We start from the raw sequence: 233,752 nt of genomic DNA on the forward strand, positions 1-233,752 counted from the left end.
GAAGCCTGGCTGCGAAACAGACTGCTTGCACCTGTTTCTCAAAGAGCCATCAAGTGGCCGCGTGAACATCTTTGCAAAGCGTCCCTCTTGATTGCCTGGTCTGAGGAAGTCATTCTGCACCTCAGAGCTAGGGAAATGATGCAGCAGTCAGCAGCACAGCTTTGGGCTTGTGCCCTGAATCGAACTGTAGTCTTGTAAAAACTCTACATTTAACATTTATTGAGCACATTTCCTGCCGCGCACCTTGCTAACAAAGCTGGGAATTCCTGGTGAACAGCATAAGCGTGCTCCCTCCCCTCCTGGCTTTAACTTGGTGGCAGGAGATTTCAGTGTTTGCAGTGGTTTGTTACTGATTTCCCCGCATGCTCTTCTTGCCTGTCCTCAGATAGCTATCTTCTTTAAAGTGAGTCCTTAGGCCGCTCTTAGTCCCAAAGGCAGGATGGAGGCCTGACCCCTGCATGCTCCCAGGAACACAGGCCAATGGCAGTTTCCGGAGCAGAGAGGGTGGTGGAGCCGGACAAAGGGGACCTCAGGGGCGTACCCGGCTAGACCAGTTAGGAAGAGCAGAGCCCAGCAGTGAGGTCAGGATTTAGGCTGGCTAGAGAGCTCGGGCAGACTTGGAACCCAAGCATGTGGGGAAGGGTTAACACTTGAAAGCTCCAAGCCAGGTGGCAGGGTATGCACAGAATGTGTCCATTCTCTGCTCAGGTGTTACTTCCAGGCAGCCTTTCCTGACTCCCCGCAGCTGGGTTGTGTGCTCCTACCTGGTGCTCCCAAGACCCACCCTTCATATGTGATGGTAGCACTCACCACTTTTATTTTTTTAAAATATATTTTGCTGATTTTTTACAAGGAGGAAGAAGAGGGATAGAGAGCTTGAAACATCAATGAGAAACATTGATCAGCTGCCTCCTGCACGCCCCCCACTGGGGATGTGCCTGCAACCAACGTACATGCCCTTGACCGGAATCGAACCTGGGACCTTTCAGTCCGCAGGCCGACGCTCTATCCACTGAGCCAAAGCAGCCAGGGCAGCACTCACGACTTTTTTATTATTATTATTGATTTTTCACAGAGAGGAAGGGAGAGGGATAGAGAGCTAGAAACATCGATGAGAGAGAGACATTGACCAGCTGCCTCCTGCACACCCCCTGTGCCCGCAACCAATGTACATGCCCTTGACCAGAATCAAACCCGGGACCTTCCAGTCCGCAGACGACGCTCTATCCACTGAGCCAAACCGGTTTCGGCAGCACTCACCACTTTTAAAGAAATAATTTGCGTGTCTGTCTCCTCACTAGAGGTCAAGCCCCCTGAAGGCAGACCTTGTCTTTCTCATCACTGTATCCCCAGTGCCCCCTACTGGCTGACACATCCTTGAAAAAGCCCCCACATCCCAGAAAGGAGGGGTCGGTTGTCAGAGTGGAAGCAGGATGAAGGAAGCAGGGCTGGAGTTGGAGACAGGATGAGGGACAACTGCAGCTTCAATGTCACTTCCCCAGGGAGGCCTCTCCTGACCCCCAAACTGCGCTAGTTCTCATGCTACACTGATTGCCAACTTCTTCTTCCTTAGCACTTATACTGTAATTAAACTGTTATTTGGGTAGAGCGTCGGCCCCTTATTGCAGACCAAAGGGTCCCAGGTTTGATTCTGGTCAAGGGCACATACCTTGGTTGCAGGCTCCTCCCTGGCCCAGGCCCTGGTCGGGGCTCATGCAGGAGGCAACCAATCAATGTGTTTCTCACACATCAATGTTTCTCTCTGTCTCTCCCTCTCTCTTCCACTCTCCCTGAAAACCAATGGGAGAATGTCCTTGGGTGAGGGTTAACAACAATAAAAACATTGTCATTTGGGAATTGTTTCTTCTCTTGGCTTCCAGGTGCTATAATCTGGTGTTCCTCCTACTTCACTGACGGCTTGTTTTCCGTTTCCTTTGCTGGTTCCTCCTCATCTGCTCAACCTTTCCATGTTGGGGTAGTCCAGGACCTGGTCCCCCTCTTCTCTTACCACCTCACTCCCTTGGCGATATCATCCAATCTCAAGGCTTTAAGTACTATCTAGAAACAGCAAGAAGCAATAGTTGTTGAAGCAGCCGAAACCGGTTTGGCTCAGTGGATAGAGCGTCAGCCTGCAGACTGAAAGGTCCCAGGTTCGATTCCGGTCAAGGGCATGTACATTGGTTGCGGGCACATCCCCGGTAGGGGGTGTGCAGGAGGCAGCTGGTCAATGTTTCTCTCTCATCGATGTTTCTACCTCTCTATCCATCTCCCTTCCTCTCTGTAAAAAATCAATAAAATATATTTAAAAAATAGTTGTTGAAGCTAAGTAATGGAAACAGGGGAATTGCACTATTCTATTTTTGTATGTGTTTGAAATTCTCTATTAAAAAGAAACTTTTGTTAAAAAAGGCATCTATGTGATGATTCTCTGATCTCTCATTTGAACTCCAAATCAAATATCCAAATGTCACTTGGCCTCTCCTCCTTAATGGCTAATCTCAAGCTTCATTCGTCTAAAACTGGTCATCACCCCATCTCCAAACTTCTCCCTCGGCAGTCCTTACATGTCCGACACGGTAACTCCATCCTTCCATTGGCTCAGGCCAGTAACCTTAGAGTCATCACTGACTCCTCTATTTTCACTCGCATTCAGCCTGTTAGCAAATCCTGCTCCCACTCTTGTCCAAACCACCACCATCTGTATTGATTATTATAGGAGCCTCCTAGGTCGTCTTCCTTTTTCTACCCTTATTGCCCTATAGTGTATTCTTCTTTCTTTTTTATTCTTAACCCAGCAGCTGGACCACATAGGCCAGATTTCAGCACGCCCCATCTCACTCACTGTCAGCCACAGGCCTTCCATTTGTCTGCAAAACCCTGCAAAATCTAGCCCCCTCTGAGACCATTTCATACCACTCTACCTCACTCCCCAGCCAGTCTGGCCTTTGTGCGGGACCTGCAACACCCCGGGCATGTTTCCACCCCAGGGCCTATGCATTTACTCATCTGCATGCCTGCCATCTGCCAGAGGTCTTCACTACTCGCCTGAGGACCTGCTTGGGATGTTCACGCAGATATCACCTTCTCAGACCTGTCTGCGTATTCTTATTCTGTTTTTCACTTGAGGATATGTTTTCCATTGATTCTAGAGAGAGAGGAAGGGAGAGGGGGAGAAACATCAATGTGAGAGAAAAACATCGATCTGTCGGTTGCCTCCTATACACACCCCGACCTGGCATCGAACCCAAAACCTGGGTATGTGCCTGACCAGGAATTGAACCCACAACCCCAACCAACTGAGCCACACTGGGCAGAGCTCTCTGCATATCCTTTTAAAAACTGCAATCCCTAAAAAATTCTGTCTCCATCCCTTGCTTTATGTTTCTCCATAGCCGCCATTGTTACCACCTAACATACTATGTATTTCACTTGTTTTACTTCCTGGCTATCTCCTCCCACCAGAATGTAAGCTCCATGGTGACAGAAAGTTTTGTCTGGTGTGCTGCTGCATTCCCAGCATCTAGAACAGTGTCTGGCACGTGACAGTGCCCAACAAATATCTGCTGAGCATATTGATGAATATCTGTCTTCCACACTAAGCTATAATCTATGAGAACAGAAACGAGTTTGACCAATTAGGATAGCCAAGGTACGAGGCATATGGCAGTGCTTAACAGATATTTGTTGAGTAAGTGAACTGATTAATGAAGAGGACAATTCATGGGGGGAAATGGTATGAGAGTGATGGTGTAGGAATGTTTGTCTGCGTGTCATGGAAGGTTCGCTTGAGGGCAATCGTAGACACTAAGTTTGGAGGGGTACGTTGGAATCAAGTTGGAATCTGGTTGAACAGCCAGAAAGCAGCCAGATTTGAATGGTTGTTTTGCATCTGTAGGCGAAGACCAAAAGAGTGGTAATCGGATCCAGGATGAAACTGGCAGTAGGGAGAACAGTTAGGACAACAGTCAGCGCGACATGGCAATCCTTTATCTGGGGTGCTTCAAGGTGGTGGGAGCTGCAAAGAAGGGACAAATGAAAGAGCCATTTAAAAGGTAAGACTTTGTAAACTGAATTTGGGGGGAAATAATGAGTCCACAGCCCAATGATGTTTGGGGTTTGAGCATCATTATCCTGGAAAGTCATAACATTAACCAAGAGAGAAACCAAGAGGAACAACCAGGGTGGGGGCGAGATGGTGAGTTCAGATTTCAGAGTGTGGTTTTGAGACCGTGGGAAACTGGCATGTGGACGGCACCAAACTGACACTAAAGCATCGTTGTGACAGCTGACGCCCTGGGTACCGATGGGCTCTCTGAAGACGAGAGGAGAGAGCACAGCAGGGGCTTTAAGACAAAGCCGTATAGAGTATCCATGGCCAGGAGGCGAAAGAAGGGAGAGGGTCCAGCAGGGGGAGAGGAACTTTACCGGAGACGGAGAAGGAGAATCTGAATAATGCAGAGCTGCAGGGAGAAAAAGATGTGAAGTTGGTGGAGTTGGACACAAAGGAGAGAAGTGATTGAAGGCCCAAAGTCTCTTCTCACAACATAGCCGGAAATTCCAGTTGTTAGTAAGAATTCAGTGGGTGAGGTATTATAGTCTTTCTCACTGTAAGCTGAATTAACAGTATTTTAATCAGATTGCTTCCCACCTAACCCTGGAGGATGAGAACATTTTATGAAGGTATTTGTTTTTCTTAGACATGTAGAGAGGTAATTTTGGAGTTCTGACTGTTTGGGGGAGGACTGTCGGAGATATTTGGAATAGCCAGAAAGCAGCAGGTGGGTACTGGTCAGGGGAACAAGAAAATGGGGTTCTACAAGGCTGAGAAGGGTGCAGAAAGGGGATGGAAGGATGCCAATTACAATTTGCAAATCTTCTTAAGGGAAGGAGCCTGGTTTTTCCTTTCTTCCCAGAGACAATGTAAAAAGTAACTTCTCTCTTTACAAAATGGAGAGGAGTTAGACTAGAAACGATGATGATGATGATAAATGAGACAGCACTTACCAGGTGCCAAGCACTGTTCAAATGAAATGCTGAAGCCTCCTAACAACGCTAAGAGGCCGACACTACCATCTCCATTTTGCAGGTGAGGCAGGTGTGCCCTGTCAGCCTGCCCTTAGGTCTGCAGAGTCTGGGGTTGCAGGGCAGAGAGGACAGAGGTAAGAGATGCCTTTTTAGCTGGAAGCCCTCCACCTCCCACCCTGAGATGCCTGTGGGGAGGGGAAGAGGGACATTTCCCGACATCATCCATGAAAGGAGGTGAACATCAACTACAGCTTTGGTCTGTCTCTAACCTAGATTTTAAAGAGAGCTGGTGTGGCCTGGCCAGTGTAGCTCAGTGGTTGAGCCTCATGGTTTGATTCCAGTGGGAACACATCCTGGGTTTCTGAGTCGATCCCCCGTAGGGGGCATAGAGGAGGCAACCAATCAATGATTCTCTCTCATCACTGATGTTTCTGTCTCCCTCTCCTTTCCTCTCTGAAATGAGAGAGAGAGAGAGAGAGAGAGAGAGAGAGAGAGAGAGCTGGTGTGTATAAGGAGAAGTCACCGTATAGAGTAGACACTGAACTTGAAGTCAGAAGACTTAGATCTGGACCTCACTGGTTGACCTTGAGCAGGTCAACCCCTATCTCTGGGACATACTTTTCTCAATTATAAAATAAAGGTATTGGATAAGAATTAAGTCTCTGATGTCCCTTCCAGCTTAAAAATTGCACAATTCTAGAACCTGGTGCTTGGGTATGACAAATTATGGTCTCTCTCTCCAACTGCATATGTTTGAGAGCATGATATTTTGGGTATGAATATGTCAATGTCTGCTGTCTGTATGTGTACATTCCAGCTATATGACTAAAACGTTGTTTGTGGGTAAATAAAGGATGTTTCTTGGTTTTCTCCAGAAGAGACCAAATGGCTTGGTGAGGTAGTAAACTCGAAGATTCCTGATTCAAGGTATGGTGAGAGGGCAAATAACCCCAGAAAAGATATTAGTCTGTTCTCATTCTTTAGCATAATTATTTTCATTTTTCCATCTTTTTTACTCCAAGTGTAATTTAGTATTGACAGCAACCTTGGAAATGACTCAGATTTATATAAAAGAGGAAAATGAGCCCTGGCTGGTTTGGCTCAGTGGGTAGAGTGTTGACCTGAAGACTGAGGGGTCCCAGGTTCGATTCCCGTCAAGGGCATGTGCCTGGGTTTCAGGCTTGATCCCCAGTAGGGGGCATGCCGGAGGCTGCCGATTGATGATTCTCTCTCATCATTGATGTTTCTCTCTCTCTCTCTCTCTCTCTCTCTCTCTCTCTCTCTCTCTCTCCCCTTCCTCTCTGAAATAAATAAAAATATATTTTAAAATAACCCTATATAATAAAAGCCTAAGATGCAAATCGGCCAAACAGCAGAACAACTGGTCGCTATGATGCACACTGACCACCAGGTGGCAGACACTCAATGCAGGAGCTGCCCCCAGCCCGCAGGCCCCAGGCCAGCCAAGGCGGATGCCATCAGGGGACCCCCGATCGCCCCACCGATCACCCCACCAGTCGCCCCACAGATTGGTCCTGATCACCAGCCAGGCCTAGGGACCCTACCCATGCATGAATTTCATGCATCGGGCCTCTAGTCCTATATAATAAAAGTCTAATATGCTAAGTATCCGGTTGTCTGGTCAGTCGTTCAACCAATCAAAGCATAATATGCTAAGGCCACTCAACTGCTCGCTATGACGAGCACTGGCCACCAGGGGGAAGATGCTCCGACAGGTAGGTTAGCTTCCTGCTGGAGTCTGGTCAATCAGGACTGAGCTAGACGGCTGGACATGCCCTGGAGCTCTCCTGCGGTCTCTCCCCAGCTGGCCAACCTCCTGCGTCCCTCCCTGGCCCCAATCGTGCACCGGTGGGGTCCCTCGGCCTGGCCTGTGCCCTCTCGCAATCTGGGACCCTTTGAGGGATGTCGGAGAGCCAGTTTCGGCCCCATCCCACAGGCCAGGCCAAGGGACCCCACCGGTGCATGAATTCGTGCACTGGGCCTCTAATAATAATAAAAAAAGAGGAAAATGAGACTCAGATTAAGTGACTTGTCCCAGATGATGCAATTTGTTAGAAAGATAGTGAGAACTCAGAGCTAGGGCTTCTGTCTCCTGGCTGGTGTGTTTTTCCTCCTTCTGTGCTGGGTGTTAGAAGATACAACGTGCAGGAAACAGAGCCAAAGGGGATCTGTTTCTAGGTGAAGGCGAAGTGGAGAGCCTATGGCCAAAGGGTGCCAGGATGACTTGCTTGCTCTGTTCCTATCTCGGCAGCCTGCTGGCTGTAGTGTTCTTTCAGTCAGAGCAGAGGCTCAGAAACTTAAAGATGATGGCTATTTCAAGAGCCACGAACTATAATTAGAATTAATTAGAATGTCAGAGGGCAATGATAAGAAGTAATAACCTTCTGGAGCCTCTGGAAGGATGTGAAAGATATTTACTACTTTTTTCAGCACCTAATTTGCCCTCTTTCTCGGCACTTACTTCTATAAAGCAGGGACGTGATCATATAAGGTTGTTGTGAGAATCAGAGGTAATTGGGTAAAAGTACCTCTGAAAAGGCACACAAAAATTTGCTGGTTCACTCAACCAACCAACATTTATTGAGCACCTACAACATTCTAGGAACTGTGTTAGGAACTAGACGAAGACTAACACAAACAAAAAACAAGAAGCTCAGAATCACCATTACCATCTCCCCTACTGCCCTTTTCTCTTTGCCCCTTGCTATGGGCTGACCTCTGAGTCTACACTGGACCAGCAGAGGGCTCCCTCTGCTGTAGCTCATTCAACAAATCATGAATTAACGTACTGGGAGCCAGGCCTGGTTCTAGGTGCTGGGGATACAACGTGAACAAATAGACAAGGTCCCTGTCCTCATGGAGTTCACTGCCTACTGGGAAAGACAGATGTTAAACAAATCAACATGCAAATAAACATCTATTCACAAATGATGAGGATATTATGAAGTGGGAGAGAAGAGTGGAATTCCATTTAGAAGGCCTCTCTCAGGAGGCAGGAAGCTGAGATCCACAAAGGATGAAAAGTTGGCATAGCACACAGTCCGGAGAGGAGTCCTCCAGGCAGAGGGAGCAGCATAGCCAACGGCCCTTGAAATGGAAGGGAACTGGGTGTCTCCAAAGAACTGACAGAAAAAGTGTGGGGCTGAGGGGCAGGGAGAGGACCACGTTGGGCCTGTAGACCGAGGTGAGGAACTTGCTGAGTGCACTGCACTTCTGATGCCTTCTGCCCTCCTCCCAGTGCTAGTGAAGAAATGATTGTATTGTTCTGCTATTTCTGTCTTCCCGTGATGGTGATAAAAGGTTGGAGGTTAGTCAGAGAAATCTGGCATAGTACCAACCACCAAAAAATTTGTCAGCTTTAGTTCCTTCACTCTAGGTCACTACCCTCTAAATTCATCTGACCCAGAACCTATGAACTGGGTGGGTGATGCCAAATATTTTAATCCGCACCCTGATCACAGATGTACAGATATCCACCCCCATCCTGATCAGAAACCTACAGAAATAAATTCATTAGTTCAGTGGTCATTGTGCCTATAACATATGGACTCCTTAGTTTGCTCAGATGGCTCATATCTCTTGGGGTGGAGTATTGATTTATCACTTAAAGCCTAGAAGGGGAGATACATGTGCACATATAACTGTATTAAAGAAAAGAGAATGGTCAAAACCACAAGAGCGGGTAACAGAGATATATTATTGAATTAATAAAGCTCTTTCAATTACATGTTATAGGAACCATTGAGTTTGCCTCTCCAATATCATGACGTGGTAAATTATTAGTGCTGCAAACACTACTTCCTGCAGGGGATCACCAAAGTGAGGCCAGGTAGAGATGGGTGCTCTTGTGTCCTCTAGGTAGGGATGTAAATCGGTACTTTTGGTACCTTCCTGGGAAGAGAGTTAGTAATACGGGTCAAGGACATCAAAGAATTTCACTTTCTACTCCAAGAGGGAAAAGGGAGATTTATTTAAAGATTGATAGGTAAGATAAGAATTTTCATCATAAGGTTATTATACTATCGCATGATTAGAAACAACTTCATTATCCAATCTGGACCATACATTTACATTATGATACATACTCATGATGTCATAGTATTTAAATGAAGTTTTTGAAGAATAGTCGTAACTTCTGGAAATGTTCAAGATATCATTTTAGAAAGGAATGTGCGAACTAATAATTACAATATAATAGGATACATGCTTTGACCGGGCAAGGTGGGAATAACTGGGGGAATGAAGGAAGGATTCCCAGGAATACTGACATTTGAGGTGAGTCTTAAAGGACCTGCACCAGTTTCCAGGTGGAAGGGAAAGAGAAGAAGGTGAAGATGAAGACTGGGAAGGTCATACATGTCTTGAGAAAGGCGTGCAGCAACCATACATCTCACACAGCCCCGTCCTGCAAGCCCATTATCTTTCCTTAAGTGAGTCAACGAACCAGAACGGAGAGCAGATGGGTGATTCCCTTCCAGTGGAGAAGAGATGCTACGAAAGATGCCACGCTGTCCTGGCCTGCAGGCGCCTGGCGTATCCCTACGCTCAGGTTTCCCGCGAGCGAAATAAGTCCCAGGGCTCGCTCAGCCTCGCCTCCCAGACCTTCCGGTGGCGCCAAAAAACGACCCCCAAGAGTTAACACAGTGCGCAGGCGCAGTGGGCAACTGGACCAGCGGTGTGAAGTTTCACGCCCTGGCGGAGGGTGAAAGGCCTGCCCGGCTGGCTGAAAGGAGGTAGAGGCCAGGTCCGGTGGGGAGTCCACACAGCAGAGGGGACCTGGGGAGCCAAAGCATTCCCTTCTGAGCTCTTTGCCTTGGTTCTCCTGGGCCACATCCTCCCAGGCTCTCCCCATTCTCCGGGGTCTTACTCCCTGACCCCTTGCTGGTCGCTGGCCGGGCCCTACAGCTACCCCTTTTCACTCCCCTCTTTATCCTCCGGGTTGTTTCACTGCCCTGTCTCTGGGGGGCAGGGGTGGGGTGAGTTGGGAGGGGAGGCCGAGGGAGGAATAAAGTCTCTGGCCTGGCTGTAAGCGCTGCCCTTGGCCGGGCTTTGGACCCCAGGCCTCTCTTAGGTGTTCAGGGTGTGATCTGAATTGTTTCCCCCGCTGTAGCTCTCCCAGATCCCTGACCCGTTCTGCTCAGGGCCTGAGGCTGCCCTGGACTCTCAAACCCAGCAATGAGTTTGGACAAGACCAGGGCTGTTTACTTAAGGCGCTAGTAGCTCGGGGCAGAATCAATCTCTTCCCAAGTTGAGACCTCCTCCTGCTTACAGCTCTCTAGGATGTGGGGTGTCTGGAGGTCTGCATAGTTGAAGGACCCTGGGTAATGTGAGATGTTTCCTCTTTAAAGCTTGAATTTGGCCCTGGCCGGGCAGCTCAGTCAGTCAGAGCATCCTCCAGATATGCCAAGGTTGTGGGTTCAATCCCCAGTTAGGACACAGGCAAGAAGTAATCAATGAATGGCATGAAGAAGTGCAACCACACGTCTCCCTCTGTCTCTCTCCCTCTAGCTCTCAAATTAATATTTTAAAAAATTAAAAAAAAAATTTTGAATTGGAATGTCTTCTCTGGGAACCGGCACTCTCCTGCTAGTCACAGACCCCACTCACCGTTGTCTTACATGTGTCCCTTTGTAGTCATTTGCCCGCCTAGCCCCTGAAGGCAATGCGCTTCCTGTCACGGGAAGTTCACTCCTCTGCAGCCTCACCTGTGGCAGCTCTCACCTGACCAGATCATGACTCACGTGGATGAGGCAGCCCGCCGCCTGTCCAAAACCGGGACGAGCCTGTACGCGGTGCTGGAGCTCAAGAAGGGCGCCTCCCCTGAAGAAATAAAAAAGGCCTACAGGTTCAGACCCCAGCCTCTTAGGAAGCCCTTCCACCCCCTTTACCCATCTCTTTCTACTTTGCTCTCTGGCCCATTTAGAAACCCCACGTTGGGGCTGGGTGGGGCCACCATCCTCTTGAGTGTGGCGTGGGAAGGACTTTAGACGTGGCCTGCTTGCCTCCATTCTTTGTACCACATCTAACTTTGGAAATCTGAGGTGTTCCTTCGTCACCATCTAGAAACCTCTCCCTGTCTTTCATCCTAACCCTCCCTCCCCAGCTGCTCCCTATTCTCTCCCCACCCCCCTTTTTGGATATTGCCTTGGTAGGAGACTGGCCTTGAGGTATCACCCAGACAAGAATCCAGGGGACGCTCAGGCAGCAGAAATATTCAAAGAGATCAACGCAGCGCACGCTATACTGAGTGATCATAAGAAGCGGAAAATCTACGACCGGCATGGCTCATTGGGAATATATCTGTACGATCACTTTGGTGAAGACGGCGTCAGATACTATTTTATGATGAATAGTTGTTGGTTCAAGGTACACAAGTCTTCCTAGTCCTTTAAGAATAAGGAAGAGCCCTAACTGGTTTGGCTCAGTGGATAGAGCATTGGCCTGCGGACTCCAGGGTCCCAGGTTCAATTCTGGTCAAGGGCATGTACCTTGGTTGCGGGCACATCCCCAATAGGGGGTGTGCAGGAGGCAACTGACTGATGTTTCTCTCTCATCGATGTTTCTAACTCTCTAGCCCTCTCCTTTCCTCTCTGTAAAAAAAAAATCAATAAAATATATATATTTTTAAAAAGAATAAGGAAGAAAGGGTGACCCTCCTCACCCAGGGCACCGTCCCCTCCTCTCTGCAGACAAATGCTTTTTGTCTCACTTTCTGGGTGCTAGGAGGATGTGGGCGGGGAGCTGGAATGGATAGGTGGACTGAGGCCACCCTTTCCTACCTTTTAGACACTTGTCGTCCTGTGTGTTCTGCTCACCTGTTGCTGCTGCTGCTGTTGCTGCTGCTTTTGCTGTGGCACACTTAAGCCACCCCCCGAGGATATAGCGAGGAGAAAATACCAGCAGAACGTCCAGACTCAGCCTGGGCAAGCAGGTGAGAGCCACTGGCAGGGACCAAGGTAAGAGCTGGACTAGGAATAGAAAAGGTGGTTGGGATGAAACTGTGAACCCTAAGTAGGAGAGTCTCAAGCCGGTATTGGGGCAAAGTGAAGAGAGAGAAGGGGAGACACCTGTTTTCTGAAGGGTTTATGCTACAGACTGACAGTTGGAATGTAATGCTGGCCTCTGGACAGTTAAGCTAGGGAATGGGTGGGAGTTAAGTGAAGAAATGGGTGGGAGAGTGTGCCTAGAAAAGGTAGTAGTTGAAGACAAGTTAGAGGATGTCGTTTATTCAAAGGGAAGATGCAGTGTCTGAGATTATGCCCACTCCAACTAAACTTTCAAGTGTGAGGTGACTGGAGTCCACACCAGTGCCACCTAATGATGCTAATGCGTAACTGCAAGGCAACGGTTTTCTCACTGGTAGGCTAAACAAAATGTTACTGTTTATCTATGTGTTTTTCAAATTCCATCATAGGAAGCAAAGCGAATTTTAGAAGGGCGGAAGAAAATGATAGTGAAGATAATTAAAAGATGAAGAAGAGTGGGGTATGAAAACTGAAATGCAGCAATAACTAAAGGATAAGAAAAGACTATACAGCCCGGCTGGTGTGGCTCTGTGGTTGAGCGTCAACCTATGAACCAGGAGGTCACGGTTCGATTCCTGGTCAAGGCACATGCCTGGGTTGCGGGCTCGATTTCCAGTGGGGGGGGGGGTGTGCAGGAGGCAGCCAATCAATGATTCTCTCTCATCATTGATGTTTCTATATCTCTCTCCCCCTCTCCCTTCCTCTCTGAGATCAATAAAAATAGATTAAAAAAAAGAAAAGACTATACACTAATTTCAGATGAGTCTTTAATGGCAAGTTCATCGCCCTATCGTATAAACTATAAGTGTTTATAGCTTTACCTATGGGGGCTTGCTTTGCAATCTGGGTACTCATTCCTTCTAGTTAATAAGACGTCAACTTCTCTCCTTAGGTGCTGACCCAACGAAGGTGACTCCTGCTGCCCAGTCCACTGGACACACTGAAGAGAGGAGCAAGTAGCCCTGTCCTGACATTGACCCTGATTTGCCCCTCCTCTTGTAAGAATCCCATCTCTAGAAGCACTGACGGCGTCCATCCCAGTGAGGATGCAGTCTCTGTCCCTGACGGCGTCACTGACCCTGGCCATGCAGGGTCGCCCAGCTACTCTTGTTCTTTAGCTCCGGTCCCAATGTCAATGTTAGAGAGCAGACACGCACACCCCCATCCCTACCCTTAAGAGATCTCAGGCGGTGGTGACAGACTTTTCCCAAGCATCCTTTTTTGGGGGATTGGAGCCAGTGTCAGCTGGGTAGGGTCCCTGAGCCACTTGGGATATGTCCACCCGGATCCTGGAAGCTGGGCAGAGTGGATCCTGGCCCAGAGCTGGGGTGCCATGAACCCTCCTTTGTTGCAGCTCTGCACCAAGCACTCTTAGCATCAGACTCATTCCTCAGCCAGGGCGCCTCTCCGGGTGGGGCTGGCCCCACCTTCTCCTGGTGCCCACACATTGAGCATCACCAGCCTCGTTCCACGCCACCCCGCGTCAGCTGAGGAAAAGGACGAATGCCTTTGAGGCTTCGGGGTATTCTCCCACTTGTGGGTTGTCCCTGGGCTGCAGCTGCCAGCGTGGCCCCATCAGCACGGGTCCTGTCTGCCTCCGTTCTTTCACCACGTCTGATGCAGGCGGTTTTCTAAACAGGCATGAAACCCACGATAGGGAAATGATGGTACGCTTACAGACCCTTTTCCCACCCGGGCCTCTGCACACAGCCTGTTCGGTATCCTCTCCCCACCACTGATTTCCCGTCCACCAGGGTCAGAGTTCTGCGATTCCTCACACTTGTCTCTCCTGACTGGGAGAAGGGCTGAAGAATGTCAGAAAATAAAAGCGCTTTTGTCCAATTCCAGTGCCTATGTGGGGCCCCAGAAAGACCACCTGTGCCTAGGGTAGAGAAAAAGGCCCGTGAGGACCGGTGCTCCCGGCAGAGAGCCGTCGCCTTGGAGAGGGGGCACCCAGGACGCCGTGGAGCTGGGGCCGAGGCCTCCCGGAGCGGAGCCGTGTGATCATGACTGAGTCAGTGCTCTAAAGTTTCCCTGGAGGCCGATTCCCCTGGTGCTCAAAATAGGTCCTTTCTGCCCAGCTCAGCTTCTCTCAATTTCCCAACAAATCTAAAGTCTTCGGAGTGGCTCCAGCGATGTGTTCATGGGTCAGAATGCCATTCTTTCTCGGGGGCAAGCTCATGAGGTCGTCCTAGGCCCCGGCATCCCTGCCAGCTCTCGCCTCCAGAGCTGCTTTCCTAGGGCGATGTAAGACAGTTCTGGGCAAGAACAAAAGTGGACCAGCCCTGGCCGACTTGCTCAGTGGTTAGAGAGCATCGGCACATGGTCTGAAGGATCCCGGGTTCGATTCCGGTCAGGCGCACGTCCCTCAGTTGCAGGCTCGATCCCTGGCCCCGGTCAGGGCGTGTGCCGGAGGCAACCAATCGATGGGTCTCTCTCACATCAATGTTTCTCTCTCTCTCTCTCCTTCCCTTCCACTCTCTCTAAAAATCACTGGGGGGAAAAAATATCCTTGGGCAAAGATTAAAAAACAACTACAGCCCTAACCGGTTTGGCTCAGTGGATAGAGCATCGGCCTGTGGACTGAAAGGCCCCAGGTTCGATTCCGGTCAAGGGCATGTGCCTGGGTTGCGGGTACATCCCCAGTAGGGGGTGTGCAGGAGGCAGCTGATCCATGTTTCTCTCTCATTGATGTTTCTAACTCTCTATCCCTCTCCCTTCCTCTCTGTAAAAAAAATCAATAAAATATATATTTTTAAAAACTACAAAGTGGCCCAGAAGTTTGGGACCAGAGCCTCTCCCGTCTCAGGGGCTGCTGTTCTGCACCGTGGGGCTCAGAGAAAGCAGGCCGGGGTCGCTGGCTAAGCCGTGGAGGCAGACATTCTCACTGTCAGTAGGTCTGCCAAGATCTGCCTCCCTCCCTGAGCCACGCGTGGCCCCTCTCCAGCAGGCCCACTCTGACTGTGCCATGCCCGGCACTGCCCTGGAAGCAGGGCCCAAGCCAGAGCGGGGCCCAGGGGCTCCCAGGAGTTTCTGAGTGAGAGCGAGTGCGCGCTCAGTACCTTTGCCGGCCCACCTGTCTGTCACCATAAGCAGCGCAGCTCACTCCTGCTCCTGCCCAGGAGTCCCCCATTCCTGAGTGAGTCAGGGTCACCCGTTCGTTCGGTGACAGCTGTGGCTCTCGCCTTACAGGAGCTAAATTGGGAGTTGGAATGTCACACAGAGGCCCCTTGTTCCCCACCCCCACCTCCAAGTTCGCCTGCTCCCTGGGGAGTGAGGGACAAACTGCGCTGCCTGAAGAGTGAACGAGAGGAGAAATTTCCAGGGACAGTTGCTCAGGGAGCGAGGGCTAGAGAAAGCGGCCTGTACGTGGCTGCCGGACTGAGCAGAGAGGAGGGACAAGTGTCTGAAAACAGCTCAGGACGCGGCAGATTGTTAGAGGAAGGCATAGGAGAGAGCGCAGAGCTAGGTCGAGAGGGGGCGTCAAAAGGGAGCAGAAGAATCCACAGACTGAGTGAACGAGGAGGGGTCCAGAGGCAGCGAGGAGAGGCCAGGTCCGGGCCAAGGTCAGCACGATCACTGAGGGGATGAACTTCGCAGTGGGTTTCAAGCCGCTGCTAGGGGATGCACACAGCATGGACAACCTGGAGAAGCAGCTCATCTGCCCCATCTGCCTGGAGATGTTCTCCAAACCGGTGGTGATCCTGCCCTGCCAGCACAACCTGTGCCGGAAGTGTGCCAACGACGTCTTCCAGGTGGGCCCGGCGGGGGCGGGGGCGGGGCCAGGTGGAGCAGTGCGGACTGTGGGAGACTTCTCATCAGAGCTGAGCACCCCCCCTCCACCCCCGCAGGTGATGGGGAGAGTGCTCTGTGGGACGGGTGGTGGCTGTCCTGGCTGAAGGGCCGAAGAAGAGCCGGGGTTCTAGGAGATCCCAGAGTAAGCATGAGTCAGCAGCTGCTCTGCAGGCTGCGAGGTCAGCCTGTGCTGGGACAGCAGCTGGGACGGCGGTATCTACAGAGGAAAGGAGACCCCGTAGGGAGTAGGAGGAGGTGGTCCTGCCCCAGGCTGCGTAAGGGTCTGTACTGGACTCTGCATTCCAGCTTGGGGTTTCAGAGTTAAAACATTATGGACAACCTGGAGAAAAGGGCATTGAGATCATGAAATACTACAAGGTCATGATGACAGGGGAACTACCGCAAAGCTCAGCGCATCCGTGTTTGGGAGGCAGAATCAGACCGTGGGCAGGGGACCGGGGATTCTCCCCACTTGAAAGAGCCAGGCCCGTGCCCCACTCCTGACTAGTCATCAAGGGGCCTGCTGGTTACAAAGGATTGACGTGCCTTCGAGAGAAGGCAGAGAATCAATTTTACTTCCCAGAAACGCAACCAGTGTTGGTTTACATGTGGTCACGGGGCAAAGCAGACCTAATCAAATCCACAGATATCATTTTAGCTACCAGTTTCAAAAAGAAGAGCAGCATACACCAGAATGGCTTATAAATGGGCTTTCTTTCTTGCCCTGTGTCACTGGTATAGGTTCGGTAATCTACAAAATGGGGCCAAGTTCAGAAAGAGTGAGGGGGAGACACACACACACACACACACACACACACACACACACCCTCTTGCTAACAAAGTGAAAACTCTGAATGGACCAGCGCTGGCCTGCTTAGTATGCACGGCAGTGGTAAGGGACCTCATGAACACACGTTCTTCATCGGTACCAGGAATTATGAGGAAGTGTGTTGAACAGTGATTTTTTGAACTTAACCCAGAACATGCTTCCCTTTTAAGCTCTTTGGGGCAGCATGTTTGGAGGGGAAGTAACGGGCTCCCTAAGCCAGGCCGTCCTCAGCTGGGGCCTGGGACCCACCCTTGGTCGGTTGTCTGCCATCTTCACTGATGCCCAGCCCCATAGCCTTTCCTGCCATCTTCCCATCGAGCCCCTTGCCCATCTCCTAGTCCTCTGTGAGTCTGTTCGGCTCCGGAGGACCTCAGAGCCAGTGATTTTCCCTCTCGGGGGGCCTAGACTGACCGTTAGGCCTCCCTGCCCCGGGCGCCAAGTCACGTACGAGAGGCTCCGCCTTGCCCTTCTAGGTCTTTGCCTTGGTCTGAGGACGTCTCTGAACATCTTTCAGACTGAGATGCCTCGGACGGAATGCCCAAAAGGTTTTGCCTTCCCTTCTCATGAATTTACAAGGAAACAGCCTTTCATGAGAGCCTGAAATATGGGAAAGCAAATGGGCGTTTGGAGAGTGAAGCTAATGTTGTCTGTAAGAAGTGGTACAAATATTAAAGCGATACACGTAGTATGCTCGGGCAGGGGACGCAGGCACAGGAGGCCAGGAGATGTTGGCGTGACCTCCCTGTTCAAGGCAGTCCTCTGCATCCAGGCGTACCTGCTTTGATTCCTGGAAGCTCTGGGGTACTGGCCTGGGCCCCGAGAGACCGGGGGATGCTTTGGGCCCAACCCTGTGCAGGGTACTTGTGGGATGATGTGGTGCTTAGGGCTTCGGGGTGGTTCTGTGGATCTTTTCAAGTGCAGAGCCCCCTGGGCCCCCAAACAGAGGAGACGGAACAGCTTGTTTCTCGCTGCTTTATTTGGGCCGGCCTGGTGGGAGGCTGACCCAGTTCTTCGGCTGCACTTCTGTATGTTCTTCTCAGTAGCTCTCCCTCTGAAAGATGAGCATATTTAGTTTCTTCACACATTGCCTCCACATTTTGACAACTCTAGGCATAATCAGATTGTCTGTTTTCTAAGTATAGGGACAAGAATAGGACTTTTGATTTCTCTATCTTCAAGCCACTTAGGAAAAATACCCTTAGAACATTGCCTAGAAAGTTAATAGAACTTATAAAAGTGATACCAGTATATTATATTATACACACACACACACACACACACTCACACATTTTTTAAACAGTATGGGAATTTACATCATGAAAAGTGAATCTCCACCTCAGTGCTCAGCTCCCTACTCCAGATGGAGGTAGCCATTACCCGCGTTCTTGATGGTCTTCCAGAAAATTTCCATGGATAGGCACAGTGTGTATGTGTGAATCTATATATATAAAAGCCTAATATGCTAAGTGTCCAACTGAGCAGTTGACCAACTGGTCACTATGATGTGCACTGACCACCGGGGGGCAGATGCTCTGACCAGTAGGTTAGCTTGCTGCTGGGGTCCGGCTGATTGGGACTGGGCGAGGCAGGGCCAGACACACCCTGGAGCCCTCCCACAGTCCCTCCCCGGCCACCAGCCCCAATCGGCCCCAATCGGGACTGGGTGAGATGACCCTGATCAGCACCCATCACCGGCTATTGGAGGGACCCCACCCGTGCACAAATTTTGTGCACTGGGCCTCTAGTACACATATATTTAAACTAGACTCATTGTCCTACACCTGCCTTTGTTCACTTACTCTTTCTTGGCAGTTATTCCATATCCACACATTCAGATTCATGTTTTTCTTCCCCCGACCCCTTTTCAAATGGCTGTATGATGTTCCATTGTTATGACTGGACCACAGTCTACAAGGTGTCCCCCAAAAATGTATATTCAGCCCTAGCAGGTTTGGCTCAGTGGATAGAGCATCAGCCTGCAGACTGAAGAGTCCAGGGTTTGATTCTGGTCAGAGGCACATGCCTGGGTTGTGAGTTCAATCCCCAGTAGGGGGCATGCAGGAGTCAGCCAATAAATGATTCCCTCTCATCATTGATGTTTCTATTTCTCCCTCTCCCTTTCTCTCTGAAATCAATTATATATATATATATATATATATATATATATATATATATATATATAATGTATATTCACTTAACAGCTGATAATTCAATTGATGCTTCTAATGAAAGAAGCATCAGATTTAACTCATTGAAATTAATAATTATTCAAAGTGTATATACATTTTTGGGGACACCCTGTATTTAATCAGTCCTCTAAAACATTTAGATGGTGTTCAGTGTTTTGCTGTTCTGAAAACTGCTGTGATGGACAACAAACAAGAATTTTAGAGAATTGTGATTTTATAACAGCAGGTAAAACTAAAGCCAGGAAAAATATTTGAAAAGTTAAAAGGTTTAATTGAAAATGTGCTATAGTATTGAGGGTTTGGGAGGGAATCATCCGTAATCCTACCTCCCCAACACAATTATTTTTATGTTTGTCTATTACTTTCAAGCCCTTGACCCATATTTTTACATAGTTTCATCATGGTTTCACTAGTTTTCATTAGAGCTGTATTATCTCTTTCTCTCTCTTTCTCTCTCTCTCTCTCTCTCTCTCTCTCTCTCTCTCTCTCTCAACTTAAACATCGCCCCCTTTAATTTGTCCCTCCCTCTCTCCCCACCCTGCACCCACTCAGCTACCAAGCATTTTGACTAGAAGAAAGCTGTTGGTGTGGGAGTTTGACACAAACATCTTCCCATGTGTTTCTGTATTTGTAAACTCTATTCGCTCCTGAACTGCTTTAAAGCAAGCCTTCCGTTTATTTTTATTCTTGCCCCCCTCTTCGCTGTGGGCACTTGTGTATGAGCTGCAACCTGTTGTAACTGAACAACCAGAAGGCCTTGTGAGAAGATGGTTCAGGAACAGCTTTTCTGGAGGATGTCCATCTAGGGAGAGATCTACCGCGATGGGAATATCAAGACAGGAGCCTCCTTCTCTCCTCCAGGGCGGTCAGGGAGGGAGATGACCTCTGTGTTTTGCCACTCCTCCCTGAATTCCAGTTCTTTATGGGTTCATTGTTAAGACCTGTTGTTATCAGGCACAGGCCTGCAGTGAAACCCTACTCAGCCAGCCTCCTCGACCACTTCCACCTGCTACTGAGGGCACAGCCCAGCCCTGGGCCCCTCTCCTTTGTGAGAAATGGATTTGTTGAAATGTTGTGAGTTGCACTGACCTTGATGCAGGGTTAAAGATCTTACTGACTTTAGGGAGGAAACATGATTTAGGGAAACAAAAACCTAGACTGGAAGGTAGCATTCCTGGGATCTCCTCCAACCAGTTTCTTCCTTAACTTGCCATGTGAGGTAAATCAGGCTATTTCACCCCTTCACGCCCCTTTTCACACACACGTGAAAGAGATGAAAAGGATGATTTAAACCGATCTTTAATATCCTTGTAATTCTAACAATCTGATTTTATAAGTTCAAGAATTATTATGGCCGAAACCGGTTTGGCTCAGTGGATAGAGCGTCAGCCTGCGGACTGAAGGGTCCCAGGTTCGATTCCGGTCAAGGGCATGTACCTTGGTTGCGGGCACATCTGTGCAGGAGGCAGCTGATCGATGTTTCTCTCACATCGATGTTTCTGACTCTCTATCTCTCTCCCTTCCTCTCTGTAAAAAATCAATAAAACATATTTAAATATATATATATTTTTTTAAAAAAAGAATTATTATGGACTTCCTTTTTAAGGCCTTTCCATTCCATTGCTGGTGTCTTACCTTGGGTCCCTCCTCTGCTTACCCATCTTCCGTTCAGCCAGCCTCCCTTCGCAGAACCCTTGTGCGGGGCTCTTTGCTAGGTTCCGTCAGGCAGAACTAGCCCTCCGCTCCCAATCCCTCTCCCGCCCACAACTTAGCACTTCTCAACACCTGGGCTCTTCTAAGGCTCTTCGACTTGTCTCCAAATGCCTGGTTTCTTCCGTGTACCCAAGGCGGGCTCAGAGGACCGGCATTGGCCCGCTATTAGTCCCTGGGGGAGAACGCCTCCAACTCCTCCAACGTTCCCCCTCCCCACCTGGCGTGGTGGGCCAGTATCCCAAAGCAGCATCCCTCTGGGTAGCAAGGGAAGAAGGAAAACATTCTGACATTAAGTATAGACTTGCTGGAGTAACTGCATTCACAAAGCATCTTTCTAGATGGAACATTTCTACTTGATGCTATGAAATGTTGCCGAGGAAATGGAAGGCACCAGAGAGTCTAAAAGAGTGACAACTCGTGGCATGTATGCTACATAGGAGCCTTGAACATAGCCTAGAATTACATTCCATTTATTTGTTTTGCTCCATGTTATTCTTCACAGTGAAGAAGGAACCGTTATTTCGGGCCCGGTGGTTCTGTGTGGCCATATATTGTTACGGTCTAGAGCAGTGCTTTGTAATCACATGCGTGATTCTATCTGAGTTAGGTAGAATGGGTGTTTTTGCCATTTTATGGGGAGAATGCAGGAAATAGGTTACAGCCACACAAACAAAGGACCAGAGTAGGGACATAAATCTAGGTGTTCCGTTTCCCGGAGTGATGGAATTTCCTTTATACATCACCTCACTGGCACATGAAATTTTCCTGTGGTGCTGGCTCTCTTGTTTACACTATCTCACAATGTACGATAAAGGGAAAGAACAAAGACATTTATGTGTACAACAGAACCCATCAATTATTTCTTAATCTTGAAACAGAAGCAAAAAGTAGGATTTTGCTAACTGGATATTAGCTGACGGCTCTTTAGCCCAACGTGAGACAACCAGCTATGGAAATGTATTCAGGAGGTTGCCATGCAAACCTCACGGTACAAAATTCCTATTTGTGATGAGGCCATCCAGGGACTTACTCTCAAGGCAGGAAGTAATATCTTTTAGTGCCAGGACTGCTTGGTCAGTTTGTGAAGCCTAGGGACCCTTTTTTTGTTATTTATTTATTTATTGTTAGGGACCCTTTTTAAAGACAAGGTCTGTGTGGTTTTGAAAAAATAAGTGTCTTTTAAATGCATAAAATATAATACATATGATTATAAAGAAAACCAGTTGTTAGAACTCAGCATGCATTCTCACACATTCTCAATGGGGGCGATGTTGCTCCAAGTACATCTGTGGTATTGAAATTTTTTTTATTGTGATCTTATTTTTAAATTTTTATTTATTTATCTTTGCTTTCATATAAGACCCCTTCCCCCAGCTTTAGCAAGGTACAAATGGACAAAAAGTATATCTATTTAAGGTGTACCCATTTCACAATATATATATATTGTGAAATGATTACCACAATCAAGCTAGTTAACCTACCCGTCACCTCACATAGGTACCGTGTGTGTGTGTGTGTGTGTGTGTGTGTGTGTGTGTGTGTGTGTGGTCTCAGCAAATGCCAAGTATACAATATAGTATTATTAACTCTAGTCACCATGCTGTACATCAGAATGTATTCACCTTATAACTGAAATGATTACCTTTTGACCAACATCTTCCCATTTCTCCACCCCTCACCTCCTGGCAACCACCTTTCTACTCTTTGCTTCTATACATTTTTGAGTTTTTCAGATTTGTGGTATTAAAATGTAAAGGGGAGGAGTTAGTGACTGGGAGGAAAATTGTCTACAAAGGCTCCTGGAAGGGACAGTAATGGGGGGGAAAAAAAGCTTGAAAAACACTGGAATAAATACCAAAATAACTAGAACATGTTTTATAGGGGAATACATGTGCTTTCTGATTAACACATTAACTAATGAGATGGAGCAGTGGGCCTAATAACTACCTAGTTTAGAAGTAGTGATGAGCGTAAATTATTTTTGGAGACTTGACCAACACCTGTAATGTGATATGACAACACCTATGATTTCTGTTGCTAAAATGCTTGTCACCTGCCTTCATAACTGAGGAAAGTGCCCAGGTTCTGCCAGAGGTTAGTGGAAATAGATGCAATTTTATTTTTCCATCTGATTCACTGGCCATTTGGATTCTAGCCACGGGTCTTCGGGGGGCCGTTGTCCCAGGTTAAGTACCCACGCATCCAGGCTTGGAATGGCAGAATTGTCTGTGACTCCCTCCCCTCCCACAGCCCACCCACATCCAAGGGATCGGCCTGTCCTACTGATTCCGGCCGGCACCCCCAGGCTCCCCTGATGGCTGCCACCAGCCCGGGCCGGCAGAGACTCACATTGCCTGCGGCACTTGCTTCCCAGCTGAGCTGTGCTGTGGCCCCTCTCCGTCCCTGTTTGTAACTAACCTCCCATGGTCTCTCTGCTCTCCTGAAACTCCTTCCTACCTACCATCTCCTGTTACCTGTCTACCCAGTCTCCAAATGCTGTCTTCTTAGACATCCGCCCCCTGAACTAACCGTTCTTTACTAAGTAGGTTTTCTCTTGTTGGTTCCTATGGCACTTTAGCGCCCCCTTTTCTCTCACGTCGGCCCTGATCATTGCATTTTTAAAAAGTAAAGGGTTTGGGGTTTTTTTTTCCAAACCCCGAAGTGCTTGTACAAAATTTGGAAATTATAAAGTTTAAAAAAAAAAAATTAGCCCTGACCGGTTTGGCTCAGTGGATAGAGTGTTGGCCTGCGGACTCAAGGGTCCTGGGTTTGATTCCGGTCAAGGGCATGTACCTTGGTTTCGGGCACATCCCCAGTAGGGAGTGCACAGGAGGCACCTGATCGATGTTTCTCTCTCATCGATGTTTCTAACTCTCTATCCCTCTCCCTTCCTCTCTGTGAAAAATCAATAAAATATATTTTTTTAAAAATTAAAGAAGGCCAGTGTGTTCAGTGGTTAGAGCATCAAATGCACACGGAAAGGTCTCTGGTTTGATTCCTGGTCCAGGGCATGTACCTGGGTTGGGGTTGTGGGTTCCCTCCCAGTCCCTCCCCCTGCCCCGCCCCCATCAGGGGACACGTGTAAGGCAACCAATCGATGTGTCTCTCTCACATCGTTGTCTTTCTCTCTGTGTCTCTCCCCCTCCCTTCCACTCTCTCTAAAAATCCATGGGAAAATATCCTCAGGTGAGGATTAAAAACATAAAAGAATATTCACATTGTTCACAAACATCACCACTATCCATCTCCAGAACTTTTTCACTTTCCCAAACAGAAACTCTGTTCCCATTAAACAGTAACTCTCCATTCCCCTTCCCCCGCCCCCAGCCCCTGGCAAGCACCATTCTGCTTTTTATTCTAGGTACCTCATATAAGAGGGATCATATAACACTTGTCCTTTTATGTCAGACATTTCATTTAGCATATAATGTCTTCAAGGTTCATCTATATCGTATCATGTAGTCCTGATGACTCTATCTCTGTTGTTTTATACAATCTATGTAACTTGGATCAGTATCATAGATTCTAGTTCCTTCCGTGTCAAATGTGCATTTTGTTCCTATGTTGCTAATATATTTTACTCGATTTATTTCCTTAATTCTGCCAACTCACTGTTCTTCTCCAACTCCGATCACTTATATCTCTTCTTTAATCAAAGGGACTGTTTTCTTTATTTCCTTCAAAATGTTATATTGAAATGGTACTATTTCTTGGAGCAATTCTTCTTCCAAAGTGTATTCTTCATCTGTCCTTTGCGTGTCATGCTTCCTCTTTCCCATTCTTTTTGTACTATCTCGGCTTGGATCTCCTGTTAGATCCCTTCGGCTTATCACTCCTCTTGGAATAGGGGTGGTTTTATCTGATGCTGAAAGTGAATTCTTTACTTAACCTTCCATTTGCCTTGGCTTTCTTCCACAGTTCTCTGAACGGTGAACTGGCTAGCTGGGGATCATCACTGGGTTGCAATCTCTGTTGAGTCCTTTGGCTTCTCTGGTGACTAGAGGTACAACTAGAGGTATAACTAGGATTAGTAGACAGTGAGAGCCTCAATGTAGTTATGCTGCATCAGAACATTTTTCACACCAAACCTGATGAATTATTCTCCCTGGGGGCATGTGTACATCCCTGGGAGGAGGTCTCCCTGAGATTTGAGCTATTGCCTCTCGTTTTCACCGACAAGAAGGTCATTCTGGTTGCAAGCTGGGCCCTTACCATGCTCCATAGCACAGAGGTTTTGATTTGATGGATCATCATTTGTTTATCTCTGCTCAGATAACTTCAAGCTGCAGTTGGATTTTAGGCTGTTGTTTCTGTCATTGGTGAAAGGTTGGTGTTTGGCCTTTCATGACCTTTACTAAGATCTGTTTTACCTGAAACTCATAGAGATGAATGTTGGAACTGAAAGTGTGGTATATTGATTACTAGGATGGACTCTGGAGTCAGAGTGCCCTGAGTTCAAATATTGGCTCTGCCATCTATTAGCCGATAGCCATGTGCAATGTATTTAACTTGTCTGGGCTACAATTTCCTCTCTTTGAAATGGGGCTGAGTGGAACCTACTTCACAGGGTTGACATGAAGATTAAATGAGTTAATGCAAATAGAAGGACTTAGAGCAAAGCCTGGCATAAAGTAAGTGTTCAATAGGTGTTAGCCCCTATCATTATAATTCTTGTAGTCCAAGTTAGGGGGTACATGTTCATCTCCACCCTCTGTACAAGGAAGTCTTGAGGATTAAATTCAATAATGTCTGGAAAGCCCACAGCACAGTGCTTGATACGTAATAGACTCTCAAAACATGTGTTGCCTGTTGAGTAATGAATACAGAGGAAGGGTACAGTGAGGGAGGGAGGAGGCGGAGAGAGGGTACCTATGAGTTTGCCTTTGCTCTGGGCCAAGGCTTTAGAATATGACTTTTTTTTTTTTTATCATTCAGACATTTACTAAACATCTTTATAGGCTCCCCACCAGCTAATCAAAGTGTTGACATAAGAAACATTGAAATCTGAAGAGAATTTTTTATAAGAGTTTATTTGAGCCAAACTGATGACATATGCCAGGGAGCAAGATGTCAAATACTCCAGAAAATAACATTTTTGCCGCTTCATTTAAAATTAAGGAGGGAACCCTAGACGGCTTGGGTCAGTGGATAGAATGTCAGCCTGCGGGCTGGAGGGTCCTGGGTTCAATTCCAATCAAGGGTACATGCCCGGGTTGCCGGGTCAATCCCCAGCAGGGAGCGTGCAGGAGGCAGCCCATCAATGATTCTCTCTCATCATTGATGTTTCTATCTCTCTCTTCCTCTCCCTTCCTTTCTGAAATCAATAAAAATGTATTTAAAAATAATAATAAAACTAAGGAGGGAACATATGGAAGATTACATGGAGGTGGAAAAAGGCAAGGTAAGGTTTGGATTACAGGATAGTTAAGATTATGAGCTCTCTCTCTCTCTCTCTCTCTCTCTCTCTCTCTCTCTCAATTGCAGCTTGAAAGGTATGTTAACCTAGATGCACAAGAACAATAGACAGGGCTTGTTTAAGGCAAAGATAAGCCTTTTACTATAAAAGTTTTATGCCTGAGGCATGACTACCCGCCATGACCCGCCCAGTTAAAATTTATGATCAGGTCACCCTGTGAGATTACTTGTCATAGAACCCCTCTTCTTTTATCCACAAAAGTCAAGTAAGATCCCTGCAGGAGCTTACAGGCTTAGAGTCCTCCTTACTCACTTGGATTCTAAATATTAAAAGCCCAGTGATTTTATACTTTAACCCACAACTAAACTAAACTAAACTAAACTAAACTAAACTAAACTAAACAACATTCATATAATCTAGTCACTGAGAAAGACAAACGCAGCCTTGGATAATCTCAAACTAATTTGTTCCAACTTTATGATCATTAGCTTCTTAGAATGCTCAAGAAATCCCCCCAAAAGTGTGATATTTGTAACATGCCAGTCACTCTCCCCAAGATAGGCTGCCCACTTGGCCACAGGGCCACGTTTCCTACCTGGCCTACATCTCTTGCTACCAGAGGATCCACCGGGACTCTGGACTTGGGTGCCCTCTAGGCGTCACAGGCTGCTGCTGCACGCACCGAAGGGACCTGAGGATCTGGAGAGTCTGACAGAACCCAACTGCAGGAAAATGCACCAAGTCACAGGCGACTAGTCTCTCTATTACTCTCTCGGAGTGTGTGGTTTTCCAACCGATTAGGATTAGATTCTGCTGTAAGTGACAGAAAACCCCAAATAACAACAATTTCAAGAAGGTAAAGATTTGTTTTTTCTCTCAAGTGAAAGTATGGGTAGTGAATTCTTTACTTAACTTTCCATCTGCCTTGTCCTGGACTGCCTCATCAGAGACACTCCTTTTATCTTGGTGCCATTCTCAACATGTGGCTACCTCGTGGCTCAAGACGGTGCTTCAGCTTGAGCCATTCTATCTTCATTTCAGTCAGCAGGAAGGAGGAAGGAGGAAGGAGGAAGGAGGAATAGGGCATGCCTTTCCCATCAAAGCCACAGTAACTCTTCACTTAACGTTGTGGACAGGTTCTGAAACTTTAAGTGAAATGACAGGTACCGAAACCAATTTTATGATAGGCTTATGGATATGGACAAGAGTTAAGGCCATGTGAGATCTCATCAGTGTGCACACTCCCTAGAAATGGCACAAAACATTTCTATCTACACCCCATTGGCCAGAACAGGGAGGCTTGGACACATGTTCTTTTTTTATTGATTTCAGAGAGGAAGGAAGAGGGAAAGATAAAAAGATCAATGAAGAGAGAGTGTTTGGCCGCCTGCTGCATGTTCCCTATTGGGGATTGAGCCCACAACCTGGGCATGTGCCCTGATCAGGAATTGAACCGTGACCTCCTGGTTCATAGGTCGAAGCCACACCAGCTGGGCAGACACATGTTCTTTATTCCATGTGTCTTGCCAAAATCTCAGGGGCTCTATTATTTAAGAAGAGGTGAATCTCGAAGAACAACAAGCAGTCTCTGCCAGTGTTTCATCTCTGCGGCTCTCTACAAATTGACTCTGTTCTTCTCTACAGACCAGCCTTCTCTGTTCATAGTTTCTGAGCCTACACACTTTCTATTTCTGCTTGCACAAGGTTTTGGGTGGCCACAATGTCAACTCATAGCCCAACACCACAGGTCTTTTCAGTTCCAAGGCCGTACGTGGTCTAGCCACCTCAGGTTCTGTCTCAATTCCAAGTACCTAGAGAGAAGGTTTGATATGTCTAGCTTGGGTCAGGCAATCACCTCCTCAATTCTGAGCCAATTGTCTGTGGCCTGGGGCATACTCGTCCAAATGTACATCGTAGAACAGTGTCAAGGGCAGCAAAAGAACCCAGGACTCCTGGCTCCCAGTCCCTAGAGTGATTTCCCAGAATCCCCCAGCACTCGTCTCTGCTTGAGCCCCTGCCCAGAGCTACAGGGCATCTCCCCAGGATGTGGCCCAGGAGAGCCCAGGCTGGAGGACATTGACAGCATCACTTAAAGTCCATTTCCTGCCTGAGCCTTCCTGCCAAGGCCAATGTCACCTCACGGCTCCAAGCTGGGCCCCTTTGGGGAGATCCCATTCTGACTAGGCCTTCGCCGAAGCGAGGCTCTGGCTGCAGGGACACTCACCGAGGTGGGCTGGGTAACAAACTAAAGGTGGGAAACAAAATTGAAATGGCCACCCACCCTGAGCTGCTCTCAGAGGAGGGCGCAGCCATAGAAAAGAGCTGATGCCATCCTCTCCAACCCCCTCTCTCTCCCCGCTGCTCCCCAGTTCCCTCAGGCCTCACGGCGCCTGTTCTCTCTCACTCCCTGCCTCCACAGGCCTCGAACCCTCTGTGGCAGTCCCGGGGCTCCACCACCGTGTCTTCGGGAGGCCGTTTCCGCTGCCCATCTTGCAGGCATGAGGTTGTCCTGGACCGACATGGTGTCTACGGCCTGCAGCGAAACCTGCTAGTGGAGAACATTATCGACATTTACAAGCAGGAGTCTTCCCGGTGAGCGGTCAGGGCCTCTTGTCCCTCTAGAGGGCAGGGCCTGGGGCGCAGCCTGGGAACCCATCAGGGTTGAAGGGAGAGGCACCAATCAGCCTGGCCCTTCAGTTCAGCGTTGAGAGGGGAGCAGAGAAGGAGAAGCACTTGTCCCAGGTCGCTCCGCTCGGGGGGTCTCTGATTCCTGGTCACTGCTTCGCCTTCACTCTCCCCCTGGGAAGGGCTGGCAGCCCACTAGCAAGGTCCTTGCCAACCCTCCATGGCTTCCTGCCCTGTGGGACCTCTCTGTCTTCTGGAATGGAGACTATTCTTGGATCTAAGCCTCCTCTACCCGTTAGCATCTTCGGTTCCTCAAAGGAAGCGCACTGTGGAAGTCACCTGCCCAGCCGCAGCACCAGCTGCAGGGGCAGAAAAGGTGGTGATGGCTGGTAGAGACTGAAGGAAAGGTGTTCACGGGGCCTCACACTCTCAGCCCCCCTCTCCCCCCGGCCTGGCCCCTGACCCTCCTGCCACCCTCCTCCCACTCCCCTCAGGCCGCTGCACTCCAAGGCTGAGCAGCACCTCATGTGCGAGGAGCATGAAGAGGAGAAGATCAATATCTACTGCCTGAGCTGTGAGGTGCCCACCTGCTCTCTCTGCAAGGTCTTTGGTGCCCACAAGGACTGTGAGGTGGCCCCGCTGCCCACCATTTACAAGCGCCAGAAGGTATCGAGCAGCAGAGGGAGCAGGCATGCGGGGTGAGGGCATAATCAGGGTCTCTAACTTCGGTCTCTTACTCCAATTGGTTTTAAAGTCCCAGCTCTATGGATGACCTTGGGTGAGTCACTTGACCACTCGGGCACTCACTTTCCTCGCTTGTAAACTGGGGATGGAAAGGCCTACTTCTGAGAGTTATTTCTGGGTAAAATAGGATAATGGCTGTAAGCAGATCCTTCAGTATGGTGGGCTAGATACTCCCAAAGCCCTCTCACCATCACACAACTAGGTTCTACATAAAATGTAATTTAAAATTATATTGGTAGGCACATAGGAAGTAAAGGAAATCTCCAAGTGGGGGCAGGGCGGGGGGAGAGGAAGGTGGAGTGAATTGAGAACAGAACTCTGAATGGTGAGCACAGAAAGAGCAGGATTTCCCAGAGGGCAAATGCTGGCAGTATTACTGAGCTAGAAAGATGAGACCATGCCTCCAAACACCTAGAAGATGGGGACCTGCAATGAAGACCCCCAAAGAACCCCAGGTTAAATTGGAACCCCAGGAACTGAAGTGGTCAGTTTCACCACCTGGCTTTGGCAAAAGCAAATACAAGCTCTGTCTGGAGAAAAAAAGAACTCAGTTTAAGGCCTTGGGCTTTTCTTAGATTAAGAACAACAACGACACATATGTAATACATTAATCAATGAAGAAATTTAAAAAAAAGAACAACAATGATTAGCTCACAATTGATGCACAAAGAAATGTACTCCATTATTGACGTCAGCAGAAACAAATATTAATAGACTTATACGTCCAAGAAATTCAGATATTGGAATTGTTAAAGAATAGAAAGGCACTGGCTATAAAATGCTCTAAAAAAAGATGGGATTAAAAAGCAAGCAATACAAAAAAAAAAAAAAAAACAACAAGCAATACTAGACTATCAAAAATGCAGATATCACAAAGACCCAAATAGAGCTTTTAGAAATAAAAATACAATTGTTGAAATAAAACATTCAAAGAATGAATTAAATGAGAGATTTCTCTGAAGACAGAATTCGTAAATAGCAAGGGTGGGCTGGGGGGGTGGAAAAAGCCTAGAATGCAGCACTGGGAGATGAGCAGGTTGAGAGTAGGAAGGTCTAACACATATTTGTCAGAGTCGCACAGTAAGAAAATAAAGAGAACGGAGAAGATGCAATGTTATCCTAACAGACAATTATGAAGAATTTTTTCAGAATTGATGGAAGGCATGAATCTACAGATAAAGCATCTAGCCCAGTGCCTGACACTTGATGGGTATTTGGTGAATGTCTCACCTGGTGGTAGAGGACTTCCTCTCTCGACCTTCCAGAGGCCACAGGGTGTGCTTCCACACTTCTTGGATGGTGCCACACGCTCCCGGTCTCTGGGACAGCTGCCCTGAAGATGCCCTAATGGTGGGGTGTGGGGGCAGTTCTCTCCTAGGCAGCCCTGGCTACAGTGGGAGGGGTACAGCGCTAGACCAGGTCCTCCAGCCCTAAGTGCTGGCCTGTGTGTGTGGCAGAGTGAGCTCAGTGATGGCATCGCGATGCTGGTGGCGGGCAATGACCGGGTGCAAGCCGTGATCACTCAGATGGAGGAGGTGTGCCAAACCATTGAGGTAAGCCTGGGATGGGAGGCAGCAGCGAGACTTTCTGGCTCCCAGAGGTGGATCACAAGTAATGGGAGGAGCTTAGCCAGGCTGCCGGATTTGAACCTCAGCTCTGCCCCTCACTGGCTCTGTGACTTCGGTCCAGTTACTTAACTTCTCTGTGCTTTGGTTTTGTTTGTTTCTGCCTACATAAAATAGTACTAATGAGAATGTTATGGCGCCTACCTCACTGGCTCTTTATGAGAACTAAGTGCGATAAGTTCGCTCTAAACAAACAAGTAAAAACCAGAGACATAGACAGCACCCATGAGACTAAAGTATTGTTATTTGCTGAGAGTAGATGTGAAAGTTCTCATCGCATTAAAAAAAAAAAAAGTGTAACTATGTAGGATGACAGATATTTAACTAGACATATTGTGGTGATCATTTCACCATGTATACGAATATGGAGTCATTACATTATACACCTGAAACTTATATGATACTACATGTCAATTATATCTCAGAAAAATACTGTGCTGTTATTTCTGAAAAGATCTGGGCATCCGCAGCCCTTGGCTGCAGTTCCGGCTCTGCCGCTGATTTGTTTTTGTTTTTGTTTTTTTTTTGTGTTTTTTTTTAATGTTTCTACTCAATATATCTTTATTTTTTTTAATTTTATTGAGGTATTATATGTGTACATATCTTACCATTACCCCCCCCCGCCACCCCACACCCATACATGCCCTCACCCCCCAGAGTTTTGCGTCCATTGTTTATGCTTATATGCATGCATACAAGTCCTTCGTTTGATTTCTTATCTCCCCCCCCCTCCCTAACTTTCCCGCTGTAATTTGAAAGTCTGTTTGTTGCTTTACTGTCTCTGTATCTTCTGCCGCTGATTCGGATGTAACCGACAAGCCACTTTTCCCTGGGGGCCTCTGCGCTTTGCACTGAGCGGGCAGTGGGACGGCGGCCGGGCGCTCCCCGCTCTGAGAAGCCAGCAGCTCCCCGCTCCCATCTCTCAGGACAACAGCCGCCGGCAGAAGCAGCTGCTGAACCAGAGGTTTGAGACCCTGTGCGCGGTGCTGGAGGAGCGCAAGGGCGAGCTGCTGCAGGCGCTGGCCCGCGAGCAGGAGCAGAAGCTGCAGCGGGTCCGGGGCCTCATCCGCCAGTACGGGGACCACCTGGAGGCCTCCTCCAAGCTCGTGGAGTCCGCCATCCAGTCCATGGAGGAGCCACAGATGGCGCTCTACCTGCAGGTGGGCCCCGGGGTGGCTGGCAGGCTGCGCAGTGGCTCGGAGCGGGGGCACCCGAAGACCCGGGTTCAAGGCCGATCTCTGGCACCTCCCTGCCCCACGGCCGTGGGCAAGTCACCCCCTCTGAGTACGTTTTGTGCTTCAGAATCGGGGGGTGTCTCCCCCCTGCCTGCCGGCCCTTCGGGACCGCGGTGGGCGTTCGGAGTGGACCCTTGCCCGCGGTGGGCACCAGGCTTACCCTCGCCCTCGTTTCGTTTCTTCCTTACAGCAGGCCAAGGAGCTGATCAATAAGTGAGTAGGCGGGGCCGGGAGGGAGAGGAGGGGCTGTGGGGGCTTCGCTGCCACGGGAAGGGGGGGGTTTGGGGGTGCTGAGCGCTGCCGCGCCCCTGCCGCAGGGTCGGGGCGATGTCGAAGGTGGAGCTGGCGGGGCGGCCCGAGCCCGGCTACGAGAGCATGGAGCAGTTCGCCGTGAGCGTGGAGCACGTGGCCGAGATGCTGAGGACCATCGACTTCCAGCCGGGTGAGGGCGCGGGCGCGGGCGCCGCGGAGGGCCGGGCGGGGGGCGGTGGGTCCGACCCTCCGGAGGGGGCGGCCGGGCGGCTGGCCGGAGCCGCAGGGACCCCACCTCACGGCTCTTCCTCCGGCCCAGGCGCTGCCGGGGAGGAAGAGGACGAGGAGGCGGCGTTGGATGGAGAAGAGGGCAGTGCGGGGCCCGAGGAAGAGCGGCCGGAAGGTGAGAGTGGCCGCGGGGCGCAGAGGGCCTGTCCCCGCTCCGGCGGCCGCCCTCCCCGCGGGGCCGGGACCCACCTGCAGCCTCCGCGCCTTTTCAGTGCCGCCCAGCCCCTCCCCCCCGCAGGAGGGAGCGCCCCCAGCGCAGGGCCAAAGGACACTTCCTTTTCTTTGAAATTAAATTTAATTCCCATCGCCATCTCCCCCTGCGCCCTCTCCCCCGTCCCCCGACACGTCCTTTCCCACCGGCCGCTCCCCTGCGCCCTGGGAGACAGGTGGGTGGGGAAGTGGAGGAGACACCCACGTGGCTGGGGGAGGGTGGGCCGGGCTCGGCGTCGCCTTGTTCCTGGGGGCCCCCGCTCACCGCGCCTTCTTTCCCGGGGACAGGCCTGCACTGACCCGCCCGCCGTGGGGACCCCGCGCTCCGGGGGCTGGCGCCCGGGTTTGAGGATCCGCGCCGAGACCGCGCGCGCCGGCTCGGCTCCCGCCGCCGGGGAAGCTCAATAAAGGCTAACGCGCCCCGACCCGCAGCTCCTTTCCCTGCTCACTCAGCCTCGGCTTCGGAGGCGGCCGTCCCCACCCCTCCCTTCTCCGGACCGGGGACCAGCTGGGGGGAGGGGGGGCGGAAGTGAATGAACCCCTATTGGGCACCTCGCCGATTGCAGGCGCGGATTCCCCAGCCCAGCGCCACGGGCAAAGCGTAGGGGCGGGGGGTGGAGTGGAGGGATCCGGACGAGCTCCGGGGGGACTTTAGGGGCGACGGCGATCTGGACCGTTCTCCTAAGTGCTCCTCTGGCAGCACTGTCCCCTCACGTCACTGTGGGCTCCCACCCCGCTGTGGAGGGTTCCCCGCGCCCCACAACAGAGGCCAAAGGCTCTTCAGCACTTTTATTAAAAACTAGGAACGCAGAGTGTTCAGGCATCCCCGGCCGCTCCAGCCCCGCGGGACTGGGTCAGTTCCGGTCGAGCAGGTGCCAGCCCGGGGGTGGGGGGTGGGGTCGAGGTTTTCGGGGCCCCAGGCCCCGCGGGTCACTTGCCCACCGAGTCGAATATGATGCGGTTCTGCTCTGCGCGCTCCCGCTGGCTCTGCGTCCGCGCCAGCTCCAGCAGGGTCCGCAGGAGGTGGAAGGTGAGGTCGATGGACAGCGGAGGGTCTTCCCGCCGCGGCCGCTCGCCTGAGGTCGCAGCTCCCCACCTGCCGGGCCCCACGCGGTGGGGGAAGCGCTCCGCCAACAGCAGGAGGAGCGCGCGGGCCCCGCCGCCCTGGGTCCGAGCTCCCGGGCTCCAGCGCAGACTCGGGTCCCGGACACTGGCCGCCGCCGCCGCCTCCGGGCTCCACTGGCCGCTCCCCGGGCGCAGCTGTGCCAGAAGCAGCAGCGCCGCCAGCAGCGCCTCTCGTCCGGCCAGCCTCATGGTGCCGCCGGCCCTGGACACACAGGAGCAGCGCGGGGTGAGGTGCGCTTGGAGCAGTCGCAGGTGGCACCACTCCCCTTCCCGTGCACGTCCAGCGTCCCCGCAGGTCCCCTTCGGCTGCTGCCCGGTGCCCACACCTTCCCTGCAGCCCCAGCCGCTGCCCAGGCCTGTGCCACCCTTTCCTCTTTTCTCTCCCTCCCCCTCCCTCTTAGCGGCCCCTGTGAATGAGCCGAGTGCCGAGTCCTGGCGCAGAGGGAGTCCGGCGGCGCGCCCAGGGCCACTCACAGGTGCGGGGAGAGCGGCTGCACCGGGCAGGACGGAGCTCCAGTCGGTCCCTGGGGCGAGCTGAGGGCGCCTGGGGAAACACGGGGTCTGTCCCGGGACCGCCGCCAGCTTATATAGCTCCAGGGCAGCTCCAGCTGACGTCAGCGAGGAGCATGCACTGATTGTAGAGCAATGACGGTCGCGGCTTCGAGTCCAGCGGGTCCCCCCGAGGGGCAGGTCTCTGGGGCTTGCGCTGGAAGCGACAGCGGACTCCAGTGAGCAAGACGCTGGCTGGGCGGAAGGATTGCTCTGGGAGCCATGAGAACAGTCTGCAGTGAGTAGGCCGGTCCCCAGCCCAGACTAGACCAGATCGCCAGTCTTCTCTGGCGCGAGAAAGGGTGGCTGGATCGCGGGGCTGTCCGTGGTGCTGCCCCTGCCCTCTGCCCCCAAAAGGGTCAGCGGCATTGGAGAATGCTGTGCTGCAGACCCAGTTTTGTAAACTGAGGCAACCAGGATAGCATAGCTGGCACTCAGCCATCACCATGGTACCCACCCAAGAGGCAGCTGAGGCAGGCTGAGTTGGCCAGGATTCTTGATCTTTCTCCAGCCCGAGGATCTAAATTCTAGGGCTGACTGGGCACCATAAAAAGATTTTTGGCCTCAGAATACTTTCAGAGCATAAAAAGCTGATCCATCTCTTCTGATTTTGCCCCAGAATGGTAGTTTAGTCAAGGTAATTTTTCTCCTGGGAATCACAGCAGCACCATTACTGTATCTTTGACTTCCTGGTTAAGATCCCTTGGTAGAAAGTAAGGAAACATGGTGTCTTAGTCCATTGGAGGTGCTGTAACAACAAACAAACAAAAACCTGGGTGGCTTATAAACGAACATTTATTTCTCAGTTCTGGAGACTGGGAAGTCCCAGATCATGGTGCCAATGAACTTGGTGTCTGCTGAGGACCTGCTTAATGGTTCAGAGAAGGCACTTTCTTGCTATGTCCTCACAGGCAGCTTTTATAAGGGTACTAATCCCATGAGGGCTCTGCCCTCATGACCTTATCACCTCCCAAAGGTCCCACCTCCTAATACCATCACCTTGGACACTAGGTTTTCCACCATATGAATTTGGGGTTATACAAAAAATGCAATCTCTAGGACATGGGCTCAAGTTTCTGTTCTGCCACGAACTTGAGGTGTGGACAGGTCCTCACTTCTATGGACCTCATTGTCTTCATCTGTAAAGACTGGGCTTGGTGGTCTTTAGTCTTTTCTTTTCATCTCTAGAAATTTTGACTCCCTAGTATTATTCTGTTGGGTCTTACTCATTGCCTCTGCAGGTTCCAGATTACATTTGTATAGAGGTACCCGATTCCATATTTATGGAAGTACCACATAACGAGTTTGAGGGGATCCCCAAAGAACTGGAGCTACACTAGGGCTGGAAATGGTTGGATAAACGACTATATCAATGAAGAGTGGGGATAAATGGCATTTGCCAGGATATGGGCATAAACTAAAGTTGCCAAGATCATATGGTCCAACAAATATTTATGGACTGCTATTATGTGGTGGGCATAAGACCACAATAAAGATTTTAGTAAATTCAAAAGGAGTCAGTTTACTTTTAGAGTGAAATAGGCCATTTCATAGTGCTGACCCTATTAAGTTCTGATCAGCAACCAAACCCCATGAAAACTGATGTGCCCACTTTGAAGAGGTCATCTGACCATTCCAGGGTCAAGCTGCATCACTGCAAGGCAAGCTTAGAACCGATGTGCCTTCCAGGACAGGTAGGAGTTCCAGACAACAGCAACACACTGGACGACAGCCAACCTAAGGAACAGGAATGGCATCGTGAAGAGGATGGATAAGGATAAAGCAAAGGGGGAGAGATAGGAGAGCATGATGGAAGAGGGGGTGTTATCTCTGAGAACATCCATATTCAGATCTCCTTCCTCCAGCCCTCTACGGAGGGACGTGTGGCTCAGACCAGAAGACAACCAGCTCAGGTGCTGTCCCAGAGCTGTCTCCTGCACAAGAGCCTCAAAGTGTAAGGCCCTCAGCAGCCATCTTGCCTTACGTGGCTCTGTTGTTCATGCCCCTGTGCAGGCTCCTTCTAAACACACGTATCTATGCACCTTGTACCAGCTGAGATCTCGTCTTCAAAATGTACTATCTGCCATTGAAAGTAGCGCCTTCTTCTATTTATTTTACCTTGTTTTAGTTTCAAAGACTGTTGCAAGGACCCTCATGTTTAAATTTTGGTTCATAAGTCTATATTCCTTTTAGCTATGCTATTCATGCACATTTTGACCATGTCCTCTCTGAAGAGTTTTGTATTTTTCCCTGTTCCCAAAGCCCCCTCACTTCCAATAATTTTAACTAGTCACCTTGAAATTGACTTTTTAAAATTGTAGTTTCAGCAACTACTTTTATTATTAGGGTAAAATAATACTTTGCAGTCGGCTAACCTGACCTGTGGACTAACCTCACCTATATGGCTCTTTGGTCGACTTTTCTGTCTAATCTAGGCCACAGCCCCTCGGTACTGTCCCTGCAGCAAGGGTGGAGAGCTCAGGTGGGATGAGCCAATGGCTGTGGAGCAGGACCCTCCCTGGGAAGGTGAAAGAAGGTCAGTGGGCAGATACTCTGGGACAGGTTCTGAATAAAATGTTCAGGAATCTAGGAGCTCTGATCAGGGCAGAGTATTCTGGGGGGCGTCTAAAGTAGCTCAAGCCCCAGCCGGCTTGCCCCTATTGGCCCTTGGACTGAAGGGTCCCAGGTTTGATTCTGGTCAAGGGCGTGTAGCTTGGTTACAGGCTCCATCCCCGGCCTCAGTCAGGGCACACGCGGGACACAACCAATCGATGTGTCTCTCTCACATCGATGTATCTCTATGTCTCTCCCCTTCCCCTCACTCTCTCTAAATATCAATGGAAAAAATATCCTCAGGTGAGGATTAACAAAAAAACAAATTAAAAAATAAATAAAAAGGCTCAAGGTTGAATGAAAATCTCTTTATCTACAACTATGCATAATGTGGCTCTCCCTTGAAGGGTGGGGTAGGGAACTGGCATACCTGTAATAAAGGGGAACCAGGTAGAAGTTGGCTAGCTGCACAGCAGGCCAGAGCTACAAGAGAGAGAAGGTAAATGTTGGGGGGCTGCTCCATTACCCCACCCCATCCAGAGTGAAATGGGCCATTTCATAGTGCTGACCCTATTAAGTTCTGACCAGCAACCAAACCCCATGAAAACTGGCCCATGTTAAGTTGTAAACAAAAACAAGCTGAACAACTGGGTGATTGCTTCCCAGTGTGCTGCCCACACTGGGAATGAGAGAGTAATCCCACCAAGGGGTTTCTACGTCAGGAGCACCCCCAATCCCTGGGACTCAAGGAAGCAGGAGAACAGGCTGCGAAGGTGTCAGCTCTTACATAGTAGTTGGCGATGAGGGTGTCAGGATAATCCTAAGGAGACAAGGAAGGAAGAAATTACTTGCACTTCCATGCAGCTCCTGCCTCCCAGTCTTATCACACACAGACCTCTGTTCAAAGAACACACATCTGCACCACACCTCCCTCACCCCTCTCCTCCAGAGCTGGGACTCTACCTGCACATCCACCTGTCTCACCCCCATGAAGCTTGCCTCATTGTCCTGGCATGCCAGCTGGACAGCCAGAGATTCCCCCACACCTGCCCAACTCACCCGCTGGAGTTTGGCCCAGTTGTCCTGTGCTGACAGTCCATTGAGCGCCCCTATCAGCGAGAGGAAACTGCCTAGAAAACATGGGGCAAAGCACCCCTAGGGAAGAGAAATGAAAATGCTGTGAGCACCTACACCCCTGTCCCAATGCAGCTCACCCTTCTCAACCTCCCTTTCCTTCTGCTCACCTGATCCAACAACATCTTCTTTAGAGCATCCACCTTGGTGGTGCCAGGGATGAGCCGGTCCAAAACCTTGTACCAGCCTCCTATTACAGGGCCCTGAAAGTAAACCCCAGGGAGGGGGCAGTGAGGGAAGCAGTTGGCTTTTACATCACACAGCTCCTCCCCAAAGCATTAGAAACCAAAGCCCAGGACAAGCATTCACTCAGGTTAGCGTAGATGTGTGAGAAGCCAAGGGAAACAGACCACTGTCCAATCCACCAGCAGCCCTGCTATGGGCGGACTTACCACAAAGCCACAGCCCAGAGAGGCCATGGTCAGGGTCCGGCTAATCTGGTGTTTCCGCATACCTCGCCTCTCCACCAGCTGCTGTGAGATAATGTCACCCAGGCCCATCAGGGACCCTGTGCAGGGTACACAGGTGTTGTCAGGACACCTCCCGGATGGGCTGCCACTCCACGGAGGTGGATAAGCCTGCTGACTGAATGAGGCTCTGGCACTCTGGGCCCACGGGCTTCATTCTGGGACAAATGGCCAGTCCCTGGCTGCTGCTGCCCAGTTCTCCTCTCCCAAGGATGGTGACACCTCATGTGTGACCTGTTAGAAACTGTGATGAGCAGCCCTGAGCCGGCCAGGCCTGAGAACTCTGCACTGAGCAATCAAGTGAAGTCAGAGTCAGAAACTGAAGCTAGAGGAAGGAGAATCTAAGGCACCAGGGGCTGAGAACCACACTGTCAGAATCAGAAAGGCCTTCCACGTAACTTAGAGGTATGGGAGTAGAGGTCTGCAACCTCACATAACCAGGAAGTGGCAGGGCCAAGGCAAAGCCAGGTGGTTTGACTTAGTAGACAGTATTCTTTCCAGGACACCACACTATGAGTAACTGGTCATGTGCAGAATGGTAAGGAACCCTGGCTTTTCCCCCAAAGCCCAAGGCAAGACCCTGGTCAATGTCCTTCACCTTGGTCTTGGGGTCTCTAGTTGTGGATAACAGCAAGAATAACTCTTTTTTAAAACATGGGTGTTCAAATGGCCCTAGTTAGGAAGATGACTGGCTGAGGTGGTAAGAGTCCCCATAGGGAGGAGTCCTGGCCACCTCTTAACACAATCAGGTAAACCCATTTCCCCGTTCACAATCTCAGATTGAGCTGGCAATAGGTATTATAGCCATTTCTCCCCCAAGCTTCTATACCTGCTTCCCCCTCCCCCAGCCCGCTTCGCTTGCACGGATACCCAGCTCTAAGCAGCCCTTGTCTGATGCCCGTACCAGGAACCAAGACTATTTACAGAGCCCCCCTTCAGCTATGGTGGCGTGATTGTTTCTAGCAAATACACTTATATATATAGGGCTGCTTGGGAGTGACCGTATGATCTCCAGCTCGCCTGTCCATCTCACGGAGTAATGAGTCCCCCTCCAGCCCCGTAGCCACCACTGTCCTTGTGCCCTCAATTAGCACTGGGCAAACACATCCTTCAACCCTTTCCTTGGCTGGGAGCTGGCTCTGACGTCCGTGCTGGCTGCACACTCACTGCTCTTCCCCCGCACCCTCTGCACAGCCCTGCCCCCGAGCAGCCTCGTCAGAGGCCGCTGAGCAAGGCTGAGAGCTAGAGCTGGGACACCTGTAGGTGACCTAGGCTGCTGGTCTCAGCACACCCATTAAGACAGCCCTGCCTCTCCTCTCCCTGAAACTCCCATAGTCGGGGAGGTCCTCCCCAGAACATGACTAGTCGCCACCTGCCAATAATACCTATTGACAGGATCCTAGGCATCTTTGTTCTCTCATCCTCAGCCATATGTAACCGAGCCCCTGGCAGGTGCTCAGAAAATAAAGGACAAATGTCAAATGTCAAATGTACTGACCCAAACAACAGGACTGCTTTGGGAAAGGGCATTAAAGAACTCTTAAGTCTAGCCCAAACCGGTTTGGCTCAGTGGATAGAGCGTCGGCCTGCGGACTGAAGGGTCCCGGGTTCGATTCCGGTCAAGGGCATGTACCTTGGTTGCGGGCACATCCCCAGTGGGGGGTGTGCAGGAGGCAGCTGATCGATGTTTCTCTCTCATCGATGTTTCTGGCTCTCTATCCCTCTCCCTTCCTCTCTGTAAAAAAATCAATAAAATATATTTTTTAAAAAAACAAAAAACTCTAAGTCTAGCCCAAAGGACCATGTCAGGCTCAAGGTGTGAGGACCAGTGGAACTGAAGGCTTGCTCCCCTAGTTAGCACGTAACTCCCATGCCCCTCCCTGACAACTTGGGGTCACCAGCTGCACTCCCAGGCCGGGGAGGGAGCCACTGTGGCCATGCTTAAAGGGAAGAGTGACCCTGAGAAGTCCCAGGAGGAGGGAACAGAGAGGTGGGAACTTGTTAAAAAGACTAACAGCTTGACATTCTACTTTAGCAAGGTGTTTAGAGTTTACAAAGGGCTCTCATACATTTCGTTCTCACAAAAGGTCTGGGAGGTAGGGGTCCCACATCCATTTGTCTTTGAGAGAAGAGGGACTTGATGAGAAGTGGAGCTGGGGGCCTGAACCCAAAGCTTCTTTCAAGGAGGAACAGGGAATTCCCAGAGAAGGCTGAGACTTGGCTATAGGGGCCAAGAGGCTCCTGTGGCTGCTACTCGCAGGGGTTTCCTGCCAGAACCAGACCCCAGAGGCCTGCATCTCAGATACTTCTCTGTTTTTTACGCCCCAGAATGTGAGACCATCTCTGTTCCTTGTCACCTGTGGGGAGTGAAGCAGCAAGATTCCTGGGGAAGAAACTGTCACACAGACAGCTGTGTGTTTCCACTCTTCATGCTTGCCAGCTGTCAACAGCAAGCTCAAGGCAGAGCAGGAATGAAAGCCAAAGTCCCAATTCTAGCCCCGTAGTCCTGCAGCCTTTGAGAAAGGTAGATTCCAGGCCCCTAACCATGCACACCAAACCCCAGAGACACGGAGTGACAGGGCAGCAGCAGGAGAGGTGGTGTGTAGCTCAGGAGCCCCGCCAGTTCTGTCCACTTCAGACAGGACAGGACCGAGGTTCCCTTCTGCCCACAAATCATCAGGCCCCTGAGCCTCAGCAACTCCAGGGTGGTCTATGGCTTCGCTCCCAGCACAGAGCAAGGCCTACATTTCTGGTCCAAGTGACTGGGCAGGAAAGGCTGACATTCAGATTCCGTATTCCACCTTCCCCAAGCCCAGTTCTGGGAGCCCTTTTAGGTATATTTGGTTGGTCTGGCCCTCCGCGTGCTCTGGCTCTCCTTTCTTTGGGCTTGTTCCCGGGGGATTGGGGCTGGAGGCCTGCAGAGACATACTGCCTGAGCCCTGATGGGGCAGGGTGAGGGGCTGCTGGCCAGTGATGCCCCAAAGCTAGGCTGGGCACAGAGCCCAGCAGGCAGACGTTGGCACTGGCGTGACGTCATACCCCTGGGTAGGTGCCAGTTCTCATGCCGTCACTCGAGACCGGATTCAGCAGAGTGGGGGCGGGTTGGGGCGGGGGGGGGGGGACCTGCCTCTGAGCACAGAGGTAATTGGGACCACTTCTCTGTCCACTAGTGGAAAAGCCCCAACTTCTATCCCCTCTTCCTAGGTACAGGTGGGAGTAAGTTCTCTATTTTGATCCTCTCCTGGCTTTTGTGCATGGAGTCTTAGGGGCAAGAAAAAAAGTGTTAATGGAAGAGAACAGGGTAAGGGGCAGAAAGTTGGCAGGAAGCGTGTCCTTGCGTACAGGAGACCCAAGCTGTCAGGTGGAGCGGCTGGTGTGGGGCCAGTGGTGCTGTTGACTCATTCCTCCCCAGAAGCCTCCAACCATTCAATAGCTGCCTGGCATAGGGGCTTGGTCTGGCAGAGCCCACAGGGAGCTGGAGCCCGGCAGAAGGGGAGTGCATCCTCTGGGATTGGTCTGAATGTCTTCCCCATTCCTGACCTGGACCTATCTATCCTACGGCTAGAAAATGAGAGCAGAGGGTTCTGTAGCGTGTTGGGTGTCTAAGCCCAGACCAGCTGGGGCTACACTCAGCATCCTGAGTCCCCAGGAGTCTCAAGTGCAGGGCAGTGCACTGGCAAGCGCCATAGGTTCTAATGCCAGCTCTGCCACTGATGAGGTGAGACCTCAGTGCATGTCCCCCTCCTTGCCTCAGTTTCCATTTCTATAACATCAGGAGCTGGACCGGATGAGCTCTTACATCCTGGTTTAATTCAGACTCCAGGGAAACCAGTGTCTTCAGAAGCTCAGCTGCTCCCACAGCAGGACCAGGTTGGCGAAGATGCATGGAGTTAGGCCTTGGGTCCTCTGAAGACCAGAAATAAAGGATGGGAGGAGGCTGACTCAAATTCTGCAAAACACAGCAGACCTGCCCAGGCTGCCCTGTTCCTGACTCTGGCTTGGTCCAAACTGAATGTATCAGACACTTCTTTTGAACCATTTCAGATCTTCTTGATTCACTTATCTCTTACTCCAGCCACTACAGCAATTGAACCTGATAGATTCTTGCCTATGCCACATCGGGGGCTGCACTGCTGATGCTCTTCTTGGGGACCATGCATGTGCAACTTGGTATCACGTGGGTGTTAACATCCCACGTGACGAACCTTTAACCAATGTGAGTTGGCAGCTAGTGGGTAAAGGTTTCTCCTTTTCTCCAGAAAAGACTACTCACCTCTGTAGTCCCAAGAGGCATTTCAAAGAGCTTCTCAGTCAGTTTTAAGGGACTGAGCAGCTAGGCGCCTTAAGCAGTGTCCAATTTAACAATGTGTCCTTCCCCCATGGGCCCTTATAAAGTACTTGCTCAGAAGCTTCAGGTTCTGCTTTTTGGAGAACCAAGGCTAAGATAGTGGTCCATGTTCAGATTTTTTTTTTTAATTGATTGATTTTAGAGAGATGAAGGGAATGAGATGGAGAAGCATCAGTTCATTGTTCCACTTATTTATGCATTCATTGGTTGCTTCTTGTATGTGCCCTGACCAGAGATCGAATCCACAACCTTGGCATATCAGGACAACGCTCTAACCAACTGAGTAACCCGGCCAAGGCTCATGTTCAGATTTCTGGCAACTGGAACAAACCCAACCTAAATACCACTATAAAAACAACAGCTTGCCCGGCCGGTGTGGCTCAGTAGTTGAGTGTACACCTATGAACCAGGAGGTCACAGTTTGATTCCCCATCAGGGCAGTTGCCTAGGTTGGGGGCTCCATCACCAGTAGAGGGCATGAAGGAGGCAGCCGATTGATGATTCTCTCCCATTATTGATGTTTCTGTCTCTTTCTCTCCCTCTCCCTTCTTCTCTGAAATGAAGAAAAATATGTATTTTTTAAAAAAGACTAGCAAGTGCCTGGGTTGCCAACACTCATAGAACACTCCAGGCCAACCCCTCGAGCCTTGAAGTTTATTAACAGTTTTAAGTCTCTAAAGCTTCTTCACAGAGATAATCCCTATACTTACTCTGTGGAGTCATATAAGTAAACTCAAGTTCTAAATGAGAAAACTGAGGCTCAAAGAGGTTTATTGACTTGTTCATGCAGCTACTACTAACTGCTATGGCTCTAAGATTCAAATCACGGTCTTCTAACTCCACGTCTGAAATCTCTACTGTTTTCTAATGTGATGAGCTACCCCATGGACCTTTAGGAACTACTGTGCTGGGATCTAAAGACAACTCGGTGAGCAATTTACACTGAGCAGCAGGAAGAAAGTCTGAAAGGTTTGGAAAAGCCTGAGAAAAGCGCTACCCAGAGGTTGCTTCGGGGCTGAGCTGTTGGCACTGCCTCAGAGAGACGGCGGGTATGGAGCCACAGGGCTGTAGCACTGACAGACAAGCCCCCCAAGTCAGCTACATATCTGCTCTTGGGCCCCTTGGAGCTCCAACTCCTGCCTTGTCAGCTGCAGGTGCCTTGAGTAGGGACTATCCTTCCCTCCTTATTTATTTTTTTTCTTTCTTTTTTCCCTCCCTATTCTTAATGGCCAAGAAGGGGAACCTTCCTTCCGGCAGTTAGGGGCCCTGAGGGAATCTGAGGCTGGGCAAAGGGCCCAGAGTGTCAGTTCCCATCACAGCCACACAGTCCAGCATGAGTCACCACACACGCAGCCAGGTGAGTCATACAGGCTGACGGACACTCCGAGGACAGGACATAGGGTGGTTGGGCACAGGGGGCTGGAAAGGGGCCGGAGGGCAAAAGAATCCACCTTTTGGACAGTCCCCCAATGAGGTTTCTAGTGCTGATGTGAAGCTATTCTAGTAACCGGGTCACTGTTCCATCCTGGTTTTCAGTATTAACCACCCTCCCCCTTTCAACAGTCTTCCTCTCAGAAGCCCATGGTCCTCATTAGAATCCTGTTCCCTTCCTCTAAACATAGGTAAAGCCCCATCTTAACCTGATCACTTTTTTAAAAAAAGATATTTTATTGATTTTTTATAGAGAGGAAGGGAGAATGCCGAAACCGGTTTGGCTCAGTGGATAGAGCGTTGGCCTGTGGACTGAAGGGTCCCTGGTTCGATTCCGGTCAAGGGCATGTACCTTGGTTGCGGGCACATCCCCAGTAGGGGGTGTGCAGGAGGCAGCTGATCGATGTTTCTCTCTCATCGATGTTTCTAACTCTCTATCTCTCTCCCTTCCTCTCTGTAAAAAAATCAATAAAATGGAAGGATTAAATGGATAAGCTTGTATAAAGTACTAGGTTTAAATAAACTTTTTAAAAATAAAAAAAGAGAGGAAGGGAGAGGGATAGAGAGCTAGAAACATCGATGAGAAACATTAATCAGCTGCCTCCTGCATACCCCCCTACTGGGGATGTGCCCACACCCAGGTAAATGCCCTTGACAGGAATCGAACCCAGGACCCTTCAGTCCGCAGGCTGATGCTCTATCCACTGAGCCAAACCGGTTAGGGCAGTGGTCGGCAAACTGCGACTTGCGAGCCACATGCAGCTCTTTGGCCCCTTGAGTGTGGCTCTTCCACAAAATACCACGGCCTGGACGAGTCTATTTTGAAGAAGTGGCGTTAGAAGAAGTTTAAATTTTAAAAATTTGGCTCTCAAAAGAAATTTCAATCGTTGTACTGTTGATATTTGGCTCTGTTGACGAATGAGTTTGCCGACCACTGGGTTAGGGCTTCACCTGATCACTCTTGTACTGCGCCCTATAGTAATTTACTTATCTCCGTGCCATCCCTTACATTAGCTAATATATAAAACGAAAATGATAACAATAACAAAGTCACTGGGTTACCTTTGTGAAGTTGCTACTTAATCACTGGATTTGGAGTAAAAATAAATCCTTGGTTAGTATATTGTTTGGGGATACGTACATAGGTAGTAAAACCATAAGGAAAGCAGAAGAATGGTGTAAACAAAACTCAGGAAAGTGGTTATCTCTTGGGAATCTGAATTAGGGACAGGTGCACAAGGGACCTCAAAGTTGGGTACTCATACAGGAGTGTTCCGTTTTGATACCACTGAAAGTGTACATACATGTCTTAATCATTCTTTTGTATGTTAAGATGTATTTCACAATAAAAAAATACTAAGAAAAACAATGTGGGATAAGAATCCTGATCCCAACACTTATTACCTCTGTAACCTAATGGGGACTCAAGTAGTCCTAGCTCACAGAGCTTTGTGGGGACCCTCCCTATGAGACACTGTGTGTGAAGGTGACTTGCAGACTGTAAAATGTTAGAGGAACGTTTGTTACGATTAGTTTTCTAAGTTAAGGCCTCTAGACTAAATGTTACCGTGTAGTTGGAAGCTGTGAGGATTAGGCAATTGTGGCACATTGTGTGCAAAGAGGTAAAAGATAGTATAGGCCAGTGATGGCGAACCTATGACACGCGTGTCACACGCGTGTCAGCACTGACACGCGTAGCCATTTCTGGTGACACACGGCCGATGAGGCGGCCGCATGCCGAGGATGAAACATTTGCGAAATAATGTTTTTTCCTCAAAGTGACACACTACCTGAGTTATGCTCAGTTTTTTGGCGAAGTTTGACACACCAAGCTCAAAAGGTTGCCCATCACTGGTATAGGCCAATGCCTTTATCATGAGGGATGACTCCTCAGATCCTACTTTACGGCTAGGCCAACTATGCATATTCCTTCCCTTAAGGTGACCCGCCCTCCAAAACAGACTGGAGACAGCTTGGGAGAGAGACAGCCAACTCTGCAAGGGCGCTGAATAGAAGGGGAAAAGGGAGGGGGGTGTGGTGGGGCAAGCGCCTGCCTTCCTAATTAGCCGACTCCGGTCCCACTCAGGTCCCAGAGGGGCACTCACCGGCTGTCAGGACCTGTACTTTCCACGGGTGAGCATTCAGGGCCCGCTGGTATGCCCGCCAGAGCGCCATGCTTCCTGTCAAGCCAAGAGAAGGGTTCAGCCCCACTGCCCGCCCCACAGGAAAGAGACGCTGGGCTTTCCCTTGTGCCTATTCCCTCTCCCCCTCCCGCTTCATTAGTCCATCCTCAAGGGCCTCAGGAGGGATGCCTCCTGGACAGCTTCCGGTCAGAGGGTCGCCTGGGGCCATCGGGTAAAACTGGAAGGCTGTGGGTGACTAGGAAATCCTGGTGGCAGCCTCCCGCCTCCGTATCCCAGCCCGGGAGCAGGACCGACTCGGGGCCTCCGCCCCACGAGGCACTGCTGGGGGCAGGCTGGCTCCGGCTTTCCCCAGAGCCTGGTCGGTCCCCAGATCCGGACTCTCAGTTGAACCTGAGTCCAACTCCACACGGGAACTAGGGCTGGTCCCTCCTGGGCCTGGAACTATCACGTGAGCCGTGGGCGTTCGTGGAGCGGAGGTTTGAGGCGCAGACGGCGGACCCCAGGCTACTCACCTGGGCGCGAGCTCAGCCCCTCCACGTGACCTGGACGGGGGCGGAACTTCCGCCATGAGCCCCGCCCCTTCCGCCTGGCTGGGAAGGAGGCTTTCCCCGGCTGCCGGCGCAGGAATGGGGCCGGACTGATTCATCACTACTACTCGTGGAGAGCGGCTCAGCTCGGTCGGGGCGACTGGTTTTCTAAGTTGACTAAGCCCTGAGCCGGTCTGGGTGTGGCCCCGCCTGTCATACTTCCCACCTTGGCCCGGCCCCGGTCTCCTCCTGCCCCTTCCCGCCCCCCGGAACTGGCCAAGGTCCTGACTTCTGTCTCCGTCTGTTTGGAAACTATAAGTCAGTTAAGTGTGTGCGTGTTATTTGTCTCCAGGTTCTTCTTTAGCCGCAATTGTGAGTTCCTGAGTGGGTGGGATTGGGTCTTGTTCATAGCTGTCTTCCTCAGAGCAACTAGTTCAGTGCTTTGTCCACAATAACCTTTAGAAGGCTGCATAAAGATGACTCCTGCATTGGGATTAGAGCCTTACAAAGTTTAGGTACTGGTTTCTTTTTTTAAAAAAATGTTTTTATTGATTTTTTTGAGTAAGGGAGAAACATCGATGAGAGAGAAACATCCATCAGCTGCCTCCTGCACGCCCCCTACTGGGATCGAGCAGGCAACCCAGTCATGTGCTCGGACTGGGAATCAACCGGCAACCTTTCAGTGCAGGGGAGGACGCCCAATCCATTGAGCCACACTGGCCGGGCTAGGCACTGGTTTCTCAACTAGTGGGCTGGGCAGCTTTGGTTATCACTAGACTTGAACTTAAAGGCTCCTTATCTGTGAAATAAGGGGGTTGGGCTTTAACAAACTGGGCTCCAGTTTTACAGACGTTTGTGAGGATGGGTATCACTACAGATTCTCCTTTATCTCAACTTGTTAAAAATATATATACTTATAGAAAGAGCCACTTTTAAACAAAAGGGCCCACAACTAAAAGTGTTGGGGATTCGGTGATTTCCTAATTATCCTTTACCGAGCTAACATTCTAAAATTTTGTGAATATAGTGCAACATCCTCCTTAGGGAGGTAGAAACTCTTACAAGATCCTTGGCAATGGATTTGTTAGCCTTTGCTAACTCAGGAAGCAGCCATATTTGATTGTTTTTTCAGGCTCTCTACCTGGCTAACTGCAGCCCCAATATACTCAATTCCTATATGATTAAGGCAGGGAGAATCCTGTCACAGATACTGGAGTAAGGAAGCAAGAGAATTCAATGTCACAAACCTTTAACTTTTTGCAAGCAAAACACTGTAATAGAATGAATTTACACTAGTAAATAGACCAAATGTGGCAGGTTGGAAAATTGTATTCTGAACTCTGAATGTCCAGGTTAAAATCCCAGTACCATCACTTAGTTCTATGACTTTATTCAGACTGGTTAACTGCTCAGAATCTTACCTTTATCAAGTAAAATTGAGTAATACCTGCATCGTATGACTAACTGACATATGCAAAGTACCCAAAATAGACCAAGTGCTTAATAAACACTTGTTTATCCTCCTTCCTTTCTTCCCTCTTGGGAACACATGGAATAATTTTTACTGGAGAAATCTGGGAAGCCCCTTAGTGAAGGTGGAATTTGAGCTGGGATCTTGATGAAGAGTGCTTAGGCGGAGAGGCTAGAAAAGGACACTCCCAGAGGAGAAACTAGTGTGAGAAGAGCCACAGGAGAAGTGCAGAAACCAATGAATAATACAAAGTGGATATATTGGGTGGGAAGGTTAGAAAGGGAGTGGCCTGGAGAGAAAGGGGTTTATGTTAGAGAAAGAGCAAGGGCTGAAAACATCCTCCTGATGTTCTTTTGGAGGTCAAGACGGGCAGGCACTCAGCAGCAGGGTTGCCAGCACCCACCTACAGCCTCAGCAGCCCCAGGTCCCATCCTTTTTACCACTGAAAGGGGGATTTCAATAATGCAGTGTCAAGGGACGACTGTGTAGGATGTGCGAACTTCTCTGCAATGGAAGGCAGTTCCTTACCAATCAGCTCAAAGAGAACTGGCACAACCTGAGCTGGATCACAACAGGGTGGTGCGATCCGACGTGGGCTGTGCTTCCTCTGCTACTAATGGTCTGGGTCGCCTCCAGGTCTGTTCCCTCTTCTGTACAGGAAGGAAGGCGAAGTACTTCGTTCCTCTCTTAAAGGCTTTCTGACATATGACAGATTCCTTACTCTGAAGAGGCAGAAAGCTATTCCCAGGTATCTGGCCAATCAGTCTGGAGTGCCAGAGGGCTTTGTTCCAGGTAGGCACTAAACTAATTTCTACTCCCTTCAAATAGCAGCTGGCTGTGTTCTTCTCTGGAATAGTTGAAGTCATCTACTTACCCCAAACCTCCGATCGTACTCCTATACATTCCAAAACTATGATCTGCCTCTTTCTCATCGCTGGGATATGTCCTAGCTTAGGAAGCAATATTGCAGTCATGAGTCTGCAGCACCCCACAAAAGGATTTTAACAAGATGAGCTATAACAATACAGCAGGTCCTCAAATAACATCATTTCATTATATGAGATGCCAAATGAACTTAAATCTTGTTTATATCAACTTACCTATAATAAAATTGGTTTCCTTATATGTCATTTAAAGTCACAGAACCTTGCCCTGGTTGGGTAGCTCAGTTGGTCAGAGCATTGTCCCAATACACCAAGGCTGTGGGTTTGATCTCCAGCCAGGGCACATAAAAGCAACCAATGAATGAATGAATGAATGGAACAAAAAAAAAAATCCATTCTTTCTCTCTCCCTCCCTACCTCTAAAAATCAAGACATTAAAATTTTTTTTAAAATGTCACACAAGCTGTTGATAATAAATGTGGACTTACTATACTTGGGTTCTAAAATCTATATATAGGGTTGAAATAAAGTAGCTAAACATGTTTAATGTGACAGTATCATGAAGGATCAAAAATCATAACGTGTAAAAGAATGGTTAAGGTAACTGAAGATATTTAATCTAGAGAAGACTTGGGAAACACATGATAGCTATTTTAAACACTTAAAAGGGCAATCAATCACAGGTGAGAATTACTAGAATTCCTAATACCAATGGTAAAATCTAGAGGTATACTCTGACTGGATATAAAGATTTTTAAAACATGACTGTCTAGGAGTGTTCAAGTAGGGTCAGATGACCAGTGATCAGGAATATTTCCTAAGTAGGAGCAAGTAAGATCTGAACCACTGTTCTATTGGTTGTGTGTTTGTGGTGTTCCTCAGTTAAAGAACTACTATAAGCAGCTTCAGTCCAACAGCTTACTACCCCCGCTCCCATGGGCTTGCATGTTGGTTTCTCTAAACAGGAAGCTGGGAAGGCAGTAATACTGGATCCTGGAACATAGTCAGAAGCCTTCATGCAGATACTCTTTCCAGTTTTCCAAACACCCACTCACATGTGGTCTCAAAAACACCCAGTACCTTTACTTAGCTTTACCCACTTCACAATATGCTCAATATGAGCAATTTGACTCCCAAGCCTAGATCAGGCCTGAGTGTTTCTTGTGAGCCAGTTTTAGGCTGAGGAGCCTTGAGAGTTTGTGGAGGGCAAGCCTCCCTGCCCACAGGGGGCCGTGATGACAGCTGAAATCCATGGAAGGAGAGGTATCTAAGGAATCCTGGGAGGCAGGTCTAAAGGTCCAGGCCTGGCAGCATCACTGTCCAAGAAGGCCCCAGTTTCTATGGTCTATGCATGGGGCCATTTGTTCTTGGCAGACCTCATTCAAGGGTCTTGTGTGGACCATGACTAGGGACTGGGCAGAAGGCGATGGCTGGTTGAAGAGAAGCCAGGCCCTTTAGTAGAGGAGGACGATTGGAACACAGCATTGAAGTGGGCTCGGCTTTCAAGCTGCATACGGTGGCCCAATGGGGAGGTGAGTCCACGGACAAAATGGATCCGAACCAGCCCTGACTGCCCCCCAGATACGAGCCATCCATAGGAGTCCAGGTTTGGGCTGAAACGTACCTGTGAAGAGAATAGAAAACAAAAGAGAGATGCTCATAGTTGGTGCTTCAGGGCGCGTCCCAGTTGTGAGAGCAAAAAACCTGGCCACAATCTGACAGGATAGGACCATGAGAGGGTGAGGAGACAGTGAACAAAGTAAGTTCTTGAAGGTGAGTTCTCCAGAGCTGTTTTCCCTCCTAAGCCCTCTTGGTTGCTTTTCATCTCCCGTGTCATTGATCACAGGTCCAGAGTTGGGAGTAAATGAGAGCGAAGGGTGGAGAAGATAAGAGGCAAGGTTCTTACTTTATGAATAGCCTCCAGCTGCAGCCTGTCCAGACAGAGCTGAGCCTGCCCCTCTCCCTCCTGCATACGCAGCACTGGTTCTCTACGGAGCAGATCATGGAAGGAACCCTGGGGAGGGGAAGTGTAATGAGAGACAATGAGCAGTTTCTTAGGTTTGCATCTTGGTGCTGGAACTCCTTAGGATTCCCTATTATAAAAGGACTAAAGTTTCCTACTTTTCCTAGTACCACACCCATCCTCCTGGGCCAATTTACCAAATCTGTGTCTTGAAAGAGCAAGTAGTGATGGTTGACGGTTTCAGCATAAGTTCGAGCCTTGGGTGGGTTGAGGGCTCCAGATGCAGCAGAAGAGTGGTCTTGACCTTCAGGACTATCCTGATACGGCATCAGATCTGCTTTATATATAGGCTAGAAAGGAGACCATAAGATTAGGTCTCATGAGACTGAAGACAAAATGAAAGTAAAAGAGAGAAAATTGATTTGGGGCAGGAGAGACTTAAAGATGGAGAAAGCAGTATGTTCAAACATATGTTCAGATGAACTAGGGTAGGCAATATTATGTGTAACAAGACTCCCGGGGATAATACCTGGGCAACCTAGTACTAATTTGAACTAACCTGTAGTACTAATTTGGGAGGTCATGTGGATTAGGAACTAATAAATGGTGCTGCCGTTAAATATTCATATACGTACAAATCTTCGCTCTACAGGTCGCTTGACAGTTATTGGGTTCAGTGCCATATCAGGCAATATAGCTGCAATGAGCTCCCCGGATGTATCTCCTGCAGCTATTGTCCCAAGCCAGTCGGATCCTGAAAGACTCTAGTAAGAAAAGACAGATTCATTCAGTTCTGTGAACTGGTAATAACTGCAGTCTCAGGGGGGAGAAACACACACTCACAAATGAGTTTATCATAACCCATATCCCTGATGATACAGTTACCACACACCTATCTTCTATAAAAAACTACTACCTCTTCCCGACCACCACTAGATGAGTAAATGAATCATTTTCCTGTGTAATGAAGATTTCGAAGAGAGGGGCTCACCCAGACAGTGCCTTTTCGAGGAGCAGTGAAGTAGGCCTTGAAACCAAGGTAACCAGCATCAATATAATGAATTCCACAGAGTCCATAACTGTAAGAGAAAGAGAAAATGAAACCTTCCTTTTCCTAAGATTAGATTCATTTCTTCTCCCCATGTCCTTCCTGAAGTCAAACTACCTCACTGAAACCATCCTCAATCCTCCTCTCCCCACACAATAATTTGGAACACTCTGGCACCCCAACCCCTAGGGTCTGTCCCCTGAGTTTCTCCTATCTCCATCCTGCCATACGAGGCATAGCAGTTGTCCTGAGCCACAGTGACACCATTGTAGGGGAGCAGCCAGGCCAGCTCTGTACTCAAGAAGCGCTTGATAGAGTTTATTGGTTCATAAGGTCGTCGAAGGTCCCAGAATTTGATTTTCCGGTCGCTCCCTGCAGACACTATGAAATGACTGTGGAAAGATGAAAGATGAGGGAGAAGTTAAAATCTGAACGAGTCTGGAAGAGTCAGCTTAACCCAGCTTCACCTCCCACCTCCACAACTCTCCTATTCCAACCTGTTGGCTTTGCACCACTGAAGGGTACGCACAGCCTGGTCATGGGCTAGGAAACCCTGGAAGGGGTAGAGCTTCAAAGAGCCATCAGAGAGCCGTATCCGCTGCAAGGGTGAGTTAGTGGGAAGGTTCCAGAAAACCACCATGCCTGAGGGTAGGGACAGAACATGTAGGTATTAAGGCAGGTTCTCTCTTCCTTGCTCTAATTACTTTATCTTCTACCCTCAGATCTGATCCTCTATGAAATGACATAGGGATAATGATCAGTTAGTCCATTCCCTCATATTTTAAAGACTCAGCCTGTTATTTTTAGTTCCAATTCCAAGCAACAAAAAAGTATTATCTTAATCTGGGACCTGCAGTTAAAAAGTTTGGTTGAATGCACTCAGTAGCCTCTACTTCCTACTAAATCTAAGTAAAGGGATTTTGAAAGAACATAAACTGTCTAAGAGAGGGCTGGCAACCTATAGCCCATGGGCCAAGTATAGCCTGCCACCTAATTTGGTAAATAAAGTTTGACTGGAACACAGCCCACTCATTCATTTACCTAATGTCTATGGCTGCTCTCACTTTACAATGGTGGAGTTGAATAGTTCCAACAATGGCCAAATAGTCCATATAGCATAAAATATTCACTATCAGGACCTTTACAGGAATGTCTGTCAACTCTGCTCTAAGACAAAGAGAATAGGCAAGGAGCCAAAAGCAACAAAATGTAGAGAACAAAAAACAAATGGACAAACAAACTAACTTGGCTGACCCAAAACAAGTTGACCCCGACCAGGCTGGCAGAGCAGGGGATAATAAAAAATGTAACTTTGATTAAAATAAAATATACACTGCCTTGGCCAATGTGGCTTAGTTGGTTGAGCATTGTCCTGTGCACTGAAAGGTTGCTGGTTCAATTCTCAGTTGGGGCACATGCCCGGGTTATGGGTTCATCCTGGTACAGGAAACAACCAATCGATGTTTCTCTCTCACATTGATGTTTCTCTCTGTCTCTTCCTCTTTCTTCCTCTCCAATATCATTAAAAACATATGTTTTTTAAAAAAGACAAACTAATAAACAATAGAATTTTAATAAATAAAAATTGGGAAAAATGTATGTAGCTAAAACCTCTTTTATGCATAGACTTAGGAAATGTAACACCCATGAACCTTTCTTGAAGAAAATATATTGATAGTGAATTACAGCTAAGCAACATTAATAATTCAGCAATGGAGGGAAAGACAGATGAAAGGAGTGGTAGAGACTTGCAATCATTTCAGTATAAAATTACGATTAAATAACTGGAATTAAGGCAGCAAAGCAGCATCAAGCTTCATGTACCTTGACAATGTAAGAATATCACTAAAAAAAACACAATTAGAAGATGGTGGAAGAGATAAGGAGAAGAAATGTGAGAGTGTAATTTCCTTACCTCCCCAGCAGAAAGGCTACTGATAATGTCTAAAATAAACTTGTCATTTAAAAATGACAACCTAACACCTCCAACTACTTAATGTTATTTATAATTTTTATTTTTCCTTTTTAATCTTAAAAGTATCTTTAAGGAACTAATGTCTCTGTGGTAAAGGAACATTTACTGGGAGTTTATAGCTCATCTTTCAGCTTCACTTGTCTTTTCTACTATAAAATCAAAGTATAATTACATTTAATACCTTTTCATTTAAAATTGCTATAGTGTATGATCCCATTTCTTTTCATCTTTACATATGCACAGAGAACTACATGAAATTATGTTCATCTACTCAATTACTTTTCTGAGTAGAAACATTCCAATACCTTTTTTCTTTCTTTGTATTTTTTTTACATTGCCTGAATATTTATAACTATGTAATGCCCAACACTCATCCAAAAAGGAAACAACAACCCAAAGCAAGCTTAAAGAGCAATAGCTCCTTAGGTATTTTTTTGTTTTTTACCATTATAGTATCCAGCAGCCAGGTGGTGGTGGGGCCGGGTGGGCATCCAGGCCAGGCTAAGGCACTGACCACACTCAGAGGGGTCTGATACTTGCACAGACCCCACCTGCAGGGTTGCCACGCATTGAACCTGCAGGGACAGAAGAGATGGGGCTAGGGTTAGGAATACCTATTGTTTGGAGTGAAGACTCAAATTAGTGTTCAATCCAGCAGGAGAGGAAGCTCTCTCAGAGTTAGAAAGCGACTCACTATGGAATCATAAGGGAGGCTCTAGAAGATGGAGCCTCGGGTAAGGCAGCAGGTTCCTCACTCACCTTATAGATGGCGGGTTTCATCGCATCTGTGAGGAAAAAAGACAGAACTGATACTCTGGATCCAGAAGACCGAGGTCCTAATAAGCCTTGCTCTTAGATCAGCACCCCACCCTTTCAATGATGTTCCCTTACATTCTTATGTTTCCACCATCAAATGTACGAGCCCACCTTTCTCTGCCCCATCTTCTTCTTTCCTCCTGTTATACCTGATAGTATCCTTTCTATCAGAATGGCGAATCCCTCCACTCTGCTCTCTCCTCACCGTTTCCCAAAGAACTTTGCTCTCTGGTTACCCATCCTATCACCTGCATTATTCATTTTCTCTCCCCCTCCTGGGTCATTCTCACATTCACACTATTGTCTCCTATCTAAACCAACCAAACAAAACTCTTACCTCCATCCACTACCCTGTTGTGTGTTCCCCTTCACAGCCAAACTTCCTGAAAAAAATTGTCTATCCATTCTATCTTCACTTCTTCACCTCCCAATCGCTCCTCAAGCCACTCCTCCACCTGCTCGCCAAATATGGGCCTTCTCAGGGTTCAAACCACGATGCCCTCTTCAACTCAGTACAGTTGAAAAAGAAGTAAATTCAACTGATAGGAGCTGCCTTTCCCTGACCCTCCTCTTCTTGCTCACATTCAGCTCTATCTTCTCTCCCTCTGTTTACAACAAAGAGAGTGTGTGTCTATGTATGTGTGGTGGTGAGGACAGGAGAGGCTGAGGACAAGCTTGGGAGAACAAGAGTATGGCAGGGGAGACTGGCCCCATTAGTCCGCCTCAGCCTTCAGCAGTTCTTTACACAGCCAATTAACTGTGGCCGCAGAGGAAGAGGCCTGAGAGCAGGGAGGACAGGGAAGAGAGGAGATAAAGGTAATGTGATGAAAAAGTGCAGTTATAGTCTGCAAGAGTACTACTTGTGGGCTGCTGAACAGAGAGGTCCAGTACAGAGCGTGTGAAGTCAGAATGGAAGGTGTGGCTGTGCAAGGCTTTGTACTGTAGAGACTGGGCCTAGAAGAGTTTCAGGGGAGATGGACAGGCCCTACAAAGTTCTGGCCATGGCTACAGCAGCCTCATTCTCCTTGCTGGGCTACTCACCTGGGGGCTGCTGTGCCAGCAGGGCGTCAGGATGGGGCAGACTGAACAGCAGCACCTTCCCATCTGAGCAAGCAAGAGCCAAGAGACCCAGCCGAGGCAGGAGAGGAGCCTAGAGGGTGAGACCAGATCTGTGCTGAGGATTGCTGCCTTAGGAGCCTCTCAGAAAACTTCTGAGGTTCTAGTTTCTGAAAATATGACATGAGGTTGCTAGAAAAAAATGCCATCCCCACCACTCTCCAAACTCTGTTCCTCCTACTCTGGGAACACCCAGAGCCTTTGTTCTGGCTCTGAGTCCAAGGGCCATCACATAATCAACTGGGAGGTACCTTCCGAGGGGTGCCTGGAAGTTCCCATGCTCCACTGGGGCAGAACTTGAGGTCCCAAATGCAGCCGTGGTCACAAGCAATCCCATAGACAAAGTGAGCCCTGTTGCCAGGACTGAGGAGAGAAGCCATATGGGGAGAATGGGTAGGAAGAAGGGGGGCCTAGGGCTGCCAGAGCCTGTGTGCTCCCCTTATTTCAAACCAATCCAAGCCCTCCCCCACAACCCAAACCCGGATCCTGCCCAGCCCCATCCGTCTCTCCTCCTCAGACACCCTCCCACAGCAGTGTCCCAGCCCCACCTCACCAGCTTTCTTGCTGCAAGGTCCCAAGGCCCCAGAGCTGGAGTAGCCCAGGACCCGAATGAAGTTGGCTCAGTGAGTGCGTCTCATTCATGTCAGGGCTGGAGAAAAGGGCCACATACTGCAAGGCTGCTGCCCCCTCCGGCACTGGGCACCAGTCCAGAGCCCAGAGAGGTCCCCCTGTGAAGAAGGACACATCCCAGCGCTCTGGGTGTGCTGTGATCGAGCTAAATCTAGAGACAAGTCAAAGATAGAATGAAAAAAGGAGTTAATAAAAGGTAATGAAAAATTCATAGGTGAATGGATAAATAAACAGTGATACATCCAGACAAATGAAGTATTTGTCCAAACCCATAGAATGTGCACACCAAGAGTGAACCCTAATGTAAACTATGGACTTGGAGTGATTATGCTATACCAATGTAGGTCATCCATTCTGGTGGGGAATGTTGATAGTGGGAGAGGTTATGCATGCGTGGGGCAGGAGGTCTATCAGAAATCTCTATCACTTCCTCTCAATTTTCCTGTGAAGTTAAATTGCTCTAAAAATTTTAGTTAGTAAAAAGGTAATGAGGACAGAATGGGAACTCCACCGGAGTTAGAATGAACTGGCTTCAGCAAGGGCCAGAGTATCAAGGACAGTCTACAGGCGAGAACAGTCCTAGCTCTCGTTTGTGTCTGCCTCCTTTCCCTCCCAGTCGTTCTGTTCTAGTTCACCTTCAAAGACGTCAGGCTGTGCATCCTGGTTACTACAGTGTTCTCTCCAGGGTCAGTCTGTCAGGGACTACCTGAGTATAGATGAGCTTGTAAACAGGTTTGACCCTCAACCTCCAGAGTGTCCTTCAGTCTGGCCAGCAGCAACGAGCACTGCAGACTAGAGGGGACTGACCAGATCTACCCAGGACTCCGACCCTTGGGATCAACTGGACCAGCATCAGGGCAAGAACAGGGCCAATCTGGCTTCCCTTCCAACATTTATTTTTCCTATTTCTGTCTCCTAGAATTAGAAAAAGAGATGTAATCTTCACCTGTTTATGCGGTAGAGTGTGCCATCTTCAGGAAGTCCTTCACGTTGTACAGAAAACAGTGGAGACTTCTCCTCCTGGGGCAGGTAGGGAGCTGCCTCACTAGGGAAGGCAAAGGGAACAACAGCCTGAATCTGGAAGTTTCTCCTTTTCCAGGATTCCCGTCATAAATCTAGAGTCCTCTGTCACCCTTCAGCCTCCAGTGGTATCACCACCCCTCCGAGGCTTCAAAGATGTCTCTTCAACTTACAGTTCAGATAACAAGTGCCACTTCCAGGCTAAAGGAATCCATTCTGCAAACTCCCAGTATGAATGCTTCTGTTCTCGGCTAGAGGGACGGAGAAGCATTAACGAAGGAAGAGATAAATTCTAAGCAGTTCTGCCCAAAAAAACTTTCTGTGATAATGGTCCTGGCCAGCATGGCTCAGTGGTTGAGTGTCAACCTATGAACCAGGAGGTCACAGTTCAATTCCTTGTCAGGGCACATGACTCCTAGTGTGGGGCGTGCGAGAGGCCCCAATCAATGAATCTCTCTCATCACTGATGTTTCTCTCTCTCCCCCTTCCTCTCTGAACTAAATTAAAAGATATTTAAAAAAAAAAGGTTACCAGTTCGATTCCTGCTCAGGGCACATGCCCCGGTTGCAGGTTTGATCCATGATAGAGGGCGTGCAGGAGGCAGCCAATTGGTGTTTTGCTCTCATATCAGTTTTTTCTCTCTCCCTTACTTTCTCTCTAAAAAATAAAAATAAAAATAAAATAATCAATTAAAGGAAAAGCTTTCTGTGATGATGTAAGTGACCTATTATCTGTCCAATACATGCACTGCTAGCTGGGCACTTGAAATGGGGCTATTGCAAAGGAGAAACTGGACTTTTAATTTTAAATGGCTACATGCAGCTACTGCCTACCGTAACAGACAGCACAGCTCTAAAGCTTTTGCCTTTGGAGCAGGGTCGTTTATTTGTGAATGTCTTCAGTGTTCTCCCCTGTGAGTGCCTGCCCTCTTTCTCACAGCCCCATTCTAGATCATTCTGTGCACTCCACCACCACCCTTTCATCCCCAGGCCCCATCCCCAAGTCTCACAGGTCCTTGGTGAGATGGAGGCACTTCCAGACAGGAGCCATGATGTGATTGGACAGGCCATTGGGAGCTGTGCCCCGGCAGTGCAGCTTCTGCTTCTGGGACCGAATGAAGAAAGTGTCACGGAGAATTTTATAGCCAGAGCAAGTTCCCAGGACACAGCTTTCTCAGCTTCTACTTTTCTCCGCACAACTTCCCCTCTAACCTTTGCCATATCAGAATCTCAAAGGATTTGTGTTATAACCATTACAATGACTTCTCCCCCTTCTGCTCCTACTCCTCCATCAAAACTGCAAAATCTGCCCGGCTGGTGTGGCTCAGTGGTTGAGCGTCGACCTATGAACCAGGAGGTCACGGTTCGATTCCTGGTTAGAGCACATGCCTGGGTTGCAGGCTCCATCCCTAGTGTGGGGCGTGCAGGAGTAGCTGATTGATGATTCTCATCATTGATGTTTCTATCTGTCTCTCCCTTTCTCTCTGAAATAAGTAAAAAAACATATATATTTTTTAAAACTGCAAAATCTGTTATGTTTTTTGAACATTTTCCTTGATGTCTCCACACATTGGATTTAGGGAATTTCCATTTACTTCTTAAAACTCTTGCCCTATGGAGTAGTCTTTCCTTATTCCTCCCATCTTTCTAATATTCCTTTGCTGGTTCTCCCTCCTCTGATAGATTTGGTCCATGATGGTATTTCCCAGAGACGTCCTGACTTATTTTCCAGCCTCCATACATGCACTCCTGGTCATTTCACCCCACATCCCAACATTATACCTGATTACAAAGTTTGACTACCATCATTACCCATTTATCAAGTTTACATTTTAGTAAACTCAAACTTCACTAGTTTTCAACTTTTCTACAAACTCTAGATCCATACAGTGGTGCCAAGCAATATTAGAGCCTGAGGCAAAAGGAAAATCAATAATACAGTTCCTGTCTTTATTTAAAATTTGGTATTTTGGTCATTATAGATTTGTTAAATTAATTTTGATTTTTAAAAATGTATCAAAATATTTATCCTGATTTCTAAGGATTTGGTGCTCCCTTAAATGTTGCACTTAAGACAAGTAAGGCACTGGTCCCATATACAATTATGACTGGTGACCAGATGTCCCCAGGATGGTCCACGGTCTACAGGCACTTCCAACTCAGCATTCGAGAAAGTGAGCTCATCACCTGCCTATCTTTGCCTCTCCTGCGTACCCCACTCTTTCTATTTGGGATGATGAAAACATCTTGGAAATGGATAGTGTTAGTAGTTGCATAACATTGTGAATGCACTAAATGCCAGTGAACTATACATTTTTAAATGGTAAGTTTTCAGTTATGTAGATTTTACCACAATTAAGCACACACCTTTAATGGCTCCTACTGTCACTCCTTTTATCTTCTCTAGTTTAATCCCCACTTTACCCAAAGCCCTATGCTGTAGCCATAATCCATTTCTGGGAAAACCAATCCCTCTGGCACACTTTCATTTACCTGTTAAGACCGAGCTGAACTATCATCCTTTGTGAAGCCTAAGCAGTTGACTACCCCTCCCCTATATGGCTAACGCATTTTGATCTCTCCTGGCCTAGCACTTACCACACTGAACTTTGTGAGGCAGGACTCTGCCTTATTCACATTTGTGTTTCCTAGTTCACAGTAGATGCTCAATATATGTTTTGGGTATTTTTGTTAATCGTCACCAGAGAGGATTTTTTCCCCACTGATTTTTAGAGAGAGTGGGAGGGGAGAGACAGAGAAACATCGACGTGACAGAGACACATCGATTGGTTGCCTCTCGCACATGCCCTAACCAGGTAGAGATCAAGCCTGCAACCGAGGTACATGCCCTTGACCGGAATTGAACCCAGGGCCCTTCAGTCCGTGGGCCGACGCTCTAACCACTGAGCAAAACCGGCTAGAACAGATGCTCAAAAGATGAATGAATAATCTTGTTTACTTACACCCTTAGCTCCTGCAATCTCAACTGTATTTGAAGTTGCCTCTTTCTTCTTTTACCTCTTTTGGTCATCATGGTTACTAGGTCAAAGCCTTCCTTCCGGGTACCCTCTTGACCCCCTAATAATCCTATTAGTTCCTTCAATCACTTTCTTGCCCATTCAGTGCATCCTCTTACCCCTGAAGTGGATCCTCGTGGGGTGCTTCGGGGCACAGCAGGCTCAGGGTCAGATGAGCTCTCACTTGGGACCTCACTTTCTTCTCCATCTTCAGCCTCAACCTTGAGAACAAAGTCTTCATCTCGTGTGGTGTCATCCTCTTCTTCTCCACCTTGACAGACTGACTGTTGCCGGATCTTCTTTGGTTTGGTGGGGCTGCTCACCTTGGGGCTCTCAGGACAGGACACTGGAGCAGGCAGGGCTGTTGACAGCTCTTCAGCCAGTTCCTGAAGATACAGAAGGGCCCTGTGGGGTAGGGCAGAGTCAGAGACATACTCACAAACACTTAACAAGAGCCCACTTTTATTTATTTATTTTTTTATTAAGAGCCCACTTTTCCAGACACTGCGTTCTCTTATTGCACCGGATCCTCACAGTGACCCTGTGAAGCAGCTATTTATTTCCCCTTCCCTTCTGATAGATAAAGAAACATAAATCCAGGAAAGTTAAGTGACTTGGCCAAGATGATTCAGATAACATATGTGGGATCTAAACCAGGTCTTCTGACTTCAAGTCCCAAGCACTTTTCACTCTACCACAGTCAAAAATCACTGATGGCAACAGAAAATAATAGAAAGGTGTGTATATACTGATATATATTTGAGTGGTAAAATTGTAATGAAGACCTGGGGGAAATTGTGAAAAATGGATAGGATACAAAGTACAGAAAGAAAATCCTAGACAAAGTTAACAACAGACTAAAGTTGCTAAGGTAAAAGCCAGAAGATTGCTCAAGTCCCCAGAACCCGACACCATGCCCGCTTACCTCATCACAGTCTTTTCACCTCTCCAACGTCGGACCCGCCCTGATTCCCTCCCCCTCCCCCTCACCAAGACGTGCCCCAATCCTTACACTTGGGCAGCCCTTCGGCGGGGTCGTTGCCCAGGTGGAGTCTCAAAGTCCTCAGGGGGCCTCTTTGGAGCTGGAGACTCCGGCTGATCTAGGCCTTTTGACAACTTCAGCAGTAGCAGCTCTGCCTTGGTCTTCCGACCGCGTTTCTTAGGCATGGGGGTGGACAGAGGGTTGGATGGATCTAAGTGGCCAGGAGCCAGAGGGGCTGATGGAGGATTAGGTTGTTGGGGCCTTTTGGGGCCTTTCCGTGTCCTACCGCCTCTCTTCCGGCCAGGCTTTGAGGCCCGAGGCTTCGAGACCTTGGACATCTCTGAAGAAAGATCTGTAGAGAAGAATACGTGTCTATGAGAGGGGACCAGAGCTCAAACCTCTTTAGAACAGACTACAACATACCCAGGTTTGTTAAACCTATGAACTCAACCTGTTCTCTTTCATCTTAAACTAAGCACAGGGAGAGAAAAAGATGAAAAGACAAGGTACATACCTTGCTGTTCCAGCCTGGATAGGCTTTCCTGTTCTGGAAGGAGCTTTTTCTCATCAAGAGAACCCTCAAATCCAGACAAAGAGGTAGGCAAAGACATCTCTATGGAAGCCTCTGTACTGGCTGTTTCTGAAGTCGTCCTGACATCAAGCTGATTTAGCACCTCTTGTCCAGGAGAGTCTACGACAGTCACGTTCCCCACGGGGCCGGCCTCCCCCAGGGCGACATAGCCGACCCCGCAGGTATCCATCAGCACCCCCTAAAATGGTTGCCCCTGCACACAGACATACAAATGAAAAGAAGGTAAAAGCTATTTGTACTGACTCCGATTTTTCTATTTTCCTCCCCTCACTGCCCCCCCCCCTGCAACCAGAAATCTAAGCTCCCTGATCATGTATTCATTCAATAATAATTACTAAACATCTTCTATATCAGGTATTATAACAATAAGCAAGACAGACAAGGTCCCTGCCCTCATGGAACTTACATGCTAGTGAAGCTGATAATAACAAACAAATAATAATACAGCTACCATTTTTTTTAAACACTTGCTATGTGCAAGCACTGTAGTAAGTGCTTTATTTATATTATATAATTTAAAGCTCATAACATTTCTTGTAATGATACTGCAGTGAATGCCTACAGCTAAAAGCCATCTTTACAAGTATTAGTCAAGGAACAGATTTATTTAAAAATAAGTAAAACAGCCCTAACTGGTTTGACTCAGTGGATAGAGTGTCGGCCTCTGGACTGAAGGGTCCCGGGTTCGATTCCAGTCAAGGGCATGTACCTTGGTTGTGGGCACATCCCCAGTAGGGGATGTGCAGGAAGCAGCTGATTGATGTTCCTAACTCTCTACCTTTCTCCCTTCCTCTCTGTAAAAAATTAATAAAATATATTTTTTTAAAAAATAAAAAATAAGTAAAACAGTTCTCTAGTGCCCTGTCATCAGTCTTTTACCTGGGTGGGGGAGGCAGGAGGCTTTGAGACAATTAAGGAACATCCTACTACATTAAGAGACTTTTCCCTGCCCTGGTCAGTAGCTCAGTTGGTTAGAGTGTCATCCGATATAACAACTTTTCGGGTTCGGGTTCATTACCCGCCGCCGGTCAGGACACATACAAGAACCAACCAATTAATGCATAAATTTTAAGAAAAAAGGAGAGGCCTTCCCCACATTGAAGAATGGATTTTAAAACAGTCATGAATCTTCATTTTCTTCAAACCCAGGAAATCAGGTGTACAACCATGAACCAAAGTCAACTGATGGAGATAAACAAAACATTGATACCAACCAAAAACCTGAGCAACGAAGAACTCTGCCAGGGCAGAGTTTTCAGCCAGAAAAACCTGCTTGTCTGGGTCAAAGGGGGAGAAATAGTTCAAATCTGAGGAGGGAATTCCCCGTAGGTAGGTCTGTACGTGTCTTCAGGATAAAGAAATGATCAGCCTCAGTAGAAAAGTTTGCTGATGAAAACACCGTAAGAAATATCATACAAATTAAAAGTTCACAACAGCCGAAACCGGTTTGGCTCAGTGGATACAGTGTCGGCCTGCGGACTGAAAGGTCCCAGGTTCGATTCCGGTCAAGGGCATGTACCTTGGTTGCGGGCACATCCCCAATAGGGGGTGTGCAGGAGGCAGCTGATCGATGTTTCTCTCTCATCGATGTTTCTAACTCTCCATCTCCCTTCCTCTCTGTAAAAAATGAATAAAATATATTTTAAAAGTTCACAACAGCCTAAGTGGATCATAAACGATAACAGCCAGCATTCTGAGGTGTTAAGGACACACTATAACATCATGTGCTAAAGATAGACTATAACAATGCCAAAGGAAATGGAGGCCAGTGAGACTCTTCCTGCACTGTTCTCTGGTAAATAGCAAGCCCTGACAGAACTACTCCATTCAAAGTTAGTAACAGCCCAGCTGGTGTGGCTCAGTGGTTGAGCATTGACCTGTAAGTCACGGTTTGATTCCCGGTCAGGGCACATGCCCAGGTTGCAGGTTCAATCCCCAGTGGGGGGCATGCAGGAGGCAGCCGATCAATGATTCTCTCTCATCACTGATGTTTCTTTTCTTTTTTAAAAATATATTTTTATTGATTTCAGAGAAGAAAGGAGAGGGAGAGAGAGAGAGAAACATCAATGATGAGAGAGAATCACTGATCCGCTGCCTCCTGCATGCCCCCCACTGGGGATTGAGCTCACAACGTGGGCATATGCCCTTGACCGTAATCAAACCCGGGACCCTTCAGTCCACAGGCTGACACTCTATCCACTAAACCAAACCAGCTAGGGCCATCATTGATGTTTCTATCCCTCTCTTCCACTCCCTTACTCTCTCTGAAATTAATAAAGCTGAAAGTAAAAAGATGAATTAAAATATACAGGGGAAATGTAAGCAAAAAGAAAAAAGGAGTTTCGATGTCAATAGCAAAGTTGAATTCAGGGGGAAAAGTATTAAATGGGACAAAAAGAAAGTACTTTATAATGAGTAAAACCTCAAATCACATAAAATATATAAATATCATAAAACTTTAGACTTCAAATAACATAGTATCAAATACATAAAGCAAAATCTTCAGGAAATGCAAGAACTACTTTCTTTAATCATTGGCAGTTCAAGTAGGTAAGGACAAAATGTGAATGATTGTTGCCTTCTCTATTGGCCAAGGTCTAGTTGCATAGAACAGAACCCTTTCTAGTCAGTCCGAGCTAAAAGGGATTTATTAAAGGGTATGAAATGGTTCACAACAGTGGTTCTCAAAGTGTGGTCCCAGAGCTGGCAGCCTCAGCATCATTTGAAATTTTGTTAAATGCAAATTTCCAGTCCTATCCCAGACCTACTGAGTTAGAAACTCTGGGATGGGGCCAGCACTTGTTATAACAAGTCATTCAGGAGACTCTGATGCACATTCAAGTTTGAGAATCCCCTGCATTGGGAGGGTTGGGGGGAAACAGTTTAGGAAGAAGTGTTTTTCAAATTGGGAAGTTGTGTTATAGTACTGATTGATGAACCACATGGCCTCTCCTAATGCCATGAGGGGATTCACTTACTGAATCAAGGAGCCCCTGCCCGAGCCGGTTTGGCTCAGTCGATAGAGCGTTGGACGGTGGACTGAAGGGTCCCGGGTTCAATTCCAGTCAAGGGCACATGCCCAGGTTGTGGGCTCGATCCCCAGTAAGGAGCATGCAGGAGGCAGCCGATCAATGGTTCTCTCTCATCATTGATGTTTCTATCTCTCCTTCTCCCCTCCTCTCTGAAAAATCAATAGAAATACACTTTTAAAAAAAGAAAGAAAAAGAAGCCCCTACCACAGTTATAGCTCCATAAACAAGTTGCCTCTACAATCAGAATGTGACCAATTAAATGGAGAAGACACTTCTCTGGCTCCCAAATCCAGAATCACTCCACTGCCACAATCTGCACCAGCAAAATGCACACAGGCTGGCCTGCCTCTCCCCTCTCTACTCTCAGGTCCCAATTTGAGTTCCTTAAGAGCACATTTGATCGGCAAGACCTAAATCACATTCAGAATCTTGGATGGTAAATTTCCAGGAAATGAAATCTCTAGCTTTCCAGCTCTCAAATGGAGGTTGCTCATTTTCTCACATCCCACTTACCCCAGGTTAGAAAGTGGGATCAGTGTCTTCCCAGTTCCCCTCTAATGCCACTGCTTGACAACTAGTCCTTCCCCTCTTGCAAAAGTCTTGTTTCTTTGAAGCTTGTAACATTGAGCTAAAGCCCTGCTAATCTAGCTCTGCTGTTACACCCCGGACCCTGTCATCACATAACACCTTTTAACCTCCAAAATCACTAAGACATTCACTATCTGATCACAACCTCCCATCACTACAGCTAGACTGCTCAACTGCTCTCACTGTATCTATTCTTCAATCATATCTAGCCACTATTCATTGATCTCTCCAATTTCTCCCTATGGCAGCAGCCACATACAATCTAGCTTAGATTTCTTTAATCAGACTCTATTGACATTATAAACTTCCTTTCTGTCTGTCTTTTGTTTCACAGGTCCGGCAAAATTCCAGCCTTAGATGAACCAATCATTCACCTTCTTCATTGTGTGCATCTAAGCTACTCAATCACACTTCCTCTCTCTTGCAATGTCTGATCCCCTGGTTCTCAGCAGATGACTTTGCTTCTGGTTTTTGAAACACAACTTAAAGCCATTAGATGGGAAATACTTGGATTTCTTGCAAAGTAGCCTAATCCTCCGTGCATCTAGACTCCTCCCTCATCCACTTTCGAAGGCCTCACCTTCCACAGCGTTCAAGCCCCATTTTCTGCCCTCTTAAGGAAACTAGTCATTTATTCTTTTCCTCTCTATGGGCATCTTCCAAAAAGCACTGATCTCTTTTTGTGGGATTTTTTATTTTTGTTTTTTTGGGTTTTTTTGGTTAATCCCCACCTAAGGATTTTTTTTTTCCCATTGATTTTTTAGAGAGAGTAGAAGGGACAGAGGGAGGGATAAAGACAGGGAGGGGGTGGGGAAAGGAGAGAGAGAGAGAGAGAGAGAGAGAAAAACATCAATGTGAGAGAGACACACCAATTGGTTGCCTCCCCTACACGCCCTGACTGGTGCCAGGGATCAAACCTGCACCCAGGTACGTGGTGCCCTTGACCAGGAATAAAACCCAAGACCCTTCGGTGAGCAGGCCAACACTCTAACTATTGGGCAACACCAGCCAGAGCCAAAGAGCATGTTTAAATGTTTACAGTTCGCATCTTAACACACACACACAACTATCCTTCAACCCATATTCCTCCTCCAACTAATATGTTCCTCCTCCATCTCACAAACTTTTGAAAGAGTTGTCTGCCCTTACATTTTAATTATCCTGCTTCCTCCTAACTAGGATATTGCCCCCACCTCATCCCTGAAGCTAAAAGTCCTCAGTAATTGCTGCCAATTAATTCAATTGACACTTCTCAGTCTTATTTAACTTGACCTCTCAGCAGCACTGAAGCTACTTACCATTACTTTCTTGAAACACTATCTTTTCTTGAGAAGAAATTCAAATGCAGTAACCTTCCAGATGTTCCTCAATCTTTTACAATTGTCTCACTCACACCTATTTGGCAGCTTTTTTGCACACTAACCTCTTTTGTGTTTCCAAAGCATTCAACTTAGTTTGCATCCTTTTCTTTTTTACAATTGTTTTTATAAAACTTTTAGTTGATACAGAATACTTATAACTATATGTAAAATACAAAGGATAACAATACAATACCTGTGTATTTGCCACTTTTCAACTTAGTTTAGAGATAATTCTTCATACTCAAATTTCTTTAAAATTTAAATATATAACACAATAATCCTATATAATAAAAGGCTAATATGCAAATCGACCAAACATGGAATGACAGGTAACTATGATGTGCACTGACTACCAGGGAGCAGACGCTCAATGCAGGAGCTGCCCCCTAGTGTTCAGTGTGCTCCCACAGGGGGAGCACCGCTCAGCCAGAAGCTGGGCTCACTAAGCAGCGCTAAGGATGTCCGACTGCTCCCTGCAAGGAGCGGGCCTAAGCCGTCAGTCAGACATCCCCCAAGGACTCCCAAACTGCAAGAGGGCTCAGGCTGGGCTGAGGGACCCTCCCCTCCAGTGCTCGAATTTCGTGCATCAGGCCTCTAGTATAAATATAATGACACACCAACTAACATAAACAGGTTCGGGAACTCATACAATGACTCTTGACAAACATTCAACTCAGCTTGTGGAGGTAGAGCTATCAGGCCTATTGAGAAAAGCCTATGTGACTTCCAACATTCAGTGTGCCATGGGCATCAATCTGTATGCTTTACAAAGGAAATGGAGAGCCCTGGCTGGTTTGGCTCAGTGGATAGAGCGTTGGCCTGCGGTCTGAAAGGTCCAAGGTTCGATTCCTGTCAAGGGCATGTACCTTGGTTTCGGGCACATCCCCAGTAGGGGGTGTGCAGGAAGCAGCTGATTGATGTTTCTCTCTCATCGATGTTTCTAACTCCCTCTCCCTCTCCCTTCCTTTCTGTAAAAAATCAATTAAAAAAAGGGGCATTTTCTACCCCACTGACATAAACATATTCTATTTTATTTTTTTCTAATACTTTTTCCTACATTAGAATATCACATATAGCTCTTTAGTTTGTCCTGAATTCTATTATAAGAAATATGGGTATTTACTTATTTCATATCTATCATACATGAAAGTTTTATAAGATAGGAATCTTGCCTATCTAGAACCTGCTATATGGTAAATGTAATAATTAACCTTCGTTTATTGAATGACTAACTTCTCAAGGTACAAAAGTCCCTTTTAAAGATTCACTGCTTTAAAAGGCAGCAGCAGGGTGCAGTGGTTAATTTCCATTTATGATTTCACAAGACAAATTCTGGACACAAATGAAGGATGTTTAGTTAACTTGGACTACAATTTATAAAATTTTACATTTGCACCCCAACTTGTCTGGTTTCCAAGATACTCCAGGCTGCCTGCCTGACCTCCTCAGCGAAGGAAACTAGATAACACTGTTCCTCAAATATGGAATTACTTTAAACTCACTGTTTGGTCTAACATGCTATTTCCCAAAGTCTGGTACAACTGGTGGTATGCAAAATTACTTTAATAGTATAAAAATGAACAATTTTACTCGACTGTGTTTTTATTTTAACTTGTATAAAAAACTGTAACAAGCCCATGAAACTTCATGGGTTCGTCTATAATGCATAGAGACGAAAGCACTTAAACTTTAAAAATAAATCAATTTAAAGAAAACTATTAAGAACATAATAGTACAGGTAAGAATGGATGGCAAAAGTGCTAATGGCACAGGAAAGACTTAAGTTTGTGTAACAACATGCCGCTCTGGGAAGAGGCTTGGCCATACCCTAGAGCACTCTAACCCAGTGCTGGGTGGGGTTGAAGTCGTCATCTCTGCCTTCCCCAGCCAACTTGCCCGGGAGAAAAGGGCCAGACGAGGAAACTAACTGGCCCTTGACTGCGCCAATGAGGTTGCAGCGCGCGGGGCACAACCCCCAGGGTGAGAAGAGCCTCGCGGAGGGAGAGGCCGGGACACAGCCGCCTGAGGGACTGACCCGCAGCTCCTCTGAGGGTGCCCACCTGCCAGCCCTCCCTCAGCCCTGGGCGGGGAGCAGCTTTCACCACGGCCCTGCCTGAGGCCAGCCCTGTTTTCTAAAGCTGAGGACTACTGTAGGTTCGCAGAGTCGAGGGAGGTAATGCAAGCAGCGCCCAGGCCAGGACGCTGGATGCTGTGTTACGGACACCGTGTGAGTGAAGAAGGCAAGACCGTGGTGTGCAGAGATGGGGGATGCATTCTTGCCACGGTGGGGAAGGAAGTGGGGAGCGTGGTGGTTTCTATAGCAGCCCAGGGGCTGGAGGTCGCGATGCTGTGCAGAGTGGGAATAGCGGAGCCAATATTTTAGCGCTTCCGAAAAAGGAGGAGGAGTATTCGTGGGGGCCCCCCGCACACCCCACGGCTGTACACTCACCCTCACCAAAGTCCTTCCGGAAGTCCAAGTTCGAAGATGGCGCCGCCCGTCTGGTCGCGGTTTTATGACGTAACCCCGTAGCTACTCTTCATTGAGGGCCCATCCCGGCCTCCGATAGCAGTGCACCAGGTAAACATGTGAGTTTGGCTGGGCGTTTGTGCCAAAGAGTTTTCTATTGCACTATGTGTTCCACAATGCAATGCGGCGCGAGTTCCCGAGCCCTTGCCGAGCGGGAGAAGCTCCCGGCCTCAGCAGCGCAGAGGGTGCTGCAGGGCCTTATGGGAATTGCAGTGTCTAGAAGGTAAGATTGACGCCTGCGCGGTGACGCTCGCCGCGCCCACTAGGGTTCCCACGCGGCCTCTACGCCCTACTCGAGTGTGCTGCTCTACGGGATTGTCTTCAGGACTACTGGGTCTATGGCGGCCAGGGCCAGGGCCAGGGCCAGGGCGGATGTGAGAATTTGCCTGCGACGTTGGAGCCAAAGACAGAAACTGGGAGACAAAAGAATCCATGAAGCGGGCGCCGGGAGGACTCGGGGCTCCGCCGGGGGGCATCGCTCCCCCCCCCCCCCCCTCCTGCAGATGCAGTCGCTAGTGAAGTCCAGGATGAAAAGGATAGGGAAGGAGCAGGAGTAGAAAAACCTGCGCTCGAGTGAGACTCTGGCTTGGACATTAGCCTTGGTTTCCGGCTTTGCCTCACTCCCTCATTAGGAGGTGGGATGCGGGTGAATAAAGAATGTGATAAATTCTGCCCTTTCTTGAAGCACTTAAAGCCATAAAATTTCACGCGTCTCCACAAACAATAGGAGAGTTTAGGATGTATAAATACGTGGGAGGGGTGTGGTAAAACCTTTTTTCTTCCACAATCTGTGGACGAAAAGAGGCCACATGCTAACCTGACTAACTCAGGAAAGGCCTGCTTGGCGGCCTTGCAAACTCAAGAGACCTAAAGTAACCACAAAGGATGGTCTGAAATTAAAACCTTTAATTTCAAAGTAGTTTATAGTGGGTAGTCATGTCCTAGGCCAGTATCTTCCTTAACAAAGATCAACTTTGATCTTTACTGAGCCAGCCTATTTTTGCCATCTAAGATAACATAACTGGAATATCAGGGTAACTTGTAACTTCCCTTTTTCCAGAACCCTCAGGACACAGCCAATGCACCAGGATGCCAGGGCAGAGACCACAAATTCCCTCATTGTTATTGTTATCCTGTTAATTGTTGACTTAACTACCCTGCACCCACCTGTGTAAAGGAAATGTGTCTGTCATTTTACTTTTTATCCAATCTCAGAGGTTCCCTTTTGCTTTCTTCTGCCTCCCTAATCTGTCACCAGTGGATTTGATGTAACCCACTTGCATCTCCTCTTTTGATTGTAGTGTATAAAACAAGATGAAAGACGGCCATTCTCTGGAGCACTATCTCAATACGTGGAGATTCTGCTTTCCTGCAACTGTCAAGAGCTTGGCTCAGACTCACAAGAGTTCTTTACAGGTTTAAATGTTTTATACACTAACAAATCTCACTTATTGAACCCTTGCTTACAGAAAACATTTAAGGAAAGCATGGGAGGAACTAGCTAAGATTTTTTTTTAAATACATTTTTATTGATTTCAGAGAGGGGGAGAGGTAGAAGCATCATTAATCAGCTGCCTCCTGCACGCCCCCCACTTGGGGATTAAGATTGCAACCTGGTCATGTGCCCTGACTGGGAATCCAACCATGACCTCCTGGTTCATACATAGGTCAACTAGCTAAGATCTTTATAAACGGGAATAAAGAGTCTCCCACCCACCCACCCCCTCTATGGCTTAGGACCAACCCCTTTATGAGAGCACAAAGTTGGTGCACTTGAGGTTTGGTTCCCCAGTACATCAGATCCTAAATGCTTCTGAAATGAACAGATCTGTCTTCTCTTCATTCCTGTTGCCTCCGATTAGGCTATCTTTGACTTGAACAATTGCAACGTCCTTTTATATTAATAACTGTACTTATTTTAGCAATAAGACAGTCACATGGTTCAAAATTCAATATACAAAGCAAAGGTATAAAGTGAAGACTCCCCCCTCTGCCTCCAGCCTCCCAGACCACATCCACACAGGCAGTTTCTTGTTAATATAATCAGCGTTTTCCTTTTCTCATTAGCTATTATTCTGAATTACAGTGCATACTGGGAAGGCAGTAAAAATACTTCAACCTCTTATTTGCCAGTTTTCAGGAACTGATCACTAGATACTTCCAGTGGTATATAATGACTTGATTTTTTTACTTTTTATCTCTTTTTAAAAGATTGTTATGAACTCATTTTTATATTGAGCATACCACTCAATCATCAAAATTAAGAGAGATTTCTCACCCGGCCGGCGTGGCTCAGTGGTTGAGTGTCGACATATAAAGGAGGCATATGCCCAGGTTTCAGTCTCAATCCCCAGTGTGGAGCATGCAGGGGGCAGCCAATCAATGATTCTCTCTCATCATTGTTAGTGTCCCTCTCTCTTCTCTGAAATTAAAAAAAAAGAAAAGTATATTTTTTAAAAAAAGAGGGAGTTCTTTATAGAATACTAGAGGCCCGGTGCATGAAATTCATTCACAGGGGGTGGGGGTGGGGGTCCCCTCAGCCCAGCCTGCACCCTCCCCAATCTGGGACCCCTTGGGGGATGTCCAACTGCCGAGATCGGGCCTAAACTGGCAGTCGGACATCCCTCTCACAATCCTGGACCTCTGGCTCCTAATCGCCTGGTCGCCCCTAACTGCCCCCCTCCCCTCCCCACCAGCCTGATCGCCCCTAACTGCCCCCCCTGCTGGCCTGGTGGCCCCCAACTGCCCCCTCCCTGCCAGCCTGGTTGCCCTTAACTGCCCCCCCTGCTGGCCTAGTGGCCTCCAACTGCCCCGCCGCCGGCCTAGTCGTCCCTCACTGCCCCCGCCCCCCACCAACCCAATCACCCTCAACTGCCCCCCTGCCGGCCCGGTTGCCCCTAACTGCCCCCCCTGCCGGCCTGGTTGCTCCTGCCTCCCCCCCCTCACTGGCCTGGTCGCCCCACACAGCCTGCTGTTCAGTAGTTTGGTTGTCCCTCAGTAACCCCCCTGCTAGCCTGGTCATAGGCAGCCATCTTTGTGAGGGTGTGAGGGTCAATTTGCATATTACCTCTTTATTATATAGGATTATCAGCTAGTTATGTGGAAAGAATGATAGAATTAGGGGGGAAGGTGGAATCACCATTTTGCATTCCCTGATAACATAATTTGAACAACAGTCATCAATGGATGGGAAATTTCAAAATGCCGGGACCCACACATCATTGAAAATGGAACAAGCAACCATTTTTATTTGCCTCATGATGTGAGGCAGTATGAAAACAGTCAACCTGGTTTCTGGAATAAGTCAATGTAAAGAGAAAATAAGAGGGGTGGGGAAGACTGCTTCGAGTTATAAGAAAATTAAGACAATAACCAAATATAATGTATGGATTTGTTTGGACCCTGATTCAAATGAATCAACTGTACAAAGCCATTTTGAGATAACCATGATGAATGTTCCTTAATAAAAGTTAAAGACACAGTCTCTGGATTCAGAATGCCTGAGATCACATGCTGGTTTAGTTCTGTGTTATCTTGGGCAAGTAACTTAACTTCTCTGTGCCATAGCTGTGTTGCCTTGGCAAATAACCTCTCTGTGCCTGTTTTCTCATCTCTAAAATCTCTTCACAGAGTTAAAGTTGCATAAATGGATAAGAAAGGAATTAGAACCATTCCTGACACACAGTAAGTACTCAATACTAAGGATATTAAATACTTATTAATATGTAATTACTTAATATACATATTAAACTATTAATTTAATATAAATATAATATTAATTCATAATTCTAAAGTTAGGACTCTTATTTGTCCTTACAGTCCTCCTTATATTCAGCTCAGTATCTGGCACTTAGATGCTTGATAAAAGACCGAAGACTTGGAATAGTGTTTAGTCTCCATACCGACCTTCACCTTCGCCCCAAAACACTGGCATGGAGCTAGTCACCTGAAAGGGTCTCTGTAAAAGTCTGAGATTGGTAGCAAGTGCCAAGAGGAATTGGGGAGTTGGACTCCTAACCTAGTGGTGGCGATGCTAAAAAGAGACAAAGGCAGTAGAGTTGCTGAGTGAAGGGATATGTCCTTTATTGACCTTGTGTTCCTCCACTCACTGGTCACTACTCTTGACTCGTAGGACAACAGGTACAGAACTGCAGGGGATCATCCCCAGCTCTGTGATCACCAGATCCACGAGCTCTGGGGGAGTCACATCATAGACCAGATTCAATAACCGTAGGGACGGGTGGTTCTGCCAGTTAGCTAGTGCCACATGTTCTCCTCGCTCACACAGCAGATCGTCAGGGTCATCTGCAATGGGAGGTGTACCCATTTATGTCCTTTTAGAAAATAAGTTGTAGTTCAAACTCCCCTCTCCCAAATTTCAGTCCCTGGAACCCTTTTATCTACCCTCCTGAGCCTCCTTACCTAGCTCATTAGAGACAAAGGCATCAGTCTGCACACGCTCACAAAACTTGTATGTTTCACAGCAGACCAGTACTGGCACGTTATGGGCTCGTGCCACCAGGGCCAGCTGTGCTGTCCCTACCCGTGACATCACGGATCCATTGGCCAGGAGTGCATGAGCTCCCAATAGCACCTTAGAAACCTATTTTGGAGGGGGTAGAATGTCACCTGTGGTCAATGCAGAATACGGTTCCCCACTCCTGCCCAGGACAGCAATATTAAGACAATGACTAACAAACCTTAATAATGGCTCTTGGAAAATACCTGACCAATGACCCACTGCACCTCCCACAGAAAATGAAACTATGAAGTTACTTTTTGTCCTGTTCCCTCTTGGTGGTTGCTAGTTAAATATAATGTTCTTCAGTAACTAGACTGTTACAACACGCTGTAGTGTTTTCCTTATTAAATATAAGCAGGGCTATACAATTCTAATATTTCTAAATAATTGTAACCCTTGGAAGGTGGGACCCCAAAAGGGTTTACTCCAACTTTGGGGTCCCTGTTCTCTGCCCTCACCTCTGGGAGCACATAGGAGGCCGCAGGAATCAGCAGGTAGGAGGCAGGGACTCCAGCACGGACCAGAGAGCGTAGCATGTGCTTTCCCTCCAGCCGTGGCCGGCTGTCCACCACTACTACCCGAAATCGCCGGCCCTCAATCCAAGCCTCCTGAAGAATTCGTGATACCAGAGATGAGCTGGAGTGAATGGACAGGATGATTTAGTTATAATGTCACTGGCTGATGGCCAGCTCATCCTAAAGGGCAGAAAGGGTAGCAACCTTCCTCCTCCCCCCCACCCCTCCAATTTTCTCAGTCATAGCGACTGGACCATACCATCCATATACCAGGATCACATCCCCATCACTGATCTTCTTATAAGCAAAGCGTGAGATTGCCTGAGCTGCAAGCACAATCTTCTCTTGCACATACCGATCAATAGCTACTCGAAGTTCTGACTTGGCCTAAATGGAGTGAGATGCTTAGGGAACAAGAAATGGACACATTTCTTCCTGATGACCATGCCAGGTGCTTGAATATGTGTATAATGATGGGCTCAAGGAGGACGAGGTTGCCTGAAGGGGACTCAAAGATGGCACAATTCAGACAGCCCAACCACTTCCTCAACCCCTGTCCCGGGCAGAATGGCCACGTTGTCCCTCCTAGGAGTCCTGAATATGTTTCTCAGCTCTACCCCAGGTGCATGCCTTGCTCATTTCTCATACTCATCACCTCCTCTTCCCGCTTGGAGCCGCTCACACCCGTGATCTCCTTGTTAAGGAACTTGATGGCGTTGTACATACTTGCCGACAGGGGGCGGCACTGATTCAGGAAGCTAAAACAAGAACACCTTGTATTTGTGCGACTCTTCACAATTTACAAAGCTGCCATGTTTAAAAAATACATTACTTAAGAAGACAGAGAACAGAAAGATGAAAAAGACGTAGAAGAAAAAGAGAAAGGGTACAAGAAAAGGACTAGGTGAGCTGGGAGTGGGCTTGTAGTGGTTGCCCTTACCTGAAATAGGGCTTTAGTTTATTGACTAGATCCCTTGAGAGTTCTTCATTTGGTGGTGTTGTGTAATCCTGAATCACCTGTAGTGTACACAAGCTGATCAACAAAATGCCCCCTAATAAAGGTCTCTGAAAGGGGGATAGGGTACGCTTCACGGAAGGAAGTGTCCTGAGGGTGAGAGAAGCTGGGGAAGGTGGGGCTGGGACAGGACTGGGCATACCTGCTGCAAGGCACGAAGCAGGGCAATACACCGGGCATTGGAGCCACTGACCAGGCCCTGGGAATACTGCAGGCCGAGGCGCACCATGGCTGGGTGGATCACAGAGGATGGGATGCTGATGGGATGGCGGTGTCACACACTGTGCAAGGGAGCTTGAGCACTTACTGCCCACCTGCCCCTAATGAAAAGGAACTTCCTTCACCAGCACAAACACCCCCATTGCCACTAGCGTTTTGCCTTGTGTGCATGCTTCTTCCCATAGATCCAATCTCCAATTTCCAGTCCCTTTCAATACATAATACTAAAACCCCTCAGACTTAAGAGTTATGGCAGAAGGTCCTACCTCATACACTGGGTCAGAGAGTTTTGTCTGCTGTACTGGGGTAGGTGGGAGAAGAGACTGACTTTGGATCCATAATCTTTTCGTGTAGGAACCTTGGCAAAATAGGGGAATAAAACCAATGGCCTAGAGTTTAAAACTATGTGACGAAGCTAGAAAGGAAGTAAACAGTGAAACTACTCTGTCCCAAACACCCATCCTCCAGGGTCTCCTTTTGTCCCAAGCACCTTTCCTCCCTCCGTCCCATCTCCCTGGGCTCTTCCTGGCCACACACCACTTCCTACCTGCTGTCGCTCTGGTTTTTTAACGAGCCTCCTCAGAAGTGTGGGGTCATCAGCCTGAGTGTGCTCAGGGAGACGTTTCACTCCTAAAAAACAACGATCATGTTTTTAACATTCTGTAGGTGACATTGAAAATTTTTCTTTTTTCTTTCTTTTTTTTTTTTTTTTCCCTAGGGCACAAGAGACATCCAGAAAAACTGGACAGAAGAAGGGGTAAAAAAGTAGAAGAAATCAGGGTAAGATGAGGTTGAGGGGAGAATTTTGAACTCTGAGAACCTAGGCAAAGAATAGGAGACTAGAGCTGTTTTACTATGGGGACGCGTGGGCTGACACAAGAATGAGAGTCAAACAGAGGTCTTACGACGAAAGGAAGGTACCTGAGGGGCTTTCGCCCGCTGTGCTGGGGCAGGACTGAGGCGGGGGTCCTCCCTGTTCACCTTTTCTGGCCTGTTTCAGGGCCCGCTCAGCCTCCTGCTTGGCTCGCCGCTCCGCACGAAGTTCCGCTTTACTCCGACCAGCTGGCACTTTCTCTCCAGCCGTACCCAACTGGCTGCCAGGTCCTGGCAGCTCCTTGGTTGGGCCTACTAACGAGAGAAGGAAGAGATGCCCAACCCCCAGGCTGGTAATAGCTATGCTTTATTCCCAACAAAGCTTCTCTCTCCCTGTCTGTCTAAACTTCTTCCTTCTTCACCGGCTCAGACCCGGTCTGTCCTGCCTGCCCCCCTCCTCTGCCACACATCCCTCTACCAGCGCCACACCCAGCCCTTTGGAAAAAGCCCCCACACCTGGACACTGGGTTGCGGATACAGCAGAACCAGTTTCTTGTTCTGCCCCCTTTTCCTCCTTCCGTTTCTTCTTCTGCTGTTTCTTTTCCTTCCGAAGCTGCAGTTTCTCTTCTTGGGTCATCTCCCTCCCTGCTGCCTAAGACACAGACAATACTGCTCTTCCCCATCAGGTCCAAAGGTAAGTCAACACGGCGGGACGCTCACCAGATACCCAGAAGGCAGTCTCCAGACCTCCCTGACTCTCACCCCACACCCAGGGACAGAGTCACATCCCGTTGGGGCGATAAAAACTCTAAAATCTCCTGGCTTTGCTGAGAAATCAAGTGAAACACGGATGGAAGTTGGGGCGGAATGAAGCTGATACAGCCTCCTGAGCAGCGCTCGACAGGCGGCTTGGGAGGGCCCCCCCCCACTTACCCCAGGCCGAGGAGAAAGCTCCGCCTTCATCCCAGATGCCGAGTCTGCATCAGAAAACAGGGCACAGAGTGACCCCGAGAGGCTCCGGGAGCGTTTGAGGGGACTCGTACGGGGCGCAGCTGGCCGGTGGGTCGGCATGTCCACGGCGCCGCCGGCACGCGGGAGGCCAGCCAAGGGCTCGCGTGGGGACGCAGTGCGCGGCAGGATCAAAGGGTAGGCGGGGGAAGGAAAAGGGGCACCCACGCTTCTCCCGGGAACCGGCGGTCCGCGGCTCCGGGCGGCGCCCGAGGCAAGGCGGACCAGCGTCGCCGGCACTGAGTGACAGCGCCCCGAGCGCCTCAGGGCCCAGCGGGAGCGTCCGGAGTCCGTCGGCTCGCACACCCGCGGCCCTTCACTCACCCTTGCGCACAGCCACAGCCGCGGCAGCCATCTCCCTGGATCCTAGGCTCCGCCCCGCGGTCCCAGGGGCTCCAGCGCCTCTCGGCCGGCACCCGTGGCGCTCAGCTCCCGCCGACTACCATCCCCGGCGTGCACCGGCGCGCCGCGGACTACGGGTGGCGATGAGAGTCATCTCGACTTGGGCCTTCCGGTCCCGGCAGTCTCTTCCCGCCCTGTAGACTACAATTCCCAGCATGCCTGCGCGCCGCGCCCACGAGCGGACGTCCCACCGCCCTTCCCGCATCCGATCTCAGACCCCCGCCCCCAAAATGGCGAGTGAGGCTGCGGGGACGCGCTGAGCAGCGGAGGCGAGCGTGCAAAGCCGCCGCGGCCTCCCAGTCGGGTGCCTGGCCGGGCCCTGCCGCAGGGAACATGCACTTTTCCATTCCTGAAACCGAGTCCCGCAGCGGGGACAGCGGCGGCTCCGCCTACGTGGTGAGGAGCGGCTGGAGCCGGCCGGGCAGGGGCGGGGATAACGGGCCGGAGCCCTTTCCAAGCGGCCTCCGAGGCCTGGCCGCAGCCTTCGGGTCTGTCCCCAGGCCGCCGGCTCCCGACGTCCTTGCTGGGAGTTTATGTCACGTCCCCGATTCGTCCAGAGGTCGCCCCAGCTCCTGTAGGTCCTTTGTTGGGCCGCGGCTGCTGTGGTGGGCGTCACTGGCCTCCTGGGGATAGAGACTGCGACGCGAGCGCCCATTTCCCCAGGACCGGTCCTTCTGCTTTGGGACCTGGGCCTGGGGAAAACAGACTGACAAACCCTCGGAAGGTCTCGGCGCGTTACTTAAGTGGAGCTGTGCCAGGCAACTTCCGACCGGGGTTCTTCAAGGGGGTCACCCGCACCGCGACCCTAAAATGCTTGCCTGCTTTTGTGTCCTCAGGCCTATAACATTCACGTGAATGGAGTCCTGCACTGTCGGGTGCGCTACAGCCAACTCCTGGGGCTGCACGAGCAGGTGGGACTAGCACCCTTGCCTTGAGGCAGCTTCAGGCCCTTCTCTGGTCGTCCATGTCTCCATTTCTCCCCTCATCGCGTTCCTGTAGGCTGTAGTTCCTCTGGAGTCACTGCTACCGGGTGGACCTGTGACTTTATCTTATCGTTTGACATTTCCGGAGAACTCCCTAAGAAGCTGAATGCCTGCCCTCTAACTGTTACTCCCTATACTCACTTCTCCTTCCTGCTTCTCTGCCCCTGGCTTACTTCAGGCTTTGCCTGTGCATGAAAAAGTACCTACCGCCCACCCCCCTTTCAGCTGCCAAAGCACATTCTTTTCTGTCTTCGGAGCTGCAACTTGAGATTCTTTTCCCTGCTCGTACAAACCATTAACCAGTTTCCTTCTGTGTTCTGTAGCTCATCTCAGTGTAACTGTTCCAGTTATCTTTATGTATCTGTGATGCAATGTTTCTTTGCTATTCTCACCAGATTGTGAACTCTGTATTTCACAGAGTCCTGATTCTACTGGTAACTAGTTGTGCAACCCTGAGCAAGTTACCTAATTTCTTTGGGCCTCAGTTTCTACAACTGAAAAATGGACTTGTTGATCTGTGAAGCCCCTATAAGTCCCACAATGCTGTACATAAGTTTTCCTTTTAAAGGAAATTTTCCTTTGCTTCCTGTGAGGATCTAATGAACAGTCTTGCTCTAGATAATCAAGGGGCTCCCTAGGTCCCATACAAACCCTCCCCACATTGCGAAGGGGCTGACTTGTACACAGATAGGAAAGAACTTATATCTAGGACAGAGGGGCGGCTTTTTTTGAATGCTACTTCCGCCAAAGGAATTGCTTCCTGGATGACCAAGTTAGATTGGGAAGCAGGGACTGAGGGAAGGGAAAGGGAGCCCAAAACAACATTGAGTGTGGATTGCCTCTTCTTGTTTGCTATGTATGTGAAGGCTTGTATCTTTCTCTAAATAGCTTCGGAAGGAGTATGGGGCCAATGTGCTTCCTGCATTTCCCCCAAAGAAGCTCTTCTCTTTGACACCTGCTGAGGTAGAACAGAGGAGAGAGCAGTTAGAGAAGTACATGCAAGCTGGTGAGTGGTTGGAGGGAACTTTAGGCTGGCTGTGTTGAGGACTATGGGGAGAGAGACCTGATGGCTGGTTCTGTAGAAGGTCCTATGTATGATCTAGTTGTGTGATCTGTACTTCATTAGCAAGAGTAAGTAGCATGCAAGGATGCTGTAAATACTAGCAAAGCAACCTGGGCACTAACATCTATGAGAAATGCTAATATGACACTGAATAGTCTTAAAGCAGTTTAGTTCGGTGGGGAGAACTTAATTCGTATCTGATGTGCTTTCGATGGACATCATCGTTATTTCCCTAGTCCATAGACTGATCAACTAGATGGCAGTGAAGGGTGGAGCAGGTAAAGAATTTATGCAAACAGTGAATGAGATGGGGCCAGCTTGGAATGTGACAGGCCACCATCAGCTCAGGAAATGAGATTGGGGGGTGGGGGGCACTTACCAAGATAACTGGGAGGAGCTAAGGAAGAGCCTTAAGTTACTGGAACATCATTTTCTTGCCCCTGCAGTTCGGCAAGACCCATTGCTTGGGAGCAGTGAGACCTTCAATAGTTTCCTGCGTCGAGCTCAACAGGTGAGGCTTGGGGTGGGGCCAAGATTTAAGGGAAGGGCCTGCCTGTAGGGCCACGTCACTTTAATGAAGTGGCTACAGAGGAGTCATCCTAGCACCATTTTTTTATGGAATGGGGCTTCTGCTGTACCAGTGAAATCAGGGAAACATGTAATTAAGCAGCTGAGAATAAAGACACCAGGGGGACCTAGACATAGGGAGTTGGGCAGGGGTTAACAAAGTGGTGGCTTCCATTCCCAGGAGACACAGCAGGTCCCCACAGAAGAGGTCTCCTTGGAAGTGCTGCTCAGCAACGGGCAGAAAGTTCTGGTTAATGTGCTAACTTCAGATCAGACTGAAGATGTCCTGGAGGTGAGGTGCTAGTTCTGCACTACCCCTGCACCCCAGGGTCCCAGGTTTGGGGGTTGATTGGAACCAGCCAGTATGATGAGCTGTACTTCCTTCTTTACCCCCAGGCTGTGGCTGCAAAGCTGGATCTTCCAGATGACTTGATCGGATACTTTAGTCTCTTTCTAGTTCGAGAAAAAGAGGATGGAGCCTTTTCTTGTGAGTTTCTCTGTACTTTACTGCTACCCTGTGCTTCCAGTAGTGAATTTGCCTCCATCTCCCCCCTGGCATTTCCTCAGGGCTTCCCTCTTGATTTCCCTCCCCTTGAGTCTCATGACATTTTCCTTTTTTATTTTTAACCTGTAGTTGTACGGAAGTTGCAAGAGTTCGAGCTGCCTTATGTGTCAGTTACCAGTCTTCGGAGTCAAGAGTATAAGATTGTGCTAAGAAAGAGGTCAGGGCTGGGCATGGAGAAGGGGGAAGTGCTAGATTGATATTTTGGGCCATGTATTGAGACAGAATACTCTGGACAAGGGGGTAGCACTGGGTGTTTGTACCAAGCTTCCTCCCATCGTGCCACCATTAGCCTGATAGTTCTAGATTGTTCCTGTTTTGCCCCTATTTTCCATTCTACCTCTTGCCTTACCCCAGCTCAGCCCCATTACCATTACCCCTTTCCACCCCTTGGCTTCACAGTTATTGGGACTCTGCCTATGATGATGATGTCATGGAGAACCGGGTTGGCCTGAACCTGCTTTATGCTCAGGTGAGCTTGGAGGTGCTTCAGAACCCTTCCTCTGAAAAGAACTCTGGTCTTCCACTCGGCCAGGAAAACTTCCATAACTTTTCTCCATGGGGGAAGTTCCTAGAATATTAGCAGGGTACCTGGCACAACATCTGGTTATGGCCAAGGACTCACTGCAAAGAGGTTCTTCAAATGTGGGGCTAGGGGTCAGGCTGGATAGAGGTAGACACTTCTTGTACCTCTGACTCAGAGCCCCCGTCTTCACTGTAGACGGTATCAGACATTGAGCGTGGGTGGATCCTGGTGACCAAGGAGCAGCACCGGCAACTCAAATCACTGCAGGAGAAGGTCTCCAAGAAGGAGGTGAGCTCTGCCCGTCTCCCTTCAAGGGCTTGCTTCCTCTGAGCTGCCCTGCTTCCCCTCCTGACCAACCCCACGTGGTGACTGGGTTTCAGTTCCTGCGGCTGGCTCAGACGCTGCGGCACTATGGCTACTTGCGCTTCGATGCCTGTGTGGCCGACTTCCCAGAGAAGGACTGTCCAGTAGTGGTGAGCGCAGGCAACAGTGAACTCAGCCTCCAGCTCCGCCTGCCCGGCCAGCAACTCCGCGAAGGCTCCTTCCGGGTTACCCGCATGCGGTGCTGGCGGGTCACCTCCTCTGTGAGTTGGGGTAGAAGGGAAAAGCCTTCGGGGTGGTCTGACAAGCCTTCAGCTTCAGAAATGGGCTGGGCTGCAGTGAGTCAGAGAGCATGGCAGATTGGTCAGAATGAACTCAGCCTAATCCCTCTTTCCCAGGTGCCATTGCCCAGCGGAGGCACAAGCAGCCCGGGCCGGGGCCGGGGTGAGGTGCGCCTGGAACTGGCTTTTGAATACCTCATGAGCAAGGACCGGCTCCAGTGGGTCACCATCACCAGCCCCCAGGTGTGAGCCCACCCTCAGGCCTCTGGACCCCATTGCACCGCCTCTATTAGATACCCAAGTCTAGGGCTTCCAGGACTGCATGTGAGTGGGAGTCCTTGTCTTAGGGGTACCGGGCTCAGGATGGCAACTCTAGGCTGAGCTCTCCTTTCACCCTCAGGCTATCATGATGAGCATCTGTTTGCAGTCCATGGTAGATGAACTGATGGTGAAGAAATCCGGCGGCAGTATCAGAAAGGTAAGTAGCAAGTGTGGACCAGGTGGCTAAGTGTCGTGCTCTACCTTGCCTTTTGAACCAGCTGTGAGGGAGGGGGAAGTGCTGGGGATTCCCAAGGGAGTGGTCCTGCCCTTATCAGTGCCTTGTATCTCCATCCTCAGATGCTGCGCCGGCGGGTGGGGGGCACCCTGAGACGCTCAGACAGCCAGCAAGCAGTGAAATCCCCACCACTGCTTGTAAGTGTTAAGTATCAGTACCTGGCCCCCATCCTGGGGATATGAGAAGCCTTTTTCTGACATCTCTGCCTCTTCCCCAGGAATCACCTGATGCCAGCCGGGAGTCCATGGCCAAACTCTCAGTGAGTTTCCCATGAGGGATGGTGAAGTGGGTGTTTGTAGGGGGATTTCAGGGAGGCTTGAGCCCTCTGACCCCACCCTGCCTTTGTTACAGAGCAAGCTGAGTGCCGTGAGCTTGCGGGGAATTGGCAGTCCCAGCACAGATGCCAGTGCCAGTGATGTCCATGGCAATTTCGCCTTCGAGGGCATTGGAGATGAGGATCTGTGATCTCCAGTGCTAGGATGTCTGCCCTCTACCCCAGAGGAATGTTCAAAAACTTGCCCTGTGCCTGTATCCCCCAAACCCAGGGGTCTTTTCCTTCTTACCTTTCCCTTTTCTCCTCTTGGCCAGGGGCCTCCTAACCTTCCCTTCCCTCTTGGGCTGGCTGCACAAAGGATTATCCCCTTTTCAGAGCTGGCCCTCAATGCCAAATTAGCATTTAGTATTTTGCACAAAGTCCATGGGACCATGGTTACCTGCCTGGGGGAGGAACCATAGTTCCCCCCAGCAGCTTCTGGCTCCTCAGGGCCATGGGCCAAGGGGATGGGCAGAGGTCTGTGTATGGTCTGGCCCACTTTCCCCTCATTAAACTCAGCCTGATTGCTGCCTATCTCTGGTTCCCTCTCTGCCCCTGCTTCCCCCATCATAGCATGGACTGCTGTGCTAAGAGGAAGGCTGAGCTGTGCTTGCCACTGCCAATTCAGCATAGACATGGCTTTGTTAGTGTTTCCTTTATTATAAAGTACTGAAATAAGTTAAATAAACAGGTGGGAGGCTGGGCAGTCCCCCAGCCAGTTTCTCCACAGCCCCTGGGAGCAGTGGAGGTGAATACAGGGCCCTTCTCACTGAGCTCACAAAGTGCACCAGTCAAGGCAAGGCCCCGTGGTCCATATAGTGCCTAAGTTAGTCTGTTGGAGCCCCTGGCCAGCGGGGGAGGAAAGAGGTGGCTTCTGGTCCATTACAGGAGGGTCAGGGCTAATCCTACAGCCCTGGAGAAGGCCCTAGTTCAGGGTGAGTCTGTATGGAGAGCCCGGCTACCAGTGGTGCTCAGGGCCGTTGGACCCCGAGAGCTCAAAACGGAAGTGGGGCTGTGAGGTGGGGCCCAGCCCTCAGGGGCAGAGAGGCCAGGTCCTCCTGTGCCACCATGCCCGTGCACCTTCTGGTGGCGTTTGTAGTTGTCCCAGTGGCCCGTGGTGTAGGCGCAGGTGGCACAGCGGAAGGGTTTCTCGCCTGTATGCCGCAGCATGTGGCGTTTGAGGTTCATGCTCTGGTTGCAGCTGTAGTTGCAAAGACTACACCGAAAAGGTTTGTCCCCAGAGTGGATGCGACCGTGACGCTTGAGGTTGGCCAGGTTGCCACAGGCATAGGGGCAGAGGGGGCACTTGTACGGCTTCTCTCCCGTGTGGACGCGCTGGTGTCGCTTCAGGTTATCCAGATGAGCAGAGGCGTAGGGACAGCGGGCACAGCGGAAGGGCTTCTCACCACTGTGTGTCTTCATGTGCCGGGCCAGATGATTGGGATAGTGAGTGGCAAAGGGGCAGAGGCTACAGGCAAAGCCCTTGTCACTAGGGCCCTGAGGCCCCCCACTGGCACCTCCAGCCTCTCCTCGCATGCAACGCCCACACATGGCAGCTCCCAGCCGACTACCCTCGCCCTCCTCCAGCTCTTGTCCACAGTTTCGGCAGGTCCAAGGGAACAGCAGCTCTGGCAGTGGTTCTGATCCAGTCCCACAAAGGCCCTCCCCATCACCCCGCAGCTGTCCACAGTCCGGCAGGAAACTGGCACCACCTGGCGGCACGTGGAGGCTCAAATCTGGCAGCAGCAGAGCATCTGTGGGAACAATGAGACCTGGTGAATCCAAGTACCCCCAGGCCACCCACCCGTGTCCCAGGTTCTTTGGTCCCTAGCATTTTACCTTCAGGTCGCCGGGGCACTGTCCCCTCCTGCTCTGTGGGACTGGGAGGCCGGGTTGGACGAGGAGCACAGCAGCGGAAGCCACAGGTCGGGCAGGGAGGAGTGGGGGGCCCTGCATGGGTGCGCTGATGCCGCCTCAAGTTGCCCAGGCTGCTGCAGGCAAAGGGGCAGTGGGGACAGCGGTAGGGCTTCTCGCCAGTGTGGGTGCGAGTATGTCGTGTCAGGTTGACGAGCTGGGCTGAGGCGTAGGGGCAGCGGCCACAGCGGAACGGCTTCTCCCCGCTGTGTGTCTGCATGTGCCGCTTCAGATGGCTCGAGTAGTGGGACACGAAGGCGCAGAGGCGACATGAGTATAGTAGCCGTGGGGGCATCGGGGCCCCCCCACCCGGCCCTCCTGCCCCACAACACGGCCCCTCACCTGTCGGCCCCCCACACAGCTGGCAGGCTGGGCCTGGCCTCTCACCCCTGGCCTCCCCTGGACCCCTGGCTGGCTCCTCAACTTCACTCTCAGCACTTAGTGCCCGACCACCCCCAGACTCGTCGTCACTCAGCCCGTAGGGAGGCCTAGGCCTGGCCCCCAGAGAGTCTCCTGGTGAGACAGACATGAGAAGAGACATCAACATTAGGTAGGACTAGACTCCAAACACCCTCTCTCACTCATGGTCTTCCTATGTGCTTGGCCCCACCTTTCTCAACCCTTCAGTGATCCCGAAAATTAAATAGGAATTGTCTACTGCTGTGTCTGGACTAGCCTAGTGCCTAGTTCCACTTAATGAGGAAAGATCAAGGACCACAATGGACCACAGACTGAAATGAATCAATAATATAATTGACTGATTCTTAGGATACGAAAGTAAAAATACACCAGGAAGAGGCCTGAAACTTTTCTAAGCTCTGTATTAGTAAGGTCTCTTTTAATATGGATCTGATTATAAAAAGAGTGGGGGAAAACAGAAATGAAGTAATGCATGTAATACCACCTTTAAGCCTAAAGGATGATTCAGGTGGGTTCCTCAATGACAAAAACATCCTTCGTAAGGGGCATGACTGAGTAGGCAGTGCAGCAAATTAGGATGGGGTGGTGCTGAGATAACAGGGGACAGGAAATGTGGAAGGATACTTAAAGACAGAGACTAAAACCTCAATACAAAAGGAGCTTAAGCTATAGGTGAAAGGGAGATTAAACATGAAATACTAGCTTGAAGTTCCTTCCCTGAACCTCTCAGAAGTAAACTCACATAAGGAATGGGCTACGGAGAGGGACAAGGTTATAAAAAGGACATTTACTTTTAACCAGTGCCTCCTCCACTGTCCTATTCATACCACCTTTGGACCAGGCCCCAGAACTTCACCTCAACAAAGTGATGGAGCTGATTGGACAATTAGGCAAGTGAAGAAATCTAGCTCAAATCTAACCTAAACCAGCCCTGGCTGTGGCAGGAAACGGTGTTTTGCTCACTGGCACTAAACCTAACCCGTCTCCTGAAGTTCTGGGGTTCCAGGGAAGTCCCCCAAACTCACCTTCGGAGTCTCTCTCGAAGCCCAGGAGCTGGTCGCTGTTGCCGTCACCTTCCTCCTCTTCCTCTTCCTCCTCAAACTCCAGATCCTGGCCTAGCAGCAGATCGCTCTCCAATACTAGGGCCCCCGGTCCTTCATCGAGGGAGTCTTCGGTATCCACTGAAGAGGGGAGAAGGCTGCTAGCTTTTCTCCCGGGACCCGTGCCCACCATCCGCCCCCGGGGGCCTGACCTCGTGGACCGTACAGCCCAGACTTGTAGACCCTCCCGGGTGCCCTTAGTACCTCGGTGGGAAGCTAGGAGCCCACAGCGCCCACTCCATCCCTCAGGAGTCCCCCTCCACCACGACCTGAACCCACTCTGCTGACCCCACCCCCACTGCGACCCCTGACCTTTGACCCCCTCGCATTTCACGGGCTGCGGGTGGCTTTGCTTCCTTCGGGGCATCGTGACCGGCTCCAGCCCGACGCGCCTCTGGCCTGCGGCCGCCCGGCCCCGCCCCTCCCAACCCGGCGCACGGCCCGCCCTTCCTCTCAGGGCCCGCGAGCCGCCCCCATGCAGCGGCGCGGGCCCGGGGCAGCCCCCAGCCCTGGCCCCGGCGCCCAGCTCAGGCCGCTCCCGCCGCCACCGCCGCGTCCATTCATGGAGCCCCCTACCCCCCCTACGGAGACCAGCTGGTACCTCCGTACTCGCTTCCGCTTCCGCTACCGCAGAGCCGCACGGGACGCGTAGTCCCGTCCGTGGGAAGCAGAAACAGCAGGGCTTTCGCAGCGTGACCAGGAAGTGATTGTGACGAAGGAAGGGAGAAAGCCAATCAGAGATCTGATAGAAAAGGACTGGCAAGGGCTGAAGCCCGGGCCGGGTTTCCTCCTGTGGGCCGCCTGGCAGTCATGATCCCTCCCTGGAGGAGGAAATTATTCCTGCTCCACAAGGGGGTGAGGATGAGTAGCGATGCAAGCCCAGCCTGCCAGTAACTCATGGAGCTAAAATACCTGGGCCCCCCTCTACTGGACACGCAGGCTCGCGTGGGACGGACACACACACACACACACACACACACACACACACACACACCCCAAATGGCTAGGTAGATGCTTCTACTGATAAGGTCAAGTCTGAAGCGCCCGGGCAACCTGAGTGACCAGGACAGGATGGGAAGGCAGCAAAGAAAAAAGGACACTATGGGTTCGATTAGGTTTTGGCCTTTAGTCTGAAAAAGTGTTTGATTGAAAGTGTACAACAGAGAGCGGGTGCAAGCGGCCGGGGCCATAGAGCCGCCAATAAAAAAGAATGTCCTTAAATAAAGTTCACAGAGTAAAAACCAGAACCTCCAGTCCTTCCCTCCAACACAACAGAGCACAGGCACAGAACCAGTGATGAGCCCCAAGGAGCAGAGAGGAGGCTGGGGAGAGCAGCAGCGGCTCCCTGGCTGCTGTGTGGAGGGAGAGCCCTCTTTGGAATGGGCTGAGTAAAGCCACCCAGTTCCCCTGCACACCTCACAACCACTGCTAAGGCTAAAGGAAAAAGACAAAACTCAGTCTCAGGTCCGGAGGGCTCAGAAAACAGTCTCGGGGGGCAGGAGTCTGGACAACCAAGTCCGCTAGTCCCGCTTGGCCTTCTTCTTGTTGTCACTGTTGCCATTTTCTTCAGCCTCCTCAGTAGAAAGCACCTCCTCCAGTTTCCGCTTGCCACTCTCTGGCTGAATCTCTGCTGTGTTTCGGGGCTTGAAGCAAATGATGATGCAGGTCATGTTGTCACACCCTGTACCGTCCCCAGAAGTGTCTGGTGCCAGGCACTGATCCAGCAGCTACAAAATGGAAGGGTAACAGTTTTAAGGTTTGAACACCTTTCCAGGAACCTAAAGTCACACTAGAGGGGTGGTCGTGCCAGACAAGGTGGCAGAAGGAGAGAAATGGGTCACAGGTATTACAAAACAGCCCATGTGCTAGTCCATGAGGCATAAGGTAAGTCAGGGAAATGAGGGAAGGTGGAACTTTCTAAGTCAGGGCTTGGCATCTGTCACTAATGAATGATACTCCTATGCTCTGGTCTTAGAGAAAACCTTGGCTATGCAGCCCAGACATTCTCTTCCAACCTGGGACTCACCTCTTCCACGATGGATGACAATAACCGAAGCTCCCCATTTTCATCACGCTGGCTAATCTTTGACTGAATAAAGTCTATAACTTCCTGGCTGCTCATCACATTCCTGGGATCAGAAACAATAGTCAGAATCTTCTTTAGTCCCACCCAAAGCAGAGTGGGGGAGTATGGATAAGAGTTGACAGCTTGGCCAATGTAAACACAGAGACTGTCCTTCAGCTCTGCCTTAGGCCTGGGGGGTCTTGATTCCAAGCTGTCTGCCTAAACTCTAATCCTAGAGCAGCTTGAGAAAATATGCTGAATGCAGCCTTTCAATGGGTGATATAAAGCCAAAACAGGCTGTAGCCTGTCTGCTCTGTGGATAGAGCATCAAACTGAAGGGTCCCAGGTTCGAATCCAGTCAAGGGCACATGCCCAGGTTGTGGTCTCAATCCCCAGTAGGGGGGCATGCAGGAGGCAGCCAATCAATGATCCTCTCTCATCATTGATGTTTCTATCTCTCACTCTCCCTTTCTCTCTGAAATCAATAAAAATATATTTAATAAATAAATAAAATCAATAGAAATATATATATTTTAAAAGAATAATAAAAATAAAGCCAAAGCAGCTCAGAGCACTACACGAGAAGTAATACTGCAGAAAAAGGAATTTTAAGGCATTCTGCCAGTGCTCACCAGATGCCATCACAGGCAATGACCATGAATTCATGGTCATCTGTGAGAGTCAACATCTTGATGTCAGGAAGGGCTGATATCATCTGCTCCTCGGGTGGCAAGTTCTTGTTTCTCTTATAGAAGTGATCTCCTGAAGTAAAGGAATAGTTGGTTAACGAATAGTTTGGGTACTTCCCATAGTCATGTGTTTGAAGCCTTGCCATTCATTTCCTTCCTTTCCATAATCTAATGGACAGGAGAACTGAGTTCTAGTCTTTCTAGTTTCAACCCTGACTTTAGGTTGAATCATAAGTAATTCACTAACCTGTTTTTTTCATCATCCAGAAATGATACCCATATTACCTATCTCATAGAGACATTTAAGGTTACAACAGGTGGTAGATACAAAAATATTTGGAAAGGTACAAGGGCTATGGAAATTAAAACTTGCTACTACATAGTCTGAAGCAGAGAAAAAGACCCCAGAAGTCTTCCCATACATAGTCCCCTAGTTCTTACCAATGGCCCTGGAGAGGTTGAGGCCCCCGTTGACTCGACCATCCATGGTAACCTTGCCACCAGCATTCTTGATGCGTGCTAGCTCCACTTCATCCTCCGGCTTGTGATCATAGGACATGTCTAAAGCTTTGCCAGCCTCAGACACCACACAGCGAGAGTCTCCTGCATTGGCTACAATCAACTGCTTCCCTCGTATCAGAGCCACTACAGCTGTTGTACCACTGTCAGAGCCAGGCTTAAGAAGGAGAAATAAAGCATCATGGAAGCTTCTGAACACGAGCTTCTCATCAGTGCTCCCCTGACCATTCACCTATGCTTTCTCATCTCACTAGGACAACCAAGAGAGCTTTAACAAAAAGGAGGATCACAAATTTTATATTTCCAGAGACTATGGCATGCTCCCTCTATTTTCTGAGACAATTCTACCCAAAACACCTCATTCCCTTTGCAGAAAAAAATCCCCCCATGACCATGACTTCAATACTAACATAGCAAGGGGATCCCCTCTCCCAAAATCAAAACCAGGGGCTTCACAACTGCCTCTTGATTCTTCTAAACCACCTGCTCCCCCTCCCCACAGACCTCCTCTTTGCCTTCCATCCCAGGGACCATCATCTCCTCCTCTTCTTCCTCATCCTCTTCAGCCTCCTCGGTGTCATCCTCATCTTCTTCATTCTCTGCCTCTTCACTGCTGTAGCCATCCTCTTCCTCACTGCATTCCTGCCAGAGGGATGATCCCAGGCAACTGAGACTGGAATGACCTCCTGCCCCACTCCCCCAACTCCTATTCAAAACAAAGAGGCCCTGCTGAACACAGGTCCTCAAAACCCTAAAAGATGCAACTATATGATCACGGTGAGAAATATGGGGGAAGGGAGAGGGCTAGCATTGGAATAACTGATATCCTGAACTGGACTCACCAGTCTTTAGCAGGAAGCCCTGGGGAAGGCCAAGGCAATCAGCCAAAAGCACCTTGTAGGCAACATGACCAAAAAGTAAGTTGCCCAGAAAAGGAAATACCCAAATATCCAAAGTAACAACCATCATCTTCCTATTCTCTCTCTAGGAGACAGACTCTTTCAAGGCCACAACTAAATCTATTTGTTAGTGTATCGTCAAAGAAAGAGATAAGAGGGCTAATGGTACCTGTGTTGGTGGAGAGAATGAATTCAAGAAAAGCTCAGCATACAGTGGGTCTTTGGGGATGTCAAAATAGAAAAGAGTCAAACAGCTATGAATGGCAACCAAACAGGCCCCTCTGCAATTTCACCATCTATCAGCCCCTACAGGCCCTTACCTCGCTGTCTTCCTCTTCCTCCTCCGCCTCATCTGACTCATCCTCACTGTCCTCAAAGAACTTGGACTTAGCAACTCGAGGCAGCTTGTCGGAGGCTGAAGAGCAGGAAGGCCCAGCCTCACCAGTGGGAATGCCAGGCTCACCACCTTGGCCTGCCTCTGTACGTTCCGAGTTGGAGGAAAGGCCTGTGTGGACCTTGGCTGTGGGACCATTTTCCTCTGAAGAAGATTCCCTAGATGGGTCCTCAGATCCTGCCTCCCCATTGAGGCCCTGGGACCCTGGTTCCTCGCCTGTCCCAGCTCCAGATTTGCTGTGGGGAGCACCCTTGTGACAGTTCTGCCCGTAGCGTGTCAGCAGCTCTTCAATAGTCATGGTAGCCTCTTCATGCAGCAGTGCAGCCTCCTCATTGTCCACTGCAGGTAAGAGGCTAAATCAGCGCCCCCATGCCAGATTCCTCATGGGATTGGTCACTCTTACTACATCCACTGCCCTTGCAGCCTGAGTTCCAACTTCCCCACCACTCCCTACTCCTAAGGGTCCTCTCACTTATCAAGTCTCAGAAAAACACCCTTTTGCTTCCTTCTCAAGTAACATCTGCCTCCATAGCCTTCCTTTGGTCTTTGTCTTTCACCCCCTTCTTAGTCAAAGGATCACTAGTTATATTTTCCTTATCACCTCATTTTTTATTAGTAAGTTGGAAACCCTATTCTGGCTGAGGACCCGGGAAGCCCACAGTGCCAGTCTAGGCCTATGGCCAAGGCTTAATGACTGGCTGCTGGGGCTAATGGCAGCTCCGGTCTTGAAAAAAGGTCACATAAATATTAATAGGAACCAGAAAGACCCCATTCACAATGACAAAAAATAATGCACACAAAAATGCTTATAATTAAGACACTAGGCACTCAACAAAGGTTAATTCTATTTCTCCTTTTCATAATCACATGCAATGCAGGAGAACATAGCGTTATTTAATTTGAGGACTCTCTAAGTGCCTAGGAAGTCATCCTCTCTTAGAATTGATACAGAAATAACATACACTAAATAATAGTATTTTAAAATGCTGATTTCCTCTCAAACATGAGATGCCACACTTACCATCATCTTCATCAGCTACTTTTTCTTTTTCATCTTCATCCTCAGTGGGTCGCCCTGCAATCTGTGCCAGCTCCTTAATGACTTCCTCAGTGGTGAGTTTGGCATCAATAGCCAAGAAGGCATCTTCCAAAGCCTAAATATAAGCAAAACAGTATGAGGCAAGTGTAGGAAAAAGTACAGCAGGTATAAAATAAATTGCCTAGATAGAATCCTAGTCACAAGGATGGGGTGCAAATTAGAATGTGATCCACCACACTAGGAGACACTCGTATATAAATGAAAAATAGTTCAGAGACCTGGGAATGATAAGGCAGCTCTAAAAAGGCTCAGGTGGGAATAAGCTTATTTTATTTTATTTTTAAATATGGAACACTTCACAAATTTACGTGTCATCCTTGTGCAGGGGCCATCCTAGTCTTCTCTGTATCATTCCAATTTTAGTATATGTACTGCCAGAGCGAGCACGGAATAAGCTTGTTTCAGGCAACGAATTCTTTAAGAAGTTAGGTGGCAATGAGAAAGGAAAAGCCAAGGATCAGAAAACAGGGAAAAGCCTGTAGAAGGGAAGAATAAACATTGAGGGAAATCAGACCTTCTGTAGCTTGCCTTCTTTGTAAGCCTTCTGATCTTTGATGATATCAGGAAGATATTTGGCACAATACAAGGCAACTTCCTCCCCTAGAAGAAAGGTAAGGTCACCCAGAGCACTGCTTCCCACACATTAGAAAGTAATATAATATCTATACATCATACTGGAATAAACTCCAAGCTTTGAGGAGATGAATTATCTTAGCACAACTCAAACCTATTTGAAAGACAATGTTTGGGAAGTTTTGACTCAGAAAATGGACTTCACGATCACCTCTCTTAGGAATATATTAATATATCCCTTGTTGTTTTTTTCACTTGCATACTTAGTTTTCAGTGAAGGGGAAAAAAAGCTAATGTAAGAAGATTCTTTTCTGGATTAAAACAAGGCCAGGTGAGATTATGAACCAATACAATATCCTATTAGGACGGAAGAATGGCAGAATAGAGAAAAACAGCACGAGGCAGGAATTGATATAGGAGGACCAGAACTTTGGAAAGTAAAAGAACAAAAGACCCGTTCTTGCCCTATAAAGTCTGGAGTTAGAGTGTTAGAATGTTATCAATATGAACTGTTAAAGTTACCTCCATGTCCATCATAGACAGAAAACATAGCTGTCTCACTGTCCAGCTCAGGAATACAATTGTGAGCATCCTAGGAAAAAGAAGAGAATAATTAGCATTTCTCAAAGCCAAAGGATATTCTTCCTCAAGTCCTGAGAATCATGTTCACACCTCAATCTTACTAACTCTTCCCTAGCTGACCTACAGGGCCTAGAAATAAGAAAGGAAGACGGAATGATAAACTAAGAAAAGAAGTACAGGAGATGGAGAAAGGCATGAAAGGAAGGAAGAAGAGAGATGAATCAGGTCACTACCTCTGCAGTCTAGCAGCCTCAAGCCTAGGAGATATCAGTCGTCCAGATGGCAGAATGCTTGGCTGTTGGAACTCTAGACCTGACCTTTTTGGATTTGTGGCAACTATGGGAAGAACCAGAATAAAGAATCTTTTAAGTCACTTCCAGATCCATTCCATGAACCAGTGAATTTCAAGGAAGAAAATGCTAGGAAAAATAGTACAATGAGACCAGAAAGCATTACCAATCTAGAAAGTTTCTAGAAGAATCCTACAACAGCCTGATTGAAAGCACTAGAAAGTTGCAGAACTATATACATTTACACTCTGCCCTACCCGCCAAAACACCATGTAAACACCTTCTTCCTTCAAAGTTTAACTCATTCAAGAAGTTATCCTCAGGCTAGGCAGAGGATATATTTACAAAATAATATATTCCTGCCCTCCAGTGTGGCTATGGTTGAGCCCATGCATGAACCAGGTCACTGTTCGATTCCCAGTCATGGCCCATGCCTGGGTTGCAGGCTCAGTCCCCAATGGGCAGCCAATCAATGATTCTCATCATTGATGTTTCTATTTCTCTCTCCCTAGAATCAATTAAAAAAAAAACGTATTAAAAAAAAGGGTATCTTCCTAACAAATAGTTATTAAACCATGCTGTGTTTAGTACTTGTTACCTGGAACTTACAATGCCCCATATAATCAGCCTTCCCATCTCCTGCCCTCAGCCAAAATTGATATATTATTCAACCCTGACTGCATAGCACACCTGAAAAGTTTATAATAGTCCTGCCACACCAACGTTTCAGTTGGAAAGCTGGGCTTAATCAAATTCTCCTAATAACAAAACTCTGCCACCCAAACTAATATTCCATGTTAAGCCATAGTTCAACCAAGACTGTCTGACCTAGGTAAAAGTATACCACAGTTTACTCTGCCCCATCTTGAAAAACCACCCAACCTTCCTTTCAGGTACTTTCTACAAACAAGGTTTTAATACACAATTTTATATTTTGATTGGTTATCCTTGTGTAAGTTAATAGTTCTCCTTCCTCTTTCAGGCATCAACAATTTAAAATTTTCAATTGTACTAATTAAAAATTTCTCATTTATTTTATTCAGAAAATCTGAGTGCAGTAGTTCTTAAGTTACCCCTGAAATAAGACTATGCCTTCACTATACAAGTCTAGAAAATAAAGGTATTTTAAAATAGGGAAGGAGAACATTGAAAAATACCTAGTTCTGTATATCCCTGTCTCCAGGAGAAAATGTCCCAAAAGCTAATGGGCTGCTATGGATGGTCCTTGATGGCCTATCTATGGTCACCACCAAATGCTCCTTAGCTTCATCCCCAGGATCCAGAGAGCGCCATAGACCAAAGGTCACCTTCTCCCTCTTTCAACCACTCTACCAAAAGCCGTAATGGTCTTCCTTCCCTCTAAGCCAGGGTTTACCTTACTGTGCCTTCCTCTCTTCTCACCACCATTTTCAGTACCTCATTGCCTGCTTTTATGATTGTCTATTTTCCCAGCATTCTCTACCAGTAGTTCTCAAACTTTAAGAATTTGAGAACCAAGAGTTCTCAAACTGTGCTTAAGAATTCCTTTGCTCATTCATTCAAATATTTGAGTATTCATTATGTGCTAGGATGAGTTCTGAGTGCTTAGGATAAATATCAGTGAATCAAAGAAATACCCACATTCCATAAAGAAATTATATTCTAGTAAGGAAGAAACACAGTAGGTAAACCATACAGAATGATGGTATGACTCATATGGAAAGATGGTAGTGATATGGAATAAAGAAAAAGCATGGCTCAGTGGTTGAGCATTGACCTATGAACCAGGAGGTAATGGTTCAATTCCCGGTCAGGGCACATGCCCAGATTGTGGGCTTCATCCCCAGTAGGGGGCATGCAGGAGGCAGCCAATCAATGATTGTCTCTTATCATTGATGTTTCTATCTATCTCTCCCTCTCTGAAATCAATAAAAATATATATTTTTAAAAAAGAAAAAGTACAATAAAGTAAGGAGGATTGGTTTGGATTACAGAAAAACAGTGGGAGAACTGAATCGGCATGGGACATGGTATAATATAGGCATTAGAAACTATACCTCGGCAGTCACTACCTAAGTCACACTGTGTCGAATTATCTTCAGCAAAATTAATTGTGTCATATTAGCATTGATTTAATTATGTTGATTTTGTAGTGTGATTTGTTGGCATGGAATTTATATCCAGTTCTATATTTGTACACGTTTAACTAACATTAAATTGAAATCATTTCAATAAATACTGGAGTTCTACAAGTATTGCTTTCCTTTAAAAAAAAAAAAATCCATGAAGGGTCTCCAAAATATTTTGTTAAATAAAGCAAACTGCAGAGCAATATATTTAGTAAGCTGCTTTCTGTCTAAGAGGAAGCATAGAATAATCCATGGACGCAGACAGTGGGGTGGTGAGATGAAGGTGGGCCGGAGGAGGTCTATGGGGGGGGAAGGAGACATATGTAATACTTTTAACAATAAAGATTTTAAATAAAAAAAAAAAGAAGAAGAGGAGGAGGAGGAGGAGGCATAGGAATATGTCTTTCCATAGTGTAATACTATAAGGATACATAGAAAACTAATACAAGCCGTTAACTATAGGAGGGTGTGAGGGTACAGAGGGATGGAAGTGAGAATGAATCACAGGAATGTTTAGCTTTTTCAAAAGTAAATGTTTTTTAAATGCATTACTAAAATTTGAGGAACTAGACCAACTAATTCCAATTTTTTGGTAGGGGAAGGAGGAGCATTCTTCCTGTCCACTCTTCCCCAGTGGGAACAAGAGAATCAACTGGTCTTTGTCTTGTAATGCCACTCCAGATCACAGCTGTACCATCTCTTTTGAACCCACACCTCTATTTACCATCTATTTTACTTCTTCATCTGTTCCTCACAAGAGCATGTGATCATGAAGCAGATCTAGCCTCAGTGAACATATGAAAAAATATTTTACCTCAATAGCAATAAAAGACATGAACATTAAAAATAAGAAAATATCTTTTTTGTGGCCCTAGCTGGTTTGGCTCAGTGGATAGAGCATCGGCCTGCGGACCGAAGGGTTCCTTCCGGGTTTGATTCAGGCCAAGGGCACATGCCCAGGTTTCGGGCTCAATCCCCACTGGGGGGCGTGCAGAAATGATGAATATGAGTTAATGTGGAAATGAGTTCACAATATATTAAGTAATAAAAAGGGGGGAAAGTACCTGTATGTATATGCTAAAAGTCTGGAAGATGATAAATCAAACTTAGGAAGAGCATGCTTTGGATAATAATTATTTTCTACATTTTTAATTTTTGTACAATAAGCCATATTGTTCCATTTGTAATAAAATGAAAAGAAAAAAAAAAACAACCCACAAACCCTATGAATTGGCCTTAAGTAGCTACTACATGATCTCTGGCCAGCTATCTCTTACCTTACTTTCATCGTTTATAAAATGAAATAATATCTATCTTGCCCATATCATCACAAGACTATAAATTGGAATTATTTAGCACCTGGCTCACATTTTTCTTCTCTATCTTTATTCTCAAAAAGGAATGCACACCATAAAGATTCATCTTATGGCTTGAGGTCTCAGTTCCTAGAACTACTCCACATTACCTTCTCTACTTCCCGGGAGGCTTGAATCTATATTATCACTTGGAACTGTTGCACCTTTTCTAAGCACTTCAATTTCCACCTTTATACCTTTGATCACAGCCTCCCTTGCTTTTATTTCTCTCTGTCCCTTTCTGAGCCAGAGCTAAGTATTTCAACACTGTCTCTTAGCAAGCTAGAAAACCTCATCCAACCTTGTATAACCTGACCAACTGCTTTCTTTACCCTTGAATCAGAGGCACTAAGTATTGTAGTCATAAGATGTCATGAAATTATGTTGATTGTGATCACTACTTCCATTTATCTTTTTTTCTATATTCTCCATTGACTCTTAAATATATTAACCAAATCTTCCCTATTCTACCTCAAAACTTCTCCAACTATATCTAATCTCTCCTTCGCTTTGCCTCTAAAACAGTATTTCTCGTCTTTCTAGATCAACATTCATCTTAAACTCCTAATCTTCAAACTTGTCTCCTCCAACATTTTACTTCACAGAGCAGACAATAACCTTAATAGCAATCCAAAGAGCTGTTTTGCAGTTTTCATTCACGCCAGCCATTGTTTGTAAGTAGTACAAACCACATCAGCTTTCTTGAAAGTGCTCTTGGGTTCTATGAAGAACTGTAGTTCTATACTTCCAAATTCCTGTTAATATTAGATGTCCCTTCTCTACCACAAACTTAACATATGTAAACCGGAATTCAACATATGTAAGTCTCCAAAAAATCTAGAGCTTCCCCTACACATAAATGAAATCTGAACTCTCTCAGACAACACCTAATACAAGTCCTACTTGATTTCCTGGTTGTCTTCCACTTTCTATCACTGAGTCCTGCTGAGTTTTCCTTAGTAACTCTGTTCCTAAGTTACTTTTTCCCCCCTTCTTTATTTATTGTCTAAAGTTTCACATGTCTCCTTCTCCCCACCCCCATTTACCCCCTCAGCCATTCCCACCCCAGGCAAGCCCCCACAGCCCCAGTGTCTGTGTCCATTGGTTATGCTAATATGCAAGCATACTACAAGTCCTTTGGTTGCTCTCTAACCCTCCTCTCTTCCCTGCCATTTGTCTCTGGATCTATTCTTTTTTTCTTTTTTTTTTTTAGTAACTTTAATCCATTTTTTTTAATATACTTTTATTGATTTCAGAGAGGAAGGGAGAGGAGATAGAAACATCAATGATGAGAATCATAGATTGGCTGCCTCCTGCATGCCCCCCACTGGGGGATCGAGCCAGCAACCCAGGCATATGCCCTTGGCTGGAATTGAACCCAGGGCCCTTCAGTCCGCAGGCCAATGCTCCATCCACTAAGCCAAACCAGCCAGGGCTCTGGATCTATTCTTGTTCATCAAATTATGTTGATCATTGTATCTCACATATGAGTGAGATCATGTGATATTTATCTTTCTCTGACTGGCTTATTTCGCTTAGCATAATGCTCTCCAGCCCCATCATGCTGTTGCAAATGGTAAAAGTTCCTTCTTTTTATAGTGGTGTAATATTCCATTGTGTAGATGTACCAGTTTTTTAATCCACTCATCTGCTGATGGGCACTTAGGCTGTTTCCAAATCTTAGCTATTGTAAATTGTGCTGCTACGAACATAGGGGTGCATATATCCTTTCTGATTGGTGTTTCTAGTTTCTTGGGATATAGTCCTAGAAGTGGGATTACTGGGTCAAATGGGAGTTCCATTTTTAACTTTTTGAGGAAACTCCATACTGTTCCACAGTGGCTGCACCAGTCTGCATTCCCACCAGCAGTGCAGGAGGATTCCTTTTTCTCCACATCTTCGCCAGCACTTGTTTGTTGATTTGTTGATGATAGCTAAATTACTTTACTCTTAATATAACTCCTCTCCTATCTCTACTCTCTGCCCCCTATAATCCAACCTACTACATACATCCAGCTGCCAAATTAATCTTCCTAATATAACATTTTATTGCAACAACCTTCAGATTCTACTGCATAGAAGATTGATTCCCTACAACTTACTGGAAATTTAAAGCACTCAACATCATTCCTACCCATCTCGATAACCTAATCTCTTACCTCTCATAACTATTCCCCAAAGACACTCTTGACACTGACCACCCCAGCCCAGCATAGTAAGCATGCTTGTCTCAGTGCCTTTCCTCCTACCCCTTCTTCTAATACTTTTTTTTCTTCCACTTCTCTCCATCTCATTTGTCTGTTACACTCTTTCCTTAAGGTCCAATTAGTCTCACCTCCGAGAGATCTTTCTCAATCACACTAATATTCTATGATCACATCCCCCTCTAAACTTTTAATATTTATTGCCTCTACCAATAATTTTGGCACTCAGCATATGCTATCTGGTATTGTTATCCAACATTCCATGGGGGAAAAGGAGTCCTAGGTCCTAACTAGATTGTAAACCAACATGAAAGCAAAGGCTGTCTTAAATTTCTTTATAGCTCAGGGGCCTAACAGTATGTTCTGCAATACAGCAGGACTTCCACGTTTGCTCCTAATCGTGGGCTCCTAGATGCCTCAAGACAAATACATTAAGGATACCCCCTCCTTCATTTCCTACCTCAAACCCAGAGATGTATCATATCATATCATAACACAACAACCATTGAGATGGTCTGGAAAAGATGACTCAGAATATTCAGGTCACCTGAGTCAAGGCTCTTAGGCCTTGTCTTACTAAATCATATATCACACAACCCCTACTGACCCTCTAGACAATCAGTGGATCTGTACTAATAAATAAAGCCTTGGTTATTCCCCCTCCTCCCACCATGTCAATCTCCTACGGTTATAAATACATCCACAAACACTCTTGTGTCACTGGGTCAACCATTTGGATCCATGATACATAAATTTATCTTAACCTTTACAAATCAATTTTTAAAATGTGAAGATGGTTTGGAAAGGAATTACCTTTTTTTTAAAGTATTGAACAAAAAGGCCTAGCTAGACCTGGCTGGGTAGCACAGTTGGTTAGAGTGTTGTTCCGATACACCAAGGCTACGGGTTCAATCCCCGGCCAGGGCACATACAAGAAGCAACTAAGGAATGCATAAGTAAGTGGAACAAATTGTTGTCTCTCTCTCTCTCCTATCTCTCTAAAAAAATCAATAAATAAAAAAATTTTTAAAGGCCTAGCTAGAGAAGATGAGAGAACTAATTCTCAAATTCATCTTGACATTACTTTTAAATTATATGCATGTATTATCACTGTGCTATAGACTTAATGTTTTGTGTCCCCCTAAAATGCATATATTGAAATGTAATCCCCAATGTGATATATCTGGAGGTGGGCCCTTTGAGTGGTCATGAGGGAAGAGTCCTCATGAATGAGATTATAAAGGAAATGCCAGAGAGCTCCCTTGGCTTATGGAGAACACAGCTATAAGACAGCCGTCTATGAACCAGGAGTGGGCCCTTATCATATACCTTAATCTTGGACTTTCCACGAGGGTCTAGAAAAGATAATTTGTACACACACTTTTACAGCAGCTCTATTTACAATAGCCAAAAAAGGTAGAAACAACCCAAGTGTCCATCAACAGATAGATAAACAAAATGTGGTACAAACATTAAACAGAATATTATTCAGACTTAAAGAAGAAAATTCTGCCCTAACTGGTTTGGCTCAGTGGATAGAGCATCGGCCTTCGGACTGAAAAGTCCCAGGTTCGATTCCAGTCAAGGGCATGTACCTTGGTTGCAGGCACATCCCCAGTAGATGTGCAAGAGGCAGCTGATTGATGTTTCTAGCTCTCTATCCCTCTCCCTTCCTCTCTGTAAAAAATTAATAAAATATATTAAAAAAAAAAAGAAGGAAATTCTGACAAATGCTACAATATGGATGAACCTTGAAGACATTATGCTAAGTGATATAAGCCAAATACAAAAAGACAAATCTGTCTTTGGAAGCCAAGCTTTCCGCCTGCCCTGGCCGGCCCAGGCCTCCACTTAAGGCTACAAAGTTTCAATTGTAGAAGATAAATAAATCCCAGATACCAGGGCCTCTGCTTGGGTCGCCAGGAGGCATGGCAGGCCTGCAAACCACCCCAGGCCCCTCGCCCAGGCCACCCCACGCCCCAAGGGAACCCCCACCTTGATCCAGGACACCCTTCAGGTCAAACCACCTGGCCCCCATCCATGCACCAGGCCTCTATCCTATCTAATAAAAGAGTAATATGCAGATTGACCATCACTCCAAGACATAAGATGGCTGCCCCCATGTGGTCAAAGATCCTGCCCCCATGTGGACACAAGATGGCCACCACAAGATGGCCAGCAGGGGAGGGCAGTTGGGAGGGACCAGGCCTGCAAGGGAGGGCAGTTGTGTGCAATCAGGCCTGCAGGGGAGGGCAGTTGGGGGGGACCCAGGCCTGCAGGGGAGGGCAGTTAGGGGTGACCAGGCCTGCAGCGGAGGGCAGTTAGGGGCAAACAGGCTGGCAGGGAAGCAGTTAGGCATCAATCAGGCTGGCAGGGGAGTGGTTAGGGGGTGATCAGGCTGGCAGGCAGAAGCGGTTAGGGGCAATCAGGAAGTCAGGCAGGCGAGCAGTTGGGAGCCAGCAGTCCTGGATTGTGAGAGGGATGTCCAATTGCCCCTAAACGGGCAGTCGGACATCCCTCGAGGGGTCCCAGATTGTAGAGGATGCAGGCTGGGCTGAGGGACATCCACCACCCCATGCACGAATTTCATGCGCTGGGCCTCTAGTACACGCATATAATTTAAAAAGTCAGATAGTAATACGAACATGTAATTTTCTTCCCATCCACTTAGAATAGTCAAATTTCATAGAAAGAAAGTAGAATGGTGGTTGCCAGGGACTTGAGAGAGAGGAGGATGAGGGGTTGTTTAATGGGTACAGAGTTTCAAATTTGCAAAATGGAAAGAGTTCAGGAGATTGGTTGCACAACAATGTAAAAGTACTTAACACTACGGAATTGTACATTTAAAAATGAGTAATATGGTCAATTTTATGTTATGTGTATTTTACCACAATAAAAATAAAAAATATAAATATTTTAAAAAACAAACAACAAAGACAAAAGGGAAAAAACTTCCCACAAAGAAAAGCCCAATCTCAGATGGCTTCACTGGTAAATTCTACCAAATAGCTAAAGAATTAGACCAGCTGGTGTGGTTCAGTGGTTGAGCATTGACCTAGGAACCAGGAGGTCACAGTTTGATTCCTGTCCCCGTACATGCCTGGGTTGTGGACTTGATTCCCAGTGGGGGACATGTAGGATGCAGCCAGTTGATGATTCTCTCTCATCACTAATGTTTCTGTCTCTCTCCCTCTCCCTTCCTCTCTGAAACCAATAAAAAAGTATTTTAAAAAAATAATAATTAATACCAATTCTTTTTTTTTTTTTCACCTTGTCACACCACCGATTGAAGCAAAACAACACAACATGCTGCTGCTTCACCCAAAAGCGGTGTTTTTACTTTGCCCTTTCTTGACGGCTCAGTGGGTCATTAGCAAAAGGCCCAACGAGTGCTTTTCAAAGGGGTTAATACCAATTCTTGATAGTCTTTCAAAATACAGAAGAGGTCCGGCCGGCGTAGCTCACTGGTTGGGCATCGACCTATGAACCAGGAGGTTGCAGTTCGATTCTGGTCAGGGCACATGCCTGGTTGCAGGCTCTATCCCTAGTGTAGGGTATGCAGGAGGCAACCAATCAATGATTCTCTCTCATCGTTGATGTTTCTCTCTCTCTCTCAAAACAATAAAAATGTATTAAAGAAAAAGAAACAAAAACAAAATATAGAAGAGGAGGTAACATTTCTCAACTAATTTTATGAGACCAGTATTATCCTGATACCAAAACAAGCAGATACCACAGCAAAACTACAGACTTAATAATGTTAAAGTAGTAATGCTCCTCAGTTGATCTACTAAAATCCCAGATGCCTGTTGTACAGAAATTAACAAGATGATCCTAAAGTTCATATGGAAATGCAAGGGACCCAGAAAAGAAGAAAAAAAAGTAAAAGAACAAAGTTGGGAGATACACTTCCTGATTTGAAAACTTACCACAAAGCTATAGCAACCAAGACAATGTGGTACTGGCATAACAATAGGTATGTAGATCAATGGAATATCATTAAGAATCCATAAATAAACCCTCATATTTAGGGTCAACTGATCTCTAACAAAAATGCCAAGATAATTCAATGAGGGAAAAGAATAGGCTTTTTAACAAATGGTGCTGAGACAACTAGACATCCACATGCCAAAGTATGAAGGTGGATCCCTTCCTTACACTATACACAAAAAATAACTCAAAATGAATCTCGGACATAAATGTAAGACCTAAAACTATAAAACTCTCGATAAACTGGACTTCAAAATTTAAAACTTTTGTGTTTCAAAGGACACCAACAAGAAAGAAGAAAGGGAGAAAGGGAGAAAATACTTGCAAATCCTACTTGATGAGGGACTTGTATCCAGATTATAAAAAGAACTCTTAATCTCAGTAAAAAGAGAAAAAAGACAACCCAATTAAAAATGGACAAAGCATCTCAACAGACATTTCTCCAAAGATATATAAAATGGCCAATGAGCACAAGAAGAGATGATTAAACAGCCTTAGCCATCAGGGAAATACAATCAAAACAACAATGAGATGCCATTTCACATACACTATAATAAAAAAGACAGATAATAACAAGTGAAGGGAGGATGTAGAAAAACTGACACCCTCAGACACTGGTGGTAGAAATATAAAATGTTGCAACCTTAAATAGTTAGGCAATTCCTCAAAATGTTACACATGGAGTTATTACATGACCCAGCAATTCCACTCAAGAGAAATAAAAACTTTTTTTCCACACAAAAACGTGTACATTAATGTTCATAGCATCATTATCCATAAAAGCCAAAACACAGAAATCTAAACGTCCATCAACTGATGAATAAACAAAATGATAAAATGGAATATTGTATTCAGCCATAAAAAGGTATGAAATACTGACAGATTAATGATACAACATAAATAACCTTTAATAATATGTTTAGTAAAAGAAACCAGATAAAAAGTGACATATTTATAATTCCATTTACATGAAACTAGAGGCCAGATGCACAAAATCCGTGCACTTGGGGGGGTGTGGGGGGGTCCCTCAGCCTAGCCTGCACCCTCTTGCAGTCTGGGACCCCTCAGGAGATGTCCACAGTCAGACATTCCTCTCACAGTCCGGGATCCTCGCTCCTTGCCACCCACCTGCAGCAGAGGCTTCCGCCACCACTGCTGCGCTCACCAGCCATGAGCCCAGCTTCTGGCTGAGCAGCACTCTCCCCATGGGAACGCACTGACCACCAGGGGGCAGCTCCTACGTTAAGCATCTGCTCCCTGGTGGTCACAAAGAAAAGCGTGTGTTATAGTGACCAGTTGTTCTGCCAGTTGGTCGATTTGCATATTAGGGTTTTATTATATAGGATGCTCAGAGTGACTTGGTAATGTTACAAAGTTTCTTTTGGAGGTTATGAAAATATTTAAAAATCGATAGTGGTGCCCTAGCTAGTTTGGCTCAGTGAATAGAGTTCAGCCCTCGTACTGAGGGATCCTGGGTTCAATACATGTACCTCAGTTGCAGGCTTGATCCCTGGCACTAGTCGGACACGTGCAGGAGACAACCAGTTAGATGTGTCTCTCTCACATCTATCTTTCTCTCTCCTTCCCTTCCACTCTCTCTAAAAATCAATAGAAAAATAACCTCGGGCCCTAACCGGTTTGGCTCAGTGGACAGAGCGTCTGTGGGTCCCGAGTTCGATTCTGGTCAAAGGCATGTACCTTAGTTGCAGGCTCGTCCCCAGTGGGGGACATGTGGGAGGCAGCTGACCGATGTTTCTCCCTCATTGATGTTTCTAACTCTCTATCCTTCTCCCTTCCTCTCTATAAAATCAATAAAATATATTTTTAAAAAAGAAAAATATCCTCGGATGAGGATTAACAACAAAAGAAAAATTGACAGTGGTAATTGCTATAGAACTCTGAATAATCACTGAAATGTACACTTTAAATGATATATATGGTATGTAAGTTATGTCTCAAAGTTAGACTTTTTAAAATATGTTTTTATTGATTTCAGAGAGAGGGAGGGAGGGGGAGAGAGAGAGAAACATGAATGAGAATCATCGATCGGCTGCCTCTTGCACTCTCCCTACTGAGGATAGAGTCCACAAACCCAGCATATGCCCTGACCAGGAATCAAACAGTGAGTGGCCTCCTGGTTTATGGATCTATGCTCAACTACTGAGCCACACCGGCCAGGCTCAAAGTTATTTTAAAAAGTGACCTGTAGGTACATTTTCAAATACTATATGATTAAAAGTTGTCATTCTCCATCTTTGAATTAAGTTAAATTCAATTCTAAAGATCTGTGCTTCCCAGAAAGCGTAATTTTAATAGCAGCCTAATATGAGAAGAGCTACTGATCAAGTGTGTTAAATTTCTACACTCAAATTCAAGTCCTTAACTCTCAAGGATAATTCCAAAATGATAACCCAACAGAGGATCAGGAGCTGAGAAGCAGTAGTAACAACTGCTAGGAGATTGAGCAATAGAAATAATTAATGTAAAATATTCTTGAAATCTTGAGGAGTAAGTTATGATTGTACCTGAGCCAGACTGATTGTACTTGAGAACTTATAAAGAACTTACAAAAAATAATAGAAAACAATTTCTCCATATTTATGGGCATACCTTTGATATCATTTCAGACTACCTTTGAATTGTGAAGAAGAGGTACTGAATGCTCATCAAATGAAAAGAATGCCCTTTTATAAGAATTGCTTAACTGCATCGCAGACAATGGAATTCTGACCTGGTTCAGTAAGTAAAAAAGGGCTTTAAGCTAGAGATGAGACACTAATCTGAGGATCAGACATAAAAGCTCTTCAGCCTCAGATGCCCTCTCTCAAGTGGAACCCCACAGCATGCTTAACGTAGCTTATTTTATATTTTTGCCCATTAATGTAATAATTGAAACTGTCATTCAGATATCTTAAGAATTTTCTACTCAACCCTGTCTACCTTCAATTCTAGACAACCCTCTATGACCATTAATAACCTAGCAGTGAACAACCAGTGTATTCAAAATTATACTCCCTTTAAAAAAGAGCAAATATAATTTAGAGAAACTTTTTTTTTTTTAATCTTACCTCCCCACTGAAAGCATTTTATCACTTTCAGAGAACCTCACAACCAAAAACCACAAGTCCCTTTAAGACTTCATTTCAGCCCTAGCAGGTTTGGCTCAGTGGATAGAGCATCAGCCTACGGACTGAAGGATCCTAGGTTTGATTCCAGTCAAGGGCACATGCCTGAGTTGTGGGCTCCGTCCCCAATGCGGGGGGCGTGCTGCAGGCACCAGATCAGTGATTCTCTTTCATCATTGATGTTCCTATCTCTCTTTCCCTCTCCCTTCCTCTCTGAAATCAATAAAAAATATTTTTTTAAAAATACTTCATTTCAGATTGGACTTCTCATTAGCCACCAAAAACTCGGAGCTTTCCACATATATTTCTCAGGCACCATTTCGCTACTTACCTCTTAACCCCAAAACACATTCCTCAACCAGCTTAAGGGTCCCTCCAAACCATGGAGAAGGAAGAAAGGAAGAGAACATCAACTGTGGTATTTTGATTACCCCTCCTCAAAGTACCCTGGTGTCATAGAAAGAGGAGCTGGAGAAAGGCAGAAAGTGTAAAATGACAGCTATTGATAGTTGCCATCCTTCCCTTAAGAGAATGGGTAAAATAGTATTCTCTTAAGGCTAAATCTATGAGTTGCGATTTTAGCAACCTTTGTAATGCATTTTGGCATGATAAACTTACCTCAATGGAATCATTAGAACCAAGCAAATAAGGTCAATAGACTTAACTGATGGAATTAAGACTCAAAGGTTAAGAGGAACAGGAGTATACTTGATGAAAAGATTCACTCAAGCAGCTAGATGCATATTTATTTTCTTGCCATACCAAAGAAATTATGTTGTACTTTGGGGAGAAAGGAAAAACCAAGCCAAAGGGAAAGTATCAAGGAAGCAGAAAAGGATCCCAAACAGGACCTGAAGATGATTTGGTTAGCTATATTTATTATTTTTTAAAATATATTTTTATTGATTTCAGAGAGAAAAGGAGAGAATCATTGATTGGCTGCCTCATGCATGCCCCATTCCCGGAATCGAGCCTGCAACCCAGGCATGTGCCCTGACCAGGAATAAAACTGTGACCTCCTGGTTCATAGGTATACCCTCAACCACTGAGCCACTCCAGCCAGACTGATTAGCTATATTTAACTATTCAAAAAAGGTAAATTCAGAAACCGTTTACCTGGGAGGATTTAAAAAAACCCTAAGTAGTTATCTCTCAAAAGGGAGATTAAGATCTAAGTAATAGTCTAATGAGATCTCCTGTAAACCAAACAGCCCCAGATGAAAAAAAGTCATTTTCTAGTTAACAGAGAAACCAAAATTAAAGGGAAACGTCCTGCAGAGAGGACGCAAACAGCACAGAATCACTGAGCAAATGACTCGGAAAACTGAATACCCAATTCATAAAGAAAATGAGAATAGTACTAAGAAATGGAAAAACCATAGCAGAGAGTAAACTGAAAAGTATGGAATGAGAAACCTGAAGGAAAAGTCTTACTGTGAGATGAGACAGTCTCCTCAAATCTTAAAATATTAATAGAAAATGTCATAGAAATGGAACCTCCCAACTACCAACTAACTAACCCAAACCCCATTATATAAATGTTTTCCTTTTGAAACTATATCCAGGTATTTCTAACAGACAATTACATTTACCAAGCACTCTGTAAGCTCAATACTCTGCACCACAGTGAAATACAAACATTATACTTCAGATGATAAACATCCATTATCTTGAACAATTTCATCCTACAGATTCTTTCCACCAAGGCACAAGTGTTGTAACCTTTCTGGGCCTCAATTTCTGAGCTGTAAAAGGTGGGAGCCGAACTAGATGAGATGAACTATAGGATCCCCTCCATTCTTGAAATTTATACCTAATGATAGAACTGTTTCACGTCAACTGTAGGTATATTGAGTCTGAGAACAAACCTTGAAGTTTATACTGTCATTCCAGAGCTAACCACAGGGAGGAGCGAGGGATTTGAAGAAATTCCCAAGGGAACAGTAGTTGGCTGTTACCTGAAGCCCACCTAGTAAGTGGATAAACCCTCAAACCCAGACATAATTAGAGCATTTCCCTAACCCTTCTGCCTAGATCTCACAATGACACATCTTACACAGGTCTTTCTCCCTTTCTTTCCTAGTTTTCTCTGCTCTCTTTTGTAGTTTCAAATCCATTTTACCCAATAGTACTCTTTTTTTTAATCCAGACTTTTCCCCTTTTTACCCAGAGTGACGTTTTCTAGAAAAGAATGTCAGTTCTCTGTAGGTTAAGACAAAAAAAAAAAAATTAATAAAATTACTGAAAACCAAGGAGACTATAAACTACAAGCACAGGCAAATGACAATAAGTTTCGAAAAACCCCAAATGAAAAAAAAAAATCAAGCATAATTTTTAAAAAGGAGTAATACTGATTGACATAATTCAAGTTTTCCAAAGGCCTTGAAGAGAATGCAGACAATTCTTGGAGGTCAGGTCGAGCCTCTGAAATTAACATGCGGTGCCCAGGGCCAGGCCATTAGGTGTTAAGAACTCGAGAAACAGAGTATTTGCCGGGGCTTCCTTTCACTGTCAAACTCTTCGCCCAAAAAGGCCCCTCAACATATTTAAAATAAAACTGTAAGAAATTAAGTACGCTCATTCACATCTATTTGCCTCTTCCTCGCAAAAGTAAATGAACGGTCTCTCTTTCCTCTTCACTCCCACACTAACCCTCACACCGTGTACAAGCCTGCAGAGCGGTGCCGGCCCGAGAGGAAGGCGCGAAGGCACGGGGAGAGGGCGGCCAGCGTCGGAAGGTGCCTCTCTCCACATGGCAGAGCCCTTGCCGCCGAGCTGGCCACCGGCGCACGGCTCCCCAGCATCGGCAGTTCCCTCCCGCTCTCGACGCCGCCCCCCAAGAACTGCCGCTGGGGAGTCGGGCTCCCGATTCAGACCCGTCCCCGGGGACGACCCCATCCCCCCCCCCCCCCCGATCCCTTTTTCTCCATCGAGTTCCCGCCCTCCAGCCACCAGTCTCTGGGCCCCTCCGGCCTCACCTCCATGGAGACTCGCCAGCCCTGCATGGCGGAGAAGCCGTAGGGCAGCGGCAGGCGCGGCGCGCCGGCCCCGTCCCCGGAGCACTTCACCGTGTTGGGCTGGGAAAGGTAGGCGCCCATGGCGGCGGCGGGCCGGTGGCCTCAGGGGCAGGCGAACGGAGCGCGACCCGTGCCGCGCCGGAGCCGGGAGCCCCCCGGGGCGCGCGTGGCAGGAGCGGCCGGCGGCGCAGCGACGCAAGGTGCCGGTGAAAGGCGCGAGGCCGGCCCAGGAGGCGGTAACGGGACTGCTGGAGAGAGGGAGCGGAAGCGGAAACGGCGCCGCTCCAGACCCCGCCCGGCCGGCGCGGCGCGGCGCGGCTCGGCGCTGCCGACAGTCATTTCCTTAGCAACTCGCCCCGCCCGCGAGGACAACGGCCCGCCCAACCGCCGCTCCCGCGAGACTGGCGCGGCCACGCCCCCCAACGGCCGCGATCCCCGGGAGTGGGGCGGGCGTCGCGCGTACCTGGTCCCTGCTGTCCCTCTTCTTGGCTCTCCACCCGGCCTTTCTCGGGTTTCTCTGACGCCCGTTGGTGTGGGGCCCGGTGCTTCCAGGCCGCCCTCCAGTGTGTCAGCCCCTGTCTCCCCGCTGCGCCCTCAGACCCGCTAACCCCGCCGGACTCGGTTCCGTTCAAGTTGGTAGTTCTGAGCGCAGGAAGCACCTGGCCGGGCTTTTAGGAGGTTTGTGTGAGTCTTTTCTGAGACAAGGAAATGAAGGCCTCCTCTACGACATCCAGCGAGTTAATACGGTGCAGAAATGGTCGGCACATTTTGTGCGGGGGGAGAAGAAACCCGAGGAGAGGAGCACGCGCCGGGGCTGGAGCCCTCGGGATGCCTGGGAGAGCGTTGTGCCAGGGGAGAAGGGAATGTGTGAGGAGGTCGCAGGGATCAGGAAAGGCTGTCAACTGTACTTGGAACGATGCTTGAGGAAGCTGGCCAGCCTCGTTAGAAAGTGATTTTAAGGAGTGATGTTCGATAGGCGAGAGAGGGTGGCCTGCAGGTGCCAAGACCCGTGACTTGGACCTCACTGCCACCTGGGATAGCGTTTCAGGGCTCTTAAGTCTCTGTGTGCAGTGCAGGTCGGGGGCAGAAAGGCTGGGGAATAACTGGAGAAGGGGCTTTCATCCACGCCCGAGGGGAGAAGGGCTGGGACCAGCGTGGTGGCAGTGGGAATAAAGATGAAGGATCAAATTAGACCATAAGAAATGGACAGGACTTAGCAATAGGTTGGGTTCAGGGAAGGGGAAGAAGTCTCCAACCCATGAGCAGTTTGTTTCTTTTAAAATAGAAAACTAACGGCTCCCTCCTGCCTCTTCAGAGACCTCCAAATGCCTTCACCCAGTTTACCAGACCCTTCATGCTGGAACCAATTCTAGCATCTCTTCCCACTTCCCAATTCCACTGCAACGCAGTCCTTCAGCCATGTCTCTCGGGGTTCCTCCGAAGCCCTGCTTTCTCTTTCCGTGCTGTCACCCACAGAGCAAACCTCCTCACCCACCTGTGGCATCACTTCCTCCAGGAAGTCTCCAATCTCCCTACACTAGTTTGGGTCTCCCACTTGTCTTTCCTGGTAGACTATAAGCCTTTATGAGGGCAGAAACGCCATCAAACTTATTGTTGTATACCTCAGCGCCCCGAGCACATTTCCTTTATGTGCTCAACAGTCTTGAAATATTTGTTGAATGAATGAACAGCAAGGTTTTGACCCTGCATATGACAAAAATTGGTGGAGCCATTAACTGAAAATGGAGTGTTGGTGGGAGGGTGCTAGTTTGGGGAGGAAAAGGGGGGTTCAGTTTAAGGTGACAACTGGATATACAAACATTGAAAACACTGGATTGAAGTTAGACTATGAGGGTAGAGGAAGATGTTAATTAGGCCTGTAGTGACTTACATGAGATCTCTGACAAAGGCAGTGTAAAAAGAATACCAGCTCTTTTTTTTTTTTCTAAGAATGAAAAAAGCATGAGTTTTGACATATATCACCTATGTGGTCTTTCACAAGTTACTTATTCTCTCTCAGGTTCAGTTCCTCATCTATAAAACACAATATCTACTGTTCCAGATTGCTTTAAGGATAAGAGGAGCTGAATATAAAGTGTGAAGTTTGCATTGTATTATTATTCAACCAAATGACAGCCATGTATTAAATGTTCATAAACACATACTGTAGTAAATAAGAGAGAAATAACATTAAATTATTAAATTATGTTCACACAAAATGGGTGATTGCCTGAAACAAAATGGAAGAAAAATAGACAAGGAAAAAGGTGGAAAAGAAAACATGACTAGGAAAAAATGAGGTACTTGGAGGGCAGTGGTGTCTCAGAATGGAAATGAAGATACTAAAGGGGCTCGTGGAAAGAGATGGGAAAAGAGACAAGAATATGAAAATTATCCTCAGTCCATCCCCATTTCCCCAAAAAACAAAACACTTTCAAGGACACAAAGTTTTCATGCTTTGGTAGGGAGCAAAACCAATTTTCCTTAAAAAAACCAAACACCATCATATTCACAGATTGATGCTCCTGATTAATGGAACATAGTAAAAGAAGCAGCTCCCGAACATATACTTTAGGGGCTGCCTTGAATGAAAAAAAGGGTCTGTAAAATATACACCAAGTTTATTCCACAGCAAGGGATATAAAGGCATGGGATGGTTTGTTGTGATAGACAATAACTAAATAATTCTGAGCATTTGGTGTTTCTTAACACATGTTATATATTTAAACAAATCACTAGATTGCTTACATTGTCTCTCAATTGGTCAAACATTGAAGATAAACTGAAAAAAACACTAGGCATTTTGAAAACCGTTTTTGTCTTTTTCTATTAGCTGCTCATGAGCCTCTTTCCAGTTAGCTTTCATGTGAGAAAGAAAAGAGAAGGTGGTATAAGCCAGTGTTTTTTCAAACATGAGAAATTGTGACCCACTGAGACACCTCTGCTGGTCCCAAGGGATACACGGGAGTCCAGGCCAGGGAACATTGCCTTAAAAGTTACATGTTAACTTCAGAGTGTAATGTGACACCCATTCAATTGTAAACTTAAACATAAGATCACTCAAAAATACAAGGTACTAATCTAGATAATCTAAAATATGCTAATATGCTTATATTATACGACTTAAAGCACAAAGTTTTAAAATTCTCGTAGATGCCTCATAGTGCCTTGGAAATACAAGACCCCCCAGAAGGTAACAGACCACAGATTGAGAAACTCAACCTTCATATGGAAGATGTTAAGTGAGGAGAGAATGAGAAAAGAGAAGTTGGAAAGTAGGTCCTCCCAGACTCCCCCCACTAAGCCAGACTTTTCCTGGGGTTCCTAATTCTGTTTTTGACTCTTCATATATTTCCTTCACATCCTGTTTCTGATGACATTATACTAGTCATAAAATATAGCCTTGGAAGCACAGCAGTTTTGACACTATATACCTTCCTGTGTGTGATTAAAGGTGAAAGATTGGTCCAGGGAGGGGAGGCAAACTGTGGGGGTAAGATTTAGGGTTAAGAGAAAAGGAATATAGGTATTTTGAAGTTACCAGAAGAGAGAGGGGAAAGAGTCCATTTCTGAAGTTCTGGACTAGGCCATACTACACTTTAAATTTTCATCAATAAATGAAACTTTTAAAAAATCAGTTGCTGTTTTGTATTTCTAGAAGGCAAGACATAAATTCATTTTTAAGCAGTCTTCCTTTTCTGAAGGATATCACCAGAATGGGCTGTCTAGACATACATAAAAGAAATAGTCACTTTTATCCTAAAGATAATTGTGAAATGACCATCAAAATTCAGATGTTTCAGACTGAGTTGCTGAAGTTAATTTATGTATTAGTAATATAAATTATGTCTTTCACAGGAATGTGCCCTTGAAGGAAAAGAGAGATCATTTCTTTCCCTTAAATGAGAATATAAGACTGGAATGTTTCTTAAAATCCTTGTTTCTGGGAAAACCTATGTATGTTTTTATCCAAGTGTTTGCTCACAGGTGTTCACAAAACTGGAGCCACCCTCAAGAGTGAGCGCCAATCTTATCTTCACTCCTCACATAAGTCCACAGACTAGCCTGAATCACTGGTATCTCACAAAGTGGTGTTATATAAAAGCCAAATTATCCCCAGTCTGGAAAGTATCAGTAACTCCTGGGATTGCATCAAACAGGCCAAAGTGAAGGTGAGTTTTTCCCCCTAAGGAAAAGATAGTCCCTCAGTCGGATACGCTAGAGTAGAAATAAGCAGGTCTTGAACTGGAAAAGAAAGATTCCCTTTGGTCCCATGCCTGGTGCCAGCATTAGGAATTCAAGATGTGGCAGTCTAGAGATTCCTGTTGAGGAAAGTGGGCAGGCTGAGCTGGTTCTGCCTTATCAGGAAGCTGAAGTATGGCCACGTCTAGTGGCAGTTGTGGACTACTCTTCGTTTTTAAAGTCTGTGCCTCTGTGTCCTGTTAAATAGCCTGGACTAAGCTGAGCTTTGGAGAATAAAGTGAGGAGATCTATGTTCATTGGGATGGGGCCATGTGCAGAGCCTGAAGTAGGTGGTGGCAAAGTTCAAGAGCAACAGTGGTTAGGAGCAAGGACAGCTGGCAGAGGCAATAGTGATTTCCAGAGAGGTTCTGTGGCACACTTAACCATTCCTTAGTGATTCCTCCAAGTCCTTTGTAAGAGAACTCCTTTGCCATGCTGGCTGCTAAGAACTGAGGACACACAAGTTCAGTCTGCCAGATGGGCCCAAGAGAACCATAATAGTACTTAGGAAAGTCCTGCTGCTTCTTATAGTTATCAGGAGGGCAAAAGTTCTTAACTGAGGCTCATGTTCAAAGAATCAAATGACTTCACATTTGTAATTACTTGGCTCTACAATTTGCTAGAACAAAAAGAGCAATAAAAGGAAATCTGCCAATTGAATCCTGCTACCTCGCCCACCAGAATAGCTTTCTCTCCACTGACTGTTCCGCCTACTCTTAAATGGTTCTTTCCTCAACTATGATATGATAGTTTCCTCGTGTATGTTTTAGCTCAGTGCTCAGCCAAAATCTCAAGATCTTTCTGCAGAACTCCATTGTTCTCTCTCCATGTAGCTCCATTCTTGCTGGTACTCTGCCCTGAAAATGTTTGCCACCTCGGCCTCCCTCAACTCCAAACTCCTCAATGCAATGAGATTGTCAGGCTTTGTTTGGGTTTCCTCTCTCTACAAGTGGCCTGAAAACTCTTTCTAGACAGTACTCTGGGGATACACTTCATTTGTTTCACTTCTCTCAGGGATCACCATCCGGTGCTACCTGTTATCCAATGTCTGAAAACTATTGCTTCATATATTTTGTCCAGTTTTCTGGATGATTAAGGCAGGAAGGTAAATTTCATTCCTGTTATACCATCATGGCCAGAGCGTAAGTTTTCCCAACCAGTTTTATAAATTGTTATTTATAAATACGTCTTTCAGTGAGATTGTGTGGGTGCTTTTTAAAAATATCTTAATTATTTCTGCTATATCAAATGCATTTTGCCTTCATGGAACTCTAGGTTTACAGGGAAGTCTTTTTATCAGTCTGACTGATGTTTCATAGGTAATCTGTTTTTTTCTCCCATCTCTGATATCTTCTACAATTTTCTCTTTATCCTTGATGTTATGTAAATATCACTATGATGTGCCTTAGCATGTGCTTATTTTAGTACTAAAAGCTTACTTTTAATATTTGAGGACTAATGCCATTTATCAATACTTTAAAAATCTCATCTGTTTTCAAACTGTTTTATCATCATTCTCTTTATTTTCTTTCACAACTCTCATATGTTGGGGCTCTCAATCTCTTGTCCCTCTCTCCTAGCTATATACTATATATTCTTGTGTCTCCAATTATACCCGGTTTAGAGTTCTTACTTTTTGTTTTCACTATTTTGTTTCTCTTAGTCCCAAACAAACCAGGCAAGGAGTTCCTTTACTTGTTTTGGAGAGGGCTTTGTCACTCTCTTCCCAAGGTTGCTCCCAAAATAAAAAAGTGTTCTTATCTGATTCTCTTTTTAGTTTTCTCATTTACTCTCTTAATGTTCTCCCTGAAGAGTTTCCTCTTCTGGAAGTAAGAAACTTTGTAAAAACAAAGATTAAGTTTCAAACTGAAAAGCCAGAGGTGAGGTTAAAGGACAGAAAAATAACACCTATGTTGGAAATCTTCAACTCTTACTGTTAAAAAGTGACATAACTTGCAGTGGAAAATCACAGGCTTTATGGCCCAATTTCCTTTCTCCCTAGACTGGTGAGTCAGAGAAAAGGACAGTTCAGTCATCTGGACTGTTCTTCCCTCCCTTTACTGCTAGTTGAACTTCTATTCAATTTCTGTCCTTTAAAACCCAAGTCAGACAGGCATCAGTCTTGTTGTCTGAGAAACCTTATGAATTAGTTTCCTAAGGCTATTGTAACAAGTTACCAGAAACTTGGTGGCTTAAAACATCACAGATTTATTCTCTTATAGTTCTGGAGGTCAGATGGCTGAAATCAGCATCACTGGTTTAAAGTACGGTGTTGACAATCCTGGTTCCTTCTAGGGGCTCTCAGGAAGATGCCATGTCCTTGCCTTTTCTAGCTTCAGGAGGCTGCCTGCATTACTTGGCATCACTCCAGCCTCTTGCTTTCGTGCTTACATTTCTTTCTCTTCTGTAGTCAAATCTCCATCTGCCTCCCTCTTTTGTGAACACTTGTGATTACATTTAGGGCCTATCCTGATAATCCAGGAAAACCTCCCCATCTCAAAACCTTAATCATATGCAAAGTCCCTTTTTCAATATGAGGTAGCATTGACAAATTGCAGAGATCAGGATGTGGATATCTTTGGAGGCCATTAGCCTACTACATCTTCCCAGGAACTTTCATCTAAAAAGTCAATCATGTCCTTCTCTATTCAGCATATGGAACTTTATATGTACTTCTGTTGTTGCACTTGTATTTGTAACTTTTTTTAAAACTTTTTTCTTTTTTTGTCTGTTTTTTGTTTTGTTTTGTTTTGTTTTGTATTGTAACTTTTTTGTTTGAAAGATATCTTCCCAAATAAAGATGAACTCTTTGAGGACAGGAACTTTGTCTTATTCATTTGTTGCCCTACTGCCTGCCTAGGCTGGTGCCTGGCACATATTTGGCATTAAACAAGTATTTGTTTAATTAAATTGAATTTTGCTCTCTTATTCAAGCCTTGAAGTACAGCTGTGAGATGTGAAATAAGGGAGTCTTAGACCACTAATGCTAGAAAGGATTTCTAAAGCCTTTCTTTACAGTCTGATCTGTTTTTATAGGAAATAACTTTAGATTTGGGAAAGTTATCTTTATTAGTACAACAAAAGTAAACTACTGCATGGAATCAAACAGAAAAGGTTTATATTAGGGTTTTTAGCCCAGGAAAAGTTGTAGAATGACCTGATAATTATTTTAAATGCACAACATCCCTGTGATATAAGACACGTATTACCTTTATGCCAGTAAAACACAGAACAAAATACATAATAAATTTGATTTTAACGTAATTGAATGCAATTGTGGAAATCAAATAATCTCAGGTGAATTCTTAATTTAGGTGGACTGTTTGTTATTTTATTCCCCTATGGCCCTATTTATTATGTTTATCTTAGAAGTTGACTCAATTTCTTATGACATGACAGAGGTATAGAGCTAAATAATGTTCCCATTTCATAACTTAAATAATGAAGCTCAGAGACCTAACTTATGAGGCAATATCGCAAGGCATCATTCCTAGACAGGGATAAGGCATGAGCTGGGGTGATGGTTGTAAACCAGGCTATTTTCATCAGTGTCACCTTGGAAGATTCTTAGATATACAGATACTCAAGACCTCCCCTCCCCTCTCCCCTCCCCCACCCCCAGTTAATGCAAGGAAGATCCTGGGAATGTGTATATTTTAAGTACCTCAGATAATTCACCATTATCAAGAAATCTAGGATTCTCTTAGTTTGAGGCTCTGCAGAAATGTAAATGCCAAGCTTGAGGCAAAGGAGCATTTCCTTTGATTATGCCTTCATTTTGAAAAGAGGCTCTTTTCAAAGAAAGGAACCACACCACATCCATAGAAGGATGATCAGATTAGAGGCATGATTAGTGAGTCTCATATTGAGGAAGAAAAGCTTAGAGCAAAAACCCAACAGATTTGCCAATTGCCTTGATCTATGAAAACCAAAATCTTGAAAGATTCTGGACAGTTTTATTGAGGTATAATTTTCACACTATAAGATTCACTCACTGTGAATTCAGTGATTTTTAGTAAAGTTATACATTTATAGATGTCACAATGTAAAGCTAGAGTCCACTTGGAAGATGAGGTCAGCAGGTCAATGGGGAAACTTAGAATTAGACAAATAAACTTGGGTAGTCTTAAGACATTGCCTTTCTTTACAATCATTTAATAAATTATTCAAAAGGCAAAAATGGGTAAAAGTCTTCCACCCTGTCACCCAGCCATCTGGCTTTTATTCCCAATAAATTGGCTCTTGTGGTGGATTACTGACTTGCAATGGAAATCTTTAGGTAAATTAAGTTTGAAGTGATAATGGAGCATCCACTATTATTTTGGCGTTTGGGCAAGAAGTGCTAGAGATAAATATAATAATTCAGGTGATATATTGGAAACTCGTCAATGGATATATTTTCTAAAGGATGGTGAAAAGAGAAAGAATACAACTCTGGGCATATTAATAGTTAGGAGGAAAGAATAGAAATTAAAGGTAGAGGAGAGCCCTGGCTGGTGTTGCTCACTGGTTAGAGTCGGCCCTCACACCAAAGGTTCTCCTGGTCAAGGGTAGATGCCTGTGTTACAGGTTCGATCTCCTGCTGGGTGGGTGTGGGAGCCAACAAATTGATGTGAGATATCAATGTTTCTGTCTCTCCGTCCTTTTCACTCTCTCTAAAAATCAATGGAAAAAATATCCTCAGGTGAGGATTAACAAAAAATAAAATAAAAATAAATAAAAAGAAAAATTAGGACAAGTTGAGAAAGAAATGAAATAAATCAGTATTATAAAAAGTAAAAGCATTTTTAGAACGTGCTGCTCAGTCCCAAATCCTAATAAAGAGGTCCTGTAGAGTGAGGAATGTGAAAGGAGTAGAAGTAGGAGTTTAAATACATGAGTAAAGCTTTAGTAGTGACATAGAATGGGATTCACAATGTAGGAGATTGGGGTGACAATGGGAATTTCCTAATATACAAAGAACTCTTAGAAGCCAATAAGAAAAAGATGATCAATCCAGAATTTGAAAGGCAAACTGAAGAGGAAATGCAACTGGGCAATAAACATGAAAACAATGGTGCTGGAACAACTGGACACCCACATGTAAAAAATAAATCTAGCCTAGCCCGTGTGGCTCAGTAGTTGAGCGTGGACCCATGAGCCAAAAGGTCATCAGTTGATTCCTGGTCAGGGCACATGCCCAGGTTGTGGGCTCTATCCCCAGTGGGAGGCGTGCAGGAGACAGCTGATTGGTCGCTGCTGTTTCTCCCTCATTGATGTTTCTATCTCTCTATCCCTCCTCCTTCCTCTCTCTCTCAAAAATAACATATTTTATAAAAAAAGAAAACAAATTAAATCTAAGCACAAACCTTACACCCCTCACAAAATTAACGCAAAACGGATCATAGACCTATATGTAAAGTGCAATACTGTAAAACCTAGAACTTAACACAGGAGAAAACCTTCATGACCTTGGTTACCGTGATGCTGTTTTATTTTATTTTTTTAGTTTTTTTTTTTTTACTCCTCACCTGAGGATATTTTCCATTGATTTTTTTAGAGAGTGGAAGAGAGAGGGAAAAACAGAAATATCGATGTGTGAGAAACACATCGATTGGTTGCCTCCTGCACGCGCCCTGACCAGGAATCAAATCATTTAGTCCACAAGTCTGCAACCAAGGTAGGTGCCCTTGACCGGAATAAAATCCTTTAGTCCACAAGCCAACAGTCTATGCACTGATCCAAACTGGCTAGGGCAGGCGGTTTTAGATACAACACCAAAGATGCAACTCATAAAAGAAAAATAAGCTGGTGCCCTGGCCGGTATGGTTCAGTAGTTTAAATGTCGGCAGTGCACAGAAGGGTCTCAGGTTTGATTTCTGGCCAAGGGCACTAACTGGGTTTTGGTTTCTCTACCTTCCCCTGCAGTGCGTTCATTTGGGGAGGCAACCAGTCAGTGCCTCTCACATGATGTTTCTATCTCTCTCTCTCCTCCCCCTCCCAGCCTCCCTTTCACTCTCTCTGAAAAGCAATGGAGAAAATATCCTCTGGTGGGAGGAGGGGATCAATGTGTTTGTGTGTGGGGAATGGGGGAATATCTGTAATACTTTCAACAATAAAGAAAAATAAAGAAAATAGCCCTAGCTGGTTTGGCTCAGTGGATAGAGTGTCGGCCTGTGGACTGAAGGGTCCCGGGTTGGATCCCAGGCAAGGGCACATGCTCAGGATGCTAGATCCTCAGTAGGGGGCATGCAGGAGGCAGCCTATCATTGATTCTCTTTCATCATTGATATTTCTCTCCTGCTCCCTTCCTGTCAGAAATCAAGAAAATATATTTTAAAAAATCCTCTGGTGAGGATTAACAACAACAAAAAATATAAGATGGACTACAGTATAATTGAAAACTTGTTCTGGCACCACCTACACCTTTCCTTTCCCCTCTTCTTCCCCCACAGGTGTGTATCTGCTAAACTCTAAGGGTCTTCTGCATGTTTGAAAGGAGCCAATTGAAAAGGAAAGGTTGAAAATGCTATGGCCCAGAGAGAATGGAATGGGAAACTATAAGAATACCATCAGCCCGGCTGACGTAGCTCAGTGGTTGAGCATCGACCTGTGAACCAGGAGGTCACGGTTCGATTCCCAGTCAGAACACATGCCCGGGTTGTGGGTTCGATTCCCATTGTGGGGCGTGCAGAAGGCAGCCAATCAATGAGTCTCTCTCATTATTGATGTTTCTCTCTCTCCCTCTCTGAAATCAATAAAAATACACACACACACAAAAAAAGGGAAGCTCCTAGCCCTCCCTTCAAAAGAAAATCAACTGATATTTAATGAGTGTTTACTCACAGGCCAGGTGTTCCAATTGCTTTGGAGCTCACAGAAAGAAAGGTTAATCAAGAGAGGAGAAACATCTTTTCTTTGAGATTAGGACAAAGATTTATAATGTCAACTACCTGAAATAGTATGTTAACTTTGGTGGGTAAATCCAAAACAAGGTCCATAACTTTCACTAGATGTCTAACAGTGTTAGAGCCTTCTCTTTCAATGGTAAAATAATTAAGGATGAAAGACTGGTTTTTAAAATCAGTATTTTGAAGTGAAGAGATGAGAAAAGGAGAGGCTTTTGCCAGATTCCTTTTTCTCTGTTAAATAGACCTAGAAATTCCCTTTAAGGACAATGAAATTTGGTGATTATGACATTCCCAAGTTCTGATGATGGGTTTATCCTCCTCCCTCCGTAATACGTGTCTAAGGCAGAGTGAACTGCTATCCTTCAGGCTTTGTTTGGTTTTAGCAGATCTACCGGGTCTCCCAGAATCTCCCCCCCCCCCCCCCAAAAAAAAAACACACATCTTTTCAAGGAAGTCTTATTTGATGAGTCTTACTGTTTTGGATTTGACTCTTACCAATTTTCGGTAAATAGCTTAATGCCGCTGATTCAGTTTTTTGCAGTTGTCCACTATCATTGAATGATAATTTCAATTTCTTATGAGGAGCAAATGAGATAAACATCTGTGAAAATCTCTGACAAAGTTTTGGCAAATATCAGTGCTATGCAATCACAAAACATCAACTGTTTTCAGCGTTAATGGTTCAGTAATTTTTTAAAGCTTTCTGAATAATTGGAGCTCTGCGAAGTCTCCCCGAATAATGAAAGCGGGTGGGCGCTCCTCTAGAAGTGAAGCTACTTCTTTGGCTCCTTTTGTCTTTCAGTCGGACAAAAACTGTCATGGCGCCTTCAAAAAGAGGGAGAAGGCCTTCCCTTCGCCCAGCGGAGCCTCCCGGGGCACCTGGAATGGACGGAGGAGTGGACAGAGATGAGCCCCAGTTGAGACCGAAAAGATGGAAGCCTCGGAGAGGTCTCGGCCGGACAAGCTCAAGGGGAGGAGACCGGGTTGAAAGCGATCCCTGCCGGCGACCATCTATCCGAGGCACCGCCCTCTCCGGCGCCCTTGTCCAATGGAAACCCAACGGCAATGCGGCACCGCCCATCTGTTGGTCGGGACGCCGAGAGGGCGGGGCCCACAGTTCGGTTGCGCGGCGGAGCGCAGCTGTGAGGGAGGCTCTCGGATCTGCTGCCCCGGAACCTGAGCTGGAGCTGAAGCGCAGGCTGCGGGAAGCCGAGTCGGCAGGTGAGCGCCCAGGGGGATGGGGGTGGGGGGATGGGGTCAGGCGAGAGGATGGAAGTGTCGGTCTCCGCGGCCCGGGGCGGGGGGACCCCGGCAGGCGGGTGTCTGGGCGGCCCTGCTTACTCGGCGGCCCAGGCCCGGCCCGCGGGAGCCGAGGGGCCGGGCCTGGGCCCCACAGTCAGAGCCGGGCCCTCCGTCACCTCCCCGGAGTGGCGGCGACGGCGGCCCAGAACCCTGCCGGCGCTGGGCGCGAGGTCCGGCGTTCCTGTCCAACTCTGGCTGGCGAGAGGCGGGGCGGGGGCGGGGGCGGCGGGCGCGGGCCGGGCGGCCTGCGGAAGCGCAGCCACGGGGCCGCGCCTGCTCGCGGGGTCGGCGCGATGACTGCGCGGGGGCGTGGCCTGCGCCTGTGGCGGCGCCGCGGGCCCTCGGGTGCTGAGGTGGCCGCCGCTCGCTCCCCGGCCTGCCTGCCGGCCTGCCTGCGGGGCCGGCGTTCCCTCGCCGACGCCTGGCAGGGCGACCTGTTGGAGTGTGAGATTCCTCCCCTGAGCTTGCTGTGTATCTGACCGAAGAACCCGTAGACCTATCTCTGAGGCCCTCTTGGTCCGATCTGGGTGAGCGCGGCCGAGAGGCTATGGCCTGCCGAGCTTTTGGCTGAGGAGTTGCAATGCAGAGGGGCTGCGGTCCAAGAAATGGAAGTCTCAGAGAAAAACTTTGCAGGATGATCTGCCTACATTGCTCAGAAATGAACACACTGTGCATCTCGGGATTCCTTTAGGGGCATAAATGGCCTTTTCCGTATGTGGTTTATTCAAACCTTTGAACGACCCTGGGCAAAACTCCCAGTGTTGCAAAGATTTCTTCATCAGGACGGGGAGTGCTGGGGGGTCTCGGCATTGCCTTTATTTTGCCTACTGGGGAAAGATTGGGGAGGGAGAGGACAAGCACATTCAAAGGGCATCCTATGATTGATGAAAGTTTGGCTCTTCTTGTGGTGCCCTACTGTGGATTAATAGTCTGTGTTCTGGGTCCAGAGGTTTCTTTAGAGTCCTTTGGCTACAGGCTTCCAGTATTAGAATTCCACTAGTATTTCCTATTGTAATCTAGCTGGAAATTTCACTTAGCTGTTTGGATTCCGGATATATTCTATATTAATAGCTGCTCTAGAAAGTAACCAAAATTAACTCATATTCTGGTGGATTACTAACACATTCACATTGTAGCTTTCCTGGCTGGTTGAATAAAATGTTTGATAGTCAAGAACCTAGAAAATAGCCCTAACCAGTTTGGCTCAGTGGATAGAGCGTCGGCCTGCGAATTGAAAGGTCCCAGGTTCGATTCCGGTCGGGGCATGTACCTTGGTTGCGGGCACATCCCGAGTGGGAGGTGTGCAGGAGGCAGCTGATCGATGTTTCTAACTCTATTTCTCTCCTTTCCTCTCTGTAAAAAATCAATAAAATATATATTTTTAAAAAACATAGTATAGGTTGGGGGAAGAGATGGACAGAAGGGGGCATTCTGAAGTTCTAAAAAGAAAAGAGGTTCTTTCAAAAGATTGGTGTTGATCAGAGATGTGTATTCTGAACTAACTATGAGGAACAACTCTACTTTCCAGGATAACATTTTCATACTGGAGAGCACTCCCTTGAGACCAGCACACACAGGTTCCAACTCCTTCACAACTTTTGTTGTTAGAGAAATGGAATAACAGACTATGGTTGTTCTATGACTATCTGGACAATTAGTGACTTTTAGCTTTTGAGCATTCTTTTTCTTCCAGTAGCTATGCCCCTGAAAAAATGTTATGCTGTATAGTACTTTAGTATTTGTTCCTATAACTACTTGTAATTGCAAGGAGTACAGGAAGGTGGATCCAGTGCCCCAGGGGATGGTGCCTTTGAGCCATGGAAGGTTGAATGATGTACAGTTTTTTGAGTTATTTGTTCTTGAAAGGGGTACATATGTCAGATCCAGTGCCCCAGGGGATGGTGCCTTTGAGCCATGTGAATGAAATGAAAGCTGGAAGCTTCAAGTCTGAGATCTGCTTTAAATTTGTGACTCCATGAGTATAAACGTCATTTTCTTTTATTCATTGTATCTCAAGCACCTAGCCCAGTGCTTGGCCCATAATAAGTGCTTAATACATATTTGTTGAATGAGTGAATGAGAAAAAAATGTTGCTATTCAATACCCATTTGCCACACTCACATCACAGGGAAGGTGAGGTCATCAGGGATGACGTCACTAACCACTGCCTGTCACCTGGCCCAAGGGTGGCCTCCCCATGGACTGGCAGGCTCCTTGTCTGTGTAGGAGGGATGGATAGTGAATGCCAAGGTTAGTTCTAGTGGAATTAGTCAGTTGAGGGGTTCACAAGATAAAATGGCTGAGAGTGCTACAGGTCCAGCCTTTGGGTTGGATAAGTGGAACATTTTGGGGTTTGGAGTAATCTGTTCTGAACAGTGTCCATGTAGCTTAGTTCTTGAGCATAGTGCAAATAGGGCAGATGAGGATTCAAAGGGAAGGCTATTGAGCAAATATTTGCTGAGAAAAAAATGGGGCCCCTGGTTTTGCTGTTCATTTGGACTTTACTAAGGGTGCATTATACTAGTATTGCCATAAATTTTGTGTTTGCCACTCTTGGGTGGGTCATCTTCAACCAAACTAGCTTCTCTTCTCTAGATTAGGAGAGTAGTTAAGGCGTTAGTGTTCAGACAGGACTATTTCTGCGTTTGGATTTTAAGGAAACAAAGGAGGTATGTTTTTTCTTTTTAATCCCAGGTGATGTTTTTTAGGATTAAATCTTTATAGATCTATCCTGACTCTTTCTGCCTTCTTCATCCATCCTTGCCCCAACCAATGCAGGCCTGAGTGTTTGTTCCAGCATGTCGGAGGGGGAGTCCCAGACAGTACTCAGCAGTGGCTCAGACCCAAAGGTAGAATCTTCATCCTCAGCTCCTGGCCTGACGTCAGTGTCACCTCCCGTGACTTCCACGACCTCAGCTGCTTCCCCAGAGGAAGAAGAAGAAAGTGAAGATGAGTCTGAGATCTTGGAAGAGTCACCCTGTGGGCGTTGGCAGAAGAGGCGAGAAGAGGTAAGGTGATGGAAGTGTCACTTTTAGGAGAGTGAATTCTAAGAGGTGAGAAGTAGAGGGGCAAATTCTCAAAGGTACAGACCAAACTTCAACAGGTCAGAGCCTAGGTGAAGATGGAGTATTAAAATTGGGGGCTCATGAGGTAACTATAATTACCTTTCATTTGAATTCTTAGGTGAATCAGCGGAATGTACCAGGTATTGACAGTGCATACCTGGCCATGGATACAGAGGAGGGTGTAGAGGTTGTGTGGAATGAGGTACAATTCTCTGAGCGCAAGAACTACAAGCTGCAGGAGGTAGGTAATGGTGAAATGATACAGTGTCTATGGGGTGTTAGAATGCTGGTATTAAAGGAATTGGTGTTGGGAAGCTGACCAAGTAGAGTATGTTGGAGTTAGATCATTTTGGGGAGGGATAAGGAATGGCTTTTCAGGATTACAATGATTTCTAACCCAATAATCCCACTGTCTCCCCTGCTCCAGGAAAAGGTCCGAGCTGTGTTTGATAATCTGATTCAGTTGGAACATCTCAACATTGTTAAGTTTCACAAGTATTGGGCTGACATTAAAGAGAACAAGGCCAGGGTAAGAACTTCTTCCAGAGCTTACTGCAAGAAACTAGCTACGTTTATTTTTACTTTACATCCAGATATTAAAACAAGATAGTTTTGAAACAGAGCTGGAATCAACTGGTATGGTGATGAGAGTAGTCAAAGCCACCTATGCCTTTTGTCTGGTTATAGATGGGGCCGAAATGAGTGAACTTTTCTTTTCTCCTTCCCATACATAGCTCAGTAGTTTTCATTGTACTACTAAATTTAGGAAGTGGACCTTGCAGGTGTGGCTTAGTTGATTGAGCATCGTCCGTACACTGGAAGGTCGCTGGTTTGATTCCCGGTCAGAGTACATGCCCAGATTGAGGTTCAGGGTTCCCGTTGGGGGTCAACCAATTGATGTTTCTCTCTTGCTCTAAAAATCAACAAAAAAATATTTCAAAAAAAGAGATGAATTCCTGAAAAACATTAAAATAAAATTTAAGGAAGTGGTATTAAAACAAAAAAAGAGAAACTTAAAAACAAAACCAAGCTTCCAAATTTATATATGTTTATGTATATAAAGGCAGGGGATCATTTCTGCTATAAAGCCTTATTTGTGTGCTTTGCCTCTCTAGGTCATTTTTATCACAGAATACATGTCATCTGGTAGTCTTAAACAATTTTTGAAGAAGACCAAAAAGAACCACAAGACTATGAATGAAAAGGTATGGAGGGAGAACAAAGTTTTAAGCTGGTTTGGGGGTTTCAAAAATATTATGTTAATTATAAAGCTGATAGGAAGGGCCGGAGGGAACTGTGAAGAAGGTTGAGAGAGGGATTACTGCTGCCCCTTGCTCACTCTGTTCCAGGCTTGGAAGCGCTGGTGCACACAAATCCTCTCTGCTCTAAGGTATGTAGGGTCTGGTTAGTGTCTTTCCCGTGTCTCCTGATTTAGTTCCTCCAAAGAAATTTCAGAGCACTATTCTGCTGTTTTTGCTGCCTCACCCCACTTTTAGTCGTATCCTGTCAAGACTAGGCCCCCATGAGTCTTTTAATGGGTCCTTCCTAATATCCTAAACCCAATACTGTCTCCCAACTCTTTCTCCCAGTGCCTATCCAGCTATTTAACTCATCAGGCATAATGGAGATTCAGAGTGTGGGGATTATCTTTGTGGTGACCAGCAGGAGATCACCAGGCCCTTGCTCTTCTTAACCCCTGGGTTCCCCCTGCCCTTAATTTCCCAGTGGCCCCTCTAACAGCCCAGTGCCCCCACAGCTACCTGCACTCCTGTGACCCCCCCATCATCCATGGGAACCTGACCTGTGACACCATCTTCATCCAGCACAACGGACTCATCAAGATTGGCTCTGGTGAGGGGAGGGAGAGGTTCTGGGCAGGGGAGCCTCGGGATTTTGGGAACCATGGGGGTAAGACGAAAGGAATGGGGAGAACAGAGCAAAATTCTGAGGTGTGGGCTGGTGATAAGAGAAAGGATCTTTCTAGGGGTAATTCATAGGGAGAGGCCAGTCAGTAGAAAGGGTGTAGGGCCTAATCCTAGTTGTACACCTTTTTGGAGGGAAATGTAAATACAGAGAATCACAGAGACCTTGATAGGAGGTTGGGAAAGGGCAAGAAGAGATGGGTGTAAGGTCTAACTTGAGCCTCGGGCTGGACCCTACCAAAGGAGGTTCCAGGCTGTGCCTGCTGTGAGTGCTTTCATTTGCTGTGTATCTGTGTGCAGTGTCTAACATCTCTGTGTGCCGTGTTTGTGTGGGATTTGCGTGGCCATTTGTCTGGGGCTTGGCTGCTCCATCGCTCACAACTTTTCTCTGTTTTCCTCCCTCCCGCTTACGGGCTGCTCTGTTCCCAACAGTGTTTCATAGGATTTTTGCTAATGGTGAGAGCTCCCTCTGCCCCACATGGGGCTCTGTTTGTGCTCCTTCTGCTCCCCTTTGCGGCTGCCCAGTGCATGCAGTCGTGGGAGCAACCCCTATTCTCCTACCTCCCCTGCCTAATTATGCCTGTTTGGCTTCTGCCCTGCCAGCCGTTCACCTGCTTGCCCTTCCATAACCTGCTTGTTTCCTATGGACTTGCCTGGCTGGCCACTCACATCCTAGATTCTTATTCCCCTCGTCATCAGGCTGGTTCCCTAAATCATACTGTGCTCCCAAACTCTGTGACATGAAGTCATTGTTTATGATTTGAGTGAGTCCAAATTGGGCCTGACCCAGGTTCCTCGTTCAGCTGTGTGGCAGGCAATGCTGAAGGATAAGGGGATAGAGCAGGGGTCTAACATTTTTCATGGATTAAAAGTGAAAGTGACTCAAGGATATTGGTTCAATTTTGAGCTATTTCTGAGTTTTAGTCAGCAGAGGTGGGCAAGAAGGAGGTTGTATCCTTCTTATCTTTTAAGTTTCCGAGGTCTTAAATGGTCCTAGATTAGGAAGGGCTGCCTCTTATTTTATGCTGTTTGCAGAGTGGGTGAAAGAACTACACCAGACATTTTCCTGTGATCAGGGATTAGATGTACCTGGGCTATGGGATAGGTGAAAGTTTTTCCTTAGCCTGTATTGCTCCTTGGCTAGCCCAAGCCCCATGTACCTGTTGGTTTAGTGTGGACCCTTTGTTGCAATTGAATTAGGGATTCGATGAGAAGTGGTAGACCTGAGAAAGGTGAGGTAGGTGGTGCTCGGGTGTAGTCTGTAGTTGATGGGAGAGGGTTTGTGCCCTTTTGAGGGTTGGAGACTTCAGGAGAGAATTTGGCGTTTGGGGGCCTCTCTGGAGTGTGACTGCTTTGTTCATGGTGGTCAGATTGTGGGTATCTCCCCTACTCCCAGTGGCTCCTGACACTATCAACAATCATGTGAAGACTTGTCGAGAAGAGCAGAAGAATCTACACTTCTTTGCACCAGAATACGGAGGTGAGGCATTGCAGTTTTTCTGCCTTCTCCCCATCCTGTTTTCCACAGAAGTAACATAACTGAAACTGCTAGTCCTTCTCTATTGGCATACAAAATTTTTTAAAAGGCGTTTCTGCCATGCCCTGCTCCCATCCTTATTCACCAAAGCCTTCTCTGTTTTCCTTAGAAGTCACTAACGTGACAACGGCAGTAGACATCTACTCCTTTGGCATGTGTGCACTAGAGGTGAGGAAACCACATCAGGGAAGGGTGGTGGTGGTGGTGGTGGAAAGGGGTCAAATTAGCAGATGGAAGGGAAATGGGGGGAGGACAAGTAAAGTACTGGTCTTGAGGGAGTGACTTGGAACACTGAGGTTCTTAGTTCTCCACTTGCTTTTTTATCCCCCCTTGCTGCAGATGGCAGTGCTGGAGATTCAGGGCAACGGAGACTCCTCGTATGTACCACAGGAAGCCATCAGCAGTGCCATCCAGCTTCTAGAAGACCCGTTACAGAGGGTAAGAGTCTTCAGGGTAACTTCCTCCTTAACAGACTTTGGAAATGTCTTCAGTTTTCCTTCCATTCTACCTACTGGGAATGTGCTCTCTTCTAAGAGCAAGAGAACATAACGAGAAAGGACATGCAAAAACAGTAAACATTTCCCTATGTGGTGACTACCGTGTGTTTTGTATATACACACAGTTCAGGGTTTATGAGGGTAATAATGGGGTTAAAGGTTATGCATTAATTCAGTATGGAGGTAAACTAATTTGATGGTTATCTCAGGTCATTGGTATACACTCTAAGACGGGTAGAGAACCTTTTTTCTGACAACAGCCATTTGGATATTTATAACATCATTCATGGGCCATACAAAAGTATCAACTTAAAACTTAGTCTGCTATATTTGGTCAAACCTTTAATTAACTCACCCCTAATGCCTTGGCTCTAAGACATCTTTCTTGATATTTTTAAATAAATCAATCAGTTTTAATTTGATCAGTCATTTGGGGACACACATACGGTTGACCTTGAACAACACGGGGTAGGAGTATCAACCCCCTGTGCAGTCAAAAATCTTCATATAACTTTTGGCTCCCCTAAAACTTGTAAGTTATGCCTTGGTATCCACAGGGGATTGGTTCCAGGACCCCCTGTGGATACCAAACTCTGGGGATGCCCAAGTCCCCTGTATAAATGGCATATGTCAATGCATACTGTCTGCCCGCTTCAACCACGGATTGAAAACAGTACAGGTATTTATTGAAACAAATCTAAGTGTAAGTGAACCCATGCAGTTCAAACTCATGTTGTTCAAGGGTCAACTGTAGTTTTAGTTAGGGAAAGTGACCTTAAATAATGAACTAAGACTTAAGAGAATTAGAAGGGTTATGAGTTAGTAGATAAACTACAGTAAGGGAAGTCAGGACAGGAGTGTCCAAACAAGGATAGTTTGTAACTCATTACATTAAGTGTGAACGGGAGAGAAATGAAAGAAGACTAATGGAAAGTCTTGAGCCCTAGCTGGTTTGGCTCAGTGGATAGAGTGTCGGCCTGGGGACTGAAGGGTCCCAGGTTCGATTCCAGTCAAGGGCACATGCCCGGGTTGTGGGCTCGATCCCCAGTGGGGGGCGTGAGGGAGGCAGCCAATCAATGACTCTTTCTCATCATTGATGTTTCTATCTTTCTCTCCCTTTCCCTTCCTCTCTGAAATCAATAAAATTATATTTTTTAAAAAAATCTTGAGGCTATTGTGGAATAAGTTTCCAGTTCAGTGTTAGGGGTGGTGTGTTCAAGGGAAAGATTAGGAATATGACATTATGGGCCTTCAAGATTGAAAGGAGGAAAAGTTAATTATCATGGGACCTATGGAGATGGAAAGGGGTGATTTAGAAGAGGCATGGGGAAATCCAGTGCATTTAATTAGTGTAGTGGACAAAGGAAATTGTGGTTCTAGGCTCAGGAAATAAAAGGATGTTGAATATTATTGACCGCAATGAATATGTTTGGGAAAAGATAAATTTGGCGAGGGTTGGAGAAGATAAGTAGGCAGTGAGTTGGGCCAATAAAGCAGAGAGGTAGAAAATAAGGAAAATAAGTTTGAACAGTAAAGAAAAGAGAAAGCTTATGGTTGGAGAGCAGAAAAATAATTATTAAAACCAGAAGGGCAGTGAATGATACCTTTTATATAATACCTTACAGTTCTCAAAGCCCTTTCCAATAACATTTAGCAATTGGTTTCCTCAACTAGTGTTGAGCACCTAGTATATACAAAGCCCTGTGCTAAGTACAATGAGAGAGAGAAAGAGTACAGGGGGGTGCTTGCCAAATGCCTGCTTTACTTCCTTGTTCCCTTTTCCAGGAATTCATTCAAAAGTGCCTGCAGTCTGAGCCTGCTCGCAGACCAACAGCCAGAGAACTTCTGTTCCACCCAGCACTGTTTGAAGTGCCCTCACTGAAACTCCTTGCTGCCCACTGCATTGTGGGACACCAACGTGAGTCCTGTTGGCCCTCTTAGGAATTTCTTTTTATCTGGAGTCTTATAACTATCACTGGCATGCTATTTTTTCTCTTCTACGTTGAAAGGGATTCTTTTGTTGTTGTTAATCCTCCCAGAGGACATTTTTTCCATTGCTTTTCAGAGAGAGTGGAAGGGAGTGAGGGAGGGGAAAGAAGGGAGAGAGAGAGATACAGAGACAGAGACATCGATTTAAGAGAGACACATTGACTGGTTGCCTCACACACCCAGGTATGTGCCCTTGACCAGGAATCAAACCTGCAACCTTTTGGTGCTGGGCTGACACTCTAACCACTGAGTACACCAGCCAGGGCTAAGGGATTCTTAACCCCCCCAGGACCTCTGTACCTTCTATGACAATCTGACCATCCCTGGATAACTTATCATTCTGTCATGCCCTCCAGACATGATTCCAGAGAATGCACTGGAGGAGATCACCAAAAACATGGATACCAGTGCTGTACTGGCTGAAATCCCTGCAGGACCAGGAAGAGAACCAGTTCAGACTTTGTGAGTAACTGAGGGTCTGAAAGGGACAGATTGGTCACTACCATCCTGAGGATTCTGTCAACTGTCCATTCTCTGGGAGTGGTTGAATCGACTGTTTTGCTTGTTTCCTTCCTTCCATCATCTGTCTTTTCTCCTCCAGGTATTCTCAGTCACCAGCTCTGGAATTGGATAAGTTCCTCGAAGATGTCAGGTGAGAGGGGAGTGAGGCGGCTTTCTTGAGGAAGCAGGGGTGAGCGTCCTAAGGTATGCACAGAGCCCACGTGACTTGTCTGATCTCCCTTTAGGAATGGGATCTACCCCCTGACAGCCTTTGGGCTGCCTCGGCCCCAGCAGCCACAGCAGGAGGAGGTGACATCACCTGTGGTGCCCCCCTCTGTCAAGACTCCAACACCTGAACCAGCTGAGGTGGAGACCCGCAAGGTGGGGCTCTGTGGGTATGGATGTTGGTATGGTTATGGTGGAAGGGAGAAGAGGACATCTCAAATAAGGCTTCGTCCTTTGAAGAAAAGAATGTGCTTCTGCTCCCTGGCAACCATGTCACTCCCTGGTCCCTCCTCTAGTCACCTTCTCTGTCCCTTCTCCCCAGGTGGTGCTGATGCAATGCAACATTGAGTCAGTGGAGGAGGGAGTCAAACACCACGTAAGGCTCAGGGCCAGGGCTGCATAGGGTTGGGTGGCCAGAGGGTGGAGAAGAGGAGCCTCATTTTCTGACTGTCCTCTTCTCCAGCTAACGCTTCTGCTGAAGCTGGAGGACAAACTGAACCGGCACCTGAGCTGTGACCTGATGCCAAGTGAGTCTCTCCTTCCCCTCAGAGATGGGAGTCTGTGAGCCTTATCTGTGAGGGGCACATGCAGGGGTGGGGAAGGTGGCAGGGCAGTAACACACTGACCCACATAAATGAATATATTAGCCCCTAAAATTTAAGGGTGGATCTGATAGTTTTGCTTGTATCATTCTTTCCCAGCCAGAGTAGACCGACTGGGGCTCTTGGAAGGGCTCCGTGCCTCACTTGCACGGTGTACTCACGCTCTCCTGTTTCTCTGTCAGATGAGAACATCCCTGAGTTGGCGGCTGAGCTGGTGCAGCTGGGCTTCATTAGTGAGGTGAGGTTTCTGCCTTCAGCTGCGGGGCTGCCTCCGTTCCTCTCTCCGCGGGTCTCACTGAGCTTTCTCCCTCAGGCTGACCAGAGCCGGCTGACTTCTCTGCTAGAGGAGACCCTGAACAAGTTCAATTTTGCCAGGAACAGCACCCTCAACTCAGCTGCTGTCACAGTCTCCTCTTAGAGCTTACTCGGGCCAGGCCCCTCATCTGAGCTGTGGCTGTCACTGACTGCCGCAGCCTTCCCGCCCCTTCCCCTCAGTCAGTATTACCCTGTGAGGCTCCCTCTCCTTTGTTATTTAGGAGGGCTTTGGGGCTCCCTGGTTCTGAGCATCACCCTTCCCCTTCCCCTTCTCTTCCTCCCTCTGCACTTTGTTTACTTGTTTTGCACAGACATGGGCCTGGGCCTCCTCAGCAGCCGCCTTCTAGTTGGGGGTTAGTAGCTGATCTGCCGGCTCCTGCCCAGCCTGTGTGGAAAGGAGGCCCACGGCGCTGGGGGAGCTGAATTCTACAATCCCGCTGGGGCGGAGCGGGCGGGAGAGAAGGGTGGTGCTGCAGTGGTGGCCCGGGGGGCCATTCAATTCGCCTCAGTTGCTGCTGTAATAAAAGTCTACTTTTTGCTAAAAGCGTCCTGTGTGTGTGCGCGCCTTCCCGGTAGGTGGAGCGGGGCGCGGAGCCCCGCCCGGGCGCGGAGGTGGGGCCTTCAGGTAGTGCTGGGGCGGAACTGGCCTGCGAGCGAGGGAGGGGCTGCGATCAGGTAGAGCTGCCCGGCGGCGGGCGCGGAAAGACGCGATGAGGTGCTGCCGCCTCTGCAGATTCGGTAACTCGGGCCCCTTTGCTGTCGTTTTCCGGCACCCACCCTCAACCAGTCCCACGATCCCTGGTGCTTGGGTGGTCGCGCGGGGCTTTCCAGTTCCTCTCCGGGCTCAGGCTGGCCCCTCCCCCCGTGCTCCGCAGACGCAGTCCGGGGCCCTCGGCGGCTCATGCGCGTGGGCCTCGCGCTGATCCTGGTGGGCCACGTGAACCTGCTGCTGGGGGCCGTGCTGCACGGCACCGTCCTGCGGCACGTAGCGAATCCCCGCGGTGCGGTCACCCCCGAGTACACCACTGCCAATGTCATCTCCGTGGGCTCAGGGCTGCTGGTGAGTGCGGCCGGCGGGCCGGGGTGTGGGCGGGCGGCGCTCGGAGAGCATTCCGGCCTCACTCGGGCTTTGTGTCTTCCAGAGTGTTTCCCTGGGACTTGTGGCCCTCGTGGCGTCCAGGAATCTCCTTCAACCACGACTGGTGAGGGTAGTTTCTGGAGTTTTAATGAGGGGGCCTTGAGTCAGGGCAATGGGGGCTGACTCAGCTTCATCTTTAAGTGGGGAGGAAGAGACCCAAATAGAGAAACCCAGGTGTCTATAGTCAGTGGGGGCGTGGGCCACTCCAGGCTGCTCACCTGATCCTCTGACCCTGCCAGCACTGGGCCCTGCTGGCAGTAGCTCTGGTGAACCTGCTCTTGTCCACCGCCTGCTCTCTGGGCCTCCTCCTTGCTGTGTCACTCACTGTGGCCAATGGTGGCCGCCGGCTTATTGCCGACTGCCATCCAGGACTGCTGGATCCTTTACTACCGCTGGACCAGGGGCCTGGACACGCTGACTGCCCCTTTGACCCCACAAGAATCTATGTGAGTGTGTTCTCAGCTTTTTTTTGCAGTCCCCAAAGCCTTGGTCTGCCCCTTTAATCACCCCAATTTGCCACTCCTGCCCTGCTCCCTCTTAGTACCCCTGTCCTTCTTCACCTTTTAGGATACAGCCTTGGCTCTCTGGATTCCTTCTTTGCTCATGTCTGCAGCGGAGGCTGCTCTGTCTGGTTACTGCTGTGTGGCAGCACTCACCCTCCGTGGGGTTGGGCCTTGCAGGAAGGAAGGGCTACAGGGGCAGGTAAGGAAAATGAACAGGAAGGGTTCACTCAACACAGATTGGCTGTGTTGAAAAGATGCTGAACTATATATAATTCAGGGCCAGAGTACTAACTCTACCCTCTTCTGCAGCTGGAGCAACTGACAGAGCTTGATCATCCTAAATGTAAAGGGCAGGATAATGAGCAGCTACTGGATCGAAATCAAGAAATTCAGGCATCCCAGAAAAGTTGGGCTTAGGACAGGTAATGAGCCATGAGGATTGTAGCCTGGGAAAGGATAGGGGCAGGGATTACTTTTAGAACCGGGTCTGGTCCCTTTTTATGCTGCTTGCCCTCTGACCTAGGCTCTCTCTTCTATTAAGCAGGTGCTGATCCAGAGGCTCAGTCCACAGGGCTTTCCACTGACCCACAGGATGATATAAATACTGGAATAAAATAACTTCTACTTGCTTCTGATTTTGGGGGAAAGGACACTGGGTGACCTTAATCAAAGAATACAGTGGTCTCTGTTAGTTACAAGAGTTTAATGAAGGAAATAACTTAATATTCTTCCCTGAGCTCTACCCGTTACTGAAAGGAAAAGCTGGTGCTGGGTAGCCCTCCACACCACTGACTGATGAATTTCAGTACATCCTGGCACACTGGGCTGTGCGAGGTCTGTAAGCAAATAGAACATCAGAGGAACTCATCAGTGCTGAGAAAAACATTCGTGCTATAAAGAAAATTAGCTCCATCAGTATGGGCAGCAGGCAGGGTTCAGAGCCCGCACCTGCCTTCTTGACAATCCCACCATCCTCCTAGTTTGTTTTCTTCAGTGCTGTTCTCCCTGCCCCATCATTCAAGTCTCCCCGCTCTAACCTTGATAGCCATAAGGAACTTATTCCAGTTGTCCTTGTTAGCTGCCTTCCCTGGCCGCTTAAATTCAATTTTGTTCCTCAGAATGGGGTATCCTGTAGGGGAAAGGAAAAAAGATGAATTGGGGATTGAGGGGGAAAACAGTAATTTAGGGGTAGGGGTGTTTTTTTTGCATCCTTTACAAAATCAGTAAAATAGTTTTTGTTTTTTTAAATATGTTTATTGGTTTCAGAGAGGGAGAGATAGAAACATCAATGATGAGAAAGAATCATTGATCGGCTGCCTCCTATACACCTCCTACTGGGGATTGAGCCCACAACCTGGGCATGTGCCGTTGATTGGAATCGAACCTGGGACCCTTCAGGCTGTAGGCTGGTGCTCTATCCATTGAGCCAAACCAGCTGGGGCAGTAAAATAGTTTCTTGGTCCTGCTGTTTTCCTCTCCTTTCTACCAACCATAGAATATGGGGTGCTATAGGGTTCTGTACCTGTAATGAGGCAGGGCAGGGCCCGAACTCCAGTGCTAGCCGCCACCAAGGAAGCCTCGTAGGCACCTCGCTCGTCCCGAGGTAGAACCTGCTCTAGCCGCTGGTCCATTGAGACTGTGAGCACCCAGTCTCGAACCTCTTCTCTCTGAGTCTCCTGGGAAGGACACAGGGAACACAGCTTCATACAGGGCAGGGCACATGGGAGGATGGTTAGTGGGGGAGTTGCAAAGCCGTCATCCTTTCATCCATAAATGGTCCTCCTTGAATTGAGGGTCAGTCACACCCTTGGCTTTTCCTCTGCTTCTACTAGGAATAGTGAGGAATGAGATCATTCCAAAGATGTGGTGGACTGATGGCCTGTACAAAGGGTTGGGAGGACCATCCTAAAGTGTCCTCCCTTCTCAATGCACTCACACTGGCGAGCCTCCCATTCTCCAATCCTGTGTCCTTACCGGTATGTGCTGCTTGGCTGGGAGTGGCACCTCAAAGGGAATGTCTGTATCCTGAAAGTCAGAGTGGTCAAGGGCATCCAGAGTCCCTTCCTCGATTGCCTGTGGCAGAGTGAGCAGCCATGAGATAGTCCCAGCTTGTGACAGGCAAAACCTCTCAACCTCTGGGCACAACCTCCCTACTCACATCGGTGAGATCCAAAAAGCGGTTGAGGAAGATGAATGCCATGTTCTCCCAGCCAACTGCCTGCAACAGAGAAAAGTTGCAAGTGGAAGTGAGTAGCTGGGCTTGGCTGCTTCGGCAGGGTGCAGGGGGAAGAATCCAGGAAGACACAGGAAACTGCTCTCTTCCGTAACATCAGCCCCACACTCAGCTTTGCTGTACCTGAGCACATGGGGTAGTCTACCTACCAACTTTTGATCTCCTTATCTCTCTAACCCCACCCTTCCTCGTCCCAGCTTACCTTGGCAGCGATGCCTGCTTCATAAAAGGCTTTGTCTGCAGGTAGTAGCTGGGTGTGACGTAAAAGCGAAACAGAAAGCTTGGCAGCCACAGTTTCCTGTAGATTAAAGTCAAAGCTTTGTGACCCTGGCACTTCAGTGACTGAGCTATCAGACCGATGATCCTATGACTGAGGCAGCCATCGAACCAGAAAACCAACATCATTGTTAAACTGCTCTGCATTTCAAGCCATTCTGGGTCTTAGTATTTTCATCTTCACAGAACTGGGCACAGAGTATAAAGTTCTTCCATTTTTAGAATTGTATCATCTAAGTACATGAAATAATGATACAATTTGTTAATAAGGCAAAGGTATGTGTATAAGAGTTGAGTACAGAAATCATGGGATTTGAATGTTTAACCTTTTGCACTCGGATGTTGAGTGTGACTCGACACGGTTAGCATCGGTAGCAGGAATCGAGAAAAAGCAAGCGAGTGCAAAGGGTTAAGCATAATGAGGCTGTGCTGTGTGGGCACAGAGCCCTGAGAAGTTCAAAGGAGGCAAGGAGAAAACCATCTCAGCAAGGGTTAAAGAGTTATGTGAACAGAAGAAAAGCTAGGAGAGAAGTGGGCTAGGCTTGAGAATCCAGAACTTGAATACATTCAACATCATACATTTGAAGAAGCGTCCATAAGACTGAGTGCTTCTCCCCCCTCCATCTTACCAGCTGTTTGACACTCTGGGCCGCAGAGCGAGTGGCATAGTAATGAGCGATCAGCAGCATCGTCTCAAACTCCTCATGTGCTGGCGAGTTTGCCTCACTGGACTTCAGCAGGTTTTCACACTAGAGCAGACAGAGCATAGCCTGGGTCAGGGATCAGAGGAGTACCAGGGCCATAGATTGGTCAACTGATGGCCACCTGAACACAGGGAGGTGCAGTACATCAGAGGATAAAGATTTATGTGCCTGAAAGACGAGACGGGGACAGGGACAGGCGGTCCACTGTTGTGGACCCGACTTCCTCACCAGGTTGAAGAGGACATCCCGAAGGTCAGCCCAATTGTGGTAGGCCTCAGCACCGTTGGTCCCAGGTGAGTTCACCATGTCAGTGAAGATCCTTTTGTAGATGTTGAAGTTCTGAAGGTAGAGGGGTAAAAAGAGCTGAGTGAGAAGGGGACAAAGTGGAAGTGGGGTCAAAGAGAGGAAAAAAGGCTGTAAATGTGTGTGGAGGAGCTAGGAAACAATGATGGAAAAAGTGTTGATTATATTTTAGGGAAGAGAATGAACAAGAGTAAAAACTATTTCCTACTAACCGGTGATCTGTGACTGGGCAAATATGTGAATTCGAATGCAGTCAGTGTGAATGGGCTAATACTCGAGAGCTGTGATGCTCAGGAGAGCCCTGTTCATTCATTCACTGGGGGAAATTGGCCCTAGCGTTGTGTGCAGGGACCTCAGGTCCAGCTGCATTGGATAATGAACCCCCATCCCCAGGCGCTGACAATCAGTGGAGAACTAGACACACCTGGAAAGCTGCTGAATCCTATGAGATCTTCCCCTGGGACCTCCCCTAAGATCTCCACCCTAAAACCCTTACAACCGAGGACCTGCGCCTTTCCCTCCCTCTTCTCTCCCCCCCGCCCCGCCCTCAGGCTTGTTACCATTACTTTCCTCACTCCCAAGCTCCTAGGCCAGTGATGGCGAACCTATGACACGCGTGTCAGTACTGACACGCGTAGCCATTTCTGATGACACGCGGCCGCTGAGGTGGCCGCATGACGAGGATGAAACATTTGCTGCTCCTGAGGATGAAACATTTACGAAATAATGTTTTTTCCTCAAAGTGACACACTACCCGAGTTATGCTCAGTTTTTTGGCGAAGTTTGACACACCAAGCTCAAAAGGTTGCCCATCACTGTCCTAGGCCCTTCCTGTTCCCTGTGTGTTGGCTAAAAGCTTGGAAGGCTGGTGCTTCTTCAGTGGGTAAATCCTCCAGAGGGGCTGTACATTTTGGAAGAGACTGGGTGGGGTTTCTGGGCATGATACTGATCAAAGAATCCTTAACAAAGACAGTTCCAGAGGGCAGGGTGGTTCTCAAGGAGAAGGAAACAGTTGCCTGGAGGAAATATTTCAACTCTAGGAGCAAGCTGGTACCTGTGGGTTAGCAGGGGCTCCGTGCTGCACATACAGGGCCAGTGCCTGGGCATAGTCACCCTCCCGAATCAGGTGAGTTGCATACAAAGCCACGTACTTGTGCAGAATCTTGTAGTTCTGTTCCAGGGGTGGAGGAAAAGCAAGGGGGAGGTTGGGATCAGTAAGACCAGGCAGTGAAGGTGGGGTGGTGACTAGAGGCTGTGGATTTGTTTAGGAGGCAAAAGGCCAGCTTGGCCTCCGATCCCAATGTATGACTAAGCTCTTTGATGCTGATTAGTCATCTTTTGGGTTTAGAGGAGTAGGGGAGAGAGCTCTGGGGCAGGTGTGGAGTCCAGGGAACTTGTACAGAAGAGCTAGGAATGGGAATAAGAGAGCAGTACCTGCTTGGTAGCTGTTTCAATGCACTTGTCCCACTGGCCCTGCTCCACATACAGGTCCAAAGCAGCCACCACATCTACACCCACCAGCTGTGGATCAATGGAAAAAGAGATGACATGAAGGGGAGAAGAGGGAGAGAATCTCTTGAGTCTCTGTGTGTGTTCTGTCTCCTGCTAACTCCACAAGTCTCACCGAGTCCACTTTGCCCTGGTTCTTGAGGAAATCTTTATAATGCTGGTCCACATAGTCTTCATACCTGTGAAGATGTACAGAGATAAAATACTTCATGGTCCCAGGGTGGTCTCATGGTCACACTCTTCCCATGAGAACTTTCTCCCACTTTTTACAAAAGGAAGTAAGAAAATTTCCCAGAGAGAAGGGGAATATGAACTCACCGGGGATCTAACTCCTTGGCCACACGCTTGGCCTTGTTCCACTCCTCACCCTCCATGAAGGCATCGATGGCTTCCTTGACTAGGTCCAGGTTCAGATAGAGCTCTGCAGCCTTCATGGTGGGAAATCAGAGACTGGAGACCATCTTTCTCCTCCTCACCTCCGTTTTCCCCTCGGTGAACTCTTCCCTCTGTTTCCCCAGAACTGCGTGCCACCACTGCCCAGAGGCCCACCTCATGCACCTTCCTGGGTGTAGATGTCACCATCCTACCCATCTCTGTGAAATCTGTCTTTTCAGTCCCAGCACCCTACTTACTGCATTGTGCTTTCCAATTCCAATCAGCTGGGGTCCGATAGCCCGAACTACTTCCAGACTGCGTTGGGGAGGCAGAAACTTGATGGAGAGTTCGGCTGCCTGAGTGGTGGAACAGAAGATGGAAATAGGTAGTAGGAGAGACAAAGACTGCTAGGGGTCATCAGCCTGATCTTTTTTTTTTTTTTTACCTCCAGTTGTCAACTTTCTCTTAAACCTTCCGTGAGCTCACCTTCCACCCTCCTGGGAAAAGCCTGCTTTGGTGTCCATCAGAGCCTTTAAGTGACCATCAGCACCTCTCTACTTGTCCTCTTTCAGACACTCTTTGCTGTCTAAGGTCACTGCATTTGGTCCTGCCACCTTTGACAAACTGGTTTCTCAAGTTCTTTGTCACAAATAGAATCTTGGTAACATGGTATAGGAAACCCTAAAATAGGAGCCCAGGACATTTTGTAAATATTTGTGTTGGGTTTTTTTGAGCCTGTTTCCTCATCCTGAAAGTGATGGTTTGTCTAGACTTGTATTGTCCAGAACAGCAGCCACTAGTCACATGTGGCTGGGCCCAATTGAGATGTGCGGTAAGCGTAAATGCACATTAGATTTCAAGGACTTAGTATGGAAAAAGGAATGTATTAACATCTTAATAAGTTTTTATGTCAAGTACATGTTGAAATAATAGTTTAGATATATTGGGTTAGATAAAATGTTATAATTATTTTCACCGTTGGTTTTTTTAAAATTTATTTGAATGTGGCTACTAGAAAATTTTAAATTACATGTGTAACTTCCCTTTGTGACTTCATTTTATTTCTGTTGGACAGTGCTGGTCTACAGGATCTTAGAGACATCTCCAACCCTAAAACTCAGTAAGTCTACAAACCAAGGATTCTGTGAGCTTACTCTGTTTCACTGTGATGCTGACAGCCTCACCAGATTCTAATTTCCATACGCTGTAATTTAGCTATAGACTATGCGAATCCTCCTGGCCTTTCCCCCACTTATTCTTTTAAATATATATATATATATGGCCCTTGACCGGAATCGAACCCAGGACCCTTCAGTCCGCAGGCTGACGCTCTATCCACTGAGCCAAACAGGCTAGGGCTTTAATATATTTTTATTGATTTCAGAGAGGAAGGGAGAGGGAGAGAGAGATAGAAACATCAATAATGAGAGAGAATCATTGGCTGCCTTCTACACACCTCACACTGAGCCCACAACCCAGGCATGTGCTGCCCGGACAGGGAATCGAACTGTGACCTCCTGGTTCATAGGTCGACACTCAACCATTGAGCCACGCCGGCTGGGCTCCCCCACTTATTCTTGCCTCTCTTTCTTTACCTGCCAAACCCGTCAAAGTTTAAAGTGCCCCCATCCAGGAAGCCATCCTCTGACCGATCTGAAGAAGGTATAGTCATGCACAGACCCTGGTAAACAGTGCCCTGGATTAACACAGCAGAAGTTTAATAAGTACTTGCTGATTAAAATCTGCTAAATGCTCATAATCAGTCATCAGTCCTTCTCCTTCCTTCCCCTCCAACTTCTAGGAGCTATTCAATTGCAAGGTCTCAGAAGCTGAGGGAAACTCTACAAGGGCATCATCCACCAGCATTTTATTTAGGGGGCTGATGAGCCTCGCCCCTTCATAACTCCTAGTACCACTTGTCCTCGAACCTAAGGCACATCACTTAAACTCGTGTATCCCAATTTCAAAGGTACTAAAATGTGATTATGTCTTAGAATTGATGAAGCATGTTGGCTTGCCTTAATCTGCTAAGATTTTTTGGAGCTGCTGGGTAGAGAAGCCCTGTTGGGCTCCAGGTCCACGGTCTGGACTCTGCCCTTCCAGCTCTGGCCCCAGGCCTCGCTCTTCCTCACAAAGCATCCCTAAACTTCACTTTGAATCACACACCTGAGTGGTCACTAAGGTGATCACTTCACTCAGATACAATATTAATTATGAGCCACATGTTAGTCTAGCTTTCCTCCATTTCTGACTGTCAGGGTTCTGTCTTTTATCCCCTTTATAGCTTTTGCAAGTTCTGGATCTAACATCTGGCAGGCACTCAATAGATACCTGCTACCTGATTGAAAACAAAAAGGTGGAGGTAGGAGGAAAAAGACCGAGTTTGAGGAGTGCTGGGTGTGAATGGAGGCCTGGGAGGCAGAGGCCTGGGAGAGCGTGGCAGCCTTACCTTCATCCAGCACTTCTCCACCAGGCCGCTGCTTCCTGTGTCCCGCACTTTGAGGTAACAGTCGACCGCAAGGCTATGCTCCCCAGCCTGCTCCCACTGTCGAGCTTGTTCCACTAGCCCCTCCATGCCCCTGTGGAGAGGACAGTGCTTGTGACCAGGAACGGGAGGGCAGCCTCTCCTGTGCCGCTTTATACCCACCCCCACCCCCACCCCCAGCCCTGCCCACATTTCCTGCCCCTCGGCTTCCTACCTGGCCCCCTTCTTGGTAGCTTCCCGCTCATACTCCTCCTGCAGAGCCTCCAGCTGGCCGGGCATGTAGTCCTTGCAGATCCGCAGGGCATCACTCCATAATCCAGCCTCCTGCTCAGATTTCCAGGTATCAGGAGGGCAGAGGCAGGTGTGACAGCCTCCCACTGCTACATGTGGTATGACCCACTGACTGCTGGGTCTTTGGACCTGTCTTCTTCCTCTTTCTCTCCTTCTCCCCAGTACAACCTGATCTTACTCAGTACTAGAGGTCAGTGTAACGCTCTGTAGGCTCACATATGCTCTCCCCCTCCCCTCATGGCCCTGAATTCGGCGTTTGTCCCACCTTATAGTAATTGAGGGCCAGGCCTGGCCTCTGGGCCCGAAGCAGCAGTCCTTCTGCTTTCTGAAAGTCCTTCTCCTCCAAGGCCCCCCGGGCCTGCCCCACCAGCACGTCCGCGACACTGTCAGGGTCGTGGGCTTCGGCCACACGCTGAGCAGCCTCCCAGTCCTGGTTATGGACAAACCTGCTCCCAGACGAGAACACGGGAGAGGCTAAGTATAGGATTGAGGCCTCAACCGTGGGAGGCAAGCAGCCTTGCCACTGAGTGGGTATAAGATCTATTGGTACGAGGTTTGGATGAAGGCGAAGATGACAATGAAAGATCCTGGGGCTGGGCTTGGGAGGACAGGATTTAGGAGGTTCTGGGGTAACTCACATGAGGACTGCTTCCTTGGGTTTACCAGCCCTGATGAATTCAGCTTCAGCCTCTTCAAATTTACCCTAGAGCAGTGGTCGGCAAACTCATTAGTCAACAGAGCCAAATATCAACAGTTCAGCGATTGAAATTTCTTTTGAGAGCCAAATTTTTTAAACGTAAACTATACAGGTAGGTACATTGTTATTAACTTAATTAGGGTACGTGGTATTTTGTGCAAGAGCCACACTCAAGGGGCCAAAGAGCCGCATGTGGCTTGCGAGCCGCAGTTTGCCGACCACTGCCCTAGATGGAGAGAAAGGCAGCCACACATGAGGAGGTGGGCACCACAGGCAGCTCTGAAACCGGAGGGGTGAACATCTGGCAGCAGTGGGCTGGGGGATGGAAAGGAGGGCTCTGGGGTCAGGGTCAAAAGCAATGGAGAAGGGTCACAGCCATACCTCATCCTCCAGGTACATAGCGTATTTGAGATGAATCTCAGGGGTCTTGTGCTTGAGGGCCAGCCGAGAGAGTTCAAAAGCAAATTCAAAGGAGCTGAAAGAGAAGGTGCAGATAAGGTTGCCTACTCAATACTTCCATTTATAAGAGGAAAAGGGAAAGGGGGGGGGGGGGGGCAAGAGAAAACAGAAGGGGCAAGAATTGAGGGACCCTGACTGGTTTGGCTCAGTAGATAGAGTGTCGGCCTATGGACTGAAGGGTCCCAGGTTCTATTCCAGTCAGGGGCATGTACCTTGGCACATCCCCAGTAGGGGGTGTGCAGGAGGCAGCTGATCAATGTTTCTCTATCATCGATGTTTCTAACTCTCTATCCCTCTCCCTTCCTCTCTGTAAAAAATCAATAAAATATATTTTTTTAAAAAAGAGTTGAGGGGAAGGGAAAGGTTGAGAAAGAAACTGGTATGAAGTGATAGAGAAGCATCGATGTAAAGAAAGGCAGGCAGCCCTGTGACGTCACCTCACTGCCCCGGGGATGAGGACACCTTTGGGAAAGCCTGGGCGGTGAGGAGTGGGGTGAGCAGGAGGGAGGGAAAGGAGCGAGCCTCAGCACTACACCCACAGGTAGGAAGGGCTCCTGTGCTCCTGCCTCCTCCTGGGCCACACCTACATCGCAGAGAAACGTCTCCAAGATGAGTGAGACGCCTACCCTGCACACTGGCTCGATGCAGGGTTACTGCAGGTGTTCGTAGTATTGCTTAAGAAAAGCTCATTTTGCATTTAACGGAATCACACTTCTGTTACCCAGAAGTAAGTTACGGGCTCAGTGCATTTTAGCGTTAAAAGCTGGTCTCGCTCCACTTTTATCCTTAGGACAGCCAAAGATTAAACACTGTTCTGAGACCCAGGCAATAGGGGAAGAGTTACTAACTCATCCTTGCCTCTCTGTCAAGTCCTTCTAAGGATCTCTCTCTACCACATTTCTTCACTCTGCCTCAGCCTGTAGGAGTGCTCGAGTTCTACATCCTTCTCTTTCTCTGTGCTCTGCAGAGGCTCCGTCCGGAAGGGGCCAGTGGAGAGAATGCTTAGTGCCTCACCAGTTGTCAGCAGCATGGTCGATAGCAGCTTCCAGAAGTCCCAGCTTATTAAGCAGTCTCACTGCAGCCTCTCCTCCCAGGCTCTTTGCCCAGAGATAAGCCACCTGTTTGTGGGCATTGGCTCCTCCGTGAGTCTTGGCCACCTGTAAAGCAAAGCCCCTCGCAATCCTCCAGAGCAGGGCTACAGGGCTGCTCCCTTCTCACCTCCGACCTGACCTCAGCTCTGACAAGGATCAGGTACCTGCGCTAGAAGGACAGGAAGAAGGCTAGGTTTCAGGGGCTCTTAACCTGCTTATGGTCCAAGGACAGACTTCAGGTAGTCCATAAACCCTTAAAATTGCATGAGAAATTGGGTGTATAGGTGTGGATATGAGAAAGATGATGTGGCCTGGATTCCTTACCCGGTAGGCTTCTTCCCAAAGCCCGCTGGACCGGTACATGTTCACTGTCGCCTTCCATTCCTGGGCCTCGAGGTAGTGATACTCAGCCTCCTGGAGTCGGCCTTCAGCCTCCAGCTCCTGCGGAAAGGTGGGTCGGGATGGAGAAGGGCAGATGGAGCTTGTCTGAGGACGGGGTGAGCAGGGACAGAAGAAGGGCTCACCTTGCCCAGATGTAGGTGTGTGTCACCGAGGAGATCTGGGTGGTGCTTTCCTACCAGGCGGATCATATCATCATACAACTTGTGCTTTTTGAACATGGTTATGGCAAGATCAGGCTCTTCCACTGTCACGTACAGCCTGGGGATGGGAGATACACGTGGGCCTCCTGGACCCACATTCCTGTTGCTGGAGTCATTCCTAAGAGGTCTTGTCACTGCCTTCTGAACAGAGGGCACACACTCTCAGACCCCAGCCCTCCCTCCAGCCCTGGAGCCTCATCTCCTTCCACACCTGTGGGGCCTCGGCTCACCTTTCAGCCTCGCGGTACTTGCCCTGCTTCTCCATCTCCTGTGCCTGGGTGATGTACAGCACTGACACGTCTTCTGGTCTCATGCACTTCATCGCCAGCTGTGCACACAAAGGGAGATCAGCCTCAGGTGCCAGCTCCCAGGAGAAGCAGAGGGCTGTGCAGAGCAGTCAGTGAAGTGGGGCTCGAGGGACCTTGTTTTCTCAGGACTCCGCACTTTCTCATCGCCCACAGGAGTGTGTTACTGCCACTCTCCTAGTCAGCTCAGGGAATTCCAAGGCCATAAGAAGCCAAGAACTATATTCTGCTAAGGCATGAGGGTCAGAGATGCCCTGTGCTGGGGTGCTGGGGCATATGTCCCCATTACCATGCTCCTGCAGTACCCACCGGCTTCTGGGAGCAGAAGTGAGAACACAGCTGCCAATGTCAGGGTGTCAGGAGTGGTATTCCAGATTCCCCAGCTCCCAAGCCCATCTGATCTGCAGAATTATAGGTTTGGGAACACGGGTCTCTTCATCCCTGCCTTTCCCTGTGGCTAGGGATCAAAGTTACCCAAACTACATTTCGGTACTTTCTCAGCTCTCTGGGAACCCATGGGAATGGGAGATCAGACACTAAGGAGAGTGGCACCACCACCACAAAAGAAGAATTCTCTTGTCACGAACTCCACCCACTTCTCTACCTTGTGCGCCTGCTCCCAGCGGCCAGCCTGGGTGTACATGTCTATTGCATCTTTTGTCCGGTCTCCCTTAATGTAGAGTTCCTCAGCAATCTGTGGTTGAGAGAGACAGATACAAAAGGTCAGAGTGACAAGTTAAAGCTGCTGGTAGGAGGAAAGAACAAACCTCAGCCAGGCTGGAATAGAGCCTGGGGTGCTGTTATCTATACTAGTAAAAGGGTAATATGCTAATTAGATCAGACATCTTTTGGACAAAGCCACGGTGGCAGGGGCCGAGGCAGAGGTGGGCAAGCAGAGGCGTTTAGGGACATTAGGCCGGCAGGCAGAGTGGTGGTTAGGGGCGATCAGGCAGGCCAGCAGGTGAGCGGTTAGGAGCCACCGGTCCCGGATTGAGAGAGAGATGTCTGACTGCCGGTTTAGGCCTGATCTCCAGGATTGGGCCTAAACTGGCAGTCAGACATCCCCTGAGGGGTCCCAGATTGGAGAGAGTGCAGGCCAGGCTGAGGGACCCCCCCTGCATGCACGAATTTCGTGCACCAGGCCTCTAGTCATACCATAACAGAGGAGAAAAGAAGACTATGGGTGTCTCACACCTTCTACTGCTTGGAAGAAAAGACCAACCCAAAACAATGGGAGTTTAAAGGGCCTTGCCTTTCTGCAAAGCAAGGGATTTTTAAATTTCAACTAAGTTGGGATTATTCATCAAGAATCACTCATGCTGGCACAGAAGGAGGGTCTGTGTCATGTTGGAATGAAATAGGGCCAGTAAACCGTTTGTTTCCATTTAGGTGGCGAAGCTGGTCCCCAGAAAGAAGGACTTGGTAAGGTGGCCCCATTTCCTGTCCCGGGTTCTCTCCTTGTTGTCAGGTACTGCATTGCCTCCGGCTGCAGAAAGGGCTCTTCCTCACCTCATACTCCTGCAGAGACGCATAGTGCTGGGCCACGCGAGGATAGTACTTGGATGCAGTGTTCCGGTCCTGCATGTCTAATATATAAATTGCCTTCTTCCACTGGCGGGCACCCAGAGCAGCCTCAATTGCTTTAATGGAGCACCTGGCACAGTGGCAAAGGCATAAATGTGTTAGAGAGAGGAAGATGGATGCAGGTAAAGGACACCTCGTGCATACTCTGCTCTACGTTTTGAGATCTTTTCTTCTAGGCCTTGGTGTCCTTACTTGCCCCAGCACCTCTCACCTCACATCCCATCCCCTTTGCACCCCGGACCATCATACCTGGCTTCAATATAGTGATTAATGGCTGCGTCAAGCTGCTTCTGCTGCACCAAGTGGTCCCCCCACGCCTCCTCTAGTTTCACCACTTGCACTGGGAATGCCAATCGAGCCAGCTCCACCGCTGCCAGAGATGGAGAGGTACTTGGTTCAGACTTCAAGGGATGGGACTCGGGAAAAGGAAGACAGGGAAGTGAAGTGCGGAAAATCCGTGAGAAGTAGAGGAATAGAAGAGAAGCGAAGCCAGTCAACCTGAACAGATGCACCAAAATGGGAATGGGGGACTGTTTGGGTAAGAATCTATGGGTTGTGAAGGATGGGTTGTGAATGGCTAGTACCTTTCATGAAGGCGTTGCCTTTACAGTAGCACTCCAGGGCCCGCTGTGGGTTTCGAATCTTCTCAAAAAGATCACCTGCCTATTAACATACTATATTACTGCACAATACCCCTACTACACAGAGAATCCAGTGTCAGCCCCCAAAAGAAGAGAATCAGCCACCAGTCAGGGAGGGCTATGCACTCTAAGATTCCTCTGGGCAGGAAAGGGGCACTGAGCCCTGGAGATACGGGGCAGGAACAGGAAGTCAGCCATACCCTTTCATACAGTTCCCCCTTGATAAGGGCTGCGGTGATGAGTTCTACCAGCTCGGTGTTGGCTAGCAGTTCCTCTCGGGTCAGCACCAGCCGAGCAGCTCTGGCGGGGAGCCCGGCTTTGAGGTAGAGGCTGATGGCTGCTAGCCCATCCCCTTGGCTCTCCTGCAGTTCCCCTGCTCGCTCCTCTTGCTGGGTGTCCATCAGCCACTGGTAGTAACCCCGGCGCAGCTTCTCTAGGGCAGGGTGTCCCTGGACACGCAACAGAGAACTGGGAGTCATCCCTCCTTCCCACCTTTCTGCTTCCCATGCTTCTCCAATTCCATGGTAACCACGGAAATCCTCTTGGACACCGATGTCCCAACTCCTCACCATGTCAGCTCCCAGCCCCAGCCCCGTTCCAGTTCCTATGGCCTCCTTGACAAGAGAAGGTTTCTGAAATTGGTGGAACCAAGTTCTGAACCATTGTGGAGAAGACAGAACCTTGAGCATACCTTGGCCTCAGCCACAGCGATACACTCGTCCCAACGGTGCAGCTCCTGGTACATGTTCATGGCCTCCTCAACAGCGTTCTGGGGGAACCCGGGCAGAGGAAAGAGGAACACCAGGAAAATATGAGCATCAGAAGTCAGCAAGCTCTCCTCAGCCTGGCTAAGATGCCAGCCCATGTGACCTTGACTTATACACAAGCAGAGATAGATTTATTGTGAAACAAAAGAAGGTTAAGCTTCACGGAACCTTATTTGACAGGCTCCTTCCAAGTCAGTTTTTTTTTTTTTTAATCCTCACCTGAGTATATGTTTATTGATTTGAGAGAGAAAGAGAGAGAGAGAGAGAGAGAGAGAGAGAGAGAGAGAGAAACATCTATTGATTGCCTTCTGTACGTGCCCTGACGGGGGATCAAAACCACGATCTTTTGGTATATGGGATGACACTCCAACCAACGGAGCCACCCGGCCAGGAATCCAAGGCAGTTTTTCTTAAACAGGGCTCCTCAAATTGTATAAGCTTCAGCCCCCATAAAATCCAGATCTTCCTCCATGCACAAGAATTATAAAGACAGGCTCTGGCGTGCAGGGGAAGATAGACGTTTTATGAAAGAGAGTAACTGTAAGAACTAACGCAGAGAAGGAAATTGAGGAGTAAACTAATGGGATAAACATTTCGGTAAGTTCTCCCCAGAACTTGGCAAAGAGTTTGGAAGCCCAGCTAACCAGTGCTCTTTGCTCCTCTGAGTCTGCCTCAGTTTCCCCCCTTGATCCCTTTATCCATCCATCCGGTCCCTCTTCCCCCATTGCCTGTTCCAAGTAGATCATTTCAGCCAGTTTGTAGTTCTTTTCCAGCATGGCTAGACGTGCTCGGACCTGATAAAAGTCTGCTCCTTCTCCACCCTGTGGGAAAGGGAGGTTCTGGTTAGTCTGTCAGTGCTGCAGGAGCCATTCTGTCCGCGCAGGCTCAGACAGGAAGGCCAGAGAGGTGTGGAAGCTAAAAGACTTAAAAGGCTGAAAAACTTCAGGAGCTTAGAGGCTTAAGGTTTGGCTAGAAATTTCAAAATGGTCCAGCTTAAGGGTGCAGGTGGGGTGGGGTGGGCCGGGTAGAGGAAATTAGTTAAAGATCGAAAACTAGGATTCCTGGAGCTGAGGACTAAGAAATCTCAGCTGGAGAGACTGAATGAATTGGAGGACAATACTTGCATATTCCCGAGACATTTTATCTGCAATCTCGTTGGTCTCATGCAGGAATCGAGCTTTTGCTACGTGGCCCAAGGCAGAAAAGCACCTATGGTATGGAAGCAATAACAGTAAAAGTAATATTATTATAGGATCATCATTAATTTACTGGCTCAGCAGGTATATACTAAGCATCTATTATATGCCAGGCACTGTCTTGCCAGAACTGAAGACACAAAGGGAATAAGACAGATGAGGGCATTGCTCTTAGGGAACTTACTTTCTGGTGGGAACAAATAATTAGTAAAAAAAAAAAAAAAAGGTAATTTGAGAGAATGAAAAAGAAAAGAAAATGTGTGGGCAGTCGGAGAAGGCCTGTCTGAGGTGCTGATATTTGAACTGAGACCTGAATATAAGAAAGACGCAATCATGTAAGATGGGGAAAAATTATTCCAGGCAGAGGGAACAGCTAGTGTAAAGGCCCTTCGGCAGGAGTGAGCCTGGCAAGCTCAAAGGGCCAAAAGGATCCCAGTGCGGCTGGAGGCAAATGGGCAAGTAGGTACCTGGTATGAGAAGGAAGCAGAGGCCAAATATTGCAGGGCCCTAGGACATGGCAAAGAGTTTGGGTTTTCCACTAAGTACAATAGTAAGATGCTAAGCAAGTAAATGATAATCTAATTTATGTTTTAACAAAATTACTTCAGCTGCTATGAGATGAATGGACCTAAGGGTATAGGACAGTCTCAGTGAGACTACTTAAGAGGCTTCTGCAACACTGCAGGTAGGAGATGGTGGTGACCAGTTCTAGGGTGGAGGCAGCAGGGTGGGCAAATAAAACTCAGATCTGTTTTGAAGACCCTGGATCAGAGTCCCTCCGACTTGCTGATAGTCTAGCTGTGGGGAGTGCGGGGGAAAGTGGATCAAGGATGACTCCTAGCCAAAATAGCCGCAGGTGACCTACGATCTGTGCTCTCTGCACAGATGCTCTCACCTGTTCTTCACTATCACTACCCTTCTTCTTTACCATCCTTCAAGGTTGATTCTATTATTATTTCTATTTACATAGAGGAAATCGAGATACTAAGGCTTGGAAAGGTTATATAATCTCTAAGTTTACACAAATTGGTAAATGGAGCCAAGGTTTGAACTCTAAAAATGTGGAGTCCCAAGTTTGTCCTATGAACTCCACTCCTCTACCATACTCAGAATATACACATCAATGCAGGAATTGTTAAAAACTTTGAAGCAGCACCCAGTTATAAGAATGGGAAGCAAAAACAGTAAGACATACTCCTGCAGTCTAGGATGGGTATGTTTGGGATAACTACTATGGAAGGGCTCTATGACATCTGTTGGCATGGGAAGGAAGCAGTGCTCAACACTGGGGAGGAGCAGCCCACACGCCCAACACCCATGTGGTCAGCCCTTCTGCTGCCGACACCTCAGCTCTATAGCCCCCCTCACCTCTCGGCAATGTGTAGCTGCCTCGCCTCCAGCGCCAGTTTACTCAAGGTTTTCCACATGGCCTCTGTTTCTGGGGTCATTTTCAGAGTCTCCAAGAAGGCCGTTGCCCTGGAGAGGGAAGGAGCCAAAACACAAGGAATGAGTCCAGGGTCAGGAAGACACGGAGGAACTTTGGTGATGGGGCAGGGCAGGGGAGGGCCAGGCATATCCTGTTTAGATACAGCCAGTTTTACAACCCGTTCCCGGTTGCTGGTTACCGGCCCAGCTCCTCACCGGGTGTAGTTGCCATCATCAATGGCTGTTCCAAACTCAATGAGGCCCTCATCCAGTGTGTAGGCAACTGTAGTCACACCTTCGGTCACCATCACCTCGGTCTTGCCCCCTTCCCGCTCCAGACCTACAACATCACCCTGTAAAAAATTCAATCCCCCACCACACCCCAATTCCAAGTTAGTGTTTCTACTGAGTCAACTGCAGAGCAGACCCACCCTCATGCTCACACTGCGGGGGAATTACAGTGACCCTGGTTTTCCTAACAGCTAGTTTCTCTCAAGAAGATAAAATTTCCTTATCTGTGCTATTATCCTTGGGTTAAAGTACACTCACAGCTTTGATGGCACGAATGCCTGCAGGTAAGGTGACAAAATGTGACGTCCACTTCTGCTTCCAGCAGTACAATGACTAGGTATTCTTAAGGATTTTCCCCTAAAAGACAACTTGACCCTGGCATAGTTTTTATTAATTTTTTTTAAACTCTCACTTGAGGAGTAAGGATATTTTTTCCCATTGATTTTTAGAGAGCAGAAGGGAGTGGTGGGGTGGGGTGGGGGCGGGTGTGTGTGGGGTGGGGGGAGACAGAAAAACATAGATGTGATAGAGACACATCAATTGGTTGCCTCCCCCACACACCCCAACTTGGGGTGGGGATCGGACCTGCAACCCAGGTACTTGCCCTTGACATGGAATGGAACCCATGACCCTCCGGTACACAGGCTGATGCTCCAACTACTGATCTACACTGGCCCAAACCTGGCATACTTTTTAATGCATTACTGAGTTCAACTAAAGAAATCACCAGGAATGCTCCTACTCCCTCTTCCATCCTTTCCCCTTGAGACAGAAAAGGGGGGTGGGGTGGGGAGGAGAGGGAGAGAGCGAGAGAAGAGAAGAGAAGGGAAGGAAAGGAAAGAAAAATGAAGAGAAAAGGTCAGCAAGCTAAAACCTGAGCAGGACACTATGAAAGGTGAGCAAGTGTGAAGAGTACATTTGCTCTGAAGGCAAACACAGTATCAGGATGGGTTCGCTAATACAACAGGGAGGCCAAATCTGAGAATCCCTCATTAAACCTCAGGATCCTCTCCTCAGTAATGGGAACAAAAGTGGCCCAGGTCACTGATATGCCTGATTCCTGCAGAAGCAAACACAAATCACCTTGGGAGGAAAACATTTTAGGTCCTTGGGATTCCAAAGTATTCAATCTGATATGAGCTCATAATTTTAAAAATACCAAAATGCAAGTTAAAGGATAAACAATAACTATGAACAACAGTTTTGGACTTGGCAAGGATTTCAGATAGTAAAAATATCAGTTATGAAAAAAAAGTTATAGAATATAAAATGATTATGTCTGAAACATATAAAGACCCAAAAGATGAAATGAAAAATTAAGCAAGGAACAAGAGACTATAAAAATAATGGTCATCAGAGTGGGAGGAAAAAAACAAAGCATTATGAAAAATTTAAATTTTAAACTACAAAATCAAATGTATGGTTTTAAATAGCAGGTTAGGCAATGATGGAAATGAATTAATGGCCCTGACCGGTTTGGCTCAGTGGATAGAGCGTCGGCCTGCGGACTCGAGGGTCCCAGGTTCGATTCCGGTCAAGGGCATGTACATTGGTTGTGGGCACATACCTGGTGGGGAGTGTGCAGGAGGCAGCTGATCGATGTTTCTCTCTCATCAATATTTCTAGCTCTCTATTCCTCTCCCTTCCTCTCTGTAAAAAATCAATAAAATATATTAAAAAAAAGAAAAAAGAAAAAAAGAAATGAATTAATGACCTGAAAATTGTACCTAAGGAAATGATCCAGATTGTAGCATGGAATAAGAAGGAGAAAGGAAATATAAAATAGAAGTTAAAGAAGTATAAGAGACAGGACAAGAAATATAACATGCCTAATTAGAATTCTGATGGAGAGACTAGAGAATGCAAGCAGCAATGTGTGAAGGATAATGGCTGAGGAATTTCCAAAACTGGTGAAAATATGTGTACTCACAAATACAGGAAGCACAATATATAATAAGCAGGATAAATAAGGGAAATTTATATTGATACACATTGTAGTAAAACTTGAAAATACCTAAGAAAAAGATTTTTAAAAGCATCTTGAGAGAAAAGACAGATCACCTGTATAGAACAAAGAAACTGGTGCCATGATGATGAATCTAAACAAATTGTCTGTATAAAATAATATCTAACTTTGGGGATAATAAAAGAGAACTAAAATAAGGAACAACAATGGCAAAGGGGAAGTAATTGAAGTTAACAAAGGTTCTTTTAATGTCTTTGCATTGTTTGCAGGGGAGTGGGGGTTAGATGCTGATTACTTTTAGACTTTGTTAATTTAAGTACATGGTAAACTTTCAAGAGTGATCACTATAGAAATACAATGTAAACCTCCAAGTGGGGGGGAGGGGGGGAGTGAAAAATGGTATTCAAAAAGGACAAAACAAACACACCCAAAAAACCCTCCAACCTTAATCAGTCTAAAATGAGGCAAAAAAGGAGAAAAAAGAGATACAGAAAAAGAACAAAAAGTATCAAGTACTCTATCCACACCCACACAGTCGTCCTGGGCTGGCACAGGGGCCTCTCTGCTGTTTCCATAGGCTCCTCCCAGATTTTGGAAGATAGGTGCGTGTGTGTAATGTGGTAGGACAGGAGAGGAGGTCTGATCTGCAGTCTGAGGAAAAAGGAACTGGAAGTCTGAGTGGCTTATAACAGAGAATCAGCACACCAGGACGTGACAGAAGAGCTGCCCTTCCAGGGGGATCTTCCAGCCTGAGGGACCGCCTCGTAGGACTGGGTGAACTCCCAGGGCCACTGTAGTGGAGACCACACTCCCAGGGTCTAATATAACGTCAAGAATCTGAACAAGAATGGTTCTAGGGCCTGGTCCATTGTGAGAAAAGAGTCTAAGCTTTCTTTATTATCAACCCCAACACGGAGATTATGGGTGATGGGCAGAGAAAACCAAGTAACCTTCGGAGCCTCTTCAGTGCTCTAATTATCAGCCTGACAGTCTGCCTGAGGTGCCCCGGTGTCGACATACCTTTATAGAGGTCATGGTGACCCTCTCAGGTGCCTCAATGTTGTACCACACACATAAGCTGTTTCGGTTCTGAGCTACCAGCACATCACTTCCTGGGACCCACTGCACGTAGGAGCAGAAGTTGAGGATCATTGTCTTCGAGCAGCTTTCAATATCGTATAGATGCAACTGAAGAAGGAAGGGGCAGAGAGCACAATTACATGGGGATAGGTGGTGTTTTTGGATCTTGACCATTTCCCTAATGGTGAAATGTGCTGAGTTGACCCACCAGTCAGGTACATGCTGAATTTCAAAGCTTACTGACTGGAAACCCTTGAAGTTTACGTTGAGTTGGCATATTCTGACTGGCCAAATAAGAGATGACCTATAGAGCAAAGATCTACACCCTACAAATTTAAGTTAGGTGAAGGTCAAACTTTCATTCTTAGAAGAACTGGGCCAGAGTTACCAGCCTGGATTACAAAATGAAGGCCACCAGCCCGGCCTGCATGGCTCAGTGGTTGAGCGTTGACTTATGAACCAGGATGTCATGGTTAGGACAGATGCCCAGGTTGTGGGCTCAATCCCCAGTATGGAGGCAGCCAATCAATGATTCTCTCTCATCACTGATGTTTCTCTCTCTCTCTGTGCCTTCCTCTCTGAAGTCAATGTAAAAAAAAAAAAAAAAAAAAGGCAGACAAATTAAATCGTGACTTTCGCATAATAATGAGAATAAAATAAAAAATCACCAGACAGTCTCTTTGCCCCTGAGGTTGAACCCTGGTGATACCATATTGAAATCAGAATTAACAAGGGGCCAGGAGGAGACTGTTCTCAGGCAGCTACAATGCTGTCAGACTTGTGTAGTTGACAAGCACACAACAGCAGGTCTGGGGAAAGGTCAGTGAGGCACAAGGAAGAGGAATGCTGGGGGAAGGAAGTTTCACAAGGACAGACTTGTGAATAGTAAGAGAGAAACCAACTCTCAAACTCTTCTATTGATCCTGGTGCCATCGTGATACAGTCTCCTTAAGGGTAAGAGAGTATGGGTTGTGATAGCAGATACAAAGAATGTGGATTCTTCTGGGCCTTGTGCTATGGTAATGGCATAGCACCAAGAAATTACAACGCATCCTGCTCCCCACACTCCCTGGTAGCAGCAATACCACATCCTCTATGGACCAGTCAATGGCTAAGGCCTTAGTAACTCTCCTCACACGAAGTTTCCGGTCCCTGAAGAGAAGCTTGTGCCCAGTCTCGTTAAGTTCCAGCCAATCCACACGGCTCTCATGGCTGATAGTGCCAATGTTGTAGCCACCAATTAGATCCACTAGAGAGTAAAGGAGACAGGATTAAGAAGAGACATTCCACATAATCCTACACAGGGCATGAGGCACTCTGCAAAAGTCTGGCCTTACAATTACAGGTTGGGTTTTAAGAATGTTACATCAATCAATCTAGAGTATGTCCTGAGGAATGCAAATGGCCAATTCAACGTAAGTTTGCTAAGATGCTTAAGATGCTGGGTTTTTAAAAAAATTGTTGAGGTTTTGTTGAACTCTGTAGTTAACTCAAAAAATGTGTTTCCTCTCTGGTACTCTTGGAGTTGTCCCATAGTAGACCAGAACTATGGAGCAACTGGCTTCTATTACTCACGAAATCCTCTGGAATATAGCACTGAGCACTTTAAGGATGTGCCCCCAGTTACAGCATACCCCTGAGAGAAGGCTGATGAGCAAAATGACCTTGATAATCAGATTGACTCCACGGAGTTACCTGCACATGAGAGTGCCTGTGATGTAAGAGCACTGAGGGGCAAACGGTAGTGAAGGCACACACAAAGTCGGGGGAGGCTCTGAGTAAAGCTAGGCTGGTCAGGACAGAGGATGAATATTTTGTTTGGTCTGAATCTTGTAAATAATATAAGAAATGATTACACTTAGAACAGACCACTTGCCCTAGCCGGTTTTGCTCAGTGGATAGAGCTCTGGCCTGTGGACTGAAGGGTTCTGGGTTCAATTCCAGTCAAGAGGACGTACCTCGGCTGCAGGCTTGACCCCTGGGCCTGGTCGGGGAACCTATGGAAGGCAACCAATTGATGTGTCTCTTTCACATCAATGTTTCTCTATCTCTTTCCCCTCCCTTCCACTATCTCTAAAACTCAGTGAAAAAATATCCGCAGGTGAGGATTAAAAAAAAAAAAAGAAAGAACAGACCATTCAGGGATTCTTAGGATGCTTTCAGGGAGTCTCTAGAACAAAGCCCATTCACAACTCTTATTGATATACATTATTAACAAGCAAATGTACCTGCCTTTGTTATATATGCTGAAGCTAAAGACCAAATGCCAGTTAATGTCTACAACTGGGAAGACCAACTTAAAAATGAATTTTTCTTTAATTAGGGAGCAAAAATAATAAAGCCATAGAATGCTAGAGCTGTGGGGACTCTATATTTTACATACACTGAAGATGAGACCTAAAGAGTGAGGTGAGCCTGGCCAATGTTGCTCAGTGATTGGGTGTCAACCCATGAACCAAGAGATTGCTGGTTCAATTCCCAGTCAGGGCACATGCCTGGGTTGTGGGCTCGATCCCCAGTAGGGGGCATGCAGGAGGCAGCCAATCAGTGATTCTCTCTCATCATTGATATTTCCATCTCTCCCTCTTCCTTCCTCTCTGAAATCAATAAAAAAAAATATATTTTTTAAAAGTCTGAACACTAAAAGACACTGAAAAGAAGAGAAAATGCAAGCCATAGAAAATATCTGCAAATGAGAATAACCACCAAAGGCTATAAATGCACACATACAGAACTCCTTCAAGTCAATTAAAAAAAAGAAGACCTGATTTAAATAGGCCAGGGATATGATCTAGCAATTCACAGAAGAAGAAAGCAAAAGCCAATAAACAAATAACCAACAAAAATATACAATTAGATACTATTTCATATACATCAGGATAAGTCAAATTGTGAAGTCAGGCAATGTAAAGTATTGGGAAGGATGCGGAAGAACGGAAACTCTAACTGCTGGTGGGAGTGTAAATTGGTACAATCTCTGGAGAGCAATTTGGAAATACTTAGTGAAATTAAAGATGTGTCTCTTCTATGATTCAGCAATTCCACTCTAGGTATAAATCTTAGGGAACTGAAACACTGTAACAGTGAAAAACCAACAACAGTACATATAATTAAAGACCATTAGTACATATAATTAAATGTTTAGGATTTGACAGAACTGGGTATGGATACACAAGTAATAACAATCTTAGTATTATTAACAGCTAACATTTATTAAATACTTATTATGTACCAACCACTAATCTAAGTGCTTTTCATATGAGGTAGCTGGTATTTTTAATCCCCATTTTGGGGATGAGGAAACTGAGATACAGAAAGGTTAAGTAACTTACCTAAGACCACACAGGTACTAGTAGAGAGGTGGGGAGGTTTGACTCCAGAGCCCTGTTCTTTACAACTACACTATTTGGGTATGTTATTCTCTAGACTTCTTAGAGAATACTTTGCTATTCTCTATACTTGTTCTTTTTTCCCCCATGCTTAAAACATTTCATGATGAAAAATTAACAATTACAAACCAGTGAAATACAAATAAAATTTCTCATCACTGGTTACTAATGACAAAATATACAGAAAGTAAGGTCCCTTCCAGTTCTAAGAGTATGATTCTATGAAGTCTAAACAGGAAAATTTATAAATTTGCTAATGGTTCTTCTCTATAGTTCACAATTTTTCAGACCTAATATATATGTCTGGAGAACATGAATAATTATATGGGCAGGCCTATATATGTACCAACGTATGGACATGTGGAGTTGAACATTTCACATATCCACTGCAGCGTGGGGTCACACATTTACATCTGATTTCTGGATCCTCCACCGCACACAATCCTGTGATATGAAAGTGCACTATAAACATCTATTTTAAAAGTTATGAGAGAGTCTTACTTACCTATAGCAATAGTCTTAATATCAATAAGGTAAGCCAATTTCTTATTCTCTTCCGTTCCCTGCTGACACCTCTCATTAATACGGACGCTGAAACATGAAGGTGAGGTAAGGCAAAAGAAGGAAGTTGGGATGTTTATCCAGGGCTCTAGCACCCCATGGGATGAAGTTTTAAGGTTAATCTGAGGACATAGGAGTTAGAAGTCAAAAGGAATTCTTTTGAGTTTCAAATTTTAGAGAACCTTGTGGGGTTACCTGATGAGGTGGGGGTTCATGAATTCCGTACGTACGGAACCCAGGGTATCATTATTCCCATATTCCACCAGGGTTAGCTCCCCAGCATTGAAGATCATGCACACCTGGGGATGAATGGAATTGTTATATGACGGAAAGGTTGCATGAAGAGGGAGGTGACTGTCAGTTCAAAAGGACTCCCACTCTTCTCTCTGTTCTGTTCCTCTGCCCATTTCACCCTCTGCCTTTCTTTATCTGCTGTCTTCTCAACCTATCGCCACTTGCCATCCTTCTGACACAGGAGCCGGAAGGAGGCTTATGAAGATGGTGGTGGTGAAAAAGCTCTACTCACATTTTCATTTTCAAAGAAATACTTCTCATTGCCACCAGATCCCTGCCAAGCTACCTGTAAAAGGAAGACAGAGGGGACAGTGTGGGTAACTATCCAAGACAATGCTGAAAGAATGAAAGGGTGGGAGGCAGAGAAACCGAGTCTGGGGAGGCTATGATGTTGCACAAAAGAGGTGCTTTGTCAGATTCTGCCCTGGTCACTGTTTCTGAGAGGGGCCATTAAAACAGTCTCACAGTGGTGATTCGTATTCCAGGACTCCAAAGCTCCTGGGCCTCATTCCCTGAAACCAGACCCACAGTATCAGAATGTCAGAGCTTCCTGTGGAGATCTTCACCCTAGGAACCCTGGCTCCTCTGAAGCAGCAACTCAAGAAGTCCCTTCCCAAGGCAGAGGAGGGTGGGTGGGTAGGAGGTAATCAACCAAGGACCTTGTATGCATATATGTATGGCCCATGGACACAGACAATGGGGCATTGAGGGCCTGGGGTGAGGGGCAGGGGTGGGCTGGAGGGAGTTAAAGGGGGACATATATAGTACTTTCAACAATAATTCAAAATTATCCTCTCTAATAAAAGGATAATATGCAAATTAAGCATCACTCCGCTACATAAGCCATGCCCACCAGCCAAGCCACACCCACCAGCCAATCAGGGTGAGTATGCAAATTAACCCCAGCTAAGATGGCTACCATTGGGTTTCCCCGGCAACAGAAGAAGCTAAGCTTTCCACACACTCTGGCAGGCCCAGGCCTCCACTCAAGGATACAAAGTTTCAATTATAGAAGGTAAACAAATCCAAGCGGCAGCCACGGATCCAGCAGGAGGCTTGGCTCCACTCCAGGCTACAAAGTTTCAATTGTGGAAGGTAAATAAATTTCAGATACCAGGGCCTCTGCTTGGGTTGCCAGGGGGCGTGGCCGGCCTGCAAAACACCACAGGCCCCTTGCTCAGGCCTCTCCACGCCCCAAGGGAACCCCACCCTGATCCAGGACACCCTTCAGGACAAACCAGCTGGCCCCTACCCGCGCACCAGGCCTCTATCCTCCTATCTAATATGAGAAATATGCAGATTGACCATCAACCCAACACACAATATGGCTGCCCCCATGTGGTCAAAGATCCTGTCCCTATGTGGACACAAGATGGCCACCACAAGATGGCCAGCAGGGGAGGGCAGTTGGGAGGCACCAGGCCTGCAAGGGAGGGCAGTTGGAGGCAATCAACCCTGCAGGGGATGGCAGTTAGGGGTGACCAGGCCGGCAGAGGAGGGAAGTTGGGGGCAAACAGGCTGGCAGGGGAGCAGTTAGACATCAATCAGGCTGGCATGGGAGTGGTTAGGGGGTGATCAGGCTGGCAGGCAGAAGTGATTTAGGGGCAACCAGGAAGGCAGGCAGGCGAGCAGTTGGGAGCCAGCAGTCCTGGATTGTGAGAGGGCAGTCAGACATCTCTCGAGGGGTCCCAGATTGGAGAGGATGTAGGCTGGGCTGAGGGACACCCCCCCCCCTCCGTGCACGAAGTTCGTGCACCGGGCCTCTAGTAAATAAATAAAATAAAATAAAGAAGTCCCTTCCCAGCCCTCCCCTCCCGCCTCGCCCCCCATCTTGGTTCCTACCTCACTAAGGCGGTTAGTGTTCAGGTCCCCCAGCAGCAGTGTGTCTGACGTGTGGGCCACCAGATAGCGTTCCTTTCCCAGGATTTTCACTTCTTCCACCTCATAGCCATAGTGTGACTTGAGTACCACTCGGGTCCCTGATGATAGGTTCTTCACAATCACCTGGGTAGGGGACAAGTCTGAGCTCCCTAGGATCCCCCACCCCCAAGAGAAGGTTGAACATGCTGTGCCCTTTGCCCACCTCCATAGCACTAAACAAAGCTGATATCTCATTTCCTCACCTGGCCTTAGACACCTGGGTAATAAGAACACTGCACATTTACATGGTGTTTTACCACTTAGCAAATGCTTTCATATGTTATCTCTTTCGATGCTTATAATACATATGATTCTGAAAGTTCCACTGGACAAAACCAATCACTCTCCCTATGTTCCCACAGCTCTTTGTAGAAATCTTTATGATAACTTTTACCACTGTTACTATATTATTTTTTATATGTCTGTGCCTTTGCTGGAATGATCTTCTCGATTAAGGTACAGGGTGTTACAGATAATTATCTTGCATTCGCAATGACTAACAGTGCTGACACACAGAGCATGGATAAATGTTTCTGGAGAAAATGAAATAATGAAGGAATCAATGAATAATAAATGAAAGAATAAAGGAAGTACCCTAGCTGGTTTGGCTCACTGGATAAAGCGTCAGCCTGAGGACTGAGGGGTCCCAGGTTCGATTCCCGTCAGGGGCATATGCCTGGTTGCAGGCTCGATCCCCAGCAGGGGGAGTGCAGGAGACAGCCAATGATTCTCTCTCATCATTGATGTTTCTCTCTCTCTCTCTCCTCTCCCTTCCTCTCTGAATCAATAAAAATATATTTAAAAGAAAAAAGGAAGATTAAGGTAGGGAAAAGAAAAAAGCAGGCTAGGGAACTAAGAAATTAACTTGCAACACCATACACAGTGAGCACAGAGGCTCTAAAACATCAGAATGTACCCTTGTACTCCTACTTATCAACTTCACCAGCTGACTTCAGCGAGGCGGCGAAGTTTTAAACCAGGAAGGTGTAAGTGGCAATCTCCATACCCCTTAAGCCCGATGTTTAAACCTTTTCTTACAATAAGCTGAAAGAACTATTTCAGTAAAGTTGCCAGAGAGCTGCCCCGACACATTCTGTTCCCAGAAAAACTCTGCCGGAGGATAAATGTGACTCTGTGGCTGTGGCCGGAAGGCAGGGAAGTAATTCCACGGATGAGTGAGCCATGGCAAGATCTTGGAGTGGCAGGCTTTCAGCAGCTTACCTGGCTGGGTCCCACATATGTCAACTCAAACTTGTTCTTATAGATGCTCCTCCGGAGGCAGCAGTCAAACTGTTCCACGCCCCCACACAGTGTGCCCTGGGAAGGAAAGTGACAGCAGAAAGAGGAACACACGTGGACACAGGCAGGGGAAGGTATCTAGAGACACCTTCACAACTTAGGTTCTAGAACCAGGGAAGTTGGTAGTTTTGGGATGTCCCAGCTAGAAAAGAGCTGGCAAACTCGGACTCAAGGGCATAGTGATGGGAGGTAAGGGAGAATCCTGCTCTGCCTATACAACTCTTTTGGCCTCTAACAAAGTATGCATTTCTCTTTCCTGTCTGTAACGTCAGATTTTTAGGCTGGGGTCAAAAGGGAAGAGGGGGTTCTCTAGTGTCAGGAGAGTGGCTTTGGGACAAGGCAGGCTTTTTCAGTTTGGAGAACATCACCAGTACAGAAAGGGCTAACTTAGTAGCATACAGCACAGAGTCGTGAGCCATCCCGCTTCCAGGCCAAGGCAGTGACGGTGTATAAGTTGGCAATCTCCTTGGGCTTCGCCTCTTCCCAGATGCTTCTTCGAGGGCTCCAGTTGAGCACCCGAAGTCTGAAATAAAGTATGTGGCTTTTAGAAGAGATGGGGGATGAGAAAAGGAGTGAAAGTGGGCTGGTATCTGAAGGGAATTGGTCTTGCTAAATCAGAGAAGAAAGGACATGAAAGCGAACAGACAAGCTAGTAGGCGAGGACAAAAAGGTTCAAAGGAAGTAAGCTGGGAAAATCAGATCAAAGTAAAATGGAGTAAGAGTGATGGGAGTGGAGAACACAAAAGGAGATTGTAGCTGGTGAGAAAAATAAGCTGTTAGCAGTAGAGAAATATGGGGTGGGGGAGAAATGATAATAGTTAGGGAAGAAAAAAAGGAACAGGAAGAGTCCTAAACAAGATTAAAGGGGATAGCCCTAGCTGGTTTTGCTCAGTGGATAGAGCATCAGCCTGTGGACTGAAGGGTCCCAGGTTTAATTCCCGTCAAGGCCACATGCCTGGGTTGCAGGCTCAATCCCCAGTAGGGGATATGCAGGAGGCAGCTGATCAATGATTCTCTCTCATCGTTGATGTTTCTTTCTCTCTCCCTCTCCCTTCCTCTCTAAAATCAATAAAAATATATTTAAAAAAAAAGATTAAAGGGGATAGAAAGACAGGACTGACAAAGCTGGGGTTAAAAGCACTCTAAGAAAGTGATGGGACCCAGACCCTACTTGTTTATGTACTGTTCCATCATTCATTCATTCATTCATTCATTCATTCATTCATTCACCAAAAATTGGAGCATATATTATGTGCTAGATGTTAACCTAGTCACTGGAGATTTAAAAAAAGAAAAAGAATAAGAGCTCTTCAATTTAGCCAGAAAGATACAAACTCCAAAGTATAATACAATGTGACAAACACTAAGCCAGTGGTCTAAAAAGAGGTGCTGGGAAGACAAGTGGAAATACATTCCACTGTGGAATCCCTGAGGGAAGCAGAGAGACACAACAGAGCATGTGCATTTTGGACTTGGCAGCGTGCCGATGGATGGAGCAGAAGAAGAAATGCATAAATTAAAACCTGAGAATATCTTTCAACATACACTTGATTGTGATCCAGTCTGCCACTCTGGTTGAGGAAAACTGGACTAAGGCAAAGAGTACACAGGGAAAGTAGGCAGAAGATGCAACTGGAAGGGAGACCCACCTGTCATAACTTCCCAGCACCACAGACTGGCCCCCGGGACTTGTTGCAGCTGTGGTAAACTCTCGCTCCTGAGGGTCCCGGCTATAGTCAAACGTTTGTAGCACATGGCCTTCCTTTCCATAGGCCACAATCCTCCGATCACAGCCTGCAGCCACGATGCTGTTGGTAGCCCAAGCCAAGGCATAGGGTGGGCACGGATGGTTAATCAGCTTCCCCTAAGATAGAAGTAGAGAGTTCCAACACTCTGACTCTGGGGACCCCACCAGAAATATCTCATTCATAGCACCGGACACCTCACTCTGATCATCTTACTCTGCAGAAATCTTTCTCCCAGCACATCCTAATCCCAAGACTTCACATATTGTCTTTCTGTCTTATACGCACACATGCATATATATGACACATATGTACACACCTACTGACCTTGTGTTCAAGAGGAACCCTCAAAATACTTATGTGTTGGAGATGTTTACTATGTACCTAATAAGGTCCCCAAAGGGAGATGTCCTACGCATTAACCAACCACAGGGAGCTATGGCTCCTTTTTTATTATTTATTTTTAGGATGGAAACATTTAATTATTATATAAGTAACTCTTAATGTAAATGATTCAAACCAAAGAGAATTAGAGTAAAACATAATCATTCTTTTTACCTTTTCCCTCTTGAAAGTAAACAAGTCTTTCTTCTATAAGTTTTTATACATTACATATTTTTATATACAAATGAGAATAATTTTCACTTTTCATTACTCTCAGAGTCTTTATTTCCCTTTGTCTCCAAGTCCCCTCCACCTGACTCACCTTTTCCCATAAATATTAAGCTCTGGCCTCCTAAACACAAATCCTCCTGTGGCCACATCCAACTGTCTCTCCCCCTGAGGTCTTACTCCTCTAGCCTCCTTCCCTGGTACCTCAACCCAAATCCCTGCATGTCCAGCCTCCTCTAGGAGGGCTCCTGGGACTTCCTTCCCTTCCCCAGAGCATCCTTTATTCATACCTGTGACTCTCCAGACCCTACATCTTCCAAGAAATACCTAACAATAGTGCCATCGGCATGACCAGATAGAATTCCTTTCCCAGAGCAACTGAAAAAGGGGAAAAGAAAAAAAGGAGAGAAATACAGAAAAAGATTAGAATACTCTGTCTTACCAAGAAATTCCCCTTTCTTTGTCAAACACTGCCCTGCCTGTGGTTCCTGCGCCCAGTCCTCCCCATCTTTCATCCGATGGTCTCCCAGCCCAGACTTCCCCACAGCCTTTTCCTGCCATTTCCAAACTCTTAGGATACCACTCGCCTTACTCACTTTGTTGTCAGTGACACCACGTAAGAATCGGTCCCATAGATGGTAGATGACTTATTAGTTTTAGTGTTCGCTAAACGAACCTGAAAATGGAAGAATGGACACAAGTCTGGTTAGGGTACTTTCAATTTCGCCCAGGTCCTAAGGAAAGAAAAAGAAAAAGAAAAAAAACTGGTCCCTATGCATTCTCCCCCAGCACACAACTCAGCCCTAAAGGAGATTAACCATATTTCTTTCTTCATAACAATTATCCCCGCCCCCTAACCTTTCCTGTGGTTGTCTTCCCTCCTTTACCTTCCCTTCAGCCAATCCAAAGACAATGATGTACTCCATTGGCCACTGCAGACAAGTAACAGCACTCTGTAAGAAAGAAAGGGTGAAAGGATAATCACTTCTATGTGGGTTAGCACATTTATAATAGCATAAATCTGAACTGCCTGGACACCTTGGCTCATGCCACCACCACAATCGCCTACAGGGAAGGAGAAGAGGAGACACAACTGGGCTCCGAGGAGGAAAGCAGATGGGGATGAACAGTCAGGTAGCACCATCCATGCAGTAGGAAAAGTCAGATACAGATGTTAAAAAAAAAAGCAACTCCTGGTTGCATTTGTAAGCAGGTAGACTGATACATGTTTGTTCATCCTAATCTCCCAGGGACTGGTCTGAACTTTACCGTCTGGATGAACTTGTTACAGATGACTTTCTTGTCACCCCTGCCAAATAAAAGAAAGAAAACCATATTAAAAACCATTTCCATAGATAAATGGGCACAAATAATGCTAGGGGAAGGGAAGAGTGAGCAGATATGTTCCTACCACTCCACAGGTGCCTTGAAAAGAGGCGTAAGAGGGAGCGTGAGTAGCTCTGGAACAATCACCCAGGGCTCCCCGGGATCTTACAGGGCCTCCTTGTTGACTTAGACCAGTGGTCGGCAAACTGCGGCTCGCGAGCCACATGCGGCTCTTTGGCCCCTTGAGTTTTTAGCAAAGGCCAGCTTAGTTGTACCCTAATTAAGTTAATAACAATGTACCTACCTATATAGTTTAAGTTTAAAAAATCTGGCTCTCAAAATAAATTTCAATCGTTGTACTGTTGATACTTGGCTCTGTTGACTAATGAGTTTGCCAACCACTGACTTAGACCGATTCCTCCAGGGATGGGATCACAGGACACAGGGGGTTGGCAAAGTCAGGGAAGCAAAAGCAGACTTTGCCTTCCATGCCACAGCTTGGCCCCTCATCCTCGCTATTCTCCCTCCCCAGTGAGGCAGTTCCGCCTGCCTTCCCCATCTTCTCTGAGTCACCCCCTTCTCCCAATCTCTATCCTTACCAATCTTCTCCAATTTTGTACACATAGATGATGTTGTCAGTCTGTCCTACGGCAATTTTAGTGGAATCAGGAGAAAACGCCATGCCCTTCACCATATAGCTCTTTCTGCCGTACTAAGAATTAAAAAGAAAAAGAAAAAAAAGTAATGAGAATATGTGAAAGGGAAAAGAGAGGAAAGGGTGCATGTGTGACTGTAATGAGCTTGAGGGAGAAATGGAGGGGCAGGCCCATTTCTATGCCTATGGCCAGGAAGTGGGTTAGAAAGTTTTTCAGGTTCCTAAGGCCCATCAACGGGTTAAAGTACACATGAGTACTCTTCACCTTCATGTCAGCTGGTTTGGTGGAGAATTTATCTCTCCGCTCCCCATGTTCATCATATAGCAACACCACGCGGTCCACTGTGCAGACAGCAAATTTGGCATTGTTCTGGGACCAAGCCATGCAGGTCACCTTTGCAGCTCCATCCTGCAGAGGCAAAGAGGCCAAAAATAAATCCAAGTGCTGGTCTAGAATGCCAAAAGCGTTTCTAATTCCATTACTTCGAGTGTGGCTCTTGTCAATTTTCCTTAAAGCAGAGAGATGCACTTGACCCATCTGGTCTCCAAGGCCATAAAACCCTAGACTGTGAGAACAAGGTGCTTCTAGAAACCCATAAAAGAGGTGACATGCTGAGTCAACTGTACCCATGTCCCTGCAATGGTCTTGCCCCCTTTGAAATAAATTCAATTGATCTAAGTTTTGGTCTTCAGCCATTTATTCAATTAATATTTTCTGAATACCTCACTGAGAAAGGCACCTGGCTGAGAGGGAGACAAAGACCAAAACATGGTCTCTGCCCCAGGATCTAAAAAGATGTTGGGGAAAAAAAAAGGGGGGGGGGGGAGTCCCATAAGTGAGGTATGTACAAAGCACTATAATAGTTTGTAGAAGCCTGAGATAATTTGTTTATATGATCAACATTAAGCTTTGAAGAATGAATGCAGCTGAGTGAGGAAATTATCTTAGGTAGAAGAAATGGCATGAGCAAAGGCAAGTATGGTCAAGTAATGGTAATTTAATGGAGCCAAAACTGCCTTGTAAAGAGCAAAATAGAGGAGAAACAGACTGAGGCCAGTTCAAGAAGGATCTTCAGAACCAGGGTTTTTGGTTTATTTGGTAGGAAAGGGGGAGACAGTAAAACTTCTGGAATAGGGAATAAAATCATCAGAGTTGAGACTTAGGATGAGCAATGCCACCTTGTTTTTTGTTTTCCCTTAACTATCCACTTCACCAAAGCCCAAGTTAGAAGTGATCATCTCCCAGTGAATTATTCTTGCCAAGTCTGTCCCTCCCGCCACCAGCCCTGATCCTCTACAATGCTGCACTAAGGATTTTCCTTCTTGAAATAAAAAATTTAGTTTCTGCCTCAATTGACTAATTACTTGAGCTGTAGAGCGCTGCCTTAAAACAGTTACTTTTCATTTCTAATCCAGTTACCTCCAAAGTCAGAGGTTTAAAAAAAGGCTTTTCCCCCCATAAAAATCCTCACACCAGTCAGAAAATAGCCACACCACCACTAGTATCACCCTCCAATTCTTTTTCAAAAACTTTATTTTAAAAAATTATATATTTTTATTGATTTCAGAGAGGAAAGGAGAAACATCAGTGATGAGAGAGAATCATTGATTGGCTGCCTCCTGCACGCTCCCACTGGGGATCGAGCCCGCAACCACAAACTGGGCATGTGCCCTGACCGGGAATCAAACCGTGACCTTCTGGTCACGCTTAACCACTAAGCCATGCAGGCCGGGCGCCCCTCCAACTCTTGATTAAATTATGTTAGAAGGGCGGAGGGCTCCTCAACAATTGTTGTCTATCATCTTCCTTCGTCATTTTTTCTAAACCTGGGCATTCAGCCCTTTCCTGCATCATGACATCATCTTACTTTGTAAAATTGAAGGAAGATTTCACGTCCAATTATTCCATTAAGGTAAAGAAAAATTTAAATTACAGACTCAGGGGCCAGTTTACTGAACAAAGGGCACATCTGTCTCTCTCTCTTTAATTCTACTTTATTGATTTGATTTGAAAGGAGAAACATCAATGTGAGAGAGAAACATTGATTGGCTTCCTCCTGCATGTGCCCCCAATTAGAGATTGAACCCAAAACCTGGGTATGTGCCCTGACGGGGAATTGAACCCGCCATCTCTTGGTGTGTAGGATGATACTCTATCCAACTGAGCCACACTGGCCAGGGCTAGGCACATCTTTCTTTTCTTTTTTTAAAAAATATATTTTATTGATTTTTTTAAAGAGAGGAAGGGAGAGGGACAGAGAGCCAGAAACATCGATGAGAGAGAAACATCGACCGGCTGCCTCCTGCACACCCCCCACCAGGGATATGACTGCAACCAATGTACATGCCCTTGACCGGAATCGAACCTGGGACCTCCCAGTCCTCAGACCGACGCTCTATCCACTGAGCCAAACCGGTTTCGGCAATGCACATCTTTCTTTTGTTCTAATTTCCTTCTATTCTCCTAATGCCAATCCTCTGTTAAGCCTTCCTGATTTCCATAATTTTCTCTGCAATATGTACTTCACAGGGCTGTTAGGAGGATTAAATGCACTAGGAAATCCTACCTAATAATAGACAAATATGCAAATTGACCGTACCTTCACTATGCCTGTGATTGGCCAGGAGGCGTGGGGGGGCGGGACTTGGGGTGGCCCGGGGTAGCCGATTGGGTCGGCGGGACGCTGAGCTCGCGTCGCCAGCAGCGGCACGAGCTCAGCATCTGCGCCATGGCTGTGTTGCGGCACAGAAGGGGGCTTCTGGGGCAGCGAGCTCACGACCCACCGCGGACTATCAAAAGCGGGGGAGCTGGGTGCCTGTCCGCTCTGGCACCAAGCCTTTCAGAAGCCTCCGCCGCGCTGGAGGCTTCTGAAAGGCCTGGTGCACCAGCGGACAGGCACCCAGCTCCCCTCCCTAAACGTGCATGATTCAATCATGCACTGGGCCTCTAGTAGAACAATAATAGCTAACCTTTAACAAGCGCTTACCATAGACTGGGCATTTTGATAAGTGCTTGATATTCATTTATCTTGTTTTACCTCATAACACTGAGGTAGATGCCATTATTATGCATCTTTTACAGGGGAAAATGACACACGGGAAGGTTAAGTAATTTGCTCAAGTTTACATAGACAATTGGTAAGTGACAGAACCAAGATGCAAATCCATGTATGTCTGACTTCATAAGCCACAATCCTAACTTCTTTACTTATGCTTATTAAACATTCAGTTACGACAGACATTCTTCTTATTAGTTTTGTATTTGTTCTTTGAATTTTGGACGTCCTTTTCTCCTATCCATTTTTTACACTGCTTTTCAGTTCACAATGCTCTTTTGTGTCTATTGCCTCCTTTAACGCTTCCCAGATCCCCTAAGGCTGCTATTAGAAGGAATGCTGAGATAAGGGCTAACGTCTGAGGTAGCGGGACATTTATTTAAAGTAGTGGTTGGCGCTAGGGCTTGAATTCTGGTTTTCTAACCCCTAAACCCAGCCTTTCTTAACCACGTTTCAGGGTTCCTCCCCCAGTACCCAGCCTCTGGTGAATCAGAGATCTCTCTGCAAACATCGGAACGCACGGCGCGGACGCCTGCCCTCCCTCTCGGGGGCTTGCACTGAGCGCGCTTATTTAATTCCGTGTGGGGTGTACGTTCGTTTACAGGCGCAGGAGCCTTCTGAAGGCAGGAGCAACGGCAGCTAGCTCTGGATCCCTCCGAGCCCCAGCACGGGGCCCGGCACAAAACGGATGCGAAATGACACGCAATGCAAGCTGCAGCGGTTAGCGCTCCATCTCGCCCACTGGACGGCATGGACGCAGCCGAGTCGCGCGCGGCCGTCGGTCTTCTGCACACAGTAGGCACTAGACATGATCAAACTTCCGTCCCCCGCTCCTCTGGGGACGTCAAGACGGGCGGGGGAGGGACGAGGCACGCAACTCCTCACCTGAGGGCTCAGCAGGGTTCTCAGGTGCTTCAGCTGCATGACGAACACCTGTCTCTCAGAAGCCACCCGACAGCGACAACTCCGGCGGTTACCGGGACAACCCGTCACGCAGCCGCAGCTACGCCGCTGACGCAAATGCGCCCGGGGCGCACCACCACGTCGCAAAGTCACCGCGTAGGTTCGCGGCGAAGCAAACAAAGAACGTGCGCAGGCGCAGTGCGCTTTAGGGCGGGGCCCGGGTGGGACGGGATGAATCCTCTCCGTTGCCAATCCCGTCGCTGCCTGCATTCAAGATCTAGCCCTTCTCGCGAGCCTGCTGCAAACCGAGGTCTACGTAACCGGAGTCTCTCTCGCTCTCTGATGTACGTAAACCTGGCTGAAGGCTTTCTTTTAATCCTCGCAGCCCTGAAGGAAAACAGGGCCGTTGCTATTCTAGACCTTTTACAGTTGACGGAATTGTATCTAAATGAATTATATGATTCGCACGGGACCACAAGGCATTATAATAATGATAGCTAACAGGGAATACTCAGTGTGTGTCTGGCGGGCTTACAGTGCAAAGTGTTGCACATGCATTATCTCATTTAAGCTCAAAGCCACCTTTTGAGGGGATAACATTATTAGTCCTATTTTACATAACAGTCTGTTAAGGATGAAACTGGGATTCAACCTAGACCTGGCACATTGAAACACCCTTTCTATTCCTTGTCAACTCCTGCTTCCCTGTCTCCATGCCACTATACCCTGTGACACTCCCACCCCAAGAAATGATGTGTCCAGTCTGAGAGATGAATGTTTTGGGACCGGTGGCCAGGGAGAGGTAAGGTAACCTGCTTCCAAATTGGGTAGTGGTGGAGTAGAGACTTCTGATTAGATCAGGATGCTTTCCTGTTTCAGGGTGGAGAGCAAACCAGAAATGGGCTCATCTGATAGGTTAAGGTTGTCTTTCAATATCTGGGGTTGGAGATTGGTTAAGTAGAAAAGATATTGACTTCTTGATCTTTATTTGGATCAGGGTCTCTTTCAGAATTGTTGGGTTAATTTCTTGTAACATCCCAGAGAGATCAAGATTCAGAAAAGGAGAGTTATTCATAAGCCTTCTCTGGAAAGATCTGGAGTTGAGAAGACCTGCAACCTGTCTACTCAAAGTGTAGCATATGCTTTTCAGACAGATTCTGGGTTCTGACGCCTTTCCCCCACAGTGGTTGCAAATGTCAACTGGTATTTCACTGGCACCAACCAATTGGAACTTAGGAAAGAGTAGAGGACAGTCCCTGTTTTCACAGGAAACAAATAGGCGCCAGAGCCCAAATTAGAATTCTTTTGACAGGGGAGTTTGAACCCTTCAACTTTATTTCCAGAATCCTCCTCTGGATATGGTGTCAGAGTGAACATGATGTCATTTATGCTTTACAGTTATTATTGAACTTGACTGAGTGAACAGAGACAGAGACAAAAGGGAAAGCAAGGACGGGGAAGAACAGGCACAGGAACGCACAGGAGGAGCATGTAGCACCGAGGGATCCATTAGGGTATCCATTAATTAGTGTATGCTCTTCCGTTTGTCCCAAGACACTGTTCAGTCCTTTCCTGCAAACTAGCTCAGGTTTGATGGAGGAGTCACAGGAATAAATGGTGAGGAGCTGAGCTGCTGAGGTGAAGATAACAAGGCGACTGGCCCTCTTATGTGATATCACTTTAGTTTCCACCGGGACAGGAAGAATTTATATCCTCTTCTTTCCTCCTCCCCTTCCTGGCCCAACAAAGCCAAAGGAACTAGGGCTCTAGCTTCCTATACTCCTTCCTGCCCCCTCCCCACCCATCCCAGGCTGGAGAATCAAAGCAAACACTTTAAAATGAGAGTTTGCTTCCCGTCAAGTTGGTGGTAGTGCGAGGGGCCCTTGTACTCGGAGGAGAGAAGATGGGGAAACGTCTTCAGCATGCTATACAGTCAGTTCCATTTTGTCCAAGAACCTTTATTGGAAAAATGTCCAAGGAGTGGGATCACCAGCAGCTGGGGGTGCCACCAAGTGAGAGGGGGAGCACCTGAGGCTCCATGGAAGACATTGGAGTAGTGCAGTGCAGTGTCTGTCATTATTTATTTGCTGGGAGAGGGGGAGTACCTACAGAAACCCCTCTCTGAGACCCAGAGGCAAGATGTGGGGGCAGCAGGGAATGCTGAGAGTCCTGATACAGGGGACATGGGGGCTCCATTTGGGACCTAATGGGATAGGGTTGAACAAGTGATGCTCCCCTGGACCTGGGGGATGCAAAGACATACCCCATCTGATATCCTCTCCCCAAGTCCAGGGGCACAGACCCTCACAGACCTACCTTCTGGCCCTGTTCACAGTGGAAAGAGGATGGGTACCAGGCCTGAGATTGTGGGAGTGTCATTATCTTCTGGGATACTGTGGGATCCTTCAATCTTGGGCTGATCACCATCTTAGGCTCTCCCTGACCCCATGCCCATCCCCAGGTTGTTAGTGCGTCTCTCTTCTGGTTCTGTTTCTTCACTCATACGTCTATGGTGTTGATGGATGGTGACTTTTTCTGTGAATGAAAATGACTTGAGTCTCTAAATTTCTGGAAGGAAATACCACCTCCATCCCAAATTCCCATTGGGATTTTTCCTGCCCCTCCTTGCCTTTCTCCCTTTTCCCTGACTGCTCCCAGGGGCAAAACATCACCCTTCCCTCCCTCACAGGCCCCACCTCACCTGTCTTGTCCCCACTGGCCTTCCCTGAGGACTCTGCTCTGGCCCCTTCCCCTTCTCCTTGGGGTTGTTGTTGGAGTCGTTGTCCTTGATGATATCGTACTGACGGCAGAACAGCCCAATTACAGCTGAAACACAACAATACAGTCTGAGCCTTGATCCCAACCTCCCCACTCACATCCTCAAAGGGCAGTGAGATGCCCACAGCTGATGGAGAATCTGAGAAGAAAATCTTTGAGTTCCCGGTGCCCATGCACAAGCACCCCCCTCTTAAGTCTTCCTCTCTGGGCTCCCCATAGCCTCCTCTCCCTCTCTTCAAATTTCTGCTAATCCCTCTCAAATGAGCATCTTCCGACTCCATTTCTCTCACCCCCTTTTCTCCCAACAACCTTCACCACCTCCCACCTTCACTGAGCCCCATTCCCTCAATCATTGGTCCCCTGTCCAGCTGCTTACTCACCAGCCCACATGAGCAACACGACCACAATGATGACCACTTCCCCTGTCTGCAGTGGTCGCTCTCCATCCAGACCCTCCACTGTGATGTCACCTGAGAAGGAAGGACACGGCCTCTGGGTGTGGAGCGTAGCTAGAGAGGTATGTCTATGCAGACAGTCAAGGATGGAGATACTGGGGATGAGAGCCAGGGCAGGCCCGTCCCAGCACTGCCCCTGGTAGCCCCTCTCTGGGAAGCTGTTGATGGACACGTGGTCACAGGCCCAACAAGCAGGAAGGCTACAGGTCAGGCACTTGCTCACGCAGGCTGCAGCTGCTGTGAACTGAGGTTGGGTAAAAGGAAGCTTAAAAGCCCTTCCTCCAAAGGATTCATTAACAGCCTGTGTACGCCCAATCGCCTGCCAACCTGCCTTCCTTCCTTTCCTGGCAGCACAACACATTAAATCATCCTTCTCTTCATCTCAGCTAGACTGTTGCTTGCTTTGGAGAAATAAACAAGAGGCCTAAGTCTAGAGAAAAAGCCAGAGGAGGCAAAGCTTTAGGGAGTGGGGAGTAACAGACCCTCACCTGGGCTCGAGCTGTTTGAAGGCAGCCGGTCCGAACCCTTGAGAGTTCGAAAGTGCACCCGGGGCCCCGGGGGGCTCTCTCCCCGAAGGCCGATGCTCCTGACCTGCACCGTGTAGTCGCTGTCTTCAGCCAGGCCCCAGAGGGCACAGGCTCGAGTGGTGGTGTTCACCTCCCGGATCACCCGCTGTCCTGGGCCGTTCTGTCGCTTCAGAAAGACAATGAGAGAGAAGGGCAGCCTCACCCCACTCCCAGGCCACAGGCCTAACCCAGCACGGGAACACCCAGGCCGAGGGAATGCGGGGGCAAGGGCAGCCGGAGCCAGGGCACACCAGCTCCCAGGTTCTCCCACCGCCGGCAGGGAGCTGGTGGTGGTGGTGGTGGGGATATTCAGAGATCCAAGGACACAAGTTAGGGGAGCAGAAGGGTGATTCATACTTGCTGGGATATGGAGTAGCCAATGACGATGTTGCCTTCTGGGACGTCCCAGGACACAGTGGCCGAGTTGGCTCTGAGGTGAGTGACAGTCACATTCACAGGAGATGGAGGCCGGTCTGTGAGTGCCAGGACGTTAACAGGTTAACAGGTTCCACCCACAGACTAGCTCTGGTTAATTCCCCCCTCCATCTCCTTTACTCACCTGCTCGCACAAAGCCCAGGTCACAGCTGACCAGCAGGAGGACCGTGGGACTTAGATAAGGGGAGAGGGGCATCAGCGAAGCCATGGTCCCCACGGAGTCCGCTAGGAGGCACTGAGGCATCCGCTAGACATCCAAGCGGGGCTCCTGGAGATGGCAGGAGTTGGGGGTGGGGGGTGGGGGGGTCAAGGACTGTCCAGAAAGCCCGTGTGGGCAACAACTCTCCCGGACTCCCCACGGCCCACAGCGGCCCCAGAGCGCCCCCTTTCCCCACCCTTCCTCGCCCCCGCATCACCCAGGCGCCCCCAGTGCGTGGCTCTGCCCTGCCCACACCCACCTCCGCCGGTCCTCGCGGTCGGTCAGGCCTCGGGGGGGTGCCTAGTGGGCGACCCATCATCGCCCGAGTTGGTGGTGCTGCCCCTACCCCATCCCGGCCCGGGCCCGTCGAGGCGGGTAGCACGGGGCCGAGCTGCGGGCAGAGAGCGGAGGCGTAGCGGGCGCTGGTTGCAGGGCCCCCAGAGCTGGGGCCGGCGGCGGAGTCGGTCCGGGAGCTCGGGGCGGTGCGCCGCCTGACCGCCGGCCTGGGCGCAGGTGCGGGAGGCTGTGCGGCCGTCTCCGCCGGCGCCTGCAGCGGGATGTGACCGTTCCAGCGAGCGAGCCGCGCCTTCTGCAGAGCTGGCCCCGCTCGCTCCGCCGCAGCCTGGCCAGACGTTCCGGCCCCCGCCCCGCTCCGCTGGGGTTCCTGCTGCCGTCATTCCCCCCCGCCCCTCCCGCACCTACCCTCCTTTCTCGGAGCTCCTCCCACGACCCTGCCCTTGGCGGCCCCCCAGCTCCCATCCCTTCAGATCCCACGGCTCGGTCCTAGGAGCCCACGGGGGCGATGGGAGAGGCACTGTGTGAGGGTCTCTAGCACCCGGGATTGCTCCTCCCTCCTCGGATGGAATTAGCCAGGAGTGCGGGAGGGGACAGAGTGATGGAGACAATTGTTTCAAGAATCTCCTACTTGTAGACTGCGTCAGCTTTGAAGTCTTTTCTCCATTCACAATGTGGTATCTATTCCTTCAGTCTCTCTCTCATTCTTTCATTTATGAAGCAAATATTTGTTGAGGGTCTCCTGTGTACCTGGAATGTTAAGAGCCCGAGATACAGCGATTATTAAGAGTCCTGGGTTTTTAGGGGGAAATTTAAAGAGCAACGACTTACCTGGCTTGTCTTACCTTTTCAACTGACTGTGTGGCCTTGGGGAAATTGATTAATCCAGGTCTCAGGTTTCCCACCTGTCAATCAGAGTCCAAAACATGACAGGGCTGTAGTGAGGATCAAATGAGACAAGGTTGGGGAACGATCTTTACAAATCTTACAGCACTGTGTGCAGGAGAGATGATTAATTTGCACCAATTTGTTAGTTACTTCACTCATTCGATAATCATCTGATAAATCCTCACGTATTTTCATGCTTTGGCTGAGCATAAGATTTGGAGTCAGAACCTGGATGTGTGTGATCTTCCACTGACAACTTCTGAGCTTCAATTTCATCACCTGAAAAAGGAGGGTGTTAGTATTGTCCTCTTAGTGTTAATGTATCAGGTGAGATACCGAATGGGAAAAGTGCATTGCTCAATGTAAATAAATGTTGGCTGCCGTATTTAGGACAGTACTCTGGTTTCTAATTCTTTTTGCAACATTTCTATTTATGTGGCACTTTCCCCTGAAATATCCGGTTCAGTGTGCACACCCCTGGGGCTCGGAAGCTTCTGTGTTCTTCCTTCTGGGAGGAGAGGGAATTGGGGCAAGTGGGGCACAGATGGCTGGACGACTGTGTGCATTGAACATGTGATCAGGCCATGGCCCCAGCCCTCTGACCTCTGCTGACCCTTTGGCCTCCTGATTCATTCCTGGTCCTAGAGTACTCTTTAAAAAAAAAATTATTAATCTTTTACAGAGAGAAAGGGAGAGGGATAGAGAGTTAGAAACATCGATGAGAGAAAAACATCAATCAGCTGCCTCCTGCACACTCCCTACTGGGGATGTGCCTGCAACCAAGGTACATGCCCTTGACCAGAATTGAACCTGGGACCCTGGAGTCCGCAGGCCAATGCTCTATCGACTGAGCCAAACCGATTAGGGCCCTAGAGCACTCTTGCCCAGGGACTCTCACTGCCCTGGGACTGGGACTGGGTGTGGTTCTGCACTTCCAGGATCCAGGCCACCCAGAAAGAGGTCATTGTACCAAAGAGTAAGGAACTTTGGGTCTTCCTCTTCAGGGGCTGAGGCATCTAGGTGCTTGTAAAGAGGGACTCCAGAAGCTCCCCTGGGGTTACCAAATGATCTTGAGACCAGGAAAGGGTACAGGTAGAGGGCTGGCGGGGGGGGGGGGGGGGGGCAGGTAAAGGAGTCAGGGTGCTTGGGTTACTCGTCACTGTGGCTCAGATAAGGCCCTGAGCGCTGGAAGCAGAGGCAGTGGGACCGAAAGGCTGTGTGGATGCAGAGGCAGGCAGGACGGGGTGTCCACAACACGGGGCCACATCAGGCACAAAACGGTTTCAGCTTGTGATTGTGGCCCGAGAGCCCCCCAAATGGGAGGTGAGACCCTTCTTCATGTTGGCCTTCTGCACTGATTCCTAAACCATTTCTCATCTGGACTTCCTTCCACCTTGGGTTTCTGTTTTCCTCCTCCTCCTTCCTATCTTCCTTCCTGATCTTCTTTCACTAAGAGGCCCAGAGTGCCAAGTGCAGGCTAAGTCCGTGGTGTGTGTGTGTGTGTGTGTGTGTGTGTGTGTGTGTGCGTGTGTGTACAAACACCGTGCCTGCTCCGCCTCCTACCTCCCTTTCAGTAGTCAGGAATGAGGCTTTGGCTTCCTGTCTATATCCTCGGGCCCCTTTCCCTCTAGTTGTCTGGTTATGTTGTAGTTCTGTCAGTCACAGAGAAGTCAACCCACTGACCTGGGACTCGGACAAAGCAGGTGCTGGGCACATTGCTGGATTGCTGAGGCAATGTGATGCTGAGACCATCCAGTAGGAGGGGCAAGCCACGTCCACATACCAGGTGACCCAGACCCATGCCCTGGACACTATACATAGGATGCCAATCCCATCCCCACCTCACCCTCTGTCCTGCCAGACCACGGTCCCTAATTTTGGGGACTCCAGGAGCCCCTTCACCTCACCTCACCCCCAATCTACTGTCCTCTTCTTGTCTTCTGATTCCTGCTTGTTCCCTACATTGAATCAATTCTGACCATCATGGTGCAAATGGCTGGAAAAGTTCAGGAAGTGCTGAAAGTACTAACACTCTATCTGCTCTCTGCCTACACTTCTGTTTCCTTCTACTTTGCTTTTTTCTTAGTCCCATTTCTCTCTTTTACAGATCTCAGTTCTCCTTTCTCCCAGACTTCCCTCTTGAATCCTTGTTGTCATCTTATTCAATAGTAATTTTTTAAAATATGTTTTTATTAATTTTTTTTTTTCAGAGAGAGAGGAAGGGAGAGGAATAGAGAGAGAGAAACACCTATGAGAGAGAAACATCATTGATCAGCTGCCTCCTGCACACCCCCTACTAGGGATCGAGCCTGGTGCCCTGAACGGGAATTGAACAAGTGACCTCTTGGTTCATGGGTCGATGTTCAGCCACTGAGCCACACTGACCCTACTCTCAATAATAATTTTAATAATAATTATCACCGCCCAGCTGGCATGGCACAGTGGTTAAGCAGTGACCTATGAACTAGGAGGTCACAGTTCCATTCCCAGTTAGGGCACATGCCCAGGTTGCTGGTTCGATCCCCAGTAGGGGGCATGCAGGAGGCAGCCAATCAATGATTCTCTCTCATCATTGATGTTTCTATCTCTCCTTTTCCCTCTCCCTTCCTCTCTGAAATAAGTAAAAATATATTTTAAAAAATAATGATCACCTGCATAATAATTTATAATTGACAATTTACTTTCATACCCATTGCCTTCACAAGAACTTGTGAAGCTAGTGTTATTGTCTGTTTTTTTGTATTGTTGTTTTTTTCCCAGGTGGCAAAATAAATCCAGTTTTTAAAAAACCACCCATTTCAGGGTACCATGCTTACCCCAAGAATCAGCTTCAGTAATTCTGGAGTAGTGCCCCAAAATCTGTCTTTTTAAAGTGCTTCCCAGATGACTCTGAAGATCAGCCAAGTTTGATTTAAGGAACAACTGGAAGATCTCCATGCCTACATTGTTTGGAATCCTTCATTTCACTTAGTCACAGTGCCTGAAATTAGCATCCCCTGCAGCAGATATATTTTTGGTGAAGGAAAGGCCTCCATTAAAAGGATCGTGGTAAAGAGTACCTCAGACTCCTTTATACTTTCGTATGAATTACACTACAAGCTCGGGAACTGGGACTTGAAAAAAGTACCTCAGAAGGAACGCAGCTCATCCCTGTCCCCAAGACCACCACTAAATACACAAAGCTGCTCGTGAGTGATCGGCAGGCTTTCTCTGGGATGCCTCCAATGACAGGAAGCCCTCAGCTTTATCAAGTGGCCCACTCCAACGGTTTATTTAGCAGAGTTAAGCCTGGCTGTACATCAGAATCTCCAACGGATGCTTTCAAAAAATAGACATTTCAGGGCTTTACCCCGAACCTACCCCAGAGCTCCCACACAAAGAGCTAGAATCAACTTGCTTTCTTCTTCTTTTTTTTTTTTTTAACACTCCCAAGGCAGCTCACCCACAGAATCACACCGAGCACTATTGGTTTAATATGCTGACCTTCTCTGAGATCAAAGTAGCCATTTAGAGAGAGAAAAAGAGGGATGGGATTTGGGGGCACAGGACTCTCAGGAATGGGGAACACGGAGGGAGCATCTGACTTTAGGTTCTGTTACATCTTGTCTAAATTCCTGCCATTGTATGCCAACTAAAATGTTGTAAATCAAATCCCATTTTCTCATTTCCCTTTTCCCTTTAAAATGTGTTATTTCCATCCATTTAAGAGACAGGTCTCTTAAATCAGTAATTATAAAACACCTAAATGGCTAGAGTAGTTTCTGGTGTGTTTTTTTTTCTTTATTGATTAAGGTATTACATATATGTCCTTAGCCCACCCTTCTCTCCCCGCCCCACCCCCCACCCCCGCTCATGCCCTCACTCCCCTGGTGTCTGTGTCCATTGGTTATGCTCATATGCATGCATACAAGTCCTTTGGTTGATCTCTCCCCCTTACCCCCACCCTCCCCTACCTTCCCTCTGAGATTTGACAGTCTGATCGATGCTTCTCTGTCTCTGGATCTGTTTTTGTTCATCAGTTTATGTTGTTCATTATATTCCACAAATGAGTGATATCATGTGATATTTATCTTTCTCTGACTGGCTTATTTCGCTTAGCATAATGCTCTCCAGGTCCATCCATGCTGTTGCAAATGGTAGGAGTTCCTTCCTTTTTACAGCAGCATAGTATTCCATTGTATAGATGTGCCACAGTTTTTTAATCCACTCATCTGCTGATGGGCACTTAGGCTGTTTCCAAATCTTAGCTATGGTAAATTTTGCTGCTATGAACATAGTGGTGCATATATCCTTTCTGATTGGTGTTTCTAGTTTCTTGGGATATATTCCTAGAAGTGGGATCACTGGGTCAAATGAGAGTTCTATTTTTATTTTTTTGAGGAAACTCCATACTGTTCTCCACAGTGGCTGAACCAGTCTGCATTCCCACCAGCAGTGCACGAGGGTTCCTTTTTCTGCACATCCTCACCAGCACTCGTCATTTGTTGATGTTAGCCATTCTGACAGGTGTGAGATGGTACCTTATTGTCGTTTTGATTTGCATCTCTTGGATGATTTGTGACTTTGAGCATGTTTTCATATGTCTCTTGGCCTTCTGTATGTCCTCTTTCAAAAAGTATCTATTTAGGTCTGTTGCCCATTTTTTTATTGGGTTGTTTATCTTCCTTTTGTTAAGTTGTATGAGTTCCCTGTAAATGCTGGAGATTAAACCTTTATTGGAGATAACATTGGCAAATATGCTCTCCCATGCAGTGGGCTTTCTTGTTGTTTGTTGATGGTTTCTTTTGTTGTGCAGAAGCTTTTTATTTTGATGTAGTCCCATTTGTTTATTTTCTCTTTAGTTTCTGTTGCCCTGGGAGCTGTATTGGTGAAGATATTGATTCAGCATGTGTCTGAAAATTTGCTGCCTGTGGATTCTTCTAAGATTTTTATGGTTTCCCATCTTACGTTTAAGTCCTTTATCCATTTTGAGTTTATTTTTATGTATGGTGTAAGTTCGTGGTCTAGTTTTTTTGTTTGTTTGCATTTTTGTTTTTTAATCCTTACCCAACGATACGTTTATTGATTTTAGAGAGAGAAAGGGGGGGGGAGGTAAATGGAGAGAGAGAGAAAGAGGGAGAGAGAAGAAAGAGAAAGAAACATCAATTGGTTGCCTCTCTTATGCGCCCCAACTGGGAACTGAACCCACAACCTAGGTATGTGCCCTGACCAGGAATTGAACCCATGACCTTTGGGTATATGGGATGATGCTTCAGAGCCACACCAGCCAGGGCTAGTTTCTGTTTAAAGAAGTTTGTGCTGCCTGGCCAACGTGGTTCAGTGGTTGAGCATCAACCTATGAACCAGCAAGTCAAGGTTCAATTCCCAGTCTGGGCACATGCCCGGGTTACGAGTTTGATCCCCAGTGTGGGGCCTGTGGGAGGCAGCCAATCAATGATTCTTTCTCATCGCTGATGTTTTCTCTCTCTCTCTCTCTCTCTCTCTCTCTCTCTCTCTCTCTCTCTCCCCCTTTCCCTTCCTCTCTGAAATAAAAAATATATATATTAAAAAAATAAGTTTGTGCATCTGTGTATAGAAAGTATTAACTAAAGTATTTAATGGTGAATTGCTTTATGTCTCATTTATATATTTCAATTTCATATATGGACTTAAAAAAAAAAAAGGAATGCAGTTTCATTCTTCTGCCTTGTTAATCCTCTCCAAAAATTGAGGTGGGCCTTCTAAGCCTCCAATGCTCCTGTTCCTTTTCTCTCTAGATTTGGATGTGTATCCCTAGCCTCATCTGCCCTTCCTTTACAAAGGCCTTAGCCCAATCCCTGCTCCTCTGTGCCAGTGATGGGCACATCCGTGACATTCTCCTTCATCTTCCTTTTGTGAGATAGGAAGGCAGGAATTCCGTCTTACACACAAGTTCCGTATCTTCCATCTCCAAGATGCTCATCTCTCCTCCTGTCTGCAATTGTTTACTTTTAATCTCCTTTTCTCAGACACTGGGAATCGAACCTGAGATCCTTTGGTGGCGGACTGATGCTCCAACCACTGAGCACACCAGCCAGGGCTATTATTAGTCTTTGTTTCTATATTTTTGTAGATATTTTCTATGTAGAGACATTTTACTTACATTTTTATGTAGTCAAATCTATTAATTTTTATGTGTTTTGCTTGATTCAAGTTTTTATCTTCCTAAATAAATGTATTGAAATAAGGAGGCTTCCATGAGGGCTTGTAAATCTTTAGTTGTAGAAATATTTTTGATGTAAACTCCCCCACACTTTCCTTCTGAAAAATTTCAACTTACAGAAAAATTGCAAGAATCAGACAGTAAACACTCATATGCTTTCCCTAGATTCACCAAACATTAGCATTTTCACACATCTGCTTCATCTCTCTTCCCTCCCTGTTGAATCATTTGAGAGATAATTGGAGATATGATGACACTTGACACAAATTACTTGTGTCCCCTACGAACAAGGGCATTTGCCTACATAACTATAATTATCACACAAGGAAAATTACAATTAAGACAATACAATTATCTAATATACAGACCATATTCAAATTTCCCCAATTATCTCTATAACTAGTGGCCTGGTGTACGAAATTTGTGCATGGTGGGGGGGGGGGCGTCCCTCAGTCTGGCCTGCACCCTCTCCAATCTGGGACCCTTTGGGGGATGTCTGACTGCCGGTTTAGGCCCAATTCCTGTGTAATCCAGGACCGCTGGCTCCTAACTGCTCACCTGCCTGCCTGTCTGATCGCCCCTAACCACTTCTTCCTGCTGGTCTGATCGCCCTAACTGCTCTCCCCTGCTGGCCTGATCACCCCTAACCGCCTCTGCCTCAGCCCCCACCACTGTAGCTTTGTCTAGAAGATGTCTGGGCTATCTGGTCTAATTAGCATATTAACCTTTTATTAATATAGATGTTTTTATTTTCCAGATCCAAGATCCAATCAAGGATAACACATTGCATTTAGTTATAGGTCTCTTTAGTTTCCTTTAATCTAGATGAGTTCCTCAGCTGCTTTCTTTCATGATATGGATATTTTGTAAGTCTAGACCAAATGTTATCTAGAATGTGCCTCACTTTGGATTTGCCTGATTCTTTCTTCATTATATTCAGATTAAATTTTGTGGCAGCAGTATTGCACAGAGGAGGCTGTGCCTTTATCAGCGTATCCCATCAGGAGGTGCCTGATAGCAGCCTGTCCCTTTATTGGTGATCTATGTTTGATCATTTGGTCAAGAAGATGTCAGTTAGATTTCTTCATAGGTTATTCCTCAGCAGTCTTTCATCAGTTTTAGCATCCACTGATGATTCTTGTGTGAATCAGTCATGACTATGGTCATTTTAAAATGGTGATTTTTCTATTTTTATCCTTCCATCTACATTTATTAGTTGGCATTCTTCTGTAAAGAAAGCCTTTCTCTTCCCTCCCTACCCCATCTACATTTGTTGAGTATCAGTATAGACTCATGAATTTTTGTTGCTGTTGTTGTTAAATGTGTTTTAATCCATTCCTGTCATTACTCATCTTAATGCTCAGAAAGAGAACTCATTCTAGCTGACCCCTGTATCCTTGTGAAATATCATATCCACATTAGTATTTAACACTCTTTGCTGTGTTTCTTTTTGGGGAAAAATCCCCTTTTCTCTTATGCAAAGGGTAGCATACTATATTCTTTTTTGCCTTGTGTTTAACTGAAAATCACTCCAGCTTATAAATCTCTTCTTCATTATTATTTACATGCATGTATGTGTATAAGTATAATAGTTTACCCAGTCATCTCCTATGTAGGAGCACAAAAATGATGTCCCAGGTTCACCCTGTACTTTTCCTAGTCCCAATCCTGGAAAAAGCTATTTTCCAAGGAGCTCTAGTTGTTGTTACTGGAGATTGGTATTTAGAAACATAGGTGCTAGGTATGCGCACTGTTACTGGTGTGTCCTTGCCTCTAAGCCCTTTCAGTAGAAAGAACAAGGATATTCATATCTATCTATCTATCTATCTATCTATCTATCTATCTATCTATCTATCTTCCCCTCAGTTCCTTTAATGGACTCCTATTACCCTCAAAGTGTGGTAATAGATGTTATACAAAAGGTTATACAAAGGTATGAAAAGTACTACTGTGGTATAGAAAAGAGGTCTTCAGTTCTGTCTAAGAGGGGAGTCAGGAAAAAGAGGGAGAAGGAGTTCTTTGAATTAGGTCTTGAAGGATGAATAGGAGTTTTTGGGGTCAGGCTGAAGGCTTCTCTCTGCTCTTGCCTCATCTCATTACACTTTCTGGTCTTGATAACTCCTTTCTATTCTTGCATCCAACCTGGAGGCTTCTGACTTTCACACCGAATGCTCTAGCTCCTCCAGGATTCTTCCTCATTGATGACCTCACATTTTCAGGCTTCAGTTCTCCCTGTCTTTCCCCCGTAGGAGATTCCTGTAGTCCTGATGAGCCTCCTAATCTGGTGCTCCCTCCCAGAGGCCCAGGCACAATGGGCTGCAGCTCCCTCTGTCGGTGAGACTGCCAGGAGCGCCCTCACTGGGCCAGGCGGGAAGTTCAGCACCAACCCCCTGGAGACCCTAGAGCCTGCCCTGCAGTGAACTGGTGTTTCTTTGTGGTGAAGCCCTGCCCAGCCCTGCCAGTAGGGGGTTTTTGGGCCAGAAGTAGATGTTGTGGGAGGAGAGGCCCAGTCTCCAGGGGCACCAGCAGCCCAGGGTGTGGAGAATCTCTTTACTTTAAGGGAGTTCATGCCCTTGACCCTGTGGCCTCTACTTTCACTGGCATATTTTGATTTCAGAAGTGAAAAAACTAAATGTCTTGTTTTGGAAAGTTAACTTTCCAAATTTAGTAGATCAGAGTCAGTACATCAGAGGTGGGACAAGATGGGTGGCATGGGTTGTTCCCAACATCAGGTTTATTTCTCCCCTGACCCCCAATCCCATTTCATTGGCCACTAACCCAAACCTATTTCAGCATCTCTATATTCCCTGACTCCAACACGTGGGCGCTCTCTCTCTCTCTCTCTTTCTGTGTCTCTGTCTCTGTCTCTGTCTCTCCCCACTCCAAAATAACATAAGGAGAGGTGGGAACTTAGATAATTCTAAGGGAAGAAGGAAGAAGGGGAGAAGTTGTGTTCCCAACACACGACACCCAGAAAAAAACAGTCCCACTTAGGCATTCCAGGATCTTTATCACTAGAAAGAATGTTACATCCACACATTAGACCATGAATTTGGGAGTTGCAGCCCCTGCCCAGTATTTGTAAGGCAACATGAGGAACTCTGTCAGGGGCTGAAACCCTTTACTGGTGAGACCCAACAAATACTACAAACCCCAGTCTGTACATTTTAGATCTCATTTGCCACCAGTTTTGATAAATCAAAGTCACCCTCTCTCATCCCAGACCCATGCCAGCTCTTCAGTGCCTATGATATATTACTCTGATAGTAGAGAGCTGGCTCCCCCTTGTGCCTGAGAAATACCCAACTAATAGACACCCAGGAACTCGGAGTAAAGAGTAGTCAACCTTTTAAAGGCTTTCTACATATCTGTGGGCCCCCAGCCTCTATCTGAACTCTCTTTTCCTTTCTTAGTATATCTACATTTACATTATATTTAAATATATATATGTGTTTTTATTGATTTCTGAGAGGAAGGGAGAGGAGAGAGAGAGAAACATCAATGATGAGAGAGAATCACTGATCAGCTGCCTCCTGCACAACCCATACTAGGGATTGAGCCTATGACCCAGGCATGTGCCCTGACCGGGAATCGAACTGTGACCGCTTAGTTCATAGGTTGATGCCCAACCACTGAGCCATGTTGGCTGGGCTACATTAGATCTTTAACCAATGCCCTTTCCTCAACCACCACCGCTTCAATAGTGCCTTCAGACTATCATCCCTTTGGTTTTCATATTCTGCAAACACCTCTTCCTAACTCTACAACTCAAGCTGGGTAAAATTAGGAAAGGATCCTGCAAAGATTCTCTGTTTCTTTTTACCCACAACTCTCTCCCATGTGCCTTCACTGGTAAAGTTCTCTCTCATCTTGGCATCATGATCAAGGTCAAGTCAGAGAAGAGACCCTGCTTTCTTGGCCCGGGGAAGGCAAAACAGCCCTTGATCCTGTTGATGAGGCCAACATGTTAGGCAGCCCCACTCCCACGTGTGGAATGGATCTGATACAGAATCAAATTTCCCCAAGGCTAGATATAGGAGGACCCTAGAAATCCAGAAGGTTTTCTTTTTGCTTGCCAAGTACTTGGTACAAAGACATCAAGTGAATTCAATTCTTATACAACTGTATATGATATTCAGGTATTATGACCAACATGGAGGACTGCTCACCTTGGGGGACTTTAGAGGCTGGCTACACTCTGCCACTGTGGAGGAGACAAAGATGACTAAGATATGACCTCTATCCCTAGGAACTCACAAGCACATGTAAGCAATTGCAAATGAGAAAGAGAGAGTTGAAGAGGGTTGGGACAACAGGCTAGGTGCAGAGAACTACCAGAACTGTTGGGGAACATTACATGATAGGCCAAGAATCAAGGAAAATTTTGGAAAAAGGTGGTGGAGGTGGAGTGAGGGAACACCCAAAGAAAACCTGAAGGATCAAATGGTTCTAATTTTATGCAAACTCTTTCAGAGCATTCAAAAAGAGGAACCATTCCTCAATTCACAAGTCTAGCATAACCCTGACACCAAAAAATCTGAAGAACAGAAGAAGAGAGGAAATTTACAACCTTATCTCACTCATGAAAACAGGTAACAAAAATCCTACACAAACTATTAGCAAGTAGAATGCAGCAATATCGTTTAAGACAAACACCCAGTTAACTTATGCAAATGGGTACACAAATTAGTAATTATTAATAATCAGGAATATTTAGGTTGAAACCACAATGAAATACTATTACCACATATATCAGATTGGCTAAAATTAAAGAGCCTGATAATACCACATGTTGGTATGAGAGCAAGAACTGTCTGCCATTCACCACTGGTGGAAATGTCAATATAACCACTTGGGAAAATAGTTTGCCACTGTCTACTAAACTTTAAGTCACATATACTCTATAACCTAGCAATTCCACTCCTAGTTAGATACCCTAGAGCAGGGATCTTCAAAGGGTAGTCCCTGGACCAACAGCATCAGTATGAGCATCACCTGGAAACTTACTAGGAATGCAAAATTCCTGCACACACTCCAAAGTTACTCAATTGGCAACTCTAGGGTCCAGCAACCTGTATTTAACAAGCCCTCTAGATGATTCTAATGCATGTTAAAGCTTGAGAAACACTGCTATGGAGAAATAGGAATGTAAGTCCACCAAGGTACATGAACAAGAATGTTTTTAATAACATTGTTTATAATAGTCAAACACAGAAAACAAGCCAAATGTTCATCAATATAATGGATAAATAAGTTATGCCATGGTTATATAATGCAATGAAATAATAAAAACAAATGAATGTCAGCTGTGCAAAATAGCATGAATGACTTTCAAATATAATGATGAGTAAATATATAAGACACAAAGAATACATTTTTATATACATATAGAAAAAGGTTCTTGTCAAACTCTACCTATATATTTTAAGAACCAAAACTGTACCTCCAGCCATAATCTTTTCTTAGCACTCGGGGCTGGCATATAACTAGTACCTGCCATATAATGTGTGCTCAGTATGACAGGTCTCATTCCTTATAATGATATTATTTTTATCTTTATTTATTTTATTTTTTTGAGTTTTGTTGTTTTTTACTTACGAGTAGGATAATTAAAAATATATATTTTTATTGATTTCAGAGAGGAAGGGAGAGGGAGAGAGAGAGAGAAACATCAATGATGAGAGAGAACCATTGATCGGCTGCTTCCTGCACACGCCCTACTGGGGATCGAGTCCGCAACCCAGGCATATGCCCTTGACCGGAATCAAACCCGAGACCCTTCAGTTTTCAGGTCAACGCTCTATCCACTGAGCCACGCTAGCTAAGGCTATCTTTATTTTTATAATCTTTATAGTGACTGCAGAATATTTCATACTACGAATATACCATATTATTTAACCTCTTCCCTGTTGATGGGCTTTTCAAGAATATTACTTTGGTTGCCCCAATATTTTGTCTCCTTGTTTGGGGGCTTTGGGTGCTGTTTTCTGAGAAACAGCATGGAACAGGTGGCAGCAGAGACAGACTCAGACTCAGAGGTATGAAAATTCTATGAGGTAAGAGACCATGAATGTCTTTTTCTAAGACCTTGTCTGCTATTCAAATTATTTAATTGAGTTGATTTTCCAGGTTAACTTTTCTCTAAGAAAAAAAAATGTTCTGGCCTGTTTTATTTATCTTTGTTAGAGCATAAATTGATTCCTTGCAAATTTTATTTACAGTGAATTAACCCCAGAGAATCTGGTCAACTGGGTGTAGTGACAAGATAAATGAGACCATGGATTCTGGAGTAGGGTGATCCTCTAAGGTCATTTCATTTCCCCATGTTGACACCTCTTGTCTGTCTCAATGCAACAGCAACTGAGAAACGTGTCAAGCCTTACGAGTTAAGAAAGCGTATAGCTCACATTTTCTAAGAGTACCTACTTAAGATATCCTAGCTTTCTCAAATGTACTTGACCCATTGTAACTTGTGATTTGGAACCTATGACACCATACCTGACCTCTAGGGAATAACTGGCTCCAGAGAAGATGCTTGTAGGGAGGACAGGCTGCTTGGGAGTCCTGCTCCTTTGAAACCTTGCCTCCATACTCTCTACTTGATGACCAGTTTTCCAGCCCCATCCTAGAAGAGTCGTACAAGTATTGGCAGTCAAAGCAAAGATTGCAAGGAGCAGCAGATGAGCATGGCTCAGAGATGAGACTCAAGCAGCATGCACAGTGACCTGTCAGGTTTACCTTGCAATGCCCATTGTGATGTCATATGGAGTCACAGCCTTGAGAAAGAAAACTGTTTGACTGAGAGGGGCATGGAGTTGAGTAATGGCGCTGACATGGGGGCTGGCCCTTCCACTGCCATCACATGTCAGTCTTCTACTATTATTTGGTCTCCTTGTTTGGGGGCTTTGGGTGCTGTTTTCTGGGAAACAGAGCACGGAACAGGTGGCAGCAGAGACAGACTCGGACTCAGAGGTATGTGAGGCAACACTCTCTTGAAATTCATTGCTCCCTGCCCCTACCCCTGGAGCAATAAAAACGCCTACATCTTGGGCCATGGGGGAAATTGGATGGGGGTAGGGGGAAGTTGGGATAGTGCTTTTGTATCATTCTGCTAAAAGCAACTAAACCATCAAAATCTCTCAGCAGCATTTCCCAACCTTTCCTGACTCTCAAACTTTTTTTATTGTCATAAATTCCCCATAGGAATTTAAAAATCATTTTATCCCTTTTCCATAATATATGATAAGTGATTTTAGGTGAATAATATTATTATTTTCAGATTGTTCACTGCTTGTATATGGAAATACAACTTATTTTTGTATGCCATTGATATTGTATCTTGTTACTTTGCTAAATTAATTTATTAACTCTAATAGTTTGTGTGTATTCATTAGGCTTTTCTGTAAATAAGATTGTTGTCTGTGAAATAGAGGTAGTTTTACTTTTTTCATTTCTAATTTGGATGTGTTTTATTTCTTTTTCTTACCTAATTGCTCTGGCCAGAGCTTCCAGTACAATGTTAAAGAGAAGTAGTGAAAGCAGTCATACCAGTCTTGTTCCTCATTTTAGAGAGAAAACTTTCAGTCTTCCACTTTTGGGCATGGTATTAGTCGTGGGTTTTTCATAAATACCATTTATCATGTTGAGGAAGTACCCTTCTAATCCTAGTTTGCTGCATGTCTTTAAAATCATAAATGGGCGTTGGATTTTATTAAGTTCTTTTCCCACATCAATGGAAATAATCATGTCAGCTTTCCCCCTTAATATCATTATTATCATTTAAAAATATTTTTATTGATTTCAGAGAGGAAGGGAGAGGGAGAGAGAGATAGAAACATCAATGACGAGAGAGAATCACTGACCAACTGCCTCCTGCAGGCCCCAAACTGGGGATCAAGCCCACCACCAGAGGCATGTGCCATCTTGGGGAATCAAACCAGTGACCTCCTTGTTCATAGGTCATTGCTCAACCACTGAGCCATGCTGGTAGAGCAATCATATGTATTTTAAAGTACACATGATTTTTGTTGTTGTTAATCCTCACCCGAGGATATTTTCCCATTAATTTTTAAAAAGAGTGGAAGGTTATGGGAGAGAGAGAGAGAAATACTGATGTGAGAGAAACATATTAATTGGTTGCCTTCTGGGAATCTATTCAGCAACCAACGTATGTGCCCTTAGACAAGAATCAAACCCTGGACCCTTCAGTTTGTGGGCTGACACTCTATCCACTGAGCCAAACCAGCTAGGGCTACAGTACATGTCTTTTAACAATGTCTGTACTGACTGACTGGGAGTTTGTTTATATTGCCCATGTTTGTCTCTTAGTTTTCAATCATTTAGTCTTTTTTTTTTTTTTTTTTGGGTTATTATAGTTTTATTTTTGTGTACACATTTGCTTAACAATCATTCAATGTTTAGGCCAGGTTCAGGTAATTGAAGAGCCTTTATAAGTAGTTTATATTGCCTAGAACTAAGGTATGCTGAAAACCCAGTCTGGAGCAAAATAGGAAATAACATCTTTCTAAAGATAGGTTGAGAAATCTGATCCAGTAGGTTAAGATGTTTCCTCTCTCTAGTAGCAGGGCTGAGGCATACCTGGCTGCTAGGCCACCATTCACAGGAATAGCCAAGAAAACAGGGTACAGACCACCAAAAACAAGTCCAACCAATCCACCTCGTATTGTGGCAGGTTTCACAATGCAAATCACCTGTATTCAGTGGTAAACTTACAACAGTTTTGTAAGATACGTCTGCTGTCAAAAATGGGATCACTCCCATTGGTAAACCAGCAGCTATACGAGCCTGTGTCACATTTAAGACGGGTCGAAAAAGACCTGTTTGCTATTAGGCCACAGAGAGCAGCATTAAGTCCAATATATGTTGATCCATGTTCAAGTAGATTCCTTTCTGCTTCTGGAAGTTGGTTAATTTTTCTGTTTATGATGTCCAAAATGTGTTCTTTCTTGAAAGTATCATCTGATTCATGATTTTCCATCTTGAGCCTTATGCTCTCCCTGCCGCCCTCGGTGCCAGCTCCGGCTTTCCTCGGCCCTAAGGCTCACCGCAACCTTCACCCTGCTCCCGCGGGCGCAGCCATCTTTGGAGGCACCCAACCATTTAGTCTTATATTTTAGTATTCACGGCAATTTTTTTATTGAATACCAGGTATGTTATATGTAAAGTTACTTTTCTCCAGACATGAGAGTTATTTTTGCTTCCAGAAGTCATTTAGAGTAGAGAGAAACTCATCTTAATCCAATTAGGGATTAAACTCATCAGAGGCTAAACTTCAATTTAAAAAGTTATTTAAACCATATGAGCTTCAGTTTTTGAGCCTAGTTTATTTCAGGTATATTCTTTTTTATTTTTTATTTTATTTTTTTAATTTATTTTTTTAAAAATTTCTTTATTGATTAAGGTATCACATATTTGTCCTAATCCCCCCATTCCCATCCCACACCCCTCCCCACACATGCCCCCACCCCCCCTGTTGTCCTTAACCGCTGGTTAGGCTCATATGCTTGCACACAAGTCCTTTGGTTGATCTCTCCCCTTTATCCCCACCCTTCCCTACCCTCCCCCTGAGGCCCGACAGTCTGATCCATGCCTCCTTGTTTCTGGGTCTGTTCTTGTTCATCAGTCTATGTTGTTCATTATTTCCCCTATATGAGTGAGATCATGTACTATTAGAAATACATTTATAAGAACCGAAAATGAGACAAGCAATAATGGTTATGGTGACAGGCAAATGAATCAGTGTGTAGTGAGTTTCTTTCTGGGCAGGTATATTCTTTTTTTAAGAAAATATATTTTATTGATTTTTTACAGAGAGGAAAGGAGAGGGATAGAGAGTTAGAAACATCGAGAGAGAAACATCAATTCAGCTGCCTCTTGCACACTCCCTACCGGGGATGTGCCCGCAACCAAGGTACATGCCCTTGACCGGAATTGAACCTGGAACCCTTGAGTCCACAGGCCAACGCTCTATCCACTGAGCCAAACCGGTTAGGGCTATTTCAGGTATATTCTTATTCCTAGGTATAAACCTTTGGGAGTTTCAACTGAATGTCTGAAATATTTATTAGGGGCCCTCTTCCTTGACCCCTTAAATCATTTTTTGTTCATCTTTCTCCATAAAACCACTGAGCATTTTGTTTAGCTGTTCAGCCATGGCATGACAATTGGTAAATGCTTTGAGGGGGAAATTTGGGCTTGCTTCTCTACAATTCCTTTTTTTCTCTGGGATCTTGGCTCCTCTGGTCCTTGATGCCTTGAAAGCTCTTCAATGACTTTAAATAGATGTTTAAATTTTTTTGGTCCAGTTTTTCTAGATGTTTTCATTTGGAGGATTCAAACAATAATTATAAACAGAAATCCTAGATTAAATTTTTCTCTCTCCATTTTCCCTCTTCTACTAGCTTAAAAGTTATGCACTTTGTTCCTATTTTTCCAGTGGTTACTCCAGGAATTACAATATGCATACTTATCCAATTTTCTGTTCAGAAGTATTTTATTAATGCTGATAAATCCATCCTTTGAGATTTTAATTTCAGTACTGCATTCTAACATTGGATTTTCTTTCAAATCTGTCAGATCACTTTTTATGGTTTTCTATTCCTTACACATATATTTAAGCTTGTCTTTTATTTCTTTAAATGTAATATACATTGTTGTTTCCTACTCTAGATCTGATGATTCCAATATTTGGCATCTCTGTAGGTTTGTTTCTGCAGAAATAATCTATTCAATAAAATACAATATTCATAGATTTTTTTGAGGCCTAGGATAAATATCTTCCTTAGACAGTATTTCAATTTGACTATGGCACCATCAATCCAGGACCACTTTATTTATTTATTTTTAAAAATATATTTTTATTGATTTCAGAGAGGAAGGAAGAGGGAGAATGAGATAGAAATATCCATGATGAGAGAGAATCATTGATCGGCTGCCTCCTGCAAGTTCCCCACTGGGGATCGAGCCCACAACCCGGGCATGTGCCTTTGACTGGAATCGAACCTGGGACCTTTCAGTTCCCAGGCTGACGCTCTATCCACTGAGCCAAACCGGCTAGTGCCAGGACCACTTTAAATTCAGGTTTGAGAGTTTTTTGGGACCATGTAGATGATGTGAACTTGAGCTGCAAATTACACAAAAGTCAACCTGTGGTTACAACTTCCCAAGGACTTCCCTTTAGTTCTCTGAACTTCTTAGTGTTATGAGGTTCCAGCTGAATGTGGCAGGGTCTTCTACTGGATATTTATTGCCTACGTTTTGTATATTTTTAAATATATTTTTATTGATTTCAGAGAGGAAGGAAGAGGGAGAGAGATAGAAACATTAATGATGAGAGAGAATAATTGATCGGCTGCCTCCTGCACACACCTGCCTGGGGATCGAGCCTGCAACCTGGGCATGTGCCCTTGGCCAGAATTGAACCTAGGACCCTTCAGTCCACAGGCCGACACTCTATCCTCTGAGCCAAACTGGCCAGGGCTTATGGTTTGTATTTTTGAAGTTTTCTTTAAAAAGTTCTGTGGAACAACATAAACTGATGAACAAAAATAGAACCAGAGACATAGAAGCATGGAGCAGGCTGTCCAACCTATGAGGGAAGGCGGTGTGTGTGTGTAAGAGATCAACCAAAGGACTTGTATGCATGCATATGAGCATAACCAATGGACACAAACAGTGGGGAGGTGAGGGCATGTGCTGGGGGGTGGGAGCAGCCAGGAAGAGGTCAATGGGGGTAAAAGGAGACTCAAGTAATACTTTAAACAATAAAGAATTTAAATTAAAAAAGAAAACAAAAGAAAGATTTTTTAAAAAGTTCTTCTGTGCCCTAGGCCACAAAGAGTTTCTCTTACTTTTTTTTTTTTATATGCCAGTCTTACCGTCCACATTTTAATTTTTATTTTTTGTTAATCCTCATCCAAGAATATTTTTTCCATTGACTTTTAGAGAGAATGTTTCTCCATTTATTCAGATCATCTTCTATGTCTTTTATTAAAGTTCCATAATTTTCTATATAGAGGTCTTCTGTAGTCTTGGCTAACTTAATACCTTGAAATACTCTATCATTTTTATTGCTATTATGAAGGACATATCTTTTATTATTTAAAGTTATATATTTTCCTAGTTTGTTTGCTACAGTAGAGAAATGCTATAGGTATTCATAAGTTCTGATATTTAGGAACCTTTTATTAAGTCTGATGGAGAATGTCTTTGATTATAATTTTGATTGCTTTGATACTTATTGGTCTACTCAAATTATATATATATTGCCTACTTTTGGTATTTTACATTTTTACTAAGAATTTAGCCACTTCGTCCTAACCAGCCTGGCTCAGTGGATAGAGCGTCAGCCCTCCGACTGACGGGTCCTGAGTTGGATACCAGACAAGGGCACGTACCTTGGTTGCAGATTCCCTGGCCCTGGTTGGGGTGCCTGCAAGAGGCAACCAATCCGTGTGTCTCTCTCACATTGATGTTTCTCTCTGTTTCTCCCTCTCCCTTCCACTCTCTCTAAAAATCAATGGAAAAATATCCTTGGGTGAGGATTAAAAAAAAAAAAAAAGAATGTAACCACTTCATCAAGTATTTCTCATTTATTAAGGTATAATTATTTAAACTGTTTTCCTTCCCCTTCCTCTTCTACTCCAATTTCCAAAACGATTTTATATTTATTTTTGCCTTTTGCCAGGACCACTTCTATTTTCCTTTTGAGGGTTACTGACTACAAAGTGAGCATAAATTAGTATTCCAAACCAGTATGAGGATAGACTATTGGATAAAATTCTTTGAGAAGGCTATGAGTTTTTCCCTACCTACCCAGAGGTTAAGCTTCATAAGCTCAAAGGATATTTGTTTATTTTATTCAGCATTTCCAAGTGCTTTTGTAGTGGGGGATTATTTAGGTCTGTCCGCTGTGCTAGGGGTATTCAACCAAGTAATAAACTGAGTGATTGAATCATGTGGACATTCACGAATTCCTTAGTAATTGTTGTGGAAGCTCTCTTAATATACTCTCAGAGACTGATGTTCTAGTTTAAAGGAAATAAATAAAAAATTGTTCTAGGATTTGAAATTGTAACAAATGTCATTTTTGCCTTTAAAATGACTGGGAACACCCTTGCAAAAACCCAGGAGTTTACTGACTACTGACTGGTTGGGAAATTCTGACCTACGGGACCAAATAAAAAGCCACTTGGCATAACGTGGCTTCTTCCTACCTTTTCAGCTTCATCTCTCACTACTTAGCAAAAGTGCACCGGACAACCATGACCTCCTAATCTCGGTGATGTTCCCACTTGCCTGAAAGGCTCTTTCTTTACCTAAAAATCTGCTTTTTCTCCAAACGCTAATACAAATGGCAGCTTCTTGAGTAATTCTTCCTTTCTCTCCCAAGTAGTTAATGACTGTCCTTTGTATTCCCTAGCACTTATATTTCTATTTCAGCATTTACCACACAGTATTATAATTTATCTCTTTAGAGATCTGATCTGTTTTCCTTATTAGTGTAAATTCCTAGAATACAGGGATCTTTGTAGTCCTGGCACCCCACACAATACCAAGAACTTAGTAAGTACTCAATAAATGATTCATGAATAAATGAATGAGGTGGTAATTTTTGCTGTGATGATGGATGCCAATTATATCAATATTTGTGTCTATAAGATAAAATGCACTGTCAAATTCTCTAACCTAGAACATTACTTGATTTTTCTTTTCTTTTTGTGCTTCTCTAGATTTCAAAGCAGCATAGATTGGAAAAGATCCAGCCATTCACAGGTCAGAAAGACCCTATGCTTTATTCTTATCCCCCCCCCCCCCCCTATGCTTTATTCTTAAGCTCAAGGCTAATGACAGGTCAACTGGTTTTTTTTAAGACTTTGCCTTTAATAGCTGGTGGAGGGCAGGAGGTTGAAAAAGATTATGTTAATGAAAGAAATGTGCTTATTCTTTCTAGCATCTTTACTTCCAAAGAGATGCAAATGGCTCCTTAATTCTTTCCATGCTTCATTTCCTCATCTCATTTTGTGTAATGCTCAAAGTATCAATAAAAAAAGGTGGTGAGAATGGAGAATGGAGCAGGGGTAATTATCAAGAGTTTGGTGAGGAAAGTTTCTGAACTTTTTTTTCTGTAATTGACATTGGATAGACTCTTTTGGAGGAAAAGATATGTATTATTGTTGTAGTGTAACCCCCATCTTACAAAGGACGCCTCAAAAAGTTGAATTATGGAGTCATTTATTAAAAGCTGGCGGCATACGAGGGAGCAAAAGCGCTCCAGACCTCGCAGCCCCGAACAGCTTGCCACATCTGGCTTATATTGGCAGAATATCACAAAGGTATCGATTACATCTTTGGGTCTGGAATGAGGAACCTGTTTGCACAAAGCAATTACAGAGTTTTTGGGTCTACAGATCACTGAATCAACAGAAACACATTATCTGGGACCACCTGGGCAATTTAGAATAATTGTGCTGTCCAGATTCTGGGATCACCGAGTCAACAGGAATGCACTATCTGTATGTAGCTACTGAGGCAATTTAGGATAAGTTGTGCTCTTCTGATTCTGGGACCACTGAGTCAACCAAAACTCCATTATCTGTAGCTACTGAGACAATTTAGGATAATTGAGCTTTTCTGGGTTCCAGAAGAATGTGCTTCGATGACCAGTGAGATCACAATCAATGGCACATTCAAACCACCATCAATGGAGTATTGGGATAGCATACATAAGTTCAGAAAATCAAAATAACTTTCTGTTGTTTTAGCAAACAAATAAGTACAGAACCCAAACAGCAGTTTCTACTACCATACTTCATTATCACCTCTGTTTCCTTCACTTTAATTCCAATAATCATGATTATCCCTGCTCTTTCCAATGGCTTCCCTCTATACTACACGGAGAAGGCAGCATAGTATAGTTTAAAAAACAAACTTGAGACTTAGGTTAAACCTGAGTTCTACCACTAATTAGCTTTATGAACTTGTGCATGGTTCCATCTTTGCTTCCTTATTTGCAAAATAAGGGGTTTGGACTAGGTGATGTCAATTGTCATTATATTAATAGATTCTTCACCTCTACTCCCAGCTCAACAGTGGGAAGAAAATCCCAGCATGGGTTGCATTAAAACTAACCTGACAAAGTGAGTAAAATCCATCTTCACTGTGTCTATTTTTCCTCTCTTCAGCCTATTCTACTGATAAACTGTAAAAAATTAGGAGTAAGATACCTGGGACTCTGTTTTCCTTCCCATTCTATCATAGCTGTCTCCTTTCTAAATTAAGTCTCTTTTTATTGGTTTCCTATGTCACTTCCATTACACTGACATACTCTTTTTCATCCAGCTTTTCAGGCTTTCCTGAGCAATGGACCCAGGAATGTATACTCTGTCTTCAACAGATCTTCCAACATCTGGAAAGTACAAGGTCAGGGAATGTAGTTTCTGAGTGGGGATTGAAGGTGGTAGAGCTTTTAAGAGAGAGGCAGGAAGGGAGTGAAAGAGAGAGGAAGAAAGATGAAGAAGGAGAGAGGGAGAAGAAAAAGAGAGTTAGTTAGTTAGATATTTTGGAAATAGGGGAAAGTTTTGGGTTTAAAAGAATTTAAAGAACCACTGGTCTATTGATCATTTCTGACTGGAATGGGACAAATGTCTCTCTTTGTCCTGGAGGAGGAATTCTTTCCATAAGTAATTAACTTTTTAAAAAATATATATATTTTATTGATTTTTTACAGAGAGGAAGAGAGAGGGATAGAGAGTTAGAAACATCAATGAGAGAGAAACATCCATCAGGTGCCTCCTGTACACACCCTACTGGGGATGCGCCCGCAACCAAGATACATGCCCTTGACTGGAATCGAACCTGGGACCCTTCAGTCCGCAGGCCGAGGCTCTATCCACTGAGCCAAACTGGTTAGGGCAGTAATTAACCTTTTGTTGTTATTCTCCCTCAGTCCAAAATATTTTGCATGTGAAATGGCCATTATTTTCCCCCTTTTCTATGTTTCCTTTTCCTGTTTCAAAGCAAAATGAAACTTTTCTCTTTATTCCTTAGATCAGCTCTTATGGAACCATATTTGCCTGAACCGCAGGATATTTCTTCCTCCACTTCCTGTGTTTGTTTAACTCAGGAGCCTATTCTACCCTTTTGTGACTGTAACATGACAACATATTCTACTATGCCCTGCATCTCCTCTGGATCATCATGCAACAACTCCAATTTGTCTCACTCTTCTGTCTTTTCTGAAGGAACAATCTGGCAATCCCGGAGCCACAGCTTACCTATTTTATCTAAAAAGCAACCACCTGTTTTCAAGAACCAAAGCACATCCCTGCCTCCTTTTCCGCTCTCAGAGCTTGGGAAATCAAAAATCTTTCCGAATTTGGCAGTTCTTTCACCTTTAAGACCTCAAAGCTCTTTAATCAACTCTATTTTTGAATCCTCAGATTTCTGCAAGCAAGTGAAAACAAAGTATGAGAGAAGGAGGAAGAATCATTTGACATCAGATCATTGGCCAAATTCTGTTTTCAAAGAGAGACCTCGAGTCCCAGAGTGGGCTTCAACCCGGCTCTCTCCTTTGGCTAGGAGGGAGTTAGAGGGACATATGGCTTGGAAGGTTTGTACTTTGCAGAAACAAAAAGTGCCTTTGCCTGTGAAGGAATCATGGGCAATGTTGAATTATTTAATTGAAGTACATGGAAGCATCCCTGAACCAGAGAAACCCCAAATCCAGTTATCTATGCCCATTAATCAAAGCACTGAGCAAAATATCAACAATAAATACCCAGACCTTCCATCATGTCAGCGCCATGTGAACACTGGAGTGGAATCTGGATTAAATAGAACAGAAACAAAAATTTCACAATCACTTATCCCAGGTAAGCAGTCACAACCTGGCGGGAGCCCCCAAGTCCTTGGATCTAAGCTGTTAGTTACATCAATGGGCATTTCACCTCCCAAAAGTTTAAGAGTTGACATAATGCAAAAGGAAACCACTTTACTGGAGAAGGACCCAAAACATGTGCTAGAGCTTAATTTAGAACAGAGGGTAAGAGGTCTTCGAGAAAAAAGCATACAGCAGCATGAGACCCAAGTGACTAATGTGGAGTTGACTCCAAGGCTACCATATCAAGTCACAAATAGCATAAAGGTAACACCATTGGCATTACTTCAAGTCATGGATTCAATGGGGATGAACCCAGAATCACATTCAGAATTGACAGAATCTGTTGGTTTGTTTTCACAGCCAAATGAAGTTGTGAAACCAATAGAAACAGCGAGTGTAAGATCAAAACCAACATATCATATAATTGAACCTGTAGAGGTAACCCCAAGGCCTCGGCATCAAGTTATAGAATCCATGAACATGACCTCAAGATTACTGAATCAAGTCACAGATAATGTGAAGGTAACTCCTGAAGCATTGCTTGAAGCCATGGATTCCATGGGGATAATTAAAAAATCACACCCATATATAACAGAATCAGTGGGAATGACCCCAAGGCTGCAATATCAAGTTAAGGAGTCAGTGAAAATTAACACATTGTTGGATCATCAAGGCATACAACCAAGAAAGATGGGGAGAAGACCACAGCATACAGTCATGGAAAATGTGGAAATGACCCCAGGGCCACAGCATAAAGTTATTGAATCAGTAGGGATAACTTCAAAGCCACAAAGTCAAACCATAAAACCAGTGAAAATTATTCCAGAACCAATATGTCAAAACACAAAATCATTGAACATGATACCCAGGCCATTGCATCCAGTCATAGATGTCATAAAAATAACTCCAGTGGCACTATTACAAGCTATGGATTGCATGGGGATAATTCCACCAGCACAGCCAGATAGTACCCCAGATTTACAGACTCATATTTCAAATTTGCCCCTAAAGGCAACTCAACCAGATGATTTGATGTTTTCTAATTCTCCTACTACTATTGATCCACATGGAATTAGAGAGTATGTGAGTGTACCTTCCAAGCTACCACCTAAAGTCATGGAATCAGTAGGGATGCCATCACTTCAAACCATACATTCTTTGAAGACAACCCCAAGGTTGGAGTCATCCATTGAAATAATCATAGAACCACAGTCACAAGTTGTAGACTCCCAGGATTTGACCCCAAGGCCAATATCTCAAATCAAGGAATCTCTGAAGTTGACTCCTGGGCCATGTATTCAAGTGCTAGACTCCATGGCGATGACTCCACAACCTTATCATCAAGGCACAGAATCTATTACATTAACCCCAGTGTCAACTCAAGACTTAGAATCTTCGAGGTTGACCCCAAGGCATCAAATCCTGGAATATTCAGAGATGAGCCCAAGGCAAAGCCATCAAGTTATAGAAACTATAGAATTTAGCTCTGACATATGGCTACAAAGGGAGAAATCTGTAGAGTTTACACAGTCACATCATCAAATAATGGAATCTTTAGGGACAATCCCAAAATCACTGGGTCAAGGTACAAAATCTATGGAAATGAGTCAAAAACCACTGCATCAAGTTACAGAATCCATAGTAATGACTAATCCACCACAGCTTCAAGGTGTGAAAAATATGGGGGCAAAGTCAGTGCCAAAACTTCAAGTTATAGATTCTATGAAGCTATCCTCAGAGTTGCCAAATGTAAAATCTGAGAAACAGACCATGGGACCAGGGTTACAAAATATAAAATCTGTAGATATAACCACAGGTTCAATCCCACAAATAGTAAAATATGAACAGCTGATTCCAATTGTGAACTCTATAGAATTGGCCATAGAAGTTCAACAGCAGAGTGTAAAAGCTGGTAAGTTGACCCCTATACCACAGTTGCAAAGTGGGAAATTTGTACAGTCATACCCAGGATTTCAGTTTCAAGGAGAGAAATCTATCCAATTGACCCTCGGACCACAACAGCAAAGTGAAAAATCTGCTGAGTTAGCCCAAGTACCACAGTGGCAAAGTAGGAAATCTACAGATTTGACCTCCAGTTCACAGTTGCAAGGTATGGAATGTGTTCATTTGATCCTACCACCAGGGTTTCCAGGTATAAAACCTGTGGAGTTGACCCCAGGACCACAACAGGAGGATATGAAATCTGTGAAGTTGGCCCCAAAGCCATGGTTACAAGACCTAAGATCTGATGAGACAGACCGAGTGCTATTGCTTCCAGATGTGGAACCTCAAGTGGTAAAATGTAGGAGGTTGATTCCTGAGACACAGGTAGAAGATATGATATATGAAGAGCAGACACCAGGGATACACATTCCAGGAGTAAAATCTGTAAAGTTGGTCCCCAAACCAAATCCCCAAGCCACAGAACCTAAAGTATTGACCCTATGGCAAGCTTCAGAATCTTTAGGGATGATTTCAGAACCAGGATATCAAGAACCAGAAACAAAGTTGACCTCTGACATTTGTCACCAGGAGAAAGAATCTGTGGGGTTGATACAATCATCTTTAGGAAATACCCCAAGCTCTGACAATGACATTTCTCATAAATTTATCTCAGAGTCACAGATAGCAGATACAAAATCTATGGAGTTAACTCCTGGGCATCAGTTGCCAAGTCTAAACTTCTCTGAGTTGACCAGAGGACCACAGTTACAAAGTATGAAATCTGAATTTATCCAAGTACCACAGTGGCAAGATGTAACAACCGTGGAGTGGACCCCAATCTCAAAGTTTCAAGGTTTAAAATCTGAGGCACTAATACGAGAGCCACAGCTGGAAGATATGAAATCTATGCAGTTAACACCAAACCCACAATTGGGAGATGTCAAATCTATGGTGCTAACCACTGGGCTACAGGTGGGAGGTGAGCAACAAGTGGAGCTGACTCCAGGTTCAGAACTTCAAGGTTTAAAGTCTGAGTTGTTGATTTCAGAGTCAGAGCTGGAAGATGTGAAATCTGGGGCCTTAACTCCAGGAGAATGCCTGAGATGCCCAAGTCCACAACTGGAAGGTGAGAAATCTGTGGAAATAACCTTAAGCCCACAGGTAGATATAAAATCTGTAAAAACCACCCCAGATTCCAAGCTTCAAGGTATGAAATCTGTTCAGTTGCAAGGTGAGAATTCTGTTCCTTTTGCACCAGGGCCATTGCTCCAAGAGCTTAAATGGCAGGGTACGAAACCTGAGGAATTGACTTCAGAGCCACAAATGCAACACATGAAATTTTTGGAAATTAACCCATGTTTAAAACTTCAAAGTTTAAAATCATTAGAGGAGACTCCAGATCCACTGCAATGTATAAAATCTGTGAAGTTGACCCGAAGTCTAAAGAGGCAGGTAGATATAACCAGAATACAAAAGTTTCAAAGACTAAAATCTGTGGATTCAGCACCAAGGCAACAGTTTCAAGGGCAAGCATTTGTGAATGTAAGTACTGAGACAGAACAGAATGGTGAGAAATCTGTAATCTCACCAGAGCAGCAATGTGTGAATTCAGAGCAATTGAAGAGAGGGTCTAAGTCAGAAGATGGGATGTCTTTGGAGTTAAATCCAGAGCTAAACTTTAAAGATGGAAAATTAGCAGACCTCAACTTTGAGTTACAGTTAAAAGAAATAAAACCATTTGAATTGACCCCAAAATCAAATATTCAAGATGTAAAATCTAAGGAGTTTAAAGCTGAACCACAGTTGCACCAAGTGAAACCTTTGGTATTAACTTCAGAACTACAGCTTCAAGGGGTGAAAACTGTTGATTTAAAACAAGAGCCACAGCCTGGAAGTATGAGATGTATTCAGTGGATATCAGGACCCGAGTTCCAAAGTGTGAAATCTGTAGGGTTAAATCTTGGGTCACAACCTCAAAAAGTCAAATCTGTAGAGTTGAAATCTTTTATACCGTCAAGAGATGTGAAGTCATCTGAATTGTCTCGAGGGCCAAAAACTCAAGGTGCAACGTATATGGAGTGCAACTGTGAGCCACATTTGCAGAATGTGAAAACTCCTGAGTTGTCCCCAGGATCACAACTGCAAAAAGGGAAATTTTTGGTGTCAACATCAGAGCCACAGCATCAAGGTATGAAAAGTGTAGAGCTAAACCAAGAACCACAGCTTAGAAGTACAAAATCTGTTGAGTGGATACCTGCACTAGAGTTTAAAGGTATAAAATCTCTGCTAAATCTTGAGTTACAATCTCAATGCGTCAAACCAGTAGAGTGGAAAACTTTAATACAGTCAAGGGATAGGAAATCATCATCTACATTGACTTCAAAACAAGAGCTTCAAGGTATACAATCTTTGGCATCATTCCAGGAACATCAGCCGCAGGGTTCTGATTTGAAACCTTGTTTACAGCTTCAGGAAGTGAAACCCTTATGGTCATCCCAAGGAACACAGCTTCAAGGTGTAAAGTGTCTTGATCCACAGCTTCTGGAGGTGAAATCTAGGGTATTAAGCCAAGGGTCACAAAGTGATAAAACTATAGAGTCCAGCTCTCTACTACCCTTGAAAAGTGTCAAGTCATCTGAGTTGGATCTTCAAACAAAGCTTCAGTGTGTGAAATCTGAGGATTTCAATGCTGGGTCACAGCAGCAAAGTCTAAAATTTTCCACGTTTCCACCTAAGATAAAGTCCCAAGATATGAAATCTACAGAGTTAAATCCTAGCTCACAGTTGCAAGGTACAACTTTTTCTAAATCAACTAGAGGGACAGAGATTCGAGGTGTTAAATCTATAGATTTCAAACCTGGGTCATTGTTACAAGGTATGAAATCTTCTCAAGGGACCTCAAAGACAAAGCTTCAGGATGTAGAACATAAAAAATTAATCCCTGGCCCTCAGATGCAAGTTGTGAAATCTTCTAAGCTAATACCGGGGACAAAGCTTGAAAAAGCAATATCAGCAGAATTCACAGGCCCACAGTTGCAAGATATAGATTCTTCTAGGTTGCTCATGGATATAAAACTTAAAGATGTAAAATGTATGAATTTAAGGTCTGGACTACACTTGCAGAGTATGAAATCTTCTGAAGTGATTAAAAAAAAAAAGCTTCAAGATATGAAATCTATAGAATTGAAACCTAATCCAAAATTACAAGGTGAGAAATCTGACTTGACCCTGGCGGGGAAGTTTCCAGGTGCAAAATTTGTAGTGTTGGACTCAGATCCACAGTTACAACATATAAAATATTCTGACTTGGTCATGGGTATAAAGCTTCAAGATATGAAATCTTTGGGGTCCAATTCTATACCACACTTTCAAGATACAAAATCTTCTAAAGTGACAAAGCCTCAAGAAATGAAATCGTTTTTTAACTCTGAATCACAGATACAAAGTAAAAAATCTGAGTCAATTCAAGGGACAAACCTTCTAGATGTGAACACCTTAAGGTTCAGTCATGATCCAAAGTTACAGGGTGGAAACCCTTCTGATTTAACCCAGAGGAAGAAGCTTCAAGGGGTGAAACCTATGAAGTTCAACCCTGGACCACAGGGACAAGGTGAGAAATCTGATTTGACACTAGAGTGGAGGGGTCAAGATTTGAAATCTCTTGAGTTAAAACTTGTTCCACAGTCACAAGGTGTGACTTCTGAATTAACACCAGAGACAAAGCTTCAAAATGAAGAATATGTGGAGTTCATCACCAGACCAATGTGGCAAGATATGAAATCTTCTAAATCTACTCCAGGTACAAAAGTAAAAGATGTTAAATCTTTGGGGTTCAACTCAGCCCCACACAATAGGAAATTGTCTATGTTGACACGAGGCACACACCTTCAAGGTATGAAATCTATGGAATTCAACTCTGGGGCAAAGTTGCAAGGTGCAGAGTCCTCTGAGTCGATAAACCTTCAAATAATGGACTCTACAGAGGTCAATGATGGCTCAAAATTTCAGGTTGCAAAACCCTCTGAGTTGACCTTGGAATCAGAGGTTCACAGTGTGATATCTCCTGAGTTCAATGCTGGAAAGCGGTGGCAAGATGAGAAATCTTATAAGTTAAATCCATGGCCAGAGCTTCAAAACGTCAAATTTATGGTGTCCAACCCTGAGCCATATTTGCAAGGTGTGAACTCTTCTGAATTAACTTCAGTTTCAAAACATCAAGGTATGAAGTCTTCTGAATTGAATCCAGAGATTCAAAGTGAGACATCTATGGTGTTCAACCATGGACCACATTGGCAAGGTTTGAAATCTAAATTGATTCCAGGGTCAAAGTTCCTAGATATAGCACCTATGGAATGCAACCCTAGGCTACAGATGCAGTGTGAAAATTCTTGTGAGTTGAATACAGGGACAAAATTACAATGTGTAAATTCTACAAGATGTAACCGTGGGCCACCCTTGCAAGGTATAAAATCCTTTGAATTGACTTCAGATATAATGACAACAGAGTTCAACTCTGACCCAAAGCTGCAAGGTGTGAATTCTTCTGAATTGAAATCAGGGTCAGAACTTCATTGCATGAACTCTATAAAGTTTAATCCAGGGCCACAGATACAAGGCATGAAGCCTTCTGAATTGAACCCTGGGCCAGAATCTCAAGGCACAAAGTCTATTTTATTTAATCCTGGATCACATTTGCAAAGTGTAAAATCTTCTAAATTAACTCCGGGGATAAAATTTCCAGAAGGCCAAGTTTTGCAGAACCACCTTGGGTCACAGCAACAAGCTGGGCACTCTGTTTTGGATCCTCAATTAAATGGTGCAAAATCTGTGTTATATGTACCAGAGCCACTGTTTGAAGATATAAAGTCTGTGAAGATGAACAAAGAGCCATTGTTTTGTGGTGCAAATTCTGTGAACTTGATTTCAGGCTCTGAGATGCAGGACTTAAAATGTGAGGTGTTTGCACTAGAATCATGTTTTCAAAAAGTAAAATCTGTGGAGTTAAATCCACGGTCAAATAATGAAGTGAAATCTGCAGAATTAACCTCACAGCCAACATCTCCATTCGAGCATCCTACAGTGTTGACTCATGAACAAGGGGATCAGGCTGTGAAATCTATAGGTATAAAAATAAGGCCTCAAGTTACAGAATCTGAGGATTTGAATTTAAGACAGGTATATCAGAAGGGGGAATCTAAGGAGTTAACATCAGGAGAAGAGTTACAAATAGGGAATTATTTCTCTAGACTTCTACCCAACTCTTCAAACTCAGTCATCTCAAGTTCTGTCAAAAAAACATCTGAATTAGGTCTTTGGGATTCTGAGATGACAGAAGTATCAAGAGCATTGGATATAAAAAACCTTTGGACAGATATTTTGCAGCCTAAAGAGTCCTTTATAGATCCTGCTTCAACTTTTCCCTTGTTCTTTCATAACCAATCCTCTGATAAGACAACCAACTCTGTAGAAACCTCCCATTCTGAGATCTCATGGGTGTATAACGTATCTAAGGAGAGGATTCAACTGAGGCAGGTGGCAGAGTTAGAGAACTCACTCCAGGGCCTCTCCCAACATCCACCACAAAGCTGGAGATCACCATCTAAGACCTTCCAGGCAGGATCAGGGGCTCGAAGAGGATTCACCTGGTCTGTCCTGGGAAGACAACAGAATGTCTGGGAGAGTCACTCCTGGAAGCAGAGACTTCCTAGAAAGTATCTCTCCAATATGCTAATGTTGGGGAATGTCTTGGGAACCACTATGGGAAGGAAGCTTTGTTCTCAAACATCTTTAACAGAAAGGTCTACTGCTGATACCTGTCAATCTATTCAGAATTTATTTGGGGTTCCTGCTGAATTGATGGAATTTTCCCAGAGTCTGCTAGAGACAGGTCGAGGAACTATTTTTCAGGCTTCAATGGTCAAAAACTACATTCAGAGACATACTTCATGCCATGGTCATGAGAAAAGAATGGCCTTAAGGATATGGACACGTGGTTCTATGTCCTCCATAATACAGCAATACTCTGGAACTAGAGTGAGAATAAAGAAAACAAACTCAAAGGTCAATGATATACCCCAGGAAGTCCTTCAGCACATTCCCGTTTCATGTACAGGGGGTCAGCTTCCTGACCCAGTAGAGTCAGAGTCTTCCTTCAATATATTTCTCACTGTGAAAGATCCTGTTCCAGTGGAAGAGAGTGAGAACTCACAGAGAGATTCACAGACAAGGGTTTTTGAGTCCCAACACCCACTCGAGCCAAGTTTCCTTTCCCAGTCCAAGACTGACCTCTCAGAACAGTTCCAATTGCTAAAAGATCTGCAACTAAAAATAGCAGCAAAACTGTTAAGGAGTCAAATACCTCCCAATATACCTCCACCTCTCACTTCAGGTCTGGTCCTAAAATACCCTATCTGCCTCCAGTGTGGCCGATGTTCAGGATTTAATTGTCATAAATTACAGACTACTTTTGGACCTTATCTTCTTATCTATCCACAGCTCCACCTTGTAAGCACTCCTGAAGGCCATGGAGAGATTAGATTGCGTCTTGGCTTTAGGTTACGAATTGGAAAAAGATCCCAAGTTCCAAAGTGTTATAGAAGAGACAGGCCCTTGACACCGAGGAGCCCTGCGTCACCAGCTAAAATCTGTAATCAAGCTTCCAAGAGTCCTACGTCTACGATAGATTTCCTGTCTCAGTCCTCCCAGTCTCCTGCTTCCGTACAAGTCCACATTAGCCGTGACTTGGAAGGAAAGACAGATATTGGAGAGCCTGGGCACTATGAACTCACTGAAGTTCACTCGTTATCAGAGAGTGACTCTGAAAGCAATCAGGATGAAGAGTGGACTAAAGTGAGAAGCAAAAATACCCATGATTCAAAATACCCAATGAAAAGAATCAACAAGAGATTGAGAACACGGAACAAAAAGTTCTCTTCAAACAGCAGAACCATAATACAGAGTCCCTCTAGGAAATTACCATTCCACTTGAAAGGGAAAAGAGATGGAGCATGTCAGACAACTACTGACTCTTTGAAAAGACACCCCAAGAAACCCTCCCAACCCAAATTGATTAAACTGCTTTTTCAGGGACTGAGAAAGGCATTCCAAACCGCACACAGAATTATGGCATTTGTTGGGCCAAAGGCTGAGGACAGGACAAGGGCGGACCATTTGTGGTCAAGCAAAAACTGCCAACCAGAACAAAAAGCCTCTGACTATAGTTTACAAGGAGATATCGAAAGAGAGAGGATTCCAGTTGTCGAGCTAAAGCCAACAGACCCAACCACTGAACAGGAGAGCATGCTGTGGGAAGAATTGGAACACTTCTGCTCAGCACAACCACCAAAAACAGATAGCTCTTTCCAATCCACACCTTTCCCACTGCCCAGGTGCAGAGTTTCCCAAAGAAGTGTCAACACCATCAGACATCCTTTGGGTGCCGTTCAAAATGAGAGTGGCAGCAGACCTAAGAAGAACTTCTACAGAAAAGAAATCTCTAGCCCAGAGTCCCAGAACTCCCAAAGAGGAATGGGAGTTCAGGCCCAAGGGAGAATCCTACATGGTACCCCTAAGAAGAGAACCTCATACAGTCACCTTAAAGAGATACTCGTGCCTAAGAAACCAAACCACCACAGCTTCCATAGGGAAAGAACCCCATATAATTTCTCTGACAGGAGCCATAGCAGTCCCTCTCCGAGGAGACATCGCAGTCCCTCTCGGAGGAGCCATCGCAATCCCTCTGGGAGAAGCCATCTCAGTCCGTCTCGGAGGACCCAGCTCAGTCCCTCTCGGAGGAGACATCTCAGTCCCTCTCGGAGGAGCCATCTCAGTCCCTCTCGGAGGAGCCATCACAGTCCTTCTAGGAGGAGCCATCGCAGTCCCTCTCGGAGGAGCCATCACAGTCCCTCTCGGAGGAGCCATCACAGTCCCTCTCGGAGGAGCCATCACAGTCCTTCTAGGAGGAGCCATCGCAGTCCCTCTCGGAGGCGCCATCACAGTTCTTTTCAGATGAGCCATCACAGTCTCTCTGAGAGGAGTCATCCAAGTTCCTTGGAGAGGAGATGCCGCAGTCCCTCTGAGAGGAGATGCCGCAGACTCTCTGCGAGGAGAAATCACAGTCCCTGTAAGAGACGACGACACAGTCATTCCGAGAGGAGCAGACACAGCCCACCTGAGAGAACCCGGGGAAGGCCCTCTGCGAGAACTCCCAGTGCCCCTAGGGAGAAACGCAAACGCAGCTCGCGTCGGGAGAGGCCCAGACATACTTTTTCTAAAGATTTCATGAGCTACTCAAATATCTTCTAGGGATCACGCACACACAAAGCCCCGCACAGCAGGGCCAGCTTGGAGCCCTGAAGGAAGCAGATGAGATTTCCGCCCCCATCATTCATTTATTCCCTCCAGTCTTCACCAAGCTCGCCTTTCCTGGCTGCTTTCCTGCTCAGCCAACTGACTCCAATTCCTCAGCAAAGAAAGAGCTTATGCCTCTCTACCTTGGGGCTGGGACGGCGGGAATGGGTCTGCAATTTCCGATTAAATAAAGGGGCAATCATTAATTTCCTGTGCATCTAGAAAGACCACTCATCGTGCTGGGAATGGAGGGTGGACCTGAACCAAGAGGGAGGGGACCCTGAGGCCAGGTGAAGGCTCCACTCTCCCCTGGGCCCCACCACACCATCCTGGGGCGGGGTCTCCGAGGTATTGGAGAGTGGCTCGTCACGTGACCCGCGGCGGCGGCGGCAGCCCCCTCGGAAGCCGCCAGGCGGAAGTGGGCGTTCGGGACGGAGTCGCGCGGCGCAGACTGCGCAGACTCCACATCCGGGAGAGGAGAGGAGAGCAGAAGTGGCGTTGGTCTGGCTGGAGCCCTGGGGTGAATTTGTTAGGCGCGGAGAGGGAGTGATGTCTTCCAGACTCGGTGCAGTTCCCGCCGTGAGTTTCTCGGTTTGGCCGTTGTGCTTCAGAGGGAGCGCTGTGGAGCCCGCGACACGCGGTCCTCGCTTTTGTCCCAGGCTCGCCGTTGGTTTTATCGGAGCCCATCGCAGGCCCCACCCTGTTAGGTCAGAGCTACCTGCCCTCCTCTTTCTCCCCGCTTCCCCGCTGCCTGGTCCTCACCACCTTGGATTCAGTCCGTCGCCACATTGCCATTAGTTCCTATTCTTTTTATATGTCCAATGCCTCCCGTATCCATTGTCCTCTCTTTTCTCCTCCCTTTAGAGCCTCTATCCAGACAGGGTTTTCAGAATGGGGAAGATGAAGGCTCTCTGGTGTTGTCACCTGCCCTAGGAAGATAGATCGGCACACTTTTCCTAAAAAAAGCCCTGCCTCCTTCCGTTTGAGGTAGTTGCCCCGGGAGAGCTTCGTGTCTTCTGGGCACCGGGGAATTGTCTTTTCGTGGTCAAGGTTCGGAGATCCCTAGCGTTCACTCATGTGCTTGCGTTTGATAGACTTCGGGACCCACCTCCTTTAAGCAGCAGAGGAGCACGAGGATCGTGGGAACGAAGACGTAAGTGAGGTTTTCTGAGGTCCATTTATAATTGTGTCGCCGGCGCAGTCCATTGGAACTGCCTCTGAGGATGAACATTGTTTGTATCCGCACTGCCCAGTACTGTAGCTACTAGCCACCCATGGCTTTTGAGCTCTTGAAATGTGGCTACTGTGAGAAACTATTTTAAGTTGCTTTTAATTTGAATTACCTTAAATTTAAATAGCCACCTGTAGCTAATGTCTACCAGATTGGACAGGGCAGGTCTAAACCCAGAGAAAAACTTAGCTTGCAAAAGTACGAATTATAATAAAAATGCAAGGTAGGACTCAGTGGAGCTCTCCATTTATGTACACATAGGAAGGAATAATAAAAATGACTCTAAGACATCCTTGTATTTTCAAACTATTTGGCTTCCAGACTGGTGTATTTTGTATATTGAATGTGCTAAGCTTTTACATATTAAAGCAAAAAGTAGTTAACTAGGTATTTATTGGAAGGGGTTAATTCATTCAGATAACATTTACTAAATATCTATGTTTCAGACACCACTGACCTGTTATCTGTCACTACAGTGGTTTGCATGTTTTAGGATTTTATATAAATAAAATTATACATTATGTTGTCTTTTTGCATGATTTCTTTCACTCAGAATAATGATTTTGAATGAAAGGTAGTTTTTAATACTGAGTAGAATTCCATTATGGATAGACCATAATTTATTTAGCCATCTACCTTGATGAATATTTGGGTTATTTTCAATTTGAGGGTATTATAGTAAAGCTGCTATGAACATTCTTGTACAAGTCTCTGTGTGGAAAAATGTTTTTGTTTCGCTTGATAAGTATCTGAGATGGTATTTACTAGGATGGTATTTAGCATTTAAGATGGTTGGGTCATACTTATGTCAGGAGTGTGTTTAACTTTACAAGACATTACTTGTTTTCCAAAACGGTGGTATTGTTTTACATTCCTGCCAGCAGTTTATGAGAGTAAGTCTTTAATTTTAGCTAATTTAGTGGGTATATAATGATGCTTCATTGTGTGTTTTTTTAATTTTTAATTTTTCAGTTACAATTGACATACAACATTATATTAGTTTCAAGTGTACAACATAGTGCTTAGACATATAACTTACGAAGTAAATCACCCGGATAAATCTAATACCTTTTCCTTCATTTCAAATGTGTTTTATTTTATGGAGCATAGTTATAATAATAGTTGTTTTAAAGTCTATGATAGTTCCAACATCTAGATTATTTTGGGGTTGTCATCTCTTTATCATCTGTTTCTTTGAGAATTTGCTCACATTTTCCTGATTGTATATTGCATAATTTTGGAATTCTCAAGATTGTGAATGCTATATATATAGACTCTGGGTCGTTTCAGAATCTTCTGGGAAGTGTTAATGTTTTTATTTTAATAGGTAAACTGTTTATGTTCAGACCATAAGTTGTTTTGCCTTTTGAGGGCATTGGTTCAATATCAGTTCAATTCTTTGAGTCTTTGCTATGATGGTTTAGGTATGTTTTGTACATAAAGAGCCCATGGGTTAGTCTGAGACTTTTTTTGGGGGTGTTTCAAAACTTGTTTTTGCTCTCAAAGCTTTTGATACATTGGTTTGGGTCCATCTCACACTAGTAGCTCAGGGGTTGGTCTGAGACTTGTCCATTTGTTCAAATCTTATTTCATTTTTCTAAGCTTTTACAAAAGCTGGTTTGGGTATGTTCCACACATACATAGCTCAGGCTAAGCTGTGATTTGTGTGGATTCATACCCAAAATCATGGGATCCTTTTTTGCCTATCTCTTCTCTATGACTCCCCCCACCACACACATGCTCTATAGGTATCCCTCTTCCTGGTTTCTCTGGCCAGAAAGGTGTGAATCTATTGGAATTTAGACGGCCATCATGCACTGCAAGTGGGGTCCACCCTTGTTGCAAAGCCACATGTGAGGGGGGAAAAACTGGGAAACATACCCTCATTTTTTGACTCTTCTCCACAACCCACGTGATTTTATTTACTTTTCAGAGTCCAGAGTTTTTAGTTATAATCAGCAGGTATTATGGTGGGCTTATGCCACTATGCCAGAACCAGGACTTCTTTGTATTAAATTGATAATCTTAGAGCTCATGTGCAGAGAGCTGAAAATCATTCTACCCTTTTTGTAACATTTGACATTATCAGTCCCTGTTATTTTTTCTTATTCCCATTTCCATCCCCTTCCTCCCAATAGACAACCATGTTAACAAGTTTGATATTTACCCTTAAATAGAGGGGTGGGCAAAAGTAGGTTTATAATTGTGAGTATGCAAAATACAGAGTTTATTTTATTTTTTAAAAATATATTTTGGTTGCGGGCACATCCCCAGTAGGGGGTGTGCACGAGGCAGCTGATCGATGTTTCTCTCTCATCGATGTTTCTAACTCTCTATCCCACTCTCTCTTCCTCTCTGTAAAAAATCAATAAAATATATTTAAAAAAAATATATTTTGTTGATTTTTCACAGAGAGGAAGGGAGCAGGATAGAGCTAGAAACATCGATGAGAGAGAAACATCGACCAGCTGCCTCCTGCACGCCCCCTACCGGGGATGTGCCTGCAACCAATGTACATGCCCTTGACCGGAATCGAACCTGGGACCTTCCAGTCCGCAGACCGATGCTCTATCCACTGAGCCAAACCGGTTTCAGCCAGAGTTATTTTTATATTAGAGGCCCTATGCATGAAATTTGTGCAAGAGTAGGCCTTACTTCCCCTGGCTGCTGGCACCAGGGACCCGGGCTTCCCTTGTAGTCCTGGCTTTGTCCTGAAGGACGTCTGGTCTAATTAGCATATTATGCTTTTATTATTATAGATAATTATTTAGTAATTATTATATTTTCCATTCAAACAACTGTAAACCTACTTTTTTAAAGATTTTTAAATTGATTTTTAGAGAGAGAGAGAGAGAGGGATGGAGAGGGAGAGAGAGGGAGAGAAACATCAATGTGAGATTGAATCATCCATCTGCTGCCTCCTGCACAGCCCCTACAAAGGATCAAGCCCAAAACTCAGGCATGTGCCCTGACCAGGATGAAGTCCAACCAACTGAGCCACACCAGCCAGGGCTGTAAACCTACTTTTGCTCACCCCTGTATTTATGAATTCTTGCAAAATAGCTAGTGATATTTACATGTGTATTTTTTTTAATTTACTGAATTGACGTACTATAGATCTTGTTCTGTTTCTCTTTTCATTCAGTAGTATGCTTTTTAGTTATGTTCATGTCTCTGTGTGAAATGGTTTATTGCTTCTATCACATTTTACTTACATAGTTTCTTAAGAATGGTCACCTGTATTTCTTCCAACTCCCTGCTCCTAAAACTTCTATCTTTAATTCTTATCAGCTATACCTCTAAAGTGTTATCTTGAATATGTCAGCTTATCTTTATTATAAAACCTTAGTTCATGCCCTCATCATCTCATCCATACAACTTACTTTATTCATTTTTCCTTTGTGTATCATCTTCCATACAGCATCCAGAATGACCTTTCTAAACCATAAATCTAAAGTGGCTTCACACTTAGTAATCAGCCAAAGACCTTGTATGTACATAACCCATGGATGCAGACAGTGGGGCGGTGAAGGCCTGGGCCAGGGGGTGGTGGTGGGTTGGAGGGGGTGGGGATGAGGGGTAGGGGACATATGTAATACTTTCAACAATAAAGATGAAAAACAAACAAATAAATAAAAACATGAAAAAAAATAATAAAGTGGCCTCACATCTTGACAACTGTTGTTCTACCATTTCCTGAGCCACCTAGAAGATAATTTGTAGTTACTCATTAAGTTTGTTAATGTCATACTGACTGACTTGTCTTGGATTTGGGAATTTGGGTCCAACTGTATACCAGATTTCTTAGCTTAACCAAGACAAGATAGCACCCTTCCTTTAGCTATAGGAGCTAAGTATCATGTTGCCTAAGTAAGATAGGGTAGCTCTGATATCAGGGTTTAGGGAGAAGGTTAAGGGAGAAGGCACATGGATCAAAATAGGGCCTACAAACTGTTCTTCTGTTCCTATTTTTTTTTTCCTCCAAGATATATTTTATTGATTTTTCACAGAGAGGAAGGGAGAGAGATAGAGAGTTAGAAACATCGATGAGAGAGAAACATCAATCAGCTGCCGCCTGCACCCCCTCTACTGGGGATGTGCCCGCAACCAAAGTACATGCCCTTGACGGAATCGAGCCTGGGACCCTTGAGTCTGCAGGCCAACGCTCTATCCATTGAGCCAAACCAGTTAGGATCTTCTGTTCCTTTATTCTCATATATTACCTAGTTACTGATCCTCTGTCTGAGAAATAAGGAGACCTGGACAATATCTGGCTATAGATCCAGGGGATTGTCTGGCCACAGAATACCCTATTACTTAGACAACTTTCTTTTCTTGGATGAATCTAGAAAGGAATGCCTTCTTGGGCTGCAGAGTATTCACTGATGTGAACAGCTTACTCTTTCTTGTTATAATGAAGTATAATACTAGTTGTATGTGTTGTGTTAGATTATTGTAATTGCTTGAAGATTACAATTTAAATTGTTTTTATTATCAGACTTCTTTGTTTTTACAAAGGTAACCAAGTTGGTTATCTTCTTAATGATATAAAATAATTACTAGGAACTTTATTCCACACCCTCCTTTACAGTATATATCTTTGTGTCATATTAGTAGCAGGACCAAGTGCTCCATAAAGGATAACAGTTTCCAGTACACTATTCCTCACGATGATTCCTTAAGCGGCTCATCATCTGCCTCGTCATGTGAACCAGTAAGTGATTTTCCAGCAACCTTCCGAAAATCTACCTACTGTATGAAGATGAGAAGGATCAAGCCAGCTGCTACTCCCCATGTTGAAGGTATCATTTTCATATGTTTTTTAAAATGTTTTTATTGATTTTAGAGAGACTAAGGGGGTGGGGGGGGAGAGAGAGAAACATTGATGAGAAACATCAACATCCATTGGCTGCCTCCTGCCTGTGCCTTACTCAGGATCAAGCCCACAATCTGGGCATGTGCCCTGACCAGGAATCGAACTGGTGACCTCTTAGTCCATGGGTTGACGCTCAACCACTGAGCCACACTGGCTGCTCAACCACTGAGCCAAACCAGCTAGGGCTATACCAACTTCTTTAACAATGTCACAGGCACTTCTGAGGCCTGTGCTTGCTAATGATCTTTCCCTTTGATGGTCTTGTGAGTGATGTTTTGAAAGCAGGCCCAGATGTTCACTTCTATACCCTACTTAGGTCTTGTTTGTGTATGATATTTCAGGGTCAGATGGAGTATCAACTAAAGGAAAAAGGAAACCCAGGCAGGAAGAAGATGAAGATTATCGAGAATTTCCTCAGAAGAAGCATAAGCTGTATGGTAATGGTGTAACTTGGCTAGTTCTTTCCCCCCTGGGTACCTGGGCTTTACTCTTTGAGGGAGAGAGACTTTAGGGTTTGGCCCTTGAAACACTTTTGAACCCTTTGAATTTTTAGGCAAGGCATGGCTTCCATCCTGCCTTATTTTACCCTCATTTTCCTTCTGTCATTATTTAAGGGAGTCAGTTGGTTAAGGGACTGGGGCATAGGGTGTTGAGGAGAGGAGGGAAGAGATGTTGGTACTAGAGAGGGGTTAGCAAAGGTGATATGTTGGGCTTCAAGTTTCTGTCTTGCGTCAGGGAGGAAGCAACGACCTAAAACTCAGCCTAATCCCAAATCCCAGGCTCGTCGTATTCGGAAGGAACCACCAGCTTATGCAGCAGGTATGCTTTGTGTTGGAAGCTTTGTGGGATCTAGTTCTCTCATTCTGATTTTTGTTGTTACTGTTGGTAAAGGAATGATGTAGAAAAGCATTTCTTTAAGAAGGCACAGGTAATAATAGCATGGGTTTGAAGGTCAGACAGACCTTTGTTCAAGTTTTGGCTCTTCAATAATTTTCTCATCTACCTCAACTTAATTTCTGTAAGCTTCAATTTCCCTGACTCTAAATAGGCATAATAAAGGCAGTCAGAATTGTGAGAATTAAATGGGATAAAAACACTTAACAAAGTCTCAGGCATAGGAAGCACTCAGCAAACTGGCTATTACATATCTCAGTATCCCATTATTAAATGCTGCTATGAAAAATGTTGCCTGTTGTCAGCTATATCTCAATAAAGCTAGAAAAGAAATGTTGCCTAGTTCTTTAAGCCATTGGGATTTGGAGGTTTCTTAGATGGTTTTTAATCATGGGGAATTGAGTAGAAGTTTCAGAAACTCCTCACTTGTCGGAAAAAATTATTTCTAAAAGTTATAAACAATAGGAGTCTCTTCCCCAGGAAGGGGAAAAACCATTTTGTGATACTTTTCCTAAGTGCTGGAATTGTGCTTTTTGTTTCTGGAGAGTACCACAGATTATATCATGTTCTTTTATCTTTTTTGTAGGCAGTTTAGAGGAGCAATGGTACTTAGAAATTGTGGATAAAGGCAGTGTCTCTTGTCCTACCTGCCAGGCAGTGGGGAGAAAGACCATAGAGGGCTTAAAGAAACACATGGAAAACTGCAAACAGGTTAGATATTTTGTGGCATTTCATGACTGTTATATTATGATCTTTTACCCAAAGTTTAGATATCTGGCACTGTGTTGGATATGCTGATTACCGTGGAGAAGAGGCAACATTGTCATAGGGAAAACATAGGCTTTGGACTGTGACAGACTTGGGTTTGAATCTTTACTCAGCCACTTACTAGTTGTATCATTTAGCTTTTTATGTGTGAGACTCATGTTTCCTCATTTATAAAATAGAAATAAAATAATTACTATTTGGGTAGTTTATGAGAGGATAAGAAAGAAATAACACATGCTAAGTTCCTACCCCATTATTTGGCAAGTATTGGCACTCAGTAAATGGTAGTTTCTATTTTGTAAGAAATGAATTGCCTTTAATTTTCTTTCCTTGAGGATGTGACATGGAGTTTGTGGGATTTTGAGATTCATTGACTGTTGAGTTTGGGAAATAAAGGAGATACAGAGGTCAGCATTTGAATAGGACTTTGTGGCATTCTTTTTCTCTGTTGAATAGTCTGGCACTGAGCAGTATTTTTTCTCTGTAGGAAATGTTTACTTGCCATCATTGTGGGAAACAACTTCGCTCACTGGCAGGGATGAAGTATCACGTCATGGCAAACCATAATAGTTTGGTAAGAGTGTCTTCTGTCCTATATGAGCCTACATGGTGTTTGGGTGTCTTAGATGAGTATAGATAACTCAGTGGAGATGGCTAAGGCTCTGGGACTTTACAGGGGTGTGAGTCAGAAGACCCTTTCAATAGAAGACCTATGTACAATGAAACCTTTGTGGTGGATACATTGGTATTTTGTGTTTAGGTTAGTCCCAAAGGTTCATATCCTGGGAGGTAGAGGCTTAGAACTCTAATTTCCATTACATTCACTTCCTTGTCTGTCTAGGAGATAGAGAAAGCTAGGAGTCAGATAACATAGGCTTCATGGGCATCACCTTAGGTGCTAGTCTAGTCCTTGATTCTTCTATGATACAATTTTTTCCCCTGTATCTGTCTTTTCCATGAATTATCTGCTTGTTTGCTTCTCTTGCTTTCTAGCCCATTTTGAAGGCCGGAGATGAAATAGATGAGCCAAGTGAGAGGGAACGGCTCCGAACAGTTCTAAAGAGACTGGGAAAGCTCAGGTGCATGCGTGAGGTAAGAACCTGAGGATAGCACCTCCTTCTGCCTGGAGCCTTAGGCCCATGTCTTCCTGTTACTCGCTTCCATTTCTCCTCCTCCTCCCTGGTAGACCTGGTTCGGTATCATCTTCCAGCATAAGAGTGGCTCCCGCTTTTCCAGGTCTCCTGAACTCATTAATAGGTCTTTATTTTTTTTCTTGTCTCCAAAAATTTATTTTTCCCCCTTTATCCTTTGTTTGAAGGGGTTTCTTTACCACCCTTTCTTTGGTGTGACGAAGAGGCTCCTAGTAACCTCACTGTGAGGAACTTTGATATTGCTGGGTATTTGATATTGGATCATAGACTAAGGAGGAAGCTCTGACACAGAAGAGGTGCACAGTTCTAGTTTGTTAAATGTGGACTGAACATTGAATTTGATGCTTGGTGGTAGACAGAACAGCTGTTGGGCCAGGGACAAGAAGGGGGTGTGCCAGTGGGAAATGCTGGGAAGGGTCTAGTGACATCAGAGGGTCTATTTGTGTGGAGGGTGGTTGACTGCCTGTGGCTGTGGAGAAATTTAGAGATCATGTCAAAAGATATAAGATTATAGTTTTGGTTTCTCTCCTGTGTTCAGAGTTGCTCTAGTAGCTTCACCAGCATCATGGGATATATGTACCATGTCAAAAAATGTGGTAAAGAGGCTTCGGAGCTGGAGGAGATGATCTTGAAGTGTCACCACTGTGGGAAGCCATATAGATCGAAGGCTGGACTTGCGTATCACCTGAGGTCAGAGCATGGGCCTGTGAGTACTGATTACTTTCCAGACCCTGTTTGGGATATATTCTGTGGTAGCTGCTTAGCCCTACATCTTCCCATACATTCTTGGTTCCTCGTTTGTATACTCATTTAATTATGAAGCTTTTGTTCTCTTTTCCTTGTTCTTCCTTTGTTCTCTTATTTCTGCCTTTTGAATAGTCTTAGCTTAGAGAAATCAAAGTTCATTGTACAGTCTAGGCAGAAGTAAACTCTTTTTTTTTTTTTTTTAAAGCTTAAGGCATTCCCCCTTAGCTAGAAATTTTGTGGAAATCTTTCCAGCTGTTTTCTGTATTCCAATTTATTTGTGTTGACTTTTTTTTTCTGATTACATTTCTACATTCCCTTACTCATGTTTAAGAGTTAAGTTTCAAGATATAATTTACATATGGTAATTAATATTCACCCTTTTGGTATACAGTTATAAAAGTTTTGACAACTTCCTATAGTCATGTAACCACCACCATAATCAAGATATAGAACAATTTGATAATCTCCCCCAAATTTCCTTATGTCTCTTTGTAATCAGTTCTTCTCACCATTCCCAACCCCTGGCAACCACTGATCTATTTTCTGTCTTTATAGTTTTTTTTTTTTTTTTTTAAATATATTTTTTATTGATTTTTACAGGGAGGAAGGGAGAGGGATAGAGAGCTAGAAACGTCGATGAGAGAGAAACATCGACCAGCCACCTCCTGCACACCCCCCACTGGGGATGTGTCCGCAACCAAGGTACATGCCCTTGACCGGAATCGAACCTGGGACCTTCCAGTCCGCAGGCCGACGCTTTATCCACTGAGCCAAACCGGCCTCGGCTGTCTTTATAGTTTTGCTTTTTTTTAGAATATCATATAAATGGAATCATATAGTATGCAAACTTTTGAGTCTGGCTAATTTCAGTTAGCATAATGCATTTGAGATTCATTTATATGTTGGCATGTGTCATTAGTTTATTCCTTTTAATTTGTGTCTAGAAATTCCGTTATATGGATGTCTCACAATTTGTTTATCCATTTACCAGTAGAAGAATGTTTGGTTATTTCCATTTGTGGGTAATTATGAGTAAACATGCTATAAATATTTGCTTAAAAGTTATTGTATGAGCCATGGCTGGTGTTGCTCAGTGGTTTGAGTGTCGTCCCATTCACCAAGATTGCCGATTCGATTCCCCGTCAGGGCACATGCCTGGGTTGTGGGCTTGGTACCCAGTTGGGGGCATGTAGGAGGCAGCCAATAGATGTTTTTCTCTCTCCCTTTTCCCCTCCCTCTAAAACAATAAAAACAAAAAAAAGTTTTTTGTCTGACACTGTTGGTGGGAATGCAGACTGGTGCAGCCATTATGGAAAACAGTATGGAGTTTCCTCAGAAAATTAGATATGGAACTGCCATTTGACCTAGTGATCCCACTTCTAGGAATATATCCTAAGAGTTGAAACACCAATCAGAAAGACTTTACACACCCCTATGTTCAAAGCAGTGAAATTTACAATAGCTAAGATCTGGAAACAGCCTAAATGCCCATCAGTAGATGAGTGGATAAAAAAGCTGTTGTACATTTACACCATGGAATACTATGCAGCAGTAAAAAAGAAGGATCTCTTACCCTTTGAGACAGCATGGAGGGAGCTGGAGATTATTATGCTAAGTGAAATAAGCCAGTCAGACAAAGACAATATCACATGATCTCACTCATATGTGGAATCAAATGAACAAAATAAACTGATGAACAAAATAGATCCAGAGACATAGAAGCATGGAACAGTGGGGGAAGGTGGGTGGGAAGAAATCAATGGAAGAACTTTTATGCATGTATGCATAGTCCATGGATACAGATAATAGGGTGGTGAAGGCCTGGGGGGTGAGGTGGGAGAGGACTAGAAGGGGTAAATAGGGGAAAAAAGGGGACATAAGTAATGATTTCAATAATAAAGATTAAAAAAAAGTTATTGTATGAAAATAAGTTTTACTTTTTCTTGGGTAAATATTTAGGAATGGGATTACTAGGTCATATGATAAATGTATGTTTAATTTTATAAGAAACTTCCAAATTGTTTTCCAAAGTGGCTATGCCATTTTGTCTTCTCACCAGCAAAGGATGAGAATTCCAGTTGCTTTGCATCCTTCTCAGCACTTGCAATTGTCAGTTTCATTTAAAAAATCCATTCTGAGAGGTATGTAGTGGTATTTTACTGTGATTTAATTTTGCATTTCCCTGATTTAATGATGTTGATCATCTTTTCATTTACTTATTGGCGATGTCAATCTTTAGTGAAGTATCTTCATTTGTGAAGTGTCTGTTAAAATCCCTTGTTGCCCTGATCGGTTTGCCTCAGTGTATAGAGCGTTGGCCTGCGGACTGAAAGGTCCCAGGTTCGATTCCAGTCAAGGGCATGTACCTTGGTTGCGGGCACATCCCCAGTAGGGGGTGTGCAGGAGGCGGCTGATTAATGTTTCTCTCCCATCGATGTTTCTAACTCTCTATCCTTCTCCCTTCCTCTCTGTAAAAAAAATCAATAAAATATATTTAAAAAAATCCTTTGTTCATTTTATTATTGGAGTTTTTGTTGTCTTACTATTAAATTTTGATCGAATTCAGAGTTTTTTACATATTCTGGACACAAGTCCTTTATCAGATGTGTTTTGCAAATATTTTCACCCATTCTCTAGCATCTTTTCATATTTTATAGTGTTTTTCAAAGAGCAGATCAAGTACAATTTATCTTTTTTTTCTTTTATGGATAATGCTTTTGTTTTTGTATCTAAGATATTTTTGCCCAACCCAATGTATAATTTTCTATTGCTGCTGTAAAAAGTATCACCACAAACTAATGGCTTAAACAATACAACTATATTATCTCACATTTCATTAGGCCAGGAGGCCAGGTACAGTCAGTACAGCTGGCTCCCCCGTGTAGAGCCTCGCCAGGCTGGAATCAGAGTTTGATTAGGGCCATTCCTTTATGAGGCTTGAGGGGAAAACCTGTTTGTAGGCTCCTTAGGTTGTTTAAGAATTCGGCTCCATGCTGTTGAAGGACCTCATTTCCTTGCTTGCTGTAGGCCAGGAGTTGTTCTGAGCTTCTAAAGGCCACCTACTTTCCCTGGCTCATGGACCCTTCATTTTCAACAACAGTGTTAAGTTTATCTCATTCTTTGAATCTCTCTGGCCCCTTCTGTCACATCTCTCTTACTTAAAGTCAACTGATTATGGATTTTAATTAGATTTATAAAATACTTTCACATCAGCACCTAGATTAGTGTTTGAATAACTGATGACTGCAGCCTAGCCAAAGTGACACATCAATAAACCATCACACCCCTAATATGATATTGTATATTAATTGTAACTGAAAAATACATTTAACAAAATTATACTTAGGATCACCAAAAATTTATCCCTTGGTTTCTCCTAGAAGTTTTATGGTTTACACAGGGCTCTTATCCATTTTGAGTTAATTTTTGTATGTAATGTGAGGTAAAATGTACATTAAGATGGTGGAGCTTTATGATAGTGATTAGCAAGCTAATGAATAGCTCTTTTGCTATTGAGAGCAGAAAGGACAGCCTTTAATCACCTCTTTTGGAAGACACTTCTCAGGCTTGTGTTTTGTTCGCTATGTTTCATTTTTGCAGATCTTTCCAGGGTCAGGACAGCCAGAGTGCTTAAAAGAGATGAGCCTGGAGCCGAAGAGTGGGGGCAGAGTTCAGAGGCGCTCTGCCAAGATAGCTGTGTACCACCTGCAGGAGCTGGCCTCTGTGGAGCTGGCCAAGGAGTGGCCTAAGAGGAAGGTTCTGCAGGATCTGATACCTGATGACCGGAAGGTAAGGTAGAAACTTGTATTACTTTTGAAGGATTAGGTCTGATCCTATGCTTATTACGTATAGAAGAGTAAATGCACTTGAGTGAGTGCCAATGAACAATATTTTGCTGCTGCTGCTTTTTTTTTAATCCTCAGCCAGGGATATTTTTCCATTGATTTTTAGAGAGCGTGGAAGAGAGAGGGAAAGACAGAGAGAATTATTGATGTGAGAGAAACACATCGATTGGTTGCCTCCTGCATGAACCCTGACCAGGACCAGGGCCAGCGGGGAGCCTGCAACCAAGGTACATGCCCTTGACTAGAATCGAACCTGGGACCCTTCAGTCTGCAGGCCGATGCTCTATCCACTGAGCCAAAACTGGCTAGGGCATATTTTGCTTCTTTATCCTTGGAGATGAAGTACATCTGATCCAGCTCCAGTGTTTCAGATCATATAGGTTTTAGAGAAACAGTATGTTTCAGAAGCTCCTTTAAGGAGCCTCTTAATTTTGGACCATTCCCAGAAGGTACCTAAATTCCCAAATTAGTTTTTGCTTGGTCCTTGCCTAATGTGTTTCCACTTTGTTAGTTCATATATAGTTTATATTTAACTGAGGTAAATGCTAAACGCTTGATTAGGGTGTGTTGTCCAGTTTTTTCCATAGCAAAATTACAATTTTCCCCTTTCTAATTAGTGAATATTTTGTGGAGTGATTGAGACTACATAACTAACCTGTTTTATCTACTTCTACCCACTTACTTTAACATCCAACAATGATTCAGGCTTGCAGCAATTATTACTGTGGTGTTTGCTTAATGATTTTTTTTTGTTTCTTCTACAATTATTAAGAGACAGCTCTGTCGTTTTCTTCTAATTTGTTTTATATTAGTATAGACTCATGGGTATTTATTTTATTCAATGGCCTATGATTCAATGCTATTGTTATTTATTTTGCTGCACAAATTGTCCCAGATTTGGCCATGAAAAGCTCTTTTTGACATTCCCCTATCATTTTTAAAAAATATATTTTTATTGATTTCAGAGAAGAAATGAGAGGGAGAGAGAGATAGAAACATCAGTGATGAGAGAGAATCATTGATCGGCTGCCTTCTGCACACCCCCTTCCCCCCCACCCCCCCGACTGGGGATTGAGTCTGCAACTGAGATATGTGTCCTTGACCGGAATCAAACCTGGGACCCTTTGGCCTGTGGGCTGACACCCTATCCCCTAAGCCAAACTGGGTAGGGTAGTTTCAGGAACTTTAAAGGGTCTTACATATTACAATTTTTTTTTGTGTGTGTGTGTGTATGAAGATATACTTGTGGAACTCCAGAATTACATAACCTGAAGAGTTGGGTTGAAACTTTTGGGATGTTTTGGAAGTTGGATTCTTCCAATAAGATCTTTCTTATCTTGTAGTTAAAATATACTCGCCCTGGGCTACCTACTTTCAGCCAGGAAGTACTACATAAATGGAAGTCAGACATCAAGAAGTACCATCGTATTGAGTGTCCTAATCAGGTGGTTCTTTCTCATTCATTTATTCAGTAACTTTTGGGATGTTTATCAGGCATCTGCTGTTGTTTCAGTTATTTATTCCTTTGTGACAAAGCCCCTGAACCTGAGAGACTTAACATCAATTATTTTATTTGTTCACAATTCTGTAATAATTTTGTCAGGGCCCAGGGTAGTTTTCCTGCTGTACATGGCATCAGCTAAGATCACTCATAGGTTGCATTCAGCTGGAAACTCAGATGGACCTGAGTGTCCAAGATGGCTTCTATGCAGCTAATTGAGCTGGAAGCTTGGCTCTCCACATGACCTCTCTCTCTAGCAGGTAGTTAGATTACCAGCAGAGTATATATTCTAAGAATATGAAAGTAGAAGCTGAAGATCTCTTAAGACCTAGTTTCAGAATTTGTTCAGCATCTCTCCATAGCATTCTATTGGTCAAAGGAATCACAGTGCTAACCCAGATTCAAGGAGAGGATAAACAAACTCCACTTTTTGATAGGAAGAGTGGCAGAGAATTTCCAGCCATCTTTAATCTAACTTACCTATATATACAGTACTTTGCAGAGGAGTAGATATATAAGTAATAGAAGACATATTTGTACTAAAGAAAGCAGATTTAAAAAAAAAATCTGTGTAATTTTCTATGTTTAAGTATCAGAAAAAGTACCAGGGAAGGGAATATGTTAAGCTTTTTAAATAACTTACTTACCTCTTTATCTTTTTATTTTATTTTTTACCTTTTGTTGGTTTTCCTTTTTGCTTTTGTGGCTTGCATGTGAATTCTTTTCCTGTTTGGTTGTGGTACAAATGCAAGGTTGGTCATAGTCAACAATCAGATTGCTGAGAGAAGGATGCTCTTTTGTATAGTCTTCATGTTGTTTTTTCTTCTTTTTTTTCAGGGTTGTGAGGCTGTCTACAGTAGTGTATCTGGCCTTAAAGCTCACCTGGGCTCTTGTACTTTGGTTTGTAACTTTCTGAACTATTTATCTTTTTTTTTTTTTTAAATATATATATTTTATTGATTTTTTACAGAGAGGAAGGGAGAGAGGGATAGAGAGTTAGAAACATCGATCAGCTGCCTCCTGCACACCTCCTACTGGGGATGTGCCCGCAACCAAGGTACATGCCCTTAACCGGAATCGAACCCGGGACCCTTCAGTCTGCAGGCCGACGCTCTATCCACTGAGCCAAACCGGTCAGGGCGTGAACTATTTATCTTAACATGACTTCTGAAATAGAAGAGAATTCAGTTTAGGTGAACAGCTAATTGTCCTGTTTTCTATTACCTTCAGAGGCTGATTTAGTTTTTTATGTCCCAAAGAATCTTGGGTCTATTATTGGGTATGTCCAAAGTGCAGAAAAGGCCAAGATAGCCATAAGTCATATCAATTGAAGAGTTTGGAGAAAAATATATTAGTTCTGAATCCCTACCACACTGGACCTGACCTGTCTTATTGGGTCTTAAACTTTCTAGAGTCAATTTACATGCACTTATCTGGATTAGTGAAGATCCTCTAAATGCATCTGAACTATACTGGCCTCTAGAGGTGGGAGGTGGGAGGTGAGATTCCTAGGTGTCAGGCTAAGAGCCATTCACCTCACTGAGTCTTTTCCATATTGACCCAGGTGCCCTACCACTCACTAGCCCTGGGGATTGGTGCCAGTTTCCAATCCCTTTTAGAAGTATCTCTTCACACAAAATGAACATCATGGAAACAAAGCTTCAGGAAGGGAGAGAAGTCTCAGTTCAAGGCAATAAGAGGGTTGTAGGCATCCAAACCAGATCGGTCCAGGAATGCTTAAGAGCTTGGTCATCTTGATCTTAGTTTCTGAGTCCTTAAACTTTGTGTTATGGATGATACTCTTCTAATCCTAGGTTTCTAAGGCACTCTTTGCAGCAATGGATTATATTGGGGAGAATTACACTTTGGTGCCTATAGTAAAGTTCAGAAGTTTGATAATTTTGGGGGAGGAACCAAGAGAACCTTGAAAGTGAAGTAACGAACAAGAGAAGATAGATGTGACATGTCACATAATAAAAGTAGGAGGATTTCGGGTTGTGTTGAGGGGGTGGGAGGTTTTGGTAGAGAATTGCATTAGGATAGATATATAGTGGTGATAGTCTGCCCGAGCTGTTTTTCCTAAATATATTGCTGTTTTGGATTTTCTTCCTTCTTACCTTTGCTGAAGTAGAATCCCTTCTTTTCATCAATAACAGTCCCTGCATGTGGCCCAGGTACGTGTTCCTGAGTTTGCCAGTAATACTCTTTTCTTTAAAACAGGGAAACTTTGTGGCTGGAAAATACAAGTGTCTTCTATGTCAGAAAGAATTTGTGTCAGAGAGTGGTGTCAAGTATCACATCAACTCTGTCCATGCTGAGGTGAGGGTCCTGCTTTCTCACAGTGTTTTTCTTTTCTAATCATATTTCCTTTTCCCATACATACACCATAAGAGAGATGGATTTTGTTCTGTTTTTGTGGGCTAGGACAGTCAAGGAAAGTAAAGTGGTTACCAGAGACATTGGAGTTCAATCAAGGCACTTGGAACCAGGCTGAATTTACACCTTCTTATTTAACAGAAGTCTCTCTACTTCCATTTTCTAATATTCTTTTAAAAAATATTTTTATTTCAAAGAGGAAGGGAGAGGGAGAGAAAGATAGAAACACCAATGATGAGAAAGGACCATTGATCGGCTGCCTCCTGCATGCCCCACACTGGGAATTGAGCCTGTAACCTGGACATGTGCCCTGACCTGGAATTGAGCCATGACCTCCTGGTTCATAGGTCGCCACTCAACCACTGAGCCATATGGGCTGGGCTTCTAATATTCTAACGTCTTTGAGCGACCTGTTTTTAATGCTACTTAAAATACCTCCTAGAGCCTAGCTGGCTGATTGATTATTCTCTGTCATCGTTGATATTTCTATCTCTTTCTTCCTTCCTCTCTGAAATCAATAAAAACATTAATAGAAAATAATAAAATAAAATACTGCATAGAAACAAATATAAAGGACATTGAGACAACTGAGGAATTTTGAATATTAACTAGATTAAATAATAGCAATGTGTCCATGTTAATATTTCAAAATGTGATAATTGTAGTTACGCAGAAGAACACCCTGGTTCTTAGGCAGATACATGCTGAAGTATTTAGGGATGAAGTAATATGTTGTCTGCAACTAACTTGCAAATGGCTCAGCAAAAATAAGGAAGGAAGGAAAAGAGAGAGAGGTGAACAATGATAAATCTAGGTGTTCATTAAATTAATAACTTCAGAAGATTTGTAAATTTTCAAAATAAAAAACTAAAAAACTGTGTTCTGCCCTAACCATGCCTTTTCTAAAATTCTTCCTACACCTCTTCTCTATGCTTTCCACTATGTTTTGACTGGATAGTGTTTCTATTTTGCCTTGTAGGATTGGTTTGTTGTAAACCCAGCAACAACCAAAAGCTTTGAAAAGCTGATGAAGATAAAGCAGCGGCAGCAAGAAGAAGAAAAGCGGAGGCAGCAGCACAGGAGCAGGAGGTCTCTGAGAAGGCGGCAGCAGGCTGGCATGGAGCTTCCTGAGCCAGCAGAGCTGAGTCTTAGAGCAGGGAAAGATCCGAGGAGGAATAACGAGGAACTGCTAGTGTCGACCTCCTGTAAAGAACCAGAGCAGGAACCAGTGCCGGCACAGTTCCAGAAAGTAAAGCCCCCAAAGGCTAATCATAAACGAGGAAGGAAATAGGCAGGCAGTGTGAGAGCGCTCCTAGGAGAGTGGATGGATGCTCTTGTCACGGGGACCTGTGCTGGGAGGACTGAGTTATGGGGCTGAGTGAAGAGAAATGTACTCTTCCAGCTGTTTGTGAAAAGCTACAACTTTCTCAACTCTTTCCTCCTGTATAAATTTCACTGTTTTTCCTACTTATTCACTTTGACAACCTCCCTCCCCCAACCCTTTTTGGTAGGTTTTCCTGCTATTCCTCATTGGAGTCTTATTATTTTTCTCTTATCTTGCCCAAAGAGCTCCCTCTTAAGGCCAGCTATAGGCCCCTCTTGCCCTGTATAAGACTAAGAAAACTGGTTGTTCTTTTCTTCCTGGGGTGTAGAATGTTCTTGGAAATTCCATTGACTTAGTAGTCTCCATCATCAAGTTTATAAAACAATTCCAAATTAATTTTTTAAAACCATTCTGATTAATCATTTTGTATTTGTGCTATAACAAGTCTAGAAGCTAGAAATGTCATTCGTATAATAAGGTTACTCTCTTTGGGAAACAAACTTTATGGAGGTGGTTCTCTCAATATGGTTTTAGGATTGAAAGAAAGAAATGGGTTTAGGATGAAAAAGCTAGAACTTCCCTACACTAATTCTACTGGGAAGTGTTTTGTCTTCCCCAAGTAGCAGTGACTAACTAAACCCACAGGCATAAAAAAGCAGTCTTAGGAGTAGTATGTCCCAAACATTAAAGTGGCTGGAAAGAAGAAACTAGAAGAAGCAATAAATACTGCCTCAACTTACCTGGGGCTTGAGGCCTCCTCCTCTGTCGTTATAATCGGTGCCCTTCTGAAGTTTGTTATGCCCTCTCAGTTCTAAGGATTGAGAAATAACCAGGTTGATTGCCCCTGATATTTTATACAGAATCCTAGTGTTCCTGGTAATGCCACTAAGATTGGTAGCCAAGGCACTTGTTCCTTCTCTCCTGGACTTGACCTCACTTGTCTACATCCCACTAAGTCCTCATCCCTCCCTTTAGTCAACCTCGGTCTGAATTTTCTGAGAATATTGCTGTCCTCTTTTACGCGTGTTTTATCGTCTTTAATCCTGAGACTTTGACACCAGATATCGATATTTATCTGGAGTTGGAAAGAAAAATTCTTTTTCTGTACCTCATGTCTACCTGATGTCTAATGGGCTGTTAGATGTTTTGAAATAAGTGAAGGACATGGTATATCCACTGTACATTGTCATTTGCAGTTGTGCTCTTAGAGCCCTTTCAGTAGATGAGGATTGTCAGGGAGAAGAAATGAAGAAGCTATATTAATTTCTGGTGAGTAAGACTTGGGAAATGTTTGGCAATGACAACAGAAATAAATGACTCTGTTAGATTGATGTTTCCAGTTGTTCATTGACTCCGACCTGCTATATGACTCCTTGCTGATACAGTATATGGGATAAGAAGATGGCTAGAGGGGAATGAGTTTGAAATAGGACCAAATGCAGTTGTCTCAGTTGTTCTTTAGCCCCAAAAATCTGCTGGCTAAAATGAATAATTTGAGATTAAAGTGAACTTGTGTAGGAAACTTGCCCAATCTCATGCCAGGCCTTTATAGGCACTCTTTGTTCTTCTCCTTCTTTTTAATTGATTTTAGAGAGAGAAAGGGAGAGAGAGAGATTGATGTGAGAGCAGTACACCAGATGCACTATCTGGGATGATTGGAATTAAAACTAAACTGAGATGAGATAGAAGTTCTCCACTCCTGAGTTAGATAATGGGGCCAGCAATGGTAGGAGGGGAATTAAGAGCAGAAGAGTAAAGAGTCTAATATCTCATCAGCCTGGGTATATATTTTCCTAGGGTTTTTGCATCCAGAGAGACTAAGGTTTCAAATTTATCGTGGATACCATGCTTTTCAAGTGCCATCTTTCTGTATTTTCAGCTCATGAATTGAAGTATTCAGTTTAAGGTACCTGCATGTTATCTAAAGTCTTATTTTCTGCATTAAAATTGCAATTTTATTATTTGCATACATACTAGTAAGTATAAGACAGCAAAAGTAATGAGAGAAAAGTGATGAAGTAGAAAATATATTAGAACAATAATAAAATCAATGGATTATAATCCAAGTAGGCTTTTATTTTTTAACAACAAAAACTTGTTTAATAAAGAAACTACATATTTAACAGAAACATTATTAAAGCTAGAAGTTAAAGGTACATTGAGGAAGAGTCCTTTGTTTAACCAATTTAAAATCCATTTTACATATAAATAAGACTAAATTCAAGAAAATTATTTTTAAGTTTTTTATTACTGATAATTTCTGGAGAACAAAGTTGATTATGTTTTCTCATAGAGGAGCAATGTTAAAATAAGAGGTTTTATTAGGATTCAGCATTCAAAGAAATCATTGATCTAACCATCATATCATAAGTGCAAAAAAAACCCCACACCTACCCTAAATGTCTATAGTAATTTAAAATACTATTCCCAGTTCTATTAAATAGGCCTATAGATATGGCACATAATAATTACAAACAGCATTTAATGTATTGTATTAAGTGCATATATAGTAAGAAAATATATAGGTGACCTAAAACTAAAGTACTTACTATATTTAACACTAAGTAATTTTATTTATCATCTTAGAATTTAGGATATTGCTAGGGAAATAATAGATGGCATAAGACTTTAAAAGTTAACCAAATATTTAAAAACTTTGTTTTGATAACATTTTCCTAAAACAAGCAGAGGCATTCAGCCACCTCTTTAATTCTTGAGGTATTTCTTCACAGTAAACATTTTCAAAAGTAAAAGTTGATATATGTTCCCTTCTCAAGTTACTCAAAGCTAAAATTGTTAAGGGCCGCATTTGACAATAGGTCACTCTGCAAAGTGTTGATCTTGCTATTATTAGAGTACTTTTACACTCATGAAAACTATAGGAGCTACCTGGTCATTGGCACAAACTTTTTTTAAAAAGCTTAAAAACATTTTGCCTTTGTGTTCTGAGTTGGCCAGAAGGAATGAGGATAAACTTATATTGGTTGTTTACATAGGAGAAAGCTCTTAGAAGTAAAAGTCTGAGATGCTATCCAGAAAGGTGATTTTTCCATAAAGAAATCTGACTCAGCTAGATGAAATAAATCATGCAACTATTTCACTTCCTCAAGGTGGTTTTCTCAACGTGGTTTTATGTATGAGTGTCTGGCAAATGGTGTTAGGTTATCTGGAGGTTTAAGGAACATCCTTATTAACAAGAGCTAATTAAAAATCTAAGGAAAGCTGGTTCACACTAGTATCTAATAGTATGGCTGGAAAAGAGCATCTAATCCTTCACACTAACAAGTCTTGATGGATATTTTACCGTAGCAATGAGACCCAAAAGCCTTCCTAACCAGGTTTATGCAGCACCTAAGGAATACTAATCTAGTCCTTACTTAATCAGTGATATTTAGGAATTACTGAGGATTAACTTTGATTTGGGGCCCCAGGGAGCTTCGAGCATCCTGTTGCAGTAGTTGCCTCCCTTAAATTAAGCTCTCCGTACACCACTGTTCCTGCTGCAGCTGTTGCTTCTGACTTTTTAACAGGCTTTGAGCACCTGCGACTCCTGGCATTGCTGAGATTGCTGCAGTTATTCCTTCTGTAACTGCTGGTTCTCTGCAGATGCCACAGCAGAACTCAGAAGTATGCCTCTCTGCTACCACCTCCAAGGCCTGGGCCTTCCTTTTAAACTCCTTTGTTTTTCTCTTTCCCAATAGCCTTGGGTCTGGTTCACTCAGTTGTTTCTCCAGTAATGCTTTTTTTCCCTAAAGGAACTGGGCCTGGATTTCCTGTGCCTTTACACCTGTTTCCTCGTGGGCTTTTTCTCCTCCTGCAATGTCTGAATTTCTCTTCCTGTTTCTCCTTTAATAGTGATATCCCTCATTGCCAGCAACTGCTGCTTCAAATTGGATTGAATTTTTTCCTTCTGCAAGAGCCGTTTTAAGCTCTCAAGTTTGCTTTGCATATTTGAAGGCTAACTCTTGTCTCCTTCGTTCAGTCTCCACTTTTTTGTACATAGTTGTTTCACAGCTTCTGAAGTTGCCTTCTATACTCAGTTTTGTTGGTCAGTTATTCCAGCAAGAATTTATTTTCAGCCTGGACATGTAACTTTTCATTGATTAGCTGCCTGGTTTCCTGTATTGGCAGTTTTGCTGGATTTGACCTTTTATTTGCTTGTTCGGCTTCATCATTTCCATTGTTCATTTTTAAAAAATTGACCGGAATCAAACTCTGGACTCTTCAGTCCGCAGCCTCACGCTCTGTCCACTGAGCAAAACCAGCTAACCATTGTCCTTTTTTAAAGCCCCATCACTGCCTTCTTTTTGGCTTCCCTGGCTTCAAAAAATTATTAAACTAAGATACCATGTAGGGGTACTGTTGAGAGTCCTCGGTAAACCTGAAGGAAGAACAAGTGAAACATTCCCCCCATCAATTCTTAATGAAAATTTGGGAAACAACGCACAATTGTAGTTTAATTCACACAAGAAAATATTTTTGAGCACTTATTGCGAGGCACGGAGCATACAGGTAGTAAAAAGTGAAGGACTGTAGTTTACAACTTACAATATGCATTTACTACCACCCCCTACGAGATACCGGAATTTTAAAGAAGAAAGGTTTGGAGCAGATAAGTAACTTAGCCACAATTTACACTGCTAGCAAGTGGCAGAGCCGGGGTCGGTGTGAAACCCAGGTTTATCTGACTTGGTGAACAGCTGGCTACAAGGCCACAAGAACAGACTCGGTGGACAGGAGCAGGAATACAGCTCTTTCACCACCGTTTCGGCTTCCGAGGACGCTTCCGAGCAAGGAAACGCCCCTTCAGTGCCTACTTGCTCCGGGGATCCTAGCGGCCACCCCCCAGGTGTGGGTGTGGTCCATTGAGAGTGACCAGGAGCTAGTGTCAGGGGCGTCGACAAGTGGGGACGGCGTCCCCGTGAAGCAAGTTTCTCGGTTCAACGGGTCTCTGCACGGCCCGGCAACCCCTAGGTGCGCA

The 233,752-nt window shown here is 45.9% G+C and overlaps 15 protein-coding genes and 1 pseudogene across 34 annotated transcripts; 7 read left to right on the forward strand and 9 right to left on the reverse strand.

Annotated features, from left to right (window-relative positions):
• Positions 1-10,659: 10,659 nt before the first annotated feature.
• Positions 10,660-12,513, forward strand: DNAJC5G (DnaJ heat shock protein family (Hsp40) member C5 gamma; the record flags this gene model as incomplete). Its single annotated transcript, XM_079791649.1, is given in 5 exon segments — positions 10,660-10,891; positions 11,150-11,177; positions 11,179-11,412; positions 11,833-11,977; positions 12,461-12,513. Coding segments are annotated over 5 exon segments (573 nt in total). The 5' UTR covers positions 10,660-10,778.
• A 3,145-nt stretch (positions 12,514-15,658) lies between these two features.
• On the forward strand, positions 15,659-33,291 carry TRIM54 (tripartite motif containing 54; the record flags this gene model as incomplete). Its single annotated transcript, XM_079791593.1, has 9 exons — positions 15,659-15,826; positions 28,433-28,605; positions 29,133-29,304; positions 30,840-30,935; positions 31,934-32,167; positions 32,433-32,455; positions 32,560-32,684; positions 32,814-32,897; positions 33,281-33,291. The coding sequence occupies 9 exons, from the start codon at positions 15,659-15,661 to the stop codon at positions 33,289-33,291; spliced, it is 1,086 nt and encodes a 361-aa protein (XP_079647719.1).
• Positions 33,292-33,811: 520 nt separating this feature from the next.
• Positions 33,812-34,926, reverse strand: UCN (urocortin). Its single transcript, XM_079792496.1, has one exon. The coding sequence runs from the start codon at positions 34,304-34,306 to the stop codon at positions 33,923-33,925; it is 384 nt and encodes a 127-aa protein (XP_079648622.1). The 5' UTR covers positions 34,307-34,926; the 3' UTR covers positions 33,812-33,922.
• MPV17 (mitochondrial inner membrane protein MPV17) lies at positions 34,926-47,292 on the reverse strand. 3 transcript variants are annotated; one of them, XM_079792493.1, is made up of 8 exons: positions 47,256-47,292; positions 46,705-46,779; positions 38,746-38,861; positions 38,464-38,556; positions 38,279-38,374; positions 38,007-38,039; positions 37,650-37,702; positions 34,926-36,403 (listed from the first exon to the last, which is right to left on the reverse strand). In XM_079792493.1, the coding sequence occupies exons 2-8, from the start codon at positions 46,772-46,774 to the stop codon at positions 36,334-36,336; spliced, it is 531 nt and encodes a 176-aa protein (XP_079648619.1). In that variant the 5' UTR covers positions 46,775-46,779; positions 47,256-47,292; the 3' UTR covers positions 34,926-36,333. The 3 variants fall into 3 exon arrangements, with proteins under 3 accessions (XP_079648619.1, XP_079648620.1, XP_079648621.1); XM_079792494.1 differs by lacking the exon at positions 47,256-47,292 and adding an exon at positions 47,134-47,247; XM_079792495.1 differs by lacking the exon at positions 47,256-47,292 and having other exon boundaries at positions 38,746-39,054.
• A 1,174-nt stretch (positions 47,293-48,466) lies between these two features.
• GTF3C2 (general transcription factor IIIC subunit 2) lies at positions 48,467-71,577 on the reverse strand. 2 transcript variants are annotated; one of them, XM_079792497.1, is made up of 19 exons: positions 70,214-71,576; positions 62,706-62,976; positions 62,222-62,543; positions 61,329-61,614; positions 59,203-59,297; positions 58,367-58,444; positions 58,120-58,218; positions 57,097-57,324; positions 56,795-56,906; positions 56,469-56,577; positions 55,371-55,396; positions 55,057-55,186; positions 53,134-53,278; positions 52,867-53,028; positions 52,580-52,667; positions 52,224-52,352; positions 51,786-51,938; positions 51,532-51,639; positions 48,467-51,249 (listed from the first exon to the last, which is right to left on the reverse strand). In XM_079792497.1, exons 2-19 carry the CDS (start codon positions 62,950-62,952, stop codon positions 51,031-51,033), a joined length of 2,736 nt encoding a protein of 911 aa, XP_079648623.1. In that variant the 5' UTR covers positions 62,953-62,976; positions 70,214-71,576; the 3' UTR covers positions 48,467-51,030. The 2 variants fall into 2 exon arrangements, with proteins under 2 accessions (XP_079648623.1, XP_079648624.1); XM_079792498.1 differs by lacking the exon at positions 51,532-51,639 and having other exon boundaries at positions 70,214-71,577.
• Positions 71,578-72,707: 1,130 nt separating this feature from the next.
• Positions 72,708-78,885, reverse strand: EIF2B4 (eukaryotic translation initiation factor 2B subunit delta). Of its 9 annotated transcripts, none has more exons than XM_079792502.1 (13): positions 78,708-78,885; positions 78,309-78,352; positions 77,892-78,027; positions 77,484-77,687; positions 77,110-77,192; positions 76,829-76,920; positions 76,486-76,600; positions 76,269-76,345; positions 75,984-76,086; positions 75,588-75,715; positions 75,272-75,449; positions 74,714-74,894; positions 72,714-74,596 (listed from the first exon to the last, which is right to left on the reverse strand). In XM_079792502.1, the coding sequence occupies exons 1-13, from the start codon at positions 78,736-78,738 to the stop codon at positions 74,397-74,399; spliced, it is 1,572 nt and encodes a 523-aa protein (XP_079648628.1). In that variant the 5' UTR covers positions 78,739-78,885; the 3' UTR covers positions 72,714-74,396. The 9 variants fall into 9 exon arrangements, with proteins under 9 accessions (XP_079648633.1, XP_079648632.1, XP_079648631.1 ...); XM_079792501.1 differs by having other exon boundaries at positions 77,484-77,690; XM_079792503.1 differs by having other exon boundaries at positions 77,484-77,690; positions 77,892-78,023; positions 78,708-78,747.
• A 96-nt stretch (positions 78,886-78,981) lies between these two features.
• On the forward strand, positions 78,982-84,491 carry SNX17 (sorting nexin 17). Its single transcript, XM_079792511.1, has 15 exons — positions 78,982-79,181; positions 79,622-79,696; positions 80,657-80,774; positions 81,278-81,342; positions 81,580-81,690; positions 81,795-81,885; positions 82,033-82,120; positions 82,363-82,432; positions 82,682-82,774; positions 82,867-83,070; positions 83,206-83,331; positions 83,489-83,566; positions 83,707-83,781; positions 83,862-83,903; positions 83,996-84,491. Exons 1-15 carry the CDS (start codon positions 79,119-79,121, stop codon positions 84,107-84,109), a joined length of 1,413 nt encoding a protein of 470 aa, XP_079648637.1. The 5' UTR covers positions 78,982-79,118; the 3' UTR covers positions 84,110-84,491.
• A 133-nt stretch (positions 84,492-84,624) lies between these two features.
• ZNF513 (zinc finger protein 513) lies at positions 84,625-87,943 on the reverse strand. Of its 2 annotated transcripts, XM_079792509.1 has the most exons (4): positions 87,704-87,943; positions 87,317-87,472; positions 85,797-86,384; positions 84,625-85,711 (listed from the first exon to the last, which is right to left on the reverse strand). In XM_079792509.1, exons 1-4 carry the CDS (start codon positions 87,756-87,758, stop codon positions 84,888-84,890), a joined length of 1,623 nt encoding a protein of 540 aa, XP_079648635.1. In that variant the 5' UTR covers positions 87,759-87,943; the 3' UTR covers positions 84,625-84,887. The 2 variants fall into 2 exon arrangements, with proteins under 2 accessions (XP_079648635.1, XP_079648636.1); XM_079792510.1 differs by lacking the exon at positions 87,704-87,943 and having other exon boundaries at positions 84,635-85,711; positions 85,797-86,879; positions 87,317-87,333.
• Positions 87,944-88,497: 554 nt separating this feature from the next.
• On the reverse strand, positions 88,498-110,597 carry PPM1G (protein phosphatase, Mg2+/Mn2+ dependent 1G). The gene is made up of 10 exons (XM_079792508.1): positions 110,262-110,597; positions 94,152-94,221; positions 93,571-93,656; positions 92,979-93,111; positions 91,884-92,296; positions 91,169-91,306; positions 90,587-90,821; positions 90,089-90,218; positions 89,418-89,520; positions 88,498-89,118 (listed from the first exon to the last, which is right to left on the reverse strand). The coding sequence occupies exons 1-10, from the start codon at positions 110,379-110,381 to the stop codon at positions 88,912-88,914; spliced, it is 1,635 nt and encodes a 544-aa protein (XP_079648634.1). The 5' UTR covers positions 110,382-110,597; the 3' UTR covers positions 88,498-88,911.
• Positions 110,598-122,525: 11,928 nt separating this feature from the next.
• On the forward strand, positions 122,526-133,901 carry NRBP1 (nuclear receptor binding protein 1). Of its 2 annotated transcripts, none has more exons than XM_079792400.1 (18): positions 122,526-122,653; positions 125,513-125,742; positions 125,918-126,040; positions 126,227-126,328; positions 126,915-127,004; positions 127,149-127,189; positions 127,556-127,650; positions 129,118-129,201; positions 129,368-129,426; positions 129,598-129,696; positions 131,541-131,673; positions 132,101-132,206; positions 132,346-132,396; positions 132,491-132,626; positions 132,793-132,846; positions 132,934-132,997; positions 133,255-133,310; positions 133,386-133,898. In XM_079792400.1, exons 2-18 carry the CDS (start codon positions 125,533-125,535, stop codon positions 133,488-133,490), a joined length of 1,608 nt encoding a protein of 535 aa, XP_079648526.1. In that variant the 5' UTR covers positions 122,526-122,653; positions 125,513-125,532; the 3' UTR covers positions 133,491-133,898. The 2 variants fall into 2 exon arrangements, with proteins under 2 accessions (XP_079648526.1, XP_079648527.1); XM_079792401.1 differs by lacking the exon at positions 122,526-122,653 and adding an exon at positions 123,583-125,403 and having other exon boundaries at positions 133,386-133,901.
• A 136-nt stretch (positions 133,902-134,037) lies between these two features.
• On the forward strand, positions 134,038-135,706 carry KRTCAP3 (keratinocyte associated protein 3). 2 transcript variants are annotated; one of them, XM_079792403.1, is made up of 7 exons: positions 134,038-134,125; positions 134,263-134,447; positions 134,530-134,589; positions 134,765-134,971; positions 135,093-135,227; positions 135,338-135,450; positions 135,570-135,706. In XM_079792403.1, exons 1-6 carry the CDS (start codon positions 134,098-134,100, stop codon positions 135,443-135,445), a joined length of 723 nt encoding a protein of 240 aa, XP_079648529.1. In that variant the 5' UTR covers positions 134,038-134,097; the 3' UTR covers positions 135,446-135,450; positions 135,570-135,706. The 2 variants fall into 2 exon arrangements, with proteins under 2 accessions (XP_079648529.1, XP_079648528.1); XM_079792402.1 differs by having other exon boundaries at positions 135,573-135,704.
• Positions 135,707-135,758: 52 nt separating this feature from the next.
• Positions 135,759-171,200, reverse strand: IFT172 (intraflagellar transport 172). The gene is made up of 48 exons (XM_079792399.1): positions 171,051-171,200; positions 167,375-167,518; positions 167,054-167,166; positions 166,398-166,437; positions 166,016-166,081; positions 165,725-165,804; positions 165,419-165,506; positions 164,421-164,635; positions 163,171-163,294; positions 162,694-162,789; positions 161,395-161,556; positions 159,785-159,838; positions 159,454-159,557; positions 159,203-159,288; positions 156,445-156,557; positions 155,249-155,416; positions 152,188-152,324; positions 151,915-152,022; positions 150,475-150,559; positions 150,079-150,171; positions 149,275-149,352; positions 148,784-149,032; positions 148,527-148,605; positions 148,192-148,312; positions 147,868-148,012; positions 146,963-147,052; positions 146,284-146,381; positions 145,976-146,111; positions 145,776-145,892; positions 145,375-145,517; positions 144,283-144,376; positions 143,843-143,907; positions 143,470-143,650; positions 143,128-143,237; positions 142,878-143,007; positions 140,686-140,784; positions 140,372-140,481; positions 140,169-140,232; positions 139,979-140,065; positions 139,599-139,715; positions 138,470-138,580; positions 138,167-138,286; positions 137,464-137,559; positions 137,187-137,246; positions 137,003-137,101; positions 136,551-136,704; positions 136,066-136,157; positions 135,759-135,864 (listed from the first exon to the last, which is right to left on the reverse strand). Exons 1-48 carry the CDS (start codon positions 171,087-171,089, stop codon positions 135,775-135,777), a joined length of 5,250 nt encoding a protein of 1,749 aa, XP_079648525.1. The 5' UTR covers positions 171,090-171,200; the 3' UTR covers positions 135,759-135,774.
• Positions 171,201-173,022: 1,822 nt separating this feature from the next.
• FNDC4 (fibronectin type III domain containing 4) lies at positions 173,023-176,128 on the reverse strand. The gene is made up of 7 exons (XM_079792438.1): positions 175,762-176,128; positions 175,427-175,571; positions 175,225-175,340; positions 174,790-174,994; positions 174,227-174,316; positions 173,770-173,894; positions 173,023-173,603 (listed from the first exon to the last, which is right to left on the reverse strand). The coding sequence occupies exons 2-7, from the start codon at positions 175,545-175,547 to the stop codon at positions 173,568-173,570; spliced, it is 693 nt and encodes a 230-aa protein (XP_079648564.1). The 5' UTR covers positions 175,548-175,571; positions 175,762-176,128; the 3' UTR covers positions 173,023-173,567.
• A 15,143-nt stretch (positions 176,129-191,271) lies between these two features.
• On the reverse strand, positions 191,272-191,930 carry LOC307111586 (transmembrane protein 126A-like; annotated as a pseudogene). The gene has a single exon. The product of its transcript is annotated as a transmembrane protein 126A-like (transcript).
• A 7,109-nt stretch (positions 191,931-199,039) lies between these two features.
• On the forward strand, positions 199,040-210,430 carry SPATA31H1 (SPATA31 subfamily H member 1; the record flags this gene model as incomplete). The annotated part of the gene is made up of 1 exon (XM_079791594.1): positions 199,040-210,430. The coding sequence occupies one exon, from the start codon at positions 199,040-199,042 to the stop codon at positions 210,011-210,013; it is 10,974 nt and encodes a 3,657-aa protein (XP_079647720.1). The 3' UTR covers positions 210,014-210,430.
• Positions 210,431-210,507: 77 nt separating this feature from the next.
• Positions 210,508-230,386, forward strand: ZNF512 (zinc finger protein 512). 5 transcript variants are annotated; one of them, XM_079791526.1, is made up of 15 exons: positions 210,526-210,765; positions 210,923-211,045; positions 211,153-211,211; positions 215,904-216,091; positions 216,507-216,602; positions 216,901-216,984; positions 217,646-217,770; positions 218,315-218,401; positions 218,821-218,919; positions 219,517-219,684; positions 223,326-223,514; positions 224,914-225,015; positions 225,909-225,971; positions 227,292-227,390; positions 228,427-230,385. In XM_079791526.1, exons 4-15 carry the CDS (start codon positions 216,046-216,048, stop codon positions 228,736-228,738), a joined length of 1,470 nt encoding a protein of 489 aa, XP_079647652.1. In that variant the 5' UTR covers positions 210,526-210,765; positions 210,923-211,045; positions 211,153-211,211; positions 215,904-216,045; the 3' UTR covers positions 228,739-230,385. The 5 variants fall into 5 exon arrangements, with proteins under 5 accessions (XP_079647651.1, XP_079647650.1, XP_079647652.1 ...); XM_079791528.1 differs by having other exon boundaries at positions 210,530-210,637; XM_079791525.1 differs by lacking the exon at positions 210,923-211,045 and having other exon boundaries at positions 210,508-210,637; positions 215,907-216,091; positions 228,427-230,386.
• Positions 230,387-233,752: the final 3,366 nt, after the last annotated feature.

The sequence above is a fragment of the Cnephaeus nilssonii genome, assembly GCF_951640355.1.
Source record: "Cnephaeus nilssonii genome assembly, chromosome: 15".
NCBI lineage: Eukaryota > Metazoa > Chordata > Mammalia > Chiroptera > Vespertilionidae > Cnephaeus > Cnephaeus nilssonii.

Bases quoted from the DNA above. Each gene is read 5' to 3' on its own strand.
- UCN (XM_079792496.1), bottom strand. From the start codon at position 34,306: ATGAGGCTGGCCGGACGAGAGGCGCTGCTGGCGGCGCTGCTGCTTCTG.
- MPV17 (XM_079792493.1), bottom strand. From the start codon at position 46,774: ATGGCGCTCTGGCGGGCATACCAGCGGGCCCTGAATGCTCACCCGTGG. The intron at 38,862-46,704 runs GTGAGTGCCCCT...TACCCTGCACAG, and splicing joins AGTACAGGTCCTGACAGCCG to GGTCCCTGATGGGCCTGGGT. The intron at 38,375-38,463 runs GTGAGCAGAAGG...TCTCTTCCCTAG, and splicing joins AGAAGATGTTGTTGGATCAG to GGGTGCTTTGCCCCATGTTT.
- GTF3C2 (XM_079792497.1), bottom strand. From the start codon at position 62,952: ATGGATACCTGCGGGGTCGGCTATGTCGCCCTGGGGGAGGCCGGCCCC. The intron at 56,907-57,096 runs GTGAGGTGGGGC...TTCTCTCCTCAG, and splicing joins ACCTTGCAGCAAGAAAGCTG to TCCTGGCAACAGGGCTCACT. The intron at 55,397-56,468 runs GTGAGTAGCCCA...TTTTCCTCACAG, and splicing joins GCTGGCACAGCAGCCCCCAG to ATGCGATGAAACCCGCCATC.
- EIF2B4 (XM_079792499.1), bottom strand. From the start codon at position 78,446: ATGCCGACCCACCGGCCAGCTGCGCCCCGTACGAGTCCCCTCAAACGC. The intron at 78,028-78,308 runs GTAAGTGGGGGG...TCTGTGTCTTAG, and splicing joins AGCTTTCTCCTCGGCCTGGG to GCAGCAGGGAGGGAGATGAC. The intron at 74,895-75,271 runs GTGAGGGCAGAG...CCTCCAAAATAG, and splicing joins CCTCCTATGTGCTCCCAGAG to GTTTCTAAGGTGCTATTGGG.
- SNX17 (XM_079792511.1), top strand. From the start codon at position 79,119: ATGCACTTTTCCATTCCTGAAACCGAGTCCCGCAGCGGGGACAGCGGC. The intron at 82,121-82,362 runs GTCAGGGCTGGG...TTGGCTTCACAG, and splicing joins AAGATTGTGCTAAGAAAGAG to TTATTGGGACTCTGCCTATG. The intron at 83,332-83,488 runs GTGTGAGCCCAC...TTTCACCCTCAG, and splicing joins TCACCATCACCAGCCCCCAG to GCTATCATGATGAGCATCTG.
- ZNF513 (XM_079792509.1), bottom strand. From the start codon at position 87,758: ATGCCCCGAAGGAAGCAAAGCCACCCGCAGCCCGTGAAATGCGAGGGG. The intron at 87,473-87,703 runs GTCAGGGGTCGC...TCCCCTCTTCAG, and splicing joins GAAATGCGAGGGGGTCAAAG to TGGATACCGAAGACTCCCTC. The intron at 86,385-87,316 runs GTGAGTTTGGGG...CTGTCTCACCAG, and splicing joins CTTCGAGAGAGACTCCGAAG to GAGACTCTCTGGGGGCCAGG.
- PPM1G (XM_079792508.1), bottom strand. From the start codon at position 110,381: ATGGGCGCCTACCTTTCCCAGCCCAACACGGTGAAGTGCTCCGGGGAC. The intron at 94,222-110,261 runs GTGAGGCCGGAG...TCTTTTTCCTAG, and splicing joins GCTGGCGAGTCTCCATGGAG to GATGCTCACAATTGTATTCC. The intron at 89,521-90,088 runs GTGAGCACTGGC...TTCTGATCCCAG, and splicing joins ATTGCCTGTGATGGCATCTG to GAATGTGATGAGCAGCCAGG.
- NRBP1 (XM_079792400.1), top strand. From the start codon at position 125,533: ATGTCGGAGGGGGAGTCCCAGACAGTACTCAGCAGTGGCTCAGACCCA. The intron at 127,005-127,148 runs GTATGGAGGGAG...ACTCTGTTCCAG, and splicing joins ACAAGACTATGAATGAAAAG to GCTTGGAAGCGCTGGTGCAC. The intron at 127,190-127,555 runs GTATGTAGGGTC...GTGCCCCCACAG, and splicing joins CAAATCCTCTCTGCTCTAAG to CTACCTGCACTCCTGTGACC.
- KRTCAP3 (XM_079792403.1), top strand. From the start codon at position 134,098: ATGAGGTGCTGCCGCCTCTGCAGATTCG. The intron at 134,126-134,262 runs GTAACTCGGGCC...CGTGCTCCGCAG, and splicing joins CTGCCGCCTCTGCAGATTCG to ACGCAGTCCGGGGCCCTCGG. The intron at 135,228-135,337 runs GTAAGGAAAATG...CCTCTTCTGCAG, and splicing joins AGGAAGGGCTACAGGGGCAG to CTGGAGCAACTGACAGAGCT.
- IFT172 (XM_079792399.1), bottom strand. From the start codon at position 171,089: ATGCAGCTGAAGCACCTGAGAACCCTGCTGAGCCCTCAG. The intron at 146,382-146,962 runs GTAGAGAAGTGG...TTGTGTGCACAG, and splicing joins GCTGGGAGCAGGCGCACAAG to CTGGCGATGAAGTGCATGAG. The intron at 138,287-138,469 runs GTGAGGAAGTCG...TGTCTGCTCTAG, and splicing joins GGGATGTCCTCTTCAACCTG to TGTGAAAACCTGCTGAAGTC.
- FNDC4 (XM_079792438.1), bottom strand. From the start codon at position 175,547: ATGCCTCAGTGCCTCCTAGCGGACTCCGTGGGGACCATGGCTTCGCTG. The intron at 174,317-174,789 runs GTGAGGGTCTGT...CTTCCTTCTCAG, and splicing joins TTCAAACAGCTCGAGCCCAG to GTGACATCACAGTGGAGGGT. The intron at 173,895-174,226 runs GTGAGTAAGCAG...GTTGTGTTTCAG, and splicing joins CGTGTTGCTCATGTGGGCTG to CTGTAATTGGGCTGTTCTGC.
- ZNF512 (XM_079791524.1), top strand. From the start codon at position 210,608: ATGTCTTCCAGACTCGGTGCAGTTCCCGCC. The intron at 216,985-217,645 runs GTATGCTTTGTG...TCTTTTTTGTAG, and splicing joins ACCACCAGCTTATGCAGCAG to GCAGTTTAGAGGAGCAATGG. The intron at 227,391-228,426 runs GTGAGGGTCCTG...TTTGCCTTGTAG, and splicing joins TCAACTCTGTCCATGCTGAG to GATTGGTTTGTTGTAAACCC.